Source organism: Lampris incognitus, chromosome 2 (genome assembly GCF_029633865.1).
Source record: "Lampris incognitus isolate fLamInc1 chromosome 2, fLamInc1.hap2, whole genome shotgun sequence".
In the NCBI taxonomy this organism is placed as follows: Eukaryota; Metazoa; Chordata; class Actinopteri; order Lampriformes; family Lampridae; genus Lampris; species Lampris incognitus.
Genome location: NC_079212.1, coordinates 37,719,443 through 38,007,800, shown reverse-complemented (window position 1 = coordinate 38,007,800; position 288,358 = coordinate 37,719,443). Strand labels below are relative to the sequence as shown.

Sequence of the window (288,358 nt, the reverse complement as noted above, 5' to 3'; positions counted from 1 at the left end):
AAGGCTGCCAAGCCCCCCCCCCACCCACTGTTCGTGAACCGCACCAACAGCATAGTCCGATGCATCCATGGTTATGGAAATAGGCGCTGTAGGTGAAGGATGCGCTAGCAGGGTAGCCTGGGAGAGCGCAGCTTTAGTCTCGGTGAACGCACGGTCCCGCTCTGCTGTCCAGTCGACCGCCTGGTTGGGGGACATGCCTTTCAGCGCCTCGTACAGTGGCCGGATGATAAAGGCGGCTCGGGGAATGAAGCGGTGGTAGAATGTCACCATCCCGATGAACTCCCTGAGCGCACGAGCTGTTTGGGGGCGCGGAAAGGCCGCCACCGCTTCCACCTTTGAGGGCAGGGGGACTGCCCCGTCCCCAGTGATGCGGTGCCCGAGGAAATCAATGGCTGTCAGCCCGAACCGGCACTTCGCCGGGTTGACGATCAGCCCATGCTGGCTGAGGCGTGTGAAGAGGGCATGAAGATGGGACAGGTGTTCTTCCTCGGAGGCGCTGGCGATGAGTATGTCGTCCAAATAGACGAAGATGAAAGGAAGGCCACGGAGCACTGAATCCATCAGCCGCTGAAAGGACTGGGCCGCGTTTTTGAGTCCAAATGGCATTCGTAGGAATTCAAATAGGCCAAATGGGGTAGTCACCGCTGTCTTGGGGATGTCTGAGGGGTGCACGGGAACTTGATGATAACCACGGACCAGGTCGACTTTTGAGAAGACGCATTTGCCAGACTGGTTTGCAGAAAAGTCCTGGATATGCGGGACAGGATAGCGGTCGGGCGTGGTGGCGTCATTTAGTCGGCGGTAGTCCCCGCATGGGCGCCAACCTCCATCAGGCTTAGCGACGATGTGGAGTGGGGACGCCCACGGGCTGTCAGAGCGGCGGATGATCCCCATGCGTTCCAGGTGCTCGAACTCAGACTTGGCAATGGCGAGTTTGGCGGGGTCGAGACGCCTGGCTCTGGCGTAGACCGGGGGCCCCTTCGTAGCAATGTGATGCTCCACCCCATGCTTAGCGGTGGGTGCAGAGAAGGTAGGCTGGGTGAGGTCAGGGAACTCAGCGAGGAGGCGGTTGAACTTGTCTGCCTCTGAGAGAGAGTTGGCTAGACCTGCATAGGCCGCTTCCCTCCGCGTACATGCGAAGGAGGAGAAGGTTAAGGCATCGACCAGACGGCTGTTCTGAATGTCCACTAGCAAACCGTAAGCGCACAAAAAATCAGCTCCGAGGAGGGGAAGCGTTACATTGGCCATGACGAACTCCCACGTGAAACGTTGTCCACCAAAACACAGTTCTACAGACCGCACGCCGTAGGTGTGGATAGGGCTGCCGTCAGCCGTCGCCAACTGGGGGCCCCGCTCCCCGCCCATGATGTCGACGTCAGTAGCAGGGAGCACGCTTCTCTGTGCGCCCGTGTCACAAAGAAATCGCCGACCGGAGATGGTGTCGAGGATGAAGAGTAGCCTGCTCGTATCGCCAACACTCATGGCCACGACTGAGTGTTGGCCCTCTCGTTTCCCGTCGGCCTGTAGTTGCAGGGGGAACGGCACCGTTTAGCTTTCGCACCAAATCGAGCGTGGTAGATACAGAGTCCAGAGGGCTTGTAGCGGTCTGATGCTGTGGCGCCACCGTCGGGCCACGCCCGCGATGTCGGCGGGGGGCCAGTGAAGGTAGGAGCCAGCACCCCGGCATGGGAGGAACGTTGTGTAGCGACGAAGAATCGGTCAGCCTCCTTTGCCAGCTCACGGGGATCAGTGATGGTGGAGTTAGCGAGCGCAGTCTGGACGTGGGGCGGCATGTTGCGCAGAAACAGCTCCATAAACAGGAAACATGGCTTTTCTTGACCCAGGAGATTTAACATCCTGCTCATTAGCTCCGATGGTTTGCCATCTCCCAAGCCCTGATTTGCGAAGAGGCGACGTGCTCTCTCCGTTGTTGACAGTTCAAAAGTTTCAAGGAGGAGATGTTTAAGTGCGGCGTATTTACCATCGGCCGGTGGGTTGGTTATGAAACCGCTTATCCTGGAAGCCGTAGCGCCCCCCAGCGCTGCCACTACGTAGTAGTACCTGGTCTCGTCTGCTGTTATGTCTCTGAGCGCGAACTGTGCCTCAGCCTGCGCGAACCATGTAGCCGCGGAAGACTCCCAAAACTCCGGCAGTTTAATTGCAACGGCGTTCGTAGCCATAATGTGTGTGGTTTCAGAAAACTTATCCGAAAACCGACGTCGGGGTCACCAGTGTAGAGCCGAAGGAACGGAGAAGACCGTAGGTTCACACTTTAGCCGTGTAGGCAACTTTCTTTAATTAACGGTAAATCAGAGAGACAACCGAACCCAGCTCGACTGAGCGGAGGCGGCAAGAATAACCAGAAAACTGGCTGGACAACCATAACTTAACCTTGCGTTAACCTGCCAGGGCAACCATGACTTAACCCTTAGTTCCTGGGTTGAATTCTGTCCCCAATACGTGTCCACCACACTATACTAGTAGCAGAACCAGAGCTCAGTAAAGGTTCTGGTCCCACCGACATTTCACAAGTGCAAGGGAACAAGTTTTGCCTCGCTATGTGTTTGTCCCCCACACCATTCTACTACCTTCCCCTTTCTTAACCCTTTATGCTGCTGTCGTCTTCTTTTATGGTATAACTGCGTCTGTGCCAGTTTTTCCTGTAGATAGTATTTTGGAAGCAAGCCATGCAAATTAAGTTATTTTCATTATTAATCGTATTCTAGAGGAGACTAAGGCCTAGTCCACAGGTACACTGGTATTTTTATGAACGGATATTTCCCCCCTCCATTTAAAAAAGAAAAAAATATATATCTGTCCACACGACCTTCGTTCTACAAAATATCTCCGTACACACCATAATGCAAAAACGACTACAGACGCCCAAACAATCATGCCGGGCCAGTAGGTGGCGATAAATTCTACATCAACAACGCGTCAAATACCAGAGAAGGACATTCTGAGCATGCGTAGTGAGTTTACTTACCTTTGGCGGCAGTAACTCAGAAAACATTAGAAGCCGATTTTATAGGAAATATACGACACCGTGGTTCTTCTCTTACTGATGGATTCATCTTAATTGTACTTCAGTCAACATCACCGTCATCAAATCCACCGTCGAACTGTTCAATTACATATCAACGTACATAATAAGCGCATCTTCGTATCACACACAAATTGTAGAAACCTAACTAAATACGCGCGACGAAACGTAAAACCAGTTAAATAAACATACCTCGCTGGCTGCACACAAACAAGAGGGAATGAGTCCATTTGAACAAACATAAAAACTTCAAACGGGCAATGCAATACTTTTACTTTTAAACTCAAACGTTTAAGCGGAGTATAAAAGTCTCCTCCCGCTTCACGTTCCTCTTCGAGGAAATCGCAATACCTAAATGTGTCCCTGGACAACATAGAACGTAAACGTACTTCCTGCCTAGTTTTAATGCAAAACAAATCCATATTCATGAAAATAAACTACATAAACAATATATGCAAACAAAACACTTCAAACAATGACACAAATAACATTTGTGGCAGTCAAAATTATTAATAGTTATTTGACATGTTTCTTCACCTTTAATTATCTAGTAGTTTTCTAGCACACGGCCCAAGGAATTATGGTGAATCCCAAAGCAACGTGCGATTCGTTTGTGTCAACAGACACCGAAGTAGAGTTGCTGCTTAGCGTCGCGTTACAATACATCCGCCATTGTTCTCGTTTCCGGTGCGCGACCTTTACACCAAGCAACACTGGGCATGCGCGAAGTTAGGTGCGAGGTCGTTTCCAAAAAGTTCCATTTCACATGTACACAAGGATATACAGAAACCGGAGTTTTTTTTTTAAATCGGCACTTTAGAAGTCGTTTTAAAAAGCCTTCGTTTTAGTGACCCAAAATGCCGTTTACTTATGGCCAGAAGGCCAAAACATATTGTAACGTGCATGGATAAGAAGACACGCTGGCAGACACGCTGGCCGCTGGCTGGCGAATTTGACCTTTTAGTCGAGCGGTTAGCGATGTCTCCTGCGGTGCGGGCGATACGGGTTCGCTTCCCGGCCCCGGCAGTTCCTGTGGTTGCGTTGTCCCCCGAATTCGCTACAATATAGAAAATCTATGTTTTGAAAAATACCTGTGTGGACTAGGCCTCTTGGCCAATTCAAGAGGTTTGGGAGCCTTAATAACAGACACAAAACCCGCTGCACTAGCTGTTGAAACCCTGTCCTGTGGATTAATGAGTTGGCAATAAAGGTTACAGATAAATGCAAGGTGGCCCATTACTCTTCGTTAGTGAGGCACATTGAGGCAGAGCGACAGAGGGAGAGTGAGTGAAAGGCTGCGAAAGAGGCAGACGAAACAGAGGGGGAAAGAGCGAGAAACGCAGGGAGGGAAACAGAGAAAAAGATATGCGGAGTAGTGGACGAGCAAAGGGCAAAAGGGTTGGGCCAGGGAAAGAGAAAAAAAAACGATTCAGAGAGAGCAAGAGACTGAACAAAATACAGGGAGGGAAAGGCATTATAAAGTAAAGGCATTATGTATATACAGTAGAGAGAGACTCACTCTTTGCTGTAGTATGTTTTTTTTCTATAACATGTTTTCAAATTAATGTTTACCTTTTCAGTGTTTAAACACTGGCTTTGGCAATATGTATGTGGTACACTCCAAAAGTGTGCGACCACTTTTGTGACTAATTTAATTATCTGAACAGTAATTTTCTTTGATTTCTAGGGCCTAACATTCTCTCTAATAAAGTAGGTAGTGTAAACTACTAAAAAGACACGTTAGTCCCTAGCTAATGGGTCTGACGCTTTAGCCGAGCGGTTAGTGATGTCGCCTTGTGGTGCAGTACACCCATATCGAATCCCGCACCGGACAAGAAGATAACCGGTTACAGTAGCAATCACGTTATTCTATGTTCAATAGAGAAATAGTAAAGGGAGCACCCAGGCGGAACGTTTGACACTGTGTTAGAAGATTAGACTAATACTTTATGTCTATCTCTGCTCAGATGAAGTGGATTATTAAACCGTTATAAAGAATCGTACTGACTACCGAACTTCTGCTGGAGGGAAAAATGCAGCCTCCGTTTATTCGGTAGTTTGGGGAGATGAAGAAAATGAACGGCGTCTCAGTGACGTAATCAATCCGCGCATGCAAGCGCAACACCGCCCACTTGTGGACAAACAAAGTCGTAAACAAAATAATAGTACACAGTAACACATAGTCATACAAATACGCTGGTGTCATATCTCAACACACTGGTGTTCTGATCCGTTATTCCCACCTATATGCTTATTTAGGTGTCGTTGATTATAAATGATTAGGCACACCGTTATTACACAATGCCTAACGTGGCTTGCTTTATTTCACCGTATTGCAAGACTGCCCGAACAATATACCTCGCGCTTCTCCCCACATCAACAGGTGACGTCACATACATACGGGTGCCCTTACATGCCAAACCGGTACATGAAATCCTTCCTTTTCTGGGAAATAAACTTCAGGTTAAATTCAATTCAAAAATATGAACCCATATAATGACAGTATCAAACTTTCCTAACCAAAACACATACCACATATTATGTATGCTTTAACCTTAATTAGAACCATGTATTAATTCTCCATTAACACATATTCACTTATGAACAGTCTGTAAACATATAAGACCTTTTAACATGTTAATTTCACATTTGCAGCATCAAACAATCGTCACTGAATTTGACCCAACAGTTTTTTTTTTCATTTCTCCAGTCTATGTCATATCATAATCTGCCAGCCTCGATGGCAAGCGTCTCTCTCTTGGAGGCCTGCTGGTGTTGCTCCGCTCTGCGTTTGGAGCACCCAGTGTCTCTCTGTTTGATGTGCAGTCCTCGGCATCCTGTGATGCTTCTGCTCCGGCAGGTGTCTCCTGAGTACTGGTGTATCGCTTCACGAATGTTGTGTTCCGTGTGTATCTGGCTCTGGTTGGAGATTCGACGACAACTTGGTTTCCTGATTTGCTCACCACCTTGTGTGGCGTTGTGTTGAATTGTGTTGTCAGTTTATCAGTTTTTTCTTGTCTCACCAGGACCCTGTCACCGACATTGATATCCGAGTACCTGGCGTGACGCCGTTCGTCTGCACAGATCTTTGATTGTCCTTTCTGTTCTGCATCTCTGTCTCTTACCTCCAGATCAACGTGTGCTGCTGTGATGCTTGGCAGCTTCCCCCTCATCTTTCTTTTGAAGAGCAACTCCGCGGGACTCTTCCCTGTGGTCGCGTGATCGATGCTCCGGTATACTGTCACATACTTTCTAAGTTCTCGCTTCCAATTGAGTCCATCTGAAACAGCGATGCGAATCCTCTTCATCAGCGAGGCGTTTTGACGTTCTACCTCGCCGTTCACCTGCGCCCATCGTGGCGTTGTTTTCTCATGTTTGATTCCGTTGGTGTCACAGTACTCACTGAACTCCTCTGATTTGAACTGAGGACTCTGGTCCGACCTCAGTGTGACGGGAAGTCCATGTCGACTGAAGATTGTCTCTAGACTATCTATCACTGTTGACGTGGTTGTGGACTTTAACACGTCATACTCATAGTAGCGGCTGTAGTAATCAACTACAACTAGAATCGAGTCACCTGTCGGCAGGGGTCCGAGTAAGTCAATGGCAATATCTTGCCAGGGCCCCTCTGGTAACTCTGTTGGTCTTAACGGTTCCGGTGCGTCTGGCCGAGCAACAACTTGGCATCCGTGGCATGACCTACAATGTCTCTCGGCTGCTCTGTCCATTGTTGGCCACCAGACTTTGCTCCTGAGGTGCTGTTTAGTTCCGACAATTCCTAAGTGTCCTTCGTGTGCTAGTGAGAGAGCGCGTGCCCGCAGTACTTGTGGCAGCACAATACGCGTTCCACGTAGAACCAACTGTCCTATTACACATAACTCACTAGCCACCGCGGCATATGCTGCGCACTTCTCAAAGTGTCCACTCTCAATAGCTTTACGCACCTCGATCAGCTCCTCGTCGTGGGCTGATGCCTCCTCCACCTCGCGGGTTGTCAATGCTCTGGGTGTGGCACTCACTGCAACAAATCTCACATACTCGTCGGATCCGTGTGCATGTTTCTGTTTCAGTGCGCTGTTCCCCAGCAGACGTGATAGTGGGTCTGCTATGTTCTTTTTGCCCGAGATATGTACTACTTTAAAATCATAAGGCTGTAACCTTAGGACCCATCGCTCTATACGAGCGCATGGTTTCGAGCGTTGGCTGTAGATAGATTCAAGAGGTTTGTGGTCTGTAACCAAGTCAAATCGTCTACCATAGATGTATGGGTGTAACCTTTCACACGCCCATACCAGACCTAAGGCCTCTTTCTCTGTCTGAGAATACCTGCGTTCACAGTCGGTTAGACCACGACTGACATAACAAATGGGAACATCTTCTCCATTCTGGGTCTGTACTAACACTGCTCCTAATCCCACTGGACTAGCATCTGCAATGATTTTGGTCAGTGCGTCTTTGTTAAAGTAGGCTAGTGTCCCTGCTTTGCCTAAGCCCTCTTTCAGCGCCTCAAACGCTTGTTTCTGTTCTGGACCGAATTCAAATGGAGTGTCCTTTCTTGTCAGGCGTCGCAGCGGCTCTGACACTGTTGCAAACTGTGGAATGAATCTGCTGCTGTAATTTACGAGCTCGAGGAAGCTTCTCACCTCCGATGCGTTTTCCGGCTCTCTCGCCTCGCTCACGGCTCTCACTCTCTCCTCTGTAGGACCGATTCCTTTTTCAGACAGCAGGATTCCCATGAAAATCAGTCGATCCATGTTGAACTGACACTTGGCAGGGTTTAGCGTCAGTCCGCACTCCTCCAGTCTCCTCATGACTGTGTGTAGTTGCTCGTTGTGTGTCTCCTCATCCTTAGCGTGGACTATGACATCATCTGAGATGTTCTCCACACCTTCTATACCAGCCAGTGCAGTGGCGATTTCATGCTGGTACTGTTCGCTGGCGGAAGACACGCCGAAGATGAGTCTCTTGTATCTGTAGACTCCGTTGTGGATGGCGAATGTGGTGATTCCGCGTGATTCTGGGGTCATTTCAAGTTGGTGGTAGCCCCACTTTAAGTCCAGTTTACTAAACACCACCGATCCATTCATCCCTTGTAGTAGCTCATCCACAGTGGGTATTGGATACCTCTCTGATGATGGCAAGGTTTGCCTGTCGCATGTCTAAACACAGTCTTATTTCTGAGTTTGCCTTGGGCACGATGACCACTGGATTGGTCCATCGACCGGTTCTATTATGTCTAGATCTAGGAGCTCTTTTATCTTGGCCTCCACAGGCGCCCGTAGGTTGAAGGGTATACGCCTGAGTGGCTGTGCTACTGGTGTCACCTCTGGGTCTATGTGTAGCTTTATCTGTTTTGTTTTCAGCTTCCCTACCCCCTGAAATACAGTCGGGTACTGCTGCTGAAGTGATCGGTTCATGTCTCTGACGGCTGATATGTTGGCACCTATTTTCAGTACACCTAGTTTCATGGCCAACTCTTTTCCTAGTAGTGGTTCTCCATCACCTCTGATTACTATGAATTCTGCTTGTTCACAGCGTTCTCCTATTTTTACTTTGCATGTGAACGCCCCTTTAATGGGTAGAGGTTGGTTAGATGAATAAGAAAATAGTTTCCTTTCCGGCTTTGGGACATATGAGTGGCACCTAATTTTCTCTGACTTTAAACCCTCCCAGGTCTTTTCGTCTATCACATTGCAAGTAGCCCCGGAGTCGACAAGCATCTTCAAGCTAACTCCTCCCACATTTATGTTGAGCCTATCTGACTTGTTTGTATCACTCAATACAAAGGCATAATCATGTTCTTCTATCTCTATTTTATGCACTTTTTCCTTTCCTGTTGCACCTTTTGTTTTGCATTGCTTTGCGAAATGGTCTCTACCATTGCATTTGCGACACGTTTGGCCGCGCGCGGGACAATTGGGGTCTTTCCCAAAGTGGTCTGAATGTCCACATCTAAAACACGTTTTGTCCATTTTGTCCGTTTTTCCTCTATCCGCGCCCGGTCTCCCTTGTCCTCTTTTCTGACATTTCCCTCCTTTCTGTGAGACACGACTCACAGTCGCCTCTGCTTTCCCCTCCCTCACAGACATCTCCGCCATTTGTTCTTCAATTTGTTCACACTGTGCCGCCAACTCGAGAGCGCGAGCAAGCACCAAACCACGCTCCTCGAGGAGTCTACGGCGAACATAACTTGACGTGCATTTGCTTACAATTGCGTCTCTAATCTGATCGTCTGTGTCTCCACCAAAACCGCAGTCTTTTGCCGCACGTCTCAAGCGTGTAGCGAATTGTTGTACTGTCTCCCCCTGATTCTGGGAGATTTTCTGAAATGTCTGGCGGGCGAATGTAGCATTTACTTGAGGCACGAAATATCTGTTCAAAGCTGCAACAGCGGCATCATAATCAGTCACCTCTCCGGTGGCGTCCAAAGTTGAAAAGATGTCCTGTGTGTCTGGACCTGCGTGATGCAAAAGAAGTGCTCTCCGGCGCTGCTTCACTGCATCCTCGGTGTTATCATCGATGATCAGACCTTTACCATCAGCAAACAGTTCAAATGACATTAGCCATCTTGTCAACCGCGGCCCCAAAGTCGCCGGGTCGGAGTAGCAATCAAACGCCGGTACGCATGCTGTCTTTTCCATGCTGCCGCGCTAGCTAGCTACAACTGTTAGCTACACTTCAGATCTAACTAAACGTTACGAACTTTAGCTCATCACTTAGCTTAGGCTCGGTACATCACTCGTCGCCATTGTTCTGATCCGTTATTCCCACCTATATGCTTATTTAGGTGTAGTTGATTATAAATGATTAGGCACACCGTTATTACACAATGCCTAACGTGGCTTGCTTTATTCCACCGTATTGCAAGACTGCCCGAACAATATACCTCGCGCGTCTCCCCACATCACCAGGTGACGTCACATACATACGGGTGCCCTTACATGCCAAACCGGTACATGACAACTGGAGCAGTTGCGCTCAGGGGGAAACTTCCGTCCACACCCCAGACGTGATCTGGAAAAATGGATAGAACTCCCCGTGTCTTAATTACTGCTGAATTCTAACTGTATTTTGTAAGATAGTAGTTGGGGAAAAAATACCATTGTCCGCTTCTTAAAGCCCAGCCTTAGTTTGGCGAGGGTTATAAAAATATATTTTGATAACGTTTTGAGCATTTCTGTCGAACTTTATTTTTTTGTAATTCAGCCACCATCCAAGGCGGCAGGTTCAGACGCCGCGGTCGCCGCGCCGTCGGTGTTTGGGTTTCTTTTAACCGAGTGTGGCCTTGCAGGCTGGTCGCAAGGTTTTAGGTTTCTTTTCTTAGCACAGTGTTTCATTAGGGCTCTTACGATGTTGTTTGTTTGCCTGCCAAGGGACTGCAGATGCAAATTAGCTGCCGGCTAACTCTGGTGCAACTGTAAAATCGTGTGTTGTCCCTGTCAAATAAACAATAAACGAAACATATACAATAGTGTTTCCGGTTGTTTTTTGGCCTGGTGCGGGATTCGATACGGAATGTACTGCACCACTAGGCGACGTCACTAACCGCTCGGCTAAAGGGTCAGATCCGTTACCTAGGGGCTAACGTGTGTTATTAGTAGTTTACAATAGCGTAATGAAAACTGGCATAATATTGTAGTGGATTCGGGGTGGCAGCCCGGGAACCGAACCCGGGTCTCCCGCAGCAGGGGCGACAACGTTAACCAGTCGATCAAAGGGTCCTACCCCGGTTCGCGCCCCGGCTGCGGCTCCTCACGGGGTGCCCCCCGAATTTGCTTCATTGGTGTGAGAAGTGTGATGGACCGAGAGGCCATCGGAAGCACGTGCGCCCGGAAGCGTGAGGGAGCTGGTATGCTGAAGCCAGGAGGGGTAGTGTAGCGATCACGGATGAATAGACTCGCTAGCCCTTGGCTACCGGGTCGGACCCCTTAGTCAAGGGCTAGCGAGTCTAATCGTTACATTATTAAGGACCTTATGTAACAAAAGTTACATGCTACAGAGATGCACTTGTGTGGAGAATGTTAATAGTGTAATGTATGCAGTTTAAAGGTTAAAAAATATTGATATCTGTGATTGATATTTAGTTATGTCATAATGGTTCTATATTGAAACTGTTTTGTATTTATCTGAGTGATAATTTTTTTCAAATTAAGTGTGTAGCTAATTCCAGCATCATTGCAGAATACATCTTGCTTGCCATAAGTACAGTTGAGTATCACTGTAATTTGCAGTATAACATCATAGTAGCCCTGATTAACCAGAAATATGAGATGGCTACAGCTGTGAATACATTATATGAGATATTGTGAAAAAAATGGATTCACGGATGGACTTAAGTCACAGTTATGGACTGAAACATAGACTGACACTCAGAGCAACGTTATTTATTTAGTATTTTACTGTGAATTTGAAAATAGACACAACCTGGATGACGAACTGGACACTACATGGCTTCATTGCTGCTGAATTGTAACTGTATTTTTACAGGATGTCTCTATTGTTGCTGTCTGTGGTAGCAACTCTGGGACTTGTGACATACAGGGTTATGTCATGCCAATAAAGCCATTTGAATTTGAGTGTTTTTGTCACACATACTGTACACACACAAAAAATTGTTGTTTTGGACATTCATCACCAACGATATTATTAAAAAAATGTTTACCTCTTATCCGTCATTCTGTCTGAATTTGGAAACTGAGTTGATACAAAGCGATAGGGAGAGATTGACTGAGAGAATAAGAAGGCACAGTTGTGGCTCAACAAGTGGTGCAGTGTGTTGATCCCTTCTCAGGGATGAGGAGCCTCCTTAATGAGGAGCACAGTTGATCTCTGCCTTCTGACAGCCTTTCAGCTTACCCATCTAAACTCCACATGTCAGTCCCATTTCTCTCTCTCTCTCTCTCTCTCCTGCCTCGCTGTGTTCATGTCTCGCTGTCTATCCTCTCCTTTGGCCTTTCTCTGTCATGTTCTGGTCTGTTGTTTTTATTTTTATTTTGTTGTTGAGCTCTTATTGTTTTTCCGTGCCTGCCTGTCTTCCTGTCCCACTCAGTCTCTCATTTGTTTGTTTGTTTTTTTGATTCTTTGTTTGTTTGTTGTTGTTTTTTTTGGGTGTCTGTCACTAATTTTTCTGTAACTCTACCGCTCTCTTTTGTAATTTATTTGTGTCTCTATTTTATCCATAGTATTTATAGTCTTTTAAGCATTCCTGTTCATCTACAGCATCTCTAACTCATCTTCTGTTATCTATCCTCTTTCTCTCATCTAGACAGATGCATAATCTTGCCACATCAAAGTAGTATGTGCTGAGTGGAAATTCTGTCAGTTCATTTGTATCTTGGCTGAACCATCACTGAATTGGACCTCAGTGGCCCATCAAACACCGTTATTGTACATTGATGACATAGTGGTATATGTGTATTTCCTAACAAGCAGCAGCCATGAAAAAAAAAGTTTCCTGTAATATATATATATATATATATATATATATATATATATATATATATATATATATATATATATATATATCAACAGGGACACAGGACAAAAGATTTTAATGCACGGCAGTACAGGCCTGTTTGGTGCGTCTCGCACTCATCAGCTGCTAATGTTTTATTCACAAAGAATCATACAGTTACATTGTCCAGCGTCACAACCCTAATTTCGGTTGGACAGCGACCAATCAGATGGGGAAACATTCAAAGTATAACAACCAGTGGGGTAGGTACTTATGATGCACAGCAACCAATGGAGGGGTAGAAAACGTTATAACCAATGGGACTGGGGTTTGTTTTGAAAAGCATTTAGGGGCCAGGGCGCTGTTGAAATGGCGTACATTAGAAATATAACAAGGTAACTTATGTGAATTATATACTGGGGTGGTGTTGGGGCAGTTGGAAGGACAGGCAGTTAAAATATTATAAATATATATTAAAACTCTAATAAATGTCATATGTGTATCATCTAATGGGGGAGTAGTAAAGATGTTTTACTTATAGTCACAAGGAGATATTTTTTTCGGTGTCTACAACCGGTGGCCAATTGGTTTCTATTATTCAAGGTGGACATATCAGGTCTGCAAATAATAAAATACTCTTCTGCCAAGCACAGGTAACGTCTTTACCCCCAACTGAATATTCCACTCCTTATTAGTCGAGCACTCGCAACACCATTGACGGTTTCGGAAAAAAACGATATATATATATATATATATATATATATATATATATATATATATATATATGTGTGTGTGTGTGTGTGTGTGTGTGTGTGTGTGTGTGTGTGTGTGTGTGTGTGTGTGCGTGTGTATAGGAGCTTCACTTTAAAAATTACATTCAACTCGTGATAAATTCGCTTTTCAAAAGTTGAGAGCCACAGCTTTCTCATTCATTCATTCATCATCAGCCACTTCTCCGGGGTCGGGTCGTGGTGGCAGCAAGCTAAGTACGGCACTCCAGACGTCCCTCTCCCCAGCAATGCCCTCCAGCTCCTCCTGGGGGATCCCAAAGCATTCCCAGGCCAGATTGGACATGTAGTCCCTCCAGCGGGTTCTGGGTCTACCTGGGGTCTCCTCCCAGTTGGTCGTGCCCAGTAAACCTCCAAAGAAAGGCGCCCAGGAGGCATCCTGATCAGATGCCCAAACCACCTCAACTGGCTCCTTTCGACGCGAAGGAGCAGCAGCTCTATTCCGAGCTCCCTCTGGATGTCCGAGCTCCTCACCCTATCTCTAAGGCTGAGCTCAGACACCCTACAGAAGAAATTAATTTCAGCCGCTTGTACCCGTGATCTCACCCTTTCAGTCACTACCCAAAGCTCATGACCATAGGTGAGGGTTGGAACGAAGATTGACTGGTAAATTGAGAGCTTTGCCTTCCAGCTCAGCTCCCTCTTCACCACAACAGTCCGGTACAACATCTGCATTACTGCTGATGCTGCACCAATCCACCTGTCAATCTCCTGCTCCATCCTACCCTCACTTGTGAACAAGACCCCGAGATACTTGAACTCCTTCACTTGAGGCATCAACTCATCCTCAACCCGGAGGGAGCAATCAACCATTTTCCGGTAGAGAACCATGGCCTCAGACTTGGAGGTGCTGACTCTCATCCTGGCCATTTCACACTCAGCTGCAAACTGCCCCAGTGTGCGCTGGAGGTCACGTTCTAATGAAGCCAACAAAACCGCATCATCTGCAAAGAGCAGAGATGCAATTCCGAGGTTCCCAAAACAGACACACTCCTCTCCTTGGCTGCGCCTTGAGATCCTGTCCATGAATGCCACAGCTTTCTCAAATTTTCAAATCACTTTATTCCAAAAACAACACAATGTGTGTTTCTGCCTTGAGAGTTAAGCGTTTCGAAGGATTCTTACTCCTGCCCTCCCGGTCACCAGTAGGATAAAGACAGCTGTCATTGCAGCATAGGATGTCAGCACCATCTTAACAGCTGGCTTGAAGTCAGGGTGTGATGTCAGGCTTCGGCCCCGACCAAAACGTGTGTAGACCAACAGATGGATCTTTGCTGCCTTGCGGCCCTGCAGCCAGCAGTAGTAGACCCCTGATAAAGGACAATCATCAATTAAACCTAGCATGCATTATAGTCTGATGCAGTCCCATATTTAACAATTATTTATATAATTGTTTTTTGAATCAAGTTTTGTTTTCTTTTAGTCGGCCACATACAATAAAACTTTGCAAAGAAAGGGTTTTATGTGATGTCATTTACTTTGTGACTGTACCAGGATTCTGGCTGTTTTTAATCATGTCAGCTTTGGTTTGCTTCTGGCTGGTTCCACCATATTTTAAGAAGCTGAGTACTGTTAGCTTTTAGAATGAGACTAGCCTTATGTGTGACGCTGGTGACAGCAAAACAAAATACAACTTAATGTATTGGCTGTTGACAGATGGCATTACAAATCATGTAGTTTAATTTCACATAATACAAGCTTGAACTAAAGACTATCAAACATGTTTGATTTTGTTGAGAAGTTCAGGACAAGCAGAACACCGAGGCAGAACTCACATAGCTGACTGCATTATTTGAAACTTTACAGAGGTGGAGCCTCACTAAAACCAACAGCTGGGTAGGCATTTTAAGGGACAAAGATAATTTGGCCGACAAAGAAAATCCCATCATATATATATATATATATGTATATATGGTTTTTTTTTTGGTCCAAACAGCTGAAGACTAAATATTGCACGAATAGCGACTTCCATTCAGCAGATATTTTCCTAATAAAAAGAAAGCAACATGAAAGTCAACTATGATGAAACAAAGCTTTGGTGTGAGCTTCATTCAACTGCCAATATTTCCACCTCAGCAAATGTAAAAACTTTTTTTGGCAACATTTCAAGAGGTTTTCTAGTCTTTAGGTGTTGCAGTTCCAGTTCTCTTGTTCACAGTTTTACAGTTCGCATAAGAACAGCTTGGTGGAAATGTAGCTACTGAAATTGTTTCAGTGCAGATAATGCTAAGTTGGTACCTGAGTCCTCAGTCTTGGCAGGTGTGAAGACAAGGTGGTGCCTCGTGTCTATGAACAGCCTGGAAGAGGTGGCACTCGGGTTGTGAGCATCCAAATGTTCAGAGCGGTAGATGGGTTTAGATTCCTTGTCCCAGGCCACAGCAAGGTAGGGTCGTGAACCCGGACAGCCCAGGGTCAGGACCTGCTCAGCGGGGTGGCTGAGGTAAAACAATGGCATTTCTACTGACTGGGAGGGGGAACTACAACACAGATTAAACACACACAACAGAAAAATAGATTAAATTTGCATCGCAATGAAAGCATTTAGATTTTCAGCATTTCCATGGGATATTAATTTATAATATCTATCTGCAAATCTATTTATATAACTCAACATCAGTACTTACAAATCTAGCTATTTACCTGTGACCCAGAAATGCCATCAGCGACAGGAGTTTGGGAGAAGGAGGGGCTTGAGGTGGGCAGGTCTGAAGACACATTCTGACTTCCATCGTGGCCCCTACTCTCCTCTGAGATAGACCAAAAGACCTCGGGACTGCCCCTGAACCACAGGAGGCAGCTGTCTGACTGGCTCTCCTATAGCGCACATGTAGGTAGCGGGAGTGGACATAGCACAGCCCCGCCCGCACCTGCTCCCCTGGCATGCCACAGCGGTCACACTGCAGCCATTTCTGGTAACTGGTAAATGTTTGGTACAGTGGCCGACTTGAGTCGAGTCCGGCTACTCTTTGTGCATCTCTCAATCTCTCTTTTTCCTGAGTGGAGCTGTTAGTAGAAAACAAAAATTAGAATCAGCTTCGTTAGATAGTACTGTGAATGCCTAAATTAGTCTTAATATAGAAAACATCAATTCCTCAAAGATCTCAAAGCGCATTAACTATGTTTCCAGCCAAATGATAAATGAGTTTGTGAGAAACTCTTCAGACTTGAAAAAGTAAAGATAGAATCAGATGCATTTCCATTAGTTGGTCTTGAAGCTGACATTGGCAAAATTTCTCCAAGAACACACACACACACACACACACACACACACACACACACACACACACACACACACACACACACACACACACACACACACACACATACATATATATATATATATATATATTTGTTTTTAATCCATTGGGGAATATGGAGTCCGGCTATATTACTGGCATTTTTACCATGATTGAAGACACTCTCTTGGCTCCAAGTACAGCTGTTGAAATGTTTTGACTACATCACATGAACGTATGTGCAGAAGCAGCAGCAGCAAACAAGAACAAATTTGTAATGTATTTGGCTGCCTGTGTTATGGTCTGTGGAACTCATTTTCGCAATGATGGCAAACGATTGACAATGGCTGTTACACCTTGTTTACAACTTGATGAAATCAGTTCTTGGGGTGAAACAAAAGGCAATGATCTTCATGATCATCGCCTCAATGATTAATGAAGAGAAACTGTCATTCTCTCACTTCAGACATTTTTCTTACTATGGATTCAAACTGCAGCTTCTGACTCCATACTTAAAACAACCGCATCAACAGTGCGGTCCTGCACAAAAATCATCTCTGCATCCAACACAAAGATATATAGGACAAAAGTGACTAACAACACATTCTTCCTGTTAGTCACCTTGAATACAAGCTGAGCTTGTGCACTTTCTGGATGTCCAGATCATAAGCAAAGAAGAAGTCCCTGTGTGTGGAGCCACAGAAGTAGAGGCCTGAATCCTCTGGCCCTGCCCTGAAGATCAGCAAGCTGAAGAGACGGATGGAGAAGCGGCTTCGTAGGTCGCCGCTGTGAGGGATCAGACTGGTGTCCAGCAGCTTGTTTCCACGGAGGTCTGTTAGAGCCCTGGTCCCCTCGGCGTTGTCCAGGTGCTTCTTATAGAACCACACAACCGAATGGATCTGAAACACATGCAAGCATGTTGGTGAACTATAGTCTGCTATGCACACTAATATATAAATCATTATTTAATCATCACATGCAACGCATATGAAATTTCATTCATTAAACAATTTCTATTTTCATCCACTCCACTTCTGTCATTTCTGTTCTATTCTTCTCTATTCTACTTATCATTTATATGTCTGACTGTTACATTACAATATCGCTAAAGGATCTAAATAGAAATGGAATTACCCAAGGGGGAAAAAAAAGCTTAATACCAGAGTCACTTAAATGATAGTCTGGCATAATGGATGTATGAAACTCGTAAAGCGCTCTGATAGTAAGGACCAAATCTGGTCATAAATATCCTACCCTTTCTGAGCACCTTCCATGACAGAGTTCAACAGCCTCCAAGCACCACAGAAACAGCTCCATTTCAACATGGATAAATTGGGCTAGGAATCTAATCACGCTTTCTTCATGACACGTTTGATTTATTATATCAGCAATATCAAAGATTTGCAAAGAATATGCCTTAAATACTTAGATTCGAATCATAATGTCCTTGCCTGCTTGGCAATTGGTTATGGTAAAGCTGTGGCTCCGTTTCAGCCGGTGCACAAGGTACAACACGTAAGTATGGGAACTGCGCCCTCGCGAGACCAACCCGAGGGACCTTTATCAAACCTCCTGTCAAGACCAGTGAGGCTACCGCAGGCAGGGGAAGTCCCACATCCCCCTGAGTCTACAAAATACCCTACACAGCCTCTGCTCCTTAATCCCCTTGAAAGTCACCTGATTAGTGCTGGAGCTCCTGCTGCAGCTCCCCCTAGTGGCGGGTGCAGGCCCCACCCCCAGTAGTGGCAGGTGGCTGTGTAACATCTTAGACCCAACAGTATGCCTAACTTTTCCTAACGTACAAATGCAAAACAAATAAATAAAAAATGGAAATCAAAACAAAACATACCTTTATTTTAAACAGTAGGCTAGAGCTGCGTGGAATGTACATGTTTTTAAAAAAATAATAAAGTCAGTAAACGCTCCATTCAAAATCTGCTACACACGCGTCTTACAAACAAAATAATGACGTCATACTGTAGCGACCTCGGGGGGGGGGGGGGAGCGGGGGCGCTCTCTTTGACCGTCGGTGGTTCTGTGCTGGGGAGCGCAATAGCTGATGGGGCTGTTAATGATAGATTTAAAATTGTGCTTTAATGATGTGGGGTTCATGTTGTGGTTATTCGTGTGTTGTTGTTTTGGGGGTTCGACTCAGACCAAGTAGGAGCCCGTTTACTGACTAGCTGACTGTAGCGCCGTGACTGGGACTGGTGTCGCCGCATGATACATGGGGGGGGGGGGCTCGTTACGTTGTTGTCACTTCTGGTCCGTTCTGGCCGGTGTGAGTAAAAGGTCGTGCGGTGTATGGGGCATGAGAGTTGCGGTTGGCAACCCCCCCTCCCCGCGCGCCTGGTATTGTATGTCGCCCCCCCCCCGGGAACATGAGTATATGCATAACTCGTCTGTATCGAAGGAAGCCCAACACTAGCTCTGTGCCGTTAGGTTTCCCCCACATTTTAAGCATATTGCTGGTTGATGGGACCAGATAGATTATAGCTAATTATTCCTGTTCCTCCTGTCATTATAATTACAATAACAATGCAAACAAAAACGGTCTTTTTTTGTTTGTTTGGATGATGTTTTGACGGGAAAAAACAAGAATTGGTGAGCCGGTCAGCTGTTGTTTCCTGCTGTTTGGTGAATTTCAGAATATTTCGGTCAAATTACTCATAAAACTACTGTAACATACACAGATAAGAAGACACGCTGGCCGCTGGCTCACGGGTCTGAGCCTTTAGTCTAGCGGTTAGCGATGCCTCCTGCGATATGGGTTCGCGTCCCGGCCGCGACAGTTCCTGTGATTGCGTTGTTCCCCGAATTCGCTACACTACGTTATGCCGTAGTTACATTTGTAACATTTTAAGAGGAAGTGGGTCTTCGTCTCCATCTATTGTATTGTCAATCAATCGGGTTTAAAGTAAGTAAGCACCGAGGTACTCAGAACTAGGCCCCTTCCTGTGTGAAGGAGAGCCCTTGATTATAATGAAGGTGAAAAACAAACACGCTTCTTCAGTAGCCTGGTAAAATGAAAGTAAATGTAGCAGTGGCGGTCAGTGTTATTTGCAGGAGTACCTGCGTTGGCTTGCAGTGGCAGGGCAGCTCCACGGTGACTCCTGCCAGATAGGCCGCGTTGGTGAAGGACAGGAAAGCAGGGCAGGCTCTTTTAGCAAACACATCCTCTTCGTCCTCTGGAGCCTCGTAACTCCACCCGCTCCGCCCCAGTAAGGAAAGCAGCAGCGGGAAGAGGACAAGACGTGCTAATGACGGGAAACGCGGCAGGGGTGCCATGGAAGAGGCTTCTCTGAGAGAGGACAAACTCCTACTGTTCTGTTTTATAATGTCCCGTTTCTGACACGCTATGAAAGTCAACTACTCCAAGCCACAGCTTTCCAAACTCCTCTTGAAGCCACTTGCCAGCCAGATTAACCCAGACAAACTGGGCTGGACCAGTTTACATCCGAAGAGTTTCTTGGTTCTTCACCATGGATACGAACATGGATGGAACCAGATGAGGTCATACGTAGTAGTCTCTCAGATTGATCACATGATAGGCTGTGACAGACAACTATGTATGTATGTGTGTGTGTGTGTGTGTGTGTGTGTGTGTGTGTGTGTGTGTGTGTGTGTGTGTGTGTGTGTGTGTGTGTGTGTGTGTGTGTGTGTGTGTGTTGTGTGTGTGTGTTAAATTATGAATCAGGATTAATCACACATCTAAATTATTCAAATTTACTACTCTTTTGGTAAAAGCCCAATATAATCTGTGATTGTGTTTGTAAGAATGAAGAATAACCAAATGATTCAAGGAATCTGTAAAACAGACTTTATTTATTCAATTACATAATTTCATCAGCTTTTGTTGATTTGTGGATGTAAACCAGTGGCCGATAGTCACGCAAAATCTCACCCAAATGACCATGGCGACCCATTTTGCCGTTTCATTTGTGAGCTGCGCTGATTTGGTTTTGATGATGAGTGCAGCCAGAATGATGAGGTGCTCATTCTGGCTGCAGCCAGCCGCAAGTGTAGTTAAGTGAACACAGCCTGGTGTTGTATCAGCGCTGACACAGACGTGCTTGGCATGTGGGACTTCAGTTTCGTGCTCTGGTGGAAAGACAGTTCATCATTGCAATATGTACATACACCTTTTGTTTTTATCCATACTTCCATTAAGAAGCTTTTCATACGGCCTGGTTCACCGGTGGGCGTCCCGTCACTCATTATCTATCTGTCTGTCTGTCTGCCTGTCTGTCTGCCTGCCTGCCTGCTTGTCTGTCTGTCCTCTTTGTAGAACTTGGCGTTCTGTAACACCGCAGAGCCGCCTGTGAGCCTGGTTAACCTCTAGTGTTCACCTCTCGTGAACTCATTCCCTCTGGACAGCAAACCGTACCCTCTGTTGACCAGTTTGACGCCTGCAGACAGAATCCGGCCTTTAATAATGCAGGCTGGCAGCCAGGACTTTGAGCTATCTTCACACACATGCACACACCAAAGCGTACCACCATTACTGTGAGCTGCTGCTGAGGTGAGATGAAACAGGGTTTAGATGTGCATGTGTGTGTGTGTGTGTGTGTGTGTGTGTGTGTGTGTGTGTGAGAGAGAGAGAGAGAGCAAGCTAGTTAAAAATAGCAAGGGTGTGCATTCACATATGCATGTTTATGTGTGCGTGTGCATGTGTGTGTGCATGTGCATGCATGTGTGTGTGTGTATATGTGTTTACGTGTGCATATGTGTGTGTGTGTGTGTGTGTGCATTGTGTGTTTGTACGTGTCATTGCCAACACCGTGGGTGTCAAGGATGATTACATCTGTTTAGTGAAAGACTCTAGAGTACAGTGGACACTTTTTCCATCACCACGGTGAACGAAAAGAGAGGTGGAGTGGAAGACAGTTGGTCAAACATGGTTCTGTTACCCTCCCTCCGCCGGACACAGCATCAGACTCCACTTGTCAGACCAATGGCTCCGGGAGCACAGACAAAAAAAGAAAAAAAAGAATAAATGAATTATACGAACAATAATAAAAATGAATAACTTAACCATTGCAAATAGGTAACCTGTGTCCAGCATCACAGGACTAATGCCAATTATAAAAAAATATATATATTTATTCATTTTTTAAGAATCAGATCCTTTCACATGAGTACATTTTTGGTATTTAAGCTCATGTTGTACAGTATGATTTTATCAAGGATTCAGTCTGATAAGGATATACGGTAAACCCTGTGCACCTCGTCTTTCAATCTGCAGCCATGCCGTCACCAAACTTAAATAACCACAACAGCGCCCCAGTCCCTTATCTGTTTATCTATTCATTCCTTTGCTTCACTTCAAATCACTGAAACACTTTTCTCAGTCCTCTAACTTTGTGCATCCATCTTTGTAATGTAAATGTAAGCAGAGATCTAGTTGCCTTGATATCCAGGGACATCACCACACGTTTGTGAAGTTTAACAAATTAATTGGACGAACCATAAATCATGTTTGTTGGATTGATCAGGCAGGTTTATGCAAATTTGAATTTATAGGTTGTGGTTTAAGTATAGTTTGGGCTGAAATGCAACACAGACAGCAGACAGCTAGGCATACATACATACACACACACACACACACACACACACACACACATATATATATACATGCACACACAAGGAAACACACACACAGGCAAAGACACACACACACACACACACACACACACACACACACACACACACACACACACACACACACACACACACACACACATACACTCTAAGTCACGATACAAATACATGCATCTGCACAGACAGACCCACATTAATACCAACACACTCCAACCATGAAGAAGCCCTGCTACACCACCTCTTTCCTCTCCTCTCCTCTTCCCTTCTTTGTCCATTCTGTCTTCCCACCACCTATCTAAACATAATTTATCACTCCTCCCCCTTCCAAGACATTTATCTCCTTTTAAACACTATAAACATCCAGCTCCCCCCCGTCTCTCCCTCAACTACTTTCCCACCTCTTCCCTGTTCTCTTTCCTCTCTCTCACCGCTATTCTCCTCTACCAACTGAGCCTTCACCTAATCCTCCTGCCTTTTCTCCTCTCGTTCTTCCTCTCCCCTCCTCTCCTGGCACTCTTTCCCCCCTTCACCTCCTCCTCTGGAGTTTTCCATCTTTGGCTTCTGTCTAATATTCATGAAACACATTACTCCGAGGTCCTGTGAAGATAACACCTCCCCACCTCACCCCCATCTCTCCGTTAAATCAGTGTGTAACTTCACACGCTATATGACCTCCTCCTTCTCTCCACCCGTCTTCCTTCTGCACTCCCCTCCCTACCCTGACCTCCTGCCCTCCCTTTTCTCCTCTCTTCAGTCCCTTGTGTCTTTTCTCTCTCTCACCTGTTGCATTCATGTGTCCGCTGATACTCTGTGGCTGAATGCCACCTTGACATATACCACCGCCAGTCTCCCAAACATCAAGCCGAAGGGTCTGTTCTAAAATTGTACATAACCCACTTCGCCTCCTGCCCATTTCCCATCTCCTGTTTTTTTTCCTCTTCTTCTTCTCCTGATTCTATCACCTTGGCAAACACGGTCATTAAGAGGTAACCCCAGATATGAGACTCGAAGTTGTATTTTCAGCATTGTCATGGCCTATTGTATCATGCACGGATGGCAAAAAAACAAACAAAGAAAAAAAAACCTATGATCATAGCCAAACATAGCTGAACATGAAAACGTCCCTGGCACAACTGACCTTTCGCAAAGTACCGCCCCAGAATTGTGCTCGTCCAATCCTACCTTAGCAACGGTCCGTCAAGCTTTCAAACACACAGCAAAATGCTGAAACGGTGTGCCTATGGGATCTGCAGATCGGATACTAGATATCTGAAAGGTTTGGAGGGGGTGTCATTTTCTTTCCCTTCCCGAAACCCAGAACGCAAGAAGCGTAATGTCGGCAATAGATTTGGCAGTACAGCAGACCCCATGGCCAGCTTAATCCATCCAAAATCAACACAAATACCTGTCTGCTCCAAGCTAAGCTTGCTACTAGCTATTATTGATAGCTAATACAGCTAACATATCATTACTGTGACTTTTACCCACACAATGCGCTGATTTCTTCCTTCATGTTTTGGTGTTTTCCGGCTACTTCCTGGATAGTTCTGAAATGCTTGACGGGCATAGCAACAGTAACTAAGGGGGGCGGGACTTTGCAAAAGGCTCCCACTATTGGCTTTTTGGCCAATAGTGGGAGCTATTGTAAAGTTATCACTGCAATGGTAGTGTCTTTGTTTGTTTTTTTTTGTTTTTTGGATCCCCCTCCCCTCTTTTCTCCCGAATTGTATCCGGCCAATTACTCTTCCTAGCCATCCCAGTCGCTGCTCCACCCCCTCTGCCGATCTGGGTAGGGCTGCAGACTACCACATGCCTCCTCCATGTGGAGTCACCAGCCGCTTCTTTTCACCTGACAGTGAGGAGTTTCACCAGGGGCTCGTGGCACGTGGGAGGATCACGCTATTCTCCCCAGTTCCCCCTCCCCCATGAACAGGTGCCCCGACTGACCAGAGGAGGTGCTAGTGCAGCGACCAGGACACATACCCACATCTGCCTTCCCACCCGCAGACACGGACAATTGTGTCTGTAGGAACGCCCGACCAAGCCGGAGGTAACACGGGGATTCAAACCGGTGATCCCCATGTTGGTAGGCAATAGAATAGACCACTATGCTACCTGGATGCCCACTGCTCACATATCTTGCAAGGCACCATAACTGGCTTTGAGAGAAGGTTCAGTAGCTTCTTACAGCTGAAGACTGATGTTAATGACGCCATCCTGGCTACAGCAACCCACCCGTATTTCAAGATTCAAGGTTGCCTCCCAAACTAGCTGCAGAGAAGAAGAGGATACATCACCTTTTCTGCACTCAGCTGAAGAGCAAGACCTTGGGTCAGAAAGTGAGACTGCCCCATCAAACACCACTGAAGAAAATGACGATGATTTCTTCATCTTCTCTGACCAGGGTACGGGTAAACTACTCTCACTTCAGTGTCTTAAGGTTAAACTGCAATTTCATGAATATTCATAGGCAGGCAACAGAATAGACTGCCATGCTACCCAGATGCCCCCTAGTAGTGTATTTTCTGAACACACACAAAAAAAGAAGAAAAAGCTTGCCAAAGTACCATGGGTTAGAGGTAACCTAAACTATCTTTATGCAATAACCTAATTAAAACAAAAGGTGAAATTTAGACCATCTAGACTGTATATTGAAATCAAGGCCTATCCCTAAAGAAAAGATCACAGCGGTCACAAGAACCTTGTGAAGATCAAGTTATATATATGGAATAGAGCAAACCTGTAGTAAGACAACTAACTGTATGTAAGAAATGCAGAAGTTGAACGCTTAAAAGATTGCCCCATCGGACTGTGCTGAAGCCCAGCCATTTAGCAAGGTGTTAAGTTTCTCAACACTGAAGCAATCAATGCAGTTTTCCTCTGTGCAAATCTGAATGACACCTGATATTTTAATGAGGTCTCAGTTAAATAAGTGAATCGATCCTTTTAAGCCTTATTACGGTTTGAAATTCTCACTCAAAACTGAATGCAAGCTACAGTTTTGTCGTTATAGGGGCTGTGGGAGGCGGGCAAGCTGGGTGGTTTTGTTGTGGTTTGACACCCCGCCACCGAAAGACACGACTTGCACTCGCAATCCTCGGTAAACTATGCAGGGACCAACACCATCTGTCTCCAAAGGCAGGATGGACACTCGAGATAGCACTCTGGTTCAGCGCGTGATTTATTTACCGATAAAATAACAGTCGAGCTGGGCAGAGTATTACTGAATCAAACAGTCTCCCTTTCTGGGATAAGCATATGGTGTCTCCAGATAATGACTCCCCTATCTGGAAAAAGATGAACAGTCTGGAGACAGAAAATGAACAGTGTTTTTCAGGCAGCTGGACATGAGGCTCCGAGTCACCTTCAAAAATAGGTACGTGTCTGAATGCCGTCTGAGGAGGTGTGTAATATCCCGCATCACAGGCTAGAGGTCATGGAAAATGCTAACAAGTCATTATCTGTGATGTTATGAGAAGTCGTTCAGTCCCTTGACAATTTATTGAGTCATATCTTGGAACAGATTAAAAAACTGAAGTGTTTTCACTGCGATGCAGGCAGAGGAAGTGAACTTTGAAACCTTTGAAATGTGTGTGTGTGTGTGTGTGTGGACTGCCTCTTCGCTTCCAAGAACTGATGTATGGTACACTTCCCGACACAAACGTTTTAACCCACCCACAGCACAATACAACACCTGTCATGTATTTCTGATCATCGTCATCACAGGGCAATGCTAGTATATCTTGGGACTAATTTGTTCGCTGAAGAACGCCGGGGTGTCATTGCATTTGTCATAAGTCGTTAAAACCGGCTCTAGATATGCAGATTAAGCTAAACTGCAGAGCTTTCCATTGTGCAAACGCCGAGTATATTGTTAAACCACACCGGCTATGTTGACAAAAGTTATCTTAAAAGATGTTAGGAAATCATAATATCTTTATTCAAAAGACTATAATGTTTACATTGCAAGGTTCCCATGTTTAGATCCGTATTTCAGCATAGTGGCTCGGAGAGGACGATCCTGACCCTTACTTTGCCCATCTGCAGAACGTTGCCAAGGTTTCAGGAACTGGCGACTTAGCAGGTGTCATTACACCTGACGCCTAATATCCACCCATCCATGATCCGAACCGCTTATCCTGCTCTCAGGGTTGCAGGGATACTGGAGCCTATCCCAGCAGTCATTGGGCGGCAGGCTGGGAGACACCCTGGACAGGCCACCAGGCCATCACACAGGGTCCACACACACACACAAACACACACACACATTCATACCCAGGGACAATTTAGTAATGCCAAGTCACCTGACCTACATGTATTTGGACTGTGGGAGGAAACCAGAGTCCCCAGAGGAAACCCACACAGACATGGGGAGAACATACAAACTCCACACAGAGGACGACCCAGGATGACCCACCAAGGCTGGACTACCCAGGGGCTCGAACCCAGGACCTTCTTGCTGTGAGGAGGTGGGAGGCTGTGAATTCAGGTGTGCATGCAGGATGGTTTCTGTTAGTCAAAGTGACCATTGACTGACTGAGTGAACAGACAATTGAAAAGTATATTCCTTTGTGTACCCATTAACACTGCAGTCCTTCCATTTCTGTTTTAGTTGATTTTCAGCACAAAGCAATATCTAACAATTTTTTCTTACGTTTCAGTTTTGATTTTCAGCACAACTAACATCTCCATCAGTTCAGCTGTTAATTGCCTTCTGTGAGGGTGGTAAACCAAGCTTGCAAAGGAGAAGAGATGCTCAACTGGTGCCGATGATGGCAAAGCGGTGTTGAATCTCACAAAGAGTAGCTTGATCAGTGGGTATGAATCCAGCGAGGAAAGTTCCTTTCTGGGGTCCTCCAGAAAGTGAAGGGTCTCCAACTCTGCTTTGCTGTGGCTGGGCAACATCTCTGTGCCCAACTGGCTCTCAGTTCCTGTTGTTGGGATTGGAAACAGTAGAGGCAAACAGGGAAAAAAAAGTTGTTATGAATTTACATTACATTCAAGGATTTTTAATATCACAAAAATATTTAAAAACATGACATGAAACTAGCTACTCATTTATTTTTTAATTGATGGATATTCAGTTTTGATGATTAATTCATGAAATTGCAGTTTAACCTTAAGACACTGAAGTGAGAGTAGTTTACCTGTACCCTGGTCACAGAAGATGAAGAAATCCTCTTCATTCTCCTCAGTGGTATTTGATGAGGCAGTCTCACTTTCTGACACAAGGCCAAGCCCTTCAGCTGAGTGCAGAAACAGGTGATGTATCATCTTCTTCTCTGCAGCTAGTTTGGGGGGCAACCTTGCATCCTGAAAAACGGGTGGGTTGCTGTAGCCAGGATGGCTTCATTGACATCAGTCTTCAGCTGTAAAAAGCTACTGAACCTATTCTCAAAGCAAGCTATGGCAGCTTGCAAATATGTGAGCAGTACCGCAGGTTTGAAGCTGGCAGGTCATGTAGTTTAGCCTGGACAACAAAGAGGGTAGGTATGAGCTCATCATAGTTGCATAAGGTCTGACCTTGAAGGTGGTCAACTGCAGTGGCAATGGACTTGATGAGTCTGCAGTATTCCTCAGGGAAATCAAGCTCTACTTCTTTGACTGGTGGGAGTTATGAGGCAGGCATGATCTCAGGAAGCTTCTCTTCTTATTTAATCAGATATCTGCAGTGGTGCAAGCATGTTGTATGTACTTAAATCTCTCCTTCAGACTTGCTCTTTTATTATTAAAGTCTTCATCGATTCCTCTCCCAAGTGTCCTCCCAGACATATTTTAGCACCTTGGCGAAGTCCATAAATTCTTTATGCTCAACAGTGGCCAAAAGGTACATGCCTTTAGTGACAAAGGATGTGACAAGAGAGTCAATTTTATTTTGTGTCACTGAACCACGTTGAAAGAGTAGTTTTTTTGTATGAAGTCCTGTTTTTTTTTGCTTTTCCAAGTTTTCCAGTTCCTTTTTGTGGTCTTCAAATTCCTTCATTTAATCAGGGTGCTTTTGTTTCAAGTTGGTTTCAAAGCCCACTGAGACAAGTTTGTAATTTGTGATAATGGGCTATCTAAATAAAATAAATAAATTGACTTTCAAAATGTGATGTCTCTGCAAGAGAGACACATATTGTGACTTTTTGTTAGCACAGCTGACACTCGGCCTCTATCTTTACGCTTGGTATCTGCGTCACTATTTGGAAGTGTTTCCCCTCCAGCATTGCACATTTGAGCATTGGTGTGGTTTCTTCTTCTGCAGATGTGGCAGATGATGGGCCAGCCTGGCCAGGCTCTGGTGGTTCATTGCCATTCATCTCCTGAGATGACTGACATCTGCCTAAAGAAAAATGTATAAAGATATCATTAAACTGAGTAAGCCTACCAGTTGCACCTTAAAACCAACAGCATTCAAAAAGACAACAACTCACATAACAGACACTAAAACAGTCATTTATATGTTACTTAAGCATTATCCAGGAATGGAGTCAATTCATTTTGAATTGTATTAACTCTCTATAATCCATATTGTAAAATATTTTATCCAAAAAAATAAACATTTAGCTTTAGAGTAAAGATCAGAATGAAAGCTTTTTAATTAATACATGACTTTCTTTCTTTAAAATTATGATGAGGTTTTTTTTGTTTTTTTTGTTTTTTTGGATTTCCCCCCCTCTTTTCTCCCCAATTGTATCCGGCCAGTTACCCCATTCTTCTGAGCTGTGCCGGTCGCTGCTCCACTCCCTCTGCCAATATTTCAAATACACACAAATATACAAATTATATCTTTTTTTGTCCAGCAAAATACATATTACAAAATACTCAAAAGTAATGAGATACATATTTTAAATACATTTAATTGAAATCCTGCCCATCTCTGGACACACACACACACACACACACACACACGTACACTCCACCCCCATATACACAAATCCTCTCTCAATATTCTATCACATGTAAAAAAAAACCAACTTTGTTATTCGATATGAAAATACTGAGGACCACATATGTAAAAATCTTTCCTTTTTTAACTAATGACTCAAAAAGTTCTCAAAACATACATGATTTGCTTAATTTTTTTTTCCGGCCAACCTTTAGAATTTGTCTTTCTATCAAACACGCAAGCACACAGACCAATACTAATGTGGCTCCAGCAGCATGTTCAACACACTGGGGCCACACGCATGTTGACACCATGTCTCATTTTTTTTTTTAGGTACAGAACATGAAAGCAAAACACTTTTGTTTTTAAATTGGTTTTATGTTTCTAGGTGCAGCACTGTAAGAGTCACAGGGCCTTCTAATAACAATATGTGCCAGCGAAAGCCTTTTTTTGGGTGTTAAAAGTCTGTTGTTGAGATTTACTACAAGGATGCAATGGCCATTTTGCACAAAAGAGAAGAGGGAATGGGTGGGTCAAACCCTCTTTTTTTTAACCCCAGCTCAGGGTCGGCGCCAGAGCGTAAGGAACAGACGGGCAATCAACTTTGACAGAGGGGCATTTTGTTTACCTCACATAACTTTTATTAAGTGTATAATTAACATCATCATGTTTCATGAAAGAAATAAACTATGACAGAGGCATACATACATATATACTGTCATTTATGTGCATAGGCGCACACACACTACATCCACAAAACTTAAAGATGCACAGGGGGAAATCTGTTAAATTTTCTTTTCATTTAATAAAGTACTGCAAGAGGCAGTTCTACACAATGAATAAACCTACACATTGGGCCACCACCTTCAAAGGTTACGCAACATTTTTTTGTTTGTTTTGTTTTGGTACTACTTTATTAATCCCTGTGGGGAAATTCTTTCCCTGCATTTAACCCATCCTAGCTGTGTAGCTAGGAGCAGCGGGCAGCCGCCGTGCAGCGCCCAGGGACCAACTCCAGTTCTTGTTTCCATTGCCTTGCTCAGGGGCACAGGCAGGAGTATTAACCCTAACATGCATGTCTTTTTGATGGTGGGGGAAACCGGGGCACCCGGAGAAAACCCACGCGGACACGGGGAGAACGTGCAAACTCCACACAGAGGACGACCTGGGACGACCACCAAGGTTGGACAACCCCGGGGTTCGAACCCAGGAAATTAAATGATAAACAATATCCTTCAGGCCACATCAAGAACCGGTATGCGTAATTGTACAACCATACGCGCGCTCATCCAGAGACGCAGCCACAATTACAAAAGCGCAAACAATACCACTCTTAAATAGCACAGTGTGCAAAGCAGGAGGGACATTTTCCCAAGATGCATAAGTGGATTAATGAACTCGGCACTAGAACAGCTCGTTAAGTTTTAGCTTTGTGTACCGCCAAGAAAATGTCCACATTAGTGCCGCCCACTTAACGTCTCTTACGTAACGATAAGTTCACCTTTGTAATATAACTGATTTACTGGTCATACAATGCTGATATGGTGGTTGTTTCTAACTGGCTAGGCAGGGGGCTGTTATTTTTTAGAAAGAAATGGTTTCATAAATGTGGTGTTCCCAACACAGAATATTAACCAGTGTGGGTTGTTTGTTTTTGAATGTGCACATTCAAATGTGATTGGTGCTGAATAAGGTAGAGGTCAGCTATTGGTTGTTCCTGAAGAGTATATAAAGCAGAATCGCCACCAGGGCGTTCTCTTGGTACTCCGCTCTGCTGGGATAGCTAGGTTGTTACAGCGTAATAATAAATATACTACGTTACTGTCATAAGTCTGCCGTGTGCACTTTCCAGTTATCTACTTAAACAGTTTAGAACAGTATTAGTGTTTCATACACGACAGTTTGGCGACGAGGATGGGATGTTTAAGTTGGAAGTCACAGAGTTCGCATGTCAAGCAGCCCCAGCGAGGCAGAAGTAAACGACGAACAACCAGAGAGAGACGTTCGGTGAGTGAAAGGACCGTCGAACAGAAGATGGCATTCGGTATGCCAGAAGATTTCCACTTCGAGGAAAGTGAGGAAAGTTTTGATAGTTATCGCCAGCGGTTAGAGCAGTACTTCGCAGCAAATGGATTGGACACTCGAGATGAGAAAACCAAAGCGGTATTTCTGACGGTGGTAGGAAAAAGGGCGCATAGCTTGCTGATGGATTTGTGCGCGCCAGATAAACCATCGGGTAAAACATATGAAGTACTGGTGGGAATGCTAGAAAAGCACTACATCCCGAAAACCAACTTTATTGCCGAGAGATGCAAGTTTCACGGAAGAAACCAAAAGGAAAACGAAACAATAAGTGAGGACATTGCAAGTTTGAGAAAGTTAGCAGCCACATGCAAATTTGGAACATTTTTAGATGAAGCGTTGCGTGATAGGTTTGTCTGTGGAGTTAAGAGCAGTGAGCTAAGAGATCGGTTACTCAATGCTGCTCACACAAAAGACTTAACGTTACAGCTCGCAGTTGAAATGGCGCTTTCTTTTGAGGTAACAAAAGGCAACAGTGCGCAACAGTTTGCACAGAAAGGCTATAAAGCTAATGTGGTAGAAAAGAAGGCTAACATAAAGCATAGAGAGGCTACGGTCAAGTCTAAAGCTAATGGAAAGCCCTGCTATCGCTGCAATGGAAAAGGCCACAGACCGGATGAATGCAGGTTCAAGGACGCAGAGTGTCACCAGTGCAAGAAAAAGGGACACATCGCAAAAGCATGCCGTTCACCTAAAGAAGGAAGCTATGGCAAGGCATCGAAAGGGACCAGGCATTTGGAATGTTGCAATGCTCCCCAGCACGGGACATGTACAAATTCCAGCGCTATCAAGCAGCAGGGAAGACTTGGTTGCAACGCTCCCCAGCACGTGGACCAGGGCAACGCTCACAGTCTTCGGGCAGATGGAGATCCTATCCAGCCTCAGCTCTGCAGTGCCAGAGACGACTGCTGTGTGCCGACAAGGTGCATGGTGGATGCTGTACATGTAGCACACTTGATAAGAATGACACTTACAAGGGCTGGTGTTTTTGTTGTTTTACTCCATCTGTCAAATAGACATTACAGAGGACACGTTTTCAGAGCATGGCTAACTATACGAACGGCAACACTCATCTGACGACTCTACCCGAATGCCCCAGAGTGCACCGCGGGAGCCAGCACTACGCCACACAGGCCAGAAGCAATTAACCTGCAGTGCCCTCCTGTGGCGAGAACCGGCTATCACAACAACACAGCAGACAATTCTCCTCTTTACTAGTAGTGAGTGGTCAATGAAGGTAAGTATATAAAATAAAAAATAGATGGGGGGCCACTAAATCCCAAGTACCCCACACTCTCCCCTCAAAAAGACAATGGCGTCCCGAGACAACAAATCCACCAGTCCACATTGCACAACTCCCCACCGAAAAGATAGGTCATTACTAAGCAGGAGTCAATCTGGATACTGTACTGTAATCAGTCACAACATATAACACACATCTCCTATTAATGGTATATGTTTGCAGTAAATAATGTGCACTTGAATCCACCGCTTCGTCCGTCTTGAGGCCGGGGAGCTATAGTATCTGACTAAAAGCAAATAACTTTGTAATAGTAATATCCCTGGTGGTAACAGGTGTGTTCTAAAACACCAATGCGACAGTAACTCTATGTCTGGTGATCACAGGACAACTAAAATCACATAGCTATAACAATTGTAACATGTCAAAAGTCTTCTTTGGGTTCCTTTTAAAAAAAAATAATTTTTTTTCATTTATTTATCTATACTGACCCGTCTGATTTGCCCATCCACCAGACACACCAGGCTGCCCCAGTCTGTGACAAGCAAACACCGGTGTAGGCCTTCTATTTCTCAAAGGATATGCTTTTTCTCTGGCAGGCTGCACAGCTTCCCCTGGAGGAGGCTGCAAGGCATCTTCTGGTGGAGGCTGCAAGGCATCTTCCGGGCTCTTGTCGTCATCGGGCTCATCCTCTTCTTCAGCTCCAGATGTCTCGCCATTCTCTGACACTGTCCCATTGTCCTCTATTGTTGCAGGCTGCTCCGCAAAATCCTCTTCATCTTGACCGTCTCTTTCCTCCGGATAGAACTCCAAGGCGTCTGGGCTCAGCTGACTCTGGATCCGCTCACTGGCTCTGACTGTTGGTCGTCCCACGATGCATCTCCAGTTATCCTCATCATCTGAGTCACTGTCCTGTTCCTGGTTCCACTGCATTTGTCTGTCTGTCTTCTTTCTCTCCCGTCTAGGTTTCACAGGTAAGTCCTCTTCTCTTGGTTCCACCGGCAGGAAGTCGCATGGCAGAAGAAGGTTCCTATGCATGATTCTGGTTCGTCCTTTTCCATTCTCCGGCTTCAGCTCATACACAGGGCTGTCGGCGTGCTTCCTCTGTGTTACTACATGCACCTGGTCCTCCCAGAATGGTCTTAATTTCCCCGGTCCTCCTTTCTCGTTCAGGTTGCGGATGAGAACCCTGCATCCGGGATACAGCTCTGTCCCGTGGGCCCTTTTGTCGTATAGTGTTTTGTTTCTGGCCCCCTCCTTCCGTGCTGTCTCTGATGCTAGGCGATAGGCGTCATTCATGCGGGCCTTCCACTTCTCTGCATATTCTTGATGGGATAGTGCCTGGTCCTTTGCTCTAAGGCCAAACATCAGGTCAATGGGAAGTCTTGGATTTCTGCCGAACAACAGATAGTAAGGTGCAAATCCGGTCGCTTCACTTCGGGTGCAGTTGTATGCATGTATCACCTTTGGGAGTGACGCTTTCCAATCCGTTTTCGCAACCGCTGGCAGGTTTCTCAGCATCGCCAGAACCGTTCTGTTGAAACGCTCGACCTGACCATTTCCTTGCGGGTGATACGGTGTTGTGTGAGAACCCCTGACTCCACTGTACTCCTGCTGCTTGGCGAAGAGCTTATTGTCAAACTCCTTCCCTTGGTCATGGTGCAGCGTCGCCGGGAAACCAAATCTCAGCACAAAGTTCCCGAATACCTTCTCTGCGGCGGTCTTGGCAGCTTTGTTTCTGCATGCATAGGCTTGAACGAAACGGGTAAAGTGGTCCATAACCACCAGTATATACTCGTACCCTCCCTTACACTTCTCTAAGTGTAAGAAGTCAATGGAGACCATCTCAAATGGGTGTGTGGTCACGATGTTGGTGAGAGGGGCTCTAGTTGGTTTGTTGGGGCGCTTGGTCTTCAGGCAGCTACACACCTGTGTGATGTAATGTTCCACATCTTTCTGCATGTGAGGCCAATAGAAACGGTCCCTCAACAGGTGCAACACCCTCTCCACGCCTAGATGGCCCAGGTCTCTGTGCAGTTCTTTATACACCAGCTCATGGAACTTTTTCGGCAGGACTAGCTGAGTTCGGGTAGCTGTTTTCCGGCGCAGGATGCCATCATCATCAAGGCACAGCCGATGCTTCTCTCTCATGAGTGTCGCAACACCCCTGCTCGCACACTGTGTTTTTCCCCGAGGCCACTGATTGGAGGTTATGTACTTCAGCACCTCACCAATGACAGCATCCTCCCTCTGGGCGTCTCTCACCGTCTGACTGGGTATCTCTGCCACAGGTGATGTATGTTGCTTCTCAAACTCGGCTAGTGCTGTGGCTATGGTTACCGGACACATCCAAGGCTCAGCTCTCTCCAGCTGTACTGACAGCGCCTGGGTCACACTGTTCATGACCTCGGGGTGTACTTCTTGTGAACAGGTCTGCATGTACTGCTCCATCGGCATGCGTGAGAGGCTATCTGCGTCCCCATTGGCTCGTCCAGGCCGGTACTTGATAGAGAACTGGAAATCGGCTAACTCTGCTACCCACCTGTGGGTGGTCGCATTCAGTTTGGCTGTCGTGAGCACATAGGTGAGGGGATTATTGTCTGTGTAGACAGTGAATGATGGAGCGTGGTAGAGGTAATCTCTAAATCTCTCACATATGGCCCATTTCATCGCGAGGAACTCCAACTTCCCTGAGTGGAGATGGTAGTTCTTCTCAGGAGTTGTCAGTGTCCTAGACCCGTACGCGATGACTGCCAGCCCACCCTGTGACTGTCTTTGATACAATACTGCCCCGAGGCCCTCTCGTGACGCGTCGCAGTGAAGGATAAAGGGCTGTTCAAAGTCTGGGTAGCCCAACACTGGTGGCTGGATGAGGAATTCAATCAACTGACAGAGGACCTGTTGGTGTTCAGCTGTCCACTTAACTGGGTGGGAGGAGGGCAGATGGTCTCGGGAGCCCTTCCTCCCCTTGTCCTTTCTCTTTTGTTTGAGCTTCCCCGCTGCTGTCTTCTCTGGGGTGAGGAGGTCATAGAGAGGCCTTGCGATTCGGGAGAAGTTAGGTATGTAGGGCCGGTAATACGAGATGAATCCCAGCATCTTCCTGAGCTCTCCGATGGTCGTAGGTTCTCTCTCCTTCAGTGCCTGGACCGGGGCCACATCAGCGGGGTCCATTGTGTATCCATCCTTGGTCACAAGCCTTCCCAGGAACCTTACTTGGTTTTTGAAGAGTTCACATTTTCTTGCCGTCAGCTTGATTCCATGGCTTCTGTAGCGGTGCAGTACTCTACTCAGGTGCTGGAGGTGTTCGTCGAATGTGGTTGAGTGGACCAGGTTGTCATCTAAATACGGCTGACAAATGTCGTCCCTCAGCCCAATCAAACATTCCTCCATGGACCTCTGGAACTCTGCTGGGGCTGAGGACAGTCCGAAGGGAATTCTCACCCATTCATATAATCCCCACGGGGTGATGAATGCAGTCAGTGGGCGGCTGGACTCCTCAAGAAATCCCTGGTGATATGCCTTCCCCTGATCCAAGACAGAAAACCAGGCACTCCCCTTCAGGCTGTCGAGCATATCCTGGATGCGTGGTATTGGATGGCGGTCTGGGATGGACCTCTTGTTCAACTCACAGTAGTCACAGCAGAGGCGGAGGCTCCCATCCTTTTTCCGCACACACACGATTGGGCTTGAGTAGGGTGATTTTGACTTAGTTATCCAGCCTCTGTTCAGTAAATCCTCGAGGTATTCCTTCACTTCTTTATGAAGAGGCTTTGGGACTGATGTGTATGTCCGCTTCACCGGTGTGGTGTCACTCAGGCGGATCTTGAGCTGGAGTGATGGAATAGTCCCCACATCATGGTCATCGCGTGCGAACACACTACTCTCCTCCCGCAGTAGCTCTCTCACCTGCAGTTGTTGTTCAGGTGTCAGGTGGTTCAGAGGGACAGGCGGGTCCCATAGATCTTCCTCCTGGTGTTCCGTCTTGACATCACCTGGCCCTTTCAGCTTTGTTGTGTCTCTAATCACAGGTCTTCGTTCTGTACCTGTTGTGGAGGTCCCTGGGATGACTGGGTTCACTGTACTAGTCCCATCCACATCCAACGGCTTCACGGCGGCAGGGTAGATGGCTCTAGTTCTTTGGGTCTGCCCCAGGGGAGTCCGTGGCGGCAGTGTGATGTCATGAGCTGTGACGTTAGTCACTGGGACAGCGATGCGTGACCAGGTTCCCTTCTGTAAACATACAATGTTTTCATCCACCTTCAGGCCCTCTGGCCACTTTGGGTTCACATTAGGCTCAAAGAGGACGTTCTGGTCTGCTTGGAGGGGCCCTGCTCTAACACCACACTTAACAGTCTTTGTCTGGCCCGCCGGAATAGTCATGCTTTCTCGGCCCACTTTAACCATCCCCTCACCTTCCATATCATCTCGGCTCTTTATCAGCTTCACGACGACTTCAGCCTTCTTGTAGTCAACCGCGAACGCAATGCTTAGTGCCTTTGTGATTACACTTGATGGCTGTCCAGCTCCAGACTCTAACAGGTGTTCAATTACATTGTAACCGATGATCGGTTCTTCTGCGGTGCCCTGGTGTGTGGTTACTAGTATTGGCACAGTGAGTTCCATTGGTGGGGTCTGAGTGGTGCTATTCGGTGCTAACTGGACAGTCACTTCCACCCATCCAGAGAAAGGAATGGTTGTCTGGTTTGCTGCTTTACCAGTCAGGGTGCCAGGGCCAAGGATCTCTTCTGTGCTTCTCACCTTGGTGTGTGGGAGATGTTTTCTCCTCCATTCTTCACTGATTAGGCAGACCTGCGACCCGGTATCCCACAATGCCTGTGTGGCTACACCATCAATGTAACAGTTTATCATGTATTTCTTTCCAATTAGGTTCAGCAGCTGTGACTGGCGTTTTGAGGAGATATGACTCACTGTGGGTGCTTGCTGTTCCCGCCCTGCCTCGTCTCGCTGTCGGGCAGACACTCTGGCTTCTAGTAGCTGAATACTGTCGTCGATGAGCTTGCTGGTGACAGTACAGCTAGATGTGTCTACCTGCTCCGATTTTTCAGGCCTCTGAGCTCTACACCCTCTTGAAAGATGGCCACTCTGTCCGCATTTGAAACAGTGGTTGCACTGGTCGCCCCTTTCACTGTCTTGACAGGCTTTGCATCCGCGCTTCCTCACAGGCTGCTGCTGACGAGAAGGTCTTTGGCCAGAGGAGGGGTTCATGGCTTTTCTCATCTGTTCCATTTCTCCTTTCAGCTGTTGGATTATCTCGTAGAACGCAGACTCCTTTTGGTTCCCTGCCTGTGTCTTAAGGGCTTTCACACTCGCGGATGTTGATGGCGACGACTCCTGACCCCCGACCACTGCAGCTTCCGCTCCTAGATACTGATGTGCCTCAGCTCGCACTTCCCGCACTCTGGTTTCCTTACTGTGGGAGCTCTTCTTGAATTTCCGCTGTCTCTCTGACTCGAAACTTGCGGCCTCTATCATCTTAACAATGAGAACATCATCAGTAGTTGCTTGATCATCGAGATAGCTCTTGAGCTGATATTTTACCTGGTCATTCACTAGCCCAGTTCCCACAGCTCTTAGGAACTTCTTCTGTATCAGTTCAGGGCTATATTGTTCATCAGAGCCAGGCTCTCTCGCTGCTGCTAAGAGTCTCTCTTTACATGCTATGGCTCGGAACAGGAAGTTCTGTGGTGACTCCTGACTGTCCTGTGTGATGTTGATTAGTCGGTGATATAGGTCCACAGAGCTATCCTCTTTGAAATGGCCTTTCAGAATGGTCCTCAGCTGAGGGAGGGTGAGTTCGGTTTTGATCTCTAACAAGTCACGGAGAGTCAGCCCAGGGCTGATGGCTCGGATTACAGCCTCTATTATCTCCAACTCGCTGTGGCCTTTTCTCACCCCCATATCAATCTGATGCGTAAGATTTATATAAGACAACTTGTCTATCTGCCCCCGTTCTCCTATTTGGCCATTTATCTTAAAGTCTCTGCGTATGGTCACTTCAGGGGGTTGGATTACTGACGGGATTGGGTTTGAAGGTTGACTAGGTCTACTGGGTTCTTTAAGACTTAGTTTTTCACTGAGGCGTGATATCTCTTCCTCAAGCGCTTTTGTGGATGCAGTAAAGCTGGACTGTAAGGCCTGATATTGTTCATGTAAGCTTGCCAATTCAGCAACATCCTTGTTAGTACTGTCTGCACCTGCACCAGTATGTGACTCCGCCCCTCTCTGCTTCATTTCACTAGAGAGGTCCACTAGTCTGGACAGAAACTGACGTGCTACCTCTTCATCCTCCTTCTCAATTGCTTCATCCACAGTTTCACTAATAAATCTGATCAGCGCATGCCTCTTTGTCTGGTTTTCAGTGGGGACTTTAGCAATAACACACACCTCTTTTAACTGGTCCAGCCCTAACTGCAGGAGGGTCTCACTCAGCCTGTCTTGCAGTTGCTCAAGCTCCAGTTCCATTGTTGGTCACGTGTTCTCACTCCGCTCCCCACTTCTTCTCCTGACAATGGTGGCAATGGCGCTGATCCCGGGTTTCGGCACCAATATTTGTAGCACACTTGATAAGAATGACACTTACAAGGGCTGGTGTTTTTGTTGTTTTACTCCATCTGTCAAATAGACATTACAGAGGACACGTTTTCAGAGCATGGCTAACTATACGAACGGCAACACTCATCTGACGACTCTACCCGAATGCCCCAGAGTGCACCGCGGGAGCCAGCACTACGCCACACAGGCCAGAAGCAATTAACCTGCAGTGCCCTCCTGTGGCGAGAACCGGCTATCACAACAACACAGCAGACAATTATCCTCTTTACTAGTAGTGAGTGGTCAATGAAGGTAAGTATATAAAATAAAAAATAGATGGGAGGCCACTAAATCCCAAGTACCCCACATACAGAACATTGACACTGGTCAGACATTGGACAGTGGAGGGGCCGAACTTTTTGCAATGGACATGGGTAAAGGTGACATTGTGAAACCCTACTATGTGTATGTCAGTGTAAATGGTACAAGGGTGAAAATGGAGGTAGATACTGGCGCAGCCGTGTCAGTGATATCTGAAACTCTACTTAAACGCAGGTTTTAAGATGTGAAACTTAGTCCTGCAAATTGTGTGCTGAAAACCTACAGTGAGGAATCATTGCCGTTGATAGGAAAATTCGCAGCAAAGGTGAAATGCAAGGAACGCTCAGAAAAGCTAGAACTACTAGTCGTGAAAGGAAGAGATCCTGCATTAATGGGCAGAGACTGGATAAGTCAATTAAAGCTAGACTGGTCAAGAGTCAACAGAGTGGCTCCTGATACAGTGGATGATGTGTGTGCCAGACATGCATCAGTGTTCAAACCTGAGCTAGGCAAGTTAAAAGGTATTGAAGCCAGACTACATGTATTTCCAGATGCAGTGCCCAAGTTCTGTAAGCCTAGAAACGTGCCTTATGCATTAAGAGAAGCCGTAGAGAGAGAACTGGCAAAATTGGAAGCTGAAGGTGTCATCTCAACCATTAATTACAGTGAGTGGGCAGCTCCAATAGTTTGTGTGCCTAAAAAGGATGACAGTGTGAGAATATGTGGAGACTACAAGGTCACCATCAATCCATGGTTGAATGTGGAACAGTATCCACTACCCAAAACCCAAGATTTATCTGCTAAACTAGCAGGAGGTCAGCAGTTTACCAAATTAGACTTGTCGCAGGCTTATCAGCAAGTGTTTTTTGGAGGACAATTCAAGACATTACCTAACTATCAACACACACAGAGGGGTTGTATCACTACAATAGGTTACCCTACGGTGTTGCTAGTGCCCCTGCTATTTTTCAAAAGATTATGGATCAGGTTCTTCAGGGCATGGAAGGGGTCATCTGTTATTTAGATGACATCTTAATTACTGGAAAAGATACAGAAAGGCACCTGACTAACTTGGAAGAGGTGCTTAGTCGACTTGAAACTTACAATCTCAGGGTTAAAAGAGAGAAGTGTGCATTCATGCAGAACAGCGTTTCATACTTAGGGCATGTCATTGATGCCATGGGCATACATCCAATGAAGGAAAAGACAGATGCTATTCAGAGGGCTCCAGTTCGAAAAATGTAACTGAACTCAGCTCATTCTTAGCTCTGTTAAACTACTATGGGAAGTTTATCCCTAATCTATATACTTTGATTCATCCAATGACAGCATTGCTGCATAAAGATGCAACCTGGGAATGGTCAGAGAAATGTCAAAGTGCATTTGATAGTGCAAAGAAGTCTCTTCAGTCAGATAAATTGTTAGTACATTTTGATGCAGAGTTACATATCATACTAGCATGTGATGCTTCTCCTTATGGAATTGGTGCTGTAATCAGCCACAAAATGAAAGATGGAAGTGAGAGACCTATCGCATTTGCATCCAGAATGTTAACTAAAACAGAACAGAATTACTCTCAACTGGAAAAAGAGGCACTGGGTCTTGTTTTTGGAGTTATGAAATTCCATGAGTATCTTTATGGAGGGAAATTCTTGTTATTGACAGACCACAAGCCACTGTTGAAAATTCTGGGGCCTAAAACAGGTGTGCCAACACTGGCCACCGCTAGATTACAAAGGTGGGCTTTAATTTTGGCAGCGTATACATACGAAATCCAGTACAAGAAGTCAGAGCAGCATAGCAATGCTGATGCTTTATCAAGATTACCTGTGAAGCCTGATGTAGAGGTGGTGTCAAACCCAATTTACAGAGTGTCTTACCTGGAAGACTTACCTCTTACTGCTAGAGAAATAGCCCAAGAAACAGACAGAGATCCTGTGTTAAGAGTGGTTAAACAGTTGGTGTTAACTGGATGGCCTAAACATGTACAGGATGAGTCACTGAAGCCTTATTTTCAGAGAAAATTAGAGCTTAGCATTGAGGATGATTGTTTATTATGGGGTTACCGTGTGGTAGTGCCTGATAAACTAAGAGACAGGCTATTGTCGGAATTACATGAGCACCTCTGGGGAATAGTTAAAATGAAGTCCCTCGCTAGAAGTTTATTCTGGTGGCCTACATTAGATGACAGTATTGAACGTGAAGTAAATCAGTGTACTATTTGTCAGCAGCAGCGTAGTATGCCTGCTACCGCACCGATACATACATGGAAATGGTCTTCGAGTCCATGGGAAAGAGTACATCTTGATTTTGCTGAGGACCACAAGCAGATGTTTTTAGTAGTGATTGATGCCTATGCTAGATGGCCAGAGATAGTTCCCATGACCACTACTACTTCATCTAAGACAATTGAAGCAATGAGAAATTTATTTGCAGCTTATGGGTTGCCTAAAGAGGTTGTAACTGATAACGGACCTCAGTTCGTATCACAAGAGTTTGAGTCATTTATGACTAAAAATGGAGTAAAGCACATCAAGTCACCTGCATACCATCCTGCAAGTAATGGTTTAGCTGAAAGATTGGTCCAAAATCTTAAGAAATCCCTTGCAAAGAATAGAGCCATTGGTGGTATGATGCTTGAGCACTGTGTAGCAAATTTTCTGATTGGGTACAGAAACACACCCCATACTAAGACAGGAAAGACCCCAGCTGAGCTATTTCTGAGAAGACAGGTGCGAACCAGGTTGTGTCTTATCAAACCAAAGTTCTCTCAGAGAATGCAGACCGAGTCTGAACCAAATCTTCCCCGTATTAGGTCTTTTAAGGTTGGTCAACACGTGTCGGTAAAAAATTACAGGGGAGGGGAGAAATGGTTGAATGGAGTTATAAGTGAAGTGTTGGGTCCTGTCACATACAGTGTTGAAGTAAATGGAAATTGTGTGAAAAGACATGTGAACCAGATGTTGGGTGTCAAGGGAAATCCAAATCAGACTCAAATGGACTCTTGTGATAGAGCTTCTTGGGAGATTGATGATTTCAATGCAGACACTGATGTGTCAGAACATCCTGAACCACAGGTTGTGGAAGAACGACCTGTAGAACCACCACTGCCAGTTGTGGAAAGGAACACTCGTCCTGTGAGAGACAGACGTCCTCCTGATAGACTGAACTTGTGACTGACATGCAGATTGGTTATTGAAAAAAAAAAATGAAAAAAAAAGAAATCTGTAATCTAATGTATGGTTACTGTTGAAGAAATACTGTACATGGTTATGAGCTTAAGAGCAAAAAGGATATGTTAGAATCCTAGAAAAAAAATGAAGTTTGAATTTACAGGGGAGGAGCTGTGGTGTTCCCAACACAGAATATTAACCAGTGTGGGTTGTTCGTTTTTGAATGTGCACATTCAAATGTGATTGTTGCTGAATGAGGTGGAGGTCAGCTATTGGTTGTTCCTGAAGAGTATATAAGGCAGAATCGCCACCAGGGCGTTCTCTTGGTACTCCGCTCTACTCGGGATAGCTAGGTTGTTACAGCGTAATAATAAATATACTACGTTACTGTCATAAGTCTGCCGTGTGCACTTTCCAGTTATCTACTTAAACAGTTTAGAACAGTATTAGTGTTTCATACACGACAATAAATGCAAAGTATCACTGTTTCGTGCTTTATTTTGCAGGATGGTGTTAAGTCTTCCATTGCCAAATTCTATGACTTAATTTTACTTATAGCTGTAAAAGTATTTTAAGTTTTATTAGTTTTTTTGTCAGGGAGGGAATTCAGCCGAGGGGGGCACAGTGACCTTATTGGAACAGGCCGGACCCCCAAGCCCCACCCATAACGCCGACTAAACCCTGAATGAGATTTATCATGGCTGTTAGTAATTATGACCTTGGTGCAATTTAATGCCTCTGAAAAGCAACTCTTAACTCGTTGCTCTGCTGACATGGCTGCTATGATTGTGACCTAGAGAGGACACTGCATGATAAACAGGGAGCGTGTCAGAAAGGAAAGTGTTTTTTCTGCATTTTAATTTATTCACAATGTCAGAAGAAAACACTGTGCGAACTAATCGCCTGCCAAGTCACATTATTCTCTATTCGCGTGAAGAAATCAAAGAAGATTTGGAGCCGGTAATGAAACTCTTGGCCTCACTTCATTTATTGGCCTTTGGTTCATGTTAGCCAACAGTAGCAAGTATAGCTAATCAATCAACCAATCACAATGTCACAACTCCTTATTGCACTAATGCAAAGAGCGCAAGATTATATACAGTTCCCAAATCACTATGATGCTCTCAATGCAATCAAAAATAAATGTTATAATATAATACAGAATGTAGCAGGAGCAATCGAAGGGTCTTGTGGGAAAGATGTTTGTATAACGGCCGTCACATTTAGATTAACAAGACTGCACCTGTGTTTATTATCCTGCCCAGTTTTAGTAGATACCATCCTAAATTGGCCACCTCCGTCGGCAATAATCATAGAAAAACTTACGCTAACTTGCACCTCTCTTAGTAGCGCTGACCCATCTACTACTACTACTACTATTACTTTCGGCTGCTCCTGTTAGGGGTCGCCACAGCGGATCATCTGTTTCCATCTCTTCCTGTCTTCTGCATCTTCCTCTGTCACACCAGCCACCTGCATGTCCTCCCTCACCACATCTATAAACCTCCTCTTTGGCCTTCCTCTTTTCTTCTCCCCTGGCAGCTCCATATTCAGCATCCTTCTCCCAATATACCCAGCATCTCTCCTCCACACATGTCCAAGCCATCTCAATCTTGCCTCTCTTGCTTTGTCTCCAAACCGTCCAACCTGAGCTGTCCCTCTAATATAATCATCCCTAATCCTGTCCTTCTTCGTCACTCCACAAAGAAAATCTTAGCATCTTCAACTCTGTCACCTCCAGCGCCACCTCCTGTCTTTTCGTCAGTGCCACTGTCTCCAAACCATATAACATAGCTGGTCTCACAACCATCTTGTAAACCTTCCCTTTAACTCTTGCTGGTACCCTTCTGTCACAAATCACTCCTGACACTCTTCTCCACCCACTCCACCCTGCCTGCACTCTCTTTTTCACCTCTCTCCTGCACTCCCCATTACTTTGGACAGTTGACCCCAGGTATTTAAACTCATATGCCTTCATCACCTCTACTCCTTGCATCCTCAACATTCCACTGTCCTCCCTCTCATCATGCATAGGTATTCCGTCTTGCTCCTACTGACTTTCATTCCTCTTCTCTCCAGTGCATACCTCCACCTCTCCAGGCTCGCCTCAACCTGCACCCTACTCTCGCTACAGATCACAATGTCATCTGCAAACATCATCGTCCATGGAGATCCCTGCCTGATCTTGTCCGTCAGCCTGTCCATCACCACTGCAAAGAAGAAAGGGCTCAGAGCTGATCCTTGATGTAATCCCACCTCCACATTGAATCCATCTGTCATTCCAACCGCACACCTCACCATTGCCATGCTTCCCTCATACATAACGTATCCTGCACCACTCCTACATACTCCTCTGCAACTCCTGACTTCCTCATACAATACCACACCTCCTCTCTCGGCACCCTGTCATATGCTTTCTCTAAATCCACAAAGACACAGTGCAACTCTTTCTGGCCTTCTCTATACTTCTCCATCAACATTCTCAAAGCAAACATTGCATCTGTGGTGCTCTTTCGTGGCATGAAACCATACTGCTGCTCGCTGATCATCACCTCTCCTCTTAACCTAGCTTCTATTACTCTTTCCCATATCTTCATGCTGTGGCTGATCAACTTTATACCTCTGTAGTTGCTACAGTTCTACACATTGCCCTTGTTCTTGAAAATCGGTACCAGTATGCTTCTTCTCCACTCCTCAGGCATCCTCTCACTTTTCAAGATTGTGTTAAACAATCTAGTTAAAAATCCCACTGCCATCTCTCCTAAACATCTCCATGCCTCCACAGGTATGTCATCACGACCAACTGCCTTTCCACTCTTCATCCTCAGTAGCTCGTTGTCAATAGCGCTGACCCATAATTACTAAAGATATACAAATTAAAAATTACAAAACATTAAAGACAGAAATTTCAAAATTCAAAAAGTGTGCATCTTGGAGCACAGTGTCCTGAATATGTGTGTTGGTTTCATGTACTTAGGTGGTACAGTTTAGGGGTTTTTGAAAATATCCCGAAATATCACACACACACACACACACACACACACACACACACACACACACACACACACACACACACACACACACACACACACACACACGCACGCACACACACAACTACAACTAGCAACAACATGTAACACTTAATATAAAAACAGTTACATTCGGTTCAATCTCCTCAAGCTATGCAGTTTTGTATTATGTTGTAGTTCATTGATGGTTCCTAACGTTGGTATACTGGTTGGAAATAGACACTCCTTTCAATGAACAATCTTCTCTCTCTTGTTGTCATACACTGACGATTCCCCTGTTTGGTTTGTCCACTCAAACAGCCTAGTCTTCCTGCCTGGAAATTCTGCTGACTGTCTGGTTTGGACCAGCAGAAACAATGAAAATGATTATCTGTCTAGTCTGCACTACCAGCTCTACAATACTGCTTGCCTGCAGAGGAGCTTCTTCTATTATCCGAACCGCTTATCCTGCTCTCAGGGTCGCGGGGATGCTGGAGCCTATCCCAGCAGCCATTGGGCGGCAGGCGGGGAGACACCCTGGACAGGCTGCCAGGCCATCACAGTAAATTAATATCCAACATCCACCATATTTCTGTCTTCACTTCAGTGCTGTGGTTAGAGGCTGATGGTCATGTTTTATAGAAAAACATTAGTCATTGGCTCATAGTGCCTACTGATTTTTACTCCATGTGGGCCATACTAAAGTTGTTCCTAGGTGTGTGTGTGTGTGTGTGTGTGGGCCCTGTGATGGCCTGGCGGCCTGTCCAGGGTGTCTCCTCGCCTGCCGCCCAGTGACTGCTGGGGTAGGCTCCAGCATCCCCGCGACCCTGAGAGTAGGGTAAACAGTTTGGATAATGGATGGATGGATATTGCTTACCTGTGGCTTGCTCCCATTTATTACCATTTCCTTTTAAACACTGGCAGCCTTTTTTTTTTTTTGGACAAGTCACAGCAGCACCTGAGCAGCTTGACTCCCCTGCTTGGTAGTGGGTGGGCTTCACAAAGCCGCATTTGCAAATCTCAGTATAAATCTGTACATGCCAATGAGTGGACAGACGCTGATAGGAAAAGGTGTGGAGACATGGATACTGAGTTACATGAAACATGAGCTGCTGATAACACACTTTCAAATCTGGACACACATAAACAAATCTCAGCACACATTTCCAAATCTGGGTACACATTCACAAAACTCAGTACATATTTGCACATCTCAGATCTCTGTTGTAATCAAGATGGCACCGGGGATCAGAATCAGAATACTATATTCATGGCCGCCTCGGCACAGCACTCTCTAGTACTCTGTGTCTCCAGTTATTCAAACCTGATTATTTTCACTAGAGAAGAATTGCTTAACATTAGGTAGTCAACTCCAGACAGTTTTTCACCAGTTTTCAAAGGTCTGAGTTGGAGAAAAAGCAGCTCTCTGTGGGACATGGAGGCAGCGCAGACGGGGAAGCGGGCCGGTGCACTGGTGAGGTTCCAATAACATTTTGATCTGCACTCCCAATGATTCACCTAGCGAATCTCGGTTCCATGCCCAACAAAATGGACGAGCTGCTTCTCCTAAACGGGATGAACAAGGACTTTGCACGTTCTGCTGCCCTTTGTTTCACTGAACTTGGCTAAGCGAATCCATCCCCAGCAGTGGCTTACATCTGCCAGGCTTCCGCCTACACTGAGCAGATTGTGTTACGGCACCATCAGGGAAAGTGAAGGGTGGAGGAATTTGCTTCTACATAAATGAAGGCTGGTGTACAGCTGTAACAGTGTTAAGTAAATACTGCAGCCTGAACTTGGAGTCATTGTTCATAAACTGAAAGCCATTTTATTCACCACGGTAGTTTTCATCCTTCATCTTCGTCGGTATTTACATATACAAAGACCTGGCTGACATCCGCAATGTATTCTATTGCAGGTTTGAGAGAGATAAATTCACACCACCCACCCATTCAGGCCCAACAACAACCCCATCACACCTCTGGCAACCCCCCCCCCCGATACTCAGGCTGTACTCAAGATATATGTAGAGGATGTGAGCCGAGCCGGCTTTTCCAGAGAGAGAAGACCAGAAAAGCACCAGGTCCAGATGGTGTCTCCCCATCCTGTCTTAAAGCCTGTGCTGACCATCTCATGCCAGTCTTCCCACAGCTCTTCAACAGATCCCTGAAGCTGTGTGAAGTTCCCTCCTGCTTCAAATGCTCCACCATCATCACGGTCCCAAAGAAGCCCTCCGTCACAGGACTGAATGACTACAGGCCTGTCACTCTGACATCTGTGGTCATGAAGACCTTCGAACGTCTGGTGTTGCCCCACCTGAAGAATGTCACAGGACACCTGTTAGACCCCCTGCAGTTTGCCTATGGGGCAAACAGGTCAGTGGATGATGAACTCACTGCACTACATCCTGCAACACCTTGACTACCCAGCGACATATGCAATGATCCTGTTTGTGGACTTCAGCTTGGAATTTAACACCATCATTCCAGAAATCCTCTCCTCCAAACTCTCCCAGCTCACTGTATCAGCCGCCATCTGTCAGTGAATCAGCTGCTTCCTGACAGGCACAAAACAGCAGGTGAGGCTGGGGGAAGTCACTTCTGGTATACGGACAGTTAGCACTGGTGTCCCCCTGGGATGTGTCCTCTTCCCACTGTGCCTCTCCCTCTACACTAATGACTGCACCTCCAAGGACCCAGCTGTTAAACTACTGAAGTTTGCAGATGACACTACGGTCATCAGACCCATCCAGGATGGTGACAAGACTACATATCGGAGGGAGTCTACATAACGGCAGGAGGTTGAGCAGCTGGCTGGTGCTCTGGTGGAGTCAGAACAACTTGGAGATGCTTAAGACTGTGGAGATGACCGTGAACTTAAGGAGACACCCCTAAGCACTGCTCCCCCTCACAATATCCAACAGCCCTGTGTCAACCGTTGAGACCTTCAAGTTTCTGGGAACCACCATTTCCAAAGATCTGAAGTGGGAGACCGACATCAACGCCATTCTCAAAAAAATGTTCTTTCTGTGGCTACTGAGGAAATCTGGTCTGCCACTGTTGCTGTTGAGCCAGTTCTACACCGCAGTCACTGAATCTGTCCTGTGCATATCCATCACGGTCTGGTTTGGAGCAGCAACAAAACAGGGTGGGAACAGACTGCAGCGAACAGTAAGGACAGAAGAAAAAAAAATCATTGGCGCTCCCCTGCCCACCCTGCAGGACTTGTACAACTCTAGAGCCTGGAAACAGGCGGACTGAATCAGCACAGACTCCCACACCCAGGACACAGTCTGTTTGAACTCCTACACTCTGGCAAATGCTACGGAACAATGTGCACCAAAACCACTAGACATAGGCACAGTCGCCCCCCCCCCCTACAGGTCATCTCTCTCATGAACACTTAACAGCATGGTGCAACATGACAAATATGACACTTTGTAAACAGCCCCTTCTGGTCAAGATGTCTCACCCACATATCTACAGTGTGCACTACCTCTTTTTAAATCAGATGTGCAATACAATGTTTGTACAATACAAATGTACAATTGTAAATACATATGCACCTACTGTATACTGGTTACAATTATTTCTTTTATTGTTGTGGTTGTAACATAGGTGCATACTATGGTATGTAGTTGTTAGGTGGATGGTAGGTGAACATATAGTGTATACTTCTGGTACATAAGATAATATAGTGTAATATAGCAGGAGTATATAGCATTGTATGGGTTGTGGAGTCATGGTGTGGTATATAATATAGTGTATGGTTAATATAGTATATATGGAATATGGTATAATATATGGGCATAGGTTGCTGATTGATTACTAAACCATAACTAAACTTTGTATAGCAGCGACATACCTGTTGAGCATGCATGCTTGCCTCAAGTGTCCTGTTGTTGTATCTCTTCTGTTTTTTTCCCCTTTTTGTTTGTTGTTTGTATTATTTTTTGTGAGTGTGCAAGTGCTAGAAGCTGCTGTGTACCAGAGTCAAATTCCTCATGTGCGTAGGCACACTCGGCCAATAAAGCTGATTTTGATTCTGATCTCAGTACATATTTGCAAATCTGGACACACATTCACAAATCTCAGTCAACATTTGAAAGTTATGAATTTTCAGCAAAAAAAAAAAGTTTGGATTTTATTTCCACAAGCTGCTTTTTTTTTTCTCAAGGGCAAAACCCTTAGGGGCCATCCAGGACTAGGCTTAATCTGTGTTTGGGAAACTGATCCTTAGAATGACATAAAATAATCCCCTTATAATGACAGAAGACTATAATACGTACGTAACAGTTGCCAGACTGTGTCCTGGGCACTGCTTGAATTGGTCCTCCAGGAAGGCGATGAAGATCTCTAGACCTTGGCCCCGGTATGTATCTGCTTTAAAGCTATTGTCTGCAGTGAGTACTTCAGAGGAAGAGACCATTTTATTTGGCTTGACAGCGAGCTGATGCATCCTGGAAGAAGCATCGGTCTGTCTTTCCTCAGTTATCAATGCTTTCAAACGCAGAGCAATGCATCAATCCTACAAATGCCACAAGCGACCACAACTTCAGCTCAGCAGGAAGAATGATTGAGGTGAGGTGTATTAGGAGTGAACCCGAGGTACTGTAGACCCCATTTTATTTCATCGAACTGCCGGCAATAATCCTGTGGAGGCAGGCAAGGAGTCAACAGAGTAAAAGCTCATATATATATTGCAAAGGAGTTCAATGAGAAGGATGTTACTTATCTAATTTCTGTTCACTGAGTATTCCATGTTGGTCTACTATAAGCATCCCTTGTGTTTTGGTTGAAATGCTCTGTTCTAGAAATGTTGAATGTAGTTCTAAATAGGCAATGTCCGTTCTAATGTTAGCTATGCTATTTAATAAATGTCACAAGAAGAGTCTGAAAAATTAATGTTGCTGGATTTTTTTCCCTTTCCCATTTGTGTTGGTGGGTCGGTTTTGGATCATTATCATATGTGCATGAAAACAAGTCAGGCAGGCTCAGATGGGCCCTCGTGCTTAGTTGGGTGGGTGCAGGTAAAAAAAAAATCTGACCTGGGTATCACTAAGTGAGTGGGAATATTAATACAAACCCATGTTTGTGTGATATTAACTTCTCTGTCTTAGACACATTTTTTGATTTTTAACAAAAAGATTTGTTTTATTCTATTCAAACCTCAACTTCGCCTGCAGAGGAAACACGCTGGAGGGGAAGTTCATGTGAAATGGTCTGACACAGTGCTACAAACCACAAAAAACAATGGGAAGCTGAGGTAAAGGTCAGTGAGCCCATTGACCAAATATCACCGTAGGAGGACGAGAGAGTTCTTGACAACAAGCCCACTCTCAGCTGCAAGGGAAAGGCAGGTGTTTTTTTTTTCCAGGTAGTCACGCGACAAGTGTGCAACGGATGCCGCCTAGAAGGGATAAGAACAAAATAAAAACCTCAAATGGACAGAAAATGGGATGATCTACTGAAATGCATTCATTCGAAGTGTTGGGCTGGGCTGTTTTCTGAGTTGATGTGTTGCTTTTACACTTAACAACACCACTACACCTCGCTTCCCTCTCATTCATTCATCTCTTAAAATGTTGATGTTTGACCCCTACCAACCTAACTTGTTTAGCCTGGTTTGTAGCCATATGATTTGGTTCAATTTAGTTCAACTGTTTGAAATCTTCAACTTCTTTTTGCTGTGTTCTTTCTTATTTGTTGCCAATGTAAAGCATGGTGGCACAGTGGTTAGCGCTGTCGCCTCACAGCAAGAAGGTCCTGGGTTTGAACCCCGGGGTTGTCCAACCTTGGGGGGTCATCCCAGGTCATCCTATGTGTGGAGTTTGCATGTTCTCCCCGTGTCTGCATGGGTTTTCTCTGGGTGCGCCGGTTTCCCCCACCATCAAAAAGACATGCATGTTAGGGTTAACACTCCTGTCTGTGCCCCTGACCGAGGCATGGCAAGACGAAGAGGAGTTGGTCCCCGGGTGCTGCACGGTGGCTGCCCGCTGCTCCTACCTACACAGCTAGGATGAGTTAAATGCAGAGAAAGAATTTCCCCCATGGGGATTAATAAAGAAATTAAAAAGAAAATAATATTTGACAAGATATTTTAAATGGAGCTTTCCTTTAATGTGCAGCTATTTCATAAACCCTTTTCCCACTGGCCAAAATACCCATTAATGTCTGCCTTTGGTCAATGTAAAAAGGCGGATGTTAGCGGGTTTTTTTTTTTTTTTGGCCAGTGGGAAAAGGGTAATATTCTCTTGTCCTGCATGCATGTAACCCTATGCAATCTGACAAGCAGCTAAACACCTTCTCCCATCAATCAGTGGAGACTGGGATCATCTTGCGTCAGTTTATTGACAGAAAAAGGGTGAAACAGAAATAAAACACAATTACCAACATCACTTAAATATAGAGAAGATGAGTCATAAACACCATACCACAATAACTGTCAAAAGAAAATACAGAAAATATAACTACATAAAGCTATAGTACTGTAGTATTGCTGTAGCTAACATAAAGGCTTGTGAGCAATAATGCAATGCAATGTGTTAAGTAACGTAACCTACATCGCTTATCTAAATAACTGAAATCGACTTACTTATAGCACAACACAAGCTAAGTTTAGCCAACTAGCTTACTGAAACATACTAGCATGCTGCCGTCCTGATATGAGCTATCAAACAATCATCATCATCAAAATGTTCACATTGCACATCAAACTTAGTAAGCATAATCAACAAATAAGTTAGAACAACATGTCAGTATACATCTGACATACCAAGAATGCTACCAAAGGCATGGAACGTAGAAGATTGGAGAAAATTGAAAAAGGAGAGTGGAGACAAAAACCACGAGGCTGTTCTGCTCACAATCAACTTCTTGACTGAGTCACATGATACAAAGGTCACATGCTTAAATGTATAAACTGATGTTTTACAAGGAACTGCCAGCAGGGAGAGATAAGCCGAAGTAAAAGAAAACAACGTCCTGATGGGGACAGAACACATATTTATATGTACAATGAGCTCGAGTGACCAACGTCTTGCAGCATTGGATTGGGGAGTACACTTAAAGCTTGAAGCTTATATGTTACACCCTTTGTAGCAGGGGAAGCCAAGGGAGCAAGGAAATGTAGAGGCTCCCTTAACACAAGCAAGAAAGCAATTGGCAGCCATGTTTTATAGAGCGGCGAAGTGGGCGAAGCTGCCATCTCCCGCAAGACTTTTTTTTTATTATGGAGAAGAACTAGTCAAAACAAAGTTGACATTAATTGATCAGTTAAATCCATCATTCTTTCGCAGAATAGGTTGAAGGAAAGCGGTAGAATGCACATTGATGCACTTCAGACCACTGGCGACAGTTAGGAACAAAATAATACACCATATTTCTAGCTGTTGAGTTGAATTACTGCTGAATAATCTTATCCATAGAGTTTAGCTAGCTACATAACTTCATTGACATGGGCAACAAAATTCTCAACTCCATGATTGGATGTTCTTTAGATGCAATGCACACTTGGACTCGTAGTTGACTTATCTCCTATAGTTCTTATGTACAGCCTTGTACTTTTGACCCTTTTTCAACGAACCAGAATTTTTCCGTGCAGTTGCTATTTGTTTATACTGATGATTCAACCGAGTTTCACAACCATCCAAGTGTCAGAAATGCAAGAATTACCAGTCGTGACATTGTCTATGGGAAAAATGAATGGGATTTTTCTTCTGGGAACCGAGACCCCTGATATAACTCCGTCCACTTCTCCAATCTACTACTACTACTACTACTACTACTACTACTACTACTTTCAGCTACTCCCGTTGGGGATCGACAAAGCGGATCATCGGTTTACATCACTTACTGTCCTCTGCATCTTCCTGTCACACCACCCACCTGCATATCCTCCCTGATCACATCCATAAACCTCCTCTTTGGCCCTCCCCTTTTCCTCTTGCCTGGCAGCTCCATATTCCGTATCCTTCTCCCCATACAGCATCCCTCCTTCACACATGTCCAAACCAATCTCAATCTTGCCTCTCTTGCTTTGTCTCCAAACCATCCAACCTGAGCTGTCCCTCTGATATACTTGTTTCTATCCTGTCCCTCTTCATCACTCCCAATGAAAATCTTAGCATCTTCAACTCTGCCACCTCCAGCTCCACCTCCTGTCTTTTTGTCAGTGCCACTGTCTCCAAACCATATAACAAAGCTGGTCTCACAACCATCTTGTAAACCTTCCCTTTAACTCTTGCTGGTACCCCTCTGTTGCAAATCACTCCTGATACCTGTCTCCACCCACTCCACCTTGCCTGCACTCTCTTCTTCACCTCTCTTCCACACTCCCCATTCCTTTGAACAGTGATATGAACATTTTAGGGATGCCCCCCCCTTAACTGAAGGGAAGATGGCATTTTAAATATAGTGTAAAGCATTAAATCATTTTAATTTTAGTGTAACCTTAGCCTCAGCAAGCATTTAAGAGAGTAAAGGTACAATGGTTACCAACAGCACCAATGTCCTAGACTGGTGGTTCTCAACCTATTTCACTTGTGACCCCTATTCATCCATTTCATGCAAGCTACTGCAGGAAGCATTGAGGAGGAACAATCTCATTTCATGAGGAAAACATTCATCACAAAGATTAGAGATGTAGGCTAGATGCTGGGCTAAACTCATTGTTATAAGGACCCCAGGCTCTATATGCCACACTTCCTTTGGAAAGTCCCGACTGGCCTTTTTTCAGATTTTCAAACTTCCTACCCTCAACTTATTTCTCTTGCTCTTTTCTGTCTCACCCTTTCACACATTTTTTTCCCTTACCCAATGCACACAGTAAATTGGAATTGGACCCATCATAAAGGGGAAAAAAGTGGTTTCTAACCCCCCCCCCCCCCCCCCACACACACACACACACACACGTGCGTGTGCGCGCTTCCCCACCATATAATCACCATGTCATACAAATGTCATCTCAGTAAAGGTCAGTAGTTATTTTCCTTCCCCTCACTAGGAGGAGAGAAAGAGGACATCGTGGGGGGAGAGAAAGAATAGTTGAATGTGTGTTACTGCGGGCAGGCTAGAGCCCTTGAAGGGTTACACAGACATGTGTAAGATAATCGCCTCACTCACCTCTCTCTATCCAACTATCTCTCTCTGTCTGTCCGCCCGTCTGTCTCTCATCTCACTCTCCCACGGTCTCTTTTTCGCGGCCGGTGTTTTTTAGTGTCTCTCTTCAAGATTCAATAATTTATTGCCAAATCAACGTTTGGAATTTGCCTCAGTGTGCTCAAAGATAACAACAGTTAAAATACAAGCAGTGTCCACAAAAACATACTATTACAATTATAATTCAGTATAATTCAGCTGATGCAACCATACAGCCCACGCCCTTAAAGTGACAAATTAAAGAGCATGTGCTGAAGGAGACTACACTTGTGAAGCAGTTAGGATGCGGGTTGCTGCAGGGTAAGTGCTATTGTGGAAGCGAGGTATTCTGGTCTTGATATTGTGGAGTCTTTTATCCACATGTATTGAACAGGGGGTTAGCCTCACTGACTCGCTCGCTCTTACTTTCTCCCTGTCTGTTTCTCATCTTGCTCAATCGCTTTCTTTCATGGGCGGTTCCTATTTTCTGTTTCTCTTTGTCTCACCAATTCCTTTTACCATCTGTCTCATTTTTGTCTCTCCCTATCTCACCCATTGCATCTTCATTAGACTCAGAACTCCCTCTCTCTTCAGCTTCTTATGTGGCTAACTGGTAAGGTAGACGAACATGGACGGTACTAACAGGATGATTAAAATGTAGCGCAGTGGTCAGTTATGTGTGTCTGCAAAATTTCTTAGTCCTGGGTGTCCGGGTAGCATAGCAGTCTATTCTGTTGCCTAACAACACAGGGATCACTGGTTCGAATCCCTGTGTTATCTTCGCCTTGGTTAGGTGTCCCTACAGACACAATTGGCCGTGTCTGCGGGTGGGAAGCCGGATGTGGGTATGTGTCCTGGTCACTGCACTAGCGCCTCCTCTGGTCGGTCGGGGCGCCTGTTCGGGGGAGGGGGGGGGATAGCATGATCCTCCCACGCCCTACGTCCCCTGGCAAAACTCCTCACTGTCAAGTGAAAAGAAGCGGCTGGCGACTCCACATGTATCGGAGGAGGCATGTGGTAGTCTGCAGCCCTCCCCGGATCGGCAGAGGGGGTGGCGCAGCGACCGGGACGGCTCAGAAGAGTGGGGTAATTGGCCAAATACAATTGGGGAGAAAAAAAGGGGGGGATTTCTTAGTCCTCCTCTGTCTGGAGGGAAATCAGCTGGTGTACTGTTTGGTTGGGATGAAAGCTTGCACACACACACACACACACACACACACACACACACACACACACACACACACACACACACACACACACACACACACACACACACACACACACACACACACACACGGCCCTCTAAGGGACATGAATGAGGACCACTGATGTCATCATATCCCAGCCATACAAAGGTGGGAAAGATGGGCTGCTTACTTCCACTTTGAAAAGTAAATAGTAGTGAGTGATAATACCTCACAAGATCACACCTTAACCACACAACTCTCTTCACCTTTCTCTCTGTCTCTCTCTCTTTTTCTCAGTCTCTCTTACCCCAGCTCTTTCACTGGTTACATTGGTTAACACAACTTCTCCATAGCTATCATTCTCTGTTCTCCTGATGCCTCGCTCTGACATGATTATTCTGGGGCCACAGGACAATCTAGGTGCTCATCTTTGCACTAGTGAGGGAAAGTTAGGAAAATCTAGGAAGTAAAGCATTACCAAGAAATTTCTTCATGAATGTGTTCATAGAGGTGTGTAATAACATGTATTAAAATGTTGAAATTCAACTCCAGGGGGAAACCCTGAAAAAACCTGATCAAAGTTGGGGTATTGACACCAGTATTAAAAAAATCAACTTCCGGTTTAGGAAAAAAGGCTACCAACACCTTTTTGTACATAATTTTCTGAACAAAAAAGTCTCTTGGGGTAAGTCTCTAACTCACTTGTGTGATTTTTTTATGATTTTTAAAAGATTTTTTATTTTTTATTCTTTTTATTTTTTTATCCCGTTCTTAAGGCCCTTTCCATCCACCCCCTCCCAGTGAGAGACTCTTGGTCTTTAATTTATCTATTCTTTTATTTTCATTTTTTGTTTTGAAAATATTGTAGTAAAATAGAGAGGAAGTGGGGGAGGGGGGAGTCCGGGTGAGGGTGATTTTTTGAAAAAGATTTAGATAAATCATTTTTTATCATAACAAATCACAGCAATGCTGTAGAGACTTACTTTTGTTTTTTTTCCATGATTCTGAGTTGATTGCTAGCATTTAATTTTCTCTAGATCTACTCCTTAGTGGAATAACTGCCATGCCAACTTTTGCATATATATTTTTTTGCATTTATTACAATAGTTGCAATAGTCAGAGAAAATCCATGTCAAATGCTTCACAAGTCAATGTCTGAGTCTTCTTCAAGACCATCATGAATACCATTCTTGCATGTAATGCCTTTACAAACTCCACATGCTGAGATGCACTTGACACCATTCTTTTTGCAGCTGCATCGCCTGTTGCTGCATTCTCCATTACAGTTACAGCTTGTGAACTGTAGGAGCTCCTCAGGAGCCATTGGGTCTAGTGTTGGAACCGGCTCATAACCATGAACACCGAATGTCCATCCATAGTCACTGGGGTCCAGAGACATGCTCTGTAGAAGAATTCAGTCCCGGGTCTGTAGGTCGGCACGGAGAATGCTGTACAGCCGCACCCTCTGTTGGAGGTAAAGTCTCTGGTTTGATCAGCCCAGCTGCTGCCTTCCGTGAGAACATGGCGTACCGAATTTCACCCAGAGTAGTACCTGGTCCATTGTAAATATATTGGAAGATCGCAGTTCCAGCCTGAACCACTGCACCCTTGGTAGCATGAATGTCCATGAAGATGTCCATATGTTTATCAATGTCCCCTGCACAAAACCTGAAAAAGTGCATTTCAAGGTTTTTTAAAGATATTTCAATATACAAATATTTCACTAAAATACAATTACTTTTATTAGTATAGGCCTACTATTATTACCTGTCAAACAGAGTTGTTTTCCCATGGCCAGAAATAGCAGAAACTGTATCACACCCAGTGAACGCATGACAAAAGAGCAGGTAGCATCTCTTTCTTTCTGAGAGAGCTTCCCGGATCTTCCTGACATCATAAGAGCCCTTGGATGTGGTTGAGAAGAGTGGGTGGTTGGTACTCGAGCTATGGTGCACCAGCATTACCAGCATGTCTGCGTCTTCTGCTCGCAACTGTAAAGAGAGCATGTGAAAATATTTAAAAAAATCAAAACTCTTATTTTAAAGTAGTTAAGCAAATGAAAGTTAAATATCTACACAAACTACTGACCTCAACAGAGCCATCTTTAGCAGCAACCAATGCCTCTCTCACAGTCGAAGTGTCAGCATCATTGTCAGTCTGCTCCACAGTGATGTTAAGTTTTCTGAACGTTGAGGAGAGGAGGTGAATGAGTTCACTCTTGTTATGGATGTTGTCCAAGAACTTTGCTCTTGGTGTCCAGTGCATCATATCTGGTTGAATCTGGAGATCACAGCATGATTTCTTGCTACGTCGGATGTGGTCATGATCTTTTGGTGATCTGTTATAGCCATCAAAGACCACAATGATCCTTTGAGACTTATAGCCAAGATGCTGCACGTACCTTAGGTAACTGTTGGCAATCTCCTGCCAAGTCTGGCCTTGTTCCCACTTCACCATGTAGAGAAGCCATCCTCCATCAACCACCAAAGTGGAACAGGGTTGGTTAGTGAGTTCAAGTGGATCAGTCAACTCCTTCAGGCTAGTTTTGGAAAACCCTGCCTTGTTTGCCTTGTTAATTTTGTGATCTTTGTTGCTGAAAAGGGACAATGGGATGGGAGTTAGCTCATACTCCAAGCTTGTCTCAACTGTCATATCCCGTTGAGCAAAAATGATCAGTCGGTTGAACAACTTGAGTGAGTCAAGATGAATCTTCTTCTCGTTGATCTTGGGAATCTTTCTGAGTGATCACAGGGCTTGTACATTTGACTTCACCTCCATGGTTGATGTTGCTGACTGTCCATCCAGCTTTATCTGTATCTCTCTACCTACTTCAGCTGCTCTCTTCGCATTGACTGAGTCATCCCCCGTGCGTGTGAATCCTGTAGAGAAAGATACAAGTATATTCTTGTCTCGATCATGGTCGAATGGGTTGTTCTCTTCAAACCATTGAATAAAACAGGGTGTTTCCACTGACAGAGACAATGTTTAAATCTATATTGTCCCCAACGAACTGAGTGACTGCATTGTTTGCTTCCGCAACCTCCATGGAGACCACCTGATTGTCACTTTCACTGGCAGTTGGAACCGTTGCATCCTCAAGTGCGGCATCAATCGCAGCCTCATCATTGATCTGGTCATCAGTTTCTTCTACAATGGTATCAAGTGTGCCAGATGTATCTGGGACGCCATCTCCATTCCTGTCATTGAGGAAGCAGTATTTGTAGTTTTGTGTCTCTGAGTAAGACTCAGTGTATCCTAGCCGGTGTAACTTGTCGATCAACCATTTTGACCCAGATCTATGATCAAGTTATATGGCAAGCCCCATTTGGTATGGCAATACTCCTGATTGAGGCCGACGAGCCTTGATAAAGTTCTGCCGCCAAACAGCTACTCTTTCATTGGTCTTCACTATTGGTCTCAAGAACATCTGGAGGCTCTCAGGAACAAGTGCCAGCTGACTCTGGATATCAGCCATACTGTATGCAGTGGGGTATGACTTTGGATCTAGATTAATCATGGCGATGTCGTTGCATATGAACTTTAGTGCTGTCTTTATGATTTGTGTCTTCTCATCTCCTTGCTGAAGATTAGCATGATGCTCTCGCAGAATGTTGCTTGTGTTATCTTTGAGGCAGAGTACATCTGACCTTTTCGACTGTGATGTGAAGTACAGTGTGTCATGATATTTCTCTTGAAGTTTCATCCTTAGCCATTTCTTTGAATAAGAGAGGCTCTTATCGGGTGACTGATCAAACTGCTGCATCTTTTCGTGGACTTGGTCAAGCGTCATCACCCCATGCTCGAGTTCTGTGTCTAGCCATTCGCATAATTCAATAAAAACAACCTCTCGCTCATCATCTATTTTCTTTTGTCCTCTCTTCCTTGGTCCTTCATCTGCAGTCTTGGAGTAAGGCCTACCCTTTTCAAAAAGAAGTTTGCAGCGCAAATGATACAAGGTTTCTTCTGCTACTAAGTCATTGATCCCTTCCAGACGTCCAAGGACGTCTGTGCCCCAGTCATCTCCACGACTCCTTGCTATCTTCAGCAAGCTTGCCTTTAGTCTATCTGAAGTCACATTATCAGGCACTCTATATTTCTTTCTAGTGTCTGCTGGTTTATGTTCGTAGAGATGAGCGGGTTGGTTGCAAAGAATGCATACATTCTTGTACAGAAGCTGAACGGACTGTGAACTTGAAGAGGTGCATGCAGTTGATGCACTGAAATCAGAGCAAGTGCGCCTTCGCTTCAGCTTTGCTGTCTCTTCCTCTGCCTTTGATGCTTGAGCTGACATCTTGGTGACCTTGACAAACTTGTTGTACAAATAATCTTTACACTTTATGTGGTATCTAAGTTTTCCTTCATTTTCATCCTTCTTCATATGCTCCAAAATTGTAGCATTTTCCATGGCTTCTGCATGTTTCAATAAAGTAGCGTAGCCTTTAGAAGTTCCTTGCAAAAGCCTCTCACCTGGCGTTTCCAGGCCTTCACAGAAGAAGCACTTGAGCAGAGGTGGGTTCACATCGTCTTCCATATTAGCCTACTGAAGACCCATAGCCTACACAAAGTAGAATAAAGACCGAATCTGTCATAGAGGTATAGTTTCTGAAATATTGAACTGAGGTGTAAAAGAATAGATTTGCTTAATCGTAACAATAAATCCAAAAAAAATCTGAGGCAGTACAGGCTACACCACTTTAACCTAGCTAGGTAGTTAATGGAGCAGACAGCTAGCATTTAACTAAATAAATAAATCAGATGTAGGTTTTGGAGTATAGTACACACATGAGAGTCAGACAACTTATGACAACTATGAGCCAGCTAACAAGTATTGTTAAGCTAGTAATGACAACTTTTAGTGGAAGTTAACATTTACGTTAGCCGATCATATTACTTACTGTTAGCTAGCTAACAAGAACAAGCAAAGTTATACCTTTTATGTAACAAATGAGAATCATCAGTGTTGTGCAGAGAAACATTTCATCTTGTTAGAAAAATTGTTGAGAATACATACGTATCAGGTGTTGAAAGCAGTATATTCAGTCAGCCCGTGATCAACAGAGAAAAAGGATGTAAATGGCTTCAACATGTCGGGTGCCCTCTACGGCATGGGGGGGGGTGATGAGTGGGTGTGAATATTTTTCTACCAGGGTCTTGGTGAAAAATAAATGCTTGCAATCAACTTAGAATCATGACAAATTCCTAGTTTGACCCCTGAAACGTAGGTTAAAGCCAATTTAAGCTTTTTTCAATTTTCGAAAATCTGTTATCGGTACCCTGACTTTGAGCAATTTTTTCGGAGGTTACCCCAGGGAGTTGAATTTCAAAATTTTAATACATGTTACTACACACATTAAGGAACACATTGGTGAAGAAATTTATTGGTAACACTTTACTTCCCAGATTGGTCAAATTCCTGCTAACTTTCCCTCACTACACCCATTATGTTGCAATCAGTGTTGGCTGTTTAAAAGTAGCAACAAATGATTTGTCTAAAATATACAAAAGAATTCAAAACAAAAAACGTTTTATTGATAGAACCATAAACAGTTAACATTCATCTTCTCTGTAGACTTGTTTACTTCAGTACAGTCATATTAATATGTCCAAAACAACGACAACAACAACTAACAGAAAAAATCTGGATAGTTGGTCTCTACCCTCTGTTTTGTTTCTCTGTCCCCGTCTGCAGTCTTCCCATCTGTCTGATTGTCTATCTCTCTGTCTGCCTCATTGTCTTTGTGACTTCTCCCCCTCGTACTCATCATTCATTTAATGTCCCTCACTCTTCTCCACTTTTCCACTAATTACTGTACATTAGCCATTATTGTGACTATTCTCAGACCTGCTGACTGTGTGTGTACTAATTACTGGGGTGTGTGTGTGTGTGTGTGTGTGTGTGTGTGTGTGTGTGTGTGTGTGTGTGTGTGTGTGTGTGTGTGTGTGTGTGTGTGTGTGTGTGTAACTTAGCTGATAGTCTGCACAGTCAAACATGGAAGATCAATGTCGTTCTTTTCGTCATCGATCTGAAATAAACGCCGTCATCAAAACATGAACTCATTGATTGCATAATGCTTTCTCTCTTAAAGCACTGAGACTGGAGTACGGCCCGCTGGTCAACAAGGCAGCTGACCCCAATTACCCTCCCCCTTAACATGTGTGTGTTTCATTATACACAGGAAGGAAGAGCCTGACAGCGACTGAAGCCACTGGGCCATGCATGGTAACCTGGCAGGGTTCGACTTATCACAACCCTGACAGGAAACTTTGAGATCATGAACTTTCGACTGAGATCTAAAAATTCAAAAGCGAACTGAGCAACATGTATGTTGTATTTGTTATGACTGTTTTCCCATCCATCCATCCATTATCCGAACAACTTTAGCCTGCTCTCGGGGTCACGGGGATGCTAGAGCCTATTCCAGCAGTCATTTTCTTGCCATTAAAATCACATATTTCTAAATTAAATCACTTTCTCGCAGGTTTCCTTCCAATGCTAGTAACTGACTCATAATGGAAATGACTCCCTTTTTTTCCATTTAGCACATCAGACATTTAACGGGTTTCAAATGCTTTTATCAAAAGCAATTTAGAACGAGCACAACCGTAGCTAGAAGCAGATGACACTCTTGAATCAGCATCATTACGAGAAGCCAAGAAGCCATAATGACAAAAATCATAGTGCCTATGAACACTTACCATTCCCCACTTTCTTGCCAATTTAGATATGTGTAGACATTTTAGACATACTACCTGCCACTGTCCCGGGAGTGGGTCGTGACCGGCGGAGGCCGGCTGTTTGACGCCTGAAATTAAAGCCCGCTCGGGACTTGCCTCCCCTCTTCATCAGGTAAGTGAAAAAATGATGAGCGTTTCACCTCTCTCTAAACACTTAATTTCCACTTTCGTTTCAGTCGTGATCGTTTTCCTTTTCTTCCATGCGTCACCATCCCTTGCATCAGATTTGTGCCTTGTAGCCATGATTACGAGGGGAAACACCCAAAAATTTAAGTCAAAACACAACGCTCACAATTGTTTACGCGAGCCGACTTAAAATGGTGACGACGGTGTGGCGTTGCTCTCCCTCGGGACAACGAACCGCCTAAAATGCAGTATTTTGAGTGTCGTGCAAAGTAGTCTGTCCGTTCATTGGTACGACCCACTGTGTGTAACTCAATTTTTTAAAATAATAGGCTTTACAGAGGTCGGTTCGTAAGTACGGGACTTCTAATGTCGGGCGTTCATAACCCAGGGACTACCTGTAGTAAATACAACGGACGACAAGGTAGCCTTTTAAACCAGCCTTATTGAGACTCACAAGGAAATTAGAGAATCACAAACAAAAGCACAAACACAATCCTGCTCAATTGCATATCTAACTGCAAACGTTTAAGGCTGTGTACACGACAGAGAATAATTGTGACAAGATACCTCTTGTTTATCCAATAAGGATTTTGTCGGACTATCCCTCTGATTGAGATTTACCCTCCGATTGCCAGGATGGGCAAATCTGGGCTACGTCCTCTAAATTATCCACCACTGTGTCTCCATCTTACGGCACGTTGGATAAAAGTGTTGAGACGTGTTTCAAAGTGTGCTCCATCCTGAGCAGGACCACAACTAGGAAAAGAAAAATGCAATGTGAGTCACTACTGAAGGATGAGAAGACAAGGCAAAGACTGGGAGAGAAGAGGACACGGGGAAAACTGATATGGAAGGAGGGAGAGGATGTAAAGGAAGAGGATAAAAATTAAAAAAAAAAGTTTGGAGGAAAACATAGAGCAGCAAGATAAGTAGATGAAGAGCGGAGAGGATGGAATAGTTTATAAGAGGGCCGCTGGGTCATTATGTAATGAAAAGACAGGAGGTGACAAGAGAGGAAAGGAGGAAAAGACAAGAGAGCAGGTGAGGGAAAGAGAGGTTTACAAAGAAAGATAAAAGAAGAGGAGGGGTTGAAAAATTGGTATTAGAATAGGAAGGAAAGAAAGTGGAAGGTGGAGAGAGGAGGGCTGTGTGGGTGTCAGACATCTCACCGGTTGAAGTTTCACCCTGTTTTCGTCTGTGTAACGAGGAAGGAAGGGAGAGAGAAGGAAAGCGCGAGAGAGAAACCTGGTTCACCCAGAAGTTTAACTATAAGTAGTAGTTTGAAGAGTGTCATCACTCCTGTACGTTGTTGGTTGTTGCACACAAGTCAACTGATTGTTCTGGTGTTCCCTGTAGGCTTCAATAGGATGGTAAATGAACCGGGTGCTCATTTGTAAGGACGTGCCTGACATGGCATTCGTTCAAGTCACATTTCACCGTTCCTTCTTACGCCCTCCAGTTCAGTTCAGTTCTGGGGCCCATGCCAGAAGGCACTCCGCACATGACATAAAGACACCCTAGGCATGTTGTTAGTCCATCCACATGAACATGATTGATAATTCCCAGCAATTTAGAGCCGATTCACCCATCATTATGTGGGAGGAAACCTACACAGATACGAGGAGAACACGCAAACTCCACACAGAAAGGTTAGCTGTGCAACTCATTAAAATGACTGCATTTCTGCATCACACAGGTACTACATATGTGGACATGGCATTCGTTGATGAGGGGATATTCACCCTTCATACCCAACAGCAAGCAAAAAAAAAAATCATTCTGCCTACTGCACATTTTTGAGTCATTAGATTATTGCTTTTGGAAGAGTGCAATTGTAGGTTACTTGTTCTGTATTCATCACCTCATTTACCGACTAAACCCCCTGAGAAACAAATAACTGTCTGAAACATCTCTGATCTTCTGTCCTTTCAATGCACAAAGTCGGATCCCACCTTTGCGTTTATTATCTTTTTTGAAAAATCAGATGCTGGTGGTTGATGACAGAAACAGACCCGAAACATAACTTTTATGTTTGTGTTAGTACAAACAAACACGAGTTGCATAATTTATTGGAATGGCTGGCTATTACCGTAGTTGTTGCAAGACATTTTTCTCAAGTCATCGCTCCTCTGACAAGTTTGCTCAGCTCTGCAAGAAAGTTTAGCTGGACCCCAGACTGTCAGCATGCCTTTGAAAGCATCAATGATTTTTGTGTAGTGCCCCTGTGCTTGCTACTCCAGAGTTTGTGCTGTTGTTTAAATTAGAGATAGATGCGAATGCCTTGGGAGCTGGCGCCGTCTCACTCCAGGAAGGTGCAGACACTATTGATCACCCCATCGGTTTCTTTTCATGAAAATTCAGCAAGCTTCAGCTCAACTATTCCACCATAGACAAAGAAGCACTGGCACAATTATTGGTGTTACAACATTTTGAGGTGTATGTTGGCTCTAGTCCTGTCCCTGTTGTTGTGTACACTGATCGTAACCCATTGGTCTTTCTGTCTAGGATGTACAACCAGAACCAGAGATCAATGTGCTGGGCCCTCATGATTCAAAATTAAATTTTGGAAATATACCACATGAAAGGTATAGACAATTCTTTGGCAGATGCATTGTCTTATGTATGAAATATTAGAATTACGATACATTGTAATTGCATGTTGCAATTTTGTTTCAGTATTGTGTGCATGGACCAAGTTATAGGATAAGTTTGTTCAAGTTGGTGGGCATGTTATGTTCCACGTGTGTTGTGTTTCTGTTTTTCCTCCGTAATGCTGCAGGAGAGTCACTCACCATTCCATTTGCTATCTCTGCTTTCAATCATAATTATCCTAGTCCCTGGTTCACCATTCCTTTCGATGTCTCTGCTGTCAATCAGCATCCTGGTCCCACTTCTACCAATCATGTTCCTCCTCTGGAGGATAAAAGCTGTGTATGTTTGCCACCCGTTTCAGCTCTCATACCCTTAACTGTGTGTGACAAAAAAACCCAACAAAAAACAGGAACCAGCGTTTGATCATTTCCCTCCTTGTGACTGTGTTCTTGTCTGGTGTAGGTCAGGCCCTGGAGCAGGTAGGACAGAGGCCTCTATACATTGCTGCCTACATGTAGGTGGAACCTTTGTATTAAGGGTCGACCGATATGTTTGTTTCAGGGCTGATACGGATTATTAGTAAGTTATGGGGGCCGATAACCAATATTTGGGGCTGGTATTCGGTTGTGGGAAATGTAAAAAAAAAGTGCCAAAATGCACAGCAACACAAACCCCAACACAAGGCTGCCTTTAAATTAACATACTATGTTTAACTGAATTTTGTGTAAAACAGACAATATTTGAAAAAAAAATAGATAAATAAAGTGTATGATGTTCAAGGCACTAGATCAATCTGAGTGGAATTCTTTAAATAAAAATAAATAACTTCCAAAATATAAAAAAATGGAATGAATTAAACTGCATGGACAGCAGACAGTAAACTTTGATCAAACTGAATAATTATAATAATAACGTAGCCGGGTGGGAAAATATGACACTAACTATTAACCCCACAGGATGGCACTGTCTCAATTTGGGTAACCCCCTGTGACCGTAAAGGATATTGGGAAGAGAGAACCGGAAAGGGGAAGTCATCTTGTTTACCATGATGTACAAATGGCGTGATTTTTTTCGCACCCGTTTTCCGGGAACTCTGCCTCTGATTGGCTAGTACTCGTTGCCTCCGTTGATTAGGTTGGTTAAAGTTAGGGTTAGGGATAGGGTTAGCCAATCAGAGATAGAGTAGGGGCGGGTCTTCCCGGAATCCAGGTGAAAACTCTCCCAACGAGTACCAGCCAACCAGAGACAGAGTTCCCGGAAAACGGGTACGAAAAAAAATCACGCGTACAAATGCGATGGCTTCCGGGTATTATGGGCTGTCGCTGAAGAGACGCAGACAGTGTCTAGACAAGAGCATAGTCTTGAGAGGAGCCCGATGCAACGTGTGTATTGCGCCGCCATTACTGTCTGTTCTCTTGGACAGATGCACAAGATGAGGCATTGCAATTATTTTTGCAGTCTGTTGTACTAGCCTAGTTACTCTTAGTTATTTTTGCACTATTTTGTAGTGGGCGTTTTAGTTTAGTTTTGCATGGCTATCAATGCTTTCATTCTCTTATTTAAACTGAATATCAAATGTTACTGTTCAGAATAAAGACGTTTCCGTGTCCTGTGCCGGTTTAACTTTGCCAGGCTGCAATAAAATAACTCCGTAATATAAATTCGTTAAAGTGCTCCCAGCAGGCTTTGCCTGAACCGAATGGAAAAATGTACTGTGGTGTCGTTGTTTTCCCATTCTCTTATCTTTAAAGTGATCGTTCGGGGTTTTTTTTAAGGAGGGGTTGTATGAGGTACTTGGCGATAGATAGCCAGTGTGTTACTACCTGCAGCAGATGGGAGTCTGCGCTCCCAGTTTGGAGATTCCGCTGGAGTAGCCGGCGCGGAACTCGAGGAATGTATTGCTGCAGACGGGGGCACGGACAAAACGCCTTTTAGCCACTTAAAAGGCTACCCTAAAAAAAAAAAATCCGTTGAAGTGTAGTACGCTATATTTTGAACATTTCCCCCCGCTTTATTGTGCCGTCAGACCGCCCTGTCATGTGGAACTACATTCTCTCAACCGCAGAATGTCTGTATTCCTCCGCGTTAGTGCACCTATGTAGCGCACGTTATTACGCCGCGGATCAGCAGAATCAGACGGACGTTCTGCGGTTGAGAGAATGTAGTTCCACGTGAAAGGTCCGTCTGACACGTTAATGCACAACACGGACAACAACACTCTGTGTGTAGCGAAACTATCTCACATTATCTTTTTTTCTTTTAGCCTAATTACATTTGAAGGTTAAGCACAGCAGTGGAAATGGTCTTCTCTGTTGTCGAGTTTATATCGGACCGACGTTATGCTCTTTAGTGTGTGTGTGTGTGTGTGTGTGTGGGAAAATTAAAATGAACTAGTTCACGTTAATTATTTTGAATTTTGCACTAAGTTCACATTCATTTCTTTTTCTTTTTTTCTTTCTTTATTTTTTTTAATGAGCTGGTCCGAGCTTTAAGAATTATCTCACCCATAAAATACAGTTACTGGTACAGTTACAATCTGCAAGAACTGTAATATATTCGCTATATTATCTGGATGTATCTTATACTGCTAATATATCCATAACAGTGATTTGAGCCGAAGACCAATTCCCAACGTCTTGTCCTCTTTATTGTAGCTCTCCGACTGTCGCAGCAGTCAACATCCGGGGTATATGAGAGCCTAGCTTAACCACCACTAGGTAGCGCTGTTGGTCTACTACACTCCTCCCCCTTAAACTATGAAGTTCCCCTAATAAAATATTATCACTCTAAAACATGCTGATATGGCAAATTACTTTCAACATCTTTTACTTGGTCATTACTGGTTACACAACCCACTTCGACCCACATTTGCCCATTTACATATCAGTCTCAGGAACTCTTTTTCACATTTTTTTTCTGAACAGGAGTTGAACAATTTAGTCTCTCAGGAACTCTTTTATTCAGGAACTCGGCTGATCTTACAAAGACAGTCGTTTTGGAGGTGCCCTCTCTCTCTGAGGGTATCGGCGCTCAACCACCTCAGGGGAAGTGGATGCTCGGTGAGGAGGCGACACGGCCTTGCCCACCGAACCTCGTAAGGGTGTTGCAAGCTTCTCCGGAGCCTGCATCCTTGGAACGGGTGTATCTTCAGGTGAGTACGGGCTAGCACCTATGGCTCCAGGTGTGCCTTCCCCCCCCAAATCCGCAACTGCAGGGTAGGTGTTGCTGATACCCATCTGGTCATCCTGAAACTGAAATGCCTCAGGAGGACTGGAGGGTCGGTCGAACAGCAGATGGTCAATGTGGACTGAACGTCGGTTCACTCCATTCCACACCAGGTAGGTGACTGGTCCGAGTCTCTTTTCCACTGTCCCTTTCGTCCACCTCTCCTTTCCTCCACGGAAGTTTCGGATCAGTACTGAGTCCCCCTCTGACAGATGTCTCAGCTTCGAGGCGGGTTGGTCATGATAGTCCTTCTGCTTTTGTTGTTTGGCCCCCACCACTCGAGCGAGGTCTGGCTTCAGCAGGCTGAACCTGGTCCTAGGCTGACGTTTGAGGAACAGTTCTGCTGGTGTGCAACCTGTAACGCTGTGTGGTGTGGTCCTGTATGACAACAGGAAGTTGGCGAGCCTGTGTTTCACTGTAATAGTGACGTTTTGTTTCTTCTCATCGAGCAGCTGTTTCAGAAGTGAAGCTTTCACCGTCTGGACTGCTCTCTCTGCGGCACCATTAGAAGCAGGATGGTAAGCTGGCACCAAGGTCTGCTTAATGCCGTTGCTTTTCAGGAATGTTTTGTACTCCAGCGAGGTGAATTGTGGACCGTTGTCCGAGACGATCTCCTCAGGAAGACCGTAGGACGAAAAGATGCTCCGCAGCACTTCGATCGTTTTGGCGACGGTAGTTGTTGCCATGGGGATCACCTCAAGCCATTTTGAATGACTGTCTACTAACACTAGGAAGTGTTGCTGATACTTCTCTGCAAAGTCAATATGTAGCCTCTGCCACACTCTCATAGGCCACTGCCAGCAGTGTAGTGGTGCTACTGCTGGTAGTTTCCTCACACTCTGACAAGCATCACATTGCTGCACTGCACGTTCGATATCACTGTCCAACTGAGGCCACCATAAATAGCCCCTCGCCAAACTTTTCATCCTGCACACTCCGGGGAGCCCTTGGTGTAGGTCGTACAGTAGTCGTTCTCTGTGTGCTGGTGGGATGATAATTCAAATTGCCCACAGAATGCATCCTTGTTCCACAGACAGTTCACTCCTTCGGTTGAAGTACGGTTTCAGTGTGTCATCATTGATGTAACTCGGCCATCCAGACCGGGTCAGTTCCAGTACCTTGCATAGGACTGGGTCCTTGAGAGTGCTCTGTGCAATCTCTGTAGCCTGCACGGGTAGCTCATCTACTAATGAGAAATAAAAAATGCTGTTCTCCTCCGCTGTTTTGTCCTTTTCTTTCCCCGGCAGTCTAGATAACGCATCCGCATTTGCATTGTCCGCTGACGTTCTGTACTCAATACTGTAGTCATAAGCCATAAGCCTCAGTGCCCATCTCTGCATACGCAAAGCGGCTAGTGTAGGGATTTCTGACTTGGGTCCTAAGATGGCAAGGAGGGGTTTGTGGTCAGTTATTAAACTGAATTTGCGGCCATAGAGATATTTATGAAATTTGGTCACGCCAAATATTATGGCCAACGCCTCCTTCTCTATCTGACTATATTTACTCTCTGCCTCTGTCAACGTACGTGACGCAAAGGCGATTGGTTTCTCGTCCCCATTTTCCATTATGTGTGACATTACCGCACCTATCCCATAAGGGGATGCGTCACAAGCTAATCTCAGTGGTTTCTGCGTGTCGTAGTGTACTACTACTGAGCTTTTCACTAACTGTTCTTTGGCAGCCTTGAATGCTGCTGCACACTCTGGTGTCCATTTCCATTCGACTTCCTTCTTCAGGAGTTGGTGTAGTGGCTGCAATACGGTCGACAGATCTTTCATGAAACGGCCATAATAGTTTAACAGTCCTAGGAATGACCGTAGCTCTGTGACGTTTGTGGGCTGGGGTGCATTTACGATGGCGGCAACCTTTGTCTCAGTGGGGTGAAGTCCCTCTTTATCTATCAGATGCCCCAGGTACTCTACTTTCTCCTGCATGAAGTCACATTTTGCTCTTTTCACTCTTACCCCGTAGCTCTCCAGTCGGCTCAAAACCTCATCTAGGTTCCTCAGGTGCTCCTCTCTTGTTCTGCCTGTGACTAGTATGTCATCGAGGAAGCAGGTCACATGCTCTAAGCCTTGTAGTATCTGGTCCATCACATTCTGGAACATAGAAGGTGAACTCGACACTCCATATGAAAGTCTGTGATAAACATACAGTCCTTTGTGGGTATTTATTGTTAAATACTTCTCTGAGTCCTTCTCTAACTCAAGCTGTTGGTAGGCATGTGAGAGATCTAATTTGCTAAAGAGAGTGCCCCCGGCCAGTGTGGCGAAGAGATCCTCGGCGTTCGGTAGTGGATAGGTCTCCTCTTCCACACTCTGATTAACCGTGACTTTATAGTCTCCACAGATACGAATTGACTTGTCTGATTTGGGTACAACTACTATCGGGGCATCCCACTGACTATGGTCTATCTTTGAGATAATACCAGCTTTTTCCAGCCTATCTAGCTCTTTTTCAACTGTGTCTTTTAGTGCGTATGACACTGGTCTTGCCTTTCTGAAGACAGGTTTTGTATCTGGCTTCACTTTGATATTTGCCTTAAATTCACGAATAGTGCCAGGCTCCTCAGCAAATACTGCTTTGTGTCTCTGTAACACTGCCTCTACATCTGTGTTATCACTGCCCCCTGCTGGTGTAACTGAGAATATGCTTGCCCAGTCTAGTTTAAAATTGGCCAGCCAGTTACGGCCAAAGAGGGCTGGTCTGTCACCTTTCACAGTCACAAGAGGTAAATCTCCACTCTGGTTGTCATATTTCGCATTGACAGTCACTTGGCCCATCAAGGGAATGTTCTCACCAGAAAAGGCTGACAGACGCACTTTACTTTCTTTCAGTGGCAGGTGTGAGAGATGTTCCTTGTACACTATCTCAGATACCAGGGTTACGGAAGCTCCTGTGTCAAGCTGCATGTCTACAGGGTTTCCTTCTAACTTAATACTGACCTTAATGTCCTTTTTTCCATTACCAACTGTATTCGTGGAGTACACTGTATTCATCGGATACGCACCAAACAGTTCATCCTCATTTCCATCTCCTCTCTCACTTGGACTGTGGTCTTCAGCCACATACTGTGTATGTCCCTGTCTATTTTTAGTTTTACACATTCTTGCTATGTGCCCTACCTTGGAACACTTGTGGCATGTCTCGGTTTTATACCTACATACTTGAGCTGCATGGTTGTTACCTCCACATCGGTAACAGGGTTGGTGCGTTTCTGTTCTCTGTGGTCTAGAGTTGTCACTGGTAGGTTGCTTGCTTTTCCATTCGCTGGTGGACGACTTGCTTCTCCACACACCCTTGCTTGTTCTCTTCTTGTCTATCTTATTCACAGTTGCAGCTCCGCTTGGTTTGCTGGCAAACTCCAGCGTATTCTTTGACGCCATTTCCATAGATAAGGCCAGCTCACATGCTTTTGCAAAAGTCAGATTGTGTTCTGCGAGCAACTTTCTCTGAATAGCCTCCACCTTTAAACCACTAACAAATCGGTCTCTCAGTGCTTCATTTAAATGCTGACCGAATTCACAATGTGTGGACAAGTGCTTTAAAGCAACCACATAATCAGACACTGACTCATTTTCTAGTTGGTTTCTTTTCTGAAATCTAAAACGTTCAGCTATGATTAGTGGCTTGGGTTTATAATGAGATGCTAGTTTCCCGCTCAGTACTGCATACGTGAGGCTACTCGGTTTTTCTGGTATGCAGAGGTTCTTTAGTAGGCCATAGGCTTCTGCGCCTATCACAGACAGGAAAACATTGGCCTTCTTACCGTCCTCCACTTCATTAACGATCATCCATTGCTCCAATCTTTCAAGGTACGACTCGAAGTCCTCTTTACCTTCCTTGTATTCAGCAATATTGCCGATGAAATGCGCCATGCTTGTGCTTGGCTTGGCTAGCTAGTCTTTTCTTGCTAGCTGGCTGTAAGCTAGCTTGTAACGTCACGTTGCTTCGTCCGCTTTTATTAACTACTGGGATTACCTTCTCACATTAAAGGTATCCCATCCGTCGTCGCCACTGTAATATATTAGCTATATTATCTGGATGTATCTTATACTGCTAATATATCCATAACAGTGATTTGAGCCGAAAACCAATTCCCAACGTCTTGTCCTCTTTATTGTAGCTCTCCGACTGTCGCAGCAGTCAACATCCGGGGTATATGAGAGCCTAGCTTAACCACCACTAGGTAGCGCTGTTGGTCTACTACAAGAACTTTCTGTTGTGTAGAGGAAGTTTCCTGCTGAACACTGGGACATCTTGAGACAAATATAGGGAGATGCAACGGGGCTTTCTCCCCAAGTCTGCAATGTACACAGAGGATGTCCTTATATAACACTGGGGTTCCAGTGGAGTAAAGGCAACATAACCAAAATCGCAGGTAATAGCAAGAGGAATCACACACACTGTTCTACACACGGTAGCATAACATTAAGCTAAACAGTGTCTTGAGCTATTTCTTTGGGTCCCTGTGAAGGACTGTCCCTATTAAGGACCATGGACAGCCCCTGATAGGGGAATTTGAATGCAGTGCCAATAGGGCTTGGATCATGAACTTTTATTTGAAAAATGCTGATTGGTACCAGATCAATTGTCTTTCAAGTGTGTCCTTCCTTTTGTGTTCCTGAATCTTCACATACACTCCCTGTGATTGGTTTGAATATTCAGACTTCCACCGTCTCTCCACTCCACTAGTTGGTTAGATTTGAATCAAAATACAATTCCCTGCTCAGTTGAAATGTTGCATCAAAGACAGTCTTTCCAAGCTCCCAAAAGGGAACTCGTGTATTTATGGCTCAAGATCTAAGTAATTTATGCAGAGCCTTTTCCTTGAAGACTGTAAGCAAAATGTTTCCCCCTCCTAACTTTCAGAGGGAGATTGAAAAGCTCAACCCCATGGATAGATTCCATGTGAAATGTTGTCATGGCAACTGGATAAAACCAACATCAAACATTCAACCTTATTCAATAATACGAGTTGGAACTCCTGTTAAAGATATTATTAGCCTCCTACATTTTTAACAGTTGTTCAACTTTGTTTTTAATATTTAAATCAGAACGAGCTGCTAACATGGGACAGTTGCATGACAGGACAAATCAGGTGGTTGACCTGACACAGTTATAGGGCTGACTTTGCGACAGCCTGTCTCTTATGACATTTTAGGAACTCAAGGATAGATGCATGGTTATTGAGGCTGTCCTTCACTTGAATATATATATATATATATATATACACTCACTGGCCACTTTATTAGGTACACCTTGCTAGTACCGGGTTGGACCCCCTTTTGCCTTCAGAACTGCCTTAATCCTTCGTGGCATAGATTCAACAAGGTACCGGAAACATTCCTCAGAGAGTTTGGTCCATATTGACATGATAGCATCACGCAGTTGCTGCAGATTTGTCGGCTGCACATCCATGATGCGAATCTCCCGGTCCACCACATCCCAAAGGTGCTCTATTGGATTGAGATCTGGTGACTGTGGAGGCCATTTGAGTACAGCGAACTCATTGTCATGTTCAAGAAACCAGTCTGAGATGATTCGAGCTTTATGAAATGGCGCGTTATCCTGCTGGAAGTAGCCATCAGAAGATGGGAACACTGTGGTCATAAAGGGATGGACATGGTCAGCAACAATACTCAGGTAGGCTGTGGCGTTGACACGATGCTCAATTGGTACTAAGGGGCCCAAAGTGTGCCAAGAAAATATCCCCCACACCATTACACCACCACCAGCAGCCTGAACCGTTGATACAAGGCAGGATGGATCCATGCTTTCATGTTGTTGATGCCAAATTCTGACCCTACCATCCGAATGTTGCAGCAGAAATCGAGACTCATCAGACCAGGCAACGTTTTTCCAATCTTCTATTGTCCAATTTTGGTGAGCCTGTGCGAATTGTAGCCTCAGTTTCCTGTTCTTAGCTGACAGGAGTGGCACCCGGTGTGGTCTTCTGCTGCTGTAGCCCATCTGCCTCAAGGTTCGACGTGTTGTGCGTTCAGAGATGCTCTTCTGCATACCTCGGTTGTAATGAGTGGTTATTTGAGTTACTGTTGCCTTTCTATCAGCTCGAACCAGTCTGGCCATTCTCCTCTGACATCAACAAGGCATTTTCGCCCACAGAACCGCCGCTCACTGGATATTTTCTCTTTTTCGGACCATTCTCTGTAAACCCTAGAGATGGTTGTGCGTGAAAATCCCAGTAGATCAGCAGTTTCTGAAATACTCAGACCAGCCCGTCTGTCACCAACAACCATGCCACGTTTAAAGTCACTTAAATCACCTTTCTACCCCATTCTGATGCTCGGTTTGAACTGCAGCAGATCGTCTTGACCATGTCTACATGTCTAAATGCATTGAGTTGCTGCCATGTGATTGGCTGATTAGAAATTTGCGTTAACGAGCAGTTGGACAGGTGTGCCTAATAAAGTGGCTGGTGAGTGTATATAAGATGGGAGCAAGGGGGAGTGGGGGGTGGGTAGTACATTATATGGCGAAAACTATGAGCATCCCTTCTAATGAGGCGATTTGGCTATTTCAGCCATATCTATTGCTGGAAGATGCATCAAATCAAACACCATGCAGTATCCATAATAAAACATTGGCAGTAGAATGCCTCGTACTGAAGAGTTCAGTGACTTTCAATATGGAGCTGTCATAGGATGACACCTTTCCAACAAGTCAGTTCGTCAAATTTCTGCCCTGCTAGAGCTGCCTCGGTCAACTATAAGCACTGTTATTGTGAAGTGGAAATGTCTCGGAGTAACAACAACTCAGCAGTGAGTCCTGGAGCATATAAACATCACCTGTCCTCAGTTGCAACACTCCCTACCAAGTTCCAAACTGCCTCGGGAAGCAATGTCAGAACAAGAAATTTTCGTTAGGAGCTTCATGAAATGGATTTCCATGGCCAAGCAGCCACACACAAGCCTAAGTTCACCATGTCAAATGACAAGAGTCAGCTAGAGTGGTGTAAAGCACATTGCCATTGGACTTGGTAGCGGTGGAAACACATTCACTTGAGTGATGAATCACATTACACTATCTGGTAGTCTTGATGGATGAATATGGTTTTGGTGGTTGCCAAATGCACAATTTTGTGTGTGCATAAGGATGGTTATGCAACCATAAATGTCAAATACTAAACATTCGCCACAGTATTAAAGAAGGGCTGAGGCTTTAAACTCCATTTGTAAAAAAAATATTTGAGAAAAATTATGACCATACTCAGAGAAACTCATCCATCCATCCATCCATTATCCAAGCCCCTTATTCTAATTAGGGTCGCAGGATGCTGGCGCCTATCCCAGCAGTCATTGGGCGGCAGGCAGGGGGACACCCTGGACAGGCCGCCAGTCAATTCACAGCTAGGGACAATTTAGTACAGCCGATTCACCTGACCTACATGTCTTTGGACTGTGAGAGGAAACCGGACCACCCGGAGGAAACCCACGCAGACACAGGGGGAACATGCAAACTCCAAACAGGACAACCGGGCTCTTAAATGCTTGCTGAGTCTAAGGTTATCCTATAATTAAATGCTTTCATCTGGATGCCATCTTCCCTTCCGTTAAGGGGGTCATCCCTAAAATGTTCATATTGCTGTTTGTGGAAGAGAGGTGAAGAAGAGAGTGCAGGCAGGGTGGAGTGGGTGGAGAAGAGTGTCAGGAGTGACTTGTGACACAGGGGTACCAGCAAGAGTTAGAAGGAAGTTTAACATGACGGTAGTGAGATAAGCTATATTGTATGGTTTGGAGATGGTGGCTCTGACAAAAAGACAGGAGGCGGAGCTGGAGGTGGCAGAGTTGAAGATGCTAAGATTTTCATTGGTAGTGACGAAGAAGGACAGGATCAGGAACGAGTATATTAGAGGGACTGCTCAGGTTGGACGGTTTGAATAAAAAAGTGAAAAAGAATGAATAAAAGACTGGACATTTAAGTATTTATGGTTATGATTGCGGTATATTGAACGCTGCACATATTGTGCATGTAAAGAATACATCCAGTGTTCCCCAAACCTCTCCTGGAGGACCACTTGTCCTGCATGTTTTAGAGCTCTCCCTGCTCCAACACAGTTGATTGAAATGATCAACTCGTTATGAACTCCTGAAGGTGCTTAATAACAAACTGATCATTTAAGTCAGCTGTGTTGGAGCAGGGAGTGCTCTAAAACATGCAGACAAGTGGTCCTCCAGGAGAGGTTTGGGAAATGCTGGTGTAGACTATGGAAAACAGAGCAAACAAAGGCAGACAGTACAGAGGGGAAAGAAAAGGCAGTGTGAGGCAGCCCTTTAACAATGTAGCATATGACATCACTATATTTTGGGTCCTGAAAATTTGATTTGGCTCCTAAATATTTTGGGTTTAGGGCTGCTATATATATACTTTTTTTTTGCCTGGAGCCCTGAGAAAACAACACCTTTGTCTCCAGCGTGTTGGCTGAGATACAATAACATCCTCTTATCTCTGCCTGATGTTGAGGACAAACACTGCACAGCTCTAAATCCTGCCACTCCACCCTCTACTGCTGAATATGGCAAATTCCATGACTTGTCTGGCCAATACGGCACAGGTTTTCAGCCCAAGAGAGGATTTACATGAAATACCTGTCATTAACTCTATGTATAGTATGTTTATGGATCTGCTATAAAAATCAATTTCAGTCAGAGTGGGAAATAAAGTTGGATATGCAGTTGTGGATGATCATGACTGCAGCTCACGCCTCCTAGGCCATTTATCTGCACAAGCAGCTGAACCGTTTGCTTTAACTAGAGTTTGCATACTAGCAGAAGGGAAAACATTGACTCTATAGCAGATATGCATTTGGAGTTGTCCAGGATTTTGGCACACTGTGGAAACTACGGTGTTTTTCCAACATCTACAAGCAAGCCCATATCACATGGGCCTCTGATTCATCAATTTCTTACTGCCATTTCACTCCCCGCAGCTCTCTCTGTCTGCAAATGTGAGGCCCACACTACCCATAATGACCCGATGTCACGAGGGAATGCTCCAGCTGCAGATGCAGCCACAAAAGCAGCAGTACAGCAGAAAGATGTACTGCAGATGCCTCAACTGACTGAGACTCCGCTTGCTTCTCTAATAGAGCCAGCGGCAGCACAGGCACGTGCTGATAAGATAGAGGGCGGCCTGGAGCAAAAGCTGGGTGCACATATGTAATTAACTTATGGCAGCCCGAGGACGGTTGTCCTTGACTGCCTAAGTGTTTGTTTCCTTTTTATGCAAAATTGGCACAAGGGAAGGATCACGTATCAAAAGGGTGGTCCAGGTAGCGTAGCGGTCTATTCTGTTGTCTACCAACATGGGGATCGGCGGTTCGAATCCCCAAGTTACTTTCGGCTTGGTCAGGCATTCCTACAGACGAAATTGGCCGTGTCTGCAGGTGGGAAGCCGGATGTGGGTATGTGTCCTGGTCGCTGCACTAGCGCCTCCTCTGGACGGTTGGGGCAACTGTTCGGGGGGGGGGGGCATAGTGCGATGCTCCCATGCGCTACGTCCCACTGGCGAAACCTCTTCACTGTCGGGTGAAAAGAAGTGGCTGGCGACTCCACATGTATCGGAGGAGGCTTGTGGTAGTCTGCAGCCCTCCCCGGATCGGCAGAGGGGGTGGAGCAGTGACTGGAAAGGCTTGGAAGAGTGGGATAATTGGCCAAATACAATTGGGGAGAAAAAGGGGGGAAAATAAATAAAAAGGGGGGGGGTGGGATGGTGGATGCAGTAAACAAAAACTGGTTTACAAAAGGACTCACAAATTCCCAATTTTTTTTAAACATTTAATTCGTTTAAAAAAAATGCCACAAGAGGGCAGACCAGACAAGCGTCCAGCCACCCTCCTTCTGACTGTTTAATCCCTTGCAGATGGATTTCATTGAACTAACACCATGTGAGGGAAATACATATTGTCTTGTGATTGTTATGTTTTCTAAGTCAGTTGAAGTTTTCCCTGCAGGAAAGGCAGATGCCTCCACTGTGGCAAAGGTGTTAGTGAGAGATGTTATTCCTAGATGGGGAGCACCATGGAAAATCAGCAGGGATCTCATTTTGTAAACTGAACTGAACTCATTTTGTAAATAATGCCATTAAGCAACTGTAGCGCCCCAGCCCATATATGTGGTACTGCAAGTGATGCCCTGGGTCCTATAAACCTCTAGATTGATTCAGCTGATTCAACTTTCTTTGATATAAACCTTTAGATTTTTTCTAATTTCTACAATGTTCCTAAATCTATGTTTAACTGTCTTTCTGTGTACACCTTTAATCTATTTATATTGAAATCATATCCTACACATATCCCTTATGGTTCGTTGATTATTACCAAATAACTTTTACCAACAATGCATGTCGCACAAGCGATAATGTTTACTATATTGTAAGAACATAATGTATCTTACGGTCATCAAACAAAGCAAAATGGGTTCAAACATATGTCAGGAATCAGGAACATTTATTTGTCATTTCATTCCGTTTCCCCGAGCCCACAGCAGTGCAACACAAAGCAAAAACACATCCAAAACCTACAAGAACACATATATCCAAGCTAAAAAAAATAAATACAAAAAAACCCCAACAAAAATTACAAAACTACAAAAACAAATATATCCAACATATCTGGGGGGGGGGGGGGATCACTGTCCAAGAGAGCGAACAACGTCAGCCAGGATGATTGTCATGTCTGCCGGTCTGCATGGCCTAGCACTTAGCTTAGCTTGCCCCGTTTCCGCGTCCTGTCAGACCGCCCTCGGTATTTGCTCTTCGGTCACAGCTCCGGGCAGGGCCGTGATCCCTGGGCCCACCGGACGCAGCAGACCAGGCTCTCCCAAGCGATCCAATGCGAGCTCTCCCAGCCAGATACCCTCGACACGCCTCCCTGCCAAGGCTGGATTTACTACCCCCAGGGGCCCCTGGGCACTGAAATTCATACCCCCCCCACGTCTCCCACACACAAACCACGTCCATCCCACACCACCCACCGCAGCCATTACACCCCATCTTTAATTATTTTGAACTTCCAGTCAAGCTGGCATGTGAAATCTACCACACCTATTGGTCCAAGGCTGAATAACCAGTCTAGCTGAGCCGGTATGCCTGTTCAGCTCAACAGACCAAGTACTGCCATTTCACTCACAAATCAAAAGACAAGGAAACAACAGATTAAATCATCCAAAGGCAGTGTATGACTCAAGACTATGGCAATATTTGTGTTCACTGAAAACCATCCGTGCAGACAGTACACCAGTTATTACTCATACATAACAATGTGACTGACTAGGAATAGGCTTACAACAATGCCATCCTAAGGTAAGCACACAGCGCAGATGAATGAAGGTTTCAGAGTAAGGCTCACTAAGTGAGCTAGGCAACTTCACACAGAACTGCAAAAGCCAATGTATAATGAACTTGAAAAACCAACTCTAACACAATATAGCAGCATCACACCATAGTGATGCAATACACGTTATACAAACAGCATATCAAATGAACTCATACACCAAATATACAGCAACACACATTCACGGCAGATACTGCTCAATGCACAGACAGCATAACCAAATGGTTAGAAGTTCTTCATTCTTGACTTTTCTTTGCAAACTCTGATGAAGTCCTCAAAAGCCAACTGTACATCATTGCAACCGTTGGTAGATGCTTCCAGGCCTGTGCTACTGCTAGCTAGTTCCACATCCACCGCCGGAATGCCCTCTTCTTCACTTTTAGCTTTTTTGAAAAAGCGACTTATTATTGGGACAATTTTAAAAAAAATTGTGTCCGCTTCTTTCACTTCCTATTCTTTTCTTTCTTTTGACAGCTCCGCTGGGCTTTTGGTTAACGCCGTCCATTTTCTACTGCTTGGCAAGTTTTGCAGAGGCACTTCTCACTGATACAACCTAACTGATACCGGGTCAAGTAAAAAATAATTCCACTGTTTTTAACCTCGACTTGGCTTGAGAAAAACTGATCTTGAATCTGTGCAGTGTAAGCCCCCTGCTCTCTATGCCCACCCAGCTTGAACATTAGCATTACCGCTTGCTCACCAGTCACTACTTGTCTAGCCATCTCACCAATAAAGCAATCAGTCATGAGACTTAATTTTCTTGGAAACAATGTTTATTTCATTCTGATTAGATAATTATCAAGACAAAGAGAATGGGTCAAGTTTTGTGTCATTTCTGTGGATCTCGACATGAATGAATGCATACCTTTTTCTTTTTTTTGTCTCCCATCGCGGAGGGCCCTTTTGCGCTCAGGGGCCCCTGGGCATGTGCCTTGGTTGCCCATATGGTAGATCCGGCAGCCCTCCCTGCACTCCACACAGTCAGTGCTACGTGAGGCCGCTGCCAGACTGCCCTCGGTGTTATCGGAATTGCCGGTCTGCATGGGTTAACAGTTAGCTTAGCCTACCCCACTTCCACGTCCTGTCTGATCTCCCTCGATGTTTCCTCTGCGGGCACGGCTCTGGGCAGGGCCGTGGTCCCGGGGCCCGCAGCAGACCAAGCTCCCCCACCCAATCCAGCGCCAGCTCTCCCAGCCATCAGATGACGACACAAACCCAGATGCAGACATGGACAAAGACACTGCATGGACGGCACTGGGTGAGACCATTGCAAGCAAACCATCCTCCCACATCGGTACTGGTCGAGGCCGCTGCAAACGTGAGTTTGCACCGCCATCTTCCCACACCGGATCATATACCTTAATACAGGGGTCCCCAATTACTTTTCATAGCAGGCCACTTTTAGGGCCACTTTTAAAACCACGGGCCACTCAACCTCCAGCAGCATGTTGTTCGTTAGTTTGTTTTGGTGTCGATACGTTGCAGGTATTATAATTTAAACAGAGATTTTTCATCTATTTTTCGATATATTACCAGTCTTACTTTTACTAAGAATTTTTTTTTTTGGTAGGGAAATAAAAAAAAAATCTTCCTTCTGGCATTTCTCCAAAAATTCTCACGGACCATAAATCAACCCGTCACGGGCCGGACGTGGCCCGCGGGCCGCCTATTGGGGACCCCTGCCTTAATAAATAAAATAAAAGGCACTACCGTCTCTAAATTACTACAGGTATCACATTCATATAACTCTAGACAATGTTGTCGTCACCCATGTAAATTCTCTTCAACTGCTAAATAAACTTATTGGGCCAAAACAGTCAATATGACGGCCTTGGTCATTAGGCAGGCTGCTGCTAGGAATTTTGGGCTAATACTCGATACTAACCTCTGTTTTGATAATCACATCAAACGCGTTGTGCAGTTGTGCTTTCTCCAGCGCACTAGCTTTTCTCTTTTTATAGCCATGCTACCCTTTACAAAGTACAAAGTTACTCGTATAACCAATTTGCATAAGTGTGTTATGATCCTATCTCCCATTTATTGTTTTACATTTAATCATTGGTTAAGATTACTGGGGAGTATGCTGTGTTTGAGATGAGTTTTGGGCATTCACATAGGTTTTCCTCAAACATCAAATCAGGGTTTTCCCTGATGTGTTTGCCTGGACAGTCTACTTTACCCTCGGGTTTCTAAGCTGCAGCTAGAATCCTAACTACATCTAGGAAATTTGATCAGATTATGCCAAGTCTTGCCCCCTTCATTGGCTTCCTACCCATGTTAGATCAGACTTTGAGGTTCTTCTGCAGACTTTTTTAAAATCTAATGTAATTTATTTTTTTAGATATTTTTTTCTGAGCTACTTTATTGATCCCTGTTGGGAAATTACGCTCTGCATTTAACCCATTTTAGCTGTGTAGCTAGGAGAAGTGGACAACCGCCATGCAGCACCCGGGGACCAAATCCAGTTCGTCTTGCCATACCTCGGTCAAGGGCACAGACAGGAGTAATAACCCTACCATGTCTTTTTTGATGATGGGGGAAACAGGGGCACCCGGAGAAAACCTACCACAGACACGGGGAGAACATGCAGCCTCCACAAAGAGGACGACCTGGAATGACCCCTAAGGTTGGACAACCCCGAGGTTCGAACCCAGGACTTTCTTGCTGTGAGGCGACAGCGCTAACCACCGTGCCGCCAAATATAAAAATCCTAAATTATCTATTATTATTGAAATTATAAAATCCTAAACGGGCTTGCCCCATCTTACCTGTCTGATTTCGTTAAACCGTACATTCCATCTCGAGCTCTTCACTCTCAAAATACAGAGCTCCACGGGGCGTCCGAGTAGCGTGGCAGTCTATGCCGTTGCCTACCAACACGGCGATCGGCGGTTCGAATCCCCGTGTTACCTCCGGCTTGGTCGGGCGTCCCTACAGACACAACTGGCTGTGTCTGCGGGTGGGAAGCCGGATGTGGGTATGTGTCCTGGTCGCTGCACTAGCGCCTCCAATGGTCGGGGCGCTTGTTCGGGGGGACTGGGGGGGAATAGCGTGATCCTCCCACGTGCTACGTCCCCCTGGCGAAACTCCTCACTGTCAGGTGAAAAGAAGCAGCTGGCGACTCCACATGTATCTGAGAAGGCATGTGGTAGTCTGCAGCCCTCCCCGGATCAGCAGAGGGGATGGAGCAGAGTTGGGTAGTTGGCTGGATACAATTGGGGAGAAAAAAGGGGGGAAACAAAAACAAAATAGAGGGCTCCTGTGTGTACCCACAGTTAAAAGAAGTCAGCTGCTGCAGGGCCTTTTCCTATCGGGCCCCGCTCTTGTGGAATAACCTGCCTGCTGCCATCAGACAATCAGTCTGTTAAGAGTCCTTTAGATCCAAACTCAAAACTCATCTTTTTGTCTCAGCCTACAATTAGTTGCCTTTTAGTTTAGTGCATCACAACCTGTACTGCATGACGTTTGTCTTTCAGGTTTTTTTTATGAGTAGTTCTTCAAGGTCATTTGAAATGCCGCATATAGCTCTGTCTTGCAACTGTGTCATTGGACAGAAGGACAGCCTTCCATTTTGCGGCGCTGGTCTCATCAAACATAGTTGACACCATATCTAAAGCTGCAGGAAGTATGAGCTCCTCTGCTGTTGTGTGTGTTTTTTTGCACTGGGCAGTTCTGTATGCGACTCTGTATGATGCCATTAGTGCTTTGTTGTGCAGCTTGGTGCAGCTTTTACAAAGCAGTGTTACTGCTGACGGTAGGCACCAAGTCTTCTCTGAAGGAACTTATTGGCTTATTGATGTGACTGGGGTGTAATGTCTCTCAGTGTCTTCTTAATTTGTTTGGTCTCATACTGCCAGCTGCCAGAGTTTTCAGACATAGAACACACATTGCTGGTCTCTCCTCGTCTCCCAACACATTCACTGTGAACCCAAGAGCTTCGTCAAATGTTCTTACCTTGGTTTTTTGATTGATTACTATCAGCTCAGCTCTTTGTCTTGTTCGTCTCGGAAGCATCGCCCGTCTTTCTTTTCGTCCCTGTCAAATGTCTCTCCATTCTGTAAACCTACAGACTCCCTGTCTCATGAAAGCACGTTTTGTTGGTTGTTCCGCAGTGAAAAAGATTCCGACGTCAAAACAGTAGAACCGCACTACCCCCCCCCCCATCATGCCTCTGTGCCCCCTGGGGGGTGGGGTTGGGGCGCCACACCCTTTGAGAAACGCTGCCGTAGGGAGATTGAGTCTTCAATTTACCCAATGTGCATGGCACATGGTGAAATGTGAATGTAAAGTAACTACTGATCCCTGCAGGGAATTCTGCTATTCCTTGACCCCCCCTCCTCCTCCATGTTGGAATTAATGTGCCCCGGTATTAATGTGGTGTGTTGCTCCAGCACACTTTAACTAGGGCTCCAACAAGTTTCTCATTTCCTGCATACATCATTCTCATGACAGGCTGTAATATCATGTCTGGCCCCTATACTGGTGTCAGTGCCTTCTTATGATACAACGTTGTCGTATTCAGGGAGCGGCGGGTCTGTATCCCCCCCCCCACAAAGTTATTAAACTTTGAAAATCCAAAAAATGACTGTCTTGGTGGTTCTCGTGTTTTTGGTTGATTACTGTCAGCTAAGCGCTTTGTCTTGTTTGTCTCGGAAGCATCGCCGGTCTTTCTTTTCTTTCCTGTCAAATGTCTCTCCATTCTCCGAACCTGAATGGATTGTTCCGCCGTGAAAAAGATTCCGACGTCAAAACAGTAGTTCCGCACTACATTCCTCCCCGGTCACCCCACCCCCGTGCCCCCGCAGGGGGGGGGGGGCGGGCGCCACACACTTTGAGAAACGCTGAGCAATATGGAGGAAAATCTTTTGGAAAAATACAGGGTCATCGAAGTTGGGAGCATAGATGTTCAGAAGTGACTAGCATGCAGGTACTTAAGCCCCAGCACAAACACAAGCCTGTCCATGGGGTCAAGTATCTTCCTAGCAACGATAAAAGCGAGGTTCCTATTTATAAGGATTGCAGTTCCTCTTGCACTGGTATTAAAGGAGGATGCAAACACCTGACCAAACCACTCTCTCTTTTCTATCCGGCCAATTACCCCACTCTTCCGAGCTGTCCCGGTAGCTGCTCCACCCCCTCTGCTGATCCGGGGAGGGCTGCAGACTACCACATGCCTCCTCCCATACATGTGGAGTCACCAGCCGCTTCGTTTCACCTGACAGTGAGGAGTTTCACCAGGGGGGCGTAGCACGTGGAAAGATCACGCTATTCCCCCCCAGTTCCCCCTGAACAGACGCCCCGACCGACCAGAGGAGGCGCTAGTGCAGCCACCAGGACACATACCCACATCCGGCTTCCCTTCCCGCAGACGCGGTCAATTGTGTCTGTAGAGACGCCCGACCAACTCAGAGGTAACACGGGTATTCGAACTAGAGATCCCCGTGTTGGTAGGCAACGGAATAGACCGCTACGCAACCCGGACGTCCCAAACCGCTCTCTCTCTCTTAAGTTTCTTATATTCATTATCTAAGAGGTGTAAGTACTTCATATCTGCGCTGAGTTTCTTCAGGTATGCACTATAGACCTTTTCCTTTTGACTGGGCTATTCAAGCCCTCGGTGCTGAGTATTATGCATTCAACCACATAGTTGTGCTATAATCTTCTCTATCACACCACAAATCTGTGATTTATGATTTATTTTCGACATCATTTTACATGCGGTTGCCTACTGGTACAGAAACGAGTTTTAACATTTCATATTAGACCTCAGAACACCGGCCTAAACTGTGGTGTAAAAAAATAATAATAAAAAAGCCATAATTGAATTTCTTCTTGGGCTGATATAAGGTAACATGTTATGAAACGCTTTACTATCAACCACCAAATAAAGGTTATATACTACAGCATTTAGCACACATGGGACAGGAAGGCTTTTAAAAATCTTAGTAACGTTCCCTTTCTAACACATAACGAGGTTACATCTGAACGTCTGATGAGTACATTTGTCATATAAAACACTGTGTCCATAGGCTTGCTGTCTTTGAAAGGAGTTGAGTTGCTTGTAATGTGCTGCATGCAGAATTTGTTTGTAAAACAATTCAGATGCCATCTCAGTGATATAATCTGGAACTGATTGACTAGTGAATGTAATGGCTCCGTCCTCGGAATCCTACTGACTCACCACGTCAGGACAACATGGGGACAACATGGGGACAACATGGGGACAGTGCAATCAGAGCAGCTGGTTTCATGGAAACACCAGTCGTTGTGGCTGTGTTTAACAGGGCAAATGCTTGCTGACGGGAGGCGTTGAGACCCAGGTTTTTTTACTTGAAGGATAGTTTGCCCCCCAACCACTAACCTCATTAACAACAATACATCAAATACGCCATCATGAGATGATCAGGCAATGCTGACACAATCAACAGTAATAACTGACAATAGGACAGGTGTTCGTTTCCATCACAAGTGTTTGCACTTGTGATGGAAATGAATGTCCTTCTTCCTTGTATACGTGTGTGTGTGTGTGTGTGTGTGTGTGTGTGTGTGTGTGTGTTTGTGTGTGTTTGTGTGTTTGTGTGTGTCCTCTCCTGTGCCCATCACCATTAACTTGAGTCTCATTCCTATGGATTAATTTTTGATTGGCTTAATGAAGTGGGATCTTCACAGGACTGAATTTCACCGCCTGGAAAGGAAACCGTCCTCAGGATATATGTGTGCCAGCAAATCTTCTCCTCAGCCCATCTGATCTGTCCAATTATAATAAGTGGAATGAACGAGAACAAACCTAAGGAAGGCCTAAGGAAGGCTTATATATATATATATATATATATATATATATATATATATATGTAGCGAGAGAGAGAGAGAGAGAGAGAGAGAGAGAGAGAGAGAGAGAGAGAGAGAGAGAGAGAGAGAGAGAGAGAGAGAGAGAGAGCCACTGAGGATGCACAAGCCAGTGCATTCTTAGTGCCGGCCCCAAGCCCAGATAAATGGGGAGGGTTGCATCAGGAAGGGCATCTGGCATAAAATCTTTGCCAAATCAAATATGCGGATCATAAATACGATTTCCATACCGGATCGGTCGAGGCCTGGGTTGACAGTGACCGCTGCCGGTACTGTTAACCAGCAGGGTGCCGGTGGAAACTATGCTACGGTTGGGCGTAGGAGGAGGAGAAGGGGAAGGCATGTCCAAAGGCAGCGAGAGAGGAGGAAGGGTAGGAGTGTGGAGGTGAGAGTCACAACTTTGAAAGTTGGCACTATGACTGGTAAAGAGGGAGAGCTGGCGGATATGATGGAGAGAAGGAAGGTAGGCATACTGTGTGTGCAAGAGACCAGGTGGAAGGGGAGTAAGGCCAGTCCATGATAGGGAGGGAAAACTGCATGGTTCAACGAGGAGCATGTTAGCTTTTGTTGATGTCATTGTGGTACCTGCTGGTAAAGGAAGGCTTTCCACAAGCTGCCATTTCTGCTTGTTAACCACAACCTTTCTTCTCCTACAAAATCGGTATTTTGAAATTATGGAGGGGATGTTTTCTTAACTGGGACCTAATCTAAAGTTAAGTACTACATGTACCACATCACTTCTGTGCTGCTGCTTCAGCCCAGACACATGAAATGTAAAATGTCACATGAGAATAAATGCATGTGTAGTTATCATAGTTGTGCTTCACATTTATTTAGTTACGTCAGTTCAAAACAGCCAGGATATTAGTCCTACTGTGAGGAAAATGTCAACCCGCCCCAAAAAAACCTCTCCTTGGCCAGAAGGTACTTTAATTAAATTAGCCCCGTCCTCCATACCTTAAAATTAAAAAAAAAACATTGACATGAGAAACACTGCATGGCATTCACCAAGGAGCTTTCAACAATAACCGCTACTGTGCTAATGGGTAGAAATGCCCGAAGGCCTCAGAAAGGCTGTGAGTGAAACTGCCTCCTTTTCTCAAAGGGCATCTATGTTTCAGTCCCAGTAATAGCCTTGACCTTCATCCTCTTACCACCAGTACCATTCCCCAGGACCAGCAGCTCCAAAACTGGACACATTAACGGGTTTAATAAACACGCTGCCATATGTAAACGTTTGGTTATTTAACTTCAGCTCTTTCTTGCACCTGAACCTTGACCCCCCCCCCGCCCCCGCTGTAATGAACCAATTATCCATCCATCCATCCATTATCCAAACCCCTTATCCTGCTCTCAGGGTCGCGGGATGCTGGAGCCTATCCCAGCAGTCACTGGGCGGCAGACAGGGAGACACCCTGGACAGGCCCCCAGTCCATCACAGGGCGATGAACCAATTGGCTAAAAATTCAAAAAGTCCAACACAGGGATCTTGGGGCGCCTGTTCAGGGGGGAGGAGGGGGAACTGGGGAGAATAGTGTGATCCTCCCACGCGCTACGTCCCCTTGGTGAAACTCCTCACTGTCAGGTGAAAAGAAGCGGCTGGCGACTCCACATGTATCGGAGGAGACATGTGGTAGTCTGCAGCCCTCCCCGGATCGGCAGAGGGGGTGGAGCAGCGACCGGGACGGCTCGGAAGAGTGGGGTAACTTGCCAAAGTAAATTGGGGAGAAATAAGGGGAAAATCCAAAAGGAAAAAAATAATAATTCAAACAACGAGCTAATGCATTAGCAGTACCAGTCTGTATTGTATTGTTCCTCTTCATCTATATCTGAATATGTATTTCATCAAATGATGTGATTGTCAAGATTCTTTCCAGCGTCATTATCCATGAAGAAAGGAATCTGTTTTTTGTTTTTCCGTTTGGGTTTCACACCCTGAATACTCATAACACATCTGAAATGATTTTGCAGGGGTATAAAACAGTTACTTACGCCACCATAAACACTACATCATGAGTCTTGTGATCATTTTCATCGTCTGCTGACCAACCTCTATTTCCAGAAGTGAAAAATATATCTCTGTTATCACACGCATAAGGAAACACGTTATGTTTCCATGTGAGCTTTTTAAACTGAGAATAGGAAGGGTGAGTAGAACTGCCAAATTCTGATTAAGAGATTTTAAATAATGCAAAGATGCTTGCACTTGCTCGATAAAGAGAAGACGTGTTGAAGGAGATACACACTGACTTTAGTATAAATGATGGTTTAAGGGATAAAGTGAAAAGCACTTGCTTCAGCCATCATTTAAAGACCAATTGCACTTAATTATTTTCAATTATAGAGAATATGGATCAAGACGGGTATAGCAGACATAAACGATAACTCCTCTTGTGGCAAGTATTGTTAAGTTTTGAAAGCTCTTCATTAGCTGTGTTGCTTACTGAAATACTAACTATTGTTGCTAAACAACCATTGTCAATATTTAAATATATATACATATATTATTTTATTTTTGATGATGTGGTTATTGCATCCTGTCTACAGAAAAGTTCTTCATTCACATAACACTAGCTGATGGAAAAACACACTGATTTACATTTTCTGTTGTCAGCTGTTCAAAGATGGACTTATAATTTGCACACACACACACACACACACACACACACACACACACACACACACACACACACACACACACACACACAAGCGTGCGGGAAGATGTTTTAAGTGAGGGGTTGCCAACTAAACCATCAGCCATTGCCAAGCGCAGGAAGTCAGCGCGACCACTTCCCCCGGTCACTACAGTATGACGTCATTTTTTGTTTGCAAGGCGCGTGTGTAGCAGATTTGGAATGGAGAGTTTACTCACTTTATTATTAAAAATGTACATTCCACGCAGCCCCGCCCACTGTTTAAGATAAAGGTGTTGTAGCGAATTCGGGGAGGCAACCACAGAAACTGCCGCAGCCGGGACGCGAAGCCGTATGTCCCGCACCGCGGGAGACATCGCCGACCGCTCGACTAAAGGATCCGACTTCGCCAAGCACCTTACACTACTCCCCTCTTTCGGGAAGAGCGTCCGCGCGCATCCCACTTCTGACACCAATGTAGCGAATTCGGGGGGCAGCCGCGGGAACCGCCACAGCCGGGACGCGAACCCGTATCCCGGGAGAGAGCGCCAACCGCTCGACTAAAGGGTTCGACCCGTTAGCCAAGGGCTACTTCTCCATGCACGTTACACTATGTTTGTTTGTTTATTTATTTTGCATTTGAACGTTAGGAAAAGTTAGGCATACTGTTGGATCTAAGACGTTACACAGCCACCTGCCACTATTGGGGTGGGGTGGGGGCTGCACCCACCACTAGGAGGAGCTGCAGCCCCCTTCCCGCACTAGTGTGTGTGTGTGTGTGTGTGTGTGTGTGTGTGTGTGTGTGTGTGTGTGTGTGTATAATTCGTCCGTCGCAGCGACGAGGACCATCAAGTCATCCTGTGATGGATGACTGATGACTTGCATGATGATTAAAGTGAGGAAGAGTTTGCGCATCATCAACCCCACTCTCTCGTCCGAGACCACCTGCTACCAGAGGCAAGACTAGCGAGACGCCTGGAAATGGAGACGGATGCAGAGTTTTCCTCAGGGTTTCTTCCTGAAGCCTTTCCCGTAGACGAGTATACCCGCAAGGCGGCGGAGGTTTTAAATCAGAGTTTGCCTTCTCCTATAAGAACTGCCTGAGGGGTTAACGAGCTTCATGTACCCGGGCTAACATCAGGCATCACCAGCCGCCAACGCAGCTGATGATTGCTAATGGCATGAAACTGGCTTGTACTGTCCATTAAAGAATAACAGTTCGTGTTAATAAAATATGTTTAGTGTCAAAATCATCCCACGAATGTCTCTGAATTTTAAGCATGACGTCTCAGTAACAGCAATTTTGAGAGCTTGACGTAGAGCTCAGTTCTGGGTTTTACAAACACCTCTTTTCCCTCCACTCTTTCTGGATAGGTTTAAAGTGGTATATATGAACAAGGTATGGCATTTCCATACCTTAAAACACATTACATTTACTAAAATATGAATGACGGTTATTTCAAGGATTCAACAACTCAACTCAAAACAAGACGAGGCAATTGCTCAGTTATTTTGGTGCCGTTTATTTCTGCTTAATCATTTCATATGCAGAGGAAAAAATACACAATCCAAAATTCAAGCTTCAGCAAAAATGCGCTGAGCATCAACAACAAGCCAGCTAGCATGGTGGTTCAGTCATCTGCAGGACAGAAACGAGGAGGTTCATGTCGTATAGCCAGAGACATGTGATGGAAACGGCTCTGCCAAGTTACGCAGTCTGCAGCTTGGCTTGTCAGAACGATGCAACCTGTGCTACACAGAGGTGCACAAATCCAAAATACTACGCAGCCGAACGCTTGTAGATGTTACTGTCATCTTTAAAATTCCTTATTACAAAGCCCCTTTGCTGAACAAGCTGTTTCACAGAGATCTAGTTTTCATTGTTATTCATATACTTCTGCTTTCCTGTCTTTATTTTTGTGTTTCATCTCATTCGTTGTGATTTCTTCCTTTTATTCAGTGATTGTTTGAGCGAAGCTGTGAATCACTTTGTAAAATGTGTTTGAGAATATGCAGCAAATAAAGGTTATTATTATGATATATTGTCTCGTGTTTTATTGCAGCCCTGATACCCACCACTGCCTCTTTTCTCTTGTTCAGCAGTACATGAAGTCATATAAAACTGCATGCTGTCACAGGGCAGCTTGTTCTTTTTGTCCTCGGTCACAAGCAAAGTAAACACAAGTGACCCGTCTCGCTCAGAACCAGACCTTCGAGCGGTTGGGGTTTACTTTGACTGCGGTATCCTCTGAAGCGACAAAAAGAGAGGGAACGGAGAAGGCCGTTCTCTTGTTCTCATCATTGTTATCCTCTCTGCTCTGGTGTGTCTGACAGTGACCGGCGAGTGGGTGTCCAGCATCTTCTGCAAGGACACAACACACTAAAGCTGCAAGGAGAAACCGAAGACAAGGTAGCGATGCAGGCAGGATTGTATCATGCCAAAGTGAAATCCTCAACTATTCCAGAGGGTTTATCGGTTATTAATTTGTACGTCGCTTCACCTGTGTGAATTTGTGGTCCGTACTCTAATAGGCAGAGCTTCTACAGGAGGTGGTTTTCCTTCCCAAGCTGCAGAAGCAGTTCTGGGAGCCATCTTCTTTTGCATATTTAAACCACCGCAATAACATGGCTCTATCCTGTCAGGGGTTAAGCCCAGTCGTTTTGCTGTCTATTCTGAGGATTTGAACATCTGCTTTTACAGGTGCCACGTCCTTACAGGTGCCAGCTGAAGCTCTTTCACGCTGTAAAAGAGCCTCAGCTGGAGAGCTGGTAAACCCTTTGCTCAAAGTGCTTTCGCTGACGTGGTCCCAGAAGGACTGATTATTTCTCCTTTAAAAACATGCTCCTTTTTCTTTCTTTCTTTTTTCCCCTCTTCAAAAGGAGAGAGGCCATTACACCCACACTGAGCTGGGGTGAACACTGGGGGGGGGGGGGGAATCACACAGAGGAAAAAGTCCTTGTCAGCCTTCACCAAAGGTGTACTAAATAGGCCGATGAGAGAATGACAGAGGGGGACCGTGTTAACCTCTACACCATCCGTGGGGAAAACGACTCAAGATGCCATTAATGTGAACGTGTGAACTGTTCCATCACATGACTCTGGTAGTGAGCAAAATGCAGACCACGACTAATACAAAGGTACACACCACACAGTCTTCCGCACAGCAACAACCACTAATGCGACACTGTTTTGCTCTTTTGATAGTAATAATAATGATAACATCATTTTTTTCCTTTTTTTTGCTTGATTTGGCTTTTTTAATAGTAGATGTTTAAACTGGACATTCAAGTGGTCTGTAAGATGTAAACAAATGAAAGTAAAAGCCCCCTGTTTGGGATGCACGGCGATAACATCACGTACCATCATGGTGATGAGCTCAAAGTTTTACACACCATGGACAATCTCTCCAAAGACTGAAGGATTCGTGACGTACAACGCATTTTAAAATATTACATAGCTGTTATATTCAAATAGTGTCTGTACAAAGTTAACATGACATACAGTGATAATTATGCTCATTTTGCGTCATCTCACCAGACTTCCCTTGGAGAACTGTCAAATTCTTTTCGAATGGATTGTGCTACAAAAACATTGAACCATAATACAAAATATAACTGCATCCTTTTTTTTTGTTTTTTGTTTTCTTTCTTTCTTTTTTTTTGTTTTTAGCAGTACGAGAGAACACACAGAGAGCCTCACATCCACATTAGCCAAAGATATCCTTTCTAAATTCGAGGCATTTATAGAAGCAAATTTCCTTGATGCTCCGGCCATTTCCCTACACAAAGTCAGCCAGGTCGTATGGACCAGGGCCAATATTCATATAGCTCTGTTAAACAGGAATGCTTATTCGACACCAGGCAGGGACCATCGAAAACCTTGGCAGTTTGGATTTTAGTCTGTAGGCGTTCATCTGTTAGCACTTATTGATCCCAAAGAAGAACAGCAACAATGTAAGTCCTGCGCTGTTCTTCCTACCACAAAACATGACGCACAGGCCTGGTAAAGCAAACAACAGATTGACACTCGTACAAAAAAAAGAAAAACGTTTTCCTTTCATTTTTTTGTCTTGGTAAAGTTTTTTGGACTATTCCCCCCTTTCTCCCACAATTGTATCTGGCCAGTTACCCCACTCTTCTGAGCCGTCCCGGTCGCTGCTCCACCCTCTCTGCTGACCCGGGGAGGGCTGCAGACTACCACATGCCTCCTCCGATAATGTGGAGTCACCATCCGCTTCTTTTCACCTGACAGTGAGGAGTTTCACCAGGGGGACGTAGCATGTGGGAGGATCACGCTATTCCCCCCAGTTCCCCCTCCCCCCTGAACAGGCGCCCCGACCGACCACAGGAGGCGCTAGTGCAGCGACCAGGACACGTACCCAGATCCGGCTTCCCAGCAGCAGACACGGCCAGTTGTGTCTGTAGGGATGCCCGACCAAGCCGGAGGTAACACGGGGATTCGAACCGGCAATCCCCGCGTCCACCCGGACGCCCTGCCTTGGTAAAGTTTTTCTGGTCAATGTGAGTCTAAGTTAAGACCACTACGGCCCATAATGAGAGACAGGTAATTGATCAAACTAGTTTGGTGGCCATGGTAAAAGACAGCCTCCATGCACTCCTGCATGAACACTACATTATCAGAGTTCCAGTGAATCTTTTGTTTCATATCCTGAGAAATATTCGTTTCCTCTGGGAATCAAAAAACACACTGGTCAATCGAGGGATTTCGGACAAGGTTAATGTCAGGGTTATTTGGCAGCCATCTCTGTGGCTTCCATTTAAATTTTAACGTTTTATGTATTTTCATTTATTTATTTATTTTGCAGTAGTTCAGGGAGAAAAAAAACACAAGCTACATATAGGCACGCAAGGGCTGATCACATTATCATAAAAACTGAACGTTTTTAATTTCAAACTACTATATCCTCTTTTCTTTTTTTTTGGAAGGAAAAAAATGTTGCCCTTTAAGTAATCATAAATATGCTCAGCTGATAAACTGTTGCGGTCTTGAGCCTATTAGGAGTCTATTGAGGCTATTAAGAATAATCTGTAATTATCACTATTTCATAGGAAAATCCACCGTATAAACATGAATTGTTTTTTTTTTCAGGTATTAATTTTTGAAGCAGAGAGAAAGGTAGATACTTGTAACCCTTTGAATAAATCTCCATATAACCCAGGTATATTTGGATCACCAGACAAAGTCAACATACCTATTCATTTTCGTATCAACCAGTCAAGCGTATTACATTTACAATAAAAACTCACCTGTCAATGATTTTATGATTAAAATTTCACTTGTAAATTGTTCACTAAGTATAGCTGAATTTTTATGCTTCACTCCTATTCTCAAAAGCTTTATAAATGCAGGTCTAGACTAGTATAAAACTAACAGCAGAGCACCAATAAAAACTAGAACACGGTTTATCCAGCCAGAGAGCTAGCCAGCTTCAATAACAGACTTTGCTTGGTATTTAAGGCAATGTAATTCTATAGACTTTTTCTTGATGAAATAATAAAATCAAAATAGAAACAAACGATGAAATGTAGCAAAGAAAAAAATATTCACATATCACTGATTTGTCCAGTCATAGCGCAGACTGGAAACAGATGAATTTGAACCACATAGCGCTGCCTAATGAACTACGTACAGAATGATGTTAATTTCAACAGCACGTGGTTCATGCATATTGGTCCAATTTGACAAATTCATTCTGTTTAAAGAACTTAATATTACAACAATATTGAATAAATATATATTGAATAGAACAAAACAATACATGGTCAACAAACACAAAATTCTTCTGATTCCCAACAGACACTATAACGTGCTGTGAACTGCTAAAATAATGATGAAAGCATATACATATTGTTTAAGGGGACACCAACCCTTAAACAGAATCCACATTACTCTCCTGCGCTAGCACAATTCAGACAACATTCACATTCAACAAACTCGCCCCACTCTAAGAACTCTAATTTAAACTACTATGACGGTGCCCTTTGTCAAGGCACTTTATCCCCCACCGGCTCCAGTGGAAGGGCTTACAGTGGCCACATGGAAAAGACTGTTGCTTCAAATAGCTCCCAAGTATGAATTTTTGTAACTGTATTAATGTGAAAAAAACGACTTTGCCATAAAGTAGCATGAAGTCATAGTAAATTTTACCTTGATAGACACGGTTTAAAAATTTAGAAAAGTAGTGACCATCTGCAGCTTTGCAGAAAACCAGAACCCTGAAAGCCAGGACTTGACATTGTGATATTATTTGGAAACGTTTGGTTTTTTTTCTGGACATTTGCTCCGCTGATGGAGAGCGGGAGACTTCATGGAACTTAAATACACAGACTGAATTTTTACCACTGAATAAAATTTAATTTATAACTATGTTTATGGCTTTTATGACTGTTTTTAGCAATTTTTGACTTATTAGATGGGACATTCATAAAAAAAAGTAAATGTAGGGTTACAAAAGTAAGGGTAAGACAGGCAGTGGTGCTCCAATCAGGCCAAGATTTGCCAATTTACAATCGTCCAGTCTCTTGTTTGAACTTATTGGTTTGGATAATAGTACAAATTTCATGCAAGAACTATCAAATCATAATGTATTCATGCATTTATATTCAGCCCTGGATCACTATGTAGAACTTTTACATTTTCTTATTCATCGCAAATAACGCCGAACTGTGAAATACTTATCTACACGGTGACAAACTGGAGTGCTGGGTCTCTTGGTTAAACATAGCTTGGGAGAGACTTGAAATCTTGACAAAAATGACCTAACATCACCGACAACATTGTCCAGGGTAAGAGAGATAACAGGTGAATTCTGTTGTTGGGATGATTTCCGCTTTAAGACAATAAGAGAGAGAGAGCCCCTTTGTCCCTAGGAGTAGGGTCAGAACTGTGCTACCCCTTCCTCCTGCTTTACCACTGTGGCTTTGGGGTAGTCAAATTACCCCACTAACACCCCAAGACCCAACCCCAACCCTAGTTAATTACCCCATGGATGACTCAAATCTTAGATGTGTGTTCACACTATTTGCTTTTTATGCAGAAAAAAAAAACATTGCATTTTGTGCTGTTAATGTGAAAAAGTGCCACATGACACACACACACACACACAGTGTTGCTAATGACAGCAGCAGATAGAACTTAGGCACAGCTCTCAAACACCTACCAGATATTTGGCCAGTGTGTTTTCATACTGACTCTCCATAATCGGAGTTTCTGGTACTTCACAGCAACTACTTCCATCCTATCAACTTTTCAACCAGGACTTTCTACACATCTAGAAAATGTGGCTGGCCTCATATACATTTCTCTAAACATCTTATTTCAACTATAGGAAGCCATGTGCTCAGGCAAAAAAATAATCTTGGCATGGTAACATTATTTAAGCCAACACCGCTCATCAGTCTTGTCCGTTAGCATTCACTCAGAAAAGCACTGGCAGTTTCAAACAGGCAGAATAGTGTGAACACAGCCTGACTCCCACTTATTACATCACTACTATATCCATACCCAACCCAAATCAAACACTTCTCTGATACCTTAAATGTTAATTGATTCTGCTAATGACTTTCCCAAACCAACCACCTGGGGAAGTTGTGCATTTTTATTTACCAGATGCGTTCATTTCAATATGTCGGTTCTATGAAACAACACTTCCTGCATTACTTTTCAAAAGATGTGTGCAAGCTGTTTGTGTTCAGACAGCATCACAGATCTTAAACTCCTGTGGAAAAGTAAAGTAGACGCAGATGCACTGGAGATGTGAGGACTTTGAAGATGCTTTTAAACCTCTGAGTGTTGAGTGCTCTTAAAAAGCTTTAAACCAAGTCCCGATCATCCACTTTGGCCATTGGTTTTTTTCCAGGCACAATTTTCAATCCATATCTCAAAACGTGACACGTAAAATTGGCTCCATTAACTGTCTCTGCATGAGCATTGTTGTTTCTATTCACATTTTTACTTTTTTTTTCAGGCTGCAATCACACAATATTTTGATAGATTAAAGCGCTACGCCACCAACCGTTTTTAAGAGCTTGTCGTTTGACCTTGCCTCAGTTTTCAAAATCTATTTTCCCCTTCTAGGACGGGGATTCACAAAAGTGTTTAAGCTGGGATCCGTCATCAGAGAAAAAAGTTATTCCCACTAGAACGTACCCATGACCCATTTTGATTCCAGAGCCACAGTTTAAGAAGTCTTGTTCTGGGAGGTAGTTGCCCAATGTTTCATTCCCTTATCCAATTTGTAGCTTTAAGGTAGGACTCTTCACTTCTCCTTATTAGAGTTCTTCTCTCCATGCAGGTCATTGATTAAATGTCTCATTGAAAAAGAACAATCCTTGCCAAAATCCTGACTGTTGACCCTCATCCCTCTCCCTCAGCCTTATCTTACACATAGAGGCATTACTCACACCTTATCCCTTCAGTTTCAGCAACTCTGAGTGTTTTCTTCTCTGCAACCATACCGTCTACAGTCCAAGCTTCATCATACTTGCACAGACATCTGACATGGATTCATACTCAATCCATAGACTTAGTGGAGTTGGTCCTCCTCATTGTGATGACTTATTTTCATGAGCACATCCTTTTTTCTGTTAAATCTGTGTAAAGGTGGTCAACAATCTCTGAACCTGTGGTGAATGCAAGGTATGCTTTTCAGTCCACCTTTCCTTTACATCCATAGACTGTACAAAAAGATGGACACTATTGGGGCAGAGGAGCCTACAGTCTCTTTAACATTAGGCCTAAAGTTTGTCTCAATATTCAATGCCATCTTGTCAATTGCTGGAGCCAGAAAACCCAAATGATGGGAAATGGGACTGACCATGCAGGGAGCTGAGGTGGGACCTCAATGGCAGACAGGTTGACAGACCTTTTAATCAAGGCAGACATGCCCTCTACGTGCCAATTTTTTAATCCTCGGTATCTTTTTAACAGAACAATCATTTTCAAAATAACCACCCTCACATTGTATGCCAGACTCTAAATTTACAATTGAGACTCAGCTTCTTGTTGAATAAATTTACAGACTTTGTATTTGAAAGGTAAAATTTAAGAATTCTCTCAGTGACTCACATTAGACTGGAACTTTTTTGGGAACAGCCACCTAGTGGCCTGGATGGAACTGCAATTTAAGGCACTTCCGCATTGGCCTCAACTTCCAACCCCGATGGTTGCCTCTTGTTTACATCCCTGAAGTAAGCTAAGAGTTGGAGAAAGTTCGTGCCTAAGCTTGGAGATTTGGTAATTAATTTAACATGCTCCATTGGATGGATGCTTTTATCCAAAGCATATCATTTTATCATGGGCAATCCAAGTGGAAAATAATCCCCCTAATTTTGGCAATGTCAACGTCATGTTCTACTAGCTGAGCAATTACAAGGCATTACATTTGATTTAGGGTCCAGTCTGTTCCAGGGGTGTCACTGGAGTCCTTTGATTCTCCTTTTGCTGCACTGGACTAGTGTCTCATGTTCTTTATCCCTGTATAGTACCTGAAACGTTCATATCCCTCCCCATAAACCTTTCTGACACCTCATACCCTGGTCAGTCTGTCTGTTTGTTGCATAACTGCACAGAGTGGTAAACTGTTTGACACAAAACTATGACTAGTTCTTCTTCTTCTTCCAGATATTGATTAATAGAAGACAATTAAAACCGTCACTATTTTGTAGGACATTAACTACAAAGCTGGAAACATGATAGCATATGTATATTTCAGAATCCCTAAATCATGCCGTGAACTATCACTGGGCTGCAAAACCTTGTTTGACCATTGCTTTAAGGTGTAAAGGTTTGAGAGTTATATGTCCTTTGGCTCAAACGCAGTGGTTTTCAACTCCAGTCTCTCCAATCTCTTGAGTCTCAACTCCAGAAAATAAGTACTGCTTATTTGCTATTCTACTAGGAACCCAAGCTTCAATCCGTTTTTTGTTTTTGTTTTTTTTGTGGATCTGGAACATCAGGCTAATGTAACTAATTACCTGTCAGAATTGGAAAAAAAAACGAGCAGCACTGGAGTTAAGAACCATTACTCCAGAGAACAACAATTCAAACTTTAACTTCCCAATGTCATTTCCATGCAGGTTATCTCTCACATAGTAAACTGACAATGGAAGTGAGTTATACATATGTCTTCCCTTTGACGACCATCCCTCATTGTCAACTTACTGTCCACCACCTATGTCAGAAACATCTGAAGACAAGCATATGGTGATACAATCAGCTGTTTTCTACACTTCCCCCTAGACTGTTGACACTATTTTTTCCTGGTCGTTCCTCTGCTTCTCCTGCCTCATACTCTTCCCACTCAGCCAATCATCAGGACAGAGGAAGGAATTACGAGTCCTTGTAACTCAAAACCCTTCCTATTTTCTATCATTGTAATTGATGTCCTTATGGCAGTCGCTACACAAGCTGAGGCTGGACAGTTTCAAGTCAAACTTCTCATGCTTCTCTCTTGTCTTTCTGGTTGCATCCTCTATTAACACCATGCTGTTTATACTCTCCAAACACTTGCATACATCTTGTCCTCAACTTTTATTCCAGAAAAGAGGATCATCTTTCTGGAAACATAAGCATGTGAAAACCAGCTTCAAGTCTCTGAGCTTCTATCAATGTTCCCAAGGATGTTTTTTTTTTCAAGATCTCCTTGAACTTTCTTCTCCTGCTTCTTAACCTCCCACCTCATGTCATCATTGAACCACATCTCCATCTATTCTTCTCCTCGTTACAAAAAGGTGAGTGAAGTGGCCCAGTATGAAGCAAGATGCCCTTTACTCAGAAGATCACGCTTGTCACTTGTTAGACATTTTGTCCCATCCAACCAAGTTTCTTTGTGCAAAACTTTAAACCTGAGCCATTTTTATGATTACAAGTCTTCCTAGATTAGTTCCAGAAAAAGGCTTAGACTTAAGTTGTAACCAACACACCTGCCCCCCTAAATCAGCAATCTTTGATGGCATGCGGGTAGCATCCCAGTTTCCTGTCATCCATTCAGGTCTCCACTTCCTCATACTAAGTCCTGTTAAATATACTTGGCCCCTCATACCTCCCCTTGTCCTCCCCTAAAGTGGCTGCGCTCCTATCTTTTTAAAATGTATTGATCGGGTCAATTTTTCCTTTCCTCTTTGCTGTCTTAGCAACTTCCCCATCTCCAGACTATTAAACCCCTATTAACTTAGACCAGTTTATACATATAATATTAAACTGTCTCATAGTGTTCTTACCTTAAATCAAGCCTTTTAACCTATCACAGGATTCAAAAATCCTGATAGGTCGATAGCTCCCCTACCTTCCATCCATATCCGTGTTTCAAACCCCCTTTCCTCTTTCCCTTCTCCCTGAGTCCAGTCCTCTTTCCTAAATCCTTTTCCCCTCAAACCCAACTTCAAATGCCCCCCCCTCATCTCCCTCTATCTCCCCCCCGCCCCATGCTAGCCTTCTAGTTAAAGGGCGGGGGGGCTCGCACCGCTAGAGTGCTGTGATCTGGGTCAGTTCTGTGTTGGAGTTCCCCGTCCCTGGATTCTCTCCCCTCTGTGGGGCGTCCACCCCCATCAGGGGGAGATCCACGCCTAGTCATGCTGGATTAGGTGTCCCTCCGCCAGGCCCCCCACCATCTCCAGCCTTGCAACTATAGGCTGCTGCCACCTCTCTGGCGATGCTCCTAATCCTGCCTGACTGCTGGGTGTCCAGGCGGAAGGGTGACGGGTGGCAGAACTCACGGAAGCAGCGTTTAAAGTTCTCATCCAGAAAAGCATACAGCACTGGGTTCAGGCTGCTGTTGACATAACCCAGTGCAATGCAGAAGTGCATCAGCACTACAGTGAAGAGGCTGCCCAAGTTGAAGCCTAGTGACTGGGCCAGGGCCATGATCTGGACAGGTGTCCAGCAGACAACAAAGGCTGCCACGACCACAAGGACCATCCTGGTGATGCGGCGCAGGTTGCGGTCCTTTTCCTTGGAACCGGAAAGAATGCGGACACTGCGCAGGCGCTTTACCATCAGGCTGTAACAAATGCTTATGATAGCGACCGGGATGAGGAAGGAGAAGAGGAAGACACAGGTGCCAAACACAGGGTCCCAGTAGTTCTTAGGGTCTGGTAAGACAACTATACACTCCACACCTGGCAGAGAAGGACAGGAAGAGAGGGAGAAAAAAGCAAGAGAGAAAATACAAAGTTAACATGAATATTTTAAAAGCAAAACAGGTAGTCCACTTCCTTAAACCAGGCAGTAAGTTAGCGATAAGCAACAACAGATGAACAGCGGTACAAGATAAGGCTCTGGCATGTTTGAATCTTAGGCATGCACATTTCTCCAGGGAACTTCACTACCAAACCATCTGTGGGCTCAAAGTGAAATCTACTCAGCAGTATACAAGATCTGATATACTGTTCCTCATGAAATTGAGAGACGGTTCGTGAGTGGATGTTGATGGAGAAACCCAGCTTAGATATCAGACACACGGGACTTAGGTGAGAGCTGTAGCTATGAATATAAATTTACTTCTAACTATAAATGTGATTGTTATATAACCATAGTTGGCGAGGAGACAGCGGGTGAATATATGAGAGAAAGTGAATTTGCATCTGTACCTACAGAACGATATTTTGAGATAAGAAAAAGAGTAGGAAACAGAATAAATTGATGAATGAGTCACGACAGGAGAAGTTTCCGAAGAGTAGCGAGGCTCCTGTTAGCTGCAGGGGATCCTGTTCAACTGTGACTTACTCCACATCTGACAGGGGAAAAGAGGGCGGAGAAGGAGAAAGGGTGGAGGAAATGTGAATGAATAAATACAACAAGAAAATCTCAGAAACAACTCTTCAGTAGAGTGGAAAGCCGGAGAATAGGGGAGGGAGATGCAGATTTCTGCACATTTAGGAGGACAGATTGAGAGTGGTAAAATAGAAACAAAGAGAATATGTGATGACAAGACTCTTGAGTTTCATAGGTACAGACAGGGGAGGCGGGGGGGGGGGCTCCAATTAGCGGCTAGGGTCTTGTCTATGGCTCAATGACAAAGAGAAGGGAGAGTGAACGAGTTAACAAGGAGCAAAAATCTTTTTGTAAATGTCTCTTGCTGACAGTGGTGGTGGAAGAGGTCTTAGTCATAACGGGATGCCATAATTAAATGCAGAGTTGTAGTTCTAGTTTTATTAAATGTCTACCGTAGGAGAAAATAGTCTTTCTTTCACAGCACACACACACACACACACATGCACACAGCATAATCTCTGCATTAACAACTGAAATAAATCAGGAAAAAGCAGAAACTCCCGTGCAGAGCTGAGAAGAAATTGATCTTTTCTGTCTGATGGGATGCTTTTATCCCAAACATCTAGTGCCGCCAGCACATGAGAGCTAATGTCTGTGGGTGGCTCCAATGGGAGCTGAACCCATAACCCTGCCAATATCATTGCCATGCTTTACACATTGATAAAAAAAACACCAAGTGTTTCTCGGGTGTTTAATAGCACTGTTTAGTTTTTATGGGGGTTTTATAAAGGGAGAACTTGAACAAAAATTGTAGCAAACCAGTCGTACATACCCCAGGCAATGCATGACTCAGAAGCAGAGCCCCACTGATGGCTCTACGCTCTGCTGGTGGCCGTAAGAGGAAGAAGACAGGTAGAGATTAAGTACCGTGCAGTAAATGGGAACAGTGGAGGCTAATATGAGAGCGATATCTCCCCCCAGGAGGAGGTGATGGTGGGATAAGAGGACTGTGATGTTCGTCTGAGGAGACAGTCGAGGCAGCTAGGAATTTATTCTCTCTTTCTCTACCGCCACCCCCCTACCCCGACCCCCCCCCCCCCGATGCAGCTACCACTCGGCCTCCTCGTTCACTCCTCTCCGTCTCCCTCATACATAAATGATAGACGTTAGAAAGAGCTCGATTTGTACAGCGTTTCTCTGCCAGTGGAATTTACAGTGCTGCAAAACAACAGGGCATAAAACACAGAGTAGTAAACACAAATGGTGAATCTTCCAAGGAAAAGTGGTAAAAGAACACATTCATAACTCTCCCCAGCCCTCTCTTTCCTCTACTCTGTTAAATTTCTATCCTCCATTTTCCCCCCCTCCACCCCTTTTCCCTCGTTTTTCCTCTCCATTCCTACATGACTTGTCCTAAAGTCATCTCACTTTCTACCCACTCTCCTGGCCATTTCCCCCCCTTTTCCCCCATCTTTCTTACATTCTTGATGCTCGCTCTCTCTCTCTCTCTCTCTCTCTCTCTCTCTCTCTCTCTCTCTCTCTCTCTCTCTCTCTCTCTCTCTCTCTCTCTCTCTCTCTCTCTCTCTCTCTCTCTCTCTCTCTCTCTCTCTCTCTCTCTCTCGCTCTCTCTCTCTTCATTTCTGCTCATTCACCTGATGTGTTTGACAGTAATGAAAAAGTGTCATATCACATCTTGCATTCCTGTTTTCGGTGAAGGGTTGTCTCCATGGCAACAAGATGCTACCTCGCATCGCACTCTAGATTGAGTGGCCCATCAGACTGCGTGACAATCTGCAGATGTGTCCATCAAAAAGCTGTGTGTCCGTCACCACAGGACAGGGCAACCTTTACTTCTTTGGTCAGAAATACGCTGCTTCTGTTTGACCACGGGAGTCAAAATTGTCTCGCAAACAAAACGGATATTTCCAGTCCTTCATTACAGTACACAGCCATCGACCATAAACAATAAAAATCAATATATGCTCATATTTCTCTTACTATGCTGTGTGAGTTGTGTTGTGGGCTTTTCCCCGTGAATTGATCTCATATATATATCAGCGCTCAGAATTTCACACAAATTAAATACAGCAAATGTTGTTATCCCAGTTAAGAATGGGCCTGATGATATAAGCAGCTTGCATTTCAGAGCTAAAATACACAATACCCTACCCAAACTACAAGCACCAAACACAATACGCAACATTGGTTACTGAAATATACCAGAACAGTATCCAGGACTTCTTCGACATTGGGACTTTCCAAATCATACAATGCTCCTCCACAGACAGAAGCTTTCTGCAGCATTGCTAATTTGTCCGCTAAAAAATGTAAGCATTTCAAAACTGAAATAACAAATTTCTAACACATCATCAACTGTGTGTATCTTTACATGCCCTCTTCCTGCCTTTTGCCCAAACCCATCTCTGTTCCAGTCCTCTGTGTCTCTGACAGGAAGTCTATCTGTCAGTCACCCTCCACTTTTTTCCCCTTTCCTCCTTCTTCCTATCTCTACCTCTCTTTTCTCTTTTCCTACCTTGCTTGCCATAGTTCTCCCTCCTCCCTCTTCCTTTTACCTCTCCTGTTTCCTACACCACTCTCACTCTTTGAGTTTGTCCCCCTCTGTTTTCCATCTTTCCTATATTTATCTCTTTCAAACAACTCCCTTCGATGGCTGCCTGCCTCTCTTGCATCCTCTCATTTCCAGGATCTCTTTCATTCTCTCTCTTCATTTATTTCCTTTACTCTCTCTCTTGCTCTCTCGCTATGGGACAATGCCTCTCTCTTCCGTTTTCCTCAGTTCAGCCTCCACCTGTTCATTCCTATAATGTTGTCACCTTTTCCCTTGCTAGAGAAGCTTTTTAAAAGTATGTGATTTCCTTTCTCCTTCATTTCTGCCCCCACTCAATTTTTCTCCGTCTCATGTCATTATAATTGCTGTCTATGTCTGTCAGGAAGCCTGCTGGCCTTTCCGGCTCCACATCTGGCTTGATCCACCACCCAGCTTCCCTCTCTCCCGCTGCACCTCACCAGCTGCTCCTTATTTGTCACCAGTCCCCTTTGTGTCTGTATTTATACCCATCATCTTCCCCTCAAACTTTGCCAGACTGAGAAGAAGACAGACGACAGATCTTCCAAGTCTGTTCCAGTGTTCCTTTTCAAATGACCTGACTTCCTGGTTACCTGCTCTCTGTTTATCCCCTGGACTCCTCCGGCCTGTTGATTCTGTACTTCTGCTATTCTGCCTCCTCATGTTGAACTACCTGCCTACCCCTGCTGTTACCTGTAAGCCCGCTGACTTTGTACTGTTGCCCGAATCTGATTCCCACTGTGTACTCTGCTTTGCTTGCCCAGTGACAGGCTGCTATTGTATCCCCTGCCTCTGTCGAGTGTGTTGTGCGTGTGAGTCCGGTCTGAGCCCTCACACTCTCTTTCTCCGTCTCTCTGTTGATCCGACAGCTTAATTGACCTTTCTGGCAGCAAACCATTCATGTGTCCTTCATGGCTTTGTTCCCCCATTGATTCGTTCCACGATAAGAGGCAGACAGCGCCTCATAAAGTGCTGACCTGCATCTCTCACACTACAAACCCATGTCCACTTCAGAGGAACGTCTTTCAGCAAATGCTCGTCGATTGAACAGGATCCTGGGGTCCTGGGGTATCCCTTGGGGTACCCAGCCCAAACAGCAAAACAGATGCAATGTAATGTCAAGGCGATGATTCAAATTGACAGTTGGTGCAATGAAATAATGAAATTTGTGATTTTCCCAATCTGCACATCTCTCCGGCAACAAGAACTAAAAGCAAGGTATCGCAGCCGCTGTGGCTGGTGTGCTGTCAGGCCAGCAGTAAACAGTTCCCACCCCTCTAAAAATGGCTTCTTTGGACCAAAGCTTCCACAGGCAACCAAATGTTTTACAAAAGACACTGTTCTACTGTAGCAGTGATTGTAGAGTTGTTAGATTACCTGGCCAACAGAAGCATCACCACACAATAACGTTTCAGTCCTTTTTCCTGCTTGACTAGGAGCGCGTTTGCCGCTGCACCAATGTTCATACTACCCAGTCAAAGGTCTGCGGGTGGGAAGCCGGATGTGGGTATGTGTCCTGGTCGCTGCACTAGCGCCTCCTCTGGTCAGTCGGGGCGCCTGTTCAGGGGGGGGGGGACTGGGGGGAATAGCGTGATCCTCCCTGGTGAAACTCCTCACTGTCAGGTGAAAAGAAGCAGCTGGCGACTCCACATGTATCGGAGGAGGCATGTGGTAGTCTGCAGCCCTCCCTGGACCGACAGAGGGGGTGGAGCAGTGACAGGGATGGCTTGGTAGAGTGGGGTAATTGGCCGGATACAACTGGGGAGAAAAATGGGGAAACTTTTTTTTTTCCAGAGTGCCAGTTATTATTATGTAGCCTGACTCCATGGTTCAGACGGATAAAATTAACTTATATGATATAACTTATTTTAGTATTTTACTTAGTATTTAGCATTTTACTTATTTATATAGATTTTTTTTACTATTTAATTTAGTTAAATTAGTAGCATGATATGAACCCCCCCACACACACACACACCTGCTTTCTGCATTCAGAGAATATTTTTAATTTTGCTTAAAGCACTTAATTCTCCATTTCCCCACAAGACTTGGCTCACACGATAGAAACAAACTGATATAGACTGAAGTTGTTCCAAAAAGGCAGTTGTTGGCTAACGTGCTGTGTGCCCACTCCCTTCCTGTTTGAATCTTCTTATTTTGTCTAGTTAGATCTGTCGTTACTCATATTGATGAGCCACAGAGGTCAGCGCTCGGGTAGAAATGACACGTTCCAGCGGCTCTCAGTAGGGAACAAGACCTGTCCTTCGCTGGCGGATCTACAGAGGAAGACGTTGTTAAAAGTCTCGCTTTGATTGGTGAACAACAGCTGCCCTCTGAGTCCATGATACACAGAGATTACTTCAGAAAAAAACTCATTTGCCTTTCTGCTTTCACTCACACAATGTACCGTTTGAATTCTACAAGTGCAATCCTGACATTCTATATAAACACACACACACACACACACACACACACACACACACACACACACACACACACACACACACACACACACACACAGAAATGTAGACATCTTATCCAGTAATAATATTTTTACAACACACAGATATGTTTACAGTCACACACCCTAGAATAGCCGAGTCCCACTTGAAATAAGAATTTGTACATGCACACATCCACGTTCCTTCTCTGACTTGACTGTACTCCGTCCACTTCTCACCTCGTATTCAACATTTTTAAACAATTTACAGTGAAAGCAGGCTATGTTTTGTTTTGTTTTTTTTACAAATCTACACACAAGGAATGCTGACAGGAAGCAAACACCCACAAAGTTACACACACGAGCGCGCGCACACACACACACTTCCTCTCTCTCCGTAGAACATCTTTCCACACAGGGAAAATCTCTCTCAATCGTTCCTTCTTTCATTCAGAGCACACAAACACAAGCACCTATCCACACAGAAGCAAGAAAACACATTTTTCTCCTCACAGAAAGCACACACAGGAACTACCCAAAATATAAGAAAAGGGAGAGACAGACAGTCAAGACGGGATAGAAAGAACGCAGAGACAGATGGGTAGGTGCACAGTGACAAAGAGATCTCTCCTCCAGTCTCTCTAGCGCCACTTTATTCTCAATTTCTGTTATTTTCCTTTTTTGTTACCTTTTTTTTGCCTCCCCTCATCCCCCATCAACTTTTCCACTGCTCTTGCTATCGGTTCGATCAAAGATGGCGCCGTGCTGGGTGGTAGCCTGTTGCAGCAGCTCTCGTTGTGTCTTGATTTTTCATCACTTTGTCACATTTTTTTCTTGTTCGTGCGTGTTTTTCCGACTATTTCGTTTCAGTGACTTAGCGGCAATGGCTACTTTTTGTCTTGCAAATGTTCTCGTGGTTCTACTGTTACTTTCTGCTTTGTAACGGAGAGCCATGCAGAGAGAAGTGAGCCCATTGTTTACTCACGAGACCAGCCGATTGTGTTGACTAAACCGGTGCTACTGCACGGAGGGAGGACTCAGCTGCTGAGGCGACGCTGGGGTTGCAGAGCTGGAGCTAAGTGGAGAGCGGAGAGGAGGAAATATAAACCTTCCGTTCCAGCGAGCGTCATGGAGAACGTGAAGTCCTTGGGAAATAAAATGGATGAGCTCAACATGCTGTGTCAAGACCCAGAGGGAATACCGTGAGTGCAGCAATTTGTGTTTCACGGAGACATGGCTGCACTCGGAGTTCCTGGACCACACTGAGGCTGTGCCTGGATTAGGGACTGTTTGGGCAGACAGGGGCATTATACAGAGCGGTAAGAAGGGAGGAGGGATTGCACTGTATGTGAGTGCAATCCCAGACAAGTTAATGTGAAGGAAAATTTCTGTGGCCCTGACATTGAACTGCTAGATATGGGGATGTATCCATATGATTTACCAAGGGAATTCTCATCCGCCGTGATTGTTGCTGTCTACATTACTCCGTCAGCTGATGTGGAGGAAGTGTGCCATACCATTAACTCCACAGTTGCAAGACTTCAAAATTCAGTATCCCAATGCTTTTGTAGCCATTACTGACAACTTCAATCATATCACACTGGACAAAACAATACCAACATTTTATCAATATATTAACTGCCCGTCTAGAGACAATATAACACTGGACCTCCTGTATGCAAATGCTAAGGACGCAAACAGTACCACTGCCCTTTCCCCCTTGGCAGATCCGATCATAACCTAGTCATACTTACACCAAAGTATGTTCTTCTTGTACAACAGCAGGCTGTATCCACAAGGACTGTGAGGAGGTGGACTCAGGAGGCTAATGATGCACTGCAGGACTGCTTTGAGTCCAGACTGGGATGTACTCTGTGTGCCACATGGGGTAGACATCAACAGCATGCCAGAATGCATCACAGAATACATCAAATTCTGTGAACACACCACCTTGCCAGCCCAGACTGTATACTGTGTCCCTAACAATAAGCCTTGGGTCACCAGTGACCTGAACGTACTTCTTAATAATAATAAGAAAGCCTTCAGGTCTTGGAATAGAGACGAACTGAGGAGTGTACAGCATGACCTCAGGAAAAAGCTGAGGCAGTGCCAGGACTCCTACAGGAGGAAGCTGGAGGCCTAACTCCGGCAGAACAACACAAGGGATGTGTGGACTGGAATGAAGAAAATCACTTGGTTCAAGGTGAGAGACAGACAACCAGTGGGCAGTCTGAAGAGGGCAAATTATTTTTTTCAACAGGTTTAGTTCACAGCTCTCAGCTGTCTCTTCCACCACACACCACACCACACACAGCCAGAATTCCACATAGCCCCACTGCCCCAATGTTTTCTCCCCTCCCCCCTCAATCCCACTTGGTGAACTCCTTTGACCGAGAACCCCCATTTTTGAATGGTCTTTCCTCCACTGAGACAACAATCACCCTCCCCCACCTGAGTGTGACTACTGGCCAGGTTAGGAGACAGCTGGAGAGACTCTACCAAGGCAAGGCTGCAGACCCTGATGGTATAAGCCCCAGGGATCTGAGGTCCTGTGCCAGCCAGCTGTCTGCTATTCTGTGACACCTCTTCAACTTGAGCCTGATCCCGGAGAAAATACCAGTGCTGTGGAACATGTCTCGCCTGGTTGCAGTTCCCAAGAAGTTGACTCTATCTGGCCAAAGTGACTATCGACCAGTTGCCCTCACCGCTCATGTGAAGAAGGTGCTAGAGAGGCTCGTCTTGGCCTACCTTTGACTGCATGGGAAATCATTGCTTGACCCTCTGCAGTTTGCCTACCAACTTCATCTGGGGGTGGATGATGCCATCATCTACCTGCTGCAGCGAGCTCACTTGCATCTGGATGGAATCGGTTGCACCACGAGAATCACATTCTTTGATTTTTCCAGTGCATTCAACACTGCTGAGGGAGAAGCTGCAAGCAATGGGGGTAGACATGCCCACCATCTCCTGGATTACCGACTACCTGATAGGCAGACCATAGTTTGTCCAGCTGGGCAGTGTTCTGTCCGAAATGGTGGTGAGTAGTACTGGAGCTCCACAAGGGACTGTGCTATCATCCTGCCTTTTCACCTAGTATGCCACAGACTCTCAGTACAACTCTTGCTGTTAGTGGGCCAGTAGGGGGCAGTTTTCTCTCTTGTCCTAATTAAAAAAAACAAACAGAAACAAAACAACAACGACAACAAATCCCAATGCCCCAGTGCAGTGGCGGGTACACTGTGCTGCAGGAGATGCCATCCTTCGGACGAGACATTAAAACAGAGGTCCTGACTCACTGTGGTCATTTAAGAGGAGGTCTGGCCACTCACCCCCCCCCGCCCCCAGTGTAATTAGCTCAATGATTACCTCTCTCTGCACCTCAAGCTGATGTGTTGTGAGGATTTTGGTGCAAAATGGCTGCTGTGCATCACCCAAGCGGGTGCTACACATTGGTGGTGGTTGAGGTGAGTTTCGACCCTTCTCTGTGATGCACTTTGGGTGTCCAGATAAAACACTACTATAAAACTACTACTACTACTACTACTACTACTACTACTACTACTTTTGGCTGCTCCCATTAGGGGTCGCCACAGTGGATCATCCATTTCCATTTCTTCCTGTCCTCTGCATCTGCCCCTGTTGCACCAGCCACCTGCATGTCCTCCCTCACTACATCCATAAACCTCCTCTTTGGCCTTCCTCTTTTCCTCTTCCCTGGCAGCTCCATATTCAGCATCCTTCTCCCAATATACCCAGCATCTCTCCTCCGCACATGTGCAAGCCATCTCAATCTTGTCTCTTTAGCTTTGTCTCCAAACCACCCAACCTGAGCTGTCCTTCTAATATACTAATCATCCCTAATCCTGTACTTCGTCACTATCAAGGAAAATCTTAGCATCTTCAACTCTGCCACCTCCAGCTCCGCCACCTGTCTTTTCGTTAATGCCACTGTCTCCAAACTATATAACATAGCTGGTCTCACAACCATCTTGTAAACCTTCCCTTTAACTCTTGCTGGTACCTTTCTGTCGCAAAACACTCCTGACACTCTTCTCCACCCACTCCACTCTGCCTGCACTCTCTTCTTTACCTCTCTTCTGCACTCCCCGTTACTTTGGACAGTTGACCCCAAGCATTTATACTCATACACCTTCATCCCCTTTACTCCTTACATCCTCACAATTCCACTGTCCTCCCTCTCATTCACACATAGGTATTCCACCTTGCTCCTACTGGCTTTCATTGCTCTTCTCTCGAGTGCATGCCTCCACCTCTCCAGGCTCTCCTCAACCTGCATCCTATTCTCACTACAGATCACAATGTCATCCGCAAACATCATAGTCCACGGAGAATCCGGCCTGATCTTGTCCGTCAACCTGTCCATCACCATTGCAAACAAGAAAGGGCTCAGAGCCGATCCTTGATGTAATCCCACCTCCACCTTGAACTCATCTGACATTCTAACTGCACACCTCAACATTGTCACACTTCCCTCATACATATCCTGCACCACTCCTACATACTTCTGTGCAACTCCCGACTTCTTCATATAAAACAACACCTCCTCTCTCGGCACCCTGGCATATGCTTTCATTAAATTCACAAAGACACAATGCAACTCCTTCTGGTCATCTCTATACTTCTCCATCAACATTCTCAAAGCAAACATCACATCTGTAGTGCTCTTTCATGGCATGAAACAATATTGCTGCTCGCTATTCACCATCTCTCCTCTTAATCTAGCTTTGATTAATCTTTCTCATATCTTCATGCTGTGGCTGATCAACTTTATACCTCTGTACAACACTATATACACTGCTCAAAAAAATAAAGGGAACACCTAAAAACACAATATAGACCTCGATGAATGAAATATTTCAGCTGAAAATCTTTATTTATTAGACAGAGGAATGTGTTTAGAGCAAAATAACCTAAGAATGATCAATGGAAATCAAAATCAGTAGCCCATTAAGGTCTGGATTCAGAATCATACTCCAAATCAAAGTGGAAAATGAGAACATAGGCTGATCCAACTTCTGTGGAAATTCTTCAAGACGATTCAAAATGAGGCTCAGTAGTGTGTGTGGCCTCCACGTGCCTGTATGCACTCCCTACAACGTCTGGGCATGCTCCTGATGAGACGACGGATGGTCTCCTGAGGGATCTCCTCCCAGACCTGGATCAGGGCATCGGTCAACTCCTGGACAGTCTGTGGTGCAACATCGCGTTGGCGGATGGTACGAGACATGATGTCCCAGAGGTGCTCGATTGGATTCAGGTCTGGGGAACGTGCAGGCCAGTCCATAGCATCAATGCCCTCGACATACAGGAACTGCTGACACACTCTGGCCACATGAGGACGAGCATTGTCATGCATGAGCAGGAACCCAGGGCCCACTGCACCAGCATATGGTCTGACAATGGGTCTGAGGATCTCATCCCGGTACCTAATGGCAGTCATGGTACCTCTGGTTAGCACGTAGAGGTCTGTGCGGCCCTCCAAGGATATGCCTCCCCAGACCATCACTGACCCACCGCCAAACCGGTCATGCTGGAAGATGTTGCAGGCAGCAGAACGTTCTCCACAGCGTCTCCAGACTCTCTCACGTCTGTCACATGTGTTCAGTGTGAACCTGCTCTCATCTGTGAAGAGCACAGGGTGCCAATGGCGAATCTGCCAACCAAGATGTTCTCTGGCAAAGGTCAATCGGGCTGCACGGTGTTGGGCTGTGAGCAAAGGCCCCAATTGTGGACGTCGGGCCCTCATACCACCCTCATGCATTCTGTTTCTCACTGTTTGAGCAGAAACCTGCACATTAGTGGCCTGTTGAAGGTCGTTTTGTAGGGCTCCGGCAGTGCTCCTCCTGTTCCTCCTTGCACAAAGGACCAGATAGCGGTCCTGCTGCGGGGTTGTTGTTCTCCTGCAGCCCCCCTCCACGTCTCCTGGTGTACTGGCCTGTCTCCTGGTACCTCCTCAATGCTCTGGACACTGTGCTGGGAGACACATCAAATCTTCTTGCCACAGCATGCATTGATGTGCCATCCTGGATGAGCTGCACTACCTGAGCAACTTCTGTAGGTTGCAGATACCGCCTCATGCCACCTCTAGTGGTGAGGGCACTAGCAAAATGAAAAACTAACCAAAGATCGGCCAGAAAAGATGAGGACAGGCAAATGGTCTGTGGCCACCACCTGCAAATCCATTCTTTTTATAGGGGTTGTCTTGCAAATTGTCTAATTTCCACCTGGTGGAAATTAGACAATTTACCAATAGGTGAAATTGATTCACAAATCAGTGTTGCTTCCTAACTGGACAGGTTGATATCTCAAAAGTGTGATTGACTTGGAGCTACATTGCATTGCTTATGTGTTCCCTTTATTTTTTGAGCAGTGTAAATGAAATCCATTATTATAATCCATTATTGTAACTCTGGGTCATGCCACTTGCAGAAGTTCTCTGATGACTCTGCAGTGGTTGGGTGTATATTGATGGGCGGGAGGAGGAGTACAGAGCACTGGTAGACAATTTTGTAGAGTGGGCTCGAAGAAATCATCTGCTTCTGAATGTGGGCAAGACCAGGGGTGATCAACTTCAGAAGGAAGAGGATGGCTACTCAACCCCTGTGTATTCTGTGAGAGGATGTTGACGTCATGGAGGACTACAACTACCTGGGCATCCACATCGACGACAGACTGAACTGGACGGCCAACACTGAGGCTCTATATAAGAAGGGGATGAGCAGACTCTATTTCCTGAGGAAACAGATCCTTCAATGTGTGCAGCAAGACGCTGGAAATCTTCTTATCAGTCTGTTGCGGCCAGTGCACTCTAATTCGCTGTAGTCTACTGGGGGAACAACACTGGAGCTGGCAACACCAACAGACTTAATAAGCTGACTAAGAAGGCTGGCTCTGTAATTGGCTGCAAGCCAGACACCTTTGAAATTGTTGTAGAAAGGAGGAAACTAACCAAACTGTTATCCATTATAGATAATTGTGACCACCCTCCCCACCACCTACTGGACAGACAGCACAGCACTTTCTTGAACAGATTCGTTCAGCTTTGCTGGCACAAGGATCGAAACAGAAATATTTCTTGCCCAAAGCAATAACTCTCTACAAAACCTGACCTCTGTTTAAAAGAGAACTCTCGGAAATCTCAGTTTTACAGTTTCTGTCTCAACCAAACTCCACTCTGTTCTGATCCTTCAGTAACTTTGCCCATGGCGAATTTTCACATCTTTATACTCAAACTCTACCTCATTGCGTTTTTAAAATTTAATTCTTTGCACACTTGTGTAATGTATATAGTATGTCATTCTATGTTTATATTTTATATTTCATTGTATTTATAATGTGTTATAGTATATTCTTTATATTGTGTATTCTATAGATTTTCTATAGATATATATTTTATATATAGAATATAAGGTTTTTTTTATATTCTGTATTAAGCTATCTGGCAGCCTGTCCAGGGTGCCTCCCCGCCTGACTGCTGGGAAAGGCTCCAGCATCCCCGTGACCCTGAGAGCAGGATAAGCAGTTTGGATAATAGATGGATGGATTTTATTTTATTTGTTGGGTTTATTTTTCCATTGATATATACTTCTTTTTCTAGAGTTGATATGAATATTTACTGTGTATTTATTGTTCCTGTAAAATGCCTGGATAACCTGCTGCTGTTACACAAGAATTTCCCAATTTGGGGATTAATAAAGTACATCCATCTATCTATCTATCTATCTATCTATCTATCTATCTATCTATCTATCTATCTATCTATCTATCTATCTATCTGTTTGCAAACACATTGTTCTACCCTGAGCACCCACATGTAGAGCAAATCAATATTTTAGAGTTGGTACACACACACACACACACACACACACACACACACACACACACACACACACACACACACACACACACACACACACACGTATAGCATATATATCTCCCTCTCAACCTTTTTCAGGTGGTGTGTGTCTTCCTCAAGCTCAGGTCCTCTACCAGAGCCCTGGGAGTTCGAGGGCTTTGCGCAGTATCATAGCTGTTGCTAGGACTGCACTCTTCTGGACAGAGACCTCAGATGGTTTTCATGGAATCTGCTGGAGCCACTCGCCCAGTTTAGGGGTCACAGCCCCAAGTGCTTCTATTACCACTGTGCATTTAACCTTCCACATCCGATCTTGTGCTGGGAGAGCTTGGTCTGCCGCATCCTGTGGGCCCAGGAATCACGGCCCTGCCTGGAGCTGCACCCGAGGAGGTAACACCGAGGGCAGTCTGACATGCCCATGCAGACCGGCAGTTCTGACAACACCGAGGGTGGTCTGGCGACAGCCTCGCCTGGCATTGACTGGTGTTTTTGGTGTCATCGTGTGGAGTGTGGGGAGGTGTGTCAAGGGTGTCTGGCTGGAAGAACTGGTGTTGAATTGGCTGAGGGAACCTGGTCCGCTGCATCCAGTGGGCCTGAGGACCAGGGCCCCTGCCTGGAGCTGTGCCCAAAGAGAAAACACCGAGGGTGGTCTGACAGCACGCGGAAGCAGTGCAGACTAAGTTAATTGCTATCCCATGCAGACCGGCAGTTCCGACAGTCATCCTGGCTGGTGTTCATTGCCTTGGACAGTAATTTTTTGTTTAGTTTGGATATATGTGTTAATTTGGATATACACTGCTCAAAAAAATAAAGGGAACACCTAAAAACACAATATAGACCTCGATGAATGAAATATTTCAGCTGAAAATCTTTATATATCAGACAGAGGAATGTGTTTAGAGCAAAATAACCTAAGAATGATCAATGGAAATCAAAATCATTAGCCCATTAAGGTCTGGATTCAGAATCATACTCAAAATCAAAGTGGAAAAAGAGAACATAGGCTGATCCAACTTCTGTGGAAATTCTTCAAGACGATTCAAAATGAGGCTCAGTAGTGTGTGTGGCCTCCACGTGCCTGTATGCACTCCCTACAACGTCTGGGCATGCTCCTGATGAGACGACGGATGGTCTCCTGAGGGATCTCCTCCCAGACCTGGATCAGGGCATCGGTCAACTCCTGGACAGTCTGTGGCGCGACATCGCGTTGGCGAATGGTACGAGATATGATGTCCCAGAGGTGCTCGATTGGATTCAGGCCTGGGGAACGTGCAGGCCAGTCCATAGCATCAATGCCCTCGACATACAGGAACTGCTGACACACTCTGGCCACATGAGGATGAGCATTGTCATGCATGAGCAGGAACCCAGGGCCCACTGCACCAGCATATGGTCTGACAATGGGTCTGAGGATCTCATCCCGGTACCTAATGGCAGTCATGGTACCTCTGGTTAGCACGTAGAGGTCTGTGCGGCCCTCCAAGGATATGCCTCCCCAGACCATCACTGACCCACCGCCAAACCAGTCATGCTGGAGGATGTTGCAGGCAGCAGAACGTTCTCCACAGCGTCTCCAGACTCTCTCACGTCTGTCACATGTGTTCAGTGTGAACCTGCTCTCATCTGTGAAGAGCACAGGGCGCCAATGGCGAATCTGCCAACCAAGATGTTCTCTGGCAAAGGTCAGTCGGGCTGCACGGTGTTGGGCTGTGAGCACAGGCCCCAATTGTGGACGTCGGGCCCTCATACCATCCTCATGCATTCTGTTTCTCACTGTTTGAGCAGAAACCTGCACATTAGGGGCCTGTTGAAGGTCGTTTCGTAGGGCTCCTGCAGTGCTCCTCCTGTTCCTCCTTGCACAAAGGACCAGATAGCGGTCCTGCTGCGGGGTTGTTGTCCTCCTGCGGCCCCCTCCACGTCTCCTGGTGTACTGGCCTGTCTCCTGGTACCTCCTCCATGCTCTGGACACTGTGCTGGGAGACACATCAAATCTTCTTGCCACAGCATGCATTGATGTGCCATCCTGGATGAGCTGCACTACCTGAGCAACTTCTGTAGGTTGAAGATACCGCCTCATGCCACCTCTAGTGGTGAGGGCACTAGCAAAATGAAAAACTAACCAAAGATCGGCCAGAAAAGATGAGGACAGGCAAATGGTCTGTGGCCACCACCTGCAAATCCATTCCTTTTATAGGGGTTGTCTTGCAAATTGTCTAATTTCCACCTGGTGGAAATTAGACAATTTACCAATAGGTGAAATTGATTCACAAATCAGTGTTGCTTCCTAACTGGACAGGTTGATATCTCAAAAGTGTGATTGACTTGGAGCTACATTGCATTGCTTATGTGTTCCCTTTATTTTTTTGAGCAGTGTATGTGTTAGTTTGGATATTTGTGTCCTTGTAGTTCTCATAGTTTTTGGATATGTGTTTTTGTCTTTGTGTTGCACTGTTCTGGGCTGAGGGAAATGAAAATAAAGTGTTCCTGATTTGTGATCCCCGATCTGTGGCCTTTATCTCCTCCTTTGGCCATCTTATTAATTCAGCTGGGTATCTGGTGACTGACTGGTAGAGCATATGTGTTGATGGCTTGGATCTTATTCTTCCTATTGAGCTGGCTCTTCGAGACCTGCCTCACCCTCTGGAGGTATTTGTCTGTAGCTGACTACCCTGGTGCCTTCTCGTGGTTTCTATTTACCTGTAAAATACCCAGGTACTTGTAACTGTTCTGCATGTCTGTTACCCAGCCATCTGGTAATTCAACCCCTTCAGTCCTCACCACCTTTCCTGTTTTTGCCACCATTCGACCACACTTGTCCAGTCCAAATGACATCCTGATGTCATCACTGTAAAGCCTGGTTAAGTGGATCAGCTAGTCCAGTGTTTCTCAACCGGGGGTCCGCGGACCCCTAGTGGTCCGTGTTGTGATTGCAAGGGGTCCGTGAAAATAAAATATCTTTAAAGAAAAGATCCTATGACATTTATAGAAATAGGATTATTTTACTCAAATGTGACTGAGACCTTTATCTACCTAAACCATAAAGGGTAACGGGACTTTTTCTCTAATTACATCTGTTTCACAAATGTAATTTATTGTATTTTAATAAGAGAGCTCGCTCCCGTTTGCATTGTTAAAAGTTACTGCATAAAAATTCTGTTTTGTTAACTATATCTAAGTTACAACTGAAAGCTCTTATTTTTGCCCCAAAGAGTGAATAAATGCTATAATGCAATTTAAAATGCAGTTTCTACTGTTTCTATCAAATTACAACCCCCCTCCCCCAAGATCAGGTGGAGGGGTCTTCAGGGTAGATCAAAAATACGCAGGGGGTCCAGGACCCCAAAAAGGTTGAGAACCACTGAGCTAGTCAATGTCTCACTCATTCCTGGCATACAGCTTGATGTCATCCACATATAGGAGGTGGTTGATGATACCTCTGCCTCTGATCCTGTATCCATATCCACTCTTTGAGATGATCTGAGTGAGGGGGTTATAGCCTATGCAGAACAGCAGTGATGCATCATGCATCACCACATTTGATGGTTACTTGTGATTGCCTTCGAGTTGGCCTCTAGTATTGTTTTCCACTGCTGCATTGAGTTCTTAATGAAGTCTATTACTGTCCTGATGTTTGCATTGTGCCAAGCACTCCAGCAACCATGGGGCATTGAATCGTATGCTTTCTTGAAGTCAATCCAGCCAGTGGTCAGGTTGGTCTGCTGATCTTACAGTCTTGGGTGACTGCTCTATCAACCAGTAGCTGATGCTATGACCCTCTGGTGTTGTTCCCGATTCCTTTCTGAGTTTTGCTCATGTATTGACCCATATGCACTTTCAGCTTAGTTGCTATGAAGCCTGACAGGATCTTCCATGTTCAATGCAAGTTATCGGCTGGTAGTTTAAAGGTGTTGTACCTTTGTGAGGATCCTTCATAATCAGTATTCTTCTCTCCCATGTTTGCCAGTCTCGGTGAGACCCTGATGTTAGCAGCTGGTTCATCTGTGTCACCAGGCGTTCATGGAGTGCTGTTAGCTTCTTCAGCCAGTAGCTGTGAATCATGTCAGGGCCTGGTGCAGTCCAGCTCTTCATGCTTGAAACTCATCATTGGATGTCAGCCACTGTGATAGCTGGTTCTTGTTCTGGTATATTACTGCGGTCTGCTCTTAGGTCCACCAGCCACTGGGGCATTTGTGTTACATGATGCCTCCTTTTCCCATACATCCTTTCAGTATCACTCGGTCTCTTCTCTCAGTGGGTCTGATGTCATTCCCTTGTTGCTCTGCAGCTGGGAGTACACTTTGGATGGTTCTGTGAGGAAAAGGCCATTTTCTCTTTTGCCTTCTGCTTCTCTAGTGTATCTCTTCAGCCTGGTGGTCAGAGCTGTGAGCCTTTTTTTTTTTTGACAGTTTCCAGGGCCTCACTTATGGACATCTTGCGGTACTTCTTTAACCAGGGCCTGTCTTTCATCACACTTTTCTGTACGTCTGTTAACTGGCTAACATTTCTCCATGCTGCTTTGATCTTTGCTTCCAGACTTCTCTTCCATGTAGGGTATTGTTGGTTACCTGTGTTTTAATCCTGTACCCAAGCATCTCCAGGATTGTCGTTGCAGTGGCTTGTTGGTCTCTGTTATGGTGGCAGTCAAGATATTGTGTAAGGCTGTGTTCACATCCGCAAGCAGCTAGACAGTTCAGTAGGTAAGAACGCTGGCTTTCCCACCGGAGGTCAGGGGTTAAAACCCCAGTTGGGACAAGTCTCCAGTAAGATTCCATTGCTTAGACTCCTAATGGTATACAAGTCAGCTACTGACCAGCTAGTGAGAGTAACATAATTAGAGTCATACAGGCTCAGATGTTGCCCATGTTAACAATTTCTGTGTCAGGTGTTATGGAACCAGGACAACCTGATGAGTAATGGGCTACTGGAACAGGACATTCATGGACAAAGGCCGAGAACCTGGAACTGATGAACTGCTAGTATTATAGCAGACCCCAGGAGAGGGGCTATATGAAGCGTGTGTGTGTGTGTGTGTGTGTGTGTGTGTGTGTGTGTGTGTGTGTGTGTGTATATAAATGCTTCATCTAGCCTAACACCATTTAACACCATTCTTCCAAAAGACATTCCCTCATTTGGTGTTTTCATGATGGTGGTGGAGAGCGCTGTCTAACATACAAATAAATCAAATATGTGGTGAAACGTCGGTGAACCTGTCAAAAGGCAGTGTTCATTATCATAATGTTTGATGAGCTACATACGGGTTCGTCAAGTAAGCTAAAGTTGGCCTTACACTAAATGATATTTGAAGCAAATTCACAGTTGCAGGCAAATTTCCAATGTCAGATTTAAGCCATAACAGTTACACCTCAGTCATTTGTGAGGATAACATTCTGATACGTAAGTGGCAATGTGCGGACATTCAGCCCCCCCCCCTTGTGAACTGCAGTGTATTTGGGATGCTCTCACACACGCTATAAACTGTTGACAGTGTGGGATGATAAATAGTCAAGGAGCATTGCACATGGAGACAAGACCAGAGAAACAGTTTTCCCATTTTGAAATCGGCAAGCAGTGCTTCAGTTTAAATCACCAAGTATATGCAACCACTGCATGAGTTGCATGACGTTCTGTTTTGTTTTTTTGTGTTTTTTTTAGATAAATAAAAGGTCTAAATGGTTTAAATGAATAGTGTAAATTCTTATTTTTTCCATCCTCTTCAAAACCCTTTGTGGAAGCCTTGAGAGTATGCTACTATTATAAATATAGATTCCACTATCATAGAAAATGTTAAAAAAAAAAGCTTTTTTTTTAATGTTTTCTCCCTAGGAATGCCCCTAGCTTTAACTGTTTTTTTTTTTTCCTTGATTTTGCTGCTTCTTTTTCTTCACCCTTGATGTGTATACATGAGGTCAGGACCTTCATCTTCCTCTCTTATCATTTCATTGTCCCATCACCTCTTCACTGTGTCTTCCTCTGTCTTGATGTCTCAACAAATCAGGGCCTGACGATTTTCTCCCATTTGCATTTCCATGCTCTCTCACACATTGCTCCTTCTTTCTCTCTCTTTCACAGGTAAACAGTGTCTCTCTCTCTCTCTGTCTTTACTTTTACTTTGTCAAAATAACAAGTTTTTCTCTCTCTTTCACTCGCTCTCTCCATCTTGTCCAGGTAATCACACGTTGGAGCTTTTTCCTGGTTGTAATTTCACAGTCGCTGACCCACCTCAGCCTTATTGTATTCTCTCATCACTTTATTTTATTCCTCTGCTCATCTATTGTCCCATTTTATCTTCCTCCAGCCTGCCCCTCTCCTCTACCCCGCCAATCCCCTCCCACACCCCCACTGCACTTTAGTCTCCGTTCTGTGCCATCTGTCCTTTCATCTTTTCACTCTTTCCCTACTCTATCACTTTTCCAGCACCTCTTATTCTTCTGATTTTTCTCTTTTGCCCTCTCACTTTGTTCACGCTGTCTGGTCTTTCTCATTTCTTGTCTTTTCTATCTATCTCTCTGTCTGTCTGTCTATCACCTCCTATCTGCCCTCTCCCTCCTTTCAATGATTGTGCATCACTTCTTTTTCTCATATTTTTTCATTATACTGCATTTTCTGGCATTGCTGATTCTGTATTTCCTCTCCTTCGCCTCACTTTCCCCCCTCTCTCCCTCTCGCTCCCGCTATATGTTCTTAGATCCATCTCTCTCCATTGTGGATGGTTCTAGCAGAGAACAAAAGCTGTGGGATTTTCATTAAGCCGGTTGTGATTGGAAACTGTTACTCTTCTTTGCCCTTTCACCTGACCACAAAAACTATTTTTATCAAGCGTTGCACCATTATTATGGACAATAAGGGTTTCTGATTGGCTGGCGAGACAGTCCCTATGTAACCATATAGCAACGTGTTGGGTTAGGGGCAAGCTCAGACAGCATTCAATACTTTAGTTTAACAGCTAACTTTTGCTTCACAAAGTTTTAATTCTGAGTCCAAAACGGTCATCAAAAAATAAGAGAATTATTATATCTTAATTATTTCACCAAGTGAGCATGGCATAGGCAGGTATAATTCATGACACGGTGTGCATTAAATGATGCAAAGACAAAGAGCAACCTGACGGAAAGCAGAGGAGGAAGTAGCCACAAAACTACAGCTTTGTAACCATCGCAACATGCTGAATCAGTAGCGGGCCCAGTATATGTACATTCATAGCAAATCCAGCACATGAGAAAAGATCAGTAAATAAACTTGAGCCAAACTGCGTGTGCATTATGCGGTTTAAACACACAACCTCCAGCCAATCAGAAACCAGTATTCTCAGCAACCACGGTATAAATGATTTTGATACACTCTGCAGTTCTTTGCCTCTGCATCATGCATCGGCAGCCATACCAACACGACCCTGGCTCTGCAAAATGACAGAAGCTAAGCACGTATGGACTTGGCTATCACTTGGATAGGAGACCATTCATCCAATATCCAAACAGCTCCCGGGAAAACTGAGTTGCTGCTGGAAGAGGTGTTGGTGGGCCAGTAGGGGGCAGTCTACCCTCTGATCCTAATAAACACATTACATATCAAATCCCAGTGCCGTGACGGGGACACCGTGCTATAGGAGATGCCATCCTTTGGATGAGAAATTAAACCAAGATTCTGACTCACTGTGGTCATTAAAGATCCCATGGCACTTATCACAAAGGGTAGGGGCTTCCCTGGTGTCCTGGCAAAATTCCCAACCTCGCTGTCTCCATCAGGCCACCTAATCATCCCCCCATGCAATTAGCTCAATGATACCTCCCTCTCCACCTCAAGCTGATGTGTGATGAGCGTTCTGGTGCAAAATGGCCGCTGTGCATCACCCAGGTGGATGGTACACATTGGTGGTGGTTGAGGTGAGTTACCCTCTTCAATGTGAAGTGTTGTGGGTGCCTAGGAAAGCACTATATAAATGTAATCCATTATTATTATTATTATTAAAATCGTCTAAGCACACCTTGTCTTGGATTATTCCTTTAATTTAACACATTTTGTTCACCATTGAAAACCAGAACAATTTCACTGGCCTTAAAGACTTTTAGAATCCAATGCCACAGGCGTCAACAGCTGAGCGTTAAGTGCCTTGCTCGGCTGATATCTCAACAGTGGCTGTGGAGCAAAGGGAGCACAATGCAATGCTTGGCTTCACAATGACCCATCTATATTTTCACAGCCAGTGAGTTCAATTAAGAACTCCTTTTCTTCTGTCTTTTCTTCCTTCTTTTTCCCCTTTGTATCTTTCTTTGTCCAAATATAAAACCCGTGTCCCCCTGCTAGCCAGCTGCACCGAGCCTATATTTGTTGAGAGCCAAATCTCTCATGTGGGTTTACTGTTAAAGTGCTTTGACATGTTCTCCGGCCACACATGTACTCTATCCTCTGAACAGTTTTGTCTTTAATACTAGTGTATATATATATATATAATATTAATTAGAATAGTCTAATTCATTCATGTGTAATCTATTACTTCACAGTGCTGTGTCTGCTGGCTGTGGCATGCTATTTGCATCTCTCCGTAACTTCATCCTTTAGATGAGAGATGGTAGCTACACTCAGATTAGGAGGGTTACTTTGAAACTGCAGATGATTAAAAAGATTAGACTATAATTCTCTAATGTAATCTAGACTAAGTATTGTATTACTTTAGATTTTGGATTTGTTTGTCATTGATTGTTAATCTGATTTACACAATTGTACAATTTTTATTTTATTATTATTATTATTGTTTTTTTGTATTTTCCCCCCTTTTTCTTCCCAGTTATACACAGCCAATTACCCCACTCTTCCGAGCCATCCCCGTCACTGCTCTACCGGGGAGGGCTGCAGACTACCAGATGCCTCCTCCGATACATGGGGAGTCACCAGCCGCTTCTTTTCACCCGACAGTGAGGAGTTTCGCCAGGGGGATGTGGAGCATGGGAGGATCATACTATTCCCCCCAATTCCCCCTCCCCCCAGGACAGGCACCCCAACCGACCACAGCAGGCACTAGTGCAGCAACCAGGACACATATCCACATCCGGCTTCCCACCCGCAGACACGGCCAACTGTGTCTGTAGGGACGCTCAACCAAGCCGGAGGTAACACAGGGAGTCGAACCGGCGATCCCCGTGTTGGTAGGTAATGGAATAGACTGCTGCGCTACCCAGATACTCCCACAATTGTGCAATTTTAACACATACTTCCATTTGAATTTTTCCGTAATTCCACAATGTTTTTCACAATCACTTCTAATCTGATTTCAGTAATTTTTTATTTTTTCTGATCTGTTGAGTATAATCCCATTACATATAATCCATTATCCCTATAATTATCCCTATCATTATCCCTATAACCTCACCTAAAGGACAAAAACACACACACACACACACATATATATATATATATATATATATATATATATATATATATATACACTACCGTTCAAAAGTTTGGGATCACATTGAAATGTCCATATTTTTGAAGGAAAAGCACTGTACTTTTCAATGAAGATAACTTTAAACTAGTCTTAACTTTAAAGAAATACACTCTATACATTGCTAATGTGGTAAATGACTATTCTAGCTGCAAATGTCTGGTTTTTGGTGCAATATCTACATAGGTGTATAGAGGCCCATTTCAAGCAACTATCACTCCAGTGTTCTAATGGTACAATGTGTTTGCTCATTGGCTCAGAAGGCTAATTGATGATTAGAAAACCCTTGTGCAATCATGTTCACACATCTGAAAACAGTTTAGCTCGTTACAGAAGCTACAAAACTGACCTTCCTTTGAGCAGATTGAGTTTCTGGAGCATCACATTTGTGGGGTCAATTAAACGCTCAAAATGGCCAGAAAAAGAGAACTTTCATCTGAAACTCGACAGTCTATTCTTGTTCTTAGAAATGAAGGCTATTCCATGCGAGAAATTGCTAAGAAATTGAAGATTTCCTACACCGGTGTGTACTACTCCCTTCAGAGGACAGCACAAACAGGCTCTAACCAGAGTAGAAAAAGAAGTGGGAGGCCGCGTTGCACAACTGAGCAAGAAGATAAGTACATTAGAGTCTCTAGTTTGAGAAACAGACGCCTCACAGGTCCCCAACTGGCATCTTCATTAAATAGTACCCGCAAAACACCAGTGTCAACATCTACAGTCAAGAGGCGGCTGCGGGATTCTGGGCTTCAGGGCAGAGTGGCAAAGAAAAAGCCATATCTGAGACTGACCAATAAAAGAAAAAGATTAAGATGGGCAAAAGAACACAGACATTGGACAGAGGAAGACTGGAAAAAAGTGTTGTGGACGGATGAATCCAAGTTTGAGGTGTTTGGATCACAAAGAAGAACGTTTGTGAGACGCAGAAAAAATTAAAAGATGCTGGAAGAATGCCTGACGCCATCTGTTAAGCATGGTGGAGGTAATGTGATGGTCTGGGGTTGCTTTGGTGCTGGTAAGGTGGGAGATTTGTACAGGGTAAAAGGGATTCTGAATAAGGAAGGCTATCACTCCATTTTGCAACGCCATGCCATACCCAGTGGACAGCGCTTGATTGGAGCCAATTTCATCCTACAACAGGACAATGACCCTAAACACACCTCCAAATTGTGCAAGAACTATTTAGAGCAGAAGCAGGCAGCTGGTATTCTATCGGTAATGGAGTGGCCAGCGCAGTCACCAGATCTGAACCCCATTGAGCTGTTGTGGGAGCAGCTTGACCGTATGGTACACAAGAAGTGCCCATCCAACCAATTCAACTTGTGGGAGCTGCTTCTGGAAGCGTGGGGTGCAATTTCTCCAGATTACCTCAACAAATTAACAGCTAGAATGCCAAAGGTCTGCAATGCTGTAATTGCTGCAAATGGAGGATTCTTTGACGAAAGCAAAGTTTGATGTAAAAAAAATCTTATTTCAAATACAAATCATTATTTCACCCAAACACAAAATTGTTTGGGTGATCCCAAACTTTTAACCGGTAGTGTATATATACAGAGAGAGAGAGAGAGTGAGCGAGAGCGAGAGCCTGGGTACAGGCCAGAGTTCACCTCCAGCAGCATGTGATCTGTATGTGGGGGTAGAATGTCCTACATGGAGCCATTAGAGACAGCAGCTGTTTCAGTTGAAATCTTAGTCTGGGTATCCAGGTGAACTCTGGGATTTGTCATGATGTCACCTTATGAAAATCAACTTTGGTCTAGAAGCATGAAGATGGGGAGAGAGGTCACACAAAAGGTTTTAAGCCTTCAGACATGGATACCAGACAGACAGAGGGACTGGAAGAGAGAGACGGAGAGCAGAAGAAGACAGGAAACAGACACGTTACACAGAACATAAACCGAATCTCAGAAAACAAGAGCTTTACATTTGAGCTCCAATCCCCACAAACTGAGCTGCAAACTCCTGATGTTTATGCATGCACGTGTGTGTGTGAGTATGTAAGTGTGTCTCTCTGCGTGTATGTGTATGTGTGTATGCATATGTTTGTGTATGCATGTGTGTATGTTTGTATGTGTGTGTATGTATGCGTGTGAGTGTGAGTGTATGTTTGTGTGTGTGTATATATGTGTGTACGTGTGCGTGTCTCTCTCTCTCTATGTATGTGTGTGTGTGTGTGTGTGTGTGTGTGTGTGTGTGTGTGTGTGTGTGTGTGTGTGTGTGTGTGTGTGTGTGTGTGTGTGTGTGTCTATCCTTACAGCAATGCAGCACTTCTCATAAAATTTTCAGCTGGTTTTGTCCGTAAGTCGGGGGCTGGGGGGGTGCGGGACTCGGGGAGCCTCAACATGCTAGCAAAGATCTAATGAACACAAACACACACACAGATGATAAACAGTACTGCTGGGCAGTTTGATGGTCCCCACACAGTTTGGCTCATTTATTTTATCCCTCTTTTCATTGCATTTTATTGTTAGTTTAATTTATCTAGAGTGTTTTAACCCGGCGAATAAAGTTGTAAACAATGTAAATAAACACTGAAGTAATAAATATGGACTGATTTACTGATGCAGTTAAAGCCTTCTCTTAGTGGTGACTAAAACACTGTTTCAATGGGCCTTACTTTAAATCAAGCATCACCTTATTCACCTACAAGTCTGCTGGTTTGCCTTACTGTTGATGCAGAAGCTATGAAGCTTCACCTGACCTACACGTCTTTGGACTGTGGGAGGAAACCCACGCAGACACGGGGAGAACATGCAAACTCCACAGAGAGGACGACCCCTAAGGTTGGAGTACCCCGGGGCTCGAACCCAGAACCTTCTTGCTGTGAGGCGACCGCGCTGACAACCATGAATCTGAAACATATGAGCTGAGTCGTCATCAGAACAATAACCTACTGCCCCAACAACTCATACACTAAAGCTTCTGTAGCTTGGGGAGGGGGATTTGAATGATAGCAAAGATGCCATGTGAGAGAATGTACTTAGATATATTTTTCATCCAGTTATTTGACTAAAATAACAAGTGTCAACAGTGACGTGTGTTCAGCCCCACTCCATTTAACTCGTGTCAAGCCTCGTGGAGGAGGACACTCAACGTACTATCTTTGACTGGGACTTCCTACTTGGTAGCCCAACCTGGCTGCCTCCATCTGGCCACCTAATCGTCCCCCCATGTAATTTGCTGAATGATTCCTCCCTCTCCATGTGTGGTGAGCGTTCTGGTGAAAAAAAATGGCTGCCCTGCATCATCCAGGTGGGCGCTACACATCGGTGGTGGTTGAAGTGAGTTACCCCCTTCAGTGTGAAGCACTTTGGGTAGTATCTAGATAAAGTGCTATATAAATGTAATCCATTATTATTACTACTACTTGTGTTTTCCCTGTTGAATAAGTCAGCTTGACTCTAACCTACTAACCGCGTGGGGGGGTGTCCCATCTTACCGAGGTTGTCATACTTTCCACATAAACCTTCCTCTGCTTTCAGTGTACAGTAAGTACATGAGAGGAGAGGATGGGAGATGGGTGTAGGAAGAGAGGGAAAACAAGAGCAAATAGACAAACAGGAAAAGAGAGGCGGACAGAGGAGAACCATTAAAGATGATGGAAAAAGTAGAAAACAAAGCAGAAGGAGAGGGTGAAGTAAAGACAAGAGGAGAAGGTGGGGTGGGGTGGGAAGAGGATATAATCACAGCACATGTTTTTAACATCACGTCCTGCTGGCCGGTAAATCTCCATCACAGCGGTGATGATTACAGACAACCTCGCTCCTTCAGTAATGGCAGTGACATAACACCCAGAAATACACCATGACATGTTCCCTATGGCTCCTCGGGCTGACTGGGCGCAGCATCCATCAGTAACAGCAGGAAGCGCTCTGATTTTAGCTTCCTTTCTGCTTGTGTGCCCATGGGCAAGGCTTCTGACCCCAATTACTGAGTCCTGCATTCAAGTGACAGCCTCTGAAACTGCCCTGTCCCCCGGGGAAGAGAGGAGAAGACAGGAGAGACGACAGGAGAGAAGAGAAGAAAGAAGGGATAAGGAAAGCGGGGGGGGGTTGAAAAAGACAAACAGAAAGGAAAGACAAATAGAGAAGATAAAGAATGGAACATGAGTGGGGAGGGGGGGAGGATGACAGAAAGATAAGAAGGTGAGCAGGAGGAAGGAGAGGCACGAGGAGAGCAAAACCTGGGTAAGGTGATAGATGAGAAAAAGGGAAGGGAGTGGAGAAAAGAAAAGGGCAGGGTGCGAACTACAGGGGAGCACCCTGTCTTAATGAGACATGAGCACCCCGGAAAACATGATTTATGAAATTTTGGGGGGGTCTCTAAAATACAATATGCTATTTTTTTTTGGTTTGGATTTTTTCCCCCTTTTTCTCAATAATTATCCCACTCTTCCGAGCCGTCCCCGTCACTGCCCAATGCCCTCTGCCGATCCAGGGAGGGCTGCAGACTACCACATGCCTCCTCTGATAAACGTGGAGTCGCCAGCCGCTTCTTTTCACCTGACAGAGAGGAGTTTCCCCAGGGGGACGTAGCACGTGGGATCACGCTATTCCCCCCTCCCCCCTACACAGGCAACCCGACCGACCAGAGGAGGTGCTAGTGCAGCGACCAGGACACATACCCACATCCGGCTTCCCACCCACAGACACAGACAATTGTATCTACAGGGACGCCCGACCAAGCTGGAGGCAACACGGGGATTCGAACCGGCGATCCCTATGTTGGCAGGCAATGGAATAGACAACCACGCCACCTCAGCGCCTCCAATATGCTATTTTTGCCATGCATTTTTATTTTTCTATATCACCATAATCATGGGCCATGCATTAAAATTAGGCTATTACTGATGTATGATTCATGCACGAGGGTGGTTCATCACTAATTCAGTTTAATAAAGATACCAGCATGCATGCTGTTCCTGCCACCACCATCAAAGCGTGGCAGCGCAATAACTCACTTTAACTCAAAGATAAAAAAAAAAAAACTTTCTTACACTCAGTCTGCACACCAAGTCACCGTTATTCATTCCTCTGTTTTGTAGTCAGCATACAGGTATTTCAACAAGAAAACAAGGATGCTTACTCGCAAATTTTGGACTTACCAAAAAAAATCCGAGCCAAACGACTCTAAAGATCAACTAGAGCCAGAGGCATCTGCTACCTCAAATGTTAGCTTGATGACAACCGACAGTGATGCTACACCTGCTGGGACTGCTGTCAGCACAAACCACCATGTGGTCATTAACTGATTATTATGTGCTGACATAAAGCCAGTAGGCCTACATGTTTGCAGCTATGACTGTTTCTTTGCAACAAAAGTCACAGTCAGTCCTCTCTTTGAGGCACGTACAAGCCCCTCCGGGTTAGAATAAAAAAAGTGAGCCATGGTATAGTTCACACACAGCAAAAGGGGACATACATAGACAGGAACAAACACTGAATTGGAGAGAAGAGGCGAGGAGGGAGGAGTGGTAGAGCACACTGAGGATGTGAGTGACACTGTTTTGGAGTGGGATTGGACTAATAAAAAATAATGATGGGATTAGCTCATAGCTAGAGGCTACACCTACTTCAATAACTAACTACCAGACCTCCTGTCCCCTTCTAGCGCCACTATATATTAGGAAGCCTGGCGCCAAAATACCTCTGGCAATGACTGCAAGTGAGTTTGTTTGTGTGTGTGTGTGTGTGTGTGTGTGTGTGTGTGTTAAGGTGTTTTTCCTACCAATGTGAAACATGTTTTACAGGGCCTTCGACCCATATCTGAAACCGTGCTGCTCTCAGACAGTACTGTTTTCGTGTGATGCTGAGGGTGGATGCAGAGTGGAAGTAATGACTTGTACTGTCACATGCTTGTTAAGCAGCTGTCAGCAGCTTCAGTGAATGAAGTCCATTTAGCTTCACTTCACTTTGTTTACTTCACTGTACACCACTGGAACAGGGCAAACACTGAATCTTTTAGAACTGGGTGAGGAAATGTATAGGTTTGAAGCAGGTTGGTGCTAAAATATGTAAGGGTGGCAATCTATTCCGTTGTCTACCAACACAGGGATCGCCGGTTCGAATCCTCGTGTTACCTCCGGCTTGGTCGAGCATCCCTACAAACACAATTGGCCGTGTCTGCGGGCGAGAAGCCGGATGTGGGTATGTGTCCTGGTCGCTGCACTAGCGCCTCCTTTACACTGCTCGCACAATTATTAGGCAAGTTGTATTTTTGACGATTAACTTTATTTTTTAACAACTACAGTGCTTTCGCTCAATCCAAAATGTTAATAAAGCTCAAACCTGAATATTTAAGGAAGTAAAAGTCAAGTTTTGTCTTTCTTAAGAGAATATCTCAGTGGGCACAATTATTTGGCAAATATTGGTGCACAGAATTATTAGGCAACTAAATGAAAAACGAATATTTTCCCATCTCACTTGTTTATTTTCATCTGTTAAAGTGAAAATAATGAACAAACAACTGAAAATTTACAAATAATCATTTCTAACATTTCCACAAAAAAAATCAGTGACCAATATAGCCACCCTTCTTTTCAATAACCGTCACAAGCCTTCCATCCATTGAGTCTGTCAATTTCTTTATCTGTTGACAATCAACTTTTTGTGCAGCAGAAACCACAGCCTCCCAGACACTGTTCAGAGGTGTACTGTTTTCCTTCATGGTAAATCTCCCATTTAAGAAGAGCCCACAAGTTCTCAATAGGGTTTAAGTCAGGTGAGGAAGGGGGCCATGTCATTTTCCTGTCATCTTTAAGGCCTTTACTGGCAAGCCATGCAGTGGAATACATTGGTGCATGTGATGGATCTTGTCCTGCATAAAAACCATGGTCTTCTTGAAAGATGCAGGCTTTTTTCTCTGCCACTGCTTGAAGAAAGTGTCCTCTAAAAACTGGCAGTAGTTCTGGGAGTTGATTTTAAGTTCATCTTCAACCCGAAAAGGTCCAACTAGCTCATCTCAGAGGCATAGCCCCTAGTGTCCGCCACAGTATCATTAAAGATGAGCTAGTTGGACCTTATTGGTCAAAAATACAACTTGCCTAATAATTGTGCACGTGGTGTAGTCGGTCAGGGTGCCTATTTGGGGGGGAGGGGAACTAGGGGAAATAGTGTGATCCTTCCACTTGCTACATCCCCCTGGCGAAACTGCTCACTGTCAGGTGAGGAGAAGGAGAAGTGGCTGGCGACTCCACATGTATCGGAGGAGGCATGTGGTAGTCTGCAGCCCTCCCCGGATCGGCAGAGAGGGTGGAGCAGCGACCAGGACGGCTCGGAAGAGTGGGGTAATTGGCCGGGTACAACTGGGGCGAAAAATTGGGACAAATGTAAAAAAAAAAGCAAAAACTTTCAGAAAATCCTCCCCGGATTAAAAAAAAAAGTTTGTAAAGAAACTAAAATAATACAAAAAAAATTCCATTTTTGTCTTATTTCAACTCTTATGAGATACAGAAAAACACCGTAACTGCTTTATTCCTTTGTCTCCGTCAACCGATTCAGCTGCATCCTGCCTTGTGATCTGGGGTTTTCACGGTTTGTAATTTCATTTTTTCCTCTCCGGGTTTACGTCGATGTGATAGGTTTGCAGCTTTTCTAGTTTTCCTCGACACTCTTTCAGCTCATTTTCAATCTTTTATGTTTTCTTCTTCTCCTTCCTGTTGTCTTTCTGGGGTGTTTGACATTTTAATCAACATGTATTTCATCAGCCTCAGTATTGCTTCTGGTTGTGGGAATAAACTACACTAGGTTTACTCTAACGTGGCGTTTACATGTAGGCGTTGAACAACGGTTGTACCGTGCATGCTGGGGAAGGGGTCCACGGCAGTGGTACGCAGCAGGTTGAAGAAAACAGCCACGGAAACATGGCGACAGCCTCGTCTTTGGATCCACCAACAAACACACATTAACTATGGATGTGCTCCAAGGGAAACTATACGAAATACCTACTTGAGCGGCGGTTTGGAGCGGCCAGCTGTCCAAGCATCACGAGTCCTGCTAGAGTTGCAGTACTCTACTTTTCTAATGTACAAATCTGGTTGAGCCTCCACGAAACTGAGCAGCCGCTCAAGTGTCCACACTGCCTCAATAAACCTACATATGGCTTGTTACTCGGTTCTGCATCTCAGTGAAAATGGGGAAAATTGAACTCTTGACAGGACGTTCAGCTGGACCTGGTCGCTGGTGATGGTTGAATTTTCCGTCACCGCCCCGATAGTCTGACTCAGCAAACGTGAACTTCTGTAATACAATTCCCGTTCGTGCCGAGTCTGCCGGCTCGTTCAGTCAGTGTTTTGCTTCTTCCCGTTTTCTTTGTATTGCCATTTTCATCGCACACTGGTGAGCATCGCACAAGCGCTCGACAACTCTGATTGGTTTAAGAAATAGAAACAACCCAAAATGAATTTTTCATCTGTGGCAATGGGTTCTGCCATACCTTTTTTCCTGTGCTGCCTCCACGCCAGTGGGGAGACGGGTCTGGCTAAGTCAGACTACTTCCCAACTGAAAAAGATATTACATCTAGTTTGCCCTCCACCATCATAACACCAGATACGGAGCGGCCAAACTTTGATTGGGTTTTGTTTGGAGAGAAAAAAGCGCCGGCCACCCCGGGCCAAAACCCATTTCAGAAGATTCAACACCTGATTCAGGGTAAAGCACGGCCAGGGAAATTCAATGAAACGAAAGAACAGAATATGGTAAAGAGAAAGAATGAGGAATAAAGAATAGGAGAGAGAGAGAGAGAGAGAGAGAGAGAGAGAGAGAGAGAGAGAGAGAGAGAGAGAGAGAGAGAGAGAGAGAGAGAGAGAGAAAGGAATAAAGAATGAGAGAGAGAGATGTGATGCAACGACAGCGAGGCAGAGAGAGAGTGAAAGAGAGATGGCAAGTGACAAATACTATATAGGAGAAGAGAAGGAGAGAGCGAGAGAATGGTGGAAAGGGAAAGGATGAGTGGGAGAATGGTGGAGGTGGTGAGTGTATATTATGGAGACAGACAGACAGACAGAAAGAAGGAGAGATGGAAAAACAGACAGAGACAGAGAGAAAGAAAAAAACAGATGCTTGTTTGCATAATACAAAGACCTTAGAATAATTCAAATGAAAGAAAAAAAGGTATTTGTATTATTTGTAAGGTGCTTTGAGTGGCTGTTGCAGCTAGAAAAGCGCTATATAAAACACAACTTGATTGACTGATTAAATAAAATCTGTGTGTTATCCGTCTTTCCTTTTTTGGGTGGACTTCTCATCTAACTCTAATTTACAATCCCTGCACACAAGTATGGTAAAGTTTCCATGGCTGCCAAATATCAAAACCACCATCTAAAACACACACACACACACACACACACACACACACACACACATAACACAAATTAAGATACATGATGCCATGTTCTCTCATGCATTCGCATATTAAATTAAGAGCTCTTAAAAAGAAGACAGGTAGACAGAGACATGTGGCGCCACACATATGCCCGCCTGCGCACACACACACACACACACACACACACACACACACACACACACACACACAGCCCTGTGACTGCTACCACATTCTCAACAGGAAAACCTTTTTTGTCGTGTGTGTGTGTGTGTGTGTGTGTGTGTGTGTGTGTGTGTGTGTGTGTGTGTGTGTGTGTGTGTGTGTAAGAATGTCTGTAGTCTTTATAGATGTGTATGCGAGTGTGAGCTTGTCTTTCAGGATACAAAAACCTGAAACCACCTACCTTGTGGGGACATTTTATGGGTGAGGATAAGGGTCTATTTTAGGGCTAGGATTTAGGTTTATGGTTAAGGTTAGAATTAGGATTAGGTTAAATTAGGGTAAGGGTTAAGGTTAGGATTAGGTTTAGGTTAAATTAGGGTTAAGGGCTAGGGAATCAATGTAGTCAATTAGGGATCCCCACAAGTATAGGGTGACGTGGTGTGTGTGTGTGTGTGTGTGTGTGTGTGTGTGTGTGTGTGTGTGTGTGTGTGTGTACACACCTGCGTGTTAGCTTAGGACAAACTTACTGTTATGTTCTAGCTCTACCTCCACATCTCCCAAGACCATGGCCGGGACACCAATGGCAGATGCCAACACCCACACACAGATGTTGACCACCTGAAGAAGACACAGGAACAACACTGCATCAGATCATATATTACATCAACATCTATACCGCAGAAGATGTGACGTTGTTGTGACCAACAAGCAGTTATGGCAGATGAAGTTTGTAAAACACCTTTCAGACAGATGCTATATCCCCGATAGCTGAAACCGAAGTTGAATTATGTGTTTTTGTTTGGTGTTGGGGAGAGGGCTGTCACAGCAGCACCACATGTGACGTTGCTACTCTCTTTCAGCTATAATATAATGGATCTCTGTGGCTACCTTCACAAAGGTAGTGAATAGGACTGATAACCATATTTACTAACGAGAGTACATCTGTACATATTACAGTAATTGTACATATTACAGCAGAGTGGAATGAAATGAGCACTGTCTGTACACAGAGTCAATTCCCATAGCCAATATTTTTTCTCCACAGCCAATTACCCCACTATTCCGAGCTGTCACGGTCGCTACTCCACCCCGTCTGCCAATCCAGGGAGGGCTGCAGACTACCACATGCCTCCTCCGATACATGTGGAGTCGTCAGCCGCTTCTTTTCGTCTGACAGTGAGGACTTTCGCCAGGGGGACGTAGCGCATGGGAGGATCATGCTATTCCCCCAGTCCCCCCAGAACAGGCGCCCCGACCGACCGACCGACCAGAGGAGGCGCTAGTGCAGCGACCAGGACACATACCCACATCCGCCTTCGCACCCGCAGACACGGCCCATTGTGTCTGTAGGGACGCCTGACCATGCCGGAGGTAACACGGGGATTCGAACCGGTGATCCCCGTGTTGGTAGGCAACGGAATAGACCGCCATGCCACGCAGACGCCTCCCATAGCCAATCTTGAGGTAGCCATTAATAATGGCTGTAACTACAACAGTGTTTAGTACACACCAAATATAACAGCTTCAGCTGCTCAAGGAAGCATCCTTATCTCTCTTGACCAATCAAACAGCTAGAGACGATTTAGTCGTCAGGCTGTGCTAAGTCGACAGCGTGATCAATGTCGGATGCTAGTGTTGTTGATGAATTTAACACTTAAAAGCGAAGAGCTTAGTGGTATAGTGCAGCCACTGGGTCAACCCCAGATCACAAAACTGGTGGGAGCAACTTGGTGAGAAGACAACAGCCGGGTTGAAAATGTTCGGATGACACGGCACTTTTTTCTTTATCTATGTGTTACCGGCACCCTACAAGGGGAAACACAACACACACATCAGACAGGCTTTAATAACAATATAATACATAGCACTTTTCTAGACACCCAAAGTGCTTCACAGTGAAGGGGGTAACTCATTTCAACCACCACCAATGTGTAGCACCCACCTGGGTGATGCACGGCAGCCATGTTGCACCAGAACGCTCACCACACATCAGCTTGAGGTGGAGAGGGAGGACTCATTGAGCCAATTACATGGGGGGATGATTAGGTGGCCAGATGGAGAGAGCCAGGTTGGGAATTTTGCCAGGACACCGGGGGACCCGCTAGTCTTTGCGACAAGTGCCATGGGACCTTTAATGACCACATTGAGTCAGGACCTCGGTTTAATGTCTCACCCAAAGGATGGTATCTCTTACAACACAGTGTCCCCATCACTGCACTGGGGCATGGGGATTTGATTTTTGTCGTTTTTATTAGGACCAGAGGGAAGACTGTCCCCTACTGGCCCACCAACACCACTTCCAGCAGCAACTCAGTTTTCCTGGGAGTTTTCCTATCCAAGTACTAGCCAAGCCCATACCTGCTTAGCTTCCATCATTTGGCAGAGCCAGGATACATGTTGGTATGGCTGCCGGGTTTGAGGTGTTTGGGTGCACTCATTGAGTACCACACCATTTCTCATGCAATGGCATGGCCAACTATTAGTTGTCCCTGGCTATTCTGGTACAAACTGTAGAAATCAACCATCTCTGCACTCAACCTCAGTAGCGACTAACTTGAAACTGTCCAGTAGGGACTTTGGTTATGGACTGTGGTTTTCCTTCTCTATCATAACCAACCTGTGTTTAACTTCACCGCTGTAACACTCCCATGAGGAACTACAAATGTATTTGGCCACTGTGTGAGTATAGCCAGTGATTCAGAGCGGTCAAAAACCAATTCAGTTGCCAGTATGACCACGGGTGTCAGTAAATCAAACAAAAAATTATGAAAATATGATGCGATTTAGAGCTAAACCTTCCTCATAAGACCCTTAAGTCAAGCCAAGTCAAGACAAATTTTCTAGGTGGCGGAGGAGGGAAAAGGGGTGAAATGTACAAGTATTGTATTATCTTCTGTTGATGTTCAATAAAAAAACAATTGTTCACAACGAGACACATTTTATTTGTATAGCCTAAATCGTAATTCAGTCCCACAAGGCTTTAAAAACACATTACCATCTCCAACAGATAAAAACAGAATAGGTGCGATGAACAATATCCCTCCCCTTAGACTCTCGATTCAGATGAGGAGAAACTCCACAGGAAAAAGAAAAACAAACATATATCTAAAACTTTGTTTAAAGAAACACTCTACTGTAGGGAAAGTGCTCAAAAAAATATAAAAATGCCTTTTCAAAGTTTACAGCTCGAGGTTGCTTAACAATAGCTATTATCAACATAATTACCAACACATGCGACAACAATCATAACATGATAACATAACAACAATAACAAGACAACAACAGAACAACTAAGCACAAGTTGCAGATCCAGGATGACAACAAACATGGCTGCTAACACAAAAGCTGATGAAAATAATAATAATAATAATAATAGATTACATTTATATGGTACAACACATCTGCTGATGATGCATTGTCTACTTTCAGTTGTGTTTGGCAGCTGATTTCAAAGTAACACCGAAAATACAATCATGTGTAGATTAAAGTGACATGAATCCACTGCACAGGCTAAAGTGGGGGAGAGATGGGGTGGGGTGAAAACGTGATTTCCATGGAACATACAGCAACCATGTAAAGAATCGTGTAGCTCAGGGGTGGCTAACCAAGTGCCATGGAGAGCCATGTGTATGCAGGTTTTCATTCCAGTCCGACTCCACACCAGGGGATTTCACTAATACATTCTTCCTCTTTGGCTAAAGGGTTGCTAATCAGTGAAATCCCCTGGTGTGGAGTCCGGCTGGAATGAAAACCTGCATACACATGGCTCTCCATGGCACATGGTTAGCCACCCCTGTATTAGAGGCGTTACACTGCCAATATCCATGTACACGCAATAATCAAAATATTGGTATGAACTGATAACTCTTAATAATGTAAATGGGCTTGATGGTACACTGCACTGATGCTGATAAGTGAGCATCCCTGATCACTCCAATGCAAACTGGGAGCGAGGATTCAGTGGGAGTTCTCCTTCATACAGTCCAGTCATTTGACTCCAGGCATGATAATCCATTGATCATGAAGATGAAATCAACGTATTTACGGGGTCAAGGTAGCCAGCGGCATCAGCTAACAATTACCTTGGCTTTGTGAGGCGTCCTCATGTCCAAGGCTTTGACCGGGTGGGCAGACGGCGATGTATCGGTCCATGCTCATCACCGTCAGGGTGAAGGTGCTGGTGAACATGTTGTAGTAGTCTATAATAGACACCACTGCCTTGCACAGTGTGTTACCAAACGGCCAGAAACCCAGGAACACATCAGTACCCTGTAAAGAGGTGCAGAGCCGGACATTTTCCCATGCTACTAAAACATTCAGTGGGGTTTTATGGTGTCTCGTAAAGGGGGGTCTCTCATCAAAGCCTGGTTTCTCACACAGATAAGGCCATGCATGTGGACTTAAGCCTTATCACGGCATTCTGGGTTCAGGTCCATTTTAGGACCTTTACTGCATCTCTTCCCCTCGCTATCTTAACACTAAATTTCATGTTAATAAAAACTCAGTTGTTTAAAACAATTTACAGTGGGAGCCATTTTGGTAGTCTCTAGTTATTCTGCTTTAGTGCTGTTTAAAAATAATAGCCACAGAGGTCCCAGACAAATGTTTAATTATTGATTTTGTATTTCATTTGTTATGAAATTGTTTATTTGATACTTTTAAGGGGGGAATTTTATTAATACCAACTTGCAGTTTACTTCAACTACTAATCAACAGTTTTTGATACTAGTAACCTGTATGTTCATCAGTAAAATGGAGTGTAGGTTATTTTTCAATGGTTTCCTTGCCCACAGCACACTGACTATAAGCCCAGTAAATACTAGCTGTAGTGTGGACCGTTTCAATCTTTAATGCTGCACTGTTGCTGCTTTTTTTTTTTCCTGCTTGCTGCTACACAATTCAACTTCCCTACGGGGTTAATAAAAATATTTATCTTGGTTGTCATCTATTTTTCATTAGTACCGTTTACTGCAGAAGAGCATTTTTCACAAGCAGCGATTGACTCGATAATCAGTCATTTATTGTTGTTCATGTTATTGTTAAACGACCTAAGAAAATGGGAAAACAAAAATAGACAAAACAGAGAGGTACCAAAATGTACAAATGATGCAACACATTATACAAACAAGTGCATCATTCCCCACCTGGAAGGGTAAAGTTGCCAAGACCAGGGAGTCTGCTAGGGCCAGGTGAAAATGTAGATGTTTGTGGCCGTCTTCATCTTCTTTGTGTATCTGAAATAAGGGAGTGGGTGGGGGTTGGGCAGAGAGGCAGACAGAGAGAGAGAGAGGAAGAAAGGGTGAGAGGAAGGAGGGAAAAAGAGAGGGAGGAAAGAGACCGAGAAGTCAATATAGGTCTCTCTCTCACACACACACACACACACACACACACACACACACACACACACACACACACACACACACACACACACACCCCATTACATTTAGAGCCAGATGAAGACTCAACATGGTTTACTGTACATGGTTAGCAGCAGAGCTCAGTTTATTTACAGCAGTTGCTCTCAATCAGGTCCTCAGGTACCACCCATGCTGCTGGTTTTCGGTTCTTTACATTAACCTGTTCTGTCGGGCATTCCAGCCATGTTATCACAACAGGTGAATGTTAACTACCTGATGGAAAACCAGCAGTAATGGGGCCCCCTGAGGACTGGCATGAGAACCACTGACTATCAGGGCTCTGGTTTCTGGACGGCACAAGACCGGCGGTAGTGCTAGCGCACAGGTGGTGACAATTTCACTGGCTGTAAAATGGGTTTTCTCTCGCCTGGGCGCGTTTGCCAATTTCCGGACTGGCCAGGACATCGCTTGTGCCGAAATGGGCGTGGGGGCGCAGGAGAGGGTGTGTCAGTCAAAATCAGGTGGCACAGGGCTGGTTTGGCATCAAATAAAACCAAATGTTATGCCTCCATGTCTTAGCGCAGACGTGTGATAGCTTCCGAGCTTTAGGCAAAGGTGCACCAAGACTTATCCAAAATCCCACCCATCACCTTTGTGCATGTTATGTTGGCCTAGTTAGTGAATAATTTAACTATGACTACTGTCCTAAGCCTTTGAATCTCAAAACAAAATATCTGCAAGTGTGTCATTGTCTTCCAACATAAAACATGGAAACCATGGTGACGGGGATTTCAACATTTCAATTAACCTCATTCAACCTGAAAGAACAAACTGATTGCGTGGGCTAACTGATCCGTGATCACAGCTGTTTAAGGTCTCCTGCCGTGTTCATAGAAAGCGCAGGAAAGACAGAAAGACGCTGATGAGAACGAAGACACGTTAAACGGTAGCCTGTCAAATAATCATGTTTGCGTGTTGTCTCATATCACACTGTGGTACACGCACTTGGTGACTCTGCACCTCCCGAACAAGGAAGGACACCAGTTTCCTCCTGGGAGAAGCTTTTCTGTCTTAGCCGGTCTGGACTTCCGCCATCCATTACGAAACCGGTAGTTCGCCATGACTGAGAGTGTGCAGCTTTTAAAGGGAATGAGAGCAGCTGATTTGATTGGCCATGATAGAAGACAGCCCCCACCCCCACTCCTACTGATAATTTATCCTTCTCATCCAACCCTTTTACAACTGCGCCTCTGTTGCCTCCGAGTACCACCAGCGCATCATGTCTCGAAATTAGCAAAAAAAGTATTGGCCACCCCTTAGATCGACTTGTGCCGTGAACTGGCGCCAGTGCCTTCGACTGCACTATGACGGGGAAACTACAGCCCACGGTGTGTTGTGTATTCTGTGGGATGCATAGATCCTCACAAGGAGAGGCACTTGTATTGCTCAGTAATCATGTCCTATTTGGTGGACATGTGACATTTGATGGAAACTTGATCGAAAGGGCATCCCAGTTTCATGGGTGGTCCCAGTAGGGTAGAACCCCTTGACCTGATGTGTCTGTGCCATTGATCTACACAGGGAATATAACCCCCGGCCTAACCCCTTCCCATACCCTCTTCATCCTTTCTCTCCATCCCCCCTTTCTTTCCATCTTTCTCACTCTCCTCTCTATCTGTATGCCCCCCCCCCCCCGTTTCCTCTCCCCAGCCCTTCTCCCCTCAGCGAACAGGGGGTCTTGGAGTCACTCAAATGCCCACAGTAAACTCTCTCTGCAGTCTCTCTCTCGCTCTCATTCTACCCCTCTCTCTCTCTCCTCTCGCTGCATTCAGAGGTCCTTCAGGCAGGCTGCAGTCTTCACAGAGAATATTTTATGTCTCTTCTGTTCCCCTGTCTATTTACATCTGGGACCTCATCTACAGTACACAACATTCTCCCACACCCACGCCAGCCACTCTCTTGGCTGTTGGTCTGTCTCTTATCTCTGGCGTGCTCTCTGTCCGTGTCTCTCAAAGTCACTTTCTCCCTGGTTCATTCTCTCTGTTGGTCCATGTATTGTCTTTTATTTTCTTTCTTCTTCTTCTTCTTCTTCTTCTTCTCTCTCTCTCTCTCTCTCTCTCTCTCTCTCTCTCTCTCTCTCTCTCTCTCTCTCTCTCTCTCTCTCTCTCTCTCTCTCTCTCTCTCTCTCTCTCTCTCTCTCTCTCTCTCTCTCTCTCTCTCTCTCTCTCTCACTCTCTCTTCAATTGAAACTGCTCCCTTACTATTCTTTCTTTGAAATTACACTAGCTGTTGCAATGCAGCTTTTATCATCAAATCACACACTGAGCTATCAGGCCAAACAACAATCATATTCTAGTCACACAGCTATCAGACCCTTGGAATTGTATATTGAAGTTGGAGGAATGACATTGTTACTTTAATTATAGAGTCCTGATGCAAACCAGCTACAACATGAGCAGTGGATAGAAAGCAGACAGTAGACAAGACTCAGATTAAAGAAAATCAGGACTAAGAGACGGAGAACCACCTATTTCAGCCTGCTGGAAAGACAGCACCATGACCACATTAAATCTGATCTTTAGAATCCGGTCTCAGAACTGCGAATTGAAAAGACAAGTGGAAACAGTGCCTCCATCCAAAGACCTGTCAAGTGCCTTTTTTTGCGGACAATTTCTGCCAGATGTTTCTTCCCGGCTGAAAGGTGATTCCTATCTTTCTCTCCCTCTCTTTCTCTTTACAAAGGTATTATCACAGTTTAATCATGAGCTCAGTGCTCATTTGGCAGGAGGAGAATGAGAGAGAAAGATGGACAGAGAGAGAGAAGCAGTTGGAGAGAAAGAAAAGATATACACTACCGTTCAAAAGTTTGGGATCACCCAAACAATTTCGTGTTTTCCATGAAAAGTCACACTTATTCACCACCATATGTTGTGAAATGAATAGAAAATAGAGTCAAGACATTGACAAGGTTAGAAATAATGATTTGTATTTGAAATAAGATTTTTTTTACATCAAACTTTGCTTTCGTCAAAGAATCCTCCATTTGCAGCAATTACAGCATTGCAGACCTTTGGCATTCTAGCTGTTAATTTGTTGAGGTAATCTGGAGAAATTGCACCCCACGCTTCCAGAAGCAGCTCCCACAAGTTGGATTGGTTGGATGGGCACTTCTTTGAGCAGATTGAGTTTCTGGAGCATCACATTTGTGGGGTCAATTAAACGCTCAAAATGGCCAGAAAAAGAGAACTTTCATCTGAAACTCGACAGTCTATTCTTGTTCTTAGAAATGAAGGCTATTCCATGCGAGAAATTGCTAAGAAATTGAAGATTTCCTACACCGGTGTGTACTACTCCCTTCAGAGGACAGCAAAAACAGGCTCTAACAGGTACTATTTAATGAAGATGCCAGTTGGGGACCTGTGAGGCGTCTGTTTCTCAAACTAGAGACTCTAATGTACTTATCTTCTTGCTCAGTTGTGCAACGCGGCCTCCCACTTCTTTTTCTACTCTGGTTAGAGCCTGTTTGTGCTGTCCTCTGAAGGGAGTAGTACACACCGGTGTAGGAAATCTTCAATTTCTTAGCAATTTCTCGCATGGAATAGCCTTCATTTCTAAGAACAAGAATAGACTGTCGAGTTTCAGATGAAAGTTCTCTTTTTCTGGCCATTTTGAGCGTTTAATTGACCCCACAAATGTGATGCTCCAGAAACTCAATCTGCTCAAAGAAGTGCCCATCCAACCAATCCAACTTGTGGGAGCTGCTTCTGGAAGCGTGGGGGTGCAATTTCTCCAGATTACCTCAACAAATTAACAGCTAGAATGCCAAAGGTCTGCAATGCTGTAATTGCTGCAAATGGAGGATTCTTTGACGAAAGCAAAGTTTGATGTAAAAAAAATCTTATTTCAAATACAAATCATTATTTCTAACCTTGTCAATGTCTTGACTCTATTTTCTATTCATTTCACAACATATGGTGGTGAATAAGTGTGACTTTTCATGGAAAACACAAAATTGTTTGGGTGATCCCAAACTTTTGAACAGTAGTGTATATATATACATAGAGAGGGAAAGGGACACTAAACTTGACATAAGACAATTCATTGATGCAGCACCGGAACAATCTGAGATAAACACGATGTCACGTCATACAAAGCAACTGTGCTGCTTGCAACTGAGTTGCTCCTGGGTTGCCTCATCTGACGACCTCCTCAACTTGCTTGCAACACAATGGGAATTTAGTTGCAACCAGCTGAAGGCTGTTCAAACTCACATTATTGATTTCATTCAATAATCAATCCCAATACAAAGAATGATGTTCATCAACACACACACACACACACACACACACACACACACACACACACACACACACACACACACACAAACATGTTCCGTTTATCAAATAAAGGTGACTTATACAGGTTTGCTATAAATCAGTTGTTATACAACATTTAGTTTGTTTTGTCCTCTCTGTCACTAGGGCTGGGCAATGATTTAAGATTATTGCTTATCATCTTTCAGCAGCATCACATCAGAATGAAATCGGAATATGGTCATGTCATGAGACACAATTTTCCTGTCTAAATGAACGACAACACAAAATGAGGTCTGAAATATTTGAGGGAGTATTATTTGGAAACTAATTTTGGTTTGACATTACACTTGTGATTAATATCAGTTGGATTCTTAAACATGTTAGTTTTGTATATGTTACAAATATTGTAATAAAGACATATATTATGAAAAATTCCCTATGATTACTGAGTTCAATTTCCCAATCGCCCAGCATTAATACAAGCTGAGTAAAATGTCAAAAGAAAGCTCACAGCTTCCCTTCAGACACACTGTCTCAGGAAGAACAGTGTCCACATAATGTTTTCAACACTTGCTGGTGGTGATGTCTAATGTGAAAATACACAGCTACAACAGAAAAACACAACACCCCTTTGGTACTCATCGTCTGCCTGTGCTTGGAAGAATTCCTCATCCTTCAAGACAAGCGTGAAATGCTTAATCGTCCATTAAAGTGGGTTTATGCCTTCACGCGGCTCTTTTTGCTGTTTCCTCCACGATACACCTGCATCGTTTTCACTTCTTTTCTTTCTTTGGGTTTGTCTCTTCTTTACTGCCTTCTCCCTCCATGACATTTCTCCTTTTCTCTACCTCAGCCTCCCTCTTTCTCTTTATCTACCCTCCCTCTCTCTCTTTCTCTTTGTGTCCTCTGTCTGTCTGCACCCTGGGAGTTGGGTGTGTGTGAGTGCGTTTTGTGAGAGTCAGTGTTGACTTTGATACTTCCTTGTGTTTGGTTTTTGGCGTTTTACACATGGTTTAATGATCTGGCTGTTTTTTTGTTTTGTTTTAATAGTAGTGATTTAACATGTGTTTGTGTTGTTTAGTGGTGGTGTGTGTCGCACCCATGGCATTCAGCATGCCAGGCCTGTCACTCTGACATGGAGTGCGGGTGGCAGCTGCCAGAAACATCAGTTTGGAGAAGGTCCTCCTGGCTGCGGGGGAGGAGGTGTGCCATGGGAATCTGTCCTTTACTTCAAGGATGATTAGGGGGTGGTTGTCTTCCTGAAAGAGGAACGCTTCATTACTCACTTGATTGATAAAGGGGCTGTTCTTAATGATGTGTTCGTACAGATATCCCCACACTGTCCACTAAAGTCACGATCTCTGGCATGCTGCCGTTAGTCTCCAAGGAGCCACTGGAGAAAGAACTGCCACGGTTCGGAAAACTGGCGAGTCTGATCCGAACTGTGGGGCTCGGCTGAGGGACAAGAAACTAAAACATGTCCAATCTTTATGGAGGCAATATTTTATGCTTCTGAAATCTCCTCCCCAGTCCCTTGAAGTGTCATTAAGAGTGAAACATGGAGAAGGACACTACATGATATATGTAAGTTCGGGAAGTATGAAGTGTTTTGAGTGTGGGGACATAGGGAACAAGCATTTCGCTCGCCCGCATAGAGAGCAGGAAGTGGAGGATGTGAAACTGCCGCAACAGGGTCAGTGATGCCAGCCAAGACAGGGTGTATATCACCAGACAACTAACACCAGATTATTCAAGAGCAACATATCCCCAATTGTCTGTGAATGTTCTCATTCATCCAGGTCATGGTTATCCAAAGGAATTGAATCAAGTGCAACTGGACTTGGTATATATACCAAGTCCGGTTGCACTTGATATCCCACTTGGTTTTACGGATCATCTTTTAGGTCTTTCACACACACACAAAAAAAATGCAAACCTTTCTGGCATTTTAATGTGAAATGATTACCAGATAGGTCTTTTTATAAAGAAAATTGAAAATTTGGGGTAATTTGGAGAGAAAGAAAAGCACAGTTTGACTCTTTAAGTCAATGGTGGGAGGTGGGAAAATCACAAATTTGGGTCTTTTGCCAACTATACACTGCACACTTGTAATCTAAGATCGGGTCCACTACACACTGGCTAGAACAGGAAATCCATAACATTCAACCCAATGTAATCACAAATAATCAACACAATGGCAAATTGTTAAAAGAAAAACAAAAAACAAAACAACAATTAAGTTCTTTTTCAAAGAGACAGTAAAGGGGGCACTCATCAAGGGACATTTCACTTCTGTTAGAGACATGGAGGCACCCACAACATTTTTCTGTACCCTTGAGAAGACTTTTTCAGTAAGGAAACACATTGTCTTCATCTGCTGGATGGAAAAGTTAGCACTGACCCCGTAGAGATGAAGAGTAGTGCCATAAACTTCTACACCTCCCTCTACAGTGTGGAGGACAGCAACCTAGCCAACAGTGAAGAACTCCTTCAGGATCTGCCCCAGCTTGAGACAGGTGAAAGCTGCCCTGGACCAGGAAATTACTTTCCAGGAGCTTGCAACCGCTGTGAGACGGCTGACTGCAGGATGAGCACCTGGCATTGATGGTCCATCTGTGGAATTTTTCAAACATTTCTGGAACTTGGTGGGTAAGGACTTGCTTGTTGAAGTGTGTCCACAACCTAGCCACTGAGGATGCACAAGCCAGTGCATTCTTAGTGCCGGTCCCAAGCCCGGATAAATGGGTCCACAGTGGGTCACTACCAGCTACCTGTCTGTTCACATGCAGTTTTAACACTGCTGCTAAAGAAAGCTACCTTAATTATGATAAAGAATTGGGTACCATTAGCCCTTATTTTCATTCATTATAAAATTATCTCAAAAGTACTTGCAAACAGACTGAAAGAGTATTTGGAGCTACTGGTTCACAAGGATGAGTCTTACTGTGTGTCCAAAAGATCCATTATGGACAATCTTTTTTTGGTTAGAGACGTTTTTGATTTGTGCAATATCCACAATGTTAATGTGGGAATTTTATCACTGGATCAAGAGAAAACTTTTGACTGGATTGATCATACTGTTTTATTTTCTACACTTAGTGCTTTTCCTTTCGGCAAGGGCTTTATGTCACTGGTAGGGTTTCTTTATCACAATGCTTCATGTTTGATTAAATTGGGTAATAGGTTAAGTAAACCAGTTCTGGTTAGGAGGGGGGATTAGGCTGGGTTGTCCTATTTCAGGGCAGCTATACTCATTATTCATTGAACCACTTCTTTGCAAAATAAGAAATCAATTAACTGGACTGACTTTACCTGGTACTACACAGAACCCACCATTTGTGGTGTCAGCCTGCGTGGATGATTTCAACATCTTCATCACAACAGAGCATGATGTAAGGGTTTTAATGGAAAGCCTGTTGCTATACAAGAGAGTCTCCTTAGCCAAAGTCAATTGGGACAAGAGTGAGGCCTTGCAGGTGGCACAATGGAGGGAGGAGGAGTCTGTAGAGCACATTTTTATTCAGTGTCATAGGCTGGTGGGTTTATTTTCATAGTAAGAGTGGTGGTTTTATGGTTTAGGGGAAATATTTAATTTTGATTTTTTTTTGGCCCCAGGTATGGGGCCAAAAGGAAGAAGGTGCTTGCCCTGCTCAATTTCTTCTTGGGAACAGCAAAGCTATCAATATGGAAAACAACAAAAAACAAGATCCAGGGACATAGGTCAGTGGATCCTCTCCATGTTATGGCAGGCCTGCTCACAGCTCATCTCAGGAGTTTTATAAACTAATGGAGGATCCAAACATTTTTATTTTTACTTGGGGGATCAGCCATGTTTTGTGTTCTATCTAGGAGGACTCCATAGATCTTGGCCAACTACCCCACTCTTCTAAGCCATCCCGGTCGCTGAGCCAGGGAGGGCTGCAGACTACCACATGCTTCCTCCATTACATGTGGAGTCACCAGCCGCTTCTTTTCACCTGACAGTGAGGAGTTTCACCAGGGAGCTGTAGTGCATGGGAGTATCACGCAAGGACACATACCCACATCCGGCTTCCCACCCGCAGACACAGTTAATTGTGTCTGTGGGGACGCCAACCAAGCCGGAGGTAACGTGGGGATTCAAACTGGCGATCCCAGTGTTGGTAGTGAACGGAATAGACCGCCACATCACACAAATGCCCCAGATCTTCACTTCTGATCATTTTCAGGTTTTCTTTTTTCCTTTTTAATTGAATCCATGTAAAAAATGTTAACACTAAAATAAATGTCACTTTAAGTTCTCTTTCTCTATTTTCTTGTAGATGTCTCTCAATATGCAACTTTTCCCTTCTTCCTTGCTCCTTGTTGTCCATTTCCATCCTTTAGCCTTTCTTATTTTCCATTTTCTTTTCACTCTTTCCATGCCTTGGTGACATAAAAACCAAAGTTTGGAGCAGCCAGCTTCCCTCACAGATTGTTGTATAAATATTTCATGGCTGTGGTGTGTCCAATGATTTATACCAAATAATTATGTGCTCTCTCTCTCACTCTCTCTCTTACTATGAGACCCAAAACTCTGAATCTATTTTTCCCTTTATGACTTGCACCATGTTCCTACTTTTTTCTTTTCTTCTCCCCAGCTTCTGCCTCTTCCTGTCTTTCTCCATCTCTTTCCCCCTCTATATCAGACATATCTCATCTCCATCGCTACTATATTGCTCTTTCCTTCTCTAGCTTTCTCTCCGTCTTTGTCTTATTCTCTTTCCGCATCTCATCTCAACTACATTTGCCTTTCTTAATCATCCATCACTCATCTAGCTCTCTCTATCTGACTCTCTCTCTCTCTCCACTGAAGAGGTGGATGAGGGAAGATGAAAGGAGTCTATCCAATGACTCTTTCATCCACTCTGCTGTTACGTTTCAAATATTAATAATCCCTTTAAATTATTCACACTTGAGGTGCAACAGCGCACTGGCGATTTAAATGAACTGTCAGATGGAGGGAGAAATATGTGTTTGTCCGTGTGTGTGTGTGTGTGCGTGTGTGTGTGTGTGTGTGTGTGTGTGTGTGTGCGCATGCGCGCGTGTGGTTGACTATGAGCTTATGCTTGCCTGCACTTCTCTTATGTCTGCTTGTGTGCATGTGCGTATGTGTCTATGTGTGTCTGTGTGCATATGTATAATTCATAGCTCATAACTCCTTAACAGAGATGAAAATTATAACAGGACAAAACTCTGTGTTATTATTAAAGTGTGTACACCTCCCAGCAGACCAAGATTATGGGAATACACTAAAAAAAAATGGGGACTGTTTAAAAAGAAATAGTCAACATGACAACACCAGAAGTTGAGTGTTGAATACGATAAATGGTTGTAGAAATCATCATAAATCTGATGCATGTACCCAAGTCTGAAAGCTGTAACCATTATTTTTATTCTTGACAGATGGATTTGTCATGAATCCTCCAATTTTGTTGGGGTGGCAAGACTCAAGTAATGTATGTTTTCACATTAAATGCCTCCCACATACATCATATATATGTGTATTATTTCTTTCTCCCATCTATCAGTCTCTCCTCTCCCTGTATTATTCTGATGTATTCCTATGTTCATAAAGCCCCATATATGACTCCCATAGCAGCCTTTAATCCTATTCAGTCCAAGATAAAGGCTGACTGTCCTTGATGTCCACAACACAATTTTTGCCTCATTCATTCTTTGATGGCTGCTTCTTACTGAAGAGGTCCTCAAAGGAAAGCCTTCCTTGCTGACAATCATGCTTCTCAATTCACCCCTGCCAGCCACTCAAGGGGGTCATGGAAGTCCTCTTTCTCCTATGATATTCAGTGCCATTCAGCTTTTTTGAGCATTTCTGAAAGGCACTCCATCATGAGAAAGCCACGTATAACTATGTTACTACTCCTATCCTTAAATCAAGAGCCAGATCAAGGAGGAGAAGCGTGACTGCACAGATTTAGAAACAGATCCATGCGGCACCTGGGCATCAGCCCTACAATTTTCCACCAGATATCTGATGATAATATGACTACTAGTAATACGATTAGTCATTATTATTATTATTACTATAGTTTCTTTTGTGTTTCCTGTTTTACATCTTGTAGAGCCGGGTCCAAACTATGGACCTGAGGGACTATAGGGCAGATGTCACTTGATTGACGGTACTTGTTGTAATATGTGGGCTGTTCCGAGTAGGGCGATCTTCTGGACTGCATGGCTGTTGATGTTGCCTGGGATACAGTTGGTGAACTTTTCCATTCCCTTCTTCAGGAGTCCTAGAGCTCCGATGACCACTGGTGTTGTTTGGGTCTTCATACCCCACATCCTGTTGATTTCAATCTCCAGGTCTTTGTACTTGGTCAGCTTCTCTGGGACTTTCACTGAGGTGGGTTTTTTTTCCGGATGGTATTGCCATATCGATGAACATGCATCTCTTTTCCTTCCTGTCCTTGATAATGATGTTGGGCTTGTTGGCTTTTATCTCTCTGTCAGTGTGGATGGGCACGTCCCAAAGGATGGTGACATAATTGTTCTCAGTGACCGTTTCTGGCTGATGTTCGTACCACTTCTCAGTCAATTATTATTATTATTATTATTATTATTACATTACATTACAGTCATTTAGCCGACGCTTTTATCCAAAGCAACTTACAATAAGTGCATTTAACGTAGGAAATCAGGAGAACAACTAGTCATCAGAGGTCATAAGTGCATCTAAACAAGCATCTAAGAGCAAAACCCGTGCTAAAGTAAAAGTGCAAGAAAGAGACTTTATTTTTTAATGAGTGAATACAATAAGTGCTAAGAACAAGTAACAGGGTAGTAGTTCTTAAAGAGGTGAGTTTTCAACCTGCGCCGAAAGATGGGCTCCGCTGTCCTGACATCAGTGGGGAGTTCATTCTACCACTGTGGGACCAAGACAGAAAAGAGCCGTGACCGGGTCGATCGGCAGCAAGGGCCTCTGAGCGACGGGGCAACCAGGCGCCCCGAGGCAGCAGAGCGAAGTGGTCAGGCGGGGGTGAAGGGCTTGACCATGGCCTGGAGATAGGAAGGCGCTGTTCCTTTTACTGCCCTGTAGGCTAGCACCAGAGTCTTAAACTGGATGTGAGCAGCTACTGGGAGCCAGCGTAGGGACATGAGAGGTGGAGTTGTGTGGGAGAACTTAGGGCGGTTGAACACCAGATGAGCTGCAGCTTTCTGAACAAGCTCCAGAGGTCTGATGGCCGATGCCAGGGCGCCAGCAAGGAGGAAGTTGCCGTAGTCCAGCCGGGAGACGACCAGAGCCTGGATGAGCACCTGTGCCATCTCGTCATTGAGGAATGGGCGAATCCTCCTGATGTTATGGAGGAGAAATCTGCAGGAGCGAGCAACCGATGCAACGTTTTCAGCAAACAACAGTTGGTCGTCCAGGATCACACCCAGATTCCTCACAGTCCGATTTGGTGTCACCACGGTGTTGTCAATGGTGATGGCCAGGTCTCGGTCTGGGCAACCTTTCCCTGGGAGGAACATCAGCTCTGTCTTGTCCAGATTGAGCTTCAGGTGGTGTGTCGCCATCCACTCTGAGATGTCAGTCAAGCACGCAGCAATGCGTGTCTCTACTTGTGTATCAGAGGGCGGAAAGGGCAAGATCAGCTGGGTGTCATCGGCATAACAATGGTAAGAGAAGTCATGCAAGCGAATAACGGAACCCAGGGATGTTGTGTACAGGGAGAAAAGGAGAGGACCCAGAACTGAACCCTGTGGAACGCCTTATTATTATTATTATTACTACTACTACTACTATTATAATGTTTGTACCACTTCTCAGTCATCTTGATCTTGTAATTACTATCATTATTATATTATTTCAGTCGGGATGGACATGTCGATGAGTAGGCAGCTTTTTTCTTTTTTGTTCTTGTTGACGATGTCTGGTCTGTTGGCCTTTATCTCACGATCTGTCTGTATTGGCATGTCCCATAAGATTGTGATGTCGTCGTTTTCTGTTACTGTTTGGGGCTTGTGCTCGTACCATTTTTCTTTTGTGTTGATGTTGAATTCTTTGCAGATGTTCCAGTGCAGGTATGTGGCAGCTTTGTTGTGTCTTTGTATTATTATTATTATTATTATTAATAATAATATCCATCCATTATCCAAGCTGCTTATCCCAACCAGGGTCGCGGGATGCTGGAGCCTATCCCAGCAGTCAGGCCGGGAGACACCCTGGACAGGCCGCCAGTCCATCACAGGGCCCGGGCCCGCCCCCGCCCCACACACACACACACCCACACACAAAGACATATCTAGGGACAATTTAGTATGGCCGATTCACCTGACCTACATGTCTTTGGACTGTGGGAGGAAACTGGAACACCCGGAGGAAACCCACACAGACACAGGGAGAACCTGCAAACTCCACACAGAGGACGACCCGGGACGACCCCCAAGGTTGGACTACCCTGGGGCTCGAACCCAGAACCTTCTTGCTGTGAGGCAACCGCGCTAACCACTGTGCCACCATGCCACATAAGTTTATAATAATAATAATAATAATATAAAAGGCAGAACTAACATTTCAGGTAAAACATAATTTTGAACACTCAGCAGAAAATTACTGTAACAAGAGGTGTAACAAATGATTGTACCCTAACGTAATATGCCATAGAAAAAAAAACACTTTTGGAGAAAAAAAAAAGTGTGTATTCCACCTTAAATAACCATGATCTCTCTCTCTTTCAGCTCCAGTGAAAGGTAGGTGTCGTGATAAAAAAAAAAGTCTTTTGTCCCAGTGGCCTTTTTAGCAGTATGACAGATGAGGGAAAGCATTTGAATAAAGAGTCTCCGTCACACGTCTCTCCTCTATAGAAAAATGTATTTGAATGAGTCTTGAGAGGGACTTTAAACAGAGCGTGAAGTACCCAGAAGAATCAGTACAGACAGATTTGGTTATGTTATGTTTAAGAAACACAGCCTAAAATATACAGGCATTCCAGCACCATATCCCCTAACTCTGGTTTACTGGTTTCATAGACAAGAAATGAAGACAATTCGTATTTAGACCATACATGCAGGATGCACACACAAAGACGCGTGACAAAATTATTTCGAAGCTTACAATTCAATTGTGCACATCACAGTGACAGTGATAGATGATGATTAACATTACATTAGTTTACATTACATAGATTATGTTACACACATTAGTTTAAGCTGCTCTTGTGTTATGCCAGGCAAAACTGTGTCTATTCTATGTTTTTCTGTCAAACACTGTAAATGTGATGAGTTGTTGCCTCAAGTGAAGGAGTTCAAGTATCTCGGGGTCTTGATCACAAGTGAGGGTAGGATGGAGTTGGAGACTGACATTGTACCGTTGTACCGGTGAAGAGGGAGCCGAGCCGGAAGGCAAAGCTCTCAATTTACCAGTCAATCTTTGTTCCAACCCTCACCTATGGTCATGAGCTTTGGGTAGTGACCGAAAGGGTGAGATTGCGGATACAAGCGTCTGAAATGAGTTTCCTCCATAGGGTTTCTGGGCTCAGCCTTAGAGATAGGGTGAGGAGCTCGGCCATCCGGAGGGAACTCAGAGTAGAGCTGCTGCTCCTTTGCATCGAAAGGAGCCAGTTGAGGTGGTTCGGGCATCTGATTAGGATGCCTGCTGGGCGCCTTCCTTTGGAGGTTTACCAGGTACGGTCAACTGGGAGGAGACCCTGGGGTAGGCACAGAACTCGCTGGAGGGAAACATGTCCAGTCTGGCTTTGGAACGTCTTTGGATCCCCCAGGAGGAGCTGGAGGGCTTTACTGGGGAGAGGGATGTCTGGACTGCCCTACTTAGCTTGCTGCCACTGCGACCATACCCCAGAGAATAAGCTGAAGATGAATGAATGAATGAAGGAACATTCTAAATGTGCGTTTATAAAGTGTTATATCGATAAAGGTTAGATGAAGTGGAGAGAGTGTATGAGAGAGAACGTGTGTGATTTTGTGTGATTGACTGGCAGCCTCTCCTGGGTGTTTCCTTTCTGTAATCCCCAATGCATGCTGGGATTGCCTCAAACCCCTGATAATGATGACTTGTATTTAGCGGAGTACAGTGAGCATCAATTAACTTTACATTAGTGTGATGGAGTGGTGACCCTACACCAGCCAAAATCCGATTTAGACTGAACTGCTCTTAAATCTAATCTGGAACAGAAATTAGATTTAATTTTTCCACTATAATGCTTCTGAGCACATCTCGTTGCTGTACAGTAATGTTTACTATGGTTTTAAACATCAAATACGAAATTCATGTGTCAAAAAAACCCACAAAATCATTCTCCCGGTAATGAATGATCATGCAGTTCTAATTTGTACACTTTACTGAAGGATTAGCATTTGACGTTTAAACAGTCTCTGTTTAACACATACACACAAAATAATACACCCACCCACCCACACACACACACACACTAAATATCAACACAACCACTTATGAAAAAGAAATTACCGCAAGGAGGGATATGTTTTTAGTAGTTTCTTGGAAATGGATAAACACTGAAGGTAATTTCCCACCAAAACCGTTTTCCAACAGACTGAGTGAAAATAAAGAATCGGAGATAAAGAGAAAGATAAAGGAAGAGAAAGAGAAAAAATTTAGGAGACAGATGAAATGACAGAGAAGACCGAGAGAGAGAGAGCGAGACAAAGAGAGAGAGAGAGAGACAGACAGAGACAGACAGACAGAGAGAGACAGAGACAGAGAGACTGAGACAGAGCGAGAGAGACAGAGAGACTGACAGACAGAGAGACAGAGACAGAGAGAGAGAGAGAAAGAGAGAGAGAGAGACAGAGAGAGAGACGGGGGGGGGGGGGCATAATCCAAGAGGTAATTTCAAGAGAATGGAGACCAGAAAGAGAGAGAGAGAGAGACAGAGACAGAGACAGAGAGAGAGAGAGAGAGAGAGAGAGAGAGAGAGAGAGAGAGAGAGAGAGAGAGAGAGAGAGAGAGAGACAGAGAGAGAGAGAGAGAGAGAGACAGAGAGAGACAGAGAGAGAGACGGGGGGGCATAATCCAAGAGGTAATTTCAAGAGAATGGAGACCAGAAAGAGAGAGACAGAGACAGAGAGACAGAGACAGAGAAGGAGAGAGAGAGAGACAGAGAGAGAAACACAGGCAGACTAACAAACACTCGGGAGTGAACAAATAGAGGAAAAGAAGAGGAAAGATAGTAAAGGAAGAGAGATTGCCATCAGTCACAACTCGTGTTTTACACAACGTCTGACTAAAAAACACAATTTAAAACACTCTAACCTTTTTTTGTAAAGGTTAATCAATGTTATTATAATCAAAATGCACTAGTCAATAAGGAATAACATGGAACCAATCAGTTGAACTTTAAGTCAAATGTTTGGCATTAAAGGGAAATTAAAGCTGCTATGTCGAAGAAAGTTGAATCAGTTCATCTGGATACAATGTTTATTGAGAGAGAAACGTTTCATCACTCATCTAAGTGACATCTTCAGTCTCAGCTGACTGCAGGTACCCCCACCCTTATAAACAATACAGTCGCATAACAGCCGAAACCAACGGTTGATTTCATATGCAAACTGCCGTGACCTTTAACTAGATTTACCATGGCCATGTGTACTATTCGCAAAGGATTTGGGAATAGTTGCAATCACAAAATTATAGATGGCAACATGTGTACTCTTAGCCCCCCCCCCTTTCAAGGATGAGGATGTGCACATCCTTGATAGGGAGGAACACCGGTTTGAATGAGGAGTCAAAGAGGCCACGTCAGGCCAAATTGTGTCTGGGCTGCCAAAATGTGCCCTGGTGATGTCATCCAGCTAATCGTCATCATCGTTCAACTAATGGGTTCCTGTTTTTAACCTTCTCGGTTAATGAAAAGTCGGGTTGTTTAAAATAACATTTTGTGACCCTTTTTTGGGGGGTTGCTAGCTACCTAGCTAATTTGTCATTGATGTTTAAAAACATATAATAGCAAATACTGGACATTTAACCCAGCCACTGAGGATGCACAAGCCAGTGCATTCTTTGTGCCAGTCCCAAGATCGGACAAATGGGGAAGGTTGCGTCAGGAAGGGCATCTGGTGTAAAATCTTTGCCAAATCAAATATGCGGATCATAAATAAGATTTCCATATCGGGTCGGTCGAGGCCCGGGTTACCAACGACCGCCACCAGTACTGTTAACCAGCAGGGTGCCGGTGGAAACTATGCTACTGTTAGGCGAAGGAAAAGGAGAGGGGGAAGGCATGTCCAGAGGCAGCTAGAGAGGAGGAAGGGTAGGCGTGTGGAGGTGAGAGTCGGAACTTTGAATGTTGGCACTATGACTGGTAAAGGGAGAGAGCTGGCTGACATGATGGAAAGAAGAAAGGTAGGCATACTGTGTGTACAAGAGACCAGGTGGAAGGGGAGTAAAGCCAGGAGTATCGGAGGTGGGTTCAAACTCTTCTACCATGGTGTGAATGGGAGGAGAAATGGGGTAGGGGTAATTCTGAAGGAAGAGTATGTCAAGTGCATGCTGGAGGTGAAGAGAGTGTCAGACAGAGTGATGAGTATGAAGCTGGAAATTGAAGGTGTATTGCTGAATGTTATCAGTGCATATGCTCCGCAAGTTGGGTGTGAGATGGACGAAAAAGAAGAATTCTGGAGTGAGTTGGACGACGTGGTGGAGAGGGTACCCATGGAGGAGAGAGTGGTGATTGGAGCAGACTTCAATGGACATGTTGGTGAAGGGAACAGAGGTGATGAGGAGGTGATGGGAAGATATGGAGAGAAATGTGGAAGGACAGATGGTGGTCGATTTTGCAAAAAGGATGGAAATGGCTGTGGTGAATACATATTTCAAGAAGAGGGAGGAACACAGGGTGATGTACAAGAGTGGAGGAAAGTGCACACAGGTGGACTATATCTTATGTACGTAGAAGGTGCAATCTAAAAGGGATTGGAGACTGCAAGGTGGTGACAGGGGAGAACGTAGCTAGGCAGCATCGGATGGTGGTCTGTAGGATGACTTTGGAGACCAAGAAGAGGAAGCGAGAGAAGACACACCTGAAGATCAAATGGTGGAAGTTGAAAAAGGAAGACTGTTGTGTGGAGTTCAGGCAGGAGTTAAGACAGGCACTGGGTGGTAGTGAAGAGTTGCCAGATGGCTGGGCAACCACTGCAGAAATAGTGAGGGAGACAGTTAGGAAGGTACTTGGTGTGTCATCAGGACAGAGGAAAGGAGACAAGGAGACTTGGTGGTGGAATGAGCAAGTACAGCAGAGTATACAGAGGAAAAGGTTGGCAAAGAAAAAGTGGGATAGTCAGAGAGATGAAGAAAGTAGACAGGAGTACAAGGAGACACAGCGTAAAGCAAAGAGAGAGGTGGCAAAGGCATATGGTGAGTTGTGTGACAGGTTAGACACTAAGGAAGGAGAAAAGGACTTGTACCGATTGGCTAGACAGAGGGGCCAAGCTGCAAAGGATGTGCAGCAAGTTAGGGCGATCAAAGATAGAGATGGAAATGTGCTGACAAGCGAGGAGAGTGTGCTGAGAAGGTGGAAGGAGTACTTTGAGGGGCTGATGAATGAAGAAAATGAGAGAGAGAGAAGGTTAGATGATGTAGGGATAGGGAATCAGGAAGTTCAGTGGATTAACAAGGAGGAAGTGAGGGCATTTATGAAGAGGATGAAGAGTGGAAAGGCAGTTGGTCCTGATGACATACCTGTGGAGGCATGGAGATGTTTAGGAGAGATGGCAGTGGGGTTTTAACTAGATTGTTTAACACAATCTTGGAAAGTGAAAGGATGCCTGAGGAGTGCAGAAGAAGCATACTGGTACCGATTTCAAGAACAAGGGCGATGTGCAGAACTGTAACAACTACAGAGGTATAGAGTTGATCAGCCACAGCATGAGGATTTGGGAAAGAGTAATAGAAGTTAGGTTAAGAGGAGAGGTGATGATCAGTGAGCAGCAGTATGGTTTTATGTCACGAAAGAGCACCACATATGCGATGTTTGCTTTGAGAATGTTGATTGAGAAGTATAGAGAAGGCCAGAAAGAGTTGCATTGTGTCTTTGTAGATTTAGAGAAAGCATATGACAGGGTGCCGAGAAAGGAGGTGTGGTATTGTATGAGGAAGTCAGGAGTTGCAGAGAAGTATGTAGGAGTGGTGCAGGATATGTATGAGAGAAGTGTGACAATGGTGAGGTGTGTGGTTGGAATGATAGATGGGTTCAAGGTGGAGGTGGGATTACATCAAGGATCGGTTCTGAGCCCTTTCTTGTTTGCAATGGTGATGGACAGGTTGACGGACAAGATCAGGCAGGAGTCTCCATGGACGATGATGTTCGCGGATGACATTGTGATCTGTAGCAAGAGTAGGGTGCAGGTTGAGGAGAGCCTGGAGAGGTGGAGGTATGCACTGGAGAGAAGAGGAATGAAAGTCAGTAGGAGCAAGACGGAATACCTATGCGTGAATGAGAGAGAGGACAGTGGGATGGTCAGGATGCAAGGAGTGGAGGTGACAAAGGCATTTGAGTTTAAATACTTGGTGTCAACTGTCCAAAGTAACGGGGAGTGCAGTAGAGAGGTGAAGAAGAGAGTGCAGGCAGGGTGGAGTCGGTGGAGAAGAGTGTCAGGAGTGATTTGTGACAGAAGGGTACCAGCAAGAGCTAAAGGGAAGGTTTACAAGATGGTTGTGAGACCAGCTATGTTATATGGTTTGGAGACAGTGGCACTGATGAAAAGACAGGAGGCGGAGCTGGAGGTGGCAGAGTTGAAGATGCTAAGATTTTCACTGGGAGTAACGAAGAAGGACAGGATTAGGAACGATTATGTTAGAGGGACCGCTCAGGTTGGACGGTTTGGAGACAAAGCAAGAGAGGCAAGATTGAGATGGCTTGGACATGTGTGGAGGAGAGATGCTGGTTATATTGGGAGAGGATGCTGAACATGGAGCTGCCAGGGAAGAGGAGAAGAGGAAGGCCAAAGAGGAGGTTTATGGATGTGGTGAGGGAGGACATGCAGGTGGCTGGTGTGACAGAGGAAGATGCAGAAGACAGGAAGAAATGGAAACGGATGATCCGCTGTGGCAACCCCTAACGGGAGCAGCCGAAAGTAGTAGTAGTAGCAAATACTGGACATTTCATTTTAATGGAAAATAGATTGATAGAATATTTTTATTATCTCGTCCATGCTACATAACGTTAGCTAGCTAGTTTGCTAGCTAGCTAACAAGGTGATCAACCAGTAGATGAACTTTCGCCTAAAAGTATACTTTTTTTGTGCTTTTCGAAAAACATATCCTAATATAACAATTGCATGTCGAATATAAAAGGTGACCCTGCGTATGTATTGTACGACGTAGAGAAAAATAGTACACTAATAAATCTGCTTTTGCCGGCCATATTATGACTCTGAACTACAGCGAGAGAGGACTGTCAGGAATGCGAGCTGTCACAATTGCATTGTGATGACGTTACCCGGACACATTTTGGCAGCCTGGACACAATTTGGCCTGACAACCGTCTATGTGAAGGGAGAATGACCATCCCTTAACCAGGGGGGGGGGGGGGCGCTAAGAATACATCTGTTCCCATCTTAGGAGTTTAAAATGGAATGAACTGATCAAAACAATTCCTGTTTGGCATCAAAAGGTTGTAAATTTTATTGATAGAAAAAGAAAAATTAAGTATGAAAAAACAATTGTGACATATTGTAAGGTGAAAAAGCACCCTTTCTGAATGGAGGAGAAAATACTAAATCTTGCAGATTTAGTTGATGTCAAAACATGTCACGATATGCATCTTCACTATATGCATGAGATTGTTAAGCTGAACATCTAAAGATACTGCTGTCTGTGTTTAATAGCTCTTCAGATAGATAAATAGACAGACAGAAAGACAGACTGTATCTGGAAATTTTCCATTACCTGACACTTTCTATTTCCACCAGCATCAGCAGAACACACACACACACACACACACACACACACACACACACACACACACACACACACACACACACACACACACACACACAACACCTCCATCCTTGCCCAGCTTTACATACATCCACACAAATCTTGCAGCATAGGAATGAGCTATAGTGAGCAATAGTGGCTCTCATCAAACTGTAAATAATGAACGACTTTCCTTTAAATTTGGGGTGCTGAGCATCACGTGGTTTGCTGACATCTCTTTTTATTAAGAGGCTTTTTCATCCCAGCTGCCGAGCAACCCACCTCGCTCAAAGCTTTGTCCAAAGCCTTACTGCGGTGGCTTGCGATTGCTGACTCTCCACAAAGATATCATGCATTATAATCCAGCAGAAAACCTCTGATCTCACTTAGATGTTGAAGCTGGCACTTTGCGCTCAGGGACGCTGTGGCAGGAAACACAGCTCTTTAATGGAGACCTGTCTGTGGCAGGTATTTAACCTGTGAGCTCTTGGTTACAGAACAGCACAACTAACCCCCCCCCCCACCATCCTCACATCTTCTCTTCCACTCTTCCCTTATATTATAGAGTCTCTCTCAGAAAACCTTTCTAACCTCTTTTTTCTCCCTCAGCCTTTATAATTCTGCCTTCGTGCTTCTCCATCCATGGAGGGTTTGCTGAGCAGAAATGATCACTGCTGCCCAAGTTTAAACTTTAATGATCGAACATTAGGTTATTGCAGAGACAGATGCCGCTTCCAGACATGCCACAAGAGAGCGAATTGGCTTCAACATAGTGCTATATACACAATTCTAACTAGTCATATTTTTGTGCGACCTTTTCGTTTTTGTTTTTTTGAGGCGCAACATTTCTGCATCTTTTCCTAATCAGTTCTATATGAAAATGCTCATCTCTGCCAGTCCTATTTTAATAAGGATAACGCAGATGATTAGCTGTTATTTTGTGGACTCTGGCATATACTAGGTTTAGGAATGAAAACAGTCCCCTAGCTTGGTTGCACGGTTTTATGCCTAAACCTAGTATGCCTTCCTGCCTTTCCTTTAACGGTTCCATTCTTCAGACTTGGCTTGGGCCATGCACACGCAGCAACCGGCAGTGAGAGTTTGGCGTACTTGTGTTGGTGTTTTATTGGTGTTTTAAACTTGTCTTAAATGTTTTTACATGTCCTTTCCTTTAAATCAGTCATTTGAATGTCATTATGATTGAGTGCTTATAGTGCCGCTAATCTACAATGGATCTTCGTCATCCTGTCGCCAGGCCAGACAGCGTCCCAGGCCAGATGATCAGAGCGTGCTTGGCACAGCTGGTTGGTGTGCACATAGACATATTTAACGTCTCCATGTGTGTGGTTCCCTACTGCTGCAAGTTGTCCACTATTGGTCCGGTACCAAAACCCCCCCCCAAAAAAAAAACGGTAACATGATTAAATGACTGATGGCCTGTTGCCCTCACTCTCAAAGTGATAAAATGCTTTGAGACGCATGTTAAGAACCTAATCTGTAGCCTGTTACCGCCCACCCTGGACCCTCTCCAATTTGCTTATAAACAAAACCGAGCCACAGATGATGCCATAGCCACAACACTCCACACTGCCCTCACACATCTGGAGAGGAACTCTTATGTGAGGATGCTGTTTGTGGACTATATTCCAGCATTTAATACCAGAGTCCCCTTCAGACTCAACACCAAGCTAAGGGACCTAGGACCCAACCCCAGTCGTTATAGCTGTATGCTGGACTTCCTGTCAGGTCGACATCAGGTTGTGAGGATGGGCTCCAACACTTCTGCCTCTCTGACCCTCAACATAGGAGCCCCCAGGGCTGTGTCCTCAGCCCCTTCCTCTACTCCCTGTAAAACCACACCTGCATGGCCACACACAGCTCCAATTTGGTAGTCAAGTTTGCCGACGGCACGACAGTAATAGGCCTGATTGCTGATGACAACGAGATGGCCTAAAGGAGAGAAATACACACCTTGACACAGTGGTGTCAGGAGAACAACCTCACTCTCAATGTCGGTAAGACCAAGGAGCTGATCATGGATTACAGGAGGAAAGGAGAGAAGCTGGACCTCATCACTGTCAGCGAGTCTGCTGTAGAGAGTCAGTAGCTTCAAGCTCCTCGATGTTCACATTATCAAGGACATCACCTGGGGTGAGCACTCTAGCCATGTGGTGAACAAGGCAAAGCAATGCCTCTTTCACCTCAGGTGACTGAAAAGTTTGGCATGATCCTAAGATCCTGCAGGCCTTCTACAGAGGCACAACCAAGAGCATCCTGACTGGATGCATCACCACCTGGTATGGGAATTCCACTGCCCTCAACTGAAAGGCACTGCAGAGGGTCATGTGGACAGGCCAGAGCATCCGTGTATGTGAGCTTCTCTCAATCCAGGATATTTACAACGGACAGGGTGTCAGTAGCGCTCGCAGGATTATCAAAGAACCCAGCCACCTCAACCACAGACTGTTTCAGCTGCTGCCATCTGGCAAGTGGTATTGCAGCCTCAAGGCCTGAACCAGTAGGCTCCAGGATAGCTTCTTCCACCAGGCAACAAGGCTTATGAACAATAAACACAAATGGCCTGTAACCTACCGGTCTATATCACACACACTCACGCACGCACACACACACACACACACACACACACACACACACACACACACACACACACACACACACACACACACACACACACACACACACACACACACACACACACACACACACACACACACACACACACACACACACACACACACACACGTAGCTGGGCATACGTAAACACACACAAACATGCAAACAACTACATTCACATGCAAATTTATTAAGCCAGGGCCTACACACACAGCACCTTACATACACTGCACACTATTTATGTAATTATTGTATTGCATTTTTTAGTACTATTTTTTTCTGCTTTTTTATTTTATTGCTTTTGTTGCTTCAATGTCGAGCAGTTGAAACACAATAATTTTAGTCTTATTCTTGTATGTTGGGATATAACAATAAAGGATTGTGAAGCTTGAATCTCAGGATCTTCACGCTTGCTTGCCTGCCTTGCCTGCTCGCTTTCGGAGCCCCAGGCTCATCATCATCCAGCTGTGCTTCTACCCTCATCCGCCAGTCCAGCTCAGCCAGGCTCTGCCATCCACCATCACCTCTCCGCCTACTGCCTTGCCTGCCATCCTCGTGCCCCTTAATCCCTCAAAGAAAACACCTTTTTCACATTTACCAGATTTCCCTGTCTGTGTCTGCACTTGGGTTCACAAGTTGTGCCATAATGTGTCTTATATTCTTGCTGATGGGCTAATTTTTTTTAAATCTGTTTATTGGGTTTTCCAAATTTTTTTTAAACATAACACAAACAAACAATCAAGCATATGCATTCCCTCCCTCCCGCCCTTCTATACCCAGAGCAGAGATAAACAGGAAGAAAAAAAATAAAATTGTAGTACAGGTGAAAATCATATCAAGGACAGACCTAGCATTATGTGTAGATGATGCCTAGCATCATGTGTAAACTCCCAAGTCATGCCATTACAGTAACAATAGGGTTCCTGTAGTATATGCATTGACCCCTAAAAAAAACAAAAAAAACAACTGTATGTGCATGAGTGTGTGTATGTATGCAGAACATTCTATCTAATCTTCTGTGGCTTTAGCTATCCCCATCCTATGGAGCAACTGCTAAGGTTTTCATAGTCCAGAAAAGGTGACCATGTTTTTTTCAAAGTTTCTCAATGAACCTTTCAGGGAAAATCTAATCTTTTCTAACTTGATGTAGTATACCATATCTTTGATCCATCTACTGTGGGTAGGTGGCAATACATGTTTCCATTTAAGAAGTATAAGATGTCTAGCTAAGAGAGGTGAAAGACATAATTCTATTAAGATACAGGGGAGTGTTAGTCCTGGGGGGAATGCCAAACATGGCCGTAAGAGGATCAGGTGGAACGTCCTCACCAGATTATATCTCCAAAGGATTTAAAAATGTCTGTCCAGAATTCAGATAAGCGAGGGCAGGTCCAAAACATTTGAAGCCGGTCTGCAGGTGATTGTCCACAATGGTTACGCATCACTTATACCAGGAAATAGCCTTGCTAGTTTAGCATTAGTAAAATGAATGCGATGTAAGATCTTACATTGTGTAAAACTATGTCTAACACATATTGAGGCGGCGTGAATGAGCCCCAACACAATGTCTCACATCCCATCCGTCAGCTCCACACCCTAATCCTGCTCCCAAGCAACTTTAAGATGGTTAAGAGTCTCGGACTTAATTAAATCTATTTCAGTATATATAATTGAAATTGGGCTCTTGTGGTGACCCACATCTATATAACTAGAGACATTCACCTAAGAGGACAGTGTACCTTTAAGGGAAGAGGCGAGGGGTCAGATAATGAACTTCCGCTTCCGGTACACGGTTCAGTGTCGTTGTCGAACGTATGACATGCAAAGTTGGAGCTAGTAAACTACCTCGACTACGTCTACTCTCACGTCTCCTGTCTCGTTGTTTTCTAACTCCACATTGGTGACCCCGACGTGATCGAACTACTAATACGAGTATGTCTGACAACGACGACGCCGGTGCTAACAACATGGCTATTGCTAACGCTAGCATTTACACCGCCACTGTGAAGCTACCCGACTTTTGGCAGCATAATCCACGGCCGTGGTTTCGACATGTGGAAGCCCAGTTCCAGCTGAGAGGGATAACGCAGGATGCAACGCAGTACTTCCACGTAGTGGCGGCGTTAGACGCATCGACAACGGCGCGAGCAATGACACTGTTGGAAGCTCCGCCAGCTGCTGGCAAGTACGATGCTATAAAGACATTCCTCCTGAAACTATTTGAACTGTCGGAGCTGGAGAAGGCAGACCGTTTACTGTCCCCGAATGGCCTCGGCGACGGCAGACCGTCTGAGTTAATGGAAAAAATGCTGTCTGTGCTGGGATCGGCTGATCCGGCCTTTCTTTTCACACACATTTTTCTGAGGCAGCTCCCCGCACCTGTACGCACAGCACTGGCCAGTTCTCCTCTCGCCGCCTCCAAGGACTACCGTTCTCTGGCTGCTGAAGCAGACAGGGTTTTCCTGGCCAACCGGCAACAGTTTGTGCATGCCCTGCTACCCCACCAGACCGCCCCACCACCACCTGTGTACGACTATATGGACACCGCGGCTGCGGTGACAGCCCGCCGCCAACCTGACGACGGGCTCTGTTATTACCATGCCAGGTTTGGGGCAAAAGCAAAACGGTGTCGCAAACCCTGCAGTTACAGGGTTCAGGGAAACGCCAAGGCCGGCGCTCGTTAACGGCTATGGGCGCCGGCCGTGACTGCAAGCTGTTGTTCATCAGAGACTCCTTGTCGGGCCGGCGGCTGCTGGTTGACTCTGGCGCTCAACGCAGCATATAGTCCATGGGCCAGAGCCCAAAATTTCCTATTTCGGTACACTCAAGGTGGCAAAACTTACTTATAATTTTTGAAAGGATCCATGTCTGTAGATGATATTTTGGTATGATAACCATTCCTGAGTGGCAGCTGTATCACAGTTATCAGCTCATGAAGTTAACCACCCGCTAAACTAAATTGCATTTTAGACGCTGGTGCATATCCTGGTTTAGCCTCATGGTCAGGACATTTTTCAATGTTCTATAATATTGTCTTTGGTATCATTTTAAAGGGGACCTTCTTAGCTTTCATTCAAGCCCTGTTGTGGATATTTCTCACAAATATAGAGGTCACTTGAGCTCTTCAACCCGTCAATAACACACATCTTTCTGCAATGTTCGCCTAAACTATATACTTTCTTTTAGCCCTGTGGCATCTAGGAATATCAGGGACACAAAACACAAAAACTGGAATACTCACAGGACTGTAAAGATTCAGGAAATGTATAATATACCCATACTATTTCATTGTGTGAGGTGATTGTGAACCTTAAATTAGAAGGGCATTATTACTAAGAAACTAACTAGACCAAAGCCAGTTAGTCCATGGGTCAGACCAGATATCGATATCACCCAAGGTGACACAACTTCACTGGTGCCATTTTATTTGGTATACTAACAGAAGTAAAATAATACATGATTTCCAAATGAGCAGCTATTTCATTTTTATTTCAGGAAACCTGTTTCTGTGCCTCTCACGATTGTGTATTTGCCCAGATTTTTACAAATATAGCATTTCAACACCCCTGGTACTAATTAGCCTAGCTTAAACTCTGGGACAGTTCTTAGTTGGCCAACAACCAAGGATAACCAGTACTGTGTACTTCCATTCATTGTGCTAAGCTAGGCTAACGTGCAGCCAGATAGCTTTCTACTAAACACATATAGAGGAAACTGGTATCTATCTTCTTGTCTCACTCTGGAGAAGATTGTAAGCTAATTTCCCATAATGTTAGCATGTTCTTTTAATGTATATGTTAATATGATTAGTTAAAGTGGCTACGAGGAACTTTCATCTTGTGTTGATTTTAGCGGCCTCATGTGGACAAAATACAGCTGTTGCATAGCAACTAGGTAATGTATCTATTTGTGGCTATGTAAGATAAATAATGGTAATATGACGCTGGTGAAGCAAAGTAAACTTTTTTTAGTAGTGTTCATACACCTAAGTTACATGTATTTGTTTGTATGTGGCAGGTGAAAACTGACTGAATATGGCCACTGGTGAACAAGCAAGTTTTTACCCAATACCAAAGCGCCCACGGGTGGAGTGCATTATCCACTGTTCTGATGATACAGATAAGCTGGTTTCACTACAAAGTGTCGACTCATGGAGAACTCTGCTCAGGGCAGCTCAGATACGAAATCATGCACCAGTTTTGAAACTGGCAAAAGACATTCCTGAGGGACAGATTCCAGCAATCTACTACACAGAAAGTGTCGCAGTATCTTCACTATGAAGCAAATTCTTGATGGCCTCCTTGCAAAAGAAAAGAAAAGTTGTGTCTCTGCTGAAGAGAAACAATCTAAGAGAGTAGCTCGACATGCTCCAAGTACATCTAGGACTTATGATGCAGAGTGCATATTTTGTCAGAAAAACAGCAAATATTCCAAGAGACAGAATACGAGAGAAGTACTGGTGCAGTGTCGAGAACTGCGAGCTGATGCAAAGATCAGGAGTGCAGCCACAAAGAAAAGGGACAGCAGAATCCTTGCCATTGTGAGTAGAGACCTTGTAGCAGCTGAAGGGCACTACCACAGGTCATGCTATAGACTTTACACCAAAGAAGAGGTTTCCAAAGGAGAGGTTGCCAGCAATGAAGATGATGATGCTGCAGCCCAGTATGAAGCTGCTGTGAATAAGGCATACAATGAGCTGTTCCTCTTCATCAGGATGGAGCTTTTTGGCAATCCTCAAGTGATGACAATGACTGATCTCTCTTCTAGACTGGTAGCTTCAATGAACTCCCAAGGCATTGCCCAAGTCAAGGAATCAACCAAGAAGCACATAAGGCGAAACCTGGAGAGTGAGTTTGCTGGAGCCTTGCAGATATTCTCTGATGAGAAAGGAAAATTCCTCCTCTATCCCGATAACTTGTCCATGAGGGAACTTGCCAAAGAAAATCAGTCTCTCAAAAGGGAGCTGCAGACCCTGAAAAGTGTCAGTGCACAAGATGTTATAGCCAAAGCAGCCATCAAATTGAGAGCAGACATTAAAAGTCAAGATGTTCCTCAAACCTGGCCGCCTGAAGTCAAACCAGAAGCAGAATGTCCTACCATTCCAGAGTCGCTCATTATCTTCCTGTACTCTCTACTCACAGGCTCAAATGATCCTGATCATGCATCCCAGAGAGTGCAGTGCCTTCTGCAGTCATTTGGCCATGACATAGTATATGCAGTGACATGTGGAAATACCAAGCCTTCCAAGCACATTGTTCTGCCATTCAGTGTCAAATCATTGACAGGAAATGTAGAGTTGATAAACATCCTCAACCGACTTGGTCACAGTGTGTCCTATTCACAGATGGAAGAGATCAACACTGCCCTGTGTCTCCAGAAATTCTCATCATCAGGGAGTGGCATTGCCCTTCCAGCTAACATCCATCCTGGCATATTCACAACTTTAGCTTAGGACAATATCGACCGTCTTGAAGAAACTGTCAGTGGTGAGGGAACATCTCACAGAGTCAATGGGATTGCTGTGCAAGCAAAGCCAGTCAACCCACTTCCTGTCCAACCCATGCCCACTGTTCCCAAAACAAAGAAGAGAAGCATTGATGGACCCCCACCAATGTTACGAACTTACAATGCTGGACAACGGGTAGGGCCACCACAAAGCAAAAAGTCAGATGCCGATACTGCAGCCAATACTAAGCTTGCCAGAGAGAAAAACCTTCTTTGGGTCCTAGCACGCATGTCACAACAAGAAGAACAGTCAGTCAGCAGCTGGACAGGCTTCAACATCCTGACTCGAGGAGAGATGACAGTCATCCCCGACAATATAGGCTATCTGCCTACCATCAATGCTCCAGCGACACAAATGTCTACTGTCAACGAGGTGCTTAACCAGTCACTGAGCATCATGCAGTGCTTAGGCCTGAGGAAGATTGTCTGTGTCTTTGACCAAGCCCTGTATGCGAAGGCTGTCGAGATCACATGGAAACACCATGACAAGTTCCATGATATCATCGTTAGGCTTGGGGTATTCCACACCATCTGCACACTGCTGGCAATAATAGGAAAGCGTTTCCAAGATGCTGGACTCAAAGACCTCTGCATTGAGTCTGGCATGATTGCAGAAGGCTCAATTGCTGGTGTTATGGATGGCACACATACAACAGGGCAGTGCGACTACACAAGCTCCTGTATGAGGCTCTCATGCGACTGACCTTGAATGGTTTCCTGTCCTGGTTGGAAGAAACTCACAGGAATGACATGGTTCACCTGAATGAGACACTGAAGACCATTGACAGCCTTGGGAAAGAAGTCTCACAACATGCTTTGAAGGAGGTCCTCGAGAACAGCTCTTGTACACGCATCATGGATCTATTTGAAGTCTACCGTGAGTTCCTTAGAGGTGGAAACGGCAGCCTCTCGAACTTCTGGATGTCCTATTTGGACATGGTTGAAATCTTGTTGGGGCTCATCCGAGCATCCAGAGAGGGAGACTGGATGCTACACTTGGCTAGCATTCGAGCAATGATCCCATGGTGCTTTGCTTATGACAGGATGAATTATGCACGCTACCTCCCCTACTACAACGCCCAGATGTCTGAGCTGCCCATCACACACCCAGATGTGTACACAGAATTCATGGAAGGAGGCTTCTCAGTCCAACTGGGCTCCACCAATCCCTTTGGCCGAATCCCTGTTGACCAAGCTATAGAAGAAACGGTGAACAAAGACACCCAAACAGCTGGAGGGACAAAGGGATTCAGCTTGAAGCCAGGAGCTGTGACCAAATATTATCTCACAGCTGAGTATAGAAGCATGTACCTCAGACAGCTGAGAGACCTGACAGGTCAAGGCAGGTGCAAATGGTCTCATCCAGATCTACAGAGTCCAAGGATCAAGAGAGATGAAGCAGATGTCCAGTCTCTCATGGACCTTATGGAGAATAACTGGCTCAATCCTATGTCCCCTGATGAGATTGATTTGGTTAGCCTCTCCACTGGCAACATGGCTCCACCTGATGTGACCATAGATCTCTTGAGAGCTCTTGAGAAAGGAGAAGAGGCCTACCAAGCATTCCAGCAAACAAGGTTAGATGCAGACCCACCACCTGTGAAATTCCACGACAAGATGACCAAGCAAAGTCTGAAAACATTCTCCAATGTCAGCACAAAACAAGCTCATGGAAAGAAAGCACAGGATGTGGTTCTGAAGGCAGATAGAAACCTTTTCAGTCACATGATCCTGGTGGCTGAAAGCAGGAAGGTGAATCTGAAGGATGTCCTTGCCTACCCATTGGGCCCACTACCATGGGCACTGGCAAATGCTGATGGGTCCTTACGAAAAACAAACAAGGCTGCACTTGCCAGAGAGCTTGAAAAGAATGTATCTCCTGCAGAAGACATCCCAATCCCATCTACTTCCATCATTGATGGGATGAGCCTGGTCCAAAAAATGAATGGCAACAACAAAACCTTTGCACAGGTGGCAGAGTCAGCCTTGACCCAGGTCCTCCATGAGGGAGCACAGAGTGGGAGGATGGATGTTGTTTTTGATGTCTATCACCAGACTTCGATCAAAGATGCTGAACGACTGAACCGGGGTGGAGACATCACTCTCCAGTACAAGAATCTTGCAGGGGGACACCACGTCCAGCAGTGGAGAACATTTCTGTGGAGTTCCTCCAACAAGACCAGTCTCATCAAGTTTCTGGTGGAAGAGTGGAAACTCCCACGATACAGAGCTATGCTGCATGGCAAGGTGTTGTACATGACCTGTGAGGAAACCTGCTACAAGTTGACAGAAGATGGGTGTGAGGAAGCAGCAGAACTGCACTCCACACATGAAGAAGCTGACACCCGTCTGCTCCTGCATGCATTGCATGCAGCAAATGCGGGCTCAAAGTCAGTTATCATCACAGCTGAGGACACTGATGTCATGGTGCTTTGTCTTGGCTTCCAGAAGGACATCACCTGTCCCATCTACCAGAAGTGTGGGACTCAGAACCGCACACGGTTTGTCGACATCACCAAACTGGCAAGTTCACTTGGAGACAGCATCTGTGACAGCCTAATTGGCTTACATGCCTTCACAGGCTGCGACACTGTCAGTGCATTCGCTGGTCGAGGGAAGCTGAATGCCCTGAAGATAGTGAGAAAGCACACTTCCTGCCAAGAGACTTTTAGTCAACTGGGACAGACATGGAATGTGAGTGATGAGCTGTTCCAGAAAATTTAGCAGTTCACCTGTCGGATGTATGTTGCTAATAGCAGCACTGCTGAGGTGAACAAACTGCGTTACCAGCTCTTCTGCACCAAAAGGGGAGAGGTTGAGTCCAGCCAGCTGCCACCATGTAGAGACTGTCTCTTTATGCATGTTCAACGAGCCAACTATCAGGCAGCAATATGGAAGTGCTGTCTGCAGGCTAACCCTGTGGTGCCAAGCCCTACTGAGTATGGATGGACAGACGATGAAGGCAAGCTGGCCATTTACTGGATGCGCTCCCCACCTGCACCAGATGTGGTCTTGGAAATGCTAACATGCAAGTGTGTGCATTCATGCAAAATGCCAAGCTGCATGTGCCTGTCAAATGGACTTCCATGCACAGACATGTGCAGGTTACAGACCTGCAGTAACCAAAAACAGCAGGATGGTCCAGAACTGGACTTTGAACTTGGGGAGTCAGATGATGAGAGAAACGAGCAGTTTGATGAATGACAGTGTGATGATTCTGATGGTATTACTGTGGTAGTAGTCTATTGATGCACAGGATGTTGATTCTGGACTTGGTTACCCAGAGCTTGATAACAATAATGTAACCATATTCACATATACCCATTACCCTACCCATTACCATTACATATACCCACTAATGATATGGGATTACATGTATCATTGACTAAGTATATGTAAATGTCAATGTTGTTTAAAATATTAAAATAGTTCATTACCTCACTATGGTATTCCTTTTTATCATGTATTTTGATTGTGTATTTAAACAAATGTATAGAGACCAGTTTGTGACCTAACTGGCTTTGGTCTAGTTCTCATTTAAGGCTCACAATCACCTCACACAATGAAATAGTATGGGTATATTATACATTTCCTGAATCTTTACAGTCCTGTGAGTATTCCAGTTTTTGTGTTTTGTGTCCCTGATATTCCTAGATGCCAAAGGGCTAAAAGAAAGTATATAGTTTAGGCGAAAATTGCAGAAAGATGTGTGTTATTGACGGGTTGAAGAGCTCAAGTGACCTCTATATTTGTGAGAAATATCCACAACAGGGCTTGAATGAAAGCTAAGAAGGTCCCCTTTAAAATGATACCAAAGACAATATTATAGAACATTGAAAAATGTCCTGACCATGAGGCTAAACCAGGATATGCACCAGCGTCTAAAATGCAATTTAGTTTAGCGGGTGGTTAACTTCATGAGCTGATAACTGTGATACAGCTGCCACTCAGGAATGGTTATCATACCAAAATATCATCTACAGACATGGATCCTTTCAAAAATTATAAGTAAGTTTTGCCACCTTGAGTGTACCGAAATATCGTCTGGCCCATGGACTAATACTACCAGCACAAGCTGTGGACACGATGACCGACAGTCACGGCCCCCAGATGGACGCCGCCAACGGCACGTCCATTCGGACGTACGGTATCAGACATGTGGACGTGTGTTTTGGCGGCCGACGTTTCGGCTGGGACTTTGTGATGGCTGCTGTATCCACCCCGCTCCTAGGTGCGGATTTCCTCTGTGCTTTCAACCTGCTGGTGGATGTTAAAAACTGTCGCGTGATTGATGCCGTCTCTTTTGCGTCATACCCCTGCACGCTTGGGGGGGCTGGAGCGCTGTGCCTCGCTAACACACTCTCCACCGGGGATCCATACCAACGCCTGCTCGCAAATTTCCCCGAGCTCACCACACCCACCTTCTCCTCGGCGGTGGCCAAGCACGGCGTGGAACATCATATCACCACAGTGGGCCCCCCAGTTTACGCCCGGGCCCGACGCCTCGACTCGGCCAAGCTCGCAATAGCCAGGGAGGAGTTTTCGACTATGGAGCGCCTCGGCATTGTCCGCCGTTCTGACAGCCCGTGGGCTTCCCCTCTTCACATGGTTACTAAGGCCGACGGGGGTTGGCGCCCGTGCGGGGACTACCATCGCCTAAACAATGCCACGACCCCCGACCGGTACCCCATACCGCACATACAAGATTTCTCTACCCACCTGGCGGGCGCTGCCATCTATTCCAAAATCGACTTAGTGCGGGGGTGTCACCAAGTGCCGGTCCACCCACTGGATGTCCCAAAAACGGCTGTCATCACACCCTTTGGGCTCTTTGAGTTTTTACGTATGCCTTTCGGCCTTAAAGGGGCGGTGCAGACGTTTCAGCGCCTTATGGATTCTGTGCTCCGCGACATGCCATTTTTGTTTGTGTACTTAGACGACATCCTCGTGACCAGCGCGTCGGCGGAGGAACACATGACGCACCTCAGACAGCTGTTCGACAGGCTCAGCGAACACGGCCTCATCATCAACCCAGCTAAGTGTCAGTTCGGGGAGTCGTCCATCACCTTCCTCGGGCACCACATCACTCCACAGGGGGCCGTTCCCCTCCCTGCCAGGGTTGAGGCTGTCACCATGTTCCCCCGCCCCCGCACTGTACAGTCGCTGCAGGAATTCCTGGGCATGGTGAACTTTTATAACCGTTTCCTGCCCCGTGCCGCCCACATCATGCGTCCCCTGTATGAGGCCCTGCGGGGTAAGAAGTCTAAGGACGAGCTGGACTGGTCTTCGGGGATGGACGAGGCTTTTGTGGCTGCCAAGACCGCGCTGGCCAACGCTGCGCTGCTAGCTCACCCGTCGCCTGCCGCCCCCATAGCCCTTACAACAGATGCCTCTGACTACGCCGTGGGGGCCGTGTGTGAGCAGTGGGTGGGGGGGGGGGCTGGCAGCCGTTGGCGTTCTTCAGTAAACAACTCCGTGAGAGCGAGCGCAAATACAGCACCTTTGATAGGGAACTACTGGGTCTCTTCCTCGCAACCAGACACTTTAGGTTCCTATTGGAGGGCCGACAGTTCACCGCTTTCGTGGACCACAAACCGCTGACGTTCTGTATGGCCAAAACCTCAGAACCATGGTCTGGGCGTCAGCAGCGCCATCTCGCGGCGGTTTCCGAGTTTACCACGGACATACAACACGTGTCGGGCAAGGATAACTTCGTCGCCGACTGCCTTTCACGGGCGGTTGTTAACGCCGTTCACTTGGGACTCGACTACGCCGCTATGGCAGCGGACCAAGCCAAGGACACGACCGTTCAAGACTACCGGTCGACCCCTACGGCGCTACGGCTGGAGGACGTGACGTTCGACGCGGCCAACACCACCCTCCTCTGTGACATCTCCACCGGTCAACCGCGCCCCCTGGTGCCTACTTCCTGGCAGCGCCGAGTTTTCGACACCGTCCACGGCCTTTCCCACCCGGGAGAGAAGGCCTCGACCAAGCTGGCGAGCGTCAAGTTCGTTTGGCCTGGGCTCCGTAAGGATGTTAGAGCCTGGGCCGGCTCGTGTGTGGCGTGCCAACGCGCCAAGGTGCACCGCCATACCAAGGCCCCTTTGGCGCCGTTTGTGGTTCCAGAGAGGCGGTTTGACCACATCAATGTTGACCTGGTGGGTCCCCTGCCCCCCTCCCATGGTTATACGTTCCTCCTCACTATTGTGGACAGGGCCACCAGGTGGCCAGAGGCTATTCCCTTGTCCTCCACGACGGCAGCAGAGGTAGCACGGGCGTTCATCGGCTGCTGGGTGGCCCGTTTCGGCACGCCGGGTGACATCAAGAGCGACCGGGGCTCCCAGTTTACCTCGGAGCTCTGGACGGCGGTCGCTGAGCACCTGGGGGTGAAGATCCACCGCACTACGGCGTACAACCCGCAGAGCAACGGACTTTGTGAGCGGTTCCATCGGGACATGAAAGCCGCTCTGCGGGCAAGCCTCACTGGCTGCGACTGGATGGACCGGCTCCCGTGGGTCATGCTCGGCCTGCGTTCGGCCCCGAAGGAAGACCTCCAGACCTCCTCCGCTGAGCGAGGGGTCAGATAATGAACTTCCGCTTCCGGTACACAGTTCAGTGTCGTTGTCGAACGTATGACATGCAAAGTTGGAGCTAGTAAACTACCTCGACTACGTCTACTCTCACGTCTCCTGTCTCGTTGTTTTCTAACTCCACACTCTTTACATTGAGGTTCAAAGACAGAATGGAATCAATTTTAGAATGAGTACGATGGTTTGGAAATTCTGAAAATTGCTTTTGTAAGAAATTTAGAACCTGGAAACAGAAATAGATGAGATCTAGGCAAACTGAATCTTTCAGACAGGTCTGAAAATGATGAGAAAGTCCTTTTGCTGTACAGATCTTGATAGTTTTGATTCCCTTGTAAAACCAGGTTTGGAAGGTGAACTCAATACACGATGGTTTAAACAAGTGGTTACAGCATATTGGGGAATGAGAGGATGGTCTGTTAAGACAAAAGTGCCCCCTGAATTGCATCCAAATCTTTATAATGTGCATAACAGTGGGCATAGAGCTGACAACAGAGACAAGCAGTAAGCCTGAACATATTAAAGGATAAAGAGACTGCCTGGAAGAGGATGTCTCCATTTGCACCCAGAAAAGGAGTGTTCTCAAGGTTGGGCCTGTAGAGAAGCTTCTGAACATTACATGCCCAATAGTAATCAAGAAAATCTGGAAGGGCCATTCCACCTTTTGACTTAGGCCATTGGAGATATGCTTTCTTAATGTGCCGTGGTTTGTTTCCCCATAAAAAGGAGGATATAGTCTGGTCTAATTTTGTGAAGAAGCTTTTCCTAATAAATACTGGGACATGTTGGAAGAGGTATAATAATTTGGATAGGACAACCATTTTGATTAGGTAAATACAGCCAGACAGCGATAGGGGCAGAGTGGACCAACAGCCAAAATCTTCTTTACAACGTTCTAATAAAGGTAGGAAATTGTCCTTGAAAATATGAGGGAATGATTTAGTGATGAAAATACCGAAGAACTTAAACCCACTATCCTTCCATTTAAATAGAAAGAGTGAATCAGACATTCTTGTGGCTACTGAGTTTATAGGAAAAAGTTGGCTCTTCTGAAAATTGTGTTTATACCCAGAAAATCTGCCAAACTGTTCCAGTATAGACATAATAATAGGAATGGAAGGGATTGGATTTAAGAGTAAGTCATCTGCACACAAGGACACTTTTTGGGTGATCCCACCTCTCATAATACCCTCAAACCCTGCTTCCCTATGAAGCCAAATAGCGAAGGGTTCAATTGCAATCATAAATAGCAGTGGGTATAGAGGGAAACCTTGCTTTTTGCCATGTTTGAGGGGAAAGAAAGGTGAGTGTAAGTCATTGCTGATAACTGAGGCTACAGGGGCTGAAAATAAAATTTAATCTACAAAACAAAATCTTTACTAAACTCCATTTTTCCCAGAACAAAAAAGGAAAAAAAAGCGCTAAGTTCACTCTACCCTATCGAAGGCAATTTCTGCGTCCAATGAAAGGACAAATTCAGGGGATTCCGAGCTTCTTGTATGAATTATGTCAAGCAATTGCCTTGTGTTAAAGAAATAATGCCTTCCCTGGATAAAGCCAGTTTGGTCAGTCGATATCAGGCCTGGGACCACTTTTCGGAGATGGTTATAAAACACTTTGGCTAAAATCTTTTGGTCCACATTCAGAAGTGAGATTGGTCTCCTGCTGCTACAAAGGAGTGGGTCCTTATCCTTCTTAAGCAACAAGGGGATAGAAGCTTGATATAGTGTTTCTGGCAGCCGACCATTCAAAAATGTTTCATTAAACATGCTTTGTAATTCAGGGCCAATAAGCTGAGAAAATGCTTTATAAAATTCCATTGTCCGTCAGGCCCAGTGAACTTGAATTGTGCATGGATTTGATGGCTTCTTGGATCTCAGGAAGTGAAACTGATCCGCCAAGGTTGTTGGAAAGCATTTTATCTAGTACAGGGTAACACATATTGTCAAGATAATTGTTGTGGTCCCAAATATATGGGGGACATTCAGAAGAATAAAGATCAGAATACAAGTTTAGAAAGCTTTTGTTTACGTCTCTTGTGTCCGAAAGAAAAAAAACAGTGGATGATTTTATTTTAGTGATTCACCTAGAAGCTGCAGCTGAACAAGCGTTGAATGCAAGAAATTTACTCGCTTTGTCCCCTGACTCAAAAATACATTGTCTAGATTTAAGCAGAAGTAATTCAGCCTTACTAGTTGATAACATCAAACTCAGCCTGGAGGTGAAGGTGTCTATTATACAGAGCAGAGGTTGGAGCTGTTGCATACTGATTGTCTAATTGTAAAATTTCATCAAGATCTCAGACAGTTTGACTGCTTCTGACTTTCTGGCGTGTAAAATATGAGATTATATGACCCCATAGGCAGGCTTCAAATGATTCCCACATGGTGGACTGAGAGACATCAGGGATTTTATTCATTTCAAAAAATAATCCAATTTGAGAGGAATGAAACTCCTTAAAAGTATTATCGGGCAGTATTGGGGGATTAGAGCACCACTGCCTTGAAGGAGCATAGCTTTTAGAAAAGTTGATCGCCACAGAGGTAGGGGCAGGGTCCAATATAACAATACTGTGGTACTCGCATGACTTAATCTTTGATAAAAGTCTATCATACACAGGAAAAAAAAATCTATCCACAAGTATATCTGGTGTGGGTGGGAAAAGAATGAGAATGCTTTGGTTGATGGGAAGGTGAACCTACAGGGGTCAGACAAGCCCAGCTGCTCAGCATGGGAGGCCATAACCTTAGCAGAGCCAGAAAGGACTTCTGTTTAGTAGATGACCTATCAAGAATAGTGTCTTGGATCATGTTAACCCCCCCCCACCCCATAATTAAAAAAAACTGTTGTCGGGGCCTGGTAATGTAGAAATAATTTGGAAATAAATTGACTGTCAACCCAATGGAATAAATGCTCAACCCATCCCCTTTTGAGCCTTGGAACCTCAGAGGTGCACAGGTGTGTCTATTGAAGAAAAGCTATGTCGGCCTTCAAATGTTGTAAATGGGACATCATTCTGTTTAATTTAGTGACCTTGTTTAAACCCTTGACCTTCCAAGAAACAAAATGGATACTATTCTCAGTAATGTTTAAATTAGCCATTTTGGATGTGGAAGAAGTAATGTTCGGTATATTGTCACTGCATTGTCATTGCAATCAAATAGTAGCTACACATACCTGTGAGGAAGAAACAAAAAAAGAGTAAATAACAATAAAAATTAAAAATACTCTGCCCCCAGTCCTGCCCGCCTCTGACCCTGGCTTCCCACCCACCCTCCCCCAAGTGCCTTCCCAATTAAGGCATTTTGAACCCAAAACCGTGTCACAACAAACGCTTGTGCAGGTAACACAATTGTTCTGACATGAAACTAACATAGTAATTCCACTGAACAACTGACAAGAGTAGCTTGAGTTTAAATGTTAACCCTGGTAGCCCCAGTTAGTCCTATTCTCACATACCACTAAAACAATCTGAATAAAACAAAAACAGCCAACTTTGTAAGCAGCAAGTATTGAAAATTAAGCATAAAACAAACGAAAACCAAAAATGTTACAAGCTGTTTCAAAAAATGGCGTGGGCCACGTCAACAGAGGCCCCACGAAACATGTGGTTACATGAACCTTTTGTTTGTTACGGGTTTTAGATGGCACGTTGCTACCATCTGTTGGAATTTAGGTAGTGCTGCATTTCTGGCTATATATCGCTGCAAGGGCGTTGTACCCCGGATGTTGTTGCTGTCCGAACGGGATAAAGAATATATAAACACACATGACTCGTCTCTTCATTTAACACCAAAACAACCCTGGCCATTTCTAAAAAGGCAATAGACACAAAGTAAATCACATAGTGCGATGTGCTCTGTCTATAACTGGCGTTTTGGCGAAAGTTTCCTCGCCCAGGATTTCCTTTAGGGAGGGGCCCATGAAGGCAGTCAGGTCGGTGCCCTCTTCGCCCTCAGGTAAGCCAACCACACGTATGTTCTGTCGACGGGAGCGATTTTCTTGGTCATCCACTGCGGCTTTGAGCTGGACATTGTCCGCAGCCAGGGCAGCACAACGCGTCTCCAGCTCCGACAGCCTGTCTGAAACTTTATTTTGGGAGGTTTCCAGGGCAGCGATTTTATTTGCTTGGTCAGTCACTGATGTCTGTAGTGAAGCTATTGTGGAACGAAGTTCTTTAACTATTTCTTCGTGCATAGTTAGAGCTGTTGCACGAAAGTCAGCCAAAATCTCTGCCTGTAGCGCTTTCACCTCTGTAGTGGATGGTGGTGACCATTTCGTCCCCAGTGTTCAGCGCCGCCATTTTGCTTATTTAGCTAGCTAGCTAGCAGGGAGCTGTCGGTCAGCTTTGTTGACTTGCTGTTTCCTACGCGGTTCTTATTTCTTCCGGACATTAACAATTAGTTAGTAGCAAATTACAGCAACAATGTGCGAATTCAATCGCTGTATTTGCAGGAAATATATGAACGTTCAGTGGAGAGACTTCGGAACACGTCCTCACTCGGTCATGTCAAAACCGGAAGTCCGGCTAATTTTTTTTTTATCATGTTGATGCAATAGAGCAGGGGTCGGGAACCTTTTTGACTGGGAGAGCCATAAAAGCCAAATATTTCTAAATATATTTCATTGAGAGCCATATAGTATTTTTAACGTATAATAAATTAAATATGTCTTACTTTTAATGCGACTTCTGGTGCTGCATGGTTTTGCTGATGGCCTTGTAGTCTGGTTCATACGTGGTGAGGTTGAGCTTCATGCAGGCGTTGAGGCTTCCATCAGTTAAACGTGAGCGTAGGTTGGTCTTAATGTTCCTCATATGCGAGAATGACTGCTCACATGCATATGTAGAGCCAAACATGGTCAATACGGCAATACTCACACGCTGCAGTGTGTGGTATGTCACAGGAAGCTCGTTCCAAGTTTTAAGAATCAGCTGGTCTTCAGGTTGAAGATTTTTAATTTCTGTCCACTTGTGTTCCCTCGCCAGCTCTGCTCGCTGTCGCGCAAGACTTTCCAACTCTCCATTAAGTGACTTGAACTTACTCATCCACATGTCTGATGCCTTCAGGTCAGCAACTTCCAGCTCAAAGTCTCCGATAGAGACCCCGGGGATGCATGTCAGGTCGATTTTGTCCACTGCACACTCATGTGGATGAGTGATGAACTTGAAAAGACCAGTGCGCGCGCGAAATTCTCCAAAACGTGCTTTGAATGACTGCAGGAGATTGGACGTAAAGCCAGCTAGCTGCTGGAGATCCAGATGTTGAGTGGAGTCACTTGCTAAGCATGCATCTCTAAATTGTTGCAGTCTTTCAAAGTGCAGAAGACGACCTGTTGCAATGTCCCTGAGAAAGACTCCCAGCTTGCTTTCAAATGCAAACACTGCTTGTTGAAGGGATGAGATTGTATTTCCAATACCTTGCATTTTCACATTGAGCTGGTTCAGATGGCCAGTTATGTCCACGAGATAGTGAAACTGCAGGAGCCAGTCAGTGTTGTCTAGCTCAGGATGCTTGACGCCTTTCATTTCAAGAAAAGTCCGGATTTCACTCAGGCAAGCTGCAAAACGGCTGAGCACCTTCCCCCTTGACAACCAACGCACGTTGCTGTGTAAAAGCAGACCGGGATAATGATTCCCAACTTCTTCTAACAGAGCTTTAAACTGGCGATCATTTAAAGCTGGGGCAACAATAAAGTTGACCACTCGAATGACCAGAGACATCACCTCGCCAAGCTCCTGGCCACACGTCTGAGCGCAAAGCGCCTCCTGGTGCAGGATGCAATGAAAACTTAGGATGGCTCTCTTTTCATGTTCACGGAGAAGCGCTACAAATCCTTTGTTCTTCCCCAACATACAGGGTGCACCATCAGTACAGACAGAAATAAGTTTATCCATCGGTAGTTTTTTTTCTTTAGCAAACTCCATGAAAGACGTGAATAAATCCTCTCCTCTTGTCGTCCCTTTCATTGGCAAAACAGCCAAGCTTTCCTCACGCAGTGTGTCACCTGCAGCATACCTGGCAATTATACTGCACCGAGATAGATGGCTAACGTCTGCTGACTCATCTAACGCGAGAGAAAAGTATGTCCCGGCGTTTATGTCCTTAATTTGTGTTTCCTCGACTTGATTTGCCCTCATGATGCTACGATCGTGCACAGTTCTTGCTGACAGGGGCATGTCTTTTATTCGTTTGATTATCTTGTCTTTATTCTGGAAGTCATCAAACAGTTCATTGGCCACATCAAGCATGAATGGTTTGGCATACTCGCCATCTGTGAATGACTTTCCATTCCTTACTATTGCCAAAGCCCCCGCAAAGCTAGCGGAATTCCCGTCACCTTGCTTGGTCCACACACGTGGTTGCTGCTGACTCGTCTGCACTCTCCGCTGTAGCTCCTCGCATGCCCTTTTCCTGCTGTCTGTCCCCCGCTGGAGATTTCCATGCAAATGAAGCATGGTGCGTATCGAAGTGCCGCTTTGTATTTGACCGTTTCATCGATGCAATGTTATCATTGCATATTAGACATACCGCAGATCCTGCTCTCTCCACAAATGCAGATTCCTCTGACCACGCAGCCTGGAATGCACGGTAACCATCGTCTTTTTTTCTTTTCGCCATCTTTTCCGTTACAAGGGTTGAAGCGGATAAACTAGTTGGCTATCTGATAAAATTGATTTTTTTCACCTTTACAATGACCCGGACATGCTCGCAAGCCATTGGTTCCCGACCCGACCCACGGGTGACCCGTGACCCGAAATATCACAAGTATTTTAAAATCAGTTCCAAACTGATTTTTTTAAAAAAAAAATGTTCAACTCAAAATTGTCTGGGAGCCATATGCCGTCACCAGAAGAGCCATATATGGCTCGCGAGCCATAGGTTCCCGACCGCTGCAATAGAGGCATCAACATTAGTGGACAATATTCCTGGTAGCCGCTTTAATATCCAGTGATCTGTGCCAGCTGACCTCCCATATTTATACATATACCAAAAAAAGAAAAATAGTGCACTCTTTGAAACAAGTCAATTAAATATTGAAAAGTTTTTTTTTCCTGCTAAAAACCGTTAAAAAAATGTTTTCTCGCATTTCAAAATCTCATGACTAGGGCGTTGCAATCAGTTTCATGATGACTTCATACAGCAGTCTCTGTTCGGTCTCCAACAAGTCCAAAACGTGGTTGCCAGGCTTCTGACTGGCTCCGGGAAAACATTGCACATAGCCACTGTGCCTGCGCCTGCCTCTGCCCACTGGTTTTAAGTGATCTTGATATTTTAATTTAAGATTTTACTTCTTTTTTTTAAAACACTGAGCCTAGGTAGGCATCAGACCTCCACCACCTCCATGTGACCCTCAGGTCCTCTGAACCTAAGACTCCTGCCTGTCCCTTGGGCCTGGCGAAAGGTTGATGATGACAATACTGCAGCATCTGTCATCCTCAGTCTTTGGAATAGCATCCCCCTTTTCCATTACAGACCTCCTTATAATTTAATTGTTAAAATCTCACCAAACAACCATTTTTTATTGTCTTTTATTAACCTTAACAGAGCATTGTCCTCATTTTAATTCTATCTATCTATCTATCTATCTATCTATCTATCTATCTATCTATCTATCTATCCATCCATCCTACTGTCCGTCCGTCTATCTATCTATCCATCTATCTATCTATCAAGGAAACTCAGTTTTTGCCCTGGTTTGTCTGTTTGTGAACAATATCTACAAGATATCTCAAAGAACAATGGATGGACTCTCACAGAGTTTTTGTGAGCATATGGGTTTTGGACAGAGGAACAATTAGTAGATTTTGCTGACAAATGTATGTATATTTTCTGATGTCCCTGGAAAAATAAATAAATTAATGGTGGAATGTTTGGTGTCTCCTATTTGCGAGTATGCTTTCATGTCCCTTTTTTTCCACTGGCTCAGCACTTTGGTCAGTGTTGGCTGTTTTTAACTGTGCCCCCTGACAGTCAGTTTTTTCTACTTGCAGAGCTCAGTTTAATTTCTTTCTTTCACTTTCTAAGTCTCTCCCCTGCCAAATATGTGTTACACTTATCACATGTAAGATACGTGTACTTATCAGTGCCTGGTACCAGTTTTTGCCATCCCTTCCCGGACTAAGGGTCACAGTTATGGTCTATCTCTACAACACTCCTCTTCTCTGCAGCAGGTTATCTTGAGACCCAATCTTTCAAATGGAGTTTCTCCCTTTTTATTTGATCTCTTCCCGTTAACTTCTCTTTCTCTCATCTCATCTCTCTCTGCTCTATAACTCATCTTTCTTCTCACTTCTTATCTGGGTTTGACTGTTTTGAAGTAAAACCTTTCATGTTGACCTCAACTCTCATGTTCTTTATTTACTCAGTTTTTTTCATGAAATCCATCCATCCATTATCCAAACCGCTTATCCTGCTTCCAGGGTTGCGGGGATGCTGGAGCCCATCCCAGCAGTAATTGGGCGGCGGGTAGGGAGACGCCCTGGACAGGCTGCCAGGCCACCACAGGACCGACACACACACACACACACACACACACACACCTAGGGACAAGTTAGTACAGCCGATTCACCTGACCTACATGTCTCTGGACTGTGGGAGGAAACTGGAGCGCCTGGAGGAAACCTACGCAGACACGGAGAGAACATGCAAACTCTACACAGAGGACAACCCGGTATGACCCCCAAGGTTGGACTACTCCGGGGCTCCAACCCTGGACCTTTTTGCTATGAGGCGACCACGCTAACCACTGCGCCACCGTTCCACCCCTACTATCTAATTTTCTGCCCCTTTCTCTCTTCTCTCACCTTTCTCAGATCTCCCACTCTGCTGTTCTCTATTTTGAAACTGTCCCTCTTTGATGCATTGACCAAAGCAAAGCCTTGCCCATAAATTCAAATTCTCTGTCTCGCCACTCAACTCTGGGTGAATTTTGTGTATTTCTGACTCTATTGATGGTACTTACCAGAAAAATCTTGTTTAAGCTTTGTTTTTGTTTTTTTGCTTAACGGGCCTCAAATATTAAGGTATCTATGAACCATTTTTTGCATAAATCCTTCATATGGACATTTACACGTGAAAAGTGGAATTTGTTGGATACTGGTGTTTCAAAGAACCAGCACTTGACAGTAGTAACTAGTTACTCTTCAAAATATGTTAATATTTTCCAATAGGAATGAATGGTGGAATGCAGAATTTCCTAGAGTGGACAGGATTGATGATGTCACACTTCAATTCATTGAGCTAATTTAAAACACTAACCACGCAGGAAATTACGTTTTCTATTTATTTGATATATATTCAACAATCAGCCAAAACATTAAAACCACCTGCCTAATACTGTGTAGTTCCCCCTCATGGTGCTAAAACAGCTGTGACCCATCGAGGCATGGACCTGCCAAGACACTAGCAACAGATCCTTTAAGACCTGTAAGTTGTTAGGTGGAGCCACCATGGATTGGGCTTTTTATTTTCTTCAGCACATCGCATGGATGCTTGATTGGATTGAGAGCTTGGCAATTTGGAGGCCAAGGCAACACATCAAATTCTTTGTAAAGATCCTCAAACCACTCCTAAACAATTTTTGCAGTGTGGCATATATCTATCTATCTATCTATCATATATATATATACACTACCGTTCAAAAGTTTGGGATCACCCAAACAATTTTGTGTTTTCCATGAAAAGTCACACTTATTCACCACCATATGTTGTGAAATGAATAGAAAATAGAGTCAAGACATTGACAAGGTTAGAAATAATGATTTGTATTTGAAATAAGATTTTTTTTACATCAAACTTTGCTTTCGTCAAAGAATCCTCCATTTGCAGCAATTACAGCATTGCAGACCTTTGGCATTCTAGCTGTTAATTTGTTGAGGTAATCTGGAGAAATTGCACCCCACGCTTCCAGAAGCAGCTCCCACAAGTTGGATTGGTTGGATGGGCACTTCTTTGAGCAGATTGAGTTTCTGGAGCATCACATTTGTGGGGTCAATTAAACGCTCAAAATGGCCAGAAAAAGAGAACTTTCATCTGAAACTCGACAGTCTATTCTTGTTCTTAGAAATGAAGGCTATTCCATGCGAGAAATTGCTAAGAAATTGAAGATTTCCTACACCGGTGTGTACTACTCCCTTCAGAGGACAGCACAAACAGGCTCTAACCAGAGTAGAAAAAGAAGTGGGAGGCCGCGTTGCACAACTGAGCAAGAAGATAAGTACATTAGAGTCTCTAGTTTGAGAAACAGACGCCTCACAGGTCCCCAACTGGCATCTTCATTAAATAGTACCTGTTAGAGCCTGTTTGTGCTGTCCTCTGAAGGGAGTAGTACACACCGGTGTAGGAAATCTTCAATTTCTTAGCAATTTCTCGCATGGAATAGCCTTCATTTCTAAGAACAAGAATAGACTGTCGAGTTTCAGATGAAAGTTCTCTTTTTCTGGCCATTTTGAGCGTTTAATCGACCCCACAAATGTGATGCTCCAGAAACTCAATCTGCTCAAAGAAGTGCCCATCCAACCAATCCAACTTGTGGGAGCTGCTTCTGGAAGCGTGGGGTGCAATTTCTCCAGATTACCTCAACAAATTAACAGCTAGAATGCCAAAGGTCTGCAATGCTGTAATTGCTGCAAATGGAGGATTCTTTGACGAAAGCAAAGTTTGATGTAAAAAAAATCTTATTTCAAATACAAATCATTATTTCTAACCTTGTCAATGTCTTGACTCTATTTTCTATTCATTTCACAACATATGGTGGTGAATAAGTGTGACTTTTCATGGAAAACACGAAATTGTTTGGGTGATCCCAAACTTTTGAACGGTAGTGTATATATATATATATATATATCAAGAAATTCTACCAGTGGTTAGAAAAGGCTGGACTGAAGGACAGCACAGAGGCTGTGAGCATAGCAGCACAAGAACAGGCACTCAGTACCAGATCAGTTGAGGCAGGGGTCTAACACACCAGACAAGACCCAAGATGCAGGCTATGCAAAGATGCACCTTAGACAGTCCAGCACCTTGGAGCACGGTGTAAAATGCAAACTGGGAAAGCGTACACTGAAAGGCATAAGCAAGTGGCTAGGTTAGTGTACAGCAACATCTGCACTGAATACAGACTGGAAGTCCCCAAGTCCAAATAGGAGACACTGCCAAAGGTGGTTGAGAATGGCAGAGCTAAGATCCTGTGGGACTTCAAGTTGTTCAAGACTGACAATCAGGTGCTGGTTAACAAACCAGACATTATGGTGGTCAACAAGGAACAGAAGACAGCAGTAATGATAGAGGTTGCAATACCAAGCAACAGCCACATCAGGAAGAAAGCGAACGAGAAGCTAGTGAAATACCAAGGATGAAGGAAGAACAATATCAGATGTGGAAGGTGATATCCACAGTAGTCCCAGGGGTAATAGGAGCACTAGTGGCTGTGACCCCAAACTGGGAGTGACTCCAGCAAATTCCAGGAACAATGTCTGAGGTCTCCGTCCAGAAGACTGCAGTCCTAAGAACAGCTAAGACACTGCAGAACCCTCAAACTTCTAGGACTCTGGTAGAGGACCTGAGATTGAGGGAGACACACACCTCCCAAAGAGAGGCGAGAGGGAGAATTTTTCATGTAATTAGATGATAATTTGAAAATGTATGATGTTGGCAGATATTTGCACTCTGCAAGTGTTTTTATTCTAAATGGAAAGGAGAAAGTGTTGCTGAAAGCACAGAAGGCATAAGCTCTTTTCAGATCTCACTGTCTGGCACTCACTGCTAATGGTGCCACAACTTTTAGCAAGAGTCTGCCCGAAGCTGTTTAGTCTTTCTTGTGTCACATACCATTTATAAAGAAGAACTGAAGGATATTTATAAATAAGAACAAGAAAAGAGTTGCCTGATGGTGCTCCCTATATCTTACCTCTCCTGATCCCTGACCTATCTCAGTTAACATGACTTTGCAGGTGCTAGCCAGCCTGTATGATTTTTTACATCTTGCGGAGGAGATATGATTTAGATGGGGCTACCAATATTAGGTTTGTTTGACTTGATATACTCAGTGCCCCAGTGGCATCTGACAGAGGGTTGTTTGTAGTCATCTAAACTCAACCAAGCCTTAAAGTTGGAGTTAACTTCAGTTAAACTGCAGCATGATTTGTGTATCAAAGGGGAGCAAAGTTACTTCTTTTCAGTATTACTGTTCAGTGAGACAAAGTTCTGGTTTGTTGTTTCTGTTATTGCTTTCTGTTTTTGAACACTGTTAAGCCTGTAAGTGTCAATTCATTAGAAACACATTTTTCTGTTGGTCCCCTCCACAGTGAGGTCAGAGTGTAGGGTCAGGTACAGAACCAGTTAAGTTATTTTTAAAATAACTGAAACAAGTTTGGTTTAATTTTAAATAAAGTAAAAGTTTTGGATAATATTACAGATTATTTTGGAGACTGGTCATATGTAAATGACTATATGGGTCAATTTTTTATGCCTCTGAAAATTACTCGAGCATTTTTGACGTTCAAAGCACTTCTAGTAGCCAACCAAAGACGGGTGATTGATTTCCTTGTTCAACATAATGAGAGCACTCAGTAATGACAATCTTAATCTAAACTTAACCACTACCTTCATTTAATAAACTTAACTATATGTAAATTTAACCACTGTAACCACTGTAAACCCATAAATAGTTGCTGTCACTACTAGTCTACACCCACAATAATGGTTTCCGAGGGGAAAATGCCTCACTTTTCACATCATAGCCAATGAGCATTCCACTCTTTTTTGCAATGTTAAAATCAGTCGTTTTTTAAATACCAGTTGTTGGTGTTCCAACAATGCATTTGGTCATTTCAGAGGCCCATCAAGTATACCTTTTGTCCTTTCTCAAGGAAAAATAAAATACACAAGTAAATGAGCCAAGATATAAATGTATTTCCTGTGCAAGGCTTGAAATCATATTGTGACCCTTTGAAAGGATCTGTTGCCCAACATTGAGAATCCCTGCTAATTTCTCCTTTTTCTGCCACTCCATCTCAACCTTTCTTCTTCGCTTTCTCCTCTTTTCTTTCACTCCTCCTCCCTCTGGCATCTGTCTGTTTGAGTTAGGGCTGTCACAATATTAGATTTTCACTACACTATTATTGTGGCCAAAATAATTCACAATAATGGTATTTTCACAATAGCTATAGAAAATTTGAAAAAAAATTGCTATCTTTAAATGTCTCTTTTTTGGCAAATGAGTTGCACTCAAAATATGAGTGTAGGAAGGTGGACAGAGAGTCTGTAACCATAACTGTACAAAAGTGTACAAAAAGAACAATTATACTCAATTGATAGTGAAAAGGCAACCAGATGAACTGATAAACAAAAGAGCCACAAGGCCTAACATCTTACATCATTACAATGTCAACAAACAAAACCACTTGTGGGGCTCAGGGGACAGAGTTTGTGTTTGAGACCACAGGCTGACAACTAACCACTCTGATATAGTGTGATTTAATGTCCACTGACCATGTCATTACATAATTTTTTCCTCTTTCCATTCTTTATGACATGATTTTGTGCAGCAGTAGTAGCCATACACTGTAGTAGTAGCTAGCTAGCTAGTATAGCGTTTGACCAAGTTTAAACCAGTCTGAGTTGATGTCAAACCCCAAAAAGGATACATGCATTCAGAATACATGAACCCTGGTTATTTTTTTTACAACAAAAACAAATGTATAATTAATTACAAGGCAGGAAAATTAAGCACTCAATTTAAATAAACTCAACCACACCATCAGTCAATTTTCAAAGGTTATATTATGCAATAAGGGAAAGAAAAAAGTTCCATAGTTCAGTTTAAAGTAAATATACTTTACTTAGAGATTTCCCGGCTATCACTATCAGTTCAATTAAGTTCAGTTCACGCAACAAAAATACTCCACTTCAGGATTTCCCGGTTATCCCACAAACAAAACTCAAAACAATAACAATAATAAACTTTATTTAAATTGCACCTTTCTAAACAATGTTACAAGGTACCTAACAGAACAGGAAAAAATAATGCACAGTCAAGATAAAACAAGGAAGTATTCCCAACTGCAGCTCAATTCAGTTAACTCACAAAAATCCAAAAACCCCCAGAGCTTTAGTCAAGAGGGAAAAAAAACAAATTGTCACCCAGCTTTGCCGAATCAGTTACCGTGATGATTGTTAAGCTGTTGTCCAGTCTCCAGAGATGTCGGAAATGCAACGGATTCCTTGAGATGATTTTTCACTGAGAAACCCATGTGAATATACACTCACCGGCCACTTTATTAGGCACACCTGTCCAACTGCTCGTTAACGCAAATTTCTAATCAGCCAATCACATGGCAGCAACTCAATGCATTTAGGCATGTAGACATGGTCAAGACGATCTGCTGCAGTTCAAACCGAGCATCAGAATGGGGAAGAAAGGTGATTTAAGTGACTTTGAACGTGGCATGGTTGTTGGTGCCAGACGGGCTGGTCTGAGTATTTCAGAAACTGCTGATCTACTGGGATTTTCACGCACAACCATCTCTAGGGTTTACAGAGAATGGTCCGAAAAAGAGAAAATATCCAGTGAGCGGCAGTTCTGTGGGCGAAAATGCCTTGTTGATGCCAGAGGTCAGAGGAGAATGGCCAGACTGGTTCGAGCTGATAGAAAGGCAACAGTAACTCAAATAACCACTCATTACAACCGAGGTATGCAGAAGAGCATCTCTGAACGCACAACACGTCGAACCTTGAGGCAGATGGGCTACCACACCGGGTGCCACTCCTGTCAGCTAAGAACAGGAAACTGAGGCTACAATTCGCACAGGCTCACCAAAATTGGACAATAGAAGATTGGAAAAACGTTGCCTGGTCTGATGAGTCTCGATTTCTGCTGCGACATTCGGATGGTAGGGTCAGAATTTGGCGTCAACAACATGAAAGCATGGATCCATCCTGCCTTGTATCAACGGTTCAGGCTGGTGGTGGTGGTGTAATGGTGTGGGGGATATTTTCTTGGCACACTTTGGGCCCCTTAGTACCAATTGAGCATCGTGTCAACGCCACAGCCTACCTGAGTATTGTTGCTGACCATGTCCATCCCTTTATGACCACAGTGTTCCCATCTTCTGATGGCTACTTCCAGCAGGATAACGCGCCATGTCATAAAGCTCGAATCATCTCAGACTGGTTTCTTGAACATGACAATGAGTTCACTGTACTCAAATGGCCTCCACAGTCACCAGATCTCAATCCAATAGAGCACCTTTGGGATGTGGTGGACCGGGAGATTCGCATCATGGATGTGCAGCCGACAAATCTGCAGCAACTGCGTGATGCTATCATGTCAATATGGACCAAACTCTCTGAGGAATGTTTCCAGTACCTTGTTGAATCTATGCCACGAAGGATTAAGGCAGTTCTGAAGGCAAAAGGGGGTCCAACCCGGTACTAGCAAGGTGTACCTAATAAAGTGGCCAGTGAGTGTATGACAAATGTGGATTTAACATGACACAAAGGCCTGAGTAGGCTGATGAAGAGGAGGTCTATACTTCTCCCTGCTCTTGACTCGCCGGTGTCAGTCACCATACTGATTTGTGCGAGTCATCATAAAGGAACGTAAGCGGGTAAATCAGAGCCATATCACTAGTTGACAGGACTGGTGGGTGTGTGGAGGTGAATGAAAACAGACTGATAGCTGGAAACATGTTTTCATTATTTATAATAACAATTTGGGTGCTCACCATACTATAGCTAGTTACTGTGTCATGGGGGAGGGAAAGAAAGTGAGAATGGAAAGAAATGGAAATGATTTAAAAGACGCTGGATTATTTACATGATATTGTCATATGTATTATTAACATGATATCAATATTTCATTTTTTAAATAGCATGGTTGTCATCAATACCCATATATTGCAACACCTCTAGTTTGAATTTATTCTCTCTGTCTACTTGCCTCTTACTCATTCTGCACATCCACTTCCTGTGCTTCCTTCCCTCTTACATTTCTTTTCCTTCTTTTTTCCCTCTTTATCCCACACACCGTTCTCTCTTTCTCTCTCTCTGCCTACCAGCCACCATTCACCTCTAAATCAAAAAGTATCAAATTAACCTTGACTGCTTACTCTACCCTTGTTCCCTTCCGCTTCACTTTTTTATTCTATCACCTCCTTTACATTTCCTCCATCTCTTTTTCTTCCTCTGATACTTCGTCTACTGTCCTTTCCTTTGTATTTACTGTTCTTTCTGCACATTGGTTCCCCGCTCTTGTTTCCTGTCATTTCGCCACATCCATCGATCCTTTCATCACCCTGCATCTGGCTCACCTGCGTGGTCTTTCTCTCCCCCTCTCTCTTTCTCCATCTACATTCCTACTTGCTAATTCCTACTCTATATCTATCTCTCTCCATCTCCTTTACTTTTCATCTGCCCCTTACATCTTCCCTGCCTCTCAATCTCCTCTTCCTTCCTCTCCCTGACAGTCTCTCTCTCTAGTGCTCTATTGCCTTATATATAATCCCCCATATCCACAAGCGTTTATTCAAACCTTTATACTTTTTCTCTCTCCTCCCTTCAACATGTTATTTTCTCTCTCTCTTCCCCCTATCTTACATGTTGATGGGATAGGTGTTCAGCCTTGCTGTAAAGATGCATCTAACCTCCAGAAAGACAGAAAGTGAATGAAGGTGGGCCTTAGAGGCAGTCGCTAATATCAGGAACCAGGAACACTTTGTCATTTCACCTCATGTGTTTGTGCACATGAAATGAAACAAAATGCCATTTCCCCCAGCCCACAGCAGTGCAACATAAAGACAAAAATACATCCAAAAACTACAAGAACACACATTTCAAACTAACACATATATCCAAACTAAACAAAAAAAAAAAACAAAAAAAAATCACTGTCCAAGGGAACGAACGCCAGCCAAGATGACTGTCGGAACTGCCGGTCAGCATGGGCTAGCAGTTAGCCTAGCCTGCCCCACTTCCGCATCCTATCAGACTGCCCTCGGTGTAATATGATGATGTTTTAAGATTAGCCTGTAGAGCCGAAGGAACGGAGAAGACCGTAGGTTCACACTTTAGCCGTGTAGGCAACTTTCTTTAATCCACAGTAAATCAGAGAGACAACCAAACCACAGCTCGACTGAGCGGAGGTGGCAAGAATCCCCAGAAAACTGGCTGGACAACCATAACTTAACCCTGCGTTAACCTGCCAGGGCAACCATGACTTAACCCTTAGTTCCTGGGTTGAATTCTGTCCCCAATACGTGTCCACCACATGAGCCCCCCCAGAATTCGCCCTAGTAATCGAAGTCAGGCAGGCGCGGGGGGACGACAGGCCGTCCGCGGCGGCTCCGGATAACAGGGGCCGGAGTGTCTCTGGGAGGCATTGACGCGGGCCTGTGGAGGTCGGCCTGAGGAGCAGAAGAGGCAGCTCGGGCCTCCACGGGGGGAGGAGGCGGAGCCGGGGGACGACCGCGACGAGGAGGTTGGGCTAACTCCAACGGCTGCATCAAGTCCAGGTGTGCGGGTTTAACTCGGTCCACTGAAACATGCTCGGCCGTGCCCCCAAAATCCACCACCAGGTGCTTAGTTCCCCGTTCCAGGACGCGGAAGGGGCCGTCATAAGGGGGTTGCAGAGGGGGGCGGTGTGCGTCGTGACGGATGAACACGTAGTCCGCTGACTGCAGACCTGGGGGCACCTGGGACACCGGCGCGCCGTGTTGGGCGGTAGGGACGGGTGTGAAAGCTCTGACCCCGTCCAGCAAGGAGGCTCGTTGGTCCACAGCTGACCAGGGACGCGTTGCATTGGGCATGAAATCGCCTGGGACTCGCAGCGGCGTGCCGTACACCAGCTCCGCAGAGGAGGCTTGTAGGTCTTCCTTCGGGGCGGTCCGCAGGCCCAGCATGACCCATGGGAGCTTGTCGACCCAGTTGCAGTCCTTGAGAGTAGCCCGAAGCGCAGCCTTCATGGACCGGTGGAAGCGCTCACATAGGCCGTTCGCCTGAGGGTGGTAGGCGGTAGTGCGATGAAGCTTGACGCCCAGAGCCTCACCCACAGCATTCCATAGCTCTGAGGTAAACTGTGGCCCGCGGTCAGATGAAAGGTCGGAAGGCGTACCGAAACGTGAGACCCACGACCCAATAAAAGCCCGGGCCACATCAGCAGACGTCGTGGATGCCAGGGGAACAGCTTCAGGCCAGCGCGTAGTCCTGTCCACCACAGTGAAGAGGTAGGTGAACCCCTGGGAGGGGGGTAGGGGACCAACCAGGTCGACGTGGACATGGTCAAATCGTCTCTCCGGCACTGCGAAGCGTTCCAGGGGCGCCTTAATGTGGCGGTGTATCTTAGCCCGCTGACAGGCAACACACGAGTCGGCCCACGCTTTCACGTCTCTCTTAAGTCCCTCCCACACAAACTTAGCAGAGGTCAGGCGCACGGATGGCTTACCGCCTGGATGAGAGAGGCCGTGCACAGCTTCAAATACGGGGCGTCTCCAGCTGTGCGGGACGATGGGCCTGGGCTGTCCTGTGGAGACGTCACACAGGAGGGTGACACCTGTGTCGCTGAAAGGAACGTCCTGCAGGCGGAGCCCCGTGTCGGAGGCCCGGAGACGGAGGATGCTCGGGTCCGTGGCCTGGTCAGCGGCCATCTGTGCATAGTCAAGGCCTAGGTGGACCGCTCCAATCACTGCCCTAGAGAGGCAGTCAGCTACCTGGTTAGACTTACCAGCGACGTGCTGGATGTCGGTAGTGAATTCCGAAATGTAGGAGAGTTGTCGCTGCTGGCGAGCGGACCATGGCTCGGCCGTCTTGGACATGGCAAACGTGAGGGGCTTGTGGTCCACGTACGCAGTAAACTCGCGGCCCTCTAGCAGGAAACGGAAATGCCGGACGGCGAGCCAGAGACCGAGGAGTTCCCTGTCAAAAGTACTATACTTGCGCTCTCGGGGTGTAAGCTGGCGACTGAAAAAGGCCAAAGGCTGCCAAGCCCCCCCCCACCCACTGTTCGTGAACCGCACCAACAGCATAGTCCGATGCATCCGTGGTTATGGAAATAGGCACTGTAGGTGAAGGATGCGCTAGCAGGGTAGCCTGGGAGAGCGCAGCTTTAGTCTCGGTGAACGCACGGTCCCGCTCTGCTGTCCAGTCGACCGCCTGGTTGGGGGACATGCCTTTCAGCGCCTCGTACAGTGGCCGGATGATAAAGGCGGCTCAGGGAATGAAGCGGTGGTAGAATGTCACCATCCCGATGAACTCCCTGAGCGCACGAGCTGTTTGGGGGCGCGGAAAGGCCGCCACCGCTTCCACCTTTGAGGGCAGGGGGACTGCCCCGTCCCCAGTGATGCGGTGCCCGAGGAAATCAATGGCTGTCAGCCCGAACCGGCACTTCGCCGGGTTGACGATCAGCCCATGCTGGCTGAGGCGTGTGAAGAGGGCATGAAGATGGGACAGGTGTTCTTCCTCGGAGGCGCTGGCGATGAGTATGTCGTCCAAATAGACAAAGATGAAAGGAAGGCCACGGAGCACTGAATCCATCAGCCGCTGAAAGGACTGGGCCGCGTTTTTGAGTCCAAATGGCATTCGTAGGAATTCAAATAGGCCAAATGGGGTAGTCACCGCTGTCTTGGGGATGTCTGAGGGGTGCACGGGAACTTGATGATAACCACGGACCAGGTCGACTTTTGAGAAGACGCATTTGCCAGACAGGTTTGCAGAAAAGTCCTGGATATGCGGGACAGGATAGCGGTCGGGCGTGGTGGCGTCATTTAGTCGGCGGTAGTCCCCGCATGGGCGCCAACCTCCATCAGGCTTAGCGACGATGTGGAGTGGGGACGCCCACGGGCTGTCAGAGCGGCGGATGATCCCCATGCGTTCCAGGTGCTCAAACTCAGACTTGGCAATGGCGAGTTTGGCGGGGTCGAGACGCCTGGCTCTGGCGTAGACCGGGGGCCCCTTCGTAGCAATGTGATGCTCCACCCCATGCTTAGCGGTAGGTGCAGAGAAGGTAGGCTGGGTGAGGTCAGGGAACTCAGCGAGGAGGCGGTTGAACTTGTCTGCCTCTGAGAGAGAGTTGGCTAGACCTGCATAGGCCGCTTCCCTCCGCGTACATGCGAAGGAGGAGAAGGTTAAGGCATCGACCAGACGGCTGTTCTGAATGTCCACTAGCAAACCGTAAGCGCACAAAAAATCAGCTCCGAGGAGGGGAAGCGTTACATTGGCCATGACGAACTCCCACGTGAAACGTTGTCCACCAAAACACAGTTCTACAGACCGCACGCCGTAGGTGTGGATAGGGCTGCCGTCAGCCGTCGCCAACTGGGGGCCCCGCTCCCCGCCCATGATGTCGACGTCAGTAGCAGGGAGCACGCTTCTCTGTGCGCCCGTGTCACAAAGAAATCGCCGACCGGAGATGGTGTCGAGGATGACGAGTAGCCTGCTCGTATCGCCAACACTCATGGCCACTACTGAGTGTTGGCCCTCTCGTTTCCCGTCGGCCTGTAGTTGCAGGGGGAACGGCACCGTTTAGCTTTCGCACCAAATCGAGCGTGGTACATACAGAGTCCAGAGGGCTTGTAGCGGTCTGACGCTGTGGCGCCACCGTCGGGCCACGCCCGCGATGTCGGCGGGGGGCCAGTGAAGGTAGGAGCCAGCACCCCGGCATGGGAGGAACGTTGTGTAGCGACGAAGAATCGGTCAGCCTCCTTTGCCAGCTCACGGGGATCAGTGATGGTGGAGTTAGCGAGCGCAGTCTGGACGTGGGGCGGCATGTTGCGCAGAAACAGCTCCATAAACAGGAAACATGGCTTTTCTTGACCCAGTAGGTTTAACATCCTGCTCATTAGCTCCGATGGTTTGCCATCTCCCAAGCCCTGAATTGCGAAGAGGCGACGTGCTCTCTCCGTTGTTGACAGTTCAAAAGTTTCAAGGAGGATATGTTTAAGTGCGGCGTATTTACCATCGGCCGGTGGGTCGGTTATGAAACCGCTTATCCTGGAAGCCGTAGCGCACCCCAGCGCTGCCACTACGTAGTAGTACCTGGTCTCGTCCGCTGTTATGTCTCTGAGCGCGAACTGTGCCTCAGCCTGCGCGAACCATGTAGCCGCGGAAGACTCCCAAAACTCCGGCAGTTTCATTGCAACGGCGTTCGTAGCCATAATGTGTGTGGTTTCAGAAAACTTATCCGAAAACCGACGTCGGGGTCACCAGTGTAGAGCCGAAGGAACGGAGAAGACCGTAGGTTCACACTTTAGCCGTGTAGGCAACTTTCTTTAATCCACAGTAAATCAGAGAGACAACCAAACCACAGCTCGACTGAGCGGAGGTGGCAAGAATCCCCAGAAAACTGGCTGGACAACCATAACTTAACCCTGCGTTAACCTGCCAGGGCAACCATGACTTAACCCTTAGTTCCTGGGTTGAATTCTGTCCCCAATACGTGTCCACCACAAGCCTTTGTTTTTCTACTTTGTTGGTGAGTGTAAAGTCACCAAATGACATAGTGGCTCACTAGTAATTCAGCTAACGGATATTAGGTGATAATTTTTCCAAGATATGCTTTGTTTTGTTTTGTTTGTTTTGTTTTTTCTAAATGTAGAACATGTAAAAAAAATCAAGTAACTTAATTTAAAGTAACATTTAGTATTTAAAGAAATTGAAAATGCCCATTCCTGCTTTGATTCTTAGATGCTCTTTTTAACACTAGTGTTTGTGTCTGTCATTTTCACGAACCATTGAAATTTCATTATTTTTTTTGTGTGTGCTTCTAAAACCATATGCTATTTAGCTACCAAGATACTGTCACACGTTAACTAGCAAATCATTTTAGGCTACAAGCAAGAAAAACAAATGCTAAGCTGTCTAGCAAACTGGCAACCAACCTCTTGGGCCAACCTTTTTTTTAAATGACTAATCACTTTCACTGTTCAGGACAAGATTGATTTTTTCCCCCCATCTTGCCTCTGTCCCCATCTCCCATATCGCTGCTTTCAGTGCCCTCTGTTTTTTATTTCTCCCCTCCCTTTCATCCTTTTCTTCCGCTTTCTCCGCATTTCCAGAACCATCCCCACCTCCACTCCCCCTGTCCTCCAAAACATCAATTTTACACCATTGAGTGCTTGATGGAGCCCGATGCTCCATTCAGCTGTTGATCTGCCCCTTTCATCCTCCTGTATTTCTTTGACTAGCTCCACTCAAGTCCTTTTTGGCATTTCTTCTTAATCCCCTCCTCTACCTTTCTCTTCCTTGCAATTTACATGTACTCCTCATTCTTTCAGCCTTCCATTGCTCTTTCCTGCCTGCTCTTCCAAACATCTGCTCAAAAGAAACATCAGTTGCCTAGTTGCATTGACTGTCCGTGTTGTGGGAATCTACTCATCTCATCTCCTCTCTCTCTCTCTCTCTCTCTCTCTCTCTCTCTCTCTCTCTCTCTCTCTCTCTCTCTCTCTCTCATCTTTGTTTATGTCACTTCATTCTCTCTCTTCCTCTGCTTGTTAGCCTGCCCTCAAACATTGGCGTGTACCTAATTAGACTGGAGTGCATAGCTGATTACAAAATGTTAGTCATCTCAAATTCTTCCCTTCTCTTCCTTTTCCTTTTCTCTCCTGTCCTCGTCTGTTTTGTGTGCTGGGTTAAAATAACCCTCTCCACTTCCCAAACTTTTATTCCCCTCCAAGTCTTTTTCTTCATCTGATCTTCTGCTTCTCTTTCTTCCCTAGTTCTCCATTCCTTCCACTTCTGTTTGCTCATCTTCAATGTACTGTCTTAAAAACAGGGGCGGACTTCGAATGAAAAATGGCCCTGGACTTTTTGACTCAGACCGGCTCACCAACCCCCCCCCCCCCTTTAGGAGGAGGCTGACTAGAAGGAGCACATTTTGGCAACAAGGTGGCAAGAACCTCTGGAACCATCTGACCAGCAAAACAAATAATACAGGAAGAAATGTGTTGGTGAATTGGAGAAAAGACTGGTGAGTAGGCAAGTCATAGGATAAAATAAAAATAAACATATTTCCTACCTCCTTAAATTAGCAGTTTCTGCAGTAGTTCACTTCTCTCAGCAACGCCATCTATAACCAGGTAACTGTCCAGTGCCATCAAAATGTCTTGCTCAGTAGCCATGAGCATAAAGGCTTCCAGGTGTTGTTGAGATAGAGTGCCCCTGAGCCTACTCTTGATTATTTTCAGAGTAGAGAAGCTCCGATCGCAAGCTACCTAGGTTACTGACAGGGTAAATAGGAACTTGTAAGCAAGGCCCAGGATGTGGTATGCATCGGTCAACAGGTTGTACTGATTAAGAACATGGGAGCGACACACTGGGCAGTCCTTGCAAGATGAGCAGCTGTTGTTCACCATCTCCACCTCGTCTTCATTTCCTTCAGGTCTATGATCTTCCATAGTCCTGGTTGTGTAGTCAGATTCAGACTCTATAATTCAAATCTTGATTGTTTTAACCTAGTCCACTGTTCTGCCAGATTAATGAGCTATCTCTGTAAATTAGCCACCATTGCTCTGCTGTCAAATTTGGTAAAACATTTGCTTAGTTCTTGAAGGGCTATCTGTGGAAGGTCACTGGCACTGGATGTTAGTTGACAAAAGTTTTTAGGGTCCAGAAGAGCCACGTCAGCATAAAAAGTGCCATTACTCAGAAATCAGCAATGGATGCTATCTATAACTGTATCCAGAATTTGATTATGGACACCAATCCCGTATGCACTCTCTGCCCCAGTAAAAGTCTCGTCTTGTGCCATCTCTCCAGGCATGGTTTTCTTCTTCGCCACTTCGGCACACCACTTCCGTTGCCCAAATGCGTGTGCTATTTTTGATGATGTCAGCAAGGGTCTATGAGTTAAACATTTCGAACGTTCGCTGTAGCACGTCAACCTTTTTTTTTAATGTCCCACCCCATCCAGGCTGTGATTGGTCTGGTTCACGAAAAGTAACAATGATGAGCACTTGTTTCAACAAAAGGCACCCAATATAGCCAGCTAGCCAAACTCAAACATTGCTTGTCTTATCCATATTGTCTTCTGTCTTACCACTTTAACTGCAAAACTTTGACTAACAGTTGAACTGGTATCATTGGGCTCAATGGGCTGCTCTCTCTGCTCTCTGTTGCCAGTGCCTTAAGGCATACTAGGCTGAGATGATTCATGGGAAATGGCGCCAAATGAATAATTTGTTATTAAAAAAAAGAAGGTTGCATCAGCCTCAAGGGACTTCAACCTCTTCTCTCTTTCTGCTTTCTCTTTACATTTTATTTTATTTATTTTTTGTTTGTTTGTCCATCTTGCTCCACTCCACTATTTATCCAAATGTCACCACTTAAAAGTGACATGAAAGGGGCGGGGCCCAGGAAACGTTAGAATGGACCAGACCAAAAGTAATTGGCTGGGAGAGAGCAGCTGACAGATTTAACACCCAACCGTAGTGGGCCAGCAGCCTACTCACCTGGGCCAGTCAGACACACAAGACTTGTTTATTTTTAAAGTGGGGGCTGGGATTATTTATATTTTACATTGCATCGGCCCCAATTGTCAAGCGGCCCACTGGGAAAACTCCTGGTTCTCCAGATGGCCACTCTGCCATTGCTTAGAAATACCTCTCACATCAACTCTGACTCTCTTCTCCTCTTCTGTTGGCTGAATTATCTCGTGGGTAAGTGGGGCAAAGGCCCGGTTTGCCCTGGGGTGCCAAGACACCAAAGACTGAATGCTTGTCCTCCTGGATTGTTGCTATATCTTGGAACTATTTTCTTTCTTGAAGAACACTTGTGTTTTGGTGCAAAGTAATTTGTTTTTCCCTTTACGTCTGAATCTCTTCATTATCCAGAATGATTCAAAATGAGTAGCACTTGGCAGAAGGGCTTGCTTGATCTTGATTTCAGGTATGATTACAGATCGTGGCTTTATGATCCTTCTGAGTTTTGGGGATTTATGTGGAGATGTCAGAAAAGTTACCACAAAGATAACAGTAGCTTTATGAGCATGTGATCATCTGGCAGAATTCAGGAAAAGTTTTCCATCATCTAATATGTAACGTGAGCTGGGTTTAGACTGCTCTTAGATAAGAGTCCCTATCCATGACATGTCATAGCAACTGTGACATCTTGCTGAAGCACACTTTGGCTTAAACACTGCAGCTCATCAACTCTAACCTTTGGTCTGTTGAATCACTGAACCCACTGTTGATCAATCACTGCCCTACTTCTACCTCCTTCCACTCTCCTTCCATTTCTACACCATCAGGCCCCATAAAGACTGACAGTAATGCAAATCAATTGTTCCCCTGTTGGAAACCCCCTCCCCCCATTGCGTCATTTAGAAATCAGATGGCAGTCACAGTCACCCCCATAGCCAGTTATGAGGCAACCACAGTCTGGACCTTGGTAATCTTTTCACTCTCACGCTGATGTTTTGCATGTGTGTGTGAATGAACATGATTTTATTTTGTAAATGGCACTGTTTTGACATCATTATAAAGCCTGCTGCCAACTCATCTATTAGATTAATGTTAGAGCATAGCCGAGACAGAATAGTCAACAAATCTGAGCAAAATGTCTCTAGGTCCTATGGTTATATCGACCTGCCAAATATGACTTGTTTTAGCCAATTAGAAATTATTCCTCAGTGATAAGTGACAGTATTTCTGTCACATATGAAAGTCGGAGGGATAAGAACAACGGGAGCCTACCAACAGTGAGTAATATTTTAGTGTCTACTAACTAGTGTCCTCTTTTTTGGAAACCAAAATATGGTCACAACAGGTAAATATTAACATTACATATTTACTATGTTCACATATCTGTTGAACTGGTCCGTTCACTACCGGTGGGACCGCAGCATTTCCAAATTACATTTTGTATCATTTTACCATGGGCTACCTGACCCAGTATTTGCTCTTTCACTCATCGTATTTTCACATATTTCCGAACTATTCAGTTATAATGCCCACACCTTTGTCGACAATTAGGCTAAGGAACAAGCTAATTAATCAGAACACTTGCCTCAAGATATGTGTGACGAAAATAATGATAATGATGAATAATCATAGGCAGTCAGGTTATGTTGTAGTTGATTTACTTTACATATATATATATATATATATATATATACGTATATATATATTGTGTGTGTGTGTCTATACATATATGTATGTGTATGTATGTATGTATGTATGTATGTGTATGTGTATGTATACATGTATATATATGAAAAACTTTGTTAAAAGAAACACTCACGGTAGGGAAAGTCCTCAACTATATATTATAAGGATAGTTAACAATGTAGGATATCGTGACGTGAACACACCAACAAGCTATTTTTAAAGTCAAGTGTCTTGAAGTTCAAGGATTTAGTAGAGTTTAACACAGCACAAATATTCAAAGCTAGAAACAATCTACTACTGAGTAATATACACAAAAAATTATTCTCGGATAGAAAGGGGAATATAAATTGAGAGGGAAATCAAACTTCTAGAAATTATATGTTGATACAACTTTGAGGAGCATGGGCATTTCAGTCTGTGGGTTAAAACTGTGGAACAGTCTGAGCATGAAACTCAAACAAAGTACAAACATTACGCAGTTCAAGAAGAAGTGCAAAGGACTGATTTTCAAGAGATATAGGGAGGATGAAGAGTTGTGTTAATTGTTTAAGATTTATTTATCTTTAAACATTTCTTATTACATGTTTTTTTTTCTTTCTATGACACCGAGTTGATATTTGGGTTGTAGGTAGCATTGAGATCTGTTTTTTCTTTTTCTCTAATTGTTCACAGTAGTTGAGTTTGTATTGTGCAACACAACTTGAGCTGAATATGAACTATACAGTACAGTGTGAATTTAGTTTGTAATGTACAGTAGCTGAATTAACTTAAGAGTAGGTGAGAAGGGTTAAGAAAAAATACATGTATACTTCCTCCTACTCCTTTCCCAATATGTAACGAATAATCTGATGCATATGGAGATTTGTTTACTGAGTTTGATGTGTGGATTTGTTGATCACATTAAATTATTGGCAATGGCTAATCTGTATGTTATATCCTGCTTATTTGCATGTTTGAAATGCATCATCATTCATTCATTCATTTTAGAAAATAGTTAAGATAAACTATTTTTTAACTATTATTTGTCCTAAAAGTCAATTTACACTTCGTAGGTTACATTGTGATTCACATGCATTAAAAAAAAATCACCAGAATGCAGGAAATTACATGCCTGAAACTCAAAATTTCCTGGGAAAAAAAGTACAAACGTACGACTATAAAATAAACCCGCTCTGCTTCTGGACCTGAGTTAAAATATTGCCCTGGCTATGGCCCTGGTAGCAGCCTTGTTTAAAAACAATAATCAATGTCAAGAACCCCACTGATTAAAAGGCGAACAGGGGGTGGTGAAGCTGGTGGCGTGTGTACGACCGAGGCCGATCGGGGAAATTAGTCCTGACGATCGAAATTTTGTGCATCTCTCTTGCCATCTGAGGCCCCTCATTAACGCAAATGGTTCACAGTGGTCAGGCCCCCAGGGTGATGGTAGCACACACTGTTAATCCCCCTAAGACCATATCCTCTGTGTGTGTGTGTGTGTGTGTGTGTGTGTGTGTGTGTGTGTGTGTGTGTGTGTGTGTGTGTGTGTGTGTGTGTGTGTGTGTGTTTGCGTTCATGTGCCTTTGCCTCAGCATGTGTGCATGCCAAATCAGCTTCCCAAATGTTCACTCCAATATTTTCATGCTGCAAGAAAATGACAGTTTACCACTAAAGCATGTTACCACATTATGATTTTCAAATATACAGACTATAATCAAAGGAAAAAAAACGGTAACAATTTCTATGAAGCTTGCATCTATAACGCCCTATAAGCATCTATAACATCCTATAAGCATCTATTGCATCTATAACGTCCATACTTTCCTGTAATATGTATTACAATGACTAACGGCTATAGCTGAAGACCGTGAAATAGCACTGAAGTCTCATTATGCATCTCTACAAAACTTCAGCAAAACAAGTTGGCTATGATGCATTATGACATTTGACAAACAAATAGGCTAATGATGACATATTTATAATGCATAAATCCGTTTTAAATTGACATAATGTATCATAAAGATGGTTATGAGGGGTTGTGAGGGCATATACATGGTTATAATGAAGCTTACAATGACTTACAGCTACACTTATAGGACATTATAGATGCTTATAGGGCGTTATAGATGCAAGCTTCATAGAGAGTGTTACCAAAAAAAAAAAAAAAAAAAAACTCTGAACTTTTTTTTCCAGAACCTTTGTTTTGAATCATTTGAACAATCCAACCTCATAGACGAAGGCTGGATGTTGTCCAGAAAACACTGATTTGCAGACTTTAGGCCTGGTCCAGTGCGCTTACCGTTTACCTGTGAGTGACCACGACCTCGCTGAACTGCTGGGGCTTGCATGCATGTGGTGTCCACACAGACAGCATTGCTGCTGCAGCGCTGCTGCTGCCAGCCCTATCTTTCTACACTGAGTTTACCTTTGATAATGGCCATCAATAATCAAATGTTTCATTTCATTATACATTTCATTATCAATGTCATCATAAAGTTTTATGATAATAAATTATAAATGATTACATTATTCATTTAAAAATGATATATTTTTTCATGTCTGTGACATAGACATTGAAACCACTGTGAAAGGTGTCAGTTATGAAATGTAATGTTACTGGTATGATGTCAATATTACTATCAACAGATCATTTTCACTGTTTTTTTTGTTGCTTTTTTCCCCTCTTTTTCTCCCCAATTGTACTTAGCCAATTACCCTATTTTCCAAGCCGTCTCCGTCGCTCCTCCACCCCCTCTGCCAATCCAGGGAGGGCTGCTGACTACCACATGCTTCCTCCGATACGTGTGGAGTTGCCAGCCGCTTCTTTTCACCTGACAGTGAGGAGTTTCGCCAGGGGGACGTAGCACGTGGGAGGATCACACTATTCCCCCAGTTCCCCCTCCCCCTTGAACAGGCGCCCTGACTGACCAGAGGAGGTGCTAGTGCAGCGACCACGACACATACCCACATCCAGCTTCCCACCTGCTGTCTATTTTTGCTGAACCGCGCGCCTCACACAGAGGAAAATATGCGTCGTGTCTGTTGTCTGGAGTTGCGTCGCTCAGCCTGGGCTGAGCCGCGCCCGAGCCGCGCCCGAGCCGCGCCCGAGCCGCGCCCGAGCCGCGCCCGAGCCGCGCCCGAGCCACGCCGCTCACGCGTGCTGTGTGGCTGCTCTAAGCTGTTAACATGGGCGCCAAAATGAAAAGCAAGAGGTTCCGCGGCGCACACGGGCTGATCAGGTAGGCGCCCTGGTAAACACAGGCTAACAGCACTGCTAGCATGCTAGCACACACTGTCCTCAAAAATCAAAAGCACGTACCAAGAGCAGTTACTTAATAAGTGTGGGAATCACTATTAGGCAATAAGAGGGGCACTTTTTTGGGTCCTTTCCAAAAGTGTTACATCCAATTGCAATTATTTCTGCCCCATCACATTTTTCTCACAAAACTCATTTATTAAGACATAAATCAGTTATGTGACGTATGTCCTATTTCTTTTTGCTTCAGCTATGGATCAGCTGGTCACCACACACGCAGGAAAGAGGAATCGTTAAAAAAGAAACAGGAAAAGAATAAGAGAAGTGGATGAATATTGCCCATATCTGGTTTCTCCATTAGTGTCACAACTACAGCTTGATTCTCATTACAAATCACTCTGAGAGAGAGGGGGGAGGGAGAGAGAGAAACAAAGAATTGAAGAAAAAGTGAAAAAAAAAACGTTTCAGCCACATTTTATAAAAAATGTCTGAGTAAGATGAAGAATGAAAGATTGAAAATAAATAATTAGATGTATTCAGGAAATTGTCTTGCTTCCTCTCTCTGTCATCCTCTTATTTCTCATCTCCCTTTTCTTCTCTGATTATTTCTTCCTCTCTCTCTGCTGTCTTTTTTTGGGACAGTTCCCCCTTTTTCTCCCCAATTGTATCCAGCCAATTACCCCACTCTTCCAAGCCGTCCCAGTCACTGCTCCACCCTCTCTGTCAATCTGGGGAGGGCTGCAGCCTACCACATCTCCTCCGATACATGTGGAGTCGCCAGTCACTTCTTTTCACCCGAAAGTGAGGAGTTTCACTAGGGGGACGTAGCGCGTGGGAGGATCACGCTATTCCTCCCAGTTCCCCCATCCCCCTGAACGGGTGCCCCGACCGACCAGAGGAGGCGCTAGTGCAGCGACCAGGACACATACCCACATCTGGCTTCCCACCAGCAGGCACAGCCAATTGTGTCAGTAGAGACGCCGGAGGTAACACAGGGATTCAAATCGGAGATCCCTGTGTTGGTAGGCAACAGAATAGACCGCTACGCTACCCGGACCCCCATCTGCTGTGTTTTGTTCTCTCTTTTCCCTCTTATTCCCCTATCTCTTACAGTTCATCTTGCCTTCTCCTCTTCTTATTTTTCCTCCTCCCCCTCTTCTTTTCCCTCTATCCTCCTCTATATATGTCCCTCTCTGTCGCGCGCAACAGCGCCAATGATTGAAGTCTGAAGAGGCAATCAGTTGCACATTTCAATCTTCCTTCATCTGACAGGAAGGCGAGGGGGAGAGAGAGAGAGAGAGAGAGAGAGAGAGAGAGAGAGAGAGAGAGAGAGAGAGAGAGAGAGAGCGAGAGAGAGGGAATGGGACAGAATGAGAGCATGAGTGGGAGAGGAAAAGAGAAAATGATAGTAACAGAGCTAATGCTGGAATTTGGACGTTTGCCTTCGGCGAGTGAAAAGGTCAGGAAGGGAGGAATATGGTGATTTACCTGGGCTTAGCGTTTGTCCAGGCATAGGCACGCACACGCACACACGCACGCACGCACGCGCGCGCGCGCGCGCGCACACACACACACACACACACACACACACACACACACACACACACACACACACACACACACAGATGATCGACCCATCAGGCTATACAGCGAAATCGAACCCCAAGCCATGAGATTCTTTGTGTCACTGTGACCCAACACACAACAGATGTGGTAAAGACCCTTAATGACGTAGTCTTTTTCCACTGTGTAATACAAGAGTAATCAGACTCTCGGTGACTTCATTTCATTTTCCCAATTAAGCTTCGATATTTATACAAACTTTGATGTCCTACACTGGCTGAATTATGGAAATATTTCTGTGAAATTTACTGGAGAAAAATGACAATGATTAGTCAAGAACAAATAAATTGAGATTCCAATGATCTTCATGTCAATCTGGACACAGAAACTTGAGTAAGACAGGGAAGGAGAGAGACAGAAAGGGTGAAGGACAGACATCCATCCATTATCCTGCACTCAGGGTCGCTGGAGCCTATCCCAGCAGTCATAGGGTGGCAGCCGGGGAGACACCCTGGACAGGCCGTCAGTCCATTGGACTGTGGGAGGAAACCGGAGCACTCAGAGGAAACCCACGCAGACATGGGAGAACATGCAAACTCCACACACAGGACAACCTGGGACGACCCCCAAGGTTGGACTACCCCGGGGCTCAAACCCAGGACCTTCCTACTGTGAGGCGACCGTGCTAGCCACTGTGCCACCATGCCTGAGGACAGACAATAGGAATGAAAAGAGGTGTTTAACATTATGAGTAAAGATGGAAGATACTTGATATCAACAAAATACACAGAAACATGTATACACAGTAAACACACAGACATGTTAAATCTGAGTGAAAAAATCTGCAATGTCAGCTGCTCACACAAGTAAAAAATACAACCTAAATCACAATGTACTATGAGAAGAAAGAAAGAAAGAAAGAAAGAAAGAAAGAAAGAAAGAAAGAAAGAAAGAAAGAAAGAAAGAAAGAAAGAAGTTGATTCAGTTTCAGTTAATGACTCCACCTTCACTCCATTTCACTAGTGGCCCTTAAGAGAGAGGGACAGAAAATACACATGAATAGATAGATGAATGAGAAAATAATGAAGAAAATATAAAGCCTATCTTTACTCCACATCCAGTTTCCTCGTTAGAGACAGAATTATGGCTTAGTTCTCATTATATTGATCCATACCAAGAGAAAATGGAAGCAGGTGGCTGGGAAAGAGGCAGACAGAAAGAAAACAATAACTACAGTGTGAGAGTGAGGGGGAGGGAGAACAAATGGTGAGGGAGAGCACCAAGAGAGAGAGAGCACCAGACCGAGAGAGCGAGGGAGGCCACGAGACACCTTGAGAGGGAGATAGCTAAATACACTAGCAAAGATGAGCCCAGCTTCACCTCTGAGACATCAAATTGCATCATTTTAATACCACTGATCGACAAATTACAAATACAGTGCTGCTCTCTGGTTTCACATTAGAAATAATTAGAAGTTTTTTTTCAGAGTAAAACACATTTTCATTATCTTTGCTCAGCAAATGCATATGATCTTTAATTTGTTAGTTTAAATTTTTGAGTCTGCTCATATTACTTTTGTTAAATATCTGATAGGTGGGGCCCGGGTGGTATGGCAGTCTATTCCATTGCCTGCCAACATGGGTATCGTTGGTTCGAATCCACATGTTGCCTCCGGCTTGGTTGGGCGTCTCTGCAGACGAAATTGGCCCTGTCTGCGGGTGGGAAACAGGATGTGGGTATGTGTCCTGGTCACGGCACTAGCGCCTCCTCTGGTCGGTCAGGGTGCCTGTTCGGGGGGAGGGGGAACTGGGAGGAACAGCGTGATCTTCCCACACGCTACGTCCCCCTGTTGAAACTCCTCATTGTCAGGTGAAAAGAAGCGGCTGGCTACTCCACATGTATCGGAGGAGTCATGTGGTAGTCCGCAGCCCTCCCCAGATCGGCAGAGGGGGTGGAGCAGCAACCGGAACGGCTTGAAAGAGTGGGGTAATTGGCCGGATACAATTGGGGAGAAATGGGGGGGGGGTCCGATAGGTTGCTTTACCATCAGATTGTCTTGTGTTTTTGCCATCAAGCAAAGTAAACTGGAAGATTGGGAAATGGTCTGAGAGTATACCCAATCGAATCACATTATCTAGTGAATTTGTCAATATGTTACTAATCAATGTAGCAGATTTATTTGTCTCTCTAGTGGGTTTGTGAATAATTGGATAAAAGTAATTAGAGTACAAATTGTTCAGGAAGTCCTCTGTTGGTGAATGTGTTTCAATTTTAAGAAGATTGATACTGAAGTCACCAAGGATATAATACATTTCCCCCCTCCTTATTTGGTCCAAAGTATTTGTCACGCTGTCATTGGAGCCATTAAAGTCGGTATCTGGTGGACGATAAATGCAGCTGATGACACTTTTTTTTCTTCCATTGTTGGACAAAGTAATTTCAATGAAAATGGATTATATATCAACCCCCTCTAGCTGTAAGGACAAAACCCCCTCTCTGTATATATACATAGTCCCTACGTACATAAATTGATACCCCTCCTCCAGCTTTACTTCCTCTAGCAGAGTGAATTGAATTGTATTGAGAGAACGCGTAAAGACTTTTTGTCTCTTCTGAAAGCTATGTTTCTGTTAACGCAATTATACAGAAGTCATGGATCAAGGACGTTATAACATGAGCAAGGTGATCATAATGTTTTGAGAGGCTATGGTTAAGGTGGAAAGTAGAAAAAAGGTGTAACTGTTGAAAGTGTCCTAGTAAGGTCCTCAAACTGTTTCGCACTGTAATAACTACAGGGCTCAGTCATTACAGAAAAAAAACAAAAAAACAATTCATATCAGGATCAATACTACCAAGGCCTATATGAGCCACCTCCTTGTAAAGCTTAAATGGGTTAAAAACAATATTTTCAAGACTAGTCCCTCTAAAGTTACCATTTTCAGATGGTCTATGTTCAGTTTTGTAGGTTATTTTTGGCCATAAAAACAGGACAGTTGCTTTTATTTCTTTGCCCCTCGACAGGAAAAGAAAGCATATTGATCTTTTATGGACCAGCACAGAGGGATATTCTCATCAGACGAAGATTTTTGGATATTTTTAAGGAATATATTTTTCCTGGTGTTTGACAGCATCCTTATGTGTCTATACAAATAAAACAACATAGCCTACATGCTTGGTATATTATTCAGAAAGATGCTTTTATTGCTACGTCATGTTAAAGCGATATTTTATTTCTGCTGTAAATATTTTTTTTTTCAGAGTGCTCTTAGAAAATCACCATTGGTGTATAATTTGTGCTGCAATAAAGCACCATGTATGCTCCATTTTTTTCTATTCTGCCTCTGGTATGACCCATCAATCAATCAGTCAAGTTGCATTTTATATAGCGCTTTTATTTTGACATTGGTTATTGTGTTCAACTAATGCTGAATTTACTTAACCTGAACATGTTTTTTTTTTGTCATTCAGATCACTGTGCACGAAAGCTCAAATTGCACACTGTGCAGTGTGCCATGGACGGGTTTTCATAAACCCTTCTTGAATAGATATTTTTCTAAATAGTTCATGATTGTTTGCTTATAAATAGATTTTTCCATTGTCGACTCAAAGGCAGTAAAAGCTATTGTAAACTCAAAAATTCACAGGATCTGTTGGTTCACACACACACACACACACACACACACACACACACACACACACACACACACACACACACACACACAAATATATAAATATGTATATCCTCTCACCCCTTTTTCGGGTGGTGTGTGTGTCTTCTTCAAGCTTGGGTCCTCTACCAGAGTCCTGGGAGTTTGAGGGTTCTGTGCAGTATCCTAGATTTTAGCTGTTCCAAGGACTGCACTCCTCTGGATAGATACCTCAAATGTTGTCCCTGGAATCTGCTGGAGACACTCCCAGTTTGGGGGTCACAGACCCTAGTGCTTCTATTACCACTGGGACTACTGTGGATTTCACCTTCCACAACCGATCTAGTTCCTCCCTCAGCCTTGGTATTTCTCCAGCTTCTCATGCGCTTTCTTCCTGATGTTGCCATCACTCAGGATTGCTACACCAGTCACTACTTCTGTCTTCTGTTCCTTGGTGACCACCACAATGTCTGGTTGGTTAGCCAGCACCTGCTTGTCAGTCTGGAACTTGAAGTCCCAAAGGATCTTAGCTCTGCCATTCTCAACCACCTTTGGTAGGGTGTCTCCAATTTGGACTTGGGGACGTCCAGTCGGTATTTGGTACAGATATTCCTGTACACTATCCCAGCCACTTGTTTATGCCTCTCAGTGTACGTTTTGTCAGCTAGCATTTTACAGCCTGCTAGTAAGTGCTGGGCGGTCTCAGGGGCATCTTTGCGAAGCCTGCATCTTGGTTCTTCTCTGGTGTGTTAGACCCCTACCTCAATCAATCTGCCCCTGAATGCCTGTTCTTGTAATACTATGATCAGAGCCTCTGTGCTGTTATTCAATCCCGCCTTTTCTAGCCACTGGTAGGATTTATTGATATCAGCTGTCTTCTATCTGTTGATGGTACATCCCATGGAGGGGCTTGATCTTCAATGATACCGCCTCTTCTTCTTCCTCCCCACGCTCTGTCTTCTGCTGTCTGAGGTACTCACTCAGCAGTTCATCCTGGGGGGCCTTCTTTCTGATGTACTTGTGGTTGTTCCTTGTTTCATCCTGGAGAGTAGCCCTGGCACTCACTAACCCTCAGCCCCCATATTTTGCTTATTGTACAGTCTCAGGCTGCTGGACTTTGGGTGGAACCCTCCATGCATTGTGAGGCATTTCCGTGGCCTGTTATCTGTGGCATTTATCTTTGGCCAGATTATTATTCTAGCTGGGTATCTGATGGCTGGTAGAGCTTATGTGTTGATGGCTTGGATCTTAGTCTTCCCAACTGAGCTGGCTCCTTAGGACCTGCCTCACTCTCTGGAGGTATTTGACTGTAGCTGACCTCCTTGCTGCCTCCTCGTGGTTTCCATTTGCCTGTGGAATACCCAGGTACTTGTAACTGTCCTATATGTCTGTTATCCTGCCATCTGGTAATTCAACACCTTCAGTGCTCACCACCTTGTCTTTTTTTTTGCCACCATTCGACCACACTTGTCCAGTCCAAGTGACATCTCGATATCATTGCTGTAAATCCTGGTGAGGTGGATCAGCTAGTCAAAGTCTCACTCATTCCTGGCATGCAGCTAGATGTCATCCATGTATAGCAGGTGGATGATGGTAACTCAACTTCTGAACCTGTATCCATAGCCACTCTTTGTGATGACATGACCGAGGGGGTTCAGGCCTATGCAGAACAGCAGCGCGAATAGTGCATCACCTTGGTATATGCCACATTTAATGGTTACTTGTGTGATTATCTTTGAGTTGGCCTCTAGTATTGTTTTCCACTGTCATATTGAGTTCTTAATGAAGGCTTTTAGTGTCCTGTTGTCTTTGTATAGTGCCAAGCACTCCCGTAATCATGTGTGGGGCATTGATTCGTAAGCTTTCTTGCAGTAAATCCAGGCTGTGCTCAGGTTGGTCTTTCTGGTCTTAAGAGTCTTGGGTGACTGCTCTATCAACCAGTAGCTGATGCTTTGACTCTGATGTTATTCTCAATTTCTTTGAGTTTCGCTCATGTATTGATTAATGTTTCCATTCACCTTAGCTGATATGATGCCTGACAGGGTGATATCAAGAAATCCTAACAATGGCAAGAAAAGTCTGGACTGAAAGACAGCACAGAGGCTCTGATCATAGCAGCACAAAACAGTCAATCAGCACCAGATCAGTTGAGGCAGGGGTCTACCGCACCAGACAAGACTCAAGATGCAGGCTGCCCCTGAAATAGTCCAGCACTAAGGAGCTGGGTGTAAAATGTTAGCTGGGAAAGCTTACACTGAAAGGCATATCCAAGTAGTTGGGATAGTGTACAGGAACATCTGCACTGAATACAGACTGGAAGTCCCAAAGTCCAAATAGGAGACACCGAAAAGAGGTGGCTGAGAATGGCAGAGCTAAGTTCCTGTGGGATATAAAGTTCCAGACTGACAAGCAGGTGCTGGTTAACAAATCAGACACTGGTGGTTGACAAGGAACAGAAGACAGCTGTAGTGATTTATTTAGCAATCCCTAGTGACAGCAACATCAGAAAGAAAGAGCATGAGAAGTTAGAGAAATACCAAGGGCTGAAGAAAGAACTCAATCGGATGTGGAAGGTGAAATCCACAGTAGTCCCAGCGGTAATAGGAGCACTAGGGGCTGCGACCCCCAAACTGGGAGAGTGACTCCAGCAAATTCCAGGAACAACATCTGAGGTCTCTGTCCAGAAGAGTGCAGTCCTAGGAACAGCTAAGACACTGCGCAGAACCCATCAAACTCGCAGGCCTCGAGTAGAAGAACCGAGCTTGAGGATGACACACACCAAATGAAAAAAAAAAAAGTTGAGAGGGAGATTTTATACACGTATATACATCACCCAATGAAAATTTTATCAGACAGTTCCCAGAGTTCCCCTGGTTTTGGGAGATTCTCCTTGCTGCGTGGGAGTGCAGCAGTTTTTGCTCATTTGTAGGAGACTCACAGAATTTCTGGGAGACATGAGATGTATGGTCACAAGAATATTTTAAGGTCACCAAGGCCATGGCCTTTATATTTCCTTGTTTGTGGTTCGTTTTGACTTTGGAGCCCGTACTATTTGTAGGAACACTCACTCACACACACCCCCACACCCCCCCACACACACAGTTCTATGAGGAATTAATTTTCAATGTGCAGTAAATGACCTCATAATTCATTGTGGGCATTAGGAATAAGGAAGGCACAGTCATTACCTTCTGGCAAGCGCACACACCCACCCAACCACCCAACCACCCACACACACACACACAGTGATACAAACAGATACACATAAATTAAAAGTTATGTAATAGCATATCAATTCTCTCTAGTCTTTTGACCTAATCAGTACATTTTTTGTGACTAGCTTTAAGGCAATATTGTTAATTTATCTTACAAAGTAATGCAAACAGCAACTTTGAATTGAGTCACCACGTTTCTACAGACAGACAGACAGACAGACAGACAGAAAAACACACACACACACACACACAACATATAGATAGATAGATAGATAGATAGATAGATAGATAGATAGATAGATAGATAGATAGATAGATGGATAGATACACACACACAGTTACACACATATACTATTACACACACACACACACACACACACACACACACACACACATCTCGTCTTGCTGAGTAGCTCAGGTCACAAAGTCAATGACTATTCTGCATATGACCTGACTTCATGATAACCATCTTCTCTCTCTCTCTCTCTCTCTCTCTCTCTCTCTCTCTCTCTCTCTCTCTCTCTCTCTCTCTCTCTCTCTCTCTCTCTCTCTCTCTCTCTCTCTCTACTTCTCTCTCTCTCTCTCTCTCTCTCTCTCTCTCTCTCTCTCTCTCTCTACTCTCTCTCTCTCTCTCTCTCTCTCTCTCTCTCTGTCACTGTCTGGCTATCATCTCTCTCTCTCTCTATTCATGTCTTGCTGTTTGTCTTGCCATCTGCCTACCTGTATTACTGTGTGTCTGTTTCTGTTATCCCCTTCTGTTTCTATATCCCCCCTCCCTTTATCAGTAACTTGGTCTCTTCTTACTCTGTCTTTCCATCACCCCCCCCTCTCTCAATCTACCACAATCTTTCTGTCTTTTTCTCTTCGTCAAGGGCAAGCACATGACATGGTTGCATAAAACCCTTCTTATTCTTTGTATGTCTGTTTCTGTCAGACTCCCTCTCTTTTCTGCCGCCTATCTTTCTCTTTCAGTCTCTTTTTTTTTTCTTTTTGTGCAGGGCTGTCCTTGTGTGATATCTATCCAAAACAATTGAGTTTTTATTGAGGTTGCTTTCTTGTCCAAGCTTCCCTTAAAAATACCTGTTTGTAACTCAGTGAGGCTAAACGCTTAAAGAAAGGTGAAATATTAAAATCAAAAATGTCTCCATGTCCAGGACACATATCTATCTATGACTGTATTGACTATGTCTCTCAATGTGTCTCTGGGTCCTGTCCTGGGTTTTCTCGTATTCTCTATCTTTAGCTCCTTTCCCTCATTCTCTACTTCCCCTTAATCATAAACAAATGACACAGTCATCCTTTTGACCAATCACATACAAGTACAATAAAATGCGTCCGGCTAGCGTGGCGGTCTATTCCGTTGCCTACCAACACAGGGATCACCGGATCGAAATCCCATGTTACCTCCGGCTGGTCGGGCATCCCTACAGCCACAACTGGCCGTGTCTGCGGGTAGGAAGCCGGATGTGGGTATGTGTCCTGGTCGCTGCACTAGCACCTCCTTTGGTAGGTTGGGCGGTGCCTGTTCTGGGTGGAGGGGGAACTGGGGGGAACAGCGTGATCCTCCCACATGATATGCCCTCCTGGCAAAACTGCTCACTGTCAGGTGAAAAGAAGCGGCTGGCGACTCCACATGTATCAGAGGAGGCATGTGGTAGTCTGCAGCCCTCCCTGAGTCGCCAGAGGGGGTGGAGCAGTGACCGGGACGGCTCGGAAAAGCGGGGTAATTGGCCAAGTACAACTGGGGGAGGAAGGGAGAGAAAAAAAAAACAAGTACAATAAAATAGCAATACATGTTCTAATTTATCAGTAGTTCTCAATGGCCCTCATGACCCCCAGGTATTAGCGATATTTATGTAATTATTTATTGATTTATTTTTTTATCTTTGTTATACCACCAGGTGTTTCAGCCATCTTTATCAGAACTGGCAAGACAAGTGAAGGTAATTAACTTCTCGGCAGAAGAGAAAACCAGCAGCACCTCGAGGTGCCCAGGACTGCTGTATATATGTTCTCTAAGCAGGAAACTTTCGACTGAATGACATTCACTGAAATGAAATATGTAATCCGTAATTTTTATAATGTCAAAATGTCATTTTTGACATCTTTTCCTGTTGGCTTTTTTTTTTTTTTTGTAGAAATACCCATTTAGTGTGTTAACATTTTGTGATTACTCGTCGGTGTGTTCTTTTTCATCCTTGTCTGAGGAGTCTGCCATTCATTCAAGCCAGGTATTCAAATATAATGGCACTCACATAGGAGATGCGTTGAGTCTGCCACAAAAGGAAAAAGAAGAGGAAGGTGAGAAGGAACTTGGATGTTGTGCAAATGATAGAAACTTAAATATAAAGGTAAACATTATCAAATGTTTAATGAACTGTGTAATATGGATTGATGTGAGCGTCCCGGGTGGCGTGGTGGTCCATTCCATACTACACATCGACATGGGGATCACCAGTTCGAATCCCCGTTTTACCTCCAGCTTGGTCAGGCGTCCCTACAGACACAATTGGCCATGTCTGTGGGTGGGAAGCCGGATGTGGGGATGGTGTCCTGGTCGCTGCACTAGTGCCTCCTCTGGTCGGTCGGGGGCGCTTGTTCAGGAGGGGAGGGAGAACTGGGGGAATTTGATCCCCCCATGCGCTACATCCCCCTGGCAAAACTGCTCACTGTCAGGTGAAAAGAAGCGGCTGGTGACTCCACATGTATCGGAGGAGGCATGTGGTAGTCTGCAGCCCTCCCCGGATCGGCAAAAGGGATGGAGCAGCAACCGGGGCAGCTCGGAAGAGTGGAGTAATTGACCGGATACAAGGGGGGAGGGATTACCATGAGGGATGGATGACATTGGTGATCAGTCTTCTCTCTCCAAAATCACACGCTATCGCTGGATTATCTTGTCAATGTACTCCTATTGCCACAGTGTGAAGCCCAGCAAACCATGCTGGTGTTACACTAAAATCTGCGACTGTCCAGAATTGTGACCCACGTGAGAAATCTTCCTGTGCATTTTGGATCCCATTCATTTCAAATGGTATGAATATGATATACTGCTACCAAAAGAGGATGTCAAATCCACTAACACTGAAAAAATTATGGATAACCACTTTAACCTATTCCTCATTTTGATGGGGTGCCCCTGAAATCAACCCTGTGTATACACAATATATTATAGGTGGCGTAGCAGGCCGTGTGCCAGGTTCGGAGCAGAATCGTCAATCTCCAAATGGGTGAAAAATCCAGCACATAAAACATTATTGTTGCTTGATATTTTGTAATGGCAATATGGGTTCTTTCCTTAGGAGACTGAAACAATTGGACCAGCTGTGTCTGGAATATTGCACACCAAAAAAAAAAAAAGAAAGAAAGGTACACCACTGGGATAATCACTGTACTTAACAATATACTGGAATCTATTCCTGCAAAATGTCATTAATTCTGAAATGCGGCAGCTGAGACATCATCATATGTGTGTGATGGAGGAACGGATAAGCAAACATGAAGAACAAATGAATGGATTTTTTTCAATGGGTGGATGATGACATCAGCTTCTTAACATGGACGGCAGCTGTCTCCACATGAGAGAGAGGACAAGAACACATACATACACATACACACACAACCTCATATAGTATCCCCCAGCTAGACGGATGAAAACTGGAGACTCCCACTCTGTCCTTACCTTGTTCTAAGTTCATTCCCTCATGCTCTCTCTCTCTCTCTCTCTCGCTGTCTTTTCATTAACCGCTCTTAGGCCATCTCTCCAGCAGTTTCCATCTTCTCTCACTGAAGACTCGTTAATATTCGAACCCCGTCACACACACACACACACACACACACACACACACACACACACTGACAAACAAGAACAAACCCACACCATATGCACAAAAAAACACATATATACACAAACATATATGCACGCACAAGCACAAGTTGATGTGCACCCTCTCTCTCTCTCTCTCTCTCTCTCTCTCTCTCTCCTCTCTCTCTCTCTCTCTCTCTGTGTCTTTCAAATTCAAATTCAAAAGTGCTTTATTGGCATGACAAATAGGTACTTGTATTGCCAAAGCAGTCATTACAAACAGAACAAAAGATCAAAACATATACTGAACATGTACTTATACAGACAGATACAAGGAATCAGAACATACAGGTGCAGTATAAAAACCAGATTGGTAATTAGTTACCAGTAGTACTTATTATTTATTAGTTATTATTAGTATTATCTTTATTAATTGTATTTTGTTTTATTTAAAGCAGTAGGATAGTTAGGATGACTATCTGTGTGCGTGCATGTGCATTTGAGTCTCTGTGGGCTTGTGTGTGTGTGTGTGTGTGTGTGTGTTCATCTCTATGCTCATCTCATCTGTGTGCTCACCTGGCTCATATCTCTCTCTCTCTCTCTCTCTCTCTCTCTCTCTCTCTCTCTCTCTCTCTCTCTCTCTCTCTCTCTCTCTCTTCTCTCTCTCTCGTCTCTCTCTCTCTCTCTCTCTCTCTCTCTCTCTCTCTCTCTCTCTCTCTCTCTCTCTCTCTCTCTCTCTCTCTCTCTCTCTCTCTCTCTCACACACACACACACAGAGCTGATTTTGATCTCCATGTAAGTAAAGAAACCAATATAAATATAAAATATAAAGAAAACGCATACACACACACATTATCAAACACACACGCACACACACACAGACCATCTGCGGGTATTTACTCATTCAGTGTAGTATTTCAAGGCCAAACTATCAATGTTTTATGTTTATGAGCCATTTTTGGCTACAAAAGGCTCTTGCAACCAGCTATTTCTTGATAAAGAAAAAAGAGATAGCAGAGCAGCAGGGCATCCTGTTGGTTTATGGCCCCTTTTTATGAGCAGAGAATTCCAGTGTGTCAAATGTAAGCAAAGCACAAAGTCAAATTTCGGGTGTGAAACTCTAAATGAGAGTTGGACTCAGGTCATAATTTCTTGATCAAGGCCGTTAAAGACAGGCTGAAGTGGCTCTTTGAGAGCTTTTTCTCATCCACACTTTGACGTATATCTGGTCAAAACAGAACATTAAGCTGGGATGTAGTTTACTGGAAAAATAAAATCCCTGCTTCCTCTTAATGGACAGAAACCAACCATCTGGAACTGCAACCAGGGGACTTTAGGGAAGGGGAACAGGACTTTCAGAAAATAACCAAAAATGTAATGGCAGATGACTTTCTTTAATCACACTTGTGAGAGAGAGGAGAGAGAGAGAGAGAGAGAGAGAGAGAGAGAGAGAGAGAGAGAGAGAGAGAGAGAGAGAGAGAGAGAGAGAGCGCTACACACTGCTGGTGGCTGGTGCTTTCTGACACAACAGAAACACAGTAAGTTTAATGGCAAAAAATACAGCACTCAAATCTTGTTTTGCTCTATTCCCCCCCTCTTTTTCTCCCCAATGGTATCCGGCCAATTATCCCACTCTTCCGAGCCATCTCGGTCGCTGCTCCACCCCCTCTGCTGATCCGGGGAGGGCTGCAGACTACCACATGCCTCCTCCGATACATGTGGAGTCGCCAGCCGCTTCTTTTCACCTGACAGTGAGGAGTTTCACCAGTCTGTGGGAGGATCACGCTATTCTCCCTCCCCCTGAACAGGTGCCCCGACCGGCCAGAGGAGGCGCTAGTGCACTGACCAGGACACATACCCACATCCGACTTCCCACCCACATACATAGCCAATTGTGTTTGTAGGGACTCCCGACTAAGCCGGAGGTAACACGGGGATTCGAACCAGCAATCCCCATGTTGGTGAGCAACGGAATAGACCACCAGACTACCCGAATGCCCCATTTTGCTCTATTCAAATTCAAATGGTTTTATTGGCATGACGTACAAATGTACAGATTGCCCTCTATTCTACATCTAGTGACTTGTTTGGAAATTCTGCCCTCCTGTCATTTTGCATGAACTCAGCCAGTATAGGACCTATTAAGACCCAATGTTAAACACTTTTGATTAAATCATGGTGGTGGAAAGGGGATTTGGAAAACACCCTTGGCAATTTGAATCTAATAAATCATGGTAAAACTTTCTCATAGAATGTGATTCTGGAAAATGTTGACCAACCTGTTTAACCAGCTTCAAACAAGCTTTTTAATTACTGAGGTACTCCTGTTAACTGAAAATAATGGCTGCATCACGTATTACCTATCCTTACAATATTCAACATAATTTAGGCCAGACTGGTGGGTAATCCGAATCCAAATGTCCCTTTCACATATTAACAAATTTCACACCGTATGTTGCACATGAAAGAATGTTGGCATTCAACATGTGGGAAATATGAAAGTGCTGTGAGAATGGGGTTCTCTGACTTCCTCCTCTCTTCAATCTCTCTCTCCAACTTACTTTAATCTCCTCTGAACCCTTCTCTGTCTCTCTGACTTACACTTTTATTTTGATCTGTTTTTTTGCGTGTGGAGATGCCTTTCACATTACAACCCTTAGCCATTCAATCACACCACCTCTCTCTCTCTCTCTCTCTCTCTCTCTCTCTGAATGCATGCTGGGAATGGAAGTAGGAGCATGGAGTAAATGTTGGTCTGCAAAGTGAGTTTTTCTAACTTCCTATTTTTTTCGTATTGTGCTAAATTACTGCGGTGTGTATTTATATCAGGTAGTTGTTTAGTTTTGTTAGTATTTGTTCGTTTTGACGAAAAGACAGGAAATGGAGCTGGAGGTGGCAGAGTTGAAGATGCTAAGATTTCCATTGGGAGTGATGAAGAAGGACAGAATTAGGAACGAGTATATTAGATGGACAGCTCAGGTTGGACAGTTTGGGGACAAAGCAAGAGATTGAGACAGCTTGGACATGTGTGGAGGAGAGATGCTGGGTATACTGGGGAGAAGGATGCTGAATATGGAGCTGCCAGGGAAGAGGAAAAGAGGAAGGCCAAAGAGAGTGGCCTTCCTCCAAAAGTGGCAGTAGTAGTAGTAGTGTTTGTTGGTTTTGTGTACTTTGTGTTGGGCAGTGCTTCTCTGGTCGGCGTCACAGATCTCTCCAAACTGATGAGGAAACACGGTCTTAAGATCTGTCCGAGGTTCTCCTGTTCAGTGAAGGAGTGTGGGTTAGCAGTGGCGGAGGTTGTTGGGGCTAACAGTGTTAAATCTGCGGCCAGAATGAATGGAGCAGTGGTAATTTTTGTGGATGAGATGGGGAATGCTAATGACGTCATCACAAATGGCATTGTAATGAATGAAATGTATGTGCCAGTGCTGCCTCTGGCTTCACCGACCAGGAAGGTGATTCTGTCTAATGGCCCCCCGTTTACCAGAGATTAAGTGTTGGAAAGAGAGCTTTCCAGACACAATAAAATAGAAAAATAAAATCCTGTCTGGGTGTAATTCTCCTTTACTTAAACATGTGGTGTCTCACAGGAGACATCTTTCATGATTCTGAGCAACAGCAGCGAGGACATAAACATGTCTTTTCTGCTGAGAATTGATGGGTTACATTACATTACATTACATTACATTACATTACATTACATTACATTACAGTCATTTAGCCGACGCTTTTATCCAAAGTACAATAAGTGCATCATTTAACGTAGGAAATCAGGAGAACTACTAGTCATCACAGGTCATAAGTGCATCTAAACAAGCATCTAAGAGCAAAACCAGTGCTAAAGTAAAAGTGCAAGAAAGAGATTTTCTTTTTTTTAAATGAGTGACTACAATAAGTGCTAAGAACATGTAACAGGGTAGTAGTTCTTAAAGAGTTGAGTTTTCAACCTGCGCCAAAAGATGCGCAGCGACTCCGCTGTCCTGACATCAGTGGGGAGTTCACTGTAGTAGGGACATGAGAAGGGGAGTTGTGTGGGAGAACTTAGGGCAGTTGAACACCAGATGAGCTGCAGCTTTCTGGACAAGCTCCAGAGGTCTGATGGCTGACGTGGCTGACGCCGGGGCGCCAGCAAGGAGGGAGTTGCCGTAGTCCAGCCAGGAGATGACCAGAGCCTGTTTGATTATATTTGATTATATTTTGTTTGCTACGTCAGAATGTAATTAATTACATTTATATAGCACTTTATCTAGACATCCAAAGGGCTTCACAGGGAAGGGGGGAAACTCACCTCAACCACCACCAATATGTAGCACCCACCTGGGTGATACATGGCAGCCATTTTGCATCAGAACACTCACCACACATCAGCTTGAGGTGGAGAAGGAGGAATCATTGAGCCAATTACACAGGGAGATCATTAGGTGGTCAGGTGGGAATTTGGCCAGGACACCGGGGGGGCCCCTAATCTTTGCGATAAGTGCCATGGTATATTCAATGGCCACAGTGAGTCAGGACCTTGGTTTTAATGTCTCATTCAAAGGATGACATTTCCTACAGCAGGGATCGGCAACATGGTCCAGAAAGGTCCAGTGTGGGTGCAGGTCTTTGTTCCAACCAAGGAGTTACACACCTGAGTCGACAAATCAAGGTCCTTAGCACAGACTATTGATTGACTAAAAGAATCAGGTGTGTAACTGCTTGGTTGGAACAAGACTATTGGTTGATCTATAGAATAAGGTGTGCAACTGCTTGGTTGGAACAAAGACCTGCACCCACACCGGACCTTTCTGGACCATGTTACCTATCCCTGTCCTACAGCATAGTGTCCCTGTCCCTGCACTGGGGCATTTAGTTGTTTTTTTTTAGGACAACATAGAAGACTACCCCCTACTGGCCCACCAACACCACATCCAGCAGCAACTCAGTTTTCCCTGGAGGTCTCCCATCCAAGTACCAACCAAGCCCACGCCTGTTTACCTTCTGTTATTTGGCAGAGCCAGGGTACATGTTGGTATGGCTGCTGGCAAAGGCTTTGGCTGTAGTAGAGAAAGACGTCTGATCAGTTTGTCCAGTGAAACCTGCTGGTACATGACAAAAAGCTTCTGATTGGACTGCTGGAGAGGCAACATCAGGGCAGAAAGACAAGGAGGAAAGAGACAAACCTGAGATGAATTAAAGGAAGGAGAAGACAGGTGGGGACAACAATGGTGATGGTCAGAAAAGGGGAGGAAGGAAGTAAAGGTGTTGGAGAAAAATAGATTTAAACAGTGAAGTCACCATTGATGAAAGAAAGGAGGCAAGTGAGTCTCAACAAAGCAGTGAGACAAGTGGTGGTGATGAAAACACTGATGAGGAGGGGGAGAAGAAAAACAGTAAAACAGCTGAGGCTGGGCCAGAAGAGATTTTGGCAGCAAGTGTAGAAATAGATATAGTAGACGAGAAGAACAGTCTGAGTGTCACTTGCCAGAAAATAAAATCTGATATCAACAATAGTGGTTCAACAGCAAAGAAGGACACAATGAACAAAGAAAAACAGAAACAGACTGTGAGGAGAAAATGGTGGGAGTGTGACTCCAGTGATGAAGTTTTTTTTTTTTTTTTTTTAATACACAGTGTGAGTGAGCAGACTTATGGGGTTGAGAAAATAAAACACAGAGGTGGGACCAAGTAACTGTTTTGCAAGTCATAAGTAAGTCTCAAGTCTTGGTACTCAAGTACCAAGTTAAGTCCCAAGTCAAGACAGGCAAGTCCCGAGTCAAGTCCCAAGTCCGAAACTTTGAGTTTCAAGTCCTAAACAAGTCATAATGCACTCTTCACCAAATGAAATGCCATTTTATCAACAGAATAATAATATATTGAATTTACACATCGTGAACACTTTTAAAATTTGTATTTATTACTTTCAAAATAAAGTTTATAATTCCATGGAAATACACATCATAAAAAGGCATGTCAGAAGCGCGTTAAAACAAGTGCGACTTATTAAAAAGTAGTGCAAACAAATGAGCAGCACCCCTGCCCACACTAACCAAATCATATTTTTATCATATCTATAAAAGTTATCATTTATTATAAGGCACATCAAAACAACGGCTACTGACCTTCAAGTAGGCCAACAATTTGAACACTGGCCTGAATGTCTGAGAAATACCATGCAAATCCCAAAGACAGGAAACAAAACCTGATTCATTGAGAGTGCGTGTGTGTGTGTGTGTGTGTGTGTGTGTGTGTGTGTGTGTGTGTGTGTGTGTGTGTGTGTGTGTATGTGAAATGCATAACTAGCCTGAACATCTGAGAAAAACCATGCAAATCCCAGAGTCGGGCGACAAAATCAGAGAGAGAGAGGGAGAATAATGCATAAACTGGCCTGAATGTCTGAGAAAAAATATAGATCCCAGAGATGGGAGACAAAACCTGATTTATGGTGAGCAAACAGTCCAACAGTTTACGAACGTTTCTCAACGTACAATTGCAAGGAATTTAAGGATTTCATCATCTACAGTCCATAATATCAAAAGATTCAGAAAATCCGGAGAAATCTCTGCACGTAAGCGGCAACGCCAAAAGCCAACATCGAATGCCCGTGACCTTCGATCCCTCAGGCGGCACTGCATTAAAAACCGACATCATTCTGTAAAGGATATTACCACGTGGGCTCAGGAACACTTCAGAAAACCATCATCAGTTAACACAGTTTGTCGCTACATCTACAAGTGCAAATTAAAACTCTACCATGAAAAGCGAAAGCCATGTAGCTGAAACCGGAATCGGTATTCTGAAAAGACGTCACCAGGATTGGTTTGATAACAACCAGGAAATGTTCAACTTGATTAGCACAAAGAATCAAGCTAGTCTCTCCTGGGAGAAAGATAGAACCTCTAAGACGAAAGAAGAGCACTACAAGAAACTGAAGTCAAACACTCACGCTCAACTCCACTCCATGAAGGATGCTTGGTGGCAAAGTAAAGCCCTTGAGATCCAGGGCTAAGCAAACCAGAACCAACTCTACGACTTTTTCTCTGCTACCCGTGCCATCTATTGGCCCATCAAGACCGCACCAACACCAATGAAAGCAGAGGACAATGTAACAATTCTGAGGGACGACGTAGCCATCAGTCAATGATGGAAACAGCACTTCCACCAGCTCCTCTGCAAACCATCACAAGCGTCTCCGGACTGCCTTGAGGGCTTACCTACTCTGCTGCAAAAACCGTGGATGTCTGCACCTCCTTCCACCAAGGAGCTTCAAACAGCGATGGCTCAGATGCGCAACAACAAAGCGGCCGGCCCCGACGGAATCCCAGCAGAATTGTACAAGTATGGAGGACTACCTCTTCAGAAGCAACTGTACGAAATCATCCTGCATATCTGGGAAACTCGGACCGCCCCAGCTGATTTCAGAGACGCAAACATCATTACCATTTTCAAAAAGGGGGACCGAGGAGCAATTAAAAAGGAATTTGCTTCCTCTCAACAGCTGGGAAAATCCTGCCGCGGGTCCTTCTGAATCGTCTCACCACCCTGACCGAAGAAGTTCTCCCTGAATCCCAAAGCGGTTTTCGATCCCACAGAGGGACCACCGATATGATCTTTGCGGCACGACGGCTCATGGAGAAAGCAAGAGAACATCAGAAGACAATGTTTTTCATCTTTTTCGACCTTGAGAAAGCATTTGATTCTCTTCCGAGAGCGACTTTGTGGGATGTGCTATCCAAATCTGGATGCCCTGACCACTTCATCCAGATTATTCGCGCCCTCCATGATGACATGAAGGACTGTGTCTGTTTCCGTGGAACCCTTTCCGAGCCTTTCCCCAGGGATTGTGGAGTAAAGCAAGGCTGTGTTCTAGCGCCTACATTATATTCCTTATACCTGGCTACTCTCTTGCAGAAGACAGATCGGTCACTCGATGGTAAAGTCAACATCCGTTACCGCTTCGATGGCAGCCTATTCAATCTCCAGCACTTGAAGTCTAAGAACAAGACATTCACCAATGCCATCATTGAGCTTCAATATGCCGATGATAATGCTGCTCCTGCCATGACTCCAGAGGGTCTTCAGTCGATCACCAACTTCTTTGTTCAGTGGTTGTGCAGTGGTTCTTTCAACCCTCCTGTACGGTTGTGAAGCCTGGACCCTCTACAAATACCAAATCTATAAACTAGAACGCTTCCACCAGCAAAAACTGAGAAGTATTCTGGGAATTTCGTGGCAAGAATGGGTCACCAACAATCAAGCTCTCGAAAGAGCCAATCTTCTTTCCATTGAGACGACAACTGAACATCGCCAGCTGCGGTGGCTTGGCCACATCCAGAGGATGCCAAACGACAGACTCCCGAAACAAATTTTATACTTCGAACTGACTGAAGGTCAAAGAAAAAGAGGAGCTCCCAAAAAAAATGCTACAAGGACTGTATCAAGGGAACGCTGATCACCTTCAACATCGACCCTAAGAGCTGGGAAAAAGCAGCGGAAAATCGAAAGCACTGGAGAGCTGCCTGCGTGGCTGGTTCCATCAAGGCTGAAACAGACAAACAAATGCATGCGGAATAAAAGTGCCACCGCCGAAAAATTCGCCAAGAACAGAGAGCCACAGGAATGGGTCCACCCCCTACTATCCCCTGTCCATACTGTTCCAGCCTCTTATATTCTCACCTTGGACTATCAAGCCATCTTCGTTTTAAGCACACACCTTAATCTCTTGGAATGGATCCTCGGACACGAGAGATGCCAATGACGCCAACATTCCCGCTGTTTTTTTGGAGTGTTTATTGTCCACATGGGGACATACTAAGGTGTTAAGAGAGATAAGATGGCTGATCGTGAGCAGTCATGCACCACTTGAGCTCCTGAAATTAATAGTCAAATCGATCTGTTTTTAAACAAGAAAGACTTTCAAAATTTTCTGAAAACAACTCAACAAACCCAGACAGGAACCGGAAGTTTTTAATATATTTTTTTACACTATATGTCCTTTTCTAAAACAGCATTTTTCTTTTCCAAAGATGGAGGAGATCGGCTGGCTAGCAACAGCGAGCCACTGCTGGCCAGCTATTGCAACTATAACACTTTGGGTGTTATTAGAAGGAAAAATCAAACCGTTCTCATTTCTCAGTCGGCACGTTTATTTTTCTAAGTCACCAGAACCCTTTTTCTTGTCTCCCCCCTCTCTCGCGTCATCTCTCTCTCCTTCACCCGTTCTAGCTCCCCCTACCGGCTGGTGGTTAGATTGCCACATTTAACATTTAAGTCTCAACTATTAATTCGGTCAATAGAACAAGCTATATTCTCCCAATAAAACCTGGGCTATCCTGTGCTTAACTGCCCTTACAAATTATATCTCTTACACAACTATCGGGATCAGGGTAACGGGAGAGCAGGAAATCTAAAGCAAAGAACCCTCCCCCTCCTCCTTCTCTCCTATCCCAAGGAGCTGAAGAGTGCAGCAGCCAAAAAGGCCCACAAACATAAACTTTTAATGATTAATCCTGAGTCTCTAACAGCAGACTATGCTCAGATCCAACACAAGCAAGTCATAACCAACCTGCTGCTGTACACGGAGTGCACTAATAGCTGGCACACAGCACTCTGCAAGCATTACAAATTTCATAAAAAGAGAGGTATCTGTAGTGGTTGGCAGATCACCATAAACAAGAATGGAGACAGTAACAACACAATCCTCACTGTCAAAGTCTACCACACTGGGATTATAATGTTTCAAGGCAGTGAGGCTGTTCTCACATCTGTGCAGGTGGACTTTAACGCTATCAAAGCCCTGGCACAGACTGAGAAAGCCTTAGAGCATGACTCTGTAATGGCCAAAGGCAGAGAGACAGGGAAGGGTCACAGGGAGCAGAGACACAGAAGAGAACATGAGCTGGAGAGTGCAGTGTCCCTATTGAATCAGAGTGTGTGTTCACAGGAGGTAGAGCTTGTGGAGCTCAAGGAATTGTCCCACACCATAACATCTGAACACAACAGCTGAAAGAGCAGCTTGGCCAACTCAAAGAGGAGTTCACCTCCTTGAAGGAGCTGAGAGGAGAGGTGCAGGGACTACAGGAGGACAGAGAGACCCTGAGGAGGGAGCTGACAACTGTCAGAGAGGAGCTGCTCCTCAGTGAAAGGACTGTCCACAGCCTGAGAGAGGATGTACACAGCCTCCAAGCCTCCAGCAGCAACCACGTCCAACTCCTGACCACACAGCCAAGCATGTCTACCGCTACCACCTCCACTACAGCCCTGATAATTCCACCCACTCCTCACTCCATGCCAGGCCCCTCCAGCACTCAAACACACACCACTGGTCCATCATCACCACTGCTCACAGAGTCTGACATGCCCAGGCCCCAGAAAAAAGAAAAGGCAAGACAAACAAATGCACAGACGCCGACATAGTCACCCTCATTGACTCTAATGGCAAATTTATTAATGAGCAGAAACTATTTCCTGGTCAGAGTTGCTAAGGTCTGGTGTGCTAAGACAGACGATGCCCTGCAGCTGCTGACCGAATCCAGTCTAGGTGATCCCAGTGACATCATCATGCACACTGGCACCAATGACCTGAAGGCACAGCAATAGGGAGTGGCCAAGTCAGTTAGGCGGGTGGCCCAAAAAGCCTCGAACACCTTCCCTAACAGCAGAATAACATTGTCAACCCTCCTGCCAAGGACAGACTTCCACCCCATGACCATTCAGCGGATCAATGGAGAAATCTTAAACATGACATCACTAACAGTCTCAGTGTGGAATATCCAGGGCCTGAGTTCATCTTTGTTTGGTTTGAAAAGTAAAACCCTGGAATTCCAATAAAACATTAAAAATATAGACGTAATTATTATTGAAGAAACCTGGTGTAGATCAGATGCAGTCACCCATTGCCCCTCAGGCTACCGCGAAATTATAATTTCTCCCACAATTAACAAGGGAAGAGACTCGGGGTGTATCACCATTTGGTATAAATCTGATTTGGAAAACTACATCTTACCAGTAAAAAAAGAAACTACCCATATCTGTCTTAAAATTAAGAAGGAGGGTCCGCAGTGGTGTAGCGGTCTAAGCATCGGCTTTGTGTCGATGCAGTTGCCCACTAGGGACTGGGGTTCACGCCCCGGTCTCGTCAGATCCGACAATGGCCGGACTCGATAAAGCAGCAATATTGGAAGTGCTGTCTTCAGGAGGGGGGCGGAGTCGGCTTGTGTTCGTCACACGAATGCGTCTCTGGGCATGTCGGAAAAAGCAGTGGTTCGGCCTGGATTCGCTTTGTCACGAAACTGGTGAGGCGTCTCCTTCGAAACTGCCGACTGGAGAGATGCAGTTGGCAAACGCATGCAGTACAAGGGTGGGTGTTTGAATTAAAATAGGGATCGATTGGCCACTAAATTGGGAGAAAAAGGGAAAATCAGAAATAATTTTTTTTGAAAAAAAAAATTAAGAAGGAGATCACTGACTCCAGCCAAGATACATACCTATGTGCCTGATACACCCCCCTGTCTTCATTGATGAGATCTTACCCTGTCTCCACAATGAAATCAACCACTTCCAGGCCCAGGGGAAGGTGTTGATTTGTGGAGACCTAAATGCAAGAACAGGCCATATGCCTGACTTTACTATAGACAATGGTAATAGTCACATATTTGGTCACAATTAGCTCAAAAATATAGTTCACTACCCAAGAAAAAACTTTGACACGCAGGTCAACAGAAACGGGAAATGCCTAATAGATCTCTGTCAAAGTCTGGGTCTGTACATTGTTAATGGTAGAATGAGAGGGGACTCTCTTGGACAGTACACCTACAGTTCACCTCTTGGCTACAGCAGTGTTGATTATGTAATCACATACTTGGATCCATTCTCTTTCAGGGCAATTACAGTCAAGCCACTAACACCTCTGTCAGATCAAAGCCAAATTACTGTGTATCCTAAAAAGGCAGAAACATCTAACACAAAAACTAAACCCAGTAAGCTGTACAATATCAACAAACAATACAGATGGGCCCAAAACAGCACAGAAGAATACCAGAAAGCAATTCGGGAACCTAAAATTCAATCACTTATAGACAGTTATCTTGTTCAAACCTACTTTCAAGAAGGAGTAAGTCTGGCCGTACAAAATATAAATGAAATACTTGACCAACTGGCATCTATACCCAATTTGCAGACCTACAGATCCAAATCTAAAAATATACACATAGAAAAATGGTTTGATTTTGAACGCAAAAACGTGAGGAAAAACCTCAGAAAATTATCAAATGAGAAACATAGACAGCCAGAGAACCAGGACTTACGCCTTGGTTATTGTGAAGCATTGAAACAGTACAAAAAAACCCTCAGAATGAAGAGAGAACATTTACACAAAAACAATTAAAAGCAATTGAAGAATCAATTAAAACAAATCACTTCTGGGACAACTGGAATGCAATACATAAAAAACACCATGCGGAGATACCAATCCAAGATGGAGATGTATGGAAAGACCATTTCAATAAATTATATAATAAAATTAAAGCCGCAAGCGGCGTTGGGAGGGGTCCGAGCATTGGCACTGTTGCGCCCCCTATGGAGCAATTTGAATGGGTTTGTCCTCATGATCATATACCTTCACCCAACGTAAATAATTAACGCTATGATATGTAGGGGCCTTTTATACACCTAGCCTGTAATAGACTACCGTTTCAACATGAAACTAAACCGCTGTTGGTAATGTAATAAAGACTGAAGAATCTTGCTTCAGAAACAGTAGCCTACCCGAGTTTCCAACTAGATATGACAATGTCGGATTACTTTGGTCGCCTGTGTCCTAGACGATTACTGTAATTTTTTAAAATGTCGTAACACTTCCATTGCTTCAGAAACATGTGCCAGAGTTTCCAAAACTGGACCAGACGGTGTCTGATTTCTTGCGTCCTAGCCGACTGCCGTAAAAAGAAAAAGTATGTCGTTATACCCAGGTATCCTGGCGTGTGGTATGTAGAGCTGCAGCGCTTCCACACCAAATAAGTCAAAATAGCGGGCAAACTATATGACTGACATAGGTGGTCCCAATCGTAAAGTTGTTGAGCACATTGAGATGCATGGGTCGATTAAGTTTTGTGTTGATCTGACTTATGCTGTGGGAGTTATGGCCTTTTAAGCATGACCCTTTGTTATAGCGCCACCATATGGCTGACATGGGTGATTTGTAGTGCCAGAGTAGTGGGGGGCCATATGAATGCACCTACCAAATTTGGTTGGTCTAGGACTTATGGTTGCTGAGCCTCAGACACTTTTAGCTGAGAAACCGCACCCAAACTAATACAAGTCAAAATGGCGGGCAAACTATATGGCTGACATATGTGGTCCCAAAAAACAAAGTTGTAGAGCACATTCAGATGCATAGGTCTGTGCAGTTTTGTGTTGATCTGACTTATGGTGTGGGAATTACACATGACCCTTTGTTATAGCGCCACCATCTGGCTGACATGGGTGATTTGTAGTGCCAGAGTAGTGGGGGGCCGTATGAATGCACCTACCAAATTTGGTTGGTCTAGGACTTATGGTTGCTGAGCCTCAGACACTTTTAGCTGAGAAACCGCACCCAAACTAATACAAGTCAAAATGGCGGGCAAACTATATGGCTGACATATGTGGTCCCAAAAAACAAAGTTGTAGAGCACATTCAGATGCATAGGTCTGTGCAGTTTTGTGTTGATCTGACTTATGGTGTGGGAATTACACATGACCCTTTGTTATAGCGCCACCATCTGGCTGACATAGGTGATTTGTGGTGCCTGAGTAGTGGGGGTTCATAGGAATCCATGTACCAAAGTTGGTTGGTCTAGGACTTACGGTTGCTGAGCCTCACACACTTTTAGCGGAGAAAAATAATAATAATCCTAACAAATATACTGCTCAAAAAAATAAAGGGAACACCTAAAAACACAATATAGACCTCGATGAATGAAATATTTCAGCTGAAAATCTTTATTTATTAGACAGAGGAATGTGTTTAGAGCAAAATAACCTAAGAATGATCAATGGAAATCAAAATCATTAGCCCATTAAGGTCTGGATTCAGAATCATACTCTAAATCAAAGTGGAAAATGAGAACATAGGCTGATCCAACTTCTGTGGAAATTCTTCAAGACGATTCAAAATGAGGCTCAGTAGTGTGTGTGGCCTCCACGTGCCTGTATGCACTCCCTACAACGTCTGGGCATGCTCCTGATGAGACGACGGATGGTCTCCTGAGGGATCTCCTCCCAGACCTGGATCAGGGCATCGGTCAACTCCTGGACAGTCTGTGGTGCGACATCGCGTTGGCGGATGGTACGAGACATGATGTCCCAGAGGTGCTCGATTGGATTCAGGTCTGGGGAACGTGCAGGCCAGTCCATAGCATCAATGCCCTCGACATACAGGAACTGCTGACACACTCTGGCCACATGAGGACGAGCATTGTCATGCATGAGCAGGAACCCAGGGCCCACTGCACCAGCATATGGTCTGACAATGGGTCTGAGGATCTCATCCCGGTACCTAATGGCAGTCATGGTACCTCTGGCTAGCACGTAGAGGTCTGTGCGGCCCTCCAAGGATATGCCTCCCCAGACCATCACTGACCCACCGCCAAACCGGTCATGCTGGAGGATGTTGCAGGCAGCAGAACGTTCTCCACAGCATCTCCAGACTCTCTCACGTCTTTCACATGTGTTCAGTGTGAACCTGCTCTCATCTGTGAAGAGCACAGGGCGCCAATGGCGAATCTGCCAACCAAGATGTTCTCTGGCAAAGGTCAATCGGGCTGCACGGTGTTGGGCTGTGAGCACAGGCCCCAATTGTGGACGTCGGGTCCTCATACCATCCTCATGCATTCTGTTTCTCACTGTTTGAGCAGAAACCTGCACATTAGTGGCCTGTTGAAGGTCCTTTTGTAGGGCTCCGGCAGTGCTCCTCCTGTTTCTCCTTGCACAAAGGACCAGATAGCGGTCCTGCTGCGGGGTCGTTGTCCTCCTGCGGCCCCCTCCACGTCTCCTGGTGTACTGGCCTGTCTCCTGGTACCTCCTCCATGCTCTGGACACTGTGCTGGGAGACACATCAAATCTTCTTGCCACAGCACGCATTGATGTGCCATCCTGGATGAGCTGCACTACCTGAGCAACTTCTGTAGGTTGCAGATACCGCCTCATGCCACCTCTAGTGGTGAGGGCACTAGCAAAATGAAAAACTAACCAAAGATCGGCCAGAAAAGATGAGGACAGGCAAATGGTCTGTGGCCACCACCTGCAAATCCATTCCTTTTATAGGGGTTGTCTTGCAAATTGTCTAATTTCCACCTGGTGGAAATTAGACAATTTACCAAAAGGTGAAATGGATTCACAAATCAGTGTTGCTTCCTAACTGGACAGGTTGATATCTCAAAAGTGTGATTGACTTGGAACTACATTGCATTGCTTATGTGTTCCCTTTATTTTTTTGAGCAGTGTACAATAGGGTTCCAGCAGCTTTGCTGCTTGGACCCCTAATAACAATGAACCCAGAGCAAAGAGAAATATATGAAAAAATGCTTACCCTAGAATCAGCTATTAAAAAATATCAAAACTCATTAGACTGCCAAATTACTGAAAAAGGAATGAATGAAAAGTTACAGGCTCTGCAGCCAAAAAAGGCATGCAGAGCAGACAGAATATTAAATGAAATGCTAAAAAAACACAGACACCAAATTAAGATTGGCCATAGTAAAACTGTTCAACTTGATTCTGAGTGTCAGATACTTCCCTGACATCTGGAACAAAGGACGCATCATGTCCATATTCAAAAGTGGAGACAAATTTGACCCTAATAACTACCAAGGCATTTGTGTGAACAGTAATCTGGGGAAGGTATTTTGTAGTATTTTGAACACAAGACTCATAGACTTCCTTATGGAGCACAATGTCTTGAGTAAAGCCCAAATTGGATTCTTACCAAATTGCAGGACATCACACCATATTTTTACCCTCCACACCTTAATTGACAAACATGTAAACCAAAACAAAAAGAAAATCTTTGCCTGCTTTGTTGAGTTTAAAAAAAAGCTTTTGATTCAATCTGGCATGAGGGCCTATTTTATAAACTATTGGAAAGTGGTCTAGGGGGGAAAACATACGACATAAATCAATGTATACAAACAATAAATGTGCTATCAAAATTGGAAACAAACAAACTGTAAACTTCACTCAAGGGCGTGGAGTGACCCAGGGCAACCCAATTTCTCTGACCCTCGTCAACATCTACGGAGACTGTGAGACTGTGTGAGTGTGAGAGGCAGGCACCGCCAAGACCATTCAAAAGACATGTCAAAAGTATATTAAAACAAGTGCGACCGAACTTAATAATAAAAAAAGTAGTGCAAACAATGCAGCCCTCCCCACTAACCAATTCATATTTTCTCTGTCCCTCTCTCTCTACTGATTTACTCTGGACAGCTAAAAAAAATCCTTCCATAAAGTTATAATCATATTATAAGGCACATCAAAACTGCTACTGACCTTCGAGTAGGCCTACAATTTGCACACTGGCCTGAATGTCTATGAGAAATACCATGCAGATCCCAAAGATGGGAGACAAAACCTGATTCATGGAGAGAGAGAGAGAGAGAAAGAGAGAGAGAGAGAGTGTGTGTGTGTGTGTGTGGTGTGTGTGTGGTGTGTATGTGTATGTGTATGTGTGAGTGAGTGAGTGAGAGAAAATGTGAAATGCATAAACAGTTTAATTTACCCACAGGGTTGTGCTTTTTCTGTTATCTCAGGGCCCTAAGATGCATTGCATTTGCAAAAGACCAAATTGGCCAAAAGTCTGTCAGTCATTTGTGCACAATGGGGTGCACCAATGGGGTGCATAATGGGGTGATGCCACCACGGCTGAAAACCCGCTCCACTGGAGCACTGGAAGCAGCCACTGCCAAGACCCTGATGGCCACTCGGAACAGTGAAAGAAGAGCCCTCATGTTCATTGCCCAGAACAAGAGGGCATTCTGTCCTTCAGATATGTCAAGGTGGTGACTTAGCTGTAGTGCTGGAGTGGTCCCAACATCCTTCTTATGCCTCTTGCCCAAGGGTATAGTCCTCTCGCTCTACCTCATCAACAAGAGGTACAGGTTGCTCAGTCTCTGCAGCATCTTGCAGGATCAGTTCTGGCAAAACATGTAAAAGCATAGCAGAAACAAAAGAGCCCTTATTACTATTAGAGTGTTGGTGATGCAGTGCGTTAAACTGAAAATATCATTGTTGTAGTCAATTAGTTCAAATTATGAGAAAAGAAGTTACATTAAACTCAATAATATTTACCTTTCACTCTTTGTGCCACCTCCGCCTTGTCCTCACAATTGACCAGCACATGGTGCTCCACCCACAACAGAGAAAAGGCTGGATCCACGGCAGCTGCTTTGAGGTAGACTGGATCTGAAAACGGGGCAGTGATTCCATCTTGCATCCTGGCCACTTTCACATTGATGAAGATTCCAAGAAATCTTTTGTTCAGGGATGCCTGGAGACTTCTGACCAGACCGCTCAGGAAACGGACTTGAGGCTTCAGCTTCTCAAGGTGGTGATTCAGGGGCAGGATAGATGGAACAACAGAACTGATTGTGACCATCTTCTCCCCGTGTCAAATCTGTTGCTTCTCCTAACGGCTTCAGGATGTCCACCACCTCCTTCAACAGATTCCACTCCCATGCTGTGAATGACAACTCCTTGTGCCCAGCCTTTTCTAGAACAAGACAGAGCTTTAGATGATCACATTGGAGAACTGCCTTCACTTGTCTCAGTGTTGAGTTTCATCTTGTGTTGACAGCAGCAGGGATGCCTCTTTCCCAAAATTCAGCCTCAAACACATCTTTGAACATTGTGCTTGTGTGTAGCAGTGAGCTGAGTTTTGATAACTTTGAAAGAGAAGGAGTCATCGCTTTTGTTTCTTTCAAACTATCTCCCACAACCAGCTGGAGTGTGTGGGCAAAACACTGCAAGCGCTGTTTTTTGTTTTGTCATAGCAGCACCTACTGTTTGCTGACCTTCCAGGGTTAGGTCATTCCAGAGCTCTGGGTCATCAAGATGATCGTCATCATGCACTTCATCTTCTTGTTCAGTGGGGAAGCACACCGAGAATGCTTTCCGCATGTTGGCGGCATTGTCACTAATAATATAGTCCACTTTATCTTTAATATTGTACTCATCATCAAATATGGCCTCAAATTGCTCACAGATTCTTTTGGCTGTGTGTGAGCCTTTGAGGCAGTCAAAGAGATTGGATATTGGACAGCTGTATCCTCTCTGCATCTTTCTCCATATAGTGCACAGTGACGGACCAAATGTCCACTGTGACTGAAACATGGTGGTGTTGCTCAACTGAGTTTTTAGTTTTGAATGTCTCTCTGCAGCAAGGTTCTCTGTTTTTGATGTCAATGTTCTACGACACACTGGGCTGTACTACAGCCCAGTGTGTCAAACAGTATTGCATTGGTGATAGCTTTCTGCTGTGGATGATTCATGCTGTACTGCCCTACACGGTTCTCCATGAACTGTGAGATTGAAGGCTGTTGTAGTTCATTTGTGATGCTTTTGTTCATCTGGTATTCTTCAAATATGTAAGAGGTAAGCACATTACACAGATGTCAGAATATGCCTTATAGCCCAATATGAATTGTAGATTAAACTATTCTTTATTACTCTCATATTATTAATTTAATAATCAACTTGTTGGCAAAACATAATCTAATTTATATCAATCTTATCAGTATTCAGAATCAGGGTTACTTTTACAACTAGATAAATTTGAGAGCCGCTTGAGAAAACCAGTTCAGGAGTATATTCTAAAAAAAGTGAATAATGATCTCCATATCCATTTTAAAGGTCGAATAACAATAACCAACAGTCTTCCTACTTGGATCAATAATTATATTTAACTTCGGCCTGTCCTGTATATACAGCCTATGGCACATGATCCATATCAGACCCCGGTTCAACTAACTAGCCTACCTTAACCCTTTATCAGTTTTGGGGTATAAAAAAATTGTATTGCAATGACAAGGCATCTTTGCATATTGTTTATTCCAAAGCATGGTAGGGCCAAATTCGAGTGCGAGTACATATTTCCCCTTTCTTCGCTCACAACTCTCTCCATCTCTGCGTGTGGCTACAGTAACGTTACGTAACGTTACGTCAATGTTTTTTAGGAGCAGCAGTACGTTAGGCTACTGCTGGCCGCCATCAGTGACCGATAGCGAGCTAACGTTCGTCATTGCTGATTGTTTATTGATTTTATACGAAAAGATAATGATTAACAACTGCCTAGCCAGCCGTGTATAAATATTAAATGCAATGATCACGTTACCGCTCTGACTGTGTCAATGGCTCATTGATTTAACTAAGTTAGCTAGCTAGTAAAGTTTACTTAGCTGTTAAGCATTAGCCTTGACTTACCGTTCGTTGTGCGGCGTCAAATGACGAACGACGTTTGAAGTTGTTGCGTCTCCGTCCGTTACTTTTGACCCGCACGTTTAGCATACTGCCATCCGTTTTTTATTCACAGCTGTTAAGTTTTTATATGCAAACGAAATGATTTTTTTGGCGTCATTTTCTTTTTGGTAGGCTACCGTCCAACACTGGCTCCGGCGTCTTCTGTGACTTGTCACGTTTTTATTAGTTCGTGGTTCGCGCAACGTGATTGGATGTTTCAAACAAGGTGGATCAGGGAAACGAAGTGTCGAGTCGCTGGAAGTGAATAGCCGATTCAGAAAAGGAGAGGAGATGAATTGATTCACGGCACATTTTTAAAATAATGTTACCGGTTATTTTCTTGCCCGGTGCGGGATTCGATACGGGTGTATAGCACCACAAGGCGGCGTCACTAACCGCTCGGCTAAATAGTCGGACCCATTGGCTCGGGACTAACGTGTCTTATTAGTAGTTTACAGTCGTCACCCTCCCCGAAAACGCGCCCTCGCGCTTTGTTATTCCGCGCTCCGAAGAGACTTCTGAGGATCTGCACACTTGCGGATCCCACCGCTGCCACCAGTGTAACCGGTTATTTTCTTGCCCGGTGCGGGATTCGATACGTAGTGTACTGCACCACAAGGCGACATCACTAACCGCTCGGCTAAAGGGTCAGACCCGTTAGCAAGGGGCTGACGTCTCTTATTGGTAGTTTACAATAACAATTTTTAATCGTTGGCTTGGGGGACGCTATCAAGTCTTTTCAAGTCAAAAGCCTCATGTCCAAGCGAAGTCAAGAGTCACTGGTGTTGAAGTCAAAGTCGAGTTGGAAGTCTTTTTAGATTTTGTCAAGTCGAGTCTAAAGTCATCAAAATTGTGACCCAAGTCTGACTCGAGTCCAAGTCATGTGACTAGAGTCCACACCTCTTCCTACAAAAAAACAAAGAATGCAAAAGTAGTGAACGTGTAAAATTACTTTGCAGCTAAAGGGACTTTTCTTAACTCGGTCAGATCAAAAATGAAGATTAAAGGAAAATGTTTTTTTTTACTGAGCAGGAAATTTACAGATAGATCAGAGAAAGAAAATAGTGAAGGTCTGAGCTGATTGAAGAAGATGGAGACGAATCAAACTATGGTTTTATTTTTATCAGCCCATATGTGCTGTCTGTTCCTTTTTATTTATTTTTTTTCTCAATGAATGATTTTAAAATTGACTCATTGAATTTAAATGGAGCTAGAGACAGCAGTAAAAGGATGCAGCTATATGAACTGATGAATCTGAAAAGTGTTGATGTGATGTTTGTCCAGGAAATACACTGTGGCAGGTCCAGTGAAACTGATGAAATGTCAGAGTGGGACGGGGAAGTCATTTTAAACTCTTTAACCTCAGTGAATGGAGGGGTAGCTGTTATCTTCTCCAAAAAGTTCCTGCCAATTTCTTATGAACTTAATGAAGTGATAGAGGGAAAGCTGATGGTGGTCAGAGCCAAGTTTGGGTGTTTCACACTCAATTTTATCAGTGTATGTGCTCCAAATGTCAACTCAGATAATCCAGTTTATAAATACTTTAAATGATACTTGGTCTAGTTGTAGCTCAGAGGATTTTTTTGTTTTTAGAAGTTGATTTTAAGTGTACTCAAAATTATTCTTTAGACATGAATCATGTTGAACCTCATGCTGCCTCTCAAAGAGCAATTAATAATGTAATAAAAACACATTACTTCATGGACATCTGGAGAAGGTTGCACAGTGAAGACAGACAGTACACTTGGGCTCATACAAGAGAAATTTTTATTTCCCTGACTAGCCTATATAGGTTTTATTGTTTCAAATATTATTTTAACATTTCTAAGATGTGTAGCATTTCCCCTGTACATTTTAGTGATTTACTCTTTAGTAGTCTGCAGTGCTTTGATTACAGAAGTAAAAAACAAAACAAAAACGGAGTGGATACTGGCATTTCAACACCAATCTACTGTGTGATGCTAACTTCAAAGATGTTTTCAGGTTTTTCAGAGGGTTCATAAGTCTGAAAAGAACAGCTGTGATTCTTCGAGACAGTGGTGGAACTGTGGGCAGGTTAAAATCAAACAGCTATGTTAGCAATACACTCTGAATGTCACACGAAACATTACTAGATCATTGAGAGCTTAGAGATTGAGATAGTGGGACTTCAAGATTTAATTGGGTCCACAGGAAATTGAGGGCATATTGAAGCTCTCAAATCCAAAAGAAAAAAAAAGCTTTGTTAGTGGACCTACTAGGCACTAAAGCTCTGGGAGTACTGACTCGGTCACATTTCCAGAGCATCAATCAGATGAATGCTCCATCCAAAATTTTCTTTGGAGAAGAAGAATGGGCAGAGCAGGTACATCCATGCCTTAGGTCAGCTGATGGAGAAGACCTCACAGTACCTCACGGAAGACGGACAGTGCAGTTCTACTCTGAGCTGTACAAAACAGAGTATGTGGAGAATGAATGGCTGTTTGAGTGTTTCTGTGAGAGTTTGCCCACAGTTTCCAGAGATGATCATCCTGAACTGAAGGAGCTACTGGTTTTAGAGGAGCTGTATGCAACCCTGCAGGAATGAATGGAAGACAAGCCCCAGGCATTGATGGCCTTCTAGTGGAATTTTATAACACCTTCTGGGATGAAGTTGGCCGAGACCTTATGGAGGTTTGCAAGGAAAGTTTTGAAAATCTGACTCTGCATCTAAGTTGTAGGAGAGCAGTCATTACTCTGCTGCCAAAGAAAGGAGACCTTCAGGACATCAAAACCCGGCGCCCAGTCTCCCTCCTCTGTTCAGATTATAAAATCTTGTCCAAGGCTCTCGCTAACTAATTGAAACACATGATGGATGTTCATCTGGACCAGACTTACTCTGTGCCTGGTAGGTCCATCATAGACAACAACTAATTGGGGATGTTTTGGATTTCTCTAGTTCTTTGGTCTCATCTCATTAGACCAACGAAAATCATTTGACAGGGTTGAGCACCTTTATCTCTGGAAGGTTTTGGAGTGGTTTAATCTCAGCCCAAATCTCATCACTATGATCAAGGTTTTGTGCCGAGACATTCAGAGTGTATTGAAGATAAATGGGGTGCTGGGTGTTCCCTTCACAGTACACAGAGGTGCTAGATAAGGCTGTTCTCTATCTGGAATGCTCTATGCATTATCTATTGAATCCGTTACACAAAATGAGGTCCTGTATTGATGCTTTGGTTTTACCAGGTTTTAATACTGCTCACGTTTTATCTGCTTATGCTGATGATGTCACAGTCCCGATTACAAGCCGATTTGAAATTAATATTGTTGACAAAATTGTGATTGACTTTAGTTTTATTTCTGCTGCAAAGGTAAACTGGAGAAAAAGTGAATCACTGACAGTTGGAAACTGGTTTGTTGGTCTTCCTGTTTTACTGTGGGTTTTGGGATATGTTCTAGTAGATGGGATATGTATTTTGACTTCCAGACTAAATAGAGTGTGAATGTTAATGTGTGTGTGGGTGAATGTGTCAGCCTTGTGATGGCCTTGGTGGCCTGTCCAGGGAGTCTTCCCGCCTGCCGCCCAATGACTGTTGGGATAGGCTCCAGCATTCCGCAATCCCGATTGGGATAAGTGGCTTGGATAATGGATGGAGATATATATATATATATATATATATATATACACACTCACCGGCCACTTTATTAGGCACACGTGTCCAACTGCTCGTCAACGCAAATTTCTAATCAGCCAATCACATGGCAGCAACTCAATGCATTTAGGCATGTAGACATGGTCAAGACGACCTGCTGCAGTTCAAACCGAGCATCAGAATGGGGAAGAAAGGTGATTTAAGTGACTTTGAACGTGGCATGGTTGTTGGTCCCAGACAGGCTGGTCTGAGTATTTTAGAAACTGCTGATCTACTGGGATTTTCACGCACAACCATCTCTAGGGTTTACAGAGAATGGTCTGAAAAAGAGAAAATATCCAGTGAGCGGCAGTTCTGTGGGCGAAAATGCCTTGTTGATGCCAGAGGTCAGAGGAGAATGGCCAGACTGGTTCGAGCTGATAGAAAGGCAACAGTAACTCAAATAACCACTCATTACAACCGAGGTATGCAGAAGAGCATCTCTGAACGCACAGCACGTCGAAACCTTGAGGCAGATGGGTTACAGCAGCAGAAGACCACACCGGGTGCCACTCCTGTCAGCTAAGAACAGGAAACTAAGGCTACAACTCGCACAGGCTCACCAAAATTGGACAATAGAAGATTGGAAAAACGTTGCCTGGTCTGATGAGTCTCGATTTCTGCTGCGACATTCGGATGGTAGGGTCAGAATTTGGCGTCAACAACATGAAAGCATGGATCCATCCTGCCTTGTATCAACGGTTCAGGCTGGTGGTGGTGGTGTAATGGTGTGGGGGATATTTTCTTGGCACACTTTGGGCCCCTTAGTACCAATTGAGCATCGTGTCAACGCCACAGCCTACCTGAGTATTGTTGCTGACCATGTCCATCCCTTTATGACCACAGTGTTCCCATCTTCTGATGGCTACTTCCAGCAGGATAACGCGCCATGTCATAAAGCTCGAATCATCTTAAACTGGTTTCTTGAACATGACAATGAGTTCACTGTACTCAAATGGCCTCCACAGTCACCAGATCTCAATCCAATAGAGCACCTTTGGGATGTGGTGGACCGGGAGATTCGCATCATGGATGTGCAGCCGACAAATCTGCAGCAACTGCGTGACGCTATCATGTCAATATGGACCAAACTCTCTGAGGAATGTTTCCAGTACCTTGTTGAATCTATGCCACGAAGGATTAAGGCAGTTCTGAAGGCAAAAGGGGGTCCAACCCGGTACTAGCAAGGTGTACCTAATAAAGTGGCCAGTGAGTGTATATACACACATTACCTGTTAAGGTTTGTAGAACGAACCCAATAGCGACAACACAAGACAAAGTAAAGCACCAACCTGGCAGGACTCGTAGAGGAGAGCCGGCCGGGCCTGGACAGAAGGGGGAGGCGCTTCAGGCGGAACTTGAGAATAGCTTCTTAAAAATGGGAAAACGTAAACTGCCCCCTTAATCCGAAAAGGAAAAAACGTAAACTGCTCCTTTAAAGTCCGAAAGGGAAAAAACGTAAACTGCTCCTTTAAAGTCCGAAAGGGAAAAAAAAAACACAAACTGCTCCTTTAAAGTCCGAAAGGGAAAAAAACACAAACTGCTCCTTTAAGGTAGAAGTCCAACCGAGTAATAAGATCCACAGTGAGAGAGGGGAAATTAGAATATCAAAAACTTGATCTCAACTAGAAAATCACGATGGGAAAATCCAATGGGGAAAACACAAAGAGAGTTCTTCTCCGAACAAGCTCTCAAGGAGAACTGACACAAGGGAATAATCAAACAAGCAAAAACACGGAGAATACTACAATCTGTACTCCACCGGGAGACACAGAAATGTCACAAAACTCGAGACGAAGAATTTACTCACGGGACTGTTCAGGACGAACTCGCGACGAGTTCTGGAAAGCAAACAAACTTATACTAGAGTGGTTAACGAGTAGGTAGGCTGCAGGTGTTTCAGACGCGCCCATCCCCCGCTCTCATTGCTGGTTGCCAGGTTGGTCAACAGACCGAGCCCTAACATTACCAGAAAGAACAAGATAGAATGAAACTGTGTGAAGAAATAATGCCTGTGTTCACCTCTCTTGTAAAAGCCAGAATGTTAATTGATTTTAATTTTCATAAATTAATGAATAGCATGATTGTGTTTGTACATCAGTGGTATTATAATGATGCTATTTGATGGACAATGAATTAATGTTTAACCACTGCGCCACCGTGCCGCAGTCTTTGATTTTAATCATTTTTTAAATTTGAGCTTTTTATGTTTTGTTTTCATAATGAATTGATGGGATGATGTTAATTTGTGTTAAACCTTTAATCAACTCTCTCTCTCTCTCTCTCTCAGTGAAGATTCATAGATTCAACTATAATCTATAAGTAAACCTCTCGGGACCTTATTTTCGCACAGTTGCATACATTCACTGGGGGAATTGTGTGCGGACATGAATATATATATGTGTGTTGAGTTTGGTGTGTGTGTGTGTGTGTGTGTGTATGTGTGTGTGTACATGTTAGTGTAGATCTGTGTGTATGTTGTCATGTGTTAAGGTGCATTTTGTTGGTAGTGTCTGCGTGTCCTTGTGTGTGTGTGTGTGTGTGTGTGTGTGTGTGTGTGTGTGTGTGTGTGTGTGTGTGTGTGTGTGTGTGTGTGTGTGTGTGTGTGTGTGTCAGAGCCCTTCCTTTTTTATTATCATTTCAATCTCTCCATCATTCCAGGGACTCTGGCATCCACCACAGAACACAACTAATGTTCCCACAGTTAACAGGAACACAAAATAGAGGTGGCACATTTCTGTTTTCCAAACCCCCCTACATCCTGCATCCATCCATCCATCCATCCATACAAACTTCCAGCCACCCATCCATCCATCCACCTATTCATCCATCCTACCACCCATCAATCCATCCATCATCTATCCATATATCCATACATCCTTTCACCTACCTTTTCATCCAACATGCAAGCAGGTCAGTAAGTATGGTATGAATGGTGTGACTGATACTATGCTGCTTCCAACCAGTGAAATGACAAACTTCCATGGAAAAACATGAATCAGTACATTTTGACTCAACTTACATCTCTTTTAACATCATGCTATCTCTTTTACTGTAACGTCTGTCTCTCTTCTCATCTACCTCTCGCTACTCTCTTGTTCTGCCTTTCTCCTAGCCACACCCTATCATATCAAGAATTGCAGTGCAAAACTGTTTGTACTTTAAATACAACCAGGGTCTCTAACTTGTGCATACAAACAGGAATATAACTAAGCCATTTTGTCTGATTGGCTGACATGTAAGAACATTGGCTTCTGTAAAACAACTACCTCCACCGGTCTAGATACTTCAGTTGATCCCTGTTCCTTAAACGAAATCTGTCTCTTAAATACAGAATGCCAAATGGAAAATTCTAATTTTTAAGACTCTCGGGTGATTCAGCATTTCTACATTTAAGGCATTTAGGAGTGACATACAGGAAGTGTAAGTTTATGAATTGATTAGAATTTGATTTATTAACATCTATTTGAAGAGCCGGGGTTGATGGACGGGCCATGAAGCCAGCGAAAATGGACAAAAGAGATGAAAACAGACTGGGGTCTGGTCTGGTGCAGGTGCAGCTGTCTGAAGCCAGCCTAATTAGCTTGAGACACGTTCTGACTGAAGCCACTTCCCCCACAATGGCACACAGATACATTCAGCTGGTTTGAAATAAGACAATAGAGGGGCGTAGTGGTCTATTCCGTTGCCTACCAACACAGGGATTGACAGTTTCAATCCCTGTGTTACCTCCGGCTTGGTCGGGCGTCCCTACAGACACAATTGGCCATGTCTGTGGGTAGGAAGCTGGATGTCGGTATGCGCCCTGGTCGCTGCACTAGCACCTCCTCTGGTCGGTCAGGGTGCCTGTTCAGGGGGGAGGGGGAACTAGGGGGAATAGCATGATCTTCCCATGTGCTACACCCCCCCCCCCCGGCAAAACTCCTCACTGTCAGGTGAAAAGAAGCGGCTGGCGACTCCACATGTGTCAGAGGAGGCATATGATAGTCTGCAGCCCTCCCCGGATTGGCAGAGGGAGGTGGGGTAGAGACCGGGATGGCTTAGATGACTGGGGTAATTAGCCATGTACAATTGGGGAGAAAAGGGGGGGGGGAGGAAAAAGAAAAAAAAAGAAATAATACAATATATCGTTGCATAGTGCACAGTGCAGTGCACTGTATTGATATACTAAATATCAGTACAGTGTAATACAAACACATCCTTTAAGCGAAAAAAACATGCACACACACATAAACACACACACACACACACACACACACACACACACACACACTAAAATCCTTCTCAGTTCATAATGACATAGATTATAGATGACTAGGAAGTTGCCCAACACGGTGATCATTAAGCATATATGCAAATAGCATAGCAAACAAAGACACTCTCTTTCTTTCTCTGATATTTGCTCACACACACACACAAACATACACACACACACACACACACACACACACACACACCAAAAACACATGGATAGATTACCAGTCATTTTGTGCAGACTCACAAACCATAGGAAAGAAACTGTTTTGAGACAGGCATCTAAAAGGTGGATGGACAGAGTGGATCTGACAAAAATGAGGGTCTGTTTTTGCCATTTATTTGGCATGGTGTGGGCCCACCAAAGATTTAGCCTTAAGGGTGGGGGAGCAGAGTGCCATATACCTCGTTCTTAACACGGGTCAGAAGGACAACCCCGTGCTATTGGTTTGCTCTTCTGCCAGGTTGTTAGATATGTTCACTTCTTGCTCCAAGTCTAAATACTCCCAGATTAGAAGTCTTGGACACCTGACACAACAGATAATCATAATAAGACTCTCTTGTAGAATAAAAAACAGGCAGTACTGTGGGGTCCCTGAGGGCCCAGAGTTGAGAACTTTTCACTTCAGGGTTTTTATGTTAAGGTCACATGTGTGTGTGTGTGTGTGTGTGTGTGTGTGTGTGTGTGTGTGTGTGTGTGTGTGTGTGTGTGTGTGTGTGTGTGTGTGTGAATAAGCACAAGCACACACTGCAATTCACCAGTCAAGCTGTGTCTGTGGACATGCCCAGCTCTGTCAGTCAGAAAGTTCATACACTTTCCAACAAGGATATGTTAACTAACGAGTAATAAGCATTAACTAACAGTTAATTAACAGTTAACTAATGTGTCTATTAATCATTTATTGATGGTATTAATCATTAACTAATATTAGTTAGTACCTTAATTTACCTGTAAACCCTTAATAAATGTCAACAAGATAAATTTGTTAACAGTTACTTAATAGGGTTAGGGTTAGTTAGTGCTTATAATTATATTAATTAATGTTAATAGGGTTAGTTAACTGTTAATTAACTGTTAATGCTTATTAATGTACTAGCTCATGTTAATTAATGCACTTTTATTGTAAATTCTTGCCCATAAAACTTCTCCTGGATCGTCACCTTGCCGTGGTGGAGAAGCTTGCATGTACCAATGATCCCAAGAGCTATGCCGTGCGGAGCTTGGCTCCTGGTAGGGTCACCCAAGGCAGATAAGTCAAGGGGGAGATTCCAGATGAAGTGTGATCCAACAAAGATCCGACAAAGACCTCAATGGCAGAACTGGCAGAAGATGTCTCCAGGTCACAACGGCAGTGAAGGCAGATGAAGGCTGCAACAGAGGGTGGTCCCCAATCGTCACGGTTTTCCATGCCATTGGACTCTGGCCAACCCCGGCCAAGGTCCGTGTAGTGGCTGCAGGTGCATCAGTCACTCCATGTAACAAGCTGTCATGTGCAGGCGTCCTCCCATTATGCGGCTCCAGGATCAGCCTCTACACCCAACTGAGGACCCAGAGGGACCCAGATGGAGGACGATCATACTCGACCACGAGTGACCGCCGACGATGAGATGACCCATAAAAACAACACACACACACACCAACACACACTCAGATTACAACAGACAGTTAGGTCTGCAGAGGAAATCATCGGTGCCAACCTGCCCTCCATTCAGGACTTACACACCTCCAGACTCAGGAAACGGGCAGGCAACATCACTGCAGACCCATCACACTCGGGTCACAACCTGTTCCAACTCCTTCCATCTGGTATGTGCTACAGAGCACTGTACCCCAAAACAACCAGATAAAAAAACGGCTTCTTTCTGCAGGCTGTCATTCAAATGAACGCTGAACATTGTCAAATAAATCCAACCATTTTGTATGTACTGTTATCACACCAGCCACCTGCATGTCTTCCCTCACCACATCCATAAAACTCCTCTTTGGCCTTCCTCTTTTCCTCTTCCCTGGCAGCTCCATATTCAGCATCCTTCTCGCAATATACCCAGCATCTCTGCTCCACACATGTCCAAACCATTTCAATCTTGTCTCTCTTGCTTTGTCTCCAAACCGCCCAACCTGAGCGGTCCCTCTTTAATATAATCATTCCTAAAGCCTGTCATTTTTAATCACTCCCAATGAAAATCTTAGCATCTTCAACGCTGCCACCTCCAGCTCTGCCTCCTGTCTACACTTAAATGGATCATAGGATGGGGACTCTAACTGATTGTGGTACTCATTTGCATTGATGTGATGCTCTAAAGGAGAAGCCGGCTTGACTAAATGCAGTTGTCTTGAGTGAGATGGCGCAGTCCTCTCTAGCTGTACCTCTCGTAGCTCTGTTTGTGGTAGATTTGTTGAGGTTGATGAGGCTGGACAGAGGAGAAGCTAAACCATACATGATCTTATAAACTAGGCAGACATGAGGTTTTCCCAAATAAGTAGATTATACTTTTCTTAGAATATGGCAATGATGAAAAGTGAATGGCTCCTTGTCCAAGGTTTTGAGTGCTTGTGTGTACAATGAGTCCAGTGGTTTTAATGCTGCAGAGTGTGTGTAGGAAACAACCACTGAGTGGAAGTACGTCTTTGCTGCCTCAGTTGATAGGAAGTCTCTGGTAAACCTGAAATTTGCCAAAGTAAACTTTACTTTATTAAGCAGACCCTTTTTATGTGGGTTTTGAAGCTGAGGTTTGAATCTCGGTGCACTCCTAAGTATTTGTGTTCTGAGACAGCTTGTCTCACCCAGTTGAAGCTAACGATTCTATTTTCACTACATCACACTAAGGAGAGAGAGAGAGAGAGAGAGAGAGAGAGAGAGAGAGAGAGAGAGAGAGAGAGAGAGAGAGAGAGAGAGAGAGAGAGAGAGAGAGAGAGAGAGAGAGAGAGAGAGAGAGAGAGTGAGTATATGCAGAGAGCACAATGAATATAGACTATTTCTTCACACCAAATCTAGCCCCCTCATTAGAATCTGAGTTTTGGTTTAATTCTCATTAAATTATCCCCATACTAGGAGAGAAGGGAAGGGAGAGAGCGCCTGAAAGTGAGTGACAGGAAGAGTAAAAGCTGGAATTAAATGTATTACATTTGGTCCTGCCAAGCGAAAATATCAACTAAGCCAGCATGCATGCACATGTGCACACAAACACACATGCATACTGTGTGTACGTATGCGTGTGTGTTTGTGCGTGCACTTGAAATCCTTTACACACACACACACACACACACACACACACACACACGCACACACACTTGAAGCCCTCTTACCTTATAATGACGTACATGACCAGGCAGTTGCCCACAAGTCCAACAACACATACGATCATGTAGACGACCACGATGGTGACCTTCACCCCGGTGGGCAGGAAGGCATCGGTGTCATTGTAGACCCCACTGAAGTTATGCTGGAACACTGAGTTATTGTACAGCTGGAAGCGCTGCAGGCCCCCCAGGATGGCATCAGCTGGGAACTCCATCTTGGATGAACGAGAGAGAGAGAGAGAGAGAGAGAGAGGAGAGGAGAGAGAGAGAGAGAGAGAGAGAGAGAGAGAGAGAGAGAGAGAGAGAGAGAGAGAGAGAGAGACTTTGACTTTTGATGTTCTTTAATGAACAGAGTCCCCTTATAAAACAACACAAACTATTTACACACTTAACAACCTAACATACAATTTACACCTCACAATCTGCCACAGCCACACACACTTTCTCTTTCGCTTACTCACACCCGCGCACACACCAACCACCGCCATCAGACACTCGCCACCATCCCCACACACCATTAAGTTTTACATATGGTTACATACATATTTGATTTGGATTTTGCAGTGGTCGACCAATGAGTACGATCATTCTCTTCTTGCATTGCCTGCCCAGGGTGTCTCCTCGCCTGCCGCCCAGTGACAGCTGAGAGAAGCTCCAGCATCCCCGCGACCCTGAGAGCAGGACAAGCCGTTTGGATAATGGATGGATGGATTAATTTGTTGAGTTGAATTGTAATTGTCTCGGGGCTGAGTGTTCTTAGTGGTGTTGCTTAGAGTTGTTTATGCAGTTGTTGGGCCAGCTGACAGAACGACATCTTCCCGCTCACCTTTTGGCATGTCAGAGCTTTGTAACGACATAAGTATATTATCCCAAATTCTCTGCAGGTCTCTCGCCGTCTGCTCAATTCTCTTGCTGCAACATCCTTCCACTTGAATTGTAACTGCAACAGAATAATGGCTCAACCTGGCTGCAAAAACTCTCTCTCCCTCCCTCTCTCTCTCTCTCTCTCTCTCTCTCTCTCTCTCTCTCTCTCTCTCTCTCTCTCTCTCTCTCTCTCTCTCTCTCTCTCCCTCGATTCCCCCTCTCTCCCTCTCTTTCCATATCCTCTCTTTCCTTCTCTTCCCAACCTCTCTTACTCTTCCCCCCAGCGTTGATGCCTCTTTTCTTCCCCTCCCTCTCCCTACTTCGTTATTTAACTTCCCTCCCTCCCCCTATTTTACACCCCACCACAGTCACTACCTCATCTAGAGACAGCTTTACTTATTCTATTTTATTTATTTTTTGGTCCGGGCTGATCCATTATGGCACCTGGTGTCATGTGTGTTTAGATTGCCTCGATGTCAGAAGTAATAAGCAGCCTTACCCCCTCTTAGTCATACCAGCCAACACACGCAGCCTTTAAAATCTGTGTCCATGTATGGATGCAGTAGCCAAGTACCAGTACCAGCTTTATCCCAAACTCAAACAAACATACATTCGTTCTGGCCAACCACATGGCCCTTCACTAGCACTGACACCGAGCTTCTTTCTTGATGCCAGGAAGAGAATCGTAGAAGCTTTTTTAAAAATTCAAAGCTTTAGTGTGACGGTTTTCAATCAGGATGGAATTTCCACCTTAATTCCACTTTTAATTCCTGTTCATTCATTAATTCAACCCAATCTAACCCTAACCCTAATTAGCTAAGTTAGGAAGGGGGATAATTTGGAGAAAATTGTCTTCTTGAGGTTTGGTGGAAGCCATTGAGTTTCGGATGTGTCTCAGCACTAACTGATGTGTAATATAGCCTCTGAATGGCCACAGCACTGTGGTGAAAGACTAAAGAGGTTTCTGTTGCTGAGACTACCATAATTACTGACTTGTTCAGCACTGGTCCCCCCAAGCAGCCAACACTTCCTGATTTATAGGACTGGCAAAGCTGTTTTTTTTTTTGACTGGTTTCTAGAAATCAATATTGTCTGGGCCATTGATATTTATTTCAAGGTAGACACAGATTGTTCCCTGACCAATAGCTGGAACAAAGGGTCACCTAAGACATGGGCACATATAAACAAGGCCTAATGGCATCTTGCCCATATTCAGACAACCCAAATAAAGCTTGATAGAGCCAAATAGAGCCTGAATCTGCACCCATGCTACACCCGTGACATCACAAAATACAAGTGGTGACCATATTAACAAGCAAGAGCAAATTAAATTTTAAAAAAATAGATGGATCTGCTAGTTTGTGGAACAGGCTTAGTAAGGCTGAACTGATGTGCACCTGCAGACACGGCAACGCATTTCCTCATGTGGCCCTTTGCTTTTACCTGCTGACTTTAGGGGAACTTTGAAGTGGAACTTTGGGGACTCTTAATAATCTCTGCCACCAAATCCATAATGTACTTTTTTTCAGATATCTGCTGGCTGTGATGAGTTTGTTTCAGATGGTTTCTATGCGGTTTCTATTGAGGCAGATATTGGCATGCCGCTGAACTGTTAAGACTGATTTCTGTGCTGTTGTTTCCGGAGTGCCGATCAGCACATCACTAAACTGAAGGGTTTCTAAACTGTTTTTATTCCACTGAGATGGATCATAAAATGCAGAGATGGGTCTATGTGCTGTTTCTTGAAGGTTAGGGAAGTTTATTTGTACAGCACCTTTCATAAACACAACGGCAATTCAAAGCACTTTACAAAAGCTATGAAAATATATTAAATAAGAAATGCTGAATGAGATGCAAATACATTTAAAAACAAAACAAAAAATAAAATAAAAGACAAAAACATAAGAAATAAAAAATATTTAAAAAATAAATTTAAAGGAAAAACATAAATGGAATATAAGAAAATGCTTAAAGAGCAGAATAAAAGTACAAAGTGAAAAAAAACTGTCAAAGCGCAACTCTCAATAGGCTGAAGACCCAGTTAAAGGCAACAGCACATTACAGTTGTAAGCCTGGCTTTAAAAGAGAGGAAAGCCAATTTATTTTGTCACTGTATTTTTATAAGGAATCGTATTCTTACAATTACATTTGTTCTCTGCATGTAACCCATCCTGTTGTATAGGAGCAGTGGGCAGCTGCAGCACCCGGGGCCCAACTCCAGTTTGTCTTTCCATTGCCTTGCTCAGGGGCACAGGCAGGAGTATTAACCCTAACATGCATGTGTTTTTGATGGTGGGAGGAAACCGGAGCACCTGGAGGAAACCCACACAGACACGGGGAGAACATGTAAACTCCACACAGAAAGGACCTGGGACGGCCTGGGGTTCGAACCCAGGACCTTCTTGCTGTGAGGCAGCAGTGTTAACCACTGGAGCACCATCTAAATATATTTGAATTATCAGTTAAATGTGTAATTAATATCCCTAAGCTAGTTAAACGGTTTTCATTTGGATAATATGTCTGGATCGGTCTAGACCTGCCTACACAGCCGATGCATGCACAACACGAGAGCGTTGAGACAACTTTTCAATTCTTTCAGCCATTTCAATTACACAGTAAATCGCAATACCACAATATGTTCATGGTTTCAGCCAAACTACGCAATCAGCAAAACAAATTTGTCGTCAACTTGCTTCAGATGTGCTGATCACACGCACTGATTTATTCCAATTCCATTATGCGTCAACCACACACCGCAGTTTAGAGCAACACGTGACAAAATAATAATTTCCATAAACGTTGCACCAAGCTTAGAAAATTGTTGCTTTCATTGAAGGTTAGTGTCTTTTTAGCCTGGTTTCCTTTCAAATTAGCATTTGTGACCTGTTTAGCCTGGATAGTCATTCTGTGTTTCAACATGCCTAAACAAATATCTGACACAGTAGCCTAAGCCTATGGTATAGTCTAATAATTATTAGCTAACATAACAGGCTAAATTTATGAACAGGGGGGACTCTAAACATTTTCCAAAAAAGCAGGTTTGAAATAGTGGGTTGTGGATCTATTGTCTGTTTGCCTACCGCGTGTTTGGTTGGTAAAAACTGAGAATGGTTAAGGATATTTGAACCTACTACTGCTAATGAGTAAGGTTTACTGTCCTGTTCTTCAGGGGACGCCCATTGGTTGGAACGTCATGATGACAGTGCAGATAAGGGCCCTATAATGACAACCTTAATTATTCATTGTTTTTGTTAATTCTTCTTGATCTAGTATATGTTTCGTTGATCCAGTTTTACCACAGCCACTACCAAGGTAACATCTTATTTGCCTGGGGGCCAAACAAAATCCTAATGCTAAGTAGGGGCTGCCCTGCCCGTAGCCCATACTACCCATAATTCCACGCTCAACCTCACAGATAATCTCCAGCCATTTTCTCACATTTACTGTAACATTATTGGAAGTGCTCTGCACCTATCTGGCGGTGGATTTCACGTGCATAGAAGAGATACTCGTTTTCTGCAGAAAGGACAAACAACTAAGGACCACGTGTTCGTTACATTGCAACAAAGGACCACGTGTTCGTTACATTACAACAAAGGATCACGTTTTCGTTACATTACAACAAAGGACCACGTGTTCGTTACATTACAACAAAGGACCACGTGTTCGTTACATTACAACAAAGGACCACGTGTTCGTTACATTACAACAAAGGACCACGTTTTCGTTACATTATAACAAAGGACCACGTTTTCGTTACATTACAACAAAGGACCACGTTTTCGTTACATTACAACAAAGGACTACGTGTTCGTTACATTACAACAAAGGACCACGTTTTCGTTACATTACAACAAAGGACCACGTGTTCGTTACATTACGACAAAGGACCACGTTTTCGTTACATTACAACAAAGAACCACGTGTTCGTTACATTACAACAAATGACCACGTTTTCGTTACATTACCGCTGGGCCCAGTTTTATTCTAAGGCAACCTAGTCTTGTTCATCCGCTAATCAGCTGTCACAACTGGTTATTTTTTTTGCTGCAAGCCACGCAGTTTTCATAGGAAGAGAAGACGGCCGGATCCCTTTTGATTTCATAAACGAACTGTAACTTAGACTCCTTCAAGATCATCGGACGATGGATCGGCAGTTCAGTTCCCCTTGTTACCTTGTTACCGGCTTGGTCGGGCGTCCCTACATACACAATTGGCCGTGTTTGCGGGTGGGAAGCCGGATGTGGGTATGTGTCCTGGTCAATGCGCTTCCTCTGGTCGGTCGGGGCGCCTGTTCTGACGGGAGGGGGAACTGGGCACGCGCTACGTCCCCCGGAAGAAACTCCTCACTGTCAGGTGAAAAGAAGCGGCTGGCGATTCCACAGGTATAGGAGGAGGCATGTGGTAATTTGCAGCCTTCCCCGGATCGGCAGAGGGGGTGGGCTGCCGAGATTAGGACGGCTCGGAAGAGTGGGATAAAGGAGGGGGGGGTCATCGGACGACGGACGGAGTACCGAAGAACTTAAACTGATGAGCTGTGGAGGGGGTGAAAAGCACCTCTGGTCGCCACGCAAGAGCGATCTCAAGTAAGGCTGGCACCTGGGTAGGGTTAGTCTTAGTGGTGTATTTATCTCGCGGGAGAAGTGTTGTTATTTAAATCCATTTGCGATTTAGATGTGCGCACTGTGATTCACGTTGAGTCCTGTCTTGGGCCGTTTGTTATCTTTCTTCTGTTTGCTACCTTTGCTGATAGATTGTGTATGTACCAAGGGTGTAGGTTTGGTTTCAACACTGGTGGGGAAATCTTAGAATCGTTGTTTGCTGGACTACCAATGCGCGTTCCCACCACTAACCAACAGCGTACGCAGAAACCACAGTGCAGTGCGCGCAGAGAAAACCAGGTCCTGGACCGGTCATACGTAATAGGTTCTGAAACACATGCGTTAACCAAAACAGGCCGTTGCAAATATACTTGCCTGAATGCGCCAGTTTAATTATACAAGCATTATACATCATCAGAGGTAATTTTACAGGCACCAAGGCGGACATTAACAGCCCTTCATGGCCTGGCACGGCGGCCACATATTCACGCACGCAGAGCTGACAGACGCAGCAGCGTCATTAATCACGCGTGTGGATGGAGGCACACCGGCGCCGCCGCGCCAAAGATGACACTTGAACATAAACTGGCACGGCGGCAAAATAAACCACACACGTGCAGGGCGCGCGCGCGCACACAAGCACGCCAAGGGCGCATCTCATTACAATTTAGGGGGGGGCCCACAAACATGGAGTTTTCTCAAGACCACAACGGTGAAACCTTACTTGAGGCTCTCCGTCTCTGTCCTTCTGTGTGTTGCTGCTGCTGCTGCCCTCCACTGATTGTTTTACTGCTGCTGTCTAATGGCACAATTATTGCACATTTGTATAAGCCCTTCGTTCATCTTCTATGAGGACTTTATCAACATGGATTTGTAACATTACAGGGGTCTTCCTACTTACACAGAAGCGTTTTGAGCCTACAAAAATGTCCCGATGTCCACTTTTTTTTTCTTTTCTCTGCCATGTTTTGGTAAACCCTGACCCGACCCCCCCACACACACTCACACACACACGCACGCACACACGCACACACACACACACAGTACGCAGGCTAATTAAGGAAGGAATTCATATACTTTAAAATAACTCTAATATAGAGTTAAGGGACTGATAGATGAATGAATGAATGAATGAATGAATGAATGAATGAATGAATGAATGAATGAATGAATGAATGAATGAATGAATGAATGAATGAATGAATGGATGGAAGGATGGATGGATGGATGGATGGATGGATGGATGGATGGATGGATGGATGGATGGGTGGATGAATGAATGAATAAATAATCATTAAAAGCGGCTAGCTAGCTAACGGAAAGTAGGCTGCTATTCCTCTGTGCAATGCACGGGCTGTACAAAGAGGAGGAGCCGCTCACTATCTGGCATTTGCCAAAATGCACTGCCACTCAAAAAATCTGACCTATCATCTTCATATGGTAAACAAGAGGCAAGAAACAGGGATTATTGTATTTTTATTGGTCGCATCGCCCCCCCCCCAATTAATTTCAATAGTGTAAGAAATAATAAGAAATAATATTAAGATGTGTTTTCATTTGCAGCTAACTCGTATATTTTTCATGATTATGCTGGGTATGTCATCTTGAGATGGGACGGCACAGCCACATCCGGGCACCTCCGTGGGCTACGTGGTTGCCCCCATCCTATAACACCTCAATAGCAAAGCCATGATATAGAGAGCACAAACCATAACTCAGGATCCCACTCACCCCAACCTGTTCTTCACATTTCTTCCATCTAGTTGCAGGTACAGGTCCCTCACAAGGAGACGGGCCCAATTTAAAAGAAGTTTTGTTCCTTCTGCTATTAAAGTTATAAACTTACCGAACCTTTAAATGTTTGTGTTAATGTATTGTCGTCTCCCTGTTCTCCATGTCCTATAGTATATATATTATGTCTACATGTATTTACTGTATGTAAGGCTCTATAGAAAAGGTGAAAACAAATATCCTCTTGTAGGAGATTAAAGTATCTAACTGCTGTGTGTGTGTGTGTGTGTATGTGTGTCACACACAGCCACACACACACAATGTGTGTAAATGTTTCAGACCCACAATCTGCAAAAATGAAGGTGTATGTTATTCTCCAAGTGCTGTTCTAGTTAGTTTTCCAGGATTGGTTGCACTTCTGAAATGAATTTCAACGGGTTTTAAAAGGAGGTGCTCCCCCCGTTTAATTAGCCTTTTTATTATATTCCCCATCCAGTTCTGGTTAAGCTTTAATTTCTTTTTTTATCATGTTCTTTTATATTCTTGTTATTTAATCTCTGTATTGTAGCGGTTGTTGACAGTTAAGCCGGTGTGCCAGTCAGTCTGTCTGGCAAAATGTAATTGGCATTTCACAGTCAGCAAACTCTACAAAGGAACTGATACAGGTACCAACCATTTTAACTTCTAGTACACACAAGCTAGTACCCGCCAAACACATTAGCAAGGAAGAAACACACAACAACACAGCAAAAGCCAATGTTCCCCACAGCGTTGTTGTACAGACAGTGACAGTGCAAAAATTCAACACAATGTCCCATTCAACCCAAATCTAAAGTTAATTGCACAGTCTTATCAGTAAAAAAATTCTCTGCTCAGTCGAGACTTTCTTAGTGTCTATAATTAATCTGCAGAATTGGGGTTCCCCTAATTTAGAAGGACTGAAACCACCCATCAGAGTTGCAGCTCTGTTATTTGCACCAGGAAATCTGGGGTTAGGTCATGTACTCTGGTCCAGAGGTGGTAGGTTCCCGGGAATGGACAGCCAGGACGATGAACGGATGGTTAATGGGCAAATGGCGTGGTGGGTGATCTGGATTGTAAGGACGGTAAGGATCTGAGCTTTTTTTGACGTACTGCCAGGGGTTGGCAGGCTAGTGGCAGACATTCAGAGAAATACATACCATGTGAATAAAAACATAGCCTAAAGACACTATTGTGAAAACACGAAACATTTTCAGTCATTTCAGAAAGCTATAGTTACTACAAGGGTGGGTTTTATGTAATGCAGACTCATTCTTCCAAGATAAAGCTGCCGATAAAGACTATCTGAGATACATATGGGAATAACAGATTCAAATAGCCCATTATATCACTACGATCATAACTACAACTCTTGGAGATTATAGTTTGGTTTTCCTGCTAACACTCATCAAAATGTCGACTGATTTGGGTTGCAGTCAGTTCAGCAGAACAGCATAGGCAGATGAGGCAGATGAAGATGCCACAACACATGAACCAGATGTGAAAAACGACACTGATCCAGATGTTGAACCCTTTATGCCTGGTTGTCCTCATCTGATAACACAGCCAGAATTAAATGACCCAGTCAGGGACTAAGATTTGTCAAAAGCTAAAGCAGAACTACTTAGTTCAAGATTGCAAGGATGGGGTTTATAGTCTTTCAGAACCGTCAAGAACATTTGACAAACTTTATTTACACAGGTTGACAACCTCTGTTTTGGCACTCACATTGATGGATTGTCCATGGCATTGGGTTGTCTGCATGACCCACAACAACGGCGTCTTTTTATAGATCCATCAAAGTTAAGCCTGAAAGTTGTCCTGTTACACAATGGTAATGTCCACCCTTCAGTACCCATTGGCTATGCCAGAGGGGAACCCTTAGGGACTTCAGAGAAGGCCCAACATATCAGCATTTTAAATGCTATATTTTAAATCTTTCATTTAATAACAATTCTCTCTTCTAATTCTAATATTAGCCCTAGTTTCTATCAAGTTTGCTTCAGCAATGAAAGGGTTACTGCCCTGAAACCATGAAAATCGAGTTATCCAATCAGATTTTGTTGTTGTCTCTTGGCAGAGAAAGAGTTAGCTGACTGGCTCCCTCATTGGTTAGGACTGCTAGAAGTCCTTGTGCTTGTGTGTTTATTTAGAAAGTGACAGGCGAATCAGCCAGTCATCTTTTGCTGTTGTAGTGGGTGGGACAAAGAATATTGCCCTAGGACTTCTAGAAGTGCAGACCTATCAAGACACGGGCTCACTCATATAAAATAATAATGTGCAGTTGCTGAGGAGTCATTACTTGTGATTGACCGACTCTTTCACATTGGCGATCCAAATCTACGAGTTCACTTAAACCAACTGAACCGCACATCACTAACGTTATTCTGTGTATCAGATGAGTGCGACGAAGTTTACAAAGCATGGCTACAAGAGGAGACGAGAGCGACGTTGTAGCTAGCTTGTTAGCGTTAGTTACCCTTCTCAAGACGTGCTTTCGGGGAAAAGCAACAAGTGATTGGAAATGGAAGTCCAACTCCCGCTCTTATCTCATCTATGCTTCATCACCTCACCTGTCTTTTGTTGACCATCCCCGTATCCACCTCTTCAGATGAGTGGTCTTTCTTGGCCCTGAAACACATCAAGACGCACACTAGAAACACAACGGGACCGGATCAACTGGGAGCTTTGGCACTGATGTCCATAGAAAATGGCCTTCTGATGGAACTTAAATCCAAGGACAAACTGCATGATGCTGCCATTGCCCACTTCACAAAGAAGGACCGACAGATGGACTTCATATTCAAGTAAACTAATAAGGTCAGCTGCCTAATTTTATTTTACCCCAAATCAAAGCTGGTGTATTAATTTTGTGATGGCACTTCACAGCTGGTTAATACCACACTTTGCTCATGTTGTTGTTGTTATTCATCCATCGCAGTGACGAGGACCATCTAGTCATCCTGTGACGGATGGCTGATGACTTGCGTGATGATTAAAGTGAGGAAGAGCTGTGCATCATCAACCCCACTCTCTCATCCGAGATCACCTGCTACCAGTGGCAAGACTAGCGAGATGACTGGCAATGGAGACGGATGCAGATTTTTCCTCAGGGTTTCTTCCCGAAGCCTTTCACATAGACGAGTCAGCAGAGGTTTTAAATAAGAGTTTTCCTTCATGTAACTTTAGGACTACTATACTCAATATTATGGCATAAGGTTTGGCATATTTTGGATATGATTGTATTGTGACTTTGCTCATGGCATATTCTGCAGTTTGATTTTATCGTTATTTCCATTCTTTGCTCATGAACTGCGTTGACTTGGTCTGGTCAGTTTGTAAAGAAAGGTTTTATGATGCTGCACGCAAGCGCTGTCCATGGTGATGTTGTAGGCCAGAAGCGGAGGCCATGTCATGTGCATTTTCATTGTATTCCAAGTATGGAGAGAGACAAAGGCTATTTGATATCCAGTGGATTTGATTTTGGTGGATCTTGAGGCACTGAGGTACTGGCAATGTGTGTGTGTGTGTGTGTGTGTGTCGGAGGTTTACACCTGTGGTGCTGCAATGGGTGCACTTTGTGTGTGTGTGTGTGTGTGTGTGTGTGTGTGTGTGTGTGTGTGTGTGTGTGTGTGTGCGTGTGTGTGTGTGTGTGTGTTAGAGCTGTGTGTCAGAGCTGTTCACATATTAAAAAAATACCCCCAAAATTTGGCTGATTACAATATCATTGCGCCATTGAAGGCCCACTGCCAGACCCCACGGTTAGCCACTGGGCTATGCAATACACAGGAAAGAAACCTACAATAACATGGAAATGTTGTTGAAACACATACAGTGCAACAATTACGACTGGAACATCTGTAGTGATCTAAAATAGCAGTGCCAATAGCAGCTCGGATATACAAAGTACTGTTGTTTCCTTTGTGAATGGGGTAGCCATGCCAAAGAGTCACATTACATTAAAAAGAACTTGCCGCTCCGTAAGCATTTGGTTCCAGGGCAGAAAAGCATGGCGTATAAACCACTTGTCGACCCAACAAAGATACCTCTGCCTCCTCTTCATATAAAACTCAGACCGATGAAAGATTTTGTGAAAGCAATGAACAAAGAAGGTGATGGGTTTCATTATTAGAGACAGATGTTTCCAAGAATAGCTGATGCCAAGATTAAGGAAGGCATTTTTGTTGAGCCACAAATCAGACAAGTCATCAGTGACAGGAAGTTAGAAGATCTGCTAGTGGGGCCAGAGAAAATAACACGGAATACATTTAAGAATGTTGTTGAGAATTTTCTTGGCAACTACAGAACACCAAACTATATTGAGCTGCTTGATAACATGCTTAAAGCATACAAAACCATGAAGTGCAACATGTCATTGGAAATTCATTTTCTGCATTCGAACTTGACTTCTTCCCTGCTGATCTTGGTGCAGTCAGTGACGAACATGGTGAAAGATTTCACCAGGACATTGCCACCATGGAAAATTGGTTACAGGGCAACTGGAATCCATCAGTGCTGGCCGACTATTGTTGGACACTGACAGGAGAGGCACCAGATGCTGAGTACAAACAAAAATCAACTGCAAAACATTTTAAGCTCAGGTTAACTAACACAATGTGTCAGCATCATTATGTGATTAAACATGTTACATTCAATAGAAGTTATTTAATGTTTCTCTAAATTCCTACGTGATACAGCAAATCTGAAATTAATTTTGTGTTCAGTTTGACATTGTCTATCATAATCTCTATGTTTTTTTTCAGGAAGCAAAACGTTTGAAAAAAATGTGTTGTCCAGTGTTTCTGCTCTATGCCTAGAGACGGGCTGATAGCTATGCAGTATGCTGATCCCTGTTTGAGTCAAGCACTTCACTTTATGGAATGTCAGAGAACACCGTCAAGATGAGAATGTCCACATGAACCTGTTGATGCTTTGCGGTTCTTCCGACATTTGGGCAAGCTCACCATCAACATGGTTGAGATGTGTCACACTTCTAAGATGCTGTTACAAACAGGAAGACTTACCAGTATGTTGCGCCACCTGCTTTTTAAGAGAAAGTTCTTAAATGCGTCCATGACGAGGCAGGTTGCCAAGGGTAGAGACGGACAATCTACCTGAACAGACAGCAGTTCTATTGGCATGGGATTGAAGGGGATTTCAAGGAGTATGTGAGGCACTGTCGTCATTGCGTGTTCATTAAGTCTCCTGGACCTGAGGCCAGGGGGGCACATGAGAGTGTTAAGACCTCTAGACCTCTTGAGGTGGTTTGTATAGATTTTTGGTCCACTGAGGATGTCTCCAACAGGTCCTTGACATGCTCGTAGTGACAGATCTTTTTACTAAGCTGGCTCAGGTCTATCTCTGTCTCATCCAGTGAGCCAAGGCTTTCGATGAGTAGCTCTGGAACAATTTCTTCTGTGTCTATGGCTTTCTCAAGTGGGTGCACTCAGATCATGGTGCAAGCATTGAGAGCAGTCTGATTGCAAAGACGGTCAAAGTTGCTGGTGTTGAGAAATCTCATACTAGTCCTTACCACCCCGTAGGCAGTGGAGCAGTTGAAAGATTCAATTGCACTCTTGGAAATATGATCAGAGCCCTTCCACCTAGGGCCAAGTACAGATGGCCCAGCTACTGAGATCTCTTACCTTCTGCTATGATGCCACAGTGCACAAGACCGCAAGCTTTGCTCCCTTTCAACTGATGTTCGGCAGAACCCCCAGGTTGCCTGTGGACATGATGTCTGAGTCTGTGCTTTTGGATGACCAGGTGGTGGATTATGATGCCTATGGACAGTGTCTCAAGTGTGACTTTGCAGATGCTGTTAGGCTTGCCCAGATCTCAACCAAAAAGCAGCAGGAGAGGCAAACTGACCTTTACAACCATAAACTAAAAGGTGCACCTGTGAATGTTGAGGACAGAGTCCTTTTGGCTATCAAGGGGGAACGAGGTAGGCTGAAGCTGGCTGATCGCTGGGATAGCCACCTCTGCTCTGTCATGGAGAAACATGAGGACGTTCATACCTTCAGACTCAGGAACTTTGCAATAGACCAAGAGAAAGGGGTCCACAGGAATCTTATCATGCCTGTGAATTTCTAAACTATTGCAACTGAACCTGAAGACTGAGGTTCTTCTGTCTGATGGTGATATGGATGAGTCTGTGCTGGATGTAGATATTGAGGGTTCTGTTATGGTGCCTGACTGTGGACCTGAGGACAGGATTGTGTCATGGATCTCCCAGCTCTTGGTCTCCACTGGGATTGGTCAACTACTGCGGTTGATGTCACTACTGTTGGTGACTTGTTGGAGACTGTTGACAAACTGGACAAGTCTGATTCCCGTGACCCAGCTGTGGACATTGACTGTTTTGCGGACTTAGCTGACTGCTGGTCTTTTGTCTTTATATCTCTAGTTGACACACTACCTTGGGATGCAGGTTCCCCAACATTGCATTCAGTCTGCCATGTCCTGTCTCCATGGGGGGTCGATATTTAATCAACTCCATTAATACCCTTTACAACTTTGTTTTTTATGGGTAAAAGTGTGTTGTCTGCATTTTGTATATCGAGATGAGCTCCCAATTACCAGAGAAAATGCTTTGCAATGATATTGGTTGGTTGTAAATTGCATGGAGTAATTTGTCGAGCACACCATACTATTCGTGAGTTTTCTAACCCAATTTTAGCTTCATAGGTAGCCCTAATGATGTAGCTCACTAACCAGCTGTGAGTTCACTCAATTCTGTTTTTACTTTAGTATTTAATGGAATTGTTCATGTGAAACTGGCTGTTGGAGATCTCATACCTCTCTGTGTTATTAGGTACGTTCTAGTATTTTTCATTTTGCTTGTGTGTAAAAAGAAAAAACTTCGGTCTGCCATATCCTGTCTCCGTGTATTTCCTGGATTTTTTTTAACATGAAACTGGCAGTTGAAGATCTCATACCTTTCTGTGTTATCAGACGGGTATGAGATGGCAGGTTGGAGCCGAATGCGATGGTGTGCACCTCATCCATCACACAACGTAAGAAAAAGGGTACACTACTGCTAGACATAGACACAAAAAAATGTCTCCATGTGTTTACTTGACTCTATGAAAGTTGGATGCAAAGAAAAATCCTTTTGAGTTATGGCATGACATTACGATGACTAAAAATCCAAGTGGTAACGTCTCATATGACAATATCAATATAATATGGCCATATAGCCCAGCTCCTGTTATCATATAATTTCATACACAAAAATGAACGTCTCATTGTACATCCATCCATCCATTATCCAAACTGCTTATCCTGCTCTCAGGGTCGCGGGGATGCTGGAGTCTATCCCAGCAGTCACTGGGCGGCAGGTGGGGAGACACAGTGGACAGGCCGCCAGGCCATCCAGGGCCTCATTGTACATTTATAGAAAACCTTGTGCTTACAAAAAGAGTGGGCTATTTAACGAGAGAACTGCCAGTTTGTCCTGCATGTTGATATCTGTGCCGCTGGGTTGCTCGTTGAGTTGCTGCTTGCCCACCTCCAACCCACCTGGCACCTGTCTGGATCACCCACTGTGGATTGCATATGGGGGATTTGTGGCACATGTTCTTCAAAGATAAACTGCTCTCTAGGTATAGTCAGTACGTACACACAGATCCATTCATTGCCAAAACTAAAAACCACAATGCATTCTGTTTAAGTGTTCTAATGCAATAAAATATACATCTATCCAAGTATGGGAGTTGTCCTGACCACGTTGTCTCTTATAAAACAGAGACCCATATCTGTTTAAAGGGGTACCTTTGCTGTTTCATTGCCCTTCATGTCATGGCAGTGACTAACTTCAACTCTTAAATTGAGTAGCATTTCCCTTTAATGGCCTGAAGGGCAACTGTAGATCATGTTCATTCTTTTTCAGATAAGCCCCGAGGAAACTTTAATTTACCAGATATTAACACACACACACACACACACACACACACACACACACACACACACACACACACACACACACACACACACACACACACACACACACACACACACACACACACAGGTATTTCAGCAGATGCTCAGAGTTACAAGTGTTTTACACGTGCTTACCCAAATGCACACATACTAACACTAATTATGCCACACACAGAAACACTCACACACGTGCATGCATGCGCGCGCGCACACAAACACACACATACACACATATAGACAAGTACAAGATGACATTCCAAGACACCAAAATGCAAGAATCAGAACAATTGTCTCACACACAAACACACACACACACACACACACACACACACACACACACACACACACACACACACACACACACACACACACACACACACACAATCGAAAGGCATCACAAACAGGCACACGCGTTGACACAGGCTATAAACAAGCACTCGTATGAAAATGCATACATTGATGATAACTGAATGCACCACAGGCAGAGCAGATGTTACACGCAAACACACAAGCATCACGCACACACACACACACGCACACGCACGCACACACACACACACACACACACACACACACACACACACACACACCTACATCAGCATCCATGTAGGCTAGTACACTATGGCAGTTGCACCCTTTTAATGAAAACTCCTAAACATAAGCGCACTAAGCACAGCTCACAGTCACAGACGGGGGGGGGGTGAAAACCCGCACGGAGGGGTTTTTTTTCCATGAAGTGTTTGAATATTTACCCGTATTGTATGCGTGCTGGAATCCACACACACACACACACACACCATCATCATCATCATCATCATCATCATCATCATCATTACCTTCCCAGTGGATCTGTCCAGCACTCCCGGCTCCTGTCTTTTCCGGCAACAGGGCTCACGTTCCGCAGACCGCCCCGGACAGACAGAGCAAACCCGGGAAGTTGTTGAACGTTGGTTTTGTTTGGTTCAGCGTCACCGCAGAGATTTTCGTTTTTTAAACGAATATTATTGTCCTACAGTTGCAACATTGCACCGCAGCCCTGCGTGTTTGCTGGCGTTTATTTGTCCTTCTCGCTTTGCGCTGTGGTGGATCTGTTTTCTCTCTCTCTCTCTCTCTCTCTCTCTCTCTCTCTCTCTCTCTCTCTCTCTCTCTCTCTCTCTCTCTCTCTCTCTCTCTCTCTCTCTCTCTCTCTCTCTCTCTCTCTCTCTCTCTCTCTCTCTCTCTCCTCTCGGTCTGTCAGCACCGTATTCTGCAATTAGCCCACTCCACAGATTCCGCACAGGCTTCCCCGGGATGATGAGGGATAAAAACCGCTAACTCTCGGACGGCGTCAGCCGGCGAGCAGACAGACAGGCGAGCAGACAGACAGACAGACGTGCAGACAGACGGGGAGATAGACAGACATACATTGAGGAAAAGAGGAGGGGTCTGGAGCTATAAGGTGCACCCTCCTTGATTCCTCTCTCTCTCTCTCTCTCTCTCTCTCTCTCTCTCTCTCTCTCTCTCTCTCTCTCTCTCTCTCTCTCTCTCTCTCTCTCTCTCTCTCTCTCTCTCTCTCTCTCTATTTCTCTCGCCCCAGTCCTCCCGAGAACCCGAGAAATGGACAAATTCATAGCGTTTGCTATGTTCCTTTCTTTCCTTTTCTTTTTTCCAATACCCCCCTACACACACACACACACACACACACACACACACACACACACACACACACACACGCACACACACACACGTAAAACCACACACAAACACATGCGCGCGCGCGCACAATATAACCCACGTTGCATGAGAGTATAGGCAAAGCAAACTAATAGGGTCTGATCAGGTCCAGACTGCCAGTGAGTCACATTTGTGTGCGTGCACGTGTGCGGGCGTGTGCGTGCTTTTTTTTTTTTTGCTTTTCCGCGTTCGCGTTTCCCACAAGTGCAAAGGCCATGCGTATATCGTCACGTGCTTGCCCATGACTTCTCAAGTCTCACTTCATTAAGTCTGTAAGTCATTTTTCTGACAAACATCCGATCAACTTGCATGATGGATTTGTGACGCAAAACTCGGTCAACATACCAAAAAGTACTAAAAAAAATAAACTCTAGCAAAGAAGATCTCTTAATGAACCAGCTACAGTTGTTCACTTCTAGGCCCAATTTATCTGAAGAAGAATTAAAAACAGTTAAAAGTCTCAGTGAAGAACTTGATTGAATGTATATGAGACTCACCAAGGGTGCCTTCATCAGGTCAAGGGCTAAGTGGTTAGAAGGAGGGGGGGATTCCAGTTACTTTTTTGGTTTAGAGAAAAGAAATAGCAAAAGAAATAATTATCCATCTCTTAATGTAAATGGTATCACTAGCTCTGACCCCAATAATGCAAATTATATTACCTCCTTTGATAGCAAATTATATACATCCGAATTTAATCAATCAAAATGTGACACATTTATGGAACATGTTAAAGAATTTACACCCCTTATTTCTGAAAAACTCAAAGAGAGCTGTGAAGGTGAGCTTTTAAGTTCAGAAATCACTGACGCTGTACACTCAACAAAATTAAGGAAATCACCCGGAAATGATGGTCTCTCAGTAGAACTTTATCTTTGTTTTTGGGATTTAATTAAGGACAACTTATTACTCATGTTCAAAGAATGCATAGCTAGAAAAGAGATGACAACAACCATGAAACAAGGTCTGATAACCCTAATTCCTAACCAGATAAAGATCATTTAGTAATTGAAAATTGGAGGCCCATTTCACTTTTAAACAAAGACTATAAAATTGTATCGCAGGTTCATGCTGAAGGTTTAAAAAAGAATCTAAAAGAGATAATAAGTGAAAACCAAAAGGGTTTTATGGCCAAGCGCCAGATTAGCTCTAACATCAAATTAGTATTAGACTTAAGTGACTATTCGAACTACATAAATTCAAATGCATTATTTGTATTCCTTGATTTTTATAAGTCATTTGATTCAATTGAACGTTCTTTCATTATACAAGCCCTGCAAATTTTTGGTTTTGGAAGTAACTTTATCAATAATATTGTCATGTTCTATGAGGACATAAACAGCTCTGTCATTCTGTATCCCAACGTTTCAAAAAGGTTTCCCATTTCAAGAGGTGTACATCAAGGATGTCCTATTTCTTGTTTTTTGTTTTTGATTGTTGCTGAACTTTTGTCTTTAAATACACATAGTCCAGATATACAAGGCTTAGCTGTTTTTGACAGAGCGATAAAAATTACACAGCTAGCTGATGACACGGTATTATTTCTTAAGGATAAATGGCAAATACAGAGTGCATTACATGTAACCGGTGGATTTTCAGAAGCTTCAGGTCTTAAGCTCAATATAAACAAAAGTGAAATTTTCTGTTTATATGAGACTGAAGAGAAACTTGTGTTTAATGTCCCTGTTAAACAATGTGTAAGATACCTTGGTATTCACATTTCAAAGGATATGGCTCTCAGACAGCAGCTAAATTTTCTTCCTAAAATTAAGAAAACCAAGTCAATTCTTAATATGTGGCTTCAGAGAAATCTTTCCATTTTTGGAAGATTATAATTGACGAAGGCTGAAGGAGTATCAAGATTCGTTTATCTTACCTTGTCACTCTATGTTAATGATGTGCTCTGTAAAGAAGTTAATAATTTATTTATCAAATTTGTATGGAAAAACAGACACCATTACCTTAAAAAAGAAATACTCAGGTTGGAGAGAGCTGAAGGGGGACTGGAAATCTTAGATTTTGTCCATTTAAATTGCACCTTCAAGATCAAATGTCTTAAAAAATGTTTGGTGCTCCCAGAATCATTATTTATTTATACCACACAATATCTTTAAAAATTGAGGTGGCTTAAAGTTTCTATTGGGGCGTTATTACGCTGTCTCTAAATTGCTGATAAAACTCTCAAAGTTCTATCAGCAGGCTTTACTGTCTTGGAAATTTTGTTATGTTCACAACTTTTCACCACATAGGGATATAATTTGGAACAATGGTAATATTACTGTTAACAAGAAATGCATATATAAAGAGAACTGCATTATAGTGCAGTGAATTACATGACGAATCTTTAATTGCACGTGGTAAGTTTTACTTACATAAAGTGAGGTTCTCTAGATCTCTCCCAAACCTTGGGGCTTTTCTGGTTGAGTTCAATATGTATTTAGACACATTGGTCCTCATGACGAATAAAAAAAAGTGAACACACACTGTCATATTATAAGGAACTATTTTTTGTTGCCTCTGGTTAAGTTTCATTGACTTTATTTAGGTTATTGTTTACCATGTTTAGATACTTGTTAATTGTTTACTTTGCATATTTAATTGATTATCTGCCTTTTTCCATTTTCACTTGTAGAAATTTGAATTTATATAAGAATGTGTTACACTTAGCTAAAAAAAGTTCGTCGTGACCTTCAAACTCTGAAAATATACGATGTTTTGAACATATATTTAAAAACTTTTCTTCATGTCCCCTGCTGTATTGTTCTGTATCGTTTATAATTGCTTTATGTATGTGTATGTATCATATATATATATATATATATATATATATATATATATATATATATATATATATATACACTACCGTTCAAAAGTTTGGGATCACCCAAACAATTTTGTGTTTTCCATGAAAAGTCACACTTATTCACCACCATATGTTGTGAAATGAATAGAAAATAGAGTCAAGACATTGACAAGGTTAGAAATAATGATTTGTATTTGAAATAAGATTTTTTTTACATCAAACTTTGCTTTCGTCAAAGAATCCTCCATTTGCAGCAATTACAGCATTGCAGACCTTTGGCATTCTAGCTGTTAATTTGTTGAGGTAATCTGGAGAAATTGCACCCCACGCTTCCAGAAGCAGCTCCCACAAGTTGGATTGGTTGGATGGGCACTTCTTGCGTACCATACGGTCAAGCTGCTCCCACAACAGCTCAATGGGGTTCAGATCTGGTGACTGCGCTGGCCACTCCATTACCGATAGAATACCAGCTGCCTGCTTCTGCTCTAAATAGTTCTTGCACAATTTGGAGGTGTGTTTAGGGTCATTGTCCTGTTGTAGGATGAAATTGGCTCCAATCAAGCGCTGTCCACTGGGTATGGCATGGCGTTGCAAAATGGAGTGATAGCCTTCCTTATTCAGAATTCCTTTTACCCTGTACAAATCTCCGACCTTACCAGCACCAAAGCAACCCCAGACCATCACATTACCTCCACAATGCTTAACAGATGGCGTCAGGCATTCTTCCAGCATCTTTTCATTTGTTCTGCGTCTCACAAACGTTCTTCTTTGTGATCCAAACACCTCACACTTGGATTCATCCGTCCACAACACTTTTTTCCAGTCTTCCTCTGTCCAATGTCTGTGTTCTTTTGCCCATCTTAATCTTTTTCTTTTATTGGTCAGTCTCAGATATGGCTTTTTCTTTGCCACTCTGCCCTGAAGCCCAGAATCCCGCAGCCGCCTCTTCACTGTAGATGTTGACACTGGTGTTTTGCGGGTACTATTTAATGAAGATGCCAGTTGGGGACCTGTGAGGTGTCTGTTTCTCAAACTAGAGACTCTAATGTACTTATCTTCTTGCTCAGTTGTGCAACGCGGCCTCCCACTTCTTTTTCTACTCTGGTTAGAGCCTGTTTGTGCTGTCCTCTGAAGGGAGTAGTACACACCGGTGTAGGAAATCTTCAATTTCTTAGCAATTTCTCGCATGGAATAGCCTTCATTTCTAAGAACAAGAATAGAGTGTCGAGTTTCAGATGAAAGTTCTCTTTTTCTGGCCATTTTGAGCGTTTAATTGACCCCACAAATGTGATGCTCCAGAAACTCAATCTGCTCAAAGGAAGGTCAGTTTTGTAGCTTCTGTAACGAGCTAAACTGTTTTCAGATGTGTGAACATGATTGCACAAGGGTTTTCTAATCATCAATTAGCCTTCTGAGCCAATGAGCAAACACATTGTACCATTAGAACACTGGAGTGATAGTTGCTTGAAATGGGCCTCTATACACCTATGTAGATATTGCACCAAAAACCAGACATTTGCAGCTAGAATAGTCATTTACCACATTAGCAATGTATAGAGTGTATTTCTTTAAAGTTAAGACTAGTTTAAAGTTATCTTCATTGAAAAGTACAGTGCTTTTCCTTCAAAAATATGGACATTTCAATGTGATCCCAAACTTTTGAACGGTAGTGTATATATATGTATATATATATATATATGTGTGTGTGTGTGTGTGTGTGTGTGTTTACATAAATAATATATACGTATATTATGTGTGTATATACAGTGCATCCGGAAAGTATTCACACCCCTTCATTTTCCCCACATTTTGTTATGTTACAGCCTTATTCCAAAATGGATTAAATTCCTTTTTTTCTCATCAATCTACATAAAATACCCCATAATGACAAAGTGAAAAAGGTTTTATAGAAATTTTTGAAAATTTATTAAAAATAAAAAACTGAAATATTGCATGTACGTGCTATGCTATGACACTCAAAATTGAGCTCAGGTTCATCCTGTTTCCACTGATCATCCATGAGATGTTTCTACATCTTGATTGGAGTCCACCTCTAGTAAATTCAATTTGATTGGACATGATTTGGAAAGGCACACACCTGTCTATATAAGGTCCCACTGTTGACAGTGCATGTCAGAGCAGAAACCAAGCCATGAAGTCAAAGGAATTGTCTGTGGCCCTCTGAGACAGGATTGTATCGAGGCACAGATCTGGGGAAGGGTGCAAAAAAATTAATACAGCTTTGAAGGTCCCGAAGAGCACAGTTGTCTCCATCATTCGTAAATGGAAGAAGTTTGGATCCACCAGGACTCTTCCTAGAGCTGGCCGCCCAGCCAAACTGAGCAATCGGGGGAGAAGGGCCTTGGTCAGGGAGGTGACCAAGAACCCGATGGTCACTCTGACAGAGCTCCAGCGTTCCTCTGTGGAGATGGGAGAACCTTCCAGAAGGACAACCATCTCTGCAGCACTCCACCAATCAGGCCTTTATGGTAGAGTGGCCAGCCTCTGCTCAGTAAAAGGCACATGACAGCCCGGTTGGAGTTTGCCAGAAAGCACCTAAAGGACTCTCAGACCATGAGAAACAAGATTCTCTGGTCTGATGAAACCAAGATTAAACTCTTTGGCCTGAATACCAAACGTCACGTCTGGAGGAAACCATGCACCTCTCATCACCTTGCTAATACCATCCCTACAGGGAAGCATGGTGGTGGCAGTATCATGCTGTGGGGATGTTTTTCAGCAGCAGGAACTGGGAGACTAGTCAGGATCGAGGGAAAGATGAATGGAGCAAAGTACAGAGAGATCCTTGATGAAAACCTGCTCCAGAGCGCTCAGGACCTCAGACTGGGGCGAAGGTTTACCTTTCAACATGACAATGACCCTAAGCACACAGCGAAGACAATGAAGGAGTGGCTTTGGGACAAGTCTGTGAATGTCCTTGAGTGGCCCAGCCAGAGCCCAGACTTGAACCCCATTGAACATCTCTAGAAAGACCTGAAAATAGCTGTGCAGCGACGCTCCCCATCAACCTTACAGAGCTTGAGAGGATCTGCAGAGAAGAATGGGAGAAACACCCCAAATATAGGTGTGCCAAGCGTGTAGCTTCATACCCAAGAAGACTTGAGGCTGTAATCGCTGCCAAGGGTGCTTCAACCAAGTACTGAGTAAAGGGTGTGAATACTTATGTACATGCAATATTTCAGTTTTTTATTTTTAATAAATTTGCAAAAATTTCTACAAAACATTTTTCGCTTTGTCATTATGGGGTATTGTATGTAGATTGATGAGAAAAAAAGGAATTTAATCCATTTTGGAATAAGGCTGTAACATAACAAAATGTGGGGAAAGTGAAGGGGTGTGAATACTTTCCGGATGCACTGTATATATACACATAATATACGTATATATTATGTATGTAAACACACACACACACACACACACACACACACACACACACACACACACACACACGCACACACACACTCACACACACAGTAAAATCCTGAGTGTTCATTTAACTTCCTGAGTGCTAATTTAACTCTGAGAGTGTACAAATGGTCCCGAAAAGACCAATTTCTACACTCTCAGAGTTAAATCAACACTCAGTTTTTTACTGTGTGTATATAATCCAGCGAGTCAAGTAAATTCTTTATGAGACAGTACAAGTACATCAGCTGTGATGATTGCCCATGGCATGAAACAGGCTTGTACTGTCTCATAGATAATTTACTTGACTCACTGGATTATTTTGCTCCTTATTTGTTGAGCACTTTCCCTACCATTGAGTGTTTCTTTTAACAAAGATAGATGTAGATCTATCTTATTCTACATCTATCTTAATATTCCGCTCCTCGTTTGTTGAACACTTTTATCAACAACACCACTGCTGGTTTCTGGAGAAAAAAAAAGAAGCAAATATATATACAAATATGTATAATCCAGTGATTCAAGTAATTCTTTAATAGACAGTACTCTATTAAAGAATTACTTGAATCACTGGATTATTTTGCTCCTGCTGAAAAATGTCAGTCATGTTTGTGATTTCAGTGGCGATGTGGCTGTGCCTTTTTTCTGCTCGCTTAATGTAAGGGTACAGATAGTGCTTATTGTTTACTGGCCTGCTTATTTCACTCAAGACAGGTTGGTCCATCGGCGGTGAGGGGGGCGGGGCTAGAGATGCGCGCAAGAGGAAACGGAAGGGGACAAAAGGAAGTGCGTGTCTGACTCCAGTAAGGCGGGCGGCTCGGACGAGCGAGGGGTTGAAAAGTAGGCTGCGGTATAAATACAGTTCGCCCTGCGATGGCCTGGCGGCCTGTCCAGGGTGTGTCCCCGCCTGCCGCCCAATGGCTGCTGGGATAGGCTCCAGCATCCCCGCGACCCTGAGAGCTATGGATGGATGGATAAATACAGTTCGGGAAGACGGTCCGCGGTGTAGCGGCTAGCAGCGCAACGGTGGGGCTGTGTCTGAAGCGTATAAGTGCAGCGGGCCGGGGGAGGGCCGAAGAAGCAGGCGGCCGTGTAAGCCTTCGATAGTGAGGTCAAATTAAATCCCTTGTTGAACGGAAGTCGGTGTAGCTACAGCGTGGTTACCCTGGTAATAAATCATTGCTTGCCGAGCGGGAGACGGACGGACGCCATTTCACGAGCACGCGCTTGCAGCGTAAAGGAGCCGGAAGTACCAGGAGCCGCTAGAAGTCGGTCACTGCCACCCAGCGATTCACCCTGCCTCATCCTACATGGTGTGAGTTACCTGCCCTACGCGGCCTGGCATTTGGATTTTGTTGTTTTTGGCCCTCATCAGAAACTGAGGTATGTTTTTATTTTCCTAACTGTGAACTGGGAATTCGAGGGAAGGCCACCATCACAGCCAAGACTGGAGACCTGCTGAGAAGATCTCGACGAACTGGGTATGTAAAAAAACAAAACAACGAATAGGGGCTGTTTGCGTGTTCTTTTTCAGTTTTGTTCACTTTAGTGACTGGGTTATTTTGTAAACCAGCTTCGTGTTATTGAGAAACTGTCAAACAATTATGTTTTACTAAAACGTGTTTCACCTGTGGTAGGTTTATGGTTTATTGACTCTGTGTATACATTTTGTGGAGTTGCTACTGCCCTGGGGAAGGGGCGCTCCACCTATCTAGCTTTTAGCTAGGTACTCGGAGGGGAGGGTATGGTGCTAAGCTAAGGTTTATGTCAGGAGCTCGCCACACTTCAGGTAGTCACCGTGCCGATAAGAAAAAACATCCTGAAGCCCACCTTGCCATACCCGTGTTGGCTCATCTTGATATTGATTTTATTTCGAACATGTTAAAATAACAAAATAAAATATATAGGCAGGAATACAAGAACAAATGGAAATAATAGTGAACATATTTTGCAAACTCTCTGTAACAACACAAGAAATAACTGGTCCATGTTCGAAAAAGGGTGTAGGATGAAATAAAGGAGTTTTCTGGTCCTACCCCTTTCTTATTCATTATCAGTCAAATCAAACCAGAACAAAACTTTCAAGACAAAGCAAAAGTGAAAAAAGGATCAGAGAGCCAAGCCAGATAGGTAAAACATACTTACTGTTGGTAGGTACTGGGGCTAAATGTACTAGGGGGCGCAGACGTAGATCTGGCATTCTTCTGGATGTCCGGGGCAGGCCTATGCTAATTACACAGTATCCACATAATTATTAAGGAATTGGTTATAACCATCAATGCCATATGATACCAAAACAACTAAATGTCTATCCATATGATAATAGTTAACACACAGTTGCAATCATTCTCAGTATACAACACAATATTCAACCCATCGCCATGGGGGAAAAAACGCCAGTCAATTACCAGTCGACGTTTCACAGAAGGACAATGCGTCAGTTGTTGTGGCTGAGGGCAAATGTATCGATGATCTGGTAGACATCCAAGGCTCTTGCTCTCCTAATATTCACGGCCAAAAGTCCAAGGTTACTGGTACGGGCATCCCCGCTGGTGCTCCTCAAGTATGTCTTCAAGTGTCAGAGACAGGAGAAAGTTCGCTCACAGGATGCAGATGTAATGGGAAATGTCAAGGACATGTGAGTTTGTACAGGTCCATAAACACGTCCTTGTATGTTGCCATCAGTGATAAAAATTCCAAAGTGGTGTTAACGGTGTGTCCTTGCTGTGATTTCCTTTCGAGTAGACGTCGGACTTGGTGTAACTCAGCATTTAAATTGTCTTCGGTAATGCCATAGTTCTGTGCCATTGGCAATATGCACTGCTTACCTAAGAAAGATTTGTGTTTTGGGTTAAGGGCTGAGACCCCTGTCAGCACATGACACGCATCTGTGGAGAAGCGTCTCCTCAATTCATTGACCAGCCTGTCAATTACTGGATAAAAAAGTTGTGTGTGCAGGTCATCTGATGAATGTGTGTGGTGTATCGGATTCGGGGCCTCAACCACATAGTCCCATAAACGGCTGGATTGCTGCCGATCCTCTCTCCTTGGTGGTGGTGGTCTCTGCTGTGCTATGCCAGCCTTAACACACAGCTCTTTAGCACACTCTTGTATGTTGTTCCATGCCTCTTCTGACCGTTTTTCCAAAAACGTTGCGATGACTAACTGAACCAGATCATTCACAGATGAGATATCCAGGTTGGGTGACTGTAACTGGTCCGAGGCAAACTTGCTCACCCTGAATACATCCTCAAGTAAAGTGAGGCTTAAAACGAACTGTTCATCAATAAGCCCTTGCACAGCCCTAGCCTCTGTCTTTCTTTTCACGTTTGTCTGGCCTATGATGTCCTGGAGAGTAGCCTGGATGGCTGGGAGCGATTTTTTTATTTAAGGATCGGTTTTGAGCCCTTTCTTGTTAGCAATGGTGATGGACAGGTTGACGGATGAGATCAGCAGGAGTCTCCATGGACTGTGATGTTCGCAGATGACATTGTGATCTGTAGTAAGAATAGGCTGCAGCTTGAGGAGAGCCTGGAGAGGTGGAGATATGCACTGGAAAGAAGAGGGAAGTGAGCGGAAAGGTGAGGATGCAAGGAGTAGAGTTGATGAAGGTGGTTGAGTTTAAATACTTGGAGTCAACTGTTCAAAGTAATGGGGAGTGCAGGAGAGAGATGAAGAAGAGAGTGCAGGGAGGGTGGAGTGAGTGGGGAATAGTAGTTACATATAGGGCAGGTTTACAAGATGGTTGTGAGACTAACTATATTGTATGCAGAGTGCAAGTGGATTTTTGATCAATTGATATTTACATTTGTAAAATGTCATATTGTTGTGTTTTGGGTTGCCAGAACAGGTCTAGTAAAACTAAAGGTATTAATTTCTACCGCATTCCATTGGGGAGAAGACCGATCAATAGACCCTTTTATGACCTACGTCACGCATAGTATGCGCGTGCATTTTGGCAGCAAAATCATTTGATCACTGTTTACCAACTGTAAAAGGGTCTATAATTGGGTTAAACCTGTCGGTGGCGTTTTGGCGAGAGATTTCTGCAACCTGTGTCCTCCGGAGTTTTTGATCAGCCACGGAAGAGAAAACGACGCGAAACAACATGCCGCCACGCACCAGAGGACTACACAAACTAAAGTTGCATCTAGCATTAGCAAGTTCTTCGCCACGACTACTACTGAAAATGACAGAGTTGCTGCATGCAAGATGTCATCTGTATATCATACAGTTAAACACAGACTGAGCTACAACAGCATGGACTGTGACAATAAGCTTAACAGCAAAAAGTGCTCAATAGATAAAGCTATTATTATTATTATTTGTGTTATATGAATGGATATATCTTTAACAGACATATGTTTACTCTATAGCTTTAGCCTACTATAGTATCTTCTGTGTTGAAATGTAAAATCACTTTGGGCTCCATTGTTTGTATGAAAAGTTCTATACAAATAAAGTTTATTATTATTATTATTATTGTTATTATTATTATTATTACTACATAAGGCTCTGAGCTACCTATACAAAGCATCATGTAGGCTGCAATTTTTTCTTGATTACCTCCGCCCTCCCGTTCCTCCTGACCTGTTTTCCTGGAATAGAATGTTGGTAACCCTACTGGTATGTGGCACCTAGCTTGCACTAACATTACTGTGTGCTAGCTTCAACAACATGAAACAGGTTAAAACCAATTGGCGGTCCAACCTCAACTCAGACACACTCTCGGATCTACTGATGGTGCAGCTGTCATCTCCTGAGATCAGGGAGTATGACCCAACCAGTGCTGTTGAGCTGTGGCACCAAGACTCTGTCAGGAGCAGGAGGCCAGACTTCATGGATGGTGCAAAGAGAGTGGCTGCTGTAGAGTGAGAAGTAGTCTGGGACTAGGGATTGGCATGTGGAGCACTCGAGTAGTTATAATAATACTGCAAATAAAACATGAAATCATACTTGTAACATTTTATCGTTTAACCACTGACTGATTTTACATAAAAAATATTTTTGCTTCAGATCTCCTCTTGTCACATTTTTAAAAGCTTTTATTCAACACAATACCTTATTCTCTCATTGATATGTACTGAAAATGTATGTATGGCACAAAAAAGGCTGCTAATTATTTTGGCCGGTAAAAAATATGTTTGGCCGGTAGATTTTTTCATCTACCAGTCCCCTTGGCCGGTAAGCCAAAAAGTTAATTTCGGGCCCTGTGCTGTTCACAAACAAGTGTATTTGGATCATATACTACATTAAAAAAATGTTCTTTCAACAGCTAGAACATCCTATTATGCAAATGTCATCAGTACAGTTGAAGGGAATACTGGAACTCTATTTTCCACAGATAAAAAGTTGATAAATCCAACTGAAACGGTAACCTTTACTAAGTAATAATAACCAGTAACAGTAACCCTACATCACAGAGGACCTCTCCTGGTCCTCACATGTCACTGTGCTCTCCAAGAAGACCCAGCAGTGTCTTCACTTCCTGCAACATCTGAAGAAGGTGAGTCTCCCCCCACCCATCCTCATCACATTCTACAGAGGCACCATAGAGAGCATTCTGACCACCTCTATCACTGTCTGGCATAGGAACTGCAAGGCTTTCAGCCACCAATCCCCACAGTGGATAGCAAAGACAGCTGGAAAGATCATAGGAACTGCTCTCCCATCCATCCAGGCCATCTATGATGCACGGTGCACCTGGAAGGCTCTTAGCATTGTGAAGGACCCCACCCACCCTTCCCACATCCACTTCACCCTCCTACCCTCTGGCAGGAGGTACCGGAGCATCCAAGCTGCCTCCACCAGACTATGCAACAGTTTCATTCCTCAGGCTGTGAGGTTCCTCAACAGCTTGAACACCTTCTGTGAAATGACTTTCTGACCTTCTTACTCACTGTCCATGTCAGACGTGCTTGTGATGTTTAGGTCTGTGAAGTAATTCTTGTTTTTAATGCACTTTTTGTTTTTAATATTTATTGTGTTTTTATTTGGTGCTGAGGTCCATGTGAAATGTGATTTTGTTCCCTTGTATATATGAGACATGCATATAAGGCAATGACAAATAAAAGCAGTCTAAATCTAAGTCTTTCTAATGAACAATGCTCTGCTTTTTTGAAGTTTTTTTTAACTCCAAAATTAGTACCATTCATGACCAGCTAGTATCTGCTAACATAATGCAGACTGGCTTACCATCAGCAAGTGACATGAAACTATCCCCATCCACTGTCTTATGTGACTTTGGTCTTCCACCTGAAAATCAGATTTTTGAACTTCTTACCAAGTCTAGCGCCTCCATATGTCACCTGGATCCACTTCCCACAACCCTAGTTAAAACATGCCTGCCCTCTATCATTTCCCTGATAACCTCCATCATCAACTCCTCTCTGTCCACTGGTACAGTTTCCCCCTTCACTAAAGGTAGTCATAATCAGACCAACTTTAAAAAAAACCTAATTTAGATTCTATTGACCACAACAACTACCAACCTATTTCCAATTTACCATCCATCTCCACAATCCTTGAGAAGGTAGTTGCATCTCAACTCCAGGGCCACCTTGATAACAATAATATCTTTGAACAATTCTAATCTGACTTTCACCCCAAACATAGCACAGAAACAGCCCTGGTTAAGATCACCAATGACCTCCTTTGCGCAGCTGACTCCAGTCTACTCTCTATCCTCATCCTCCTTGACCTCACCCCAGCCTTTGATACTATATTCCATCGGCTCCTCGTGGCTCATCTGGCTAGCATTAGAGTTGGGGGCATTGTGTATCAATGGTTTGCTTCCTACCATACAGATAGGACACATTTTGTACAAATTCAGAATTACCAGTCAGAAAGTTTTATAGTTCCTCATGGAGTGCCACAGGGTTCAGTGTTGGGGGCACTCCTGTTTATTATTTACCTCCTCCCTCTTGGCAACATCTTCCGGCACTATGGTATCCATTTCCACTGTTGCGCTGATGATACACAGCTTTATGTGCCCACTAAGCCCACTTCCACTCTCCCCTCCGATACCCTTACTGCTTGCCTCCGTGATACACAGATATGGATGGCTAACAATTATCTGAAATTCAACAGTAGTAAATTGAGCTACTCCTCATTGGCACTAAATCTACACTTTCAAAAACTAATATTTGCTGGAGCCACTATACCTGTCTCTGCTCAGGCTATGAGCCTTGGTGTTATGCTAGATAGCACACTTTCCTTTTCCAGTCATATAAACAATGTCTCCCCGATTTCCCTTTTCCATCTGCAAAACATCTCCAGACTACACCCTACTTTAACACAACACTCCACAGAATTCTTAGTCAATGCTTTGGTCACATCACACATTTACTGCTGCAATGCGATAATGGCAGGCATCCCCAACACACTTATTCGCCGACTTCAACTCGTCCAGAATTCTGCTGCACAGATTGTTACACATTCAGAGTCCACTAACCATGTTTATTCCCCTGCTGATTCAATTACACTGGCTTCCTGTGTCACAGCGGATTAACTATAAAATTTTATCATTAACATTCAAAGCTCTTCATAATCTATCCCCTGCTTACCTCACATACCTCATTCAGACTTATTGGCACTACCAGCCATCAAACTCAGCACAATGGGTGCCAGGTTTTTCTCCTATGCTGCCCCCAAACTCTGGTACACCATTCTCCATCATCTCCACTTACTGGATTCCATTACAGAATTCAAAACTGCACCTAAAACCCACCTTTTTAAACTAGCATACTCACTTTAACAGCATTAAAATCATCAAATTCATCTTTTTTTTAAACATCTGCTGATGTATGTTCTATTGCATATTGTGTTTTATTGTTGATTGCACTTTTTTTACTGCTTTGTTTTATTGTATTTGATGTAAGGTGACATTGAGTGTCATGAAATGTGCTTTTAAATAAAATGCATTATTATTATTGTTGTTGTTGTTGTTAATAATAGCACCATAAACACGTTTCAGCCAGTAGGTGGTGCTTGCAAAACATGCAAAACCAACTTTTTCACACTCTTCTTAGGTTGTAAGTCCAGTGCATAAAACATGCAAGTAGCATCTAAGGACCTTCATGATTAAAAGTTGTTAAAATAACTGTCATAGGCCACAAAATTCAAATGTTATGAACTATAAGGGCCTTATTACCTACTAACTAACACTCATAGTCTTAGTAACAATTAATAGTGTTAATAAGCATTTGATAAGGACTTAAAGGGGCCTTATTACCTATTAACTAACAATTATTACATGCATGTAATGTAAAGCATTACCAGATACTTTAACAGTGATGCCAAGTTAATCAACATCACCAGTCACTGCAGCCCGTCTACATATGCTAGTATGTTATAATTCCATTCCATTATCCAAATGCTTATCCTGCTCTCAGGGTTGCGGGGATGCTGGAGCCTATTCCAGCAGTCTGTCTGTGAATGTTCTCATTCATCCAGGTCATGGTTATCCTTTGGATATTCCAGCAGTCATTGGGCGGCAGGCAGGGAGACACCCTGGACAGGCCGCCAGGCCATCACAGGGCCGGGATGTTATAATAATAAATGATAATACATTTTACTTATATCACACCTTTCTAAACAATGTTACAATGTGCCTTACACAACAGGATAAAATAATGTACATAGTCAAGGTAAAACAATAAAATACAATACAAATATAGGACATAATGCCTGATCCGCTTCACAGAACAAGGTAAAACACGGTCAGGATAAAGTCACAAGAGCATAATTAAAACGAAGAGTTTAGTACACCAATTAGACTTGGCATATATGTCTTTCACTTTCCAGACTCCTTAGTCTATAAAGAGGAGGAGGATGATAGGCTAAGCTACAGGATAGTTTGTCAAGATGCTGTATATAAAAGTCCCGCAAAAAAAAGAACCCCCCCCCAGACTATTAGAATACTTAAATTATGTCCAAATATCGACGTGCCAAATAAAGACTCGAATGTTCAGATATTCAGGGAAAGCCCTACAATTAAGCCAAATGGGGACACTAGGAGCCCCATGGTCATCAGCACCATAGTTCAGTTCATTTACTGGCTCTCTTACATAGTGGCACTTATGTAAGTCTGTATATCTCTGCTTGTCTAGGAGTCATGCATTTCCAGAACTTTCTCCCCCTTGCCCTCCATATTGTGTTACTGAATATTTACTAAACACTAAATATCTGATTAGCTGTTTGAAAGAATGGTTTTGTGGTCGAAGAGGCTGACCGCTTTGTCAGGAGGATCTTAATGGTCTTGATTCTATCAAGAGCTTAAAGTTTAATAGGACACAGTGACATGTCTGGTTGACATGTCAAGTACCTTCCCTCTGTCGCTTTCATCAAAGCATTAAAAATGTTTAATTTAACTTCAGAAACCAGATAAGTCAGGTTTTTTTTTCCAGATCTTTTGCACTACCATCAGTCCTGTTTGTGTCACATTTGTTGTAGTAGTTTGTATTTCTTGGCAGAATTCCCAGCCATAAGGGTTATGTGAAGGGGTGCTCCAGTCTCTTGTAATTTACAATGTATCCATTTTTGGGAAATGAAACTTGCAATCTGAAATCTTAGCAGGCAATATTTCAAAAATACAGACAAGTCCATAATCAAAATCAGTGAGCAAAGGTCTCAAGATGACCCATGACTTGCCCGTAAAGTGCTTTGGTTTCTAGCCAACGGTCTTTTTATAAGAGAAGGGGTCAGTTCATTTGAGTGGGGGTCTTCTCATTTAGGAATCAAACATTTTTTTTTGTTATTTCTCTGGCTCAGGTATCTGTAAACAAACAAAGAGATTTCTATCAGACTACTACCATTTTTAGGCATGTGGCCGTTGCTCATATCCATGGTAACCCAAAAAATAAGACATGGAAACCTATATGGCATTACAGATGGTAGCCATGATGTGCTTCCCCTCTCTTGCAAGGTATGAAATAACTGACCATTGTGTAGAAAAAGGGTGCATGCAGGGTTTACTATGATTAGTTAAATGAAGAAACCTATCATTCTCTAATTCATTACTTGCTTGTGGACTTAGCTAGCTATATTTGGATATTTGTTACTCTATCATAAGTAACATTGGACATTCGGACTTTTTGTAATTGTGTCTTTGTATTGAACATCCCACCATGACAAATTCCTAAAACTGGAAAAAAAAAACTAGGCAGCTAAGGGTTCAGTATTGAGCTCAATGAAAATTTAGCAGGAGAGTGTTGTTTTATGGACATGTTGTTGTATGTTGCAGGGATCAAACAGGATACTCTGTCTTACCACTAGTCTAATCTGCTCCGTGTGTGGTGCCCTTACCTTTTATGTAATATGATTTCATCTTTTGTACAAGCTTGGTATGTTGTAAGCAAGGATAAATAAGTATGTGATGCTGTGGTCTTGACTGGCTTTTTCTTCCAGAACGATATTCTTAATCTCAATAGAACTACCTACATTAACGAATAAAAGAGAAAAAAAAATTTTTTTTTTCATTTGTTGTTTATCCTTAGGGGGTCGTGGATAAGAAAACAATGACAAAGACACTTTAACATGACACATGACTCCTTGCAGAGAAACTGCCTCATAATCTCTGGGAACACAATATATTTTTTGTTGCTCAATAGTCTCTCTAAAAGCTCAGCCACCCACTGTCCCAGTAAATCACAAAATAGACACACACTTAATGGTTGGGTTGGCTGAGAAATCAGGAGGCTCATGGCTTGTAGATCTATTCTGGTGCTGGCCATAGGGGGCACTGGCGTTCAGCCTTAGTGGGCAGCAGAGGTTGTGTGGCTGTTTGTGTGTTTACACTTGTTAATGTCACCTTTGAAATATATTACATGACCTGCAGCAATGTAAACATAGAGGGAAAATGATGAGGAGCGATAGATGAGAGAGAGAGAGAGAAGAGAGAGATTTTGATTTAGTGAGATAGAGAGATTTTGATTTATTTAAAAGCATTTATTTAGTAGACTGATTAAAAAGCCAAACTTTTTTGCCATAAAAATTACTCTACAGCATGATTAAAAACATAATTTCATCACTTACTTAAAAATGGTATTAAATATTAAGTCTTCACCTGCCACAGAACATATTGCATCATTATAGCACCACTTTTTGAAAAATCCCCCATGTTACTCATTCCTTTAAAGAATCTAAAATCAACCCAAACTCTAGCTTTCACCAATGAGATGAAAACAGGAAGTACTTCCTGCCCTGCCCTGTTCTCCACACTGTTCTTCCTGCTACTGTAGATGGACAGTTTGGCCTCCCCTACTACCAGATTTAGTAGTTGCCACTTGGAGGTGTCAGATTTTTTGTAGCCAGCTCCCAAAAGGAAGACTGTCTTAGACCACCTCTCACCAAACCATCTAAAAACATTCTTTAGTGCATTAAAAAAGGTTGCAGAGTCTTTTGCATATGTGAAAACAATGAAAAACAGTCTCTGCTTTGCCGCAAAATTGACATTTACTTGAAACTGTGGTTTCAAGTACCTTAAAAATGTGATCACAGAGATAAAAGTATTCACTGCAATGGCACCATGGAGAATTCCATCCATCCATTATCTGAACCGCTTATCCTGCGCTCAGGGTCGCGGGGATGCTGGAGCCTATTCTAGCAGTAATTGGGCAGCAGGCGGGGAGACAGCCTGGACAGGCCACCAGGACGTGCGCGCACACACACACACACACACACACACACACACACACACACACACACACACATTCATACCTAGGGACAATTTAGTACGGCCAATTCACCTGACTTACATGTCTTGGGACTGTGGGGGGGACCGGAGCCCCAGGAGGAAACCCACGCAGACACGGGGAGAACATGCAAACTCCACACAGGATGACCGGGATGACCCACCAAGGTTGGACAAGACCTTACTCACCTGTTTCTGCTCCATTACCCATTAATTACTTACGCCATTACAATTACTCCATTACACTGCTTCCGGTGTGGGAAGATGGTGGCGCGAACTTAGGTTTACGCAAGTACATGAAGTGAAATGACAAATAAAGTGTCCCTGATTCCTGATTAAGCTGGTTGAAAAACTTTTTGTCTCTGTAAGCCTAGCTTCTAGAAGCCAGCTAGCAGTGAGAGTGCTGTTAGCTAGCTTCTAGCAGCTCCAACAGCCCGGCTGTCAATCAGGAACGCAACAGAGTCTACTAAACTGGCATCAGGTGTTGGGAAAGGCTAACTAAATAGTACACAGGCATTTTTTTTTCAAAACAGGGTGCAAGATGGGAGAAGTCAAGACATTTAAGTGGAAAAGAAAATGAAACTAATCAAAAATGTTTGATATAAGCATAATGTTAATGGGGGGGAGGGTTAACAAACATGGGAAATGAAACAAATTAAAACTTAGAAAACACTCATTTAGCAAATGTAGGTGGGAGAGGATGTCTGGACTCCAAAATGCAACTCGTATTTTTTGATGGATTAAGGCACTCATGTTTTCATATTACATGACTCCAGGCTGTGATTTTGATTTCCATTTCTCTGGTGTCTGCGTCCATGCCTCTGGTTATTTATCTTCATTCCCAGGGGATCAAAAGATACACCCCTCACAGGGATTTTTGCTTAGGCTGAACAGGCTGGACTCATTAGACTGCACACACACACACACACACACACACACACACACACACACACACATATATATATATATATATATACATACACCTTGATAGCCTAAGCAATAAAAGCGGAATTAAATTTCCACTCTCAGCGCTCACACGGGCTCTGACACTGTGACAGCGACGGTCTGATGATAATAGAGATGACACCATCCAGGCTACATTTTGATCCGTGATTTAGTAGCCTTCATCCATTCATTGGTTTTAAGACTATAATAAAGCACACAGCCAGATAAGTTAGAGAAATTAAAAGAATTCAGAGTAATATGTTGTCATATTTTGCAGGCTCCACCCCTCACAAAAAAAAAAAAGTCCAGCAATATTGCAAGTCAGGAGACTACAAGGCTCACTGTCATTACAGAGGGGGGAAATGTCTATGTTCAAACAACCTAGGCCAACAAGCTGTCATGGCTGCAAAGGCTAACTTGGTCGGGAGCTGCATTGAGACAGATTGCTTTGCTAAATGGAGAGAGGCTTGCTGTCTCTACAGACTGGTCAGGTCACAGCAGTTAGTATTTATTTTTAGTGCAATATTTTGTAAATTAAGCAACAGGCATGGGCGCAACTCCATGAATCCTGGGATGGCACCCAGCGCTTTACCTGTGCCCCCGTCCATAGGGTTAGTGGTTGTGTCAGGAAGGGCATCCAATGTAACATTTTGCCAAATCAGTATGCAAATTGACAAGACCATACCGGATCGGTCGAAGCTCGGGTTAACAACGGCTGCCATTGGTGCCATGCCCTCACAGGGTACCAATGGAAACGATCAAATCTGCTGTGGCGAGCCCTGACAAAACAGGGAAAAAGCCGAAAGAAGAAGTGCAGTATTTATAAATGAATAATGAGCACCACTTTAGATAGCAGACCCCAGCCCACTAAACTGCCCGCCACACCCAATATCTCAAATGCTTTCTACGTCCCATGTTTAGAACAATCAGGAATTACTGACACCAGTGTTATGAGTACCAGCTACGAGATAAAGGGCTTTTATAATGGCTACCATACAGATAGATAGATAGATAGATAGATAGATAGATAGATAGATAGATAGATAGATAGATAGATAGATAGGGAGAGGAAAACTGACATAACATTATAATGCAAACACAGATATACAGAAAAAGACAGAAGAGAAGAGAGCGTAGTAGTGAGAGAGGGAGAGCGTAAGAAACACCATGAAAGAAAAGGAGTTCCTCAGAGGCCTGTGGCCTGGAATCGGAGGGTTTGTATCAACTGTATTTGAGCTAAATTTGTCAGGGATGTCTCCACGTTCAAACTAATGAGTATTCTGTTAGCCATGTGAAAACAACTGCGCAGAATACTTACATAGGCTATTGATTACCATATTAGGGCACACACACACACACACACACACACACACACACACACACACACACACACACACACACACACACACAGTATAGACTGTGTAGCTCTATTTTTAGCCCTGAGAACATCTAGTCTGTAGCTAGCTGTGTGGTAAACTCTCTCTCTCTCTCTTTCTCGTGTGTGTGTGTGTGTGTGTGTGTGTCAGATCTTAGGAAGGGGGATACAGGCTAAGGGGGATGATGAGATAAACACAAAGAGAAAGAAAGAGGGAGGTTTTTGTTTTTACCCTAGGTGTTATTGTTGTGCTAAATGAGAAATTGCTGTTCTGCAGCTGTGACTCAGAAATGGATAGGAAGGCGCAGAGGAAGAAAGAGAAAGAGCAGAAAATGAGGGACATTTTTATTGCTGCTCTTACTAAAGTGGAAAGGTGATGCAGAGAGAGCAACAGAAAAAAATAAAGAAATTAATTGTTTTATTGATATTAAAACTAATGCAAGTGGTGTCAAGAGACGGGGGGACTGTTACAGAACAGTTTGGGTCGGGATTTTTGAAGAAGACAAGAGAAGGAGATGGATGTTCGAAGAAAGAGGAAGAAGGTTGTGTTGCTATCGACCTGAAGCTGGAGTGTGTCTTTGTGACAGAGAAACAGACAGTGAGAGAGGAAGGCAGAGAAGGAAAAAGCAAACTAGAACAGTGCACTCAGTAGCGTGCAGCTCCCCGACAGGCATATCTCCAATTCCCTGGTGCTTGGACTTGGCGACAAACCAGCCATTTTTTCGCCTACCGGGAGAAGGGAAAATACAGTGGCACTGCCTGTGTATCCCCCCCCCCCCCTTCTCCAGTGCTCAGACTTAGGTGAAAAACCAGTTGAGGACTTAGCAATCAACTGAGATATAAAACAGTTTTTTCAAAGCTTTTGAGTCATTGCAACCATGAGAGGTCCTTGATCATACAGTCATAACCGTGCACAAAAATCATTAGGCTGACAGGCCCAGTAGTATGCGAGATTAGCAGCGGACAGATGTATATATACACACACACAGACAGAAATTATAAGACTTCTGTACTGTGTCCAAGTCAATTGAATGGGAAATATGGAAAACAAAAGGTTTTGTTGTGCAACGCTCAAGCTAAAAATTCTACCTAATAAAGATGTTTTGCCTGTCAGTCTGTGGATGCGCAGCCTCCTAGGCGGACCCTCGCACGAATACGACCAAGTCTAATATGAACTTGCACTTTCCAACAAGAAAAGGTTTGCTGTGCAGCCAATTTGGTTTAACCCTAACACTTTCTTTATTTTCATAATATAATAAAGCTGGGTAAACTGTGTACGCTCGCATGTGCACGACTCACATCTATGGTTGAGTCAGATCAGACAGCGACAAGAATAGAGGCGAAATCCCTCCCCTTCCGGTTGACCACCATGGGACCTCAAAAGGGAATGAACACAGAGTCCAGCCAGGTAAGGGTTGATATTGAAATACTTTACTTTCTTAACGGGGGCATGGGTACATGTATGCAACTATGGTATGTCGAATCTGCTTCTTCGCCGCTCTACACTGGTAGCGCAATACGATAGATGAAGCCTAGAGCTTCACCCACTGGCTAACACGTGGGCGGCACGGTGGCCCAGTGGTTAATGCTGTCGCCTCACAGTAAGAAGGTCCTGGGTTCAAACCCTGGGGTTGTCCAGCCTTGGGGGTCATCCTCTGTGTGGAGTTTGCATGTTCTCCTCATGTCTGCGGTGGGTTTTCTCCGGTTTCCCCCACCATCAAAAGAAACATGCATGTTAGGGTTAATACTCCTGTCTGTGCCCCTGAGCAGGGCAATAGGAAAAGAACTGGCGTTGGTCCCCGTGTACAGCATGAAGGTGGCAGCCCACTGCTCCTAGCTACACAGATCACAGCTAGGATGGGCTAATTTGTAGTCACTGAATTTCCCCACAGGGATTAATAAAGGAAACTTAGTTAATAATTTAACCTTAATATATAACACCACCCCACTTAAGATTTAACATGAGATTTTTAAACAAAACATCCTTCTTTTTTTTTTTAACAGAACCTCTGAAGTATACAGACCCTATGTCCTTCAGGTTGTACTTAAACTAAATAGATACATTGTATCATTTAAACGAAACAGATATATTGTACTATGCAATTAAATAACAATAACAGTGACACAACCTTGTATTCAACAGTATCCAAACACAATATTTAGGTAACTTATCATAATAATCTCAACTTCAACTCCCCCATCCTGTTTCTTGTTTGTCGACATGTACTATAGTGCATGTTCAACAATGCAAAGTCTTTCGGGTGGCTTTGCAGCCTTGTGAGCCTTACAGTACGGTGGACATTTAGAGTGGCGTTACTGTCCCCCTACCCTTGCGCAATATCCGCTGGCTGCCTCTGGACACTGACCTGGATTTCTGACCCAGAGCTTGAATTTCCCCCATTGAGTTGTGGTTGTACAGGAAAAAAAAAACCCTGAGTTGTGATGACACAATGACAGAAGTACTGGGTGTGTTACTTTCTATGGGGTGGTGGGATTTGAGTTGTGTTTAGTCAGAGATTTTAGTTTAGTTTAAGTACAAACTTGTGAAAGTTATTTCGTTTACATGTAGTTAAATTATAACATTGTTTGAATTGTTAGTTACATAAGTGAAACTGAGTATTGATAATAATAATGATATTTATTTCAGTTCGGATGTATGTGATTTCTGTGTGCTTGATAAGGACTTTTATTGCGAAATTCTATTGGTGAGAAATGCATGCATCCGGGGTCTCAGTTAGGGAGCTGCTGTGATTGGCTGATTTACGTTCTGGGGGTGACGTCAAGAAACTTAATACAGCTTCAGAGCGGGGATTCTTTAGTATGACTGGACGAGGACGGACTGGTGAGTGATTGCGAGAGTGAGTGAGTTACATTGTGTGTTAGCTTTGAGTTGAGGGTTACTTGAATGATGTATGTTTGTATTTTGTGTGTTTTCTTTTTCAAGGTTCGTAACCTGTTGGTTAAAAATAAAGAAATTTTCGACCATTGAGTGATATCCTGTTCATCCTCGCCTCAGCTGCGGGGCTTGTTTGAGAGTTAGCAGCACACTGGGAGAGTGGGTGTTGTGTGCATCAAGCACACCTGACACTTCTGCTGTCTCTTCACGTCTAGACATTATGTGGTCCACATGTCGGCTGACTACCTTACCATTTCCCAACATGACTTTATATGAGAAAGGACTTGTTTCTGTTACAGTGAATCCAGGGATCCACTTTGGTCCATGGCTGAAATTCCTTGTCGTGACAGCATCCCCTCCTCTGAACCCTCTGTTTGTTGTTGTTTTGCCATGCTTGCCTTTGTTTTCTTTGTCTTCTGTTCCCCTGTTCAGGTCTGGATGTAGTAAGTCAAGAGTATAACGTAGCTTCCTCCTTAACAGCATCTCAGCGGGAGAGAGTCTTGTGGTGGACTGAGGTGTTTTTCGCTAGCTGAACAGAATACATACAGTCTCAGGAATACACTAAAGGGGTCAGAATATTTCCTAAGGAAAAAAGTTGACTAAAAGGTGCCTTTATTATTCATTTATTTAATCTGTGAAATTTTATCCCAAGTGATGAAATTGACCTTTAGATGTTTTGATGTTGGCATAAAAATCTCTCAGCATGTCGGTGACCTGCTGTTTTGAGGCAGTGAAGAGAAACCAATGTTTGTCTGGCCATACCAGCTGCACACTAAGACCAGTTCATTCACTGTAAGCCTTTTCACTCCAGGGTTTGTGTCCTGCTGACAGTTTTTCTTTTCAGACAAATTCACATGATTATTTTCCTCCTAATAAAGAAATGTTTAAAGATTTATATATATTTAATGCAGAACAGGGCAGCATGGTGGCACAGTGGTTAGTGTGGTTGCCTCACAGCAAGAAGAGCCTGGGTTCGAGCCCTGGGATAGTCCAACCTTGGGGGTAATTTCGGGTCAGCCTCTGTGTAGCGTTTGCATGTTCTCCCCGTGTCTGCGTGGGTTTCTTCCGGGTGCTCCAGTTTTCTCCCACAGTCCTAAGACCCTGTGATGGCCCGGCGGCCTGTCCAGGGTGTCTCCCCGCAATGACTGCTGGGATAGACTCCAGCATCCCCGTGACCCTGAGAGCAGGATAAGCGGTTTGGATAATGGATGGATAATGTAGAACAGCAAGGAGATTGTTGCCTTACTAATATAGTATGTCAACCACGGCTATCAACTAATCCCAGCACTGGATTTGAACTGCTAGATTTATAAATGTGTGAACACTTGCTATGGCTTCTAATGTTTCATTATTTTCTATTTAATTTTCCCCCCCTTTTCTCCCCAGTTGTATTCGACCAATTACCCCACTCTTCCGAGCTGTCCTAGTTGCTGCTCCATCCCCTCTGCTGATCTGAGGAGGGCTGCAGACTACCACATGCCTCCTCCAATACATGTGGAGTCGCCAGCCACTTCTTCTTCTCACCCGCTAGTGAGGAGTTTCGCCGGAGGTAACACAGGGATTCGATCCAGCGATCCCTGTGTTGGTAGGCCATAAAATAGACTGCCATGCCACCCGGATGCCCTTCTTCTTCTTCTTTTGGCTTGCTCCCTTTTTCTTAGGGGTCGCCACAGCGGATTGTTTTCCTCCATGGCTTTCTGTCTGGTGCATCCCTCCCCTGCAGTCCAACCTTCCTCATGTCGTCTATGTGGCCTCTCAATCTTGTCCTTGGTCTTCCTCTTTTTCTTTTGCCAAGTATTGTATTTCCAAGTCCAATACCTTCTTTCCTATATAGTCTATGTCTCCTCGCTGTACATTTCCAAACCATGTCAATCCTGTGTCCCTCAACTTCTCATCCATTTCTCTGATCTTGAACATAGCTCTCATGTCTTCATTTGTCTTGCGGTCTTCTCTAGTCACTCCCAAGGACTAATACAGCATGTTCATCTCTGCTACCTTTAATGTAGATTCTAGCCTCTCT

At 44.3% G+C, this 288,358-nt stretch overlaps 2 protein-coding genes across 2 annotated transcripts; both read right to left on the bottom strand.

Annotated features, from left to right (window-relative positions):
• Nucleotides 1-14,269: 14,269 nt before the first annotated feature.
• LOC130129921 (Ig-like V-type domain-containing protein FAM187A) lies at nt 14,270-19,809 on the bottom strand. The gene is made up of 5 exons (XM_056299615.1): nt 19,594-19,809; nt 17,143-17,420; nt 15,926-16,288; nt 15,524-15,762; nt 14,270-14,595 (listed from the first exon to the last, which is right to left on the bottom strand). Exons 1-5 carry the CDS (start codon nt 19,807-19,809, stop codon nt 14,387-14,389), a joined length of 1,305 nt encoding a protein of 434 aa, XP_056155590.1. The 3' UTR covers nt 14,270-14,386.
• Nucleotides 19,810-100,635: 80,826 nt separating this feature from the next.
• oprl1 (opiate receptor-like 1) lies at nt 100,636-246,545 on the bottom strand. Its single transcript, XM_056273251.1, is given in 7 exon segments — nt 100,636-101,341; nt 134,290-134,380; nt 137,845-137,889; nt 137,891-138,031; nt 138,907-138,953; nt 138,956-138,996; nt 246,337-246,545. Coding segments are annotated over 7 exon segments (1,122 nt in total). The 3' UTR covers nt 100,636-100,793.
• Nucleotides 246,546-288,358: the final 41,813 nt, after the last annotated feature.

Coding starts and splice junctions, on each gene's coding strand:
- LOC130129921 (XM_056299615.1), bottom strand. CDS start 19,809: ATGGCACCCCTGCCGCGTTTCCCGTCATTAGCACGTCTTGTCCTCTTC. Junction 17,421..19,593: donor GCCACTGCAAGCCAACGCAG/GTACTCCTGCAA, acceptor CATGTGTTTCAG/ATCCATTCGGTTGTGTGGTT. Junction 14,596..15,523: donor TGCCAAGACTGAGGACTCAG/GTACCAACTTAG, acceptor GTCCTTTATCAG/GGGTCTACTACTGCTGGCTG.